The sequence below is a fragment of the Delphinus delphis genome, chromosome 16, assembly GCF_949987515.2.
Source record: "Delphinus delphis chromosome 16, mDelDel1.2, whole genome shotgun sequence".
NCBI lineage: Eukaryota > Metazoa > Chordata > Mammalia > Artiodactyla > Delphinidae > Delphinus > Delphinus delphis.
The window spans coordinates 30,800,475-31,027,514 of NC_082698.1; the positions used below are offsets into that span (position 1 = coordinate 30,800,475).

General features: G+C 41.1%; 3 protein-coding genes and 1 non-coding gene across 7 annotated transcripts; 2 read left to right on the top strand and 2 right to left on the bottom strand.

Annotated features, from left to right (window-relative positions):
* Positions 1–4,086: 4,086 nt before the first annotated feature.
* Positions 4,087–4,649, bottom strand: LOC132439339 (large ribosomal subunit protein uL22-like). Its single transcript, XM_060033619.1, has one exon. The coding sequence runs from the start codon at positions 4,640–4,642 to the stop codon at positions 4,109–4,111; it is 534 nt and encodes a 177-aa protein (XP_059889602.1). The 5' UTR covers positions 4,643–4,649; the 3' UTR covers positions 4,087–4,108.
* A 7,357-nt stretch (positions 4,650–12,006) lies between these two features.
* Positions 12,007–12,113, bottom strand: LOC132440100 (U6 spliceosomal RNA). The gene has a single exon (XR_009522510.1). It is a non-coding gene; the product is annotated as a U6 spliceosomal RNA (small nuclear RNA).
* A 14,409-nt stretch (positions 12,114–26,522) lies between these two features.
* PIK3AP1 (phosphoinositide-3-kinase adaptor protein 1) lies at positions 26,523–141,540 on the top strand. 4 transcript variants are annotated; one of them, XM_060034385.1, is made up of 17 exons: positions 26,523–26,587; positions 34,083–34,499; positions 78,608–78,744; positions 81,178–81,322; positions 83,415–83,557; positions 83,686–83,818; positions 86,580–86,776; positions 89,423–89,612; positions 104,990–105,085; positions 110,240–110,437; positions 114,295–114,360; positions 116,204–116,409; positions 117,413–117,485; positions 124,002–124,157; positions 128,793–128,863; positions 130,182–130,300; positions 137,155–141,540. In XM_060034385.1, exons 2-17 carry the CDS (start codon positions 34,085–34,087, stop codon positions 137,210–137,212), a joined length of 2,403 nt encoding a protein of 800 aa, XP_059890368.1. In that variant the 5' UTR covers positions 26,523–26,587; positions 34,083–34,084; the 3' UTR covers positions 137,213–141,540. The 4 variants fall into 4 exon arrangements, with proteins under 4 accessions (XP_059890368.1, XP_059890367.1, XP_059890366.1 ...); XM_060034384.1 differs by lacking the exon at positions 26,523–26,587 and adding an exon at positions 26,800–26,929; XM_060034383.1 differs by lacking the exon at positions 26,523–26,587 and adding an exon at positions 30,511–30,541.
* A 4,957-nt stretch (positions 141,541–146,497) lies between these two features.
* TM9SF3 (transmembrane 9 superfamily member 3) lies at positions 146,498–220,832 on the top strand. The gene is made up of 15 exons (XM_060034387.1): positions 146,498–147,248; positions 156,618–156,813; positions 165,595–165,717; positions 168,084–168,244; positions 169,257–169,334; positions 175,016–175,147; positions 175,970–176,136; positions 183,293–183,387; positions 186,623–186,753; positions 199,482–199,621; positions 202,437–202,505; positions 205,711–205,857; positions 206,355–206,438; positions 206,566–206,642; positions 218,596–220,832. Exons 1-15 carry the CDS (start codon positions 147,150–147,152, stop codon positions 218,661–218,663), a joined length of 1,767 nt encoding a protein of 588 aa, XP_059890370.1. The 5' UTR covers positions 146,498–147,149; the 3' UTR covers positions 218,664–220,832.
* The last annotated feature ends 6,208 nt before the right edge of the window (positions 220,833–227,040 follow it).

Sequence of the window (227,040 nt, forward strand, 5' to 3'; positions counted from 1 at the left end):
AGAGATATCACCTGTGTGAAGTGTGAAGTGTGGAGAGAAAAAAATTAATCCCTAGATTTGGGAAGAGGGGTGCTGTAGTGGATCCAATGGTGCCCCCGAAAAGATATGCCCACGTCTTGACTCCTGGAACCTGTGAATGTGACATAATTTGGAAGAAGGGTCTTTGCAGAGGGAATGTCAAGATGCGATCATCCTGGATTATCCAGTGAGCCCTAAATCCAATCTCAAGTGCCCTCACAAGAGACATGGAAAAGAGACATGGGGACAGAAACTCCATGTGAAGACGGAGAATTAGATTTGGGCTATGCAGCCAACACGCAACTCCTGGAACCACCAAGGAGATGGCAAAGGGAGGATTCTCCCCCAGCCCTTCAGGGGGAGCATGGCTCTGCCAAAACCTAGGTTTCAGAGCCTGCCCGCAGCTTAATTTCATACTTCTGGCCTCCTGAACTGTGAGAACAAATTTGTGTTGTTTTAAGCTCCTCACTTTGGGGTGATTTGCCACAGGAAATAAACCCAAGTGCATGAGAAGATTTCAGTACCAGCTCTGGGAAAAAAAGTAAGATTAAAAGACACTGGAAAAGGACTCATTTGACTAAATATTTAGCGTTAGGCAATAGGATTCAGACCTCATGTAGGTGACATGTTGACCTTCTGAAACAAAGTCACAGGAAGAGGGAAGTAGGTCAAGTGGAACTGCCAGGAGTTAAGGGCAGGAAACAGAAGAGGCCGAGTTTCGTGAAGTGAGAGACACACCATTTCAGATCCTGCCCCAATAATGGCAGAATGGATTTTCCAAACACCAGGAAATCAGACAGGGGCATACAGCGATGTGAACACATTTCTGTTAGAATAACAAAAAATAAAAAATGTAAGAGGAGTTGGTCAAGAGGCAGGAAGGGCTTCCTTTCAAGGAGCCAATGAGTATAGACATGTGCTTTCCTCAAAGTCAAAGGTTTGAGAGGAACAACTGGCTGGTCTGTACTGAAGGATCTCACAGAGAAATGAACCCAAGAGAAAGAGTGTGAAAACAACCTAAATGTCCAACACCAGAGGACTGGCTAAGTGACAGCACAGTCACACAATGGGACACAATGCAGTCACTAAAGATAAGACTGCAGATTAATATTCACTGAAGTGAAAAATGTTCAAGACATATTATTACGTGCAGAAAGCAAGCGATAAAACAGTAGGTACAATATAATCCCTTTTCTCACGTGTAACATAGAGATGAAGATAATAGTACCCCCCTTATGGGGGTGTTTTAAGAATTTAATTAATTAATATATGCAAAGTGCTTAGCAGTACCTGGAGCATGTAAATGTCATACAGCATGATGACTATTATTATCATCACTTCTTTTAAGTGTTCAGGTCAAAATTCTGACCCCTGGGGTGTTTTGGAATTCAGAATTTTTCAGATTTTACAAAGGTGCCTACTTACGGAACACATTCAGTGTGTCTGAGGCAGCAGCAATTCACAGCCAAACCCATTAAAATTTCTGCAGTGAACCATGACTATTCACACTAAGTGGGCTAACTAAAGACTGTAAATAGCATCACATCAGTTAGGATCAGGTTGTACGGCCAAAGAAATTTGCTGCAGACTTAGAAAACAAAAGCGAAACCAAGAAACAGCTTCCTGTTTCCTGAGGTTTTTACTTTCTGGAATTATAGATGAGGGATTGTCGGTCTGTGTTCTATGTAGGCATCAGGAAAGCCTGAAAGCACTGCATTGTGACAGTGCTGTTGCTGGTTGATGGAGTTGCAGCCCGTTATTATTTTTGCCTTTTGACTTTGTTGTGTTTTAGTTTTTCTGCAATGAGTATTCATTATTATTATTTTGCCTATAGTTTCCTGAATTTTAATCTATTCAGGTAAATTTAACACAGGAGGAATAATGCATTTGCTCCATGGACCTCAAAAGGATCTTAGTCAGCACCACGTTCACAATTCTCATTTTCGCCCTTAAGAAGATATTTTTCTAGTGAACGTGGAACACTTAAGGAGATGGAGTGGATTTTTCAAATCCTTTTCTTGGGTCTTTAAGCCAGTCCCAGACAATAGTCAATATCCAGGAAGATGAAGAACCCCAGAACCTTGACTTAACTAGGGCTTACCTACTATCTCCTGCTAAGTATGTACTGGTTTTATGTTAAAAAGTAAAACAACAATAACAGCAACAACAAACTAGAAAAGAAATTGTGAGAATGTGGGGGGAGAGAGGGGGAAGTCTGCATGGACAGAGTCGATGGAATGAAGGAAAAAGGAACAGGTGAGGCAGAGTGCTCTTTCCTGCCTGGTGAGGAAGGGAGTGGGAGGGGGTTCAGCAGGGCAAGGAAACAGGTAGGAGGACAGCAAGTGAGCAGCAGAGAAGAGTGAACTATTTCAAGAGCCAGGAAGGAGATGTAGGTAGTTGAGCAAGCTGTGGTCAGGTACAGTGGAGAGGCAGCTGCTGGAGGCTGACTTTGCAGCTGAGGAGAGGGCAGGGCCCCAAGGGGAAGTGTCCACGTCAAAAGGCCTGTGGAGGCCCTGCTGAGCCCTAGAGGCAGCAGAACTGGGGCCCTTTTCTGCTCAGCTACTTGGGCACTTGAACAATTTGAGGAGGGATATTACACAATCAGGAGGAAATTTCAGTGAATGTATGTAGAGTTTTCTAGTGGCTGAGAATTTCTTAGAATGAAAAACTAGGAATGTGAAAAAAGATATATGTATATGATTTTAAATAATATGTATTATTTCTATATAATATATAATATTATATGATAAGATTAGATTGCTGATTGTAGAGGGACTTCTGCCAGAAGGTTGGCCAGACTTGGAAAGGGAAGTGGCCTTAAGCCAATGGAAATCACAGAAGAACAGGGATGCAAAGGACTTGCAGAAAGTCTAAACAGAAATGGAGCTTTTGATCAGGCCAGTCATGGCGCAGACTTCAAAGACATCAAAAGGTAGAAAGTGCCAGGTGAGGAGGAGATCATGTACCCACAAAGCTAATGGTCCCAAGCTACTTGACCTGAGCCCTGCTCTGAGGACCCAAGTCCAACTGCTGGTGGGGGGAGGCTGAGGAGTGCCAGTCTCAGAGGAAGAAGACTCTCCCTCCAGAGAAAGCTCCAGGAGGCAATAGCCCTCTCAGAGCTCTCAGAGGACCTGCACCCCAACCCTACTGTCAGTCCACAGGCTGCCTAGGACAGCATGCTCAGATTTCTTACCCAGTTACCAAGCAACTCACATGGGAATCTGGGCCTGCTGGGACGGCTAGCCCTTTATGGCCTTGTACTACCTGGGGCAAGCCTGAGTGAGGAGTGTCGGAGCAGCAGTGGTTCTTAAACTAGGCCGTGAGAAACCCTGGGCCAAGGTGGTCTATAGTTCAAACAGAAGTCTTATGCTTTTGCAGATAGAATGAGCTCTCTTTTAAAAAATATTACTTATTTCTCATGATAAAATTAATAGATATTTTTTCATTAGAAAAGTTAAAAGAAGAAAAGTCATCCATAATCTTAATTCCACATATTTAGGTATATTTCCTTCCAGGCTCTTTTTCTGTGATAGACTGATCAATAATATATTTACAAGTATAATTAGATATACTTATGAATAATAACAGTTAATTGCAATATATTATATAATAACTATAATATATTATAATATATTAATAATATGTCATACATTACATAATAATGTATAATATAATATATTATAATATTATATTAATAATAATAGTTCACAACATTATTAATATATTAATAATAATAAACAACATTTAGCTATCATTATTGTTTAATTAATATTTCTTGAATGGTTACCAGGGCCAACTACTGTTCTAAACCCTTTAGAAAGCATACAATTTTCATAATAACCCTATGAGGCAGAAATTTTATTATTCCTATTTAACAGTAAAAGAAACTGAGGAACAGAGAAGTAAAGAAATTTGTCCAAGACCACACAGTAGTAAGTAAGAAGCTGGGATTCAAACCTAAATCTGACTGTGGAGCCTGCATTTTTAGCTAAGATATACACTATATCATATATAATTTTTTGGTTTTTTTTTTTTTTTTACTTTTACTTGCATTTATTTTTTGCAGCATTTATTCCCAGGCCATAAGTTTTTATTTCTTCAATTTCTTCTGGGATATCTTTTTCTTCTGGGCAACCTCCTCTTCTGGTTTAGGAACAGTCTGTTCTTTTTCAGTAAGGATCATCTCAATGTGGTAGGGAGAGCTCATGTATGGGTTGATCCGACCATGAGCTCTATAAGTCCTGCGCCGCATCTTGGGGACTTTGTTCACCTGGATATGCTCAAGGACCAGAGAATCTACATCTAAGCCCTTAAGTTCGGCATTATTCTCTGTATTTTTGAGCATGTGCAGTAAAAATTCTGCACTCTTTCTGGGCCACCGACCCTGCGTCCAGCCCCACTGTTTGGCCTGGGCACACCTACCAACTCCACCATTGTAATGACGGAATGGCACACATTGCTTCTTTAAAGTGACATCCTTCACATACTTGGTGGCTTTTCGGATATGCACACCCTTAATGGCCTGGGCTGTTTCACGAGTGTTCTTAAAGTGAACACGAAGATTTGAACCTCTCGACTTACATGATTTTGTGGGGTTTTCTGGGTCAAGTGAATAGCGAACCATTTTTAGAGGTCACCGCGAAGACACCGGACCTCCGGAGTCGGGAACCACCACAGCCTGCCTGTACCCCCAGTCAGCCCCATTCCCAACCATCGTGCCCCGCTGAGGCCCGAGAGCACCGGGACACCAAGCGTGGGACTCCGACACGTCTCCCCGCACAGAAAGCCGCTCCCAGGGAGAAATCAGTAGCCGCGAGAGTCCTCCTCCTGAGGGTCTCAGAATCGGCACCTCCAAGGCCAGGATGGCAGCGATAACCAGAGGATTCACCACTTGGAAGAGCCATATATAGTTTTGAGTTGAGGTTTTTCATTAAATATTATATTGCATGTGTTTCCCACATCATAAAATGAATTTACTTAATGTTAAGTTTTTGCCTTATAGCTTTTCGTAATTTTTTGGTCCCTGCCACCATTTGTTTATCCTAGAATCAAGTAAAAGAAAATAACTGATTTAGTTTAAACCTACATGTTTATTTAATATAGCTGTACATAAACTATGTATTTATTTAAAATGTCAACATTTGAGTGTTAAAAAGGAAATTGTGCTGCCCAGGAGCTCCACCCCATGACTAAAAGCAAACAAACACTCCTGTCATTTTCTCAAATTCTGCCTCTTCTGTCCCTCTGTTCCTGATCTGTAAGCATCTCTTCACTTATCTGGCCAACATTTTCTGAGCAGCTGTGATGTGCCAGTTAGTCGGGTCCAATGGTCCATAGGCGCAGTCTGGGCCCTCAGGAGCTCTTTGTTCCATGGAGGAGGCGGATGATTGAATCCATCATAGAGTGATGCAAGCTGGAGTAGCAAGAGGTGGGGGAGGGGAAATGGGAGGGAGCTATGCTGGGAAAGTGCCCAGAGAGAGGCTCTCTGACTGGAGTCCTGAACGAAGGGAGGGAGGGCAGTGCCAGCATAGGGAGCAAAAGGTGCAGAAGTGTGGAGGCTAAATGAAACAGCAAGACCCATTCATGGGAACTATAAATATGCTTTAAGGTGAGGGTGGTTGTTTGGGGGGTGGAGAGGAGCAGAGAGAGAGGATGGTGAGGAAGGGAAGGCAAATACCACAAGGTAATTAGGGATTAAAACCTACTATGAAGATTCATTGAGGGGGTTGAAACAGGCAAAGAACATGCTTATTTTGCTTTGGAAAGTCATTCTGGTGGAGAACATATTGGAGGGACAGACTCCAGGCAGGAAGACCAGTTAGGAGGCTTGAGTTAGGAGAAGAAGAGAAGAAGTGATGGGGGCTTGAATTAGGATGTAACGCAGTGGGGATGGAGAGAAGGGAATGCAATCAAAGCAGCAAGAAAGTCATATCTCTTGGATGTGGGAACTGGATCTGGCTGATGAAGGAGAGGGAGGAGGGGAGGATGACCCAGGCTTTTGGCTTAGGCCGTTTGGTGGTTGGTGGGTAGGTGGTGGTGCCTACACCAAGATGGGGACTCTCAGAAGCAGTTTATAAATTTCAGTTTTGGAAACACTGAGTTTTAAGTATCTAGCCAGAAGTTGGAGATATGTCTCTGAACGCATGAGAGAAAACTGGACTGGGATTATAGATTTTGGAGCCAGCAGGATTTGGATGGTAATTGAACTTAGACTGCCTGGAAGAGATCATCCAATGACGGTGTATAGACTGAAAGAGAAGCAGATCTGAGACCCTGGGAAACACCAATGTATATGGAGCCGGAGGAGGACACCTGTCCACAGAGGAGACAGAATGAGAGATCAGAGAGATTGGAGGAAAACCAGGAGAGATGGTGGCCCAGAAGCCAGAGACAGAGAAAGACACAAGGAGTCAACAATCAGTAGAGTCAAATATGACTAAACCGTGAAGTGGAAGAGTGGGGAATTCCCTGGCGGTCCAGTGGTTAGGACTTTGTGCTTTGACTGACGAGGGTGCAGGTTCAATCCCTGGTTGGGGAACTAAGATCCCACAAGCCGAGCTGCGAGGCCAAAAAAAAAAAAAAAATTAAAGAAAAAAAAATAATGGGACAGAGTGTCTGGAGAGGAAGAATTTGAAGATGGAGGAGACACAAAGACCCACAACTGTCTTGTTTGATGATGACAGTGATGATGATGGCTTATCCCTTACTATGTGTCAGAAACTCTGTTATGGTTTTCAAGTAATTTTTACAAAGCTTTCTATGATGGAATTTTCACATATGCACAGATCTAACAAATATCAACATTTTGCCAATCTTGTTTCATCTAAAAAAAATAAACTGGACAAAGGGATTGGAAAGTTCATATAAAAATAAATGTCGGGCTTCCCTGGTGGCGCAGTGGTTGAGGGTTCGCCTGCCGATCCAGGGGACACGGGTTTGTGCCCAGGTCCGGGAAGATCCCACATGCTGCGGAGCGGCTAGGCCTGTGAGCCATGGCCACTGAGCCTGCACGCAACGGGAGAGGCCACAACGGTGAGAGGCCCACGTACCGCAAAAAAAAAAAAAAAAAAAGAATAGAAATCCTATAGAAGTATGCTCTCAGACCACAATGGGCTTAAACTAGAAATGAATAACAGAAAGATAGTTGGAAAATTCCAAAATATTTGGAGATTTAATAGCATACTTCTAAACAATACATGGGTCAAAGAAGAAATCTCAAGAGAAATTTAAAAAACATTTTGAACTAAATGAAAACGAAAATACAGCTTATCAAAATTTGTGAAATGTAGCAAAAAGAGTGCTTGGAGGGAAATTTATAGCATTGTATGTATATATTAGAAAAGAACAAGGATCTATCAATAATCTAAGCTTCCACTTTACGAAACTAGAGAAAGTTAAGAAATAACTAGTCTAAAGCAACCAGAAAAAAAGAAATAGGAAAATTAAAGCAAATATCAATAAAATGAAGACAGAAAAACAAGTGAGAAAAAGCAATGAAACAAAAATCTGGTTCTTTGAAAAAAATCAACAAAAATGATAAACCTCTTGCCAGGTTAAATTTTTTTAAAAAGAGAGAGGACACAAATAACCAATATCAGAAATGGAAGAGGAGTCATCTCTACTAGACATCAAAAGGACAATAAAAGAATATTATGAACAAACTTTATGCCCACAAATTTGATACCTTAGATGAAAAGGACTAATTCGTTGAAAGATAGAAACTACTAAAACTCATACAAGGAGAAAAAGATAATCTAAATAGGCCTATACCTATTAAAGAAATCAAATCAATAATTAGTAACTTTCCAAAACAGAAAGCACCAGACCCACATGGGTTCACTAGTGAATTCTACCAAACATTTAAAAAATAAATGATACCCATTCTATGTAATCTCTTCCAGAAAATAGAAGCAGAGGGGACACTTCTTAACTCATTGTAAAATTCCAGTATAACCCTAATACCAAAACCAGATAAATATATTACAAGAAAAGAAAACTATGGACCAAAGTCTCTTATGAATATAGATGGAAAAGTCCTCAACAAAATATTAGCAAATCGAACCCAACAATGTATAAAAAATTATACATCACAACCCAGTGGGATTTATTCCAAGTATACCAGGCTGGTTCAACATTCAAAAATCAATTAATGTAATACATCACATCAACAGGCTAAAGAAGAAAAACCATATGACCACAACAATAAATGAAGAAACAGCATTTGACAAAATCTATTTTTCATTCATTATAAAAACTCTCAGCAAACTAAGACTAGAGAACTTCTTCAACTTAATAAAGAACATCTAGAAAAACTTACTGCCAGCATTGGTTTTTTTTTTTTCACATCTTTATTGGAGTATAATTGGTTTACAATGGTGTGTTAGTTTCTGCTGTATAACAAAGTGAATCACTATGCATATATGTTTATCCCCATTTCTTCTCCCTCTTGCGTCTCCCTCCCACCCTCCCTATCCCACCCCTCTAGGTGGACACAAAGCACCGAGCTTATCTCCCTGTGCCATGTGGCTGCTTCCCACTGCCAGCATTGTTCTTAATGATGAGAAAATAGATGCTTTCCCCCTATGACCAGGAACAAGGCAAGGATGTCCCCTCTACCACTCCTATTCAATATTTTACTGGAAGTCCTAGATAATACAAAAAGATAGAAAAGGAAATAAAAGGTATACAGATTGGTAAGGAAGAAATAAAACTGTGTTTGCTCACAGATGACATGATTGTTTAGGTAGAGAGTCCCAAAGAATCGACACAAAAACTCCTAGAACTAATAAGCTATGATAGCAAGATTGTAAGATAAAAGGTCAACTGCTTTCCTGTATGTCAACAGTGAACAATTGGAATTTGAAATTAAAAACACAATACCATTTACCTTAGCACTGAAAAAAAGAGAAATGCTTAGGTATAAATCTAACAAAAAATATACAGAATCTATATGAGGAAAACTATAAAACTCTGATGAAAGAAATCATAGAAGAGCTAAATAAATGGAGAAATATTCCATGTTCATGAATAGGAACACTTAATATTGTTAAGATACCAATTCTTCCCAACTTGATCTATAGATTCAATTTAGTCCAAATGAAAATCCCAGCAAGTTTTGTAATGTGTGTGGGGATATCAACAAATTTATTTTAAAGTTTATATAGAAAGGCAAAAGACTGAGAATAGCCAACTCAATGCTAAAAAAGAACAAATTTGGAGAACTGACAAGACTTTAATGCTACAGAAATCAAGATGGTGTGGTATTGACAAAAGAATAGACAAATAGATCAATGGAACAGAACAGAGAGTCCAAACATAGACCCATACAAAAAGACTCTTAAAACTCAACCATAAGAAAACAAACAACCTGATTGAAAAAAGGGGCAAAAGATTTGAACAGACACTTCACCAAAGGAGTTATACAGATGGCCAATAAGCATACGAAGAGATACTCAACAGCATATGTCATTAAGGAACTGCAAATTAAAACAATCATGAAATACCAACACAAAACTATGAGAATGGCTAGAATACAAAACACTGACAATACCAAATGCCAGAGAGGATGCAGGGCAATAGGAACTCTCATCCATTGTGGATAGGAATGCAAAATGGTACAGCCACTTTGGAAGACAGTTTGGCAGTTTCTCACAAAGCTACACATAATCTGGCCATACAATCCAACAATGGTGCTCCTAGGTATTTCCCCAATTGAGATGAAATTACGTCCACAAAAGAACCTGCACACAAACATTTCTGATAGCTTTAATCATAACTGTTAGAGACTAGAAGCAACCAAGATGTGCTTAAATATGTGAATGGATAAACAAACTGATATATCCATACAATACAATATATCCATACAATATATTTGGTGATAAAAAGAAATGAACTCTCAACCACAAAAAGACATGATGGAAAGTTAAATGCATATTGCTGTTAAAGAAGCCAGTCTGAAAAGGCTATATACTGTATGACTTTGGGAAAAGGCAATCTATAGAGACTCTAAAAAGATAAGTGATTGCCAGGAGTTCAGGGGTGTTAGGGGAGGGATGAATAAGTGGAGCACAGTGGATTTTTAGTATAGTAAAATGATTCTGTGTGATACTGTAATGGTGGACACACGTCATTACACATTTGCCAAAACTCATAGAAATGCACAACACAGAGAACCTTAATATAAACTATGGGTTTCAGTTAATAGTAATGTTATCCTATTGGTTCATTAATTGTAACAAATGTACCATATTAATGCAAGATGTTAATAATAGAAATTCTGTGTGTGTGTATGTGTGTGTGTGTGTGTGTGTGTGTGTGTGGTGGGAGAGTATTTGGGAAGAGGGTATATGCAAACTCTCTGTACCATCTCCCCAGTTTTTCTGTAAATCTAAAACCGTTGTAAAAAATAAAGTCTATTTACTAAAAAACATAAATGTTTGAGAATAATTTTTAAAAATTTAAAGAGGATATGGGAAGAGGGAGGACTGAGACTAACTAGGTTCACACTCAATATCCAGCTACTGAAAGACTTCATTTCTGTGCTTCCCTTTCAGATAGGGGTATAAATAAACTTGTTAGGTGGGACTTCCAGAAAAGCTCCTTAAAAGGAGGTCAGACAGCTGCATGTGCTGTTTTTGCTCTTCCCCACTCTGCTTGCTTCCTGACTGGAATAAGGAATATATGGCTGGAGCTTCGGCAGCCATCTTGGAGCATGAGACAATCTTTTTCTTTTTTTTAATTTTTGAATTTTATTTATTTTTTTATACAGCAGGTTCTCATTAGTCATCAATTTTATACACATCAGTGTATACATGTCAATCCCAATTGCCCAATTCAGCACACCACCATCCCCTCCCCTGGAGCATGAGGCAATCTTGAGGGTGGCAGCCACTGCTAAGGATGCCTGAGGAGAGTAATAGAGGGAGCCTGGATTCTTGATGAACATGGTGCTACCATGCCAACCCTGGCCTACTATGCCAGACTTCTTTTACATGAAAGAAATAAACTTATTTCTTGTTTAAGCTTCTGTTATTTGTATCTACATTACTAGCTAAACACAATTCCTACCTTATATACAAGATAATAAAACTTATTGTAATGCTATTATAATAAAACCATACATAGCATAGGAATAAATAATACAAGTGGAACCTAAGAAAGATTCCAGAAACAAATTCAAGTGGGTACTTAATATAAATAAAAATAACATTTTGTTTAGAGGGAGAAAGATGGCTTACTTAGTATATGGTGCTGGCAGAATTGACTATCCATCTGGAAGAAAACATGGTTACACTTCTACCCCACATTTTATGCAAAAATAAACTCCAGATGGATTAGAAGTCTAAATGTGAAATATAAAAATATTAGATACAAATGTGAGGAATTATTTATAAGATCATAAAGTAAAAAAGACCTTCTGAAGGAAAAGATAAAATCCAGAAACCCTAAGGGTCACTACCTGAAAGTAATAGTCATACATTACCTCTTAAAAGTGGACATATTTTTGTGTAGCAAAAGAAACTATAAACAAAATCAAAAGACAAATGACAGACTAAATACTTAAAATATAGATAACAAAGGACAAATGTTGCTAATGTACCTTAGCTCCTACAAACCAAATGAAAGAAGACAATCAATCCAATTAAAATTTGACAAAGCATTCAACAGGCAATTCCAGAAAAAAAAGTAGATCATCAGCAATATGAAAAGATCCTCAGCCTCAATGGTGTTCAAGAAAATTCAAATTAGTACAATAAAGAACACAGCATTTTGATCCATTAGATTGTCAAAAATAAAAATTACTGGTGAGACTATCAATATGGGTTGTAATGCTAATTTCTACAGCCTTTCTGGAAAGTATTATAACAATATGTATTTTAAAATTCACATAGCCCTCAACCCAGCAATCCTATTTTTTGTAATCTCTCCTACAGAAAGATAACACCAGTACATAAAGAAATATGTTCAAGGAAGTTTATTTATTTATTTAAAAATATGGAATGCTACATGAATTTGCGTGTCATCCTTGTGTTGGGGCCATGCTAATCTTTTCTGTATGGTTCCAGTGTTAGTATGTGTGCTGCTGAAGCTAGCACTCAAGGAAATTTATTGTGGCCTGGCTTTGTAGACGCAAAAAGATGCACCTTACCTGAAGAAAAATAAGAATTTACCATGAGCTTTATCAGAAGACAGTTGATATATTATGGTACCATGGAGTATTATGCAACTTTTCAAAGAACGAGTTAGATATGTCTGAACCAATGGACTTTTCAAGTTCTTAAATGTCTACTTGAGGACTGTGTTTACTTAGGCAACAGAAGAAACAATTTGTATTTCATCTATTACGTAAGGAGTAACCTGTGGAAAATTGAGTTAATTGGCACCATATTTCTTGTTTTTTCAGTTTTTTTAAATTGAAGTATAGTTAATTTACAATGTTGTGTTAGTTTCAAGTGTACAGAAAAGTGATTCAGTTATATATATATATATATTCTTTTTCAGATTCTTTTCCATTATAGGTTATTACAAGATATTGAGTATAGTTCCCTGTGCTATACAGTAGGTCCTTGTTGTTTACCTATTTTATATATAGTTGTAAGTATATGTTAATCCCAAACTCCTAATTTATCCCTCCTCACCCCATTTCCCCTTTGGTAACCATGAGTTTGTTTTCTATGTCTGAGTCTATTTCTGTTTTGTGAATAAGTTCATTTGTATCATTTTTTTTAGATTCCACATATAAGTGATATCATATGATATTTGTCTTTCTCTGGCTTACTTCACTTAATATGATAATCTCGAGGTCCATCCATGTTGCTACAAATGGCATTATTTCATTCTTTTACCATATTTCTGATATATTCCTGTGATGTTTTAGCATTCCTTACAGAGTGGCCTCTCAGGCAACTGTCCAGCTGATCTATCTCTTTACCGGGCCCAAGATGCTAGTGATTTTAGATCTGACAATAGAGGAGTAGCTCTATTGGAACAATCCTACCACAGGTAGCGTGATAAACTCTGGAAAAAACAAACAGAAACAACAAGTACCTAAATGCTCTAGAGAGTAACAGGAAGCAGGCAGACACTGAGGGGAGTCAACATTTAGAAGGGAACAGCACTGGGTTTCTCAGCTTTAGGGCTTTTTGCCAGAGAGCCGGCCCCAGTCTGTGCCCTGTGAGGTAGCTAAAATTCAGGTAGATTATACACAGTCGAACTGTTGTTTTTTTTTTAATGAAATAAAGTGAAAAAAAATTTATAATAGATACGGTTACAAGGAGGCTTAGATAGGCTTAATTTAATAGGCATAAATGACTGTTTAATTCCCCCCCAAATCAACAGGCTCAGCTAATATGTTTGCAGCATTTCACTCTTGCTCTGTATCCACAAGTTTATTTCAACTATCAGCTTCTTTTTGGTGGAGGCAAGCATGCATTGATTTATCTGTTATGCAGCAGTTGTTTATGAGAAGCCCTTATAGGAGCCGTGAGTAGTTATGGACTTTACTATTAGTAGAATCAAATAGATAGCAAACATTTTGCTATCTGCCACTGATCAAGAATAAAAAATCAGGGAACAGAAATGTCATGCTATAATTTCTGATAGACTATTAAATATTTAGAAAGGTGTACTAAAAATAGAGTTTACATATTTAAGGATAGAGTCACAAATCGTGCATATACGTGAAATGGATTAAACTACTGGCAGATTGCTGTTAAATAAGAGCTCAGATTCTTACATCAAGTGCAGTATATACCAACAGTTTCAATTGCCTATTAATAAACAATATCCACATAACAGAGCTCATCGATATTTGGTGGCAGAGGTACAGTCAAACTGTTTTGAAGACTCAAAGGATACAGCAGCTGGAAAGGGAGGGGCATTGTCTCAGAAAGGAGAGAGCAAGAGAGGGGAGCTCCAAACCCTACCCAAACCTCTGCTGACTCTTTTTTTTTTTTCTTAATTTAGCCAATGCTCCAAATTACTATGTGATGACACCTTTGATTCTACAGACCATCTACCAAGACAATATTAGTTGGCAAAAGAGATGATTTTAGATGGTACATGGACAATGAATTAAATGACATTTAATTACATAATGAGAAAATTATTCCCTTCAATTCTCTTTTCGTCCTTGAAGTTAAATCAAACAGAAAGTTTCATTCTGGTGCGGGTGTGACTTGAACCCCTAATATCTGCTAATCTCCCTTTTCAACAGGGAGTTGGCTACAGGCTAAGGACCTTCCAGCATTTGTGTTTTCTTGATTTTATGGCAAGGGATACTGGTTTTTCATTTATGGTATTCATATAAGGCTTTCATTTTAAAATAAACTTAAGTAAACAAATGACTCAAATAAAGTATTAAAAGTAAATAAAGCAGGTGAAATGCAGCCATGACAATATTTGTGACAGTGTTTTCACATGATTGAAGTTTGGGAAACACTGTGCTGATTCTTCTATTTTGAAACTTACTTTAAAACAATGGTTTTGGCAAACATTGAGATACTTTGTGCTCTTATCACAAAAATTCTCAACTTCCCTTCCTAGGCTGGGGACTCACCTGGGATGGAGTTTTCGTCAAGTCATACAGAAGGGAGAAAAATAATATAATGTGGTGAATTTTTAACAACACCGCATATATTCAATTTAATTTTTTTTTTCTGAAATCATACTGTTTCTACTTTTTTGGTGTTAAAATCCCCTTCCTTTCTTGTGAAATGATGGTGATAATATTGATAGATTTTGTTTTGCTTTTTAATGTCCTTACCTAAAAAAAATTTTAAGATTGGAAACAAAAAAATTGTACTGATCCAGAAAACACAACATTTGGGTGCATTGCTTGTCTCTCTCTTTTCACGGTATGATTCTTCTCAGTCACCTATCAGACTTGAGTATTTCAGGAAGGGTGATATGGTCTGCAAACTCTTGAACTATACCTATATGTGGCAGACTCTGTGCAGCCTAGCTAAGGGTAAAAGAACTGGACAGAGAGTTCTGCTGCTGCTCACCACAATGGAGAAGACAGAGTTGGCAGTCTGAGTCCAGCCAAAATAACTCCCTACTTTAGAAAAACACTTTTCAGAGGCAGAATAGAACTCAGAGTCTCTACAAGTATCTTTTACAATGTCTAGGGTACCATCCAGTATTATTACGCACACGAAGAAATAGGAAAATGGGATCCCCATCAGGAGAAAAGGCAGTCAGTGAAAACTGACCCCAAGATGTACTACATGTTGAAATTAGCAGACAAGAGTTTTCAAACAGCTATTATAACTATATTCAAGGATGTAAAGAAAGGCACACTCAAAGTGATCGAACAAAGAGAAACTATCAGCAGGGAACTGGAAATTTTAATAAAGAACCAAATTGAAATGCAAGCATTTTGGAGACAACAGCAGAAAGAATAAATGCAAGTAGTTGCATTTCCCCCTTTCCTGATTACTTGCACTTATTAGCATTAAACGCATTTTGGAGACAACAGCAGGAAGAGTCAGTGAACTGACTATAGATCAATAGGAATTATTCAATCTGAAGAAAAAAGACTGAAAAATAAAGTGAACAAACACTTAAGTGCCTATGGGATAATACCAACAGGTCTAACACATGTGTTAATGGAATCCCAGAAGAGAATCCCAGAAGAAAAAAAGAATGAGGCAGAAAAAATATTTAAAGAAATAATGGATGAAATTTCCCCAAATTTGGTGAGACACATAAAATTACAGACTCAGGAAGCTTAGTTGACCTCAAGCAGAATAAATACAAAGAAAACCACACCTGAGCTTATTATAGTCAAGCTGCTGAAAACCAAAGATAAAGAGAAAATATGTAATTTAAGGTAATTATTAATATGATGTAATGTAATTATTACATTTAATGTACTTAATACTAATGTAATTATTAATATGTAGTTCTACCATTTTGCTATTTATTTACTGTTTGTCCCCTCTGTATTTTGCTCTTCTGTTCCTCCTTTCCTGACTACTTGCATTTATTAGCTATACTTAAGGATTCCTTTCCAATTTATTTATTGACTATTTAGCCATACATTTAAAAATTAACATTTAGTGGCTGTTCTAGGGATGAAAACATACTGCGCATTCTTAATTTTTTACAGTCTGCTTAGAGTTGATATTTTACTGCATCTCATAAAATTTAAGAAATTTGCCACTATTTAGAACCATTTACTCTCCCCTCAGCCCCTTACTTTATGTTATAGTTGTCATAAAGATAACATCTACATGTTTGTAATATGTATATCCATAAGCAGAATCTGCTTTCTGACCATAATGGATCTAAATTAGAAATCAACGACAATAAGATAGCTTAAAAACACCCAAATACTTGGAGAAGAACTCACTTTTAAATTACCCATGGCTCAAAGAAGAAATTATAGGAGACATTAGAAAATACTTTGTACTGGGGCTTCCCTGGTGGCGCAGTGGTTGAGCGTCTGCCTGCCGATGCAGGGGAGGTAGGTTCTTGCCCCGGTCCGGGAAGATCCCACATGCCGCGGAGTGGCTGGGCCCATGGGCCATGGCCGATAAGCCTGCACGTCCGGAGCCTGTGCTCCGCAACGGGAGAGGCCACAACAGTGAGAGGCCCGTGTACTGCAAAAAAAAAAAAAAAGAGAGAGAAAATACTTTGTACTAAATTATAATGAAAATAGAACATATAAACATTTGGGAGATGCAGCTAAAGTATTGAATGGGGGAAATTTATAGCTTTAAATGTTTATATTATACAAGATGAATGGCCTAAACTCATACTAAGTTCACAGACACCCCAAAACACACCACCGGACGTGGCCCTGCCCACCAGAGGGACAAGATCCAGCCCCACCCACCAGAACACAGTCTCCAGTGCCCTCCCACCAGAAAGCCTACACAAGCCACCAAACCAACCTCACCCACTGGGGGCAGACACCAGAAGTAGGAACTACAAAACTGGAGCCTGAGTAAAGGAGAACCCAAACACAGTAAGTTAAACAAAATGGGAAGACAGAGAAAGATGCAGCAGATGAAGGAGCAAAGCAAAAACCCACCAGACCAAACAGCTAAGGAGGAAATAGGCAGTCTACCTGAAAATGAATTCAGAGTAATGATAGTAAATATGATCCAAAATCTTGGAAATAGAATGGAGAAAATACAAGAAATGTTTAACAAGGACCTAGAAGAACTAAAGAGCTAACAAACAATGATGAACAACACAATAAATGAAATTAAAAATACTCTTGAAGGAATCAATAGCAGAATAAGTGAGGCAGAAGAATGTACAAGTGACCTGGAAGATAGAGTAGTGGAAATAACTGCTGCAGAGCAGAATAAAGAAAAAAGAATGAAAAGAATTGAGGACAGTCTCAGAGACCTCTGGAACAATATTAAACGAACCAACATTCGAATTATAGGGGTCCCAGAAGAAGAGAAAAAGAAAGGGTCTGAGAAAATATTTGAAGAGATTATAGTCGAAAACTTCCCTAACATGGGAAAGGAAATAGTCAATCAAGTCCAGGAAGCGCAGAAAGTCCCATACAGGATAAATCCAAGGAGAAACATACAAAGACACACATTAATCAAACTATCAAAAATTAAATACAAAGAAAAATATTAAAAGCATCAAGGGAAAAGCAACAAATAACATACAGGGAATCCCCGTAAGGTTATCAGATGATTTTTCAGCAGAATCTCTGCAGGGCAGAAGGGAGTGGCAAGGCTTATTTAAAATGATGAGAGGGAAAAACCTACAACCAAGATCACTCTACCCAGCAAGGATATCATTCAGATTCGACAGAGAAATTAAAATCTTTACAGACAAGCAAAAGTTAAGAGAATTCAGCACCACCAAACCAGCTTTACAACAAATGATAAAGGAATGTCTCTAGGTGGAAACACAAGAGGAAAAAAGACCTACAAAAATAAACCCAAAACAATTAAGAAAATGGTAATAGGAACATACATATCGATAATTACCTTAAATGTAAATGGATGAAATGCTCCAACCAAAAGACATAGACTGGCTGAATGAATACAAAAACAAGACCTATATATATATATGCTGTCTACAAGAGACCCACATCAGACCTAAGGACACATACAAACTGAAAGTGAGGGGATGGAAAAAGATATTCCATGTAAATGGAAATCAAAAGAAAGCTGGAGTAGCAATTCTCATATCAGACAAAATAGACTTTAAAACAAAGACTATTATAAGAGACAAAGAAGGACACTACATAATGATCAAGGGATCAATCCAAGAAGAAGATATAATAATTGTAAATATTTATGCACCCAACATAGGAGCACCTCAATATATAAGGCAAATGCTAACAGCCATAAAAGGGAAAATTGACAGTAACACAATCATAGTAGGGGACTTTAACACTCCACTTTCACCATTGGACAGATCATCCAAAATTAAAATAAATAAGGAAACAGAAGCTTTAAATGACACATTAAACATGATGGACTTATTTGATATTTATAGGACATTCCATCCAAAAACAACAGAATACACTTTCTTTTCAAGTGCTCATGGAACATTCTCCAGGATAGATCATATCTTGGGTCACAAATCAAGCCTTGGTAAATTTAAGAAAATTGAAATCGTATCAAGTATCTTTTCCAACCACAACGCTATGAGAGTAGATATCAACTAAAGGCAAAAAACTGTAAAAAATACAAACACATGGAGGCTAAATAGTACACTACTAAATAACCAAGAGATCGCTGAAGAAATCAAACAGGAAATAAAAAAATACCTAGAAACAGGGCTTCCCTGGTGGCGCAGTGGTTGAGAGTCTGCCTGCCGATGCAGTGGAAGCGGGTTCGTGCCCTGGTCTGGGAGGATTCCGCAGGGCGGCTAGGCCCGTGAGCCATGGCCGCTGAGCCTGCGTGTCTGGAGCCTGTGCTCCGCAGCAGGAGAGGCCACAACAGTGAGAGGCCCACGTACTGCCAAAAACCACAACAACAACAAAAAAACCCCTAGAAACAAATGACAATGAAAACACAATGACCCAAAACCTATGGGATGCAGCAAAAGCAGTTCTAAGAGGGAAGTTTATAGCTATACAATACTACCTCAAGAAACAAGAAAAATCTCAAATAAACAACCTAACCTTACACCTAAAGCAATTGGAGAAAGAAGAACAAAAGAACCCCAAAGTTAGCAGAAGGAAAGAAATCATAAAGATCAGATCAGAAATAAATGAAGAAGAAAAGATGAAACAATAGCAAAGATCAATAAAACTAAAAGCTGGTTCTTTCGAATTTGGGTTATTTCTTGAGACGTGGATGGACCTAGAGTCTGTCATACAGAGTGAAGTAAGTCAGAAAGAGAAAAACAAATATCGTACATTAATGCATATATGTGAAACCTAGAAAAATGGTACAGATGAACCGATTTGCAGGGCAGAAATTGAGACACAGATGTAGAGAACAAATGTATGGACACCAAGGGGGGAAAGTGGTGGGGGGCAGGGCGGTGGTGGTGGTGTGATGAATTGGGCGATTGGGATTGACATGTATACACTGATGTGTATAAAACTGATGACTAATAAGAACCTGCTGTATAAAAATAAATAAATAAATAAATAAAAGCTGGTTCTTTGAGAAGATAAACAAAATTGATAAACCATTAGCCAGACTCATCAAGAAAAAAAGGGAGAAGAGTCAAAACAACAGAATTAGAAATGAAAAAGGAGAAGTAACAACTGACACTGCAGAAATACAAAAGATCATGAGAGATTACTACAAGCAACTATATGCCAATAATATGGACAACCTGGAAGAAATGGACAAATTCCTACAGAAGCACAACCTTCTGAGAGTGAACCAGGAAGAAATGGAAAATATGAACAGACCAATCACAAGCACTGAAATTGAAACTGTGATTAAAAATCTTCCAACAAACAAAAGCCCAGGACCAGATGGCTTCACAGGCGAATTCTATCAAACATTTAGAGAAGAGCTAACACCTATCCTTCTCCAACTCTTCCAAAATATAGCAGAGGGAGGAACACTCCCAAACTCATTCTACAAGGCAACCATCATCCTGATACCAAAACCATACAAAGATGTCACAAAAAAAGAAAACTACAGGCCAATATCACTGATGAACACAGATGCAAAAATCCTCAACAAAATACTAGCAAACAGAATCCAACAGCACATTAAAAGGATCATACACCATGATCAAGTGGGGTTTATCCCAGAAATGCAAGGATTCTTCAATATACCCAAATCAATCAGCGTGATACACCATATTAACAAATTGAAGGATAAAAACCATATGATAATCTCAATAGATGCGGAAAAAGATTTCAACAAAATTCAAGACCCATTTATGATAAAAACCTGGCAGAAAGTGGTCATAGAGGGAACTTACCTCAACATAATAAAGGCCATATATGACAAACCCATAGCCAACATCATTCTCAATGGTGAAAAACTGAAAGCATTTCTTCTAAGATCAGGAACAAGACAAGGGTGCCCACTCTCACCACTATTATTCAACATAGATTTGGAAGTTTTAGCCACTGCAATCAGAGAAGAAAAGGAAATAAAAGGAATTCAAATCAGAAAAAAAGAAGTAAAATTATCAGTGTTTGCAGATGACATGGTACTCTACGTAGAGAATCCTTAAGATGTTACTAGAAAGCTACTAGAGCTAATCAATGAATTTGGTAAAGTAGCAGGATACAAAATTAATGCACAGAAATCTCTTGCATTCCCATACACTAAAAACAAAAAATCTGAAAGAGAAATTAAGGAAACACTCCCATTTACCATTCCAGGCAAAAGAATAAAATATCTAGGAATAAACCTACCTAAGGAGACAAAAGACCTGAATGCAGAAAACTATGAGACCCTGATGAAAGAAATCAAAGACGATACAAACCGAGGAGAGATATACCATGTTCTTGGATTGGAAGAATCAACATTGTGAAAATGGCTGTACTATCCAAAACAATGTACAAATTCGATGCAATCCCTATCAAACTACCAATGGCATTTTCCTCAGAACTAGAACAAAAAATTTTACAATTTGTATGGAAACACAAAAAACCCTGAATAGCCAAAGCTATCTTGAGAAAGAAAAACGGAGCTGGAGTCATCAGGCTCCTTGACTTCAGACTGTACTACAAAGCTACAGCAATCAAGACAGTATGGTACTGGCACAGAAACAGAAATATAGATCAATGGAACAGGATAGAAAGTCCAGAGATAAACCCATGCACATATGGTAACCTTATCTTTGACAAAGGAGGCAAGAATATACAATGGAGAAAAGACAGCCTCTTCAACAAGTGGTGCTGGGAAAACTGGACAACTACATGTAAAAGAATGAAATTAGAACACCTCCTAACAAAAATAAACTCAAACTGGATTAAAGACCTAAATGTAAGGCCAGACAGTATAAAACTCTTAGAGGAAAACATAGGCAGAACACTCTATGACATAAATCACAGCAAGATCCTTTTTGATCCACCTCCTAGAGTAATGGAAATAAAAACAAAAATAAACAAATGGGACCTAATGAAACTTAAAAGCTTTTGCACAGCAAAGGAAACCATAAACAAGACAAAAAGACAGCCCTCAGAATGGGAGAAAATATTTGCAAATGAAGCAACTGACAAGGGATTAATCTCCAAAATATACAAGCAGCTCATGCAACCCAATATCAAAAAAACAAACAACCCAATTCAAAAATGGGCAGAAGACCTAAACAGATATTTCTCCAAAGAACATATCCAGATTGCCAACAAACACATGAAAGAATGCTCAACATCATTAATCGTTAGAGAAATGCAAATCGAAACTACAATGAGATATCATCTCACCCCAGTCACAATGGCCATCATCAAAAAATCTGCAAACAATAAATGCTGGAGAGGGTGTGGAGAAAGGGGAACCCTCTTGCACTGTTGGTGGGAATGTAAATTGATACAGCCACTATGGAAAACAGTATGGCGGTTCCTTAAAAAACTAAAAATAGAACTACCGTATGACCCACCAATCACACTACTGGGCATATACTCTGAGAAAACCATAATTCAAAAAGAGACATGTACCACATAGTCAGGTCATGGAAGCAACCTAAATGTCCATCAACAGATGAATGGATAAAGAAGATGTGGCACATATATATACCCCTCAGGTATAAAAAGAAATGAAATTGAGTTATTTGTAGTGAGGTGGATGGACCTAGAGTCTGTCATACAGAGTGAAGTAAGTCAGAAAGAGAGAAACAAATACCGTGTGCTAACACATATATATGGAATCTAAAAAAAAAAAAAAAAAGGTTCTGAAGAAACTAGGGACAGGACAGGAATAAAGATGCAGATGTAGAGAATGGACTTGAGGACATGGTGGGGAAAGGGTAAGCTGGGACGAAGTAAGAGCGTGGCATGGACATATATACGCCACCAAATGTAAAATATATAGCTAGTGGGAAGCAGCCACATAGCACAGGGAGATCAGCTCAGTGCTTTGTGACCACCTAGAGGGGTGGGATAGGGAGGGTGGGAGGGAAGCGCAAGAGGGAGGGGATGTGGGGATATACATATACAAGTAGCTGATTCACTTTGTTGTGTGGCAGAAACAAACACAACATTGTAAAGCAGTTATACTCTAATAAAGATGTAAAAAACAAATAGTGACTCCAGAAAAAAAAGATGGCCAAATGTTCAACCTTAGGAAACTAGATAAGAGCAAAGGGAACCCAAGGTAAATAGGAGGAAGGAAATAATAAAGAGCCCAAACCATGAAGTAGAAAACAAATGACAGAAAAATTAAAAGCAAAAGCTGGTTCTTTGGAAAGACCAATAAAATAGAGGGGCTATCATTACAAATCCTACAGACATTAAAAGGGTAATAAGGAAATATGAGTGACTTCATATCTATAAATTTTTAAAACTTAAATGGACAAATTCCTTGAAAAATACAATTTACCAATACTGGACAAGAGGAAATGTGAAACATGAATAGCCCTATGTCTTTTGAGGAAATTGAACTGGCTAGCTAAACCTGACATAAGAAAATTTAGGCTTGGATAGTTTTAGTGGCTAATTCTATTAAACATTTAAGAAAGAAATAATACCAGTTGTTCTCTATTAGAAAATAGAGGGGAAAGGAATACTTCCAAACTTGTTTTATGAGGCCAGATTAACCCTGATACTAAAAATTAATAAAGACATTACAAAAAAGAAAATTATAGACCAGTATGCCCCATGAACACAGATGCAAAAATCCTTAACAAAATATTAGTAAATTGGCAACATATAAAAATGATGATACATCATGACCAAGTGGGGCTTATCTGAGGCATTCGAGGTTGATTTAACTGTCTAGGAGCTTATGGTAGATTTATGGGAAAGAACTACAAAATTGAAACATCAGATTAAGGAAAGAATTTTCTACAGTTGCTTTCTTTTACTAATAGGGGAAAAAAAATAAGATATAGCTAAAAACCACCAGACTAGGAATCAAGACTAGAATTCTAATCCTGGTTCTGCCTCCAACTCCATGTATGATATTAGAAAGGTCACTTTGCCTCTCTTGGCCTTAGTTTCCACATGGGTCCAATAATGACCTCTTAGGGTCTTTTCCAGCCTTAACATTCTAAGAGTGTATGAGACCAAGTCCTAAACTTTTTATCACAGCTGCCTAAACTTTCTGCTTCAGCACCTCAGAAGGAAGAAGTAGAAAACGTGCAAGATATGCTTTCATGCACAAGTGAAGGCACCATCTGTGTGAGATTTGAAGTGCCAAGGACTCAAGGGGGACCCCTCACTTGAGAGCACCCAAGTATCCTCAGTAAGTAGTTTTAATTTACTCTCCGAAGTCATCCGTTATGTCATTGTGCCATGGAAAGACCATGGACATTGGGTTTAGACTGAGTTGGGTTTGAATCATAGTTATACTAACTATTGAATGACCCTGAAAAAACTAACATCTTTGAATCTTAGTTTCTTTATCTCTGAAGTGGAGATAACACCTATGATTCAGAATTATTGTGAGGATTAAACTGAGATAGCATAAGAAAATTCATGAATTATAGTTGATGCTCAATAAATGTTAGCTTCAATTCCCATATCAGTAAAGAATTAGGTTTGGTTACATATAGCAGAATACACAAATAACCATGGCTCTAGCAAGACAGAGATGTGTTTATTTCTCTTTCATGTAAAAGAATTCGAATATGGGAACCCTGGATTTCATATGGAAGCTCCATGGTCAGTAGGGAACTAGATTCTGCCCATCTTTGTTCTCTACTGTCCTTACTGTGTGGCTTCCATTCACGAGGTCACCTCAAAATCTAAGAAGGCTGTTGAATCTCCAGCCATCCATTCACATTCCAAGAAGGCATTAAAAGAGAGAGAGAAAGGCAAAAGGGATATCTGGCAGCAGAATTAAGCACCGTAGAGAACGTTTTTTTGGATGCCCAGCTAATGACTTCCAGTTACATCTTGTCAACCTCCTCCTCATCTCAGCATCTTGTCGCAACAGAGGCTGGGGAGTGGAATCTTTTAGTGGGGCACATTGCTGCCTCCAGATAAAATTGTGATTTTGTTACTAAGGACAACAGATATTGGGTGTGCAACCAGCAATCTCTACAACACTCCTTTTTCCTGTTACTAAGGTCACTTTTGGTTTGGAGATCATGGAATTGGCACGGAATAGCTGGTGTGGCTTCTGAATCACAACGCACGACAAGAGGGTCAGCTCTTGTGTAGCACATGGATTTGAATTCAAAATCTAGCTTTGACACTTACTAAATAAGTGACCATGGATCACGCAAATTACCTTTTTGGAGACTTAGTTTCTTCCCCTGCTAAATGGGATCATAATAATATGCCTACCTCACAGGTTTCAGGTAAAGATTCATGAAAGCTGAATAAGTGACAGCACTCTGAGCAGAGTTGGCCACATAGCAGATGCCCAGCATTTCGTTTCTCTGAACCTGAAGTCCAGCCTGTAAATGGGCACTGCCATTGCTCAAAATGGCCCAAGGAGACAAGTGGCAGAAACTTTATGGGGAGTGGCCCTTTTGGTAGGTAGGGAAGGAAGCTTGCAAGAGGGCTAGGCTTCTAGGTTTTGTCTGCGAAGCTACTTGTAATTGCAGAAAACTATCAATATAAGTTCTATTAAAGAATAGTATAGGGCTGTGACAGTGCATTGATAGGGGGCTGGGGGTGGGTAGCAGGTATGGCTAACCTGATGTGGAGGCCAGAGAAATCCTGAACATGGAGAACAGGTATAAGGTAGAGCAGGTAGCAGGCTCATCTCCTATTTCAGAATTCCAGGTCTGTGGTAGGCAGAGTAATGCCCCCTCCAAAGATGTCCGCATCCTAACCCCCTAGATCCTGTGAATACGTTGTTACACAGCAAAGAAGAACTAAGGTTGTAGGTGATATTGAGATTGCTAGTCAGCTGAACTTAAAGAGGCTTTCCTGGATCATCTGTGTGGGACCAATGTAATCACTAGAGCCTTTAAAAGTGGAAGGCAGAGGAGACAGTCAGAGAGAGATCTGATGAGGGAAGCAGGGTCAGAAAGATGTTATGTTGCTGGCTTTGAACATGGAGGTGGGGCATGAATCAAGAAATGTGTGTAATTTTCTCTAGAAGCTGAAAAAGGCAAGGAAATGGATCCTCTTCTAGAGCCTCCAGAAAGGAACCAAACCATGACGACACCTTGATTTTAGCCCAGTGTGACTCATGTTGACTTCTGAAATACAGAACAGTGAGAGAAATTTGTGTTATTTTAGGCCACTAAGTTTTGTAGTAATTTTTGTTATGGCAACAGTAGAAAACTAGTTGTCGGCCTGAACCCTGATATTTCCATTTTAAAATATATTTCATTCCTTTCCACCTGCCCTGGAACCCTATCTTTCCGTCATCTCTGCTCTCTGGACCCATCCCCTGGACCTGCATCGTGGAGGATTCCAAGGTCACAGAGCTATTCAGATCCATTAGAGGAGCAGCAAAGGGAGAAGGACAAGAAGCCGGCAGGTGAGTGCGAGGGTTAAGGGAGACCTCTAGCTATGGACTCAGACAGGCGTGGTATGGAACCTCGGGGAGGTTCCACTTCTCTGTGGAAGTCTGAGCAAGGGATTTGGTTTGTTTCTTCAGCGCTAACTTGAAGACAGTGATAGGTGCTACCTCAAAGGCATAAAAAGCAATGATAACTATACCATGCATTTATCATAAGAGATTATCATTAACGTTCATGTGCCACCAGGAGACCAGGTCCAGGGAATTCAGGCAGGTCACTGGAGGGTAATCAAGGGCAACGCCAAGCACCCAGGGCCAGGTGCCAGGGAAGGTGCCTCTTCCCCTTCCTGCCCCCTCCCTTTCCTGCCGGGGCAGCGGCTCAGGGAGAAAGCCCCAGGAGATGGGGAGATGGCTTGGCCAGCTGTGCTCAGCCCCCGCCCCAGGTCACAGAGGCCCGCCAGCTAACCCTTCTCCCTCCTTCCTCTCTCAACGCTCCCTCTACCTCAGGCTGCCCTTTGGTGGCCCATCCGGCTGTTTTCACGAGGAGTGGACACACGAAGACCCCTGCTTCCTACCTACTCTGAGTGAGCGATGGGGGGAGTGGGGGCCGCGCGGGGAGCTGGCCGACGGCCGGACGGTGGCGGGGCGCGGGGGGGGGGCGGTGTTCTCACTTCCCCTCCCCAACGGCCTGGGGTGCAGGTGCCGCGGGCTGAGCCCCGCCGGCGGGGCGGGCCCTGTGGACACGCCCTCGCGGCAAGTCCTCGCTGCCCGGCGGGAGGAAGCGCCAGAGCGGCGGCTGGTGCTGCGCGGAGCCGGGCGCCCCTCACGTTCCGCGCCAGGGACGCCGCCGGGCCCGCTCCGGCCCCGGGCCCCGCGCGTAGCGAGCCGGGCACGGAGGACTGCGGCCGGCGGCATGGCAGCCTCAGGTGCGTAGGCCGGGCTCTCCTCAGCCTCTCCTCAGCCTCCCCTCCGCGCGCCCTCTCACCCGCCGCCTCTTGCCGTACGCTGTACCCTTTCGAATCCGGCTGCTTCCTCGGCGTAGCATCAGAGTTCTTTCTGTTCTTTTCTCTGTTCCTTGTCGCAAACTTCCCACCCCAACTTTCTCACGTTTCCCTTCCCAGCCTGTTGCGCGATTTTCTTCAGCCCCTGCCCGACCTTCCCCTGTCCCCCGTCTTCTAAGTCTTCTTTTCTCCCTCCAGCACTGGCCCGAGCTTCTGAGTGTCGATCTCCCTGTTGTACTAACTCTGTGAGCCGAGAGTCAAGTTTAAAGTAGGTGGAGAGCCGACTTACCTCTCGGCCGGTGAAATGCTTCTCTTCGGGTCCCATCGGGCCAATAGGGGGAGCTCAGACAGTCCGAGGTTGGAGATGGGCCCTTGGGCCACCTTCCTATGCCCGCTTCCTCTACCCTCCTGGGCTTTGTTTTTGTCTAGAATTTCCATAGGACTCTAGGAACACCATTCCTTTAGCTTTACTTTTCTTATGTCCTTTGCAGAACTTTGGGAACTGGGGAGAGGTGGAGGTGACTGGGTAACCGACCCATCGAAAGGTGCCAGGAGTCTCTTCCCATTAGCCCTGGGTTCCCTTCTGGTTCATGGGCGTGTACACTTGGCAAGTCACTCACTCACTGAGATACAGGACAAACACGGCAATGATGATGAGAATAGAGACAATTAATGAGCACTAACTATACAATTTAATAGACAATGTACACCTAAATATATCCTCAGTGGTGATCAGGACACCCTAATCTGTGCTCTCAAGGAGTTTATAGTCTGTGAAGGCAAGCAATAAGTAAACAGGGAATTACTAGATGAGAAGATTAGAGTTACCATGTTTGCAAATGGGTTTACTTGTATTTCCCCATCCCATCTTATGATGTTATAGTAGAGATAACATGTGGAAACAGGATGTAAAAGCTTCTTGAAAAATAAAATATAGTTGGCTAGGAGAAGGTGCTGTTCTTGGAGAAATTGTGGGCAGATGCTAGAATGAAGAGCCAGCTCTCCCCGGATCCCCTGAGCCTTCTAATGGTGCTTTGGAAGGAAAGGCCAGTGGAGACAGTTGTTAGATTTGGTGACGCAGGCTCATTATTTACGGGAAGTGGGAAGGTAGCTAACCTTAGCCTCCTGGCTCTCTAGCTGGGCTCTGGAGGTTAGAAGAACCTGTACTGTGAATAAGGTAATAGTAGGTTCATAGTCCACACATTCCATTCGGAAGCCAATGCAGAGTTATCTAGAGGGAATCAATTCATTCAACAAATGCAGGGCTTCCCTGGTGGCGCAGTGGTTAAGAATCTGCCTGCCAGTGCAGGGGACACGGGTTTGAGCCCTGGTTCGGGAAGATCCCACATGCCACGGAGCAACTAAGCCCGAGCACCACAACTACTGAGCCTGCGCTCTAGAGCCCGCGAGCCACAACTACTGAGCCTGCGTGCCACAAGTACTGAAGCCCGCGTGCCTAGAGCCCGTGCTCCGCAACAAGAGAAGCCACAGCAATGAGAAGCCCACACACCGCAACTGAGAGTAGCCCCCACTCGCCGCAACTAGAGAAAGCCCGCACCCGGCAACGAAGACCCGATGGAGCCAAAAATAAATAAATTAAAAAGCAGAAACAAACCAAATACAGTCACAGTTCTAGGTGTCAGGTGTATATTTAGTAAGTAAAACAGACATAAGCCATGACCCCATGGAGCTTATGCAGCAGTGGGGGAAGGCAGGCAATACAGTTAATAAGGAAAGTACATGATATGATAAGTGCAGTGGAAAAACAGTAGAGGGGTAAAGTGGGTTGGGGTTATACTTTTAAAGGAGGCAGCCAGATTAGGCCTCACAGAGAAAGGGGCATTGAGCAAAGACCTGAAGGAGGGCGGGGGAGGAATCATGTCGGGGAAGAGTGCTCTAGTCAGGGGAACAATAAATGGGTGCACGTGATGTATTTATGGAACGGGGAGCAGGCCACAGTGGCCACAGTAGGTGGGTGATTGGGGAGAAGTAGGAGATAACATCAGTGAAGCTCCCACCTCCTCCCCTTCCTAGGAACAGGCCCTGGGCTGTTAAGTCCAGGAAACAGCATACTTTGGGCAGAGGAGGCAGAGAAAACCACCCTGGTCCAGAAAACCACCCTGTCCTATGTGCATCGCCCCCCCAGTGGGCGTGGCCAAAGGGGCTAGAAGGGTGTGCTCCTATTCAGAAGGGAACTCACGCCTGGGCCAAACCTGGGGCTCTTTATGGGCTCTGTAGTGGCTTTGCAGATGTCTGTAATGGGTTAGAGCTGTCAAACCTGCTTGACATAAACGTCCTCTGTGGTGAGTCGCCACTCCAGGGGCTGCAAGTGGGAGTTGGGCCTCTGGAGTCCCCGGGACTCCCTGAGGTCTGGAAGTACCAGGACCCACGGTGGCAGGTCACAGTGGTGACAGTGGTGAGAGCGTCTCTTGCCAAAATGCTGTAGGCTCTGGAGTCATCCAGGCCACTCTTCTTTGTGGTTTTCCTCTTCTCTTCCTTTGCCTCTTTTTTCCCTCCCCTCCCCTCCCCCTCCCCTCCCCCTCCCCTCCCCCTCCCCTCCCCCTCCCCTCCCCCTCCCCCTCCCCTCCCCCTCCCCTCCCCCTCCCCCTCCCCTCCCCCTCCCCCTCCCCTCCCCCCTCCCCCCTCCCCTCCCCCCTCCCCCCTCCCCCCTCCCCTCCCCTCCCCCTCCCCCTTCCCCTCTCCCTCCTTCCCCTCCTTCATCTTTTTTTTTTTTTTTTTTTTTTTTTGCGGTACGCGGGCCTCTCACTGCTGTGGCCTCTCCCGTTGCAGAGCACAGGCTCCGGACGCACAGATGCAGCGGCCATGGCCCATGGGCCCAGCCGCTCCACGGCATGTGGGATCTTCCCGGACCGGGGCACGAACCCGTATCCCCTGCATCGGCAGGCGGACTCTCAACCACTGTGCCACCAGGGAAGCCCTCATCTTCTTTTAAATAGTTTTATTGAGATGTATTTCGCATACCATACAATTCATCCATTAAAGTATACAATTCAATGGTTTTTAGTATCCTCACAGATACGTGCAACCATCATCACAGTCAATTTTAGAACATTTTCATCACCTCAAAAAGAAACTCCGTGTGCTTTAGCCATCACCCCCTTGTTCCCTCCTTCTCCCTAGCCCTAAGTTCTACTTTCTGTCTCTGTAGATCTCCCTACTCTGGACTTTCATATAAATGGGATCATATAGTATGTGACTAACTTCTTTTGTAGCATAATGTTTTCAGGGTTCAAGTTCCCTTCCACTGAAGGGTAAGCATTAGTCTTTTGTTTTTTGAAAGGCGTATTTGCTTGTGGAAATCAAGGAGAATCTTGGCTCCCTGTCTTTGAAAGAACTTGGGAAGCAAGGTAAAATGAAATGGAATCAGCCTATCCTGGAATAGTCTCTAGGTTCCTGATGACGTCTCTTGTATTTACTCTTGAGAGAGAAGAGAGAGAAGCCATAAGTGATTTTCCCAAGTGGCCAAGCCTGGTTGAGTGAAAACCAGAATCCTTTCCTCCATGTGTCAGCCTCCAGGTATTTGAAGAAAGCTCTCATACCTTTTTCTGCCCGCTTTCTCCAAAGCTTCTCTTATCTCCAGATCCTTCTACCATTCCTGGATTTATTAGGATGAAAGGGCTTGAAGGGACCTTTAATTTTTTGTCATCTTAACTTCCATGTGATCTTTGAGGTTCCTCAATACTCCTGCCAAGTCTCTAAACTTGAAACCTTCAGAGTCTGGAAGCTCCTCACATTAATTGTTTCCAGATCTCTCCCTATCCAAGTCACCTTCCCTATCTCACACCCCTCCTCAGTACGGTGCCCAGATTCAAACACGGGCTCCAGGATGGATGAACGGAGTGCCAGACTAAAAAGTGGTCTGGGCTGGGTAGATTGAGAAGCTCCCAAGCTCTTCTTCTCGGTTCTCTTCTCAGGTGGATTTTGAATCTTTTAAAGGAACTTCTCTTTTGGTCACTGTGTTTCTTACCACCACCATCACTCCCTGTTGCCACTAGCCAGCTCCTGCTTCTACTGTTATCCATTCCTTTCTCCTTCTATAGCCAAACCTGGTCTTTAAGCTCGACAAGGACAGAGACCCTTATTTCTGTCTAGGAGTTATGGACTCCCTGTTGATTCATGTACTTCATTTCTCTAAATAAACAAACAAACAACAGTGGGAAGAATGATTTGGCACACGTGAAGAAGTGACTTATGGTTAAAGGAAGGGAATTCTCCTTGAAGAAAGGGGTGTCCCCACATATGAGAGAGAGTCCCCGACAAAGCATTTAGTCCTGTGTTGTTACCCAGAAGGTTGTGGAGGGACTTTAACTGACACTTTGGACTTTTCTACAACTTCCCCAGCTTTCAGTTTCAGAAGCAGAGCAAAGTTCAGGAAGGTGATAGATTTTGTTGTCCTCATTTACATTGAGGAAAAATTTGTTTAGATATAGTATATTGGTCTGAAGTCACACCTTGAGTTGGTGACCAAGTAGGTTGTGATATTAACTAGTCTGAGGTACTAACCACTTCCTTCTCAAGTACTGGCATACCTCGTTTTATTGCACTTGGCTTTATTGCGCTTTGCAGATACCACATTTTTTACAAATTGAAGGCTTGTGGCAACCCTTCATCGAGGAAGTCTATTGGTGCCATTTTTCCAACAGCATTTCCTCACTTCCTGTCTCTGTGTCACATTTTGGTAATTCTTGCAATATTTCAGACTTTTCCATTATTATTATATTTGTTATGGTGATTTGTGATCAGTGACTTTTGACTATTGCAGAAGGGTTATGACTTGCTGAAGGCTCAGATGGTGGTTAGCATTTTTTAGCAATAAAGTGTTTTTTAATTAAGGTATGTACAATTTTTTTTTAAGACATAGTGCTCTCACACAGTTAATAGACTACAGTATAGTGTAAACATAACTTTTATATGCACCCAGAAACCTGAAAATTTGGGTGACTTGCTTTTTAGTGATATTCACTTTGCTGGGGTTGTCTGGAACCGAACCTGCAATATCTCTGAGGTATGCCTGTACTTTTGCTCAAAGGGGGGTTGAATTTAACACTGGAACCTCAGGAATTAGACATTTTAAATAGGTTTTTCCATTTCGAAGAGGTTAAACCCTTAAGCGCGTTTGATTTAAATTGTATTTTTAAACTTTTATTTTAGAAGTTTTAGATTTAAAGAAAAATTGGGGAGGTAATACAGAGAATTCTCATATATTGCACACCCGGTTTCCCCTATTATTAACCTTTAAATTTTCCTTGATGACTAGAGGTCTTTAATGAGCAGCAGGTATTGCAATGTGCTGTTAACAGAAGCCTACTGGAAGCCTATCGCGTCTTATATTAGTACTGAATTAGGGACTCCAAAAAGAGAGAAACTCCACAGTTTGTTTTATTTACTGTTTTAAAAGATTTGGTACTGTCATCCTGGGGGATATCAGAACTGTGTTGAGTTTACATTTTATATGTCATTGTTTTAACTTTGAATATGGTGATGGATGGGGGCAGGAAAGGGGGTTCCTTTCATGATGTTTTCAGAACTGAGAAGCTCAGGTCTTGCCCCACTCCTGCCTCTGACCTTTTGGCCAGGAACCATTCAGCTAAATGTGGCCCACGGATGGCATGTAATTGTGATAATCCACAACTTAGATGACTCGTTTGACAAAATTCCAAGCTTCCTTCTCTAAGTGGGAGGAAGGATCCCTATTGCGTTGTAGATGTATGGCTACTTCTCTGCGCTCACCCCTTCCAAATCCCTTAGAATAATTCATTGAATTAGTGGGAGATGAGGACCCACAACAGTGGTAACCGTTATAAGAGCCAAGCATCTTTGAACTTTGATAATGGGAAGATAAGAGTTATTGCTCATAAGATTCTTGACAGGATTCCTGATGGGAGGCAGCAGGTAGATTGGCAAGAGGACTGGATAAGGAACCAGGGGACAACCTGAGTTTCAGTCCTGGCTCTGCACTAATTTGCTGAGTGTGAATTTAAGCAAATTCCTTTATCTTCCCAGATGAAGTATTTCTTTTATCTGTAAATGAGGAGTTTGGGCCAAGTGATCCCCAAAAGACCTTTTTAATTCAGCACTTCTCTGAGGCTTTGGACTCTGTTTCTGGCACTTGTGCTTTATTAGAGGAAGAAGAAAGCCTATGTGACAGACCATATATGGCGAGAAGCACCTTATAAATGGTATTGTGTAGGTCAACATGTTAATTCAACCATGATTACTTTTACATTAATGCATTGTTTATATTAATGTGAGGATAATGACAGCAGCTACCAATCATTGAGGGTTTACTACACGTCAAGCACTATGCTTAGTACTTTACATGAAATATCTAATTTAATTTTCACAAAACACTGATAAATATTGCCTTTATGTTTCCATTTACAGATGAATAAATGAGGTTTAGAAAATTTAAGCAACTTGCCCAAGGTTGCACAGCTAATACTTAAAGAGAGCCAAGATGCTAAGTCTGGCTGCCTGATTCCAGACCTGTGCTTGTAACCACTGTATTTGGGAAAGAGCTAGGTTCTGGGATCAAACTGCCTGAGTTCAAATTCTGACTCTGCCACTGGGGCTCTTGGATAAATTACTTAACCTGCCATACCTCAATTTTCTCATCTTCAAACTCAGGCTAATAGTAGTACCTACCTTAGAAAGTTGCTGTGATGATAAAATGAGTTTGGGAGGCAATAAGTTTGGACGAGTGTCTGGAACATAGTAAGCTCTATATAAGTGTTGCAGTTGCTATCATGATCTTCATCATCATCATAATCATCATCATCCTATACTGCATCAGCTGTGGGGAGAAGAGCATGCCAGCAGAAGCAATAGCTTATGCAAAGATCTGAAATGGCATGGTATGTTTGGGCAAAAGCAGGGAGTCTGGAATGGTTGGAACACAGACTGGAAGTGAGAAAGAAGTTAGACAGGTAGGCTGGAGGCAGACAGTGAAAGATTGCAGGTGCCAGGCTCCTCATCTGGATGGTATATCTTGCAGGTCATGGGAAGCCCTAGTAGGAGCAGGCGTGTTAACATGCTTCTGTGCCTCCTTCTTGCTTAGGGATGCTTGTAGGATGCGACATCCTCATCATTTATAGCTCGGATGCCGAGGAATGGTGCCAGTACCTCCAGGACCTTTTCCTGTCCAGTCGGCATGTCCATAGCCAGAAGATGCTGACTTACAGGCTGGGCCCCAAGACCTCCTTCTCAGCCGAAGACCTGAGCTTCTTTCTCCGCACACGCTGCATCGTGGTGCTGCTGTCTGCGGAGCTCGTGCAGTGCTTCTGCCAGCCGGCCCTGCTGCCCCTGCTGCAGAGAGCCTTCCATCCTCCACACCGCGTGGTGCGCCTGCTCTGCGGGGTGCAGGACAGCGAGGAGTTTCTGGACTTCTTTCCAGACTGGGCACACTGGCAGGAGCTCACCTGTGATGATGAGCCTGAGACTTACGTGGCAGCTGTGAGGAAGGCCATTTCTGAAGGTAAGGGTCTCTCCTGCAGTACAGAAATGCAAGCCCTGGAAAGAAAGACCCATCCAAGTCCTAGACATTTCAGGGGAGACATTGTCGTGTTAACACTAGTCATTCCTATTACAAGCTGAACCTGGACCTCACTATGCTAAGAGCCCCAGTCATACTTACTGGTTTAGAGCAGCCTATTTCTGGGATGGGATAAGGATAGAGTAGGTCTCCTTGACCGCAGGAAAGAAAGATGACACTTTCCCATGGGTTTTGTGCTAGGATAAGCTAGCCCTCCTTCTAGAATTTTCTACACCTTGGGAGACATTGGACACAGGTTCCAGCCTAGAGGGCAGTGGGGGTGGGAGGCTGAGACTTAGTTTGGTGAGGTGTGAGGAATACAACTGCCAACCTTCCTGCTTCCAAGCCATTTCCATTTTATCATCAGGTCACCTGAAGATTTTGGTTGAAAAGGTGTCGCTTTTGGATAACATGTTTATAGAGAAATACCTCCCTTCTCTATTTCCTGCCAGCCTAGTTTCTGTCTTTTGCCCTGTTCCTCCTTTTAAAGTGGGAAAATTCCGATCCTCTCTGGCGGGGCTAATGACTTCAGTGGCCCCAGGAAGTGTGACATATGCTCTGATTAGCAGTAACGGAAGACGTGCTCTGGGATGGATGCATGTCACGGCTTTTCTTCCTCTTCTTGTTTTCTATTTTTGCCTCACTGTGGGCTCTGAGCAGGCTATGTGTTTATCTTCTATTCTCTTGCCTTTGAGCTCTTATATACCTGATACCAGCAAAGAAGCCTGGAAAATTATGAGGCGATGTAACTATGCTCAGTTATCCCTGGTTTGACTTGGGTATTAATTTGGCTCATCTGCCCCTGTCTCATTTAATGAACTGAATCAAGAATTTACAAATTCTTAGCTCCCTAGATGCTTCTATCCCAGGAATGCCTGCTCTAAACCAATAAATATGACCAGGTCACCTAACATAGTAATATCCCAGGTCATTTTGTAATATAAATGACTAGTGTGAGCATAGAAGGTGTCTCATCTGAAATACCTGGGACCTGGATTAGTAATTTTTCCAGGGATTGCTTATCTTTACTTCGGAAGGACACGAGGATAGAAAAAGCACATGATTCATATTTGCATGATTGCCCTTCATTGCTTTGAGGGTTCTGCTGAAACTTACAGAGAAGCGAGATGCAACTAATTGTTTCTGAGGATGAGCTTCTGTCACTGCTTAGGATGAGCTTGTGATCTGGTGGGCAGGCTGCTGTGACCCACCTGCCAGTCATTCAGAGTACCATGGATGTATTGTCACTGTACTGGCATCTCATGCCGTGTGCGCTACCAGATTGTTCTTTAAAATACTACAGTGGTATTATTTTTAAAAATAGATGGTAAAAGGAATTCTTTGAATATTGTTTGGATGAGTCCAATGTTCAGATGCCTAGGTAAGTTGATCGCTTATAATACTTTACTCTTCACTAATGACTCTGGCTCAGTGTGCTATGAGACTTTAGCTTCAAGTGTTTCAGAAGGAATGAAGTGTTTCACAGTGGTGTTTCTGTTTTGAGAGCAAATAACCTCTCATCAGAAAGAGATTATTTTCATGGGAGATTAAAATAAGCTGCTTAGTGGAAAATCTCTGTAGTTCAGAATCAATGGATATGTAGGGACAAGTGGAAGTATAGGAAAAAGAGTGGGAGGAAGGATGGCTTATGCCTCCAATATCATTTTCTTATCTGGTATTAGACTTGTGAATTTGGGGATTAGAGGTCTCTGTGTGTGCCAGGATGGCTTGGGTTTGCTTTGGGAGTGTCCTGTTGGCCCAGTAATGTGGTGCTATTATCTCTGATTTTTGTGCTGAACAAGCTTTCTTAACAAACCCAAGACTCAAGTTCTGGCGTTGTAGCAAAAATGAGTAGCGACACTCTATTGCCTGGCTCTGCTGCTTACTAGTTGCCCAAGATTAGGCAATTTATGTAGCCTCTTTGAATTTCAGTTTCATTCTCTGTAAGAGATGGGATTAGACTTGATCTAAGACACTTTCCACGGCTGATAACCTAGAGTCCCCTAGGCCAGAGAGTCTCAGACATTTTTGAAGCACCACCTTCTTGCCCTATTTCATACCTGCTTTGACTCCCAGGAAGTTTAGGGCTAAAACAGTGTTTAAGGACAGTATTATCCCTACACTAGGCTTCTGATATGATTATGTCCTTGGTTACAGTCTCTACAACTTGTGATTATTCATTTTAATATCCCTCTTGTACACATGAGGTTTTCCTAAGACACTTCAAAATAAAAGCAAAAAATAAAAATTTCATACACCCCACTATACAAGCTGCTCCAGTCCTATGAGAAATAAATACATGAAACTTGTTTCTTTGACTTTCTGTGTTAAAAAAATTCCACTGGGAAATGTAATGGAAAATTGATAATGGGAATGAGCTAATGGTAGGGACAGTAATTGTGGGGTTACTGATTGTGGGGCTATTGAAAGCTATAGGGAGACAAATTTCAGGCATCTTTCTAACAATTAGATCGTGCAAAGATGGGATGGGTAGCCTTTGGAGGTGATGAGTTCCACATCACTGGGAGTGTGCAAGCAGAGCCTGCACATGTGGTGTAAAAGGAATTCAGCTTTGGAACCATGATTGGACCATGTGACCTTCCCAACCTTTTGATCGTAAAATTCCCTTACCTGAAGCTTCTCTTTTTTGTGCTAGGAAAACATTTCTATTCTAAATTCAGTCTTCCTCCTTCACCAGATCTCCCTAGGGTTTCTAACTCCCAACTGAAGAAATATTGGTCATGTTTCTACTATGACCCCAGCAGACAATAGCAGGAAAAAAGACTTAAATTCATAATCTATGTAACCCTTGAAAATAGTAATGTACCCAGAACATCTGTATTTTTTTTTCTCAATTTTAAGACAGTTTATGAGAAAACATGATGAAATAAAATTTATATTTTAAGGCAGGATAAGAAAAAATTAAACATAAAATTCTCTCTTTGTGTTTGTTTGGACCTCCTCCCTCCCTCCCTAATGTGCAGTGTGCATCCGCGTTACACATTAACCAGAGCTCCTCAAAGATGGGAGTGCTTTGCTCAACCATAAAGATCAATTTTTTTTCTTTCTTCTGACACTAGCAGTGTAACTTCTTAAAAGAATGGTGTTCTTTCCCAGCCCTGTAGGGGGTCACGGTGACTTGCTGCTCGCTTTGTATGTGCCTACCTGGACCATTTATCCTTGGTGAACTTTATGTAAAGTATCAGTATGTCATGTTGATGTATGATCCTTTGTTTCAGAAATGTATATGACTGTGCCTTCGACTTCTAACAGGCAGAACAGTTCTCAGAGTTTTCTGAGAATCTGCTTCCTGGGATATAATCCTCAGTATGGCTCAGATAAAATTCCCTTTTTGTCTTCTTAAGTTGATAATTAATTGAATTTTTGTCAACAAATATTACTATTTAATAAGATATTCATTGAGACCATGTAAAATTTAGGATAAATTTTATTTATTTTTTGCGGTACGCGGGCCTCTCACTGTTGTGGCCTCTCCCGTTGCGGAGCACAGGCTCCGGACGCGCAGGCTCAGCGGCCATGGCTCACGGGCCCAGCCACTCCACGGCATGTGAGATCTTCCTGGACCGGGGCACAAACCCGTGTCCCCTGCATCGGCAGGTGGACTCTCAACCACTGCGGCACCAGGGAAGCCCTAGCCTAAATTTTAGACCATTTAAAATTTAAAATAAGGCTTAAAGATCAAAAGCTTTAGAAAGTAGAGCTGGTGATGGAGGTAATTATTCCAGAAACTTGGATTGAATGTGGTTACAGGCAGTTAATTACACTTTCTCTTGCTGCTGTGTTACCTAAATAAGTATCAATACTTATCAAACTTTAATGTGGGCAGGAGGACCTGGGATTCTTGTCAATATGCAGATTCTGCCTCCATAGGTCTGGTTAGGACCCAAGATTCTGCATTTCTAACAAGCATCTAGATGATGCTGATGCTGCTGGTCAGGGGTCCACGGAAAACTGAGCTAAGGTCTAAGCCACCCTTCCTTCGTCACGTCAATTGTCATGTATCTCTGTTAGGCCTGGACCATTTTCTCAAATCTCTACTTTTTCTGGAAATGAAGGCACCATCACATAAGGGTGACTCCTGGACCAGTGTTTAGGTATAAAATTAGACCAGCGTTTGATGCTTAGCCCAGTAGACTTCAGGGTAGGGCCCCTGAGTTTTCTTCCTGGTCCCCAACACATAGATTCAATGTGTTAGCTCTGACAGCTTTAAACCTCTCAGTTTTCCAGATGTAAGTGGTCCTGACATTGGAGTGGGGGTATACTTCCGTCACGATCCTCACTGCTTCTTCATTTAATAGGACCATTGATCATAATTACTATGCCACTAAAAAATGTTTTGCAGGTTTTATTTTATTTCCCATCCCCTCTCTCCAAATTTGTCAGCCACCTTAAAATTGAGCAAACGTTTTAATTAAGAGTCTTCAGTGTGTTGGAGCAGCCAGTTTATTTTCCAAGATCTTCATCTATAAAATGATGGGGTTGGACCAGATGATTTGGAAGGTTTCTTCCAGCCCCCCAGCGCTGTAATATATCATTATAAGTTTTCTAAATAGATGGCAAATTACCCAGAACCTTTTAAGTGGTTCAGTTTAGCTCCAAAGTGTCTGCAGGGATATATACCCAGTGCATAGAAGACTGTACTATTGTTCTGAATTTTTTGGACTTGTTAGGTGATTATTTTAAAATAAGGAAGTGAGAAAAACCCAGGTACAGCACAGAAATTATTTCCTCTTTTTACTGGTGCTCTATTCTTTGCTGCAAATCTCACTGGAATATAAAAATAGATTCTGTTGATCTGTGCGGGAGAGGACTTGGTGGGTAACGTTGAGTTTTATTTCAAAAGTTCTCATAATTTTGTGTGTCCACGCATGCGTGTGTGTATGTTTGTTGTGTTGAGGGCGAAGGGAAGCAGTGAACCCAATTCTTCTAGTATTTTTCGGGATTACACTGGAGATCTTGTCTGCTTCTTTATGTGTTTTCTCTTTATGCACCCCCAATCCTTCCTCATGCCCCTTGTGCTTCAGAAGTGTTGATGGTACCCACAATTATAATGTATTTTGCCTTTTGTTTACATGGGGAAAATTTAGAGGCCTTCCTTTCTTGATATTAATGTTCTAATCTGAATGTTAAACTGGAGTTTAAAAGGAAAACAGTTGGGATACAGGTGCTTTTAGCTAGTCTAACAGATTCCAAAATCTTCACCCAGTTTTAAAAAGGAACATTTTTTTTCTGAAATAAAGCACTGTTGACCCTTGAACCACATGTGGGTTAGAGGCGCCGACTCCCCTGCCCCCACCTGTGCAGGCAAAAATCTTCGAGTCATCCCTTGGTATTGGCAGGGGATTGGTGCCAGGACCCAAGCAGGACACCAAAATCTACGGATGCTCAAGTCCCACACAGGCCCTCGGTATCCGCGGTTCTGCATTCGCAGATTCAGCCAACTGGGGATCATGTAGTTGATCATTTTTACTGAAAAAAATCTGTGTATGACTTGCCAGCGCAGTTAAACCCATGTTGTTCAAAGGTCAACTGTAATACATGTTTATCATAATGTTAAAAAAAATGGAAAATGAAAAAATGCCTGTAGGCTATTTCTAATTTTAAAAAAATAATGTTGCAGTAAATCTTCGCACAGCTTTGTGCCTAAATCTTTGTGAATCTCTGTTGTTTCCTCCCAGCCAATCTCTGTAGAGCTCCCAGAGATGGTGTTGCACACCTGCTCTGTGCATCTCCCCACCCTCCCCATGTAACCTGAATTTATGGCCCCTTACTGTGGTTTTTTTGTTGTTGCAGTTTATTTAATTATTTTGCTTTCCCTTTATGCCTAAGTCAGTTATTTACATTTTCTCTTGCAAAGATACTCGTATGGGGAACTGCCCTGCACCCCTCCTTCCCCTAATGGAAAGAGCTAATACTAAGGTGAATGCTCTGACAGTTACCCTGTGTCATGCACTGGGCACTTCATGGGTGTTTATTCCCCTCACAACCCTGAGTGGGTAGATGGTTTTACCCCCACTTCACAGATGAGAAAACTGAGGTTCAGAAAGGTTAAATGACTTGCATGAGGACTGGGAATAACTCACATTGGAACGTAAGGCCTTCAGACTCCTTCTCTGCTTTGCCTTGCTTACATCTAAGCCTCTTCCCCACACCCTCCTCTTCCACGTGGGGACAAGAAGCATGAAGAAAGCCTGTGAAAGAGAAAGGATTAAGGACAATGAAGCTTCCCTGAGTTCTCTAGACCACAGGTTCCCAAGTCAGACTGGGCATTGGCACTGCCCCTGCACTTTGTTTAAAATGCAGGTGCCTCAGCCCCACCCTAGACGTACTGAACCAGAATCTCAGCAGTTGGTTTGGGGAATATGAATTTTAAAAAGCCTCCATTGTGGTTTATGCTCTGCAGCCATGTTCTGGAAGCTCTGCTCCATGCCTGCTGCCCTGTCCCTTGGTTTTCCGGTTAGAGGAGCTGGCAGCAACTCAGGCCTTGTGGGCTGTCACAGGGCAGGTCACGGGGCAGTGTTCCCAGGGGCTCAGGGCTTGGCCATGTCACAGCTCACTTCCACGTCACAGGCAGCAGGTCTGAGAGAGGGGAAGAGTGACAGACCTTCCCAGCAAAGGGGAAGTCACCATGCCCTCCTTGCTCTCTTTGGTGTGGCGGCCTCGGCGGTGGTAAGTCATTGATGGCTTCTGGGCTTCTGTGGTGTCTTGCAGAGACTGAGGGGAGAATCTGAACTTGGGCCTCTTGAAATTGACTATTTTTGTTCTGCTGTCCTCCTGCCTTGTGGCCTTGCGTTGTTGGGTCTGCTCTGTCTCTGCTGTGGGTTAGTCCACACGTAAGGCTCCTTAAATGCCCCTTGCAGAAAAATACTTTCTTCGTACACTCTTCCTTTTGAAATAATCTTTGATTTGGAGAAGAAGATGCCCAGCTGGGATGGTAAAATCTGTCCCAGTGTCACTGAAAGCTACAGCATGTCCAAGGGTCCTTTGGAGATCCCTTGCCAGGTACCCTGACCGCCTTGTAGAACAAGATACTTTCTCCTAGCTACACCTGAAACACTTAACGAGGACTAATGCCCATGATAGATTTTTGTGCCCACAGAACTTTTCCCCTGAGGCCTCCGAGTCCCCTAGGATTATGAATCTCCCACAAAGCTGTGAACCTCGTCAGCCACCCAGAGGCAGCCTTCTGCTCCCAGTTGTTAGACTTTCTGTGGTCCCTCAAGGAAAATATCTGCAAGTCACCTTGTCAACTGTGGTTGGTGAGATGCAGTGAAAAGGGAGTGATGAATGCTGAAGTTTCCACTAGTGTGAGAATCTCAAGTTTGCACCTGTTTTTGTCTAAACTTTCTAACACAGCTGGAATGGAAATATCAGATATAGGAATTTTATCGGTTAGTTTCTTATGCTGCTGTTTCTGTAGTTTCTGCATTTCACTTCTGGGACTATGCTAGAGGAGGATACTAGAACTTAGGAGCAACCTGACATCTGTTTTACCCCTTTAAAGCCCTTTTGCAAACACTATCTCATTTGGTCCATGCTATTTTCCTATAAGGCAGACATTATTATTATCATCACCATTTTAAAGATGAGGAAGACAAGGCCTGGCAGGTTCACACAGCTGCTTTTCCATTAGAGCTGGGATTGGGGGAAGGGCCTCTTGCCTTGTTGTTCAAGACCTGCTACTGCCTTATCTAGATATCACAGTGAGCCTTCCATTCTCAAGGCCCTGTGCTGGGTGCTGGAATAGAGCAGGGAAGACAGATCTAGTCACTGCTATAATAGCATCTATGTTCTAGACCAGCACTTCCAAAAAATGTATAATGTGAGCCACATGTGAAATTTAAAGTTTTCTAGTAGCTGCAGTAAAAAAAATAAAATAAAATGAAACAGGTGAATTAATAATCTGGTTTACTTAACCCAATATATGTAAAATTTTAACATATAATCAATGTAAAATTATTAATGAAATATTTTATATCCTTTTCCTCATACTAAGTCTTTGAAATCTAGTGTGTATTTTACACATAGAGCATACATTTTAAATGTTCAATAGCCACGTGTGGCCAGTGGCTACAACATTGGACAGTATAGATCGAGAAGGATGCTTACTTCTCAGAGAATTGGGGCCGTATCTGTTAAAAGTTTAATACATTAAATGTCATATGTGTTTTAAAAAATGCCTGTCCTGAAATAAATATTCATTTATTCACTTAGTCATTCAGAAAGTATTGAATGAGTATCTGCCAGGTGCTGGTCTGTAGGGAATAGCTCTTCATCTTTTTCTTTCCTTTCCTCTCTGATCTCCTCTTTCTTGTTTTTATTCCTCATTCCTCCCCTTCCTTTGTCTCTTTCTATATTTCGTTAGCTGTTTAGCTATGTTCCCAGGCTCCAGAAATACAGTGCCAGGTAAGACAAAATTACCTTTGATTAACAACAGGGTTTCTGTCCTTGGAATAACCAGTTTATCATCTGAACTAGTGAGACTGAGCTCCTGGCAACCTATGTGAAGGCAGAATCAAACCAGGGTGCTTCTATCTATCTACCTACCTATCTATCTAAAATTTAAAAGTATGTATATAGCAGCATTTATATATATTTATTTATATTTATGCTGGTGTATATGTGTATATATATATTTTTTATACTGGTTTATGAATTCTTTTCCTGGAAGGATACACAAGAAATTGTTGATAGTGGTTGCCTTTGGGTGGATGGTGGACATTTTGAACTTTTTGTTTTAGACATTTCTCCAGTGTTTTAATTTTTCTACAATGTTAATTTTTGTTCTCAGGGATTTTAGAAGAGAAAACTGATGGGGTCATGGGGATTTTATGGATCTAGAGGAAGGAGTTGGGCTTACACAAGCTAATCCAAGTAGTTTGAGCTTCGGGTTAAGTTCCACAAGGAACAAGGAGTTGTACAAACTCCTTGGCCTTTTTCTCAGCTTCATTAGATTGATTTTCTGGGTAAGGGGAAGTGACGTTGGTTTGTGTTATTGCTGTAATGTCTGTACCATCACTCACTCCGTGTGGGCTATGCCTGAAAAGAGGGAACAGCTACTTATCCTTGAGTCATATTCTTACTCTTGTCAAATAGAATTTGACTCTTGTGGAATTTAGATTGATGTCTTCTTAGGTTACTACAGTCTTTATTACAAGAAGTAAGAGAATGTGGGTGTATTTCACAGACTCTGACACTAACAGGCTGTGCCACCTTGGGCAAGTCACCTGGCCACCCTGGACCTATTCTTATCTTCATTAAAATGCTGGGAGGAGCACAAGTTGACATCTCAGACCTTTGCAGCCATGAAATTCCATGATTCCAACCATGTGTGATTTTAAATATCTTACATTTCATTGCTGGTTCTCAATCTGATATTTTTCAAAATCCCATCAAGGTAATGGGACTTTTTCAGCTAAAAAGTTATCCTTTGCAACAGAATTTTAAACAGAACCTGAAATGACATAATAATAGCTTTCTGTTTATGGACATTAGCCCAAGTTCAGTCTTAGGAGGACATAACAATATGCCATTATCTGTGTGGGAATGAAAGAATGCATGTATTTAACATTTTATATATATATAGTTTATTATGGTGTACATGTAGATATATGAATGTGGGCTCATAGGAAGATAATGGGGACAACGGAAATGGGAACAAATATGCATGACAGAATGGGTCTGTTAATTTCCCTATTTTTGCAGGATGTTTTGACAGCTTTTCAATTTAGTTTCCACTGCCATTCACATGACTGAGAGTGTGTCTGAGATGGCTGAAGAAATAGGATGATTTATGCTGTAAATGACTCTTTATCTGCTCACTGGAGAAGTTACTGAAACCATGGTAGCCTTGTCATATAGACTGCTGGGCAGAAAACTTCCTAATTTAGCCAGTTTGGTAAAATGTAGATGTAAACAGTGGTAAGTTGGTTTTCCACGACACAGAAAAACGAACAAAATCAATAATTGATAAACTTGCCTTTTCTGTAGGGGAAAAAGCATTTGGAGACTACTTTATTTTCACTGTGTTTATGTTTTTAAAGAAAATGCTGGTTTCCACTGACAAGTGTTTTGTGCCCAGTACATGGTGGATGGATGGATGACTGGATGGGTGGGTGCAACCATGGATTGTTGTCCACTTTCCTTACTCTTGAGCCCATTTTGAATGTCCTAGTTGGAGAAAAAGATATCCTTCCCATGAGTATCCTTAGGGAGCCTGTGCTGCTGGTGCCTTTTGGATCATCAGCTGTCACCATGGAGCAGGTTTGTCTTGTGGTCACGTAGTCAGGATGCGTCTAAACAGAAACTGACTGATTCAGAGCAAGACAGGGTCTATCAAGTGCACCTTTTTTGCTCTGTTCATACTTAAAAATGTGCCAGATATGACAACCCATCCCAGAAAAGAACCAGGTATGCCATTACAGAGGCTAGTTAATAATTTGAATGGTTAACTCCATGGGGTGCATGTGGATCATTAGTAGCAGAAATTAAATTGGATGTGTCCTTCTGAAGGAGAGCATTAAAGTGAAGAAATCTGAAATGATCAGAGGAGACCTCTAGAATTGGCTTAGTGGTTTTGGGAATTCCTTGGTAGGTTTTTTTCTGGGTTTGTATCTTCTGCATATGTGTATCTTCCTTATCACTCTTACAAGGTTTGACCCATACTAGCCTTTAATTTAAAAGAATACTGGTTGAATGTGCATATTTTATCTGCCAAGTCGCCAGTTTCACAGCAGATTGTTGGCTCACTCTCAAACATCTGATAACACAGGAAATAGAGGGGAGACTGATGATGAAATGAAAATGCTCTACTTTTAAATTGGATGAAAATAAGTTTTCTTTTACATATACAGCTAATGTTTGAGGCTGGAGCTACTGTTAAGGCTTGCAGTGGGATAGACATTCATCAAAACTAGCAGATAGGAGAATATTAGCGTTAGCTGTTGACTCTTTTCTTTCTTTTTTTTTTGAGCGTGTAAAATGTGGGAAAACATTTCTGTTGCAGGATATGGCATTTAGCATCACAAGTGGAGTTGTAACCTGAAAAGAAAACTGGGTTCACCTCTTGGTGGGTGTTGAGCTAGAAGACACAACCTAGCCAAAGATCGAGAGAAGGACTGATTATTACTTGCAGCAAGTAAGGAGAACTCCGGGCGCTTTCCTGAAGCAGTGTCTTCCTGAACAGCAAAACTGGGGAAGTTTTAAGCTAAGGGTATATGCATATTCATGAAGGGGCTGGAGCAGAGGAGAATTAAGCATAGAATTGGGGCAGAGGCGGACAGAGTCCAAGCTTTAGTTGATTGAAGTCGGGAGGGTCAACTTCATCATTCCATCCTCCACCTGGGTGGGGGCCTTAGTTCCTGTAGAACTCAAAGATATATTATTATGTATATCCCTTGAGGAGGAACTAGGACTCTGCTTTTTCACTGCACTATTGTTTGACTGCCTTCTCTCTGTTTCTGCATTTGTTTGTTCCCTTAAGATGTAGATTACTGGGAATTCCCTGGTGGTCCAGTGGTCCCACTTTCACTGCTGCGGCCTGGCCTCGGGTTCAATCACTGGTTGCGGAACTAAGATCCTGTAAGCCACACAGCCGGCCAAAAAAAAAAAAAAGATTATCAATTACTGAGACCTGTTCAAGGGCAAGCATTGTGGCCCTTAGATCACAAAATGGCTTAGGCCAAAATGGCTTCTCTTAAATCAAGAAAGTAATTTTTGTTTCTCTTTCCAGGGACCCTCTAACCTATCTGCTTACAGAGTCAACTGTTATTGTTCTGAAACAGATCCCCCTTTTAATTTTCCAAAACTTTCTGAATATCATCTCCCAAAGCCTTGGTTTCTTGCTAGAGAAGGTCTCCAACTGTGATTATAAAGCATTTTCATGTTAGAAGTTTTTCAGGAAAAATGTAATGCTGAAATAATCATACAGTAATTGGGTAGCCTAAATGTTATTTTTAATAACAATCCCTTCCATGGTCCAGGGTGTTCATTCGATTAAACTTGCCTATACTCTGGAAACAATCTAGCTTTAGAGTCTCTAATGGGAAAAGAGATACAGGGAGCCACTGAGTCAACCAGATGGAAATATAGAATATTAACATTAGAAAAGGAAACTCTGGGCTCATCTGGCACAGTCTCTCTAGTTTAAAATGAACAAAGTAGGACTCAGAGGGGTGGAGGAATTGCCCAGTGTTACACAGTTAGTGGCAGAGATGAGACTGTTAATTTATGTTTATATTCAACAAATATTTATTGAGCTTATGGAGTGCCTGCCATGGGGGTGGCACTCTGCAAGGCCCTGGGAAGACCTGATGAAAAAGTCGTATTCAAGTCCTGCTCTTGCAGAGTTTATGTGTCCTGGAGGTAGATGGCCACTAAACAGCCAGTTGTCCTGTTAATTGCTTGATGCCAGGAGTGTCCAGCATTATGAAGCAGAAGTCAGGGAGCTCCCTATGAGTAATAAAGGGAACTTGTGATTTCCTGAGGGCCCCTTTGATAGTTCCTCATTATCATCCATTAAGGAAAGCACGAGTTTCCTGAGCATCCGTCTTGGAAAAAAGAAGAAAAGGCAAGGCTTGTAGTTATGGCAAGTATTATGCACCTGTTTATCTAATGGTAACGTATTGCCCAAGTTAACCACGGCTTTCAGGCAGGACTGTCATTTTCTCAGAGTAGTGATTAGGACTGTCTAAGATTTTACGTAGTTTTACTTAATTTTAAAATGAACATTTTGATTGTTCCCTTAAGTTTCTATATGGCAGTGATATTGAGGTGTATATATTACTATGTTCCCACAATTTGGAAGTTTTACATTCTAGTTCACCTAAATGTGAGTTGGTTGGAAGGACAGGCTAAAGATAAGTTGAAAATTAATAAGAATCAATATAAAATTCTGCTCAGGGTTCAAGAAAATAATTGAGCAGTTGTACAAGAGCAGGATGAAGGGATATATATTTAAGAGTTGCACTTGTAAGATCTGGTGGTTTTAGTTGAAGGCAAGCTAAGCATGGTCAACAGAGCACTGTCACCTCCAAAAACAGTAAATGCCACATGAGGATTTATGAACAGAAGTATTGGTGCCCTAGAAGAGGCTCCTCCTCTACGCTTACAAGTCAGTTTACCTGAGAGGTGTTCTATATGTCAATGGGAAGCACATACAGATATCCATCCATCCATCCATCCATCCATCCATCCATCCATCTATCTATCCACTCATCCATCCATTCAATTATTTTGTTTATTGTCCCCTGAATAGAATGTAAGCCTCAGGAAAGTGGGGATTTTGTTCACTACTGTATTCCCAGTGCCTAGAACAATGCTTCACACATAGTAGGCCCTCCATAAGTTGTCAAATGACTGATTGTAGTGAATGGGGTAATTTCAAATTCTGTCAGATAAACAGTTGAAGGAAATAAATCTGTTATAAGGAAGTTTCACTGGAACCATGGAAACTGTCTATGGAGTTTTGAAGGCCTTTCACATGGAAAAGCAGAGGAGCAGGGCTTTTCTGTGTTTCTGAGGTGGACAGGGCAAGGAGCAATGGATGAAAGGTGGAACAATGGCAACAATGCAGGTTTAGGAGGCCCTCGTAATCCAAAGACAACTGATCCTAGGAAAAGGTCAGATTAAAGTGGATACACTTAAGCAGGGACCAAAATTTCACAGTAAATATTACAAAAATTTTTTTATTGGGACTTTATTTTGAAAAGTAACTCTAAAAGTTAAGAAAATAAATTTATTTGATCATATTAACACAGGTTTTATTATAATTTCAGCTCTATACTAAGTCTTAAGCCACACAGAGACTGAATCAACTCTTGTTGGCTTTTATGGAAGAGGAATTGAGTACAGTTTTCTGACACAGTTTTATGCCAGCACAAAATAACATTCCTTAGTTCGCATTTGACTTTTCACAAAAACAGTTGTATTGAAATAAGATTCACAGCCAGTTTGACTTTTACAGTTTTCAAGGCCGCCTCTCCATCATTATGTAGTCCTATCATTTGCTTTTGATTATTGGGCAGCATCTCTGTGGACTTTATCCCGTCCAGTTGGTCACCTTTCCAATGGACAGTGACTTGACTTGTGATTCAAACAGTTTTCCAACGTCACTTTTGTCAGCTTTATAAAATGATGACTCTTTTGCAAAATCTAGAATTACCCTATATAACCAAATCACATTGCATTTATAGTTTATTGTGGATAAATTCTAAATCTAGGAGAGAATAAGCAATAAATATGTGACATTAAGCAAGCAGAGATGTTTAAGTGGAGACCAATTTTGTAAATGCACATCTTGTTAGTAAATGCTTTTATGTTATGAAAAATTTAGCTTTCCTATGGTACCATAACTATGGAGAGTTGAAATAGGAGGACTCAGAAAATGACAAGGCTGCCAGAGTTGGAAGCCACTAACATGGGTTCAGCTCCCAACCTTTGTTTCACCAAGCAGAGAACTGAGGGAATGAGTACCTTGGAACATCTGTCACCCATCCCATTTGGTAGACCAGTTGGGAAGCTTTGCCGTTAACGATGGGATCTTGAGTCAAAACAATCTTGACAGGCAGGAACACTGGCTCCAATCCAACATATAACATTTAACAAGGCTAGGTGTTTATTTGTAATTAGGTCTCAAACTTCATCCCCCACCCAAACAAAACAAACTGAGCTATAGAATTATAACATGGCAGAGGGAAAGTCCTGGCTTCCATGGTTTACATGAAACAGAGCTGGGGGTTTGAGGTGACCACATGCTCAATATGACTTAGCAGGGTGGCACAACTGCTCTAAGATGCAGTCTTGAGCTGCCCTTCTAAACAATAGCCATATTGGCAGAAATGATAGCCCTTCTTGTTTTACACACAGACTGTAGCTACCCATCTGGAGTAGCTATTGGCAGAAGGTGGAGGAGTGGAAAGTTAGGTTGTAGGGGTGGGGAGGCACATAAGCCCGAGCTCTCTCTTTTTGGAGCCTGCTTAGAAAGGTGAGTGTATTACTCTGGACTTTTTTGTTTGTAGGGAGAGAACCCCAGCCTGGGCCAAAGAGAAATTAATTAAACTATGGGAAAGGTAGGAATGTAGTTGGTCCTCAGAGATAACGTGGAATCAAGGACTTGAACTCCAGGGTTACCTCTCCACCTCTCCTTCTATGTCTGTCCACAAAGTGGCATCATTCCCTGATGAGTTATCTCCAAGAAGGAGTATTACAACCCATAGGAGCTGCCACTCCTTACTCCTTCCAGTTCTAACTCCAAAGAGGAATCGATACTTGTTCTCTCTGGTCCAAAATTTAAAAATCCCAGGGTAAGAGCTAACTAATTGAACTTGGGTCAGGTGCCTAACTGTAGGCCACTGGGGTTGGAGGACTATGACTGGCCCATGTTGATAGCCTGGGGGGTGGGATTTCCAAAACCTTGGCAGCTTCCACTCAAGCCACTTGGTGAGAGTGGAGGGATGCAGAATTTTCCTGAAGAGGGTCTGATATTCTGTTCTTGTCAAGCAATGCAAAAGACAGTTGCCGCAATGAGGGATCTGGAAACATGCCTGTGCCTGAGGAACAGAGGAACGAACCAAGGGGTGTTTAATCATAGAATTGGGGCTAGAGTGAAACTGAGGCTCAGTATTGTCAAATGACTTGCCCAAGGATACGCAGCTGGGTAGAGACAGAAGCCCAGGCCTTGAATTCTGAACTCAGAGTTTCATCCACTACACTTGACTGTCTTCCTAAAGAAGAAAATATCAAGGAGAGGCAAGAAAATTACCTTCAAACATTTGAAGGACTGGTATGTGGAAATAAGAATGGTGTTATTTGATGATGCTTCAAAGGTCAGGTTAGGATTCATGGGCAGTGGTAACCGAAAAGCAGAATTCTACTAGATTTAAGGAAGAATGTCAACACCTGGAATGGCCAAGCAATGGAGCAGGCTGCCTTAGGAGGTGGTGGCCAGAAGCCCCGTCATCAGAAGCCTTAGACTAAAGACTGCACCCTAGAGCGGTCGTGCTACCTTGCTGATCCCTATTGAGCATGTGGCCATCTCAAACCCCCAGATAAAGATGTTTATGCAAACATCTGCCAACGATGCTGAAGAAGGAATCCCTCAAATTCCTTCCAGCCCAGAGACACTGTAGATAAAAACCTGGACGATGTTGCTTTTCACTCTTTTCCTACAGCTTCCACCAGTTGTACAGCGTTTGCAGTGCTAACTGCTGTGCTGATCATTTTACAATGATTATCTCATTGAAACTTAACCTATAATATAGATACTATTATTATCTCCCTTTCACAGATGAGACACAGAAACATTAAGTTACTTTCCCAGTGGCATGTGGAAACTTCCTGTTTGCTCCCAAGCCCCTAGACTTAACCACTACATTCAATGGCTTCTCAAAAAATGTTTGTTTCCAGTTCCATTTTTACAGTGTCTTTCTCAGGTGTTCTCAAAATGTGATCTTCAGAACACCTGTGTGAGAACCATATATTTTTGGTTTTGATGCGGAGCCAAATATTTTGAAACTCATATTTTTATAAATATTCATGTTCCCCATATGTTTGAACCCCACAGTTTTGGTAAATATTTATGTTCTTGGGCCCTACCTCTTACCTAGGGAACCAGAACGTCTGTGTGGAATGGACTGGGAATATGCATTGTTTTACAAGTACGCAGTATGATTCTGATGGGCATTCAAGTTTGAGAACCACTGGTCTAGAGCTTTCTAAGGAAAGCTGGAGGGGAGACCGGATCCTGAAAAGCCTCATAATTCTCTGAACAGCTTAAACTTTGCTCTGAAGGCCGTGGGGAGACCTTGAAGGGCTGAAAGTCGAGTCTGACGTGATCAGGATTGCTTTTCAGTAAGTTCAGTCTGGTGGCTGTGTGGCCAGCGCTGGAGGCTGGAGACTGAGCACGAGCCTCTTGTATCCTTTAGGGGAGAGGTGATAATGGGCCTGAGCTGAAAAGCGGCAGTAGGGTCAGGGCCCTGTTTTTAAGGCAGCCTTTTCTCCAGTGTCAGTTGGGTATAGAGCTAAATGTATACAGACCCTACTTAAATGAGAAATGGAACCCATGTTACATACAGAGTTTCTGATGAAATATTCCAGTCAATTTATATAAGCTCATGTATTCTATTGAGATAACATCAAGTGCTAAGCTCCTCTGACATCTTATTCTTGCCCTTTGATTCTTATCACCAGCCCCCCTTTACTATCAGTGGTATATGCTCTGGAGAGCTCAGGGGGTGTGTGTGTGCAAGGCCTCATCTCCGGTGTGGGTGGGGAATGATGGTTGCCTGGAAGGAGCAGAGACCCAGTGTTGCCTGTTGAATAAACAGGGGAAATGCAATGGCATGTCAGGGGGTGGGGTGGGGTTATCTGTTCCTAAATCTGCACATAAACATAACAGAGGGTGGTCAAGGCATTAACGAGTTCTGGCAAAGCAGCCGCTCCGTAGGAGGGTGAATAAACTGAGAGTTACGGGTGCTTTTATGGATATTATGAAATGCCATTATGCTCCTAAGAGGCTGGGGAAAGCCCTAGTTTTTGTCTGATACTATCCTTTACCCCACTGCCCACGTCCGTCTTCTTTAGATTGTGGTATGCATGGTTTCTCCTCTCTCTGGACTCCTTTGGAACTCATTTGCAGGACATCCACAGGTAACACTCATTTATCTAATCGTTTCTTAAATTTCAGTTGGGTTCCCCAGCTAGAGTTTAAATTCCTTAGGAATAGGGCCCATGTATTATTCCATGGGATTCTCCACTATGCCTAGCACAGTGTGGTCACCCAGAGATCTTAGTAAATGCTGTAAGGTTGGTTGGCTGCTTGACTGAAGTCTTGGAGCACATATATGATAGTTACTTTGCAGCTAAAGCAGCTTCGACAGAGTGATTAAATTACTCTCTCAGTAGAGTCACAGTCATTATCTGTCACAAATGTGCATTGACTACCTACATCCTGAATTGTTCAGAAAAAAAAATGCTTTCAGAACACTCATGATCTAAATAAGGAATCAAATGCAGTTTCATATTTGCTTCAGGTGATCCTGCTGCCCTCCCATTAATATGTATTTATCAAACACCCACTCAGTGAATTTAGTGAGGCCTTGGTACTGTAATAGATGCTGTAGAGGCGTTACAGATTCTGTAGAAAACATAGGCTCTGCCTTCAAGAATCCTCATGAGCTAAGCTGGCATGTGGGCATTCCTCTGTTAAAGGCCAGTTTCAGCGTATGGGACTTGCTACCCAACAGGGAGGATGGGAACACATCTCGGCCTTGCCAGTCTCCCCACTGTCCCAGCCTGTGTTGTCAGAACTAGCTCCCTTATTCCCTACTGCCTCATGGGATCAGAACTTGAGCACAGAAAAGTCAGTTAAGAGGGCCCTGGATAGGAAGGAAATCAGTTGGCCAAGGCAGTTAAGTCTAAGACGTGGAGTCAGGAGGGCCAGGGTTCTAGTCCTGGCTTTGGTATCCAATTCTGGGTTAAGGGGCAAAATACTCCGAGACTCCATTTCGTTATCTGTAAAATGAGGTGAAAATGCCCACCTCTCAGGGCTATCGGCAAATGTAACTGAGAAGATAAATGGAAACACATCGCCCCTCACTTTCCCACAGCCGCCTCCTTCCCCTGGGCTCCTATCTGCTCTTTGATCAGCCTCTGTCTGCTGGGTTTTCTCCCCGCTTTCTATCCTCATGACTACTGGTTTGCTTTTAAGCCCTGATCATTTCTTGTCACAGAAACTATATCTTTTTACTTTATGGTAATCCTTTTTTTTAAGTTTTAGAAGTCTCAAAAATTATAAAGGTAATGCATGTTTGTTATATAAAAAAATTTTAACCATCAGAAATCTGTACAGGAAAAAATGAAAATATTTGTCTGTTTCCCCAAATCCTCATTCTCTTAGAGGTAACTACCATAAACAGTTTGGTGTGTCTTTCCAGACCATCTTTATGAATTTATAAAATACACACAGACATTTTTTCTCTATAAATAGTCATTGTATACATATTATTCTGTAACTTGATTTTTTCAATTAATTGATTTTTTTGTGTGTGAATTTATACACATGTGGACTTTTTTTAGAAAGTAGATTATTGTGTACATTTTATTGTGCAGTTTGCTTTTCGTCTGAGCTCATAGACAGCTGTCTTTTAATTGGTCTTCTTGTTTCCATCTCATTGCTCTCCAGCCCATCCTCCACCAACCTACCAGAATGATTTTTCTAAAACCCAAATGGGGAACCATTGATCGTAGGATAAAGTCCAGACTTCTTGATCTGACAGTTCAAAGCTCTCTACCATCTGTCCCCTGCTGAATTCTGCAACTTTATTGGAGTATTTCTTAGATTTTGTTGTTGTTGTTGTTGTTGTTGTTAGCAGCAGAAACCTTTTGTCCTCTGAACAAAACCTATGTGTACCCCCAATGTATTAAACAGGTAAACACGGAGCTCTTGGGGTTAATGTGTACATAGGTGGGGCCTCTAGACCCCAGCTGCTCAGGCACCCTTCCCTGTACCCTAAGCCCCATTCTCTATCCTGCTTTATATTCTCTCTTAGGGCGTTTTGGTCCTTTGTGAGATCAGGCTCAAAAGATCAGAGATGTAGACAAACCTTCCCAACTTCTCTTTTTTCATCATAGGCCTGCAACTCAATTCTTAAAAAACAAACTTGGAAGCTTCTTGTTAACCTTCTTACCTGGAGGAAATGAATTTCATGTTTATTAACTTTTTGGTGACGTATCCTGAATGATTCCTCTTGGATTCTAAGATGTCCTCCCTTAGACATGGAGATTTAGAGAGCCAGTTTTGGAGACTCATTCTTGTCGCTTTTCTGTCCTTTTTCATGGTGAACATATTAGGCCTTCTCCTATTGTTGACCTTTTCTCTTTGCTCTGGAGTTACTATTATGTTTGGATCTTTATGATCCAAAGACTGTGAGGTCCTTTATGATTGAAGCAAGAAGACCAATTAGAGGACAGCTGTCCATGAGCTAAGATAGAAAGAAAGCTGCAAAACAAAATGAATCCAGCTGGATGGTCCCAGTATCTAGCTCAGAGCCTGGCACGTAGTAAATGCTCAATAAACTTTTCATCCCCAGAAAGCATGTCAGGTATGACAGACAGTTCCCTCTGCAACAAGGGTGAGGAAGAGATACAGTTATTCCCATCGCTGGGTGTGTGAGGCCCATAGTTTGCTGTCAATATAGCTTTGGAAGTGGTCCCTGGGGCTGCAGGCAGGTACGGATGGTCAGCATCCCTTCTTGCCAAACCACAACCTGGCTGCCTCTGCTCCTCCCATCTGCATAGACCTAAACAGAAAGGGGAGACTTGGGAGTGCTCTCTCTTTGCTTAATTCACACCAGTGATAGCTTTGTGCATCTTGAGTTTGATAACCACTGAATGACCACCCGAAAACCACGCTGGGACCATTTTAGATTCGACACCAGTCGTAAGAAACTCTGAAAAAAAATCAAGACATATATAACTCACAAGCTGAATTTTGTGGCTTTTGTGGATCTATTTATTTATATTTTTCAAAAGCAGTAAGTCTACAGCCTTAAGATACTCAAAATGACATTCTTTGCTTCCTTTGACCACAAAAGCCACACGTCTGCTTCATTACCAGGAGACTGTGTTGGGGGAGATTGCAATCTTCCTACTTATCTTTAAAAAAAGCAAAAACACAAGCCAGGAACTCCTGTGTTGGTTGCAATGCATATGTTGGTTAGGCTCTTCAACTGTTAGAAAAGGATTTGAACTTTATCCTCAGCCTGTCTGGTTAATTGGCAACATGGCATATCTGTCAGAGGCTGTCATCTCAGATGTTCTGGTCTCTGATTCCTGTGCTCATATTTAGGCTTTCCATTTTTTAACCCTTCTTGGTACATTTTTTTCTAATATGGAATGTGTTCGGTTGGCTCTTATCTTTTCCAGCTATTTGGCAGGTACCCATTCTGTCTTAAATTCTGCCAATTGTGCCTCAACTTTTTTCTTAAGATTGCTGACACAGGTTCATTGGTCTTTGAATGCATTGGGAGCTTCTTTTTGATTATTTCCCTACTCTTTCCTAGGTAACTCAGTGGCATGTATCTCCTCATTCCTCCTCCAGCACGGCCCAGGCTCCCCTCCCATGGTCTTATACAGTGGGACATATTGTACAGTGCAGCCTGCCTGCTCATAGATCAGACTTAATAAATCAAGCCATCTTTTCTCACTGATCTGGTATTGGCCTCAGCATTGGTCTCACTCAGTGGTCTAGACATCCATCCCCATCCACTGGAGCAGGCACTTGATGTGAATGAAACCAGCATCCCATTCCTGGTCTTGCACTTTTCCCACATATCTCACGTAATATGTAATATTTCTCACTTTTAGGCATATAAGGTATTTTGACCATTATTTGGAAATACCCCCACCTCCTGCTCATGTTGCCTAACCAGCTATGCCAATGCTCTTGAATGGAAAAGAATGACTGAGAACCTTCATGAGCTGTCTTGCTTTCCGCAATGCCCGACTGTTAGAAGTGTTTGGGGGAGGCTTCTTTATCATTTAGGGTAGGATTCAGCCACATCTCCTGCGTGGCAGAGCTGCACTGGGAGCAAGTCGCAACGTTTTCAGAAATCTCAAAATGAATGTCCTCTGGTGAGGTCTACTAGGTCTTAGCAGTAAAAGTGAGCCATTGGACTCGTTTCTGCTGTCCAGACTGAGGTCATGGGCACAGCCATGGGATGGGCATCACCTCCTGTATACACATACAACATTTAGTATTCATTCAGAGAAAATACATTAAGATTTCTGTGACATTTTGGTGTAAAACATCTGCCATATGATGGAATTAGAAGAGTAAAGCTCTTGAAGTCTTGGATGAAGTCTCACTCATCTTTGTGAGATGTAGCTCTCAGCATATGTTAGCATCTAGTGCTCAATAAATATTTGATGAACGATTGGAGTATCACATTATAGTTTGGCTTTAAATAAACAAGATCAAATTATTTGGCTTATGAAAAATGACTTAATTTTGTTGTCTCAATTTTCAGTACAACTGAATTGCCAATTTCTGGGACTGTAAGTAGCAAGGGAATGAGATGGAGTAACGAGATAGGTGCACATTAATTTGTTACTGGGTTTAGGGTCATACGTAGATTTTTTTTTTTTTTGGTCTTAGTAAAATTTAGAAAGATCTTTTCTTACCTTTTTCTAAATCTGAAATATATTTCCAACAGCTGCAAATACTCAGGGCTCTTGTGGCATTTTACTCTAGAATAAGAAAAAAGTAGACCTCTTGGGTGGGGATATTTCATCCTTTTATCTCTAGTTTACTTTCCATTACCTTTGCATATTTCCACATGGCCTTGAGCCACATTCACAATTGAATATCTCCTCTTCAGTCAACAGGTGAATCCTGAAAATTTCAGGAGATTTGCCAATTTCACATTGAATAGTCAAACCGAAATGTTTTATTAAAAAAAGTTTTTTTTTTAAACATGATGTAAATCCATTTTGAAATTAGCAGAATTTTCTGCCCTAGCTCAGGGTCATTATCTAGGGGCACCTTTCAAGGGATGGTTGTCACAATTATGAGCGAAGCCTTGTTTTGATTTTAACAATTTCCAGTGCAGAGGCGAATCCTTGAGACTTCAGCAATGTACAGCCACCAACTGAGGGAGAAAGTGTATGGTGCTAAATGTCTAGAAACCATTTCAAATGCCTGTTTTGAAAACCTCGTTACAATCTGTTTAAATGCAGTTTTTCAAAATAGATTTTTAATGGTTATCTTCTGAATAGCTCAGATTAGCAACTGAAAAGAAAAACAGCTCTTAAAAAAAAGTAGATGATATCAGAAGGGGGAAAATTGTATTTAATTCTGTGTGATGGTTGCTATGGTGACGGTTGAATGTAAATTTCAGTTTATGTAAAACTCTGCTAAGGTTTTGATGAGAGACCAGAGGCAAGGCTTGGTGTCAGTTGGTAAAGTGGCTAAAAATCATCTATTAATGGGGCAAAAGAAAAAAAAAGTGGGGAGAGAGGGTCACACAGCTCTCTCCCCACCCAGGTATCATGTCAGCACATACTAACCACATAATGTTGGCCAAGGCAGTACAAATTAGAGCAGGGAACGAAAAATGGTACTTCTCTTCTCCCTTGACAATTTCTTCCTTGAGGAAATTGAAGACAAGAGAGCTTCCTTGGGGAGGAGGCAGCTCTTGCAAAGATGAACTCCCATGTGCCAGTTTTATTGGTTTGAAATAGACGTTTGGTTGTGGGAAAGGAGATTCAAGCATCAGATGTCCTTTGCAGACCCTCTAGCCACTGTTCCCTATCTTTCGAGTACTTGCTCAAACCAGCAAGAAGGAAAAACAAACACCTGGCTAGAGGGGTTAATAACATCATGTTACCCTAAAGCTTCAGGCATTAGAATTAGAATTAGAATTAGAATTGTAAATCCACCTGGAGAGTAGGCTTTTGCCTCTTAAATTAAGGATTTAATCTAAGAAGGAACAGTTAAGGATCAGTTAGTAACTGAGCTAATTACAAACAGGTGTTTGTTTAACTATTGCTACCTACTTAATTCTTTAGTATTTATGTGTAGTTGCTCTAATAGCACATCCCCATATACTTATTTATTATTTATATTTGTGTTTATGTTTTTTAAAGAGGGTATGAGTGAGAAAGCATAGCAATTGCTTTCCATTCATCATATCTATAAAACATGGGTCTTCAAGCCCCTGGGCAAAATGCCAAGTGGTCACTGCCCACCTGGCTAATTGCAGACCAAAGAAGTGAAGACAGGCATGGCTAATCTATGCTATGGGCACTCAGGGTAATTGTCAGTGTCTCAATTTCAGTTGCTGCTACTCATGTCCTAAGTAAAATTGGGAAGTAACTGAATTTACCTTTTGATGACCTTCTAGCTCTTTTTCCTCCAATTTCCAGACAGCTCACTGCTCAGCAGCCCCCTGATTCAGCACCTTCATGTCCAAAGTCACGTACTCTGACTGTGGAAACACGCTAGTAGAGTCCTTCTCTTTTTACTCAACTTAGAAATGCCCCAGTTTCCAGAATGATCTTTCTCTTCAACACTCTCCCACATTTAGTCAAAATCTCCTCTCCAAAGTGACTGATCTCAGCATAATGCGAGAAGGTAATTGGATTTTTTACGGTCCTCCTTAAAGGATTATCTAGCAGAGTGCCAGACTCTGGTCTTAGATTTCCTTTCCAGAAACCAGACCTGCTGATATCTTGATCTTGGAGTTAGCCTCCAGAGCTATGAGAAAATAGATTTCTGTTGTTTAAGCCACCAGTCTGTGTTATTTTGTTATGGCAGCCCTAGAAAACTAATACAGATTTATAGATGCATAACATTTGTAGGTGGCTGGGTAGTTATTACACTGAGTGGCAGAAGCATTATTCAAAATTATCTTGATCTAGTTCAGTGGGGTTGATCCTAAGTTCTGCTCTGAGGTCCATAAAAGCAACTCAACTAGTGCAGCAAGTTAGATGTCCAGCATGGCAATTGACTTGTAAAGATGAACTACAGGTTAAGGTTGACTACTTAACAGCTGCTGAAAGCTGTTACAAAATTAAGCTACATTAATAAAAAGATAGCTCCCCAGTCGTGGAATATTATAATTTCACTATATCTACCTAGAATGGTGTTTCATTCTGGGTGACACATTTTTAGGAGGAAACTGACCAACTAGATTATATCCAGAGAAGGGCAACCAGAGAGTTTGGAAACATGTTGTATGAGCTGTCATGTCGTGGAAAGGGTTGTGGCTGTGTTTGAGTTGTGGGGGAAGGAAGAACTCTATTTGAGGTGGATGTTCCTGGGAGGCAGGAGTGGTAGACATCACAGTGGAAGTTCCAACATTCCTTCCACCCTGGATGATTAGTGGAGTCAGTGAGTGCCTGGCATCCCCCTGGTGATAGTTATTGTGCATGTGACATAAGTTGAAACAGTCAGAGTGAAGGGAAGAGCTTATATTCCACGCTCGGGGGGAATATTTTTCTCTTTTTCCTCTGGTCCAAAGTGAACCTGCACCTGCCATAACCATCATGCTACCAACCTGAGAATGAAGCTCATGCTGAAGATGACAGAATAGAGAAATGGAAAGAACCAGGGCCGTGACGATGTTTCTGAATCCTTATGTCAGCCACCCCCAAACCTCCCAGCTGCTGGACTTGCTATTCTGAGAGATAAATGTCCTTATTGTTTAAGGCATCCTAAGTTGGAATTTCCTTTACTTGTAGCAGAACCATCTTAACAGATTCTACAGGGTTGGGCTGAAGACAAGGATGAGCTTTCACAGATAATTCCAAATACCCATCAGTAGAGTTAGACCCTTCCAAGAAGGGAGCTTTTGTTACTGTAAGAATTCAAACAGAGTTTGACTGTGATTTTTAAAAAATCCTTTATTGAGTGGAATTTTGCTCTAAATGATTTTCAGGTGTCATTCAAACCCTGATGACGTAAGATTCAAAAATAATTCTTACTAAGGTGTGAGTGACCATGAAGCTGAACTTTTCCCCGGGGCATTTGCATTATCTCCAGCATAACTCAGATGAAGCTTTTATTAGTAGAATGTGGAGGTGGGGGGAGGTTTTGTGCATGAGAGCCTTCCAGGTGCTCCTTGCCTACTTCATGAGTGTGGCACTGTGCTCTTTGCCTATAAGGGTCTGTGTCTGGAGTCCCCACTTTTGGAAGGTTGCTGAACCCTAACCAAAAGGGAAATAAACCATATTGTGACTGCTGGATTTGCAAAAGACAACATACAAAGGGCCTACAATATCATGGAGAGGAAAAGTGAGCAAGAGCAAGGTTTTGTGGATTGTGGGCTCTTAGTGGGAGGGGCACAGAGGCTGAGGGGAGGGGTGAGAGGTAGACTAAACCTTGCAAGGATTACAGGGAAGCAGTTTTCCACCTGCTTTTTTTTTTAAAATAAATTTATTTATTTTATTTTTGGCTGTGTTGGGTCTTTGTTGCTGCGCACGGGCTTTCTCTAGTTGCGGCGAGCGGGGGCTACTCTTCGTTGCGGTGCGCAGGCTTCTCATTGTGGTGGCTTCTCTTGCTGTGGAACACGGGCTCTAGGTGCGCGGACTTCAGAGGTGGGGTGCGCGGGCTCAGTAGTTGTGGCTCACGGGCTTAGATGCTCCACGGCATGTGGGGTCTTCCTGGAACAGGGCTCGAACGCGTGTCCCCTGCATTGGCAGGCGGATTCTTAACCACTGCACTACCAGGGAAGTCCCTTTCCACCTGTTTTAACCCATGCTCCCTTTTGACAAATGTCCCACTTCCATAGTTCATATTATAAAAATTATAGTTAAAACATAATAGAATGTTGACTGTGCTTTAAAAGCTACACAGTTTCTCCATTCTAATTCATCACTGACAGGACATTTGCAAACACTCCTGCCTCCCCTCTGAGAACTTTTGAATCACTGGGATAGATTTTTCTTGATACTGGTCCCAATGTTGATCAGGTTTCTAGTGGTTTCTGTAATTAAATATAAAATAGTAGTGAAAACTGTATTTTGCCGTCATGCTCATGACTCTGAACCAGAAAGTATGACCTCACACTGTATATCTTGTATGCTACATAACCAGACTGGGCTGGTTGGGGAGAAATGTTCACAGAAGCTGAGAATGTAGTTGGCGAGGCTGGTGTGGTGTCACTCACAGAGTGTCAGAGCTGCACAGGGGCTCCGAAATACAATTGTACTGTCCACTCTATCGTAACGCCAGGGAGGCCATCTGTGAGCAGGGATGTGACTCACTGGGGGCCAATGGTTGATGAATCCCTGACCTGAGGGTAGGAGTGTGAGCACGCCCAGATTTTACTTCAGGGGATCATTTTTTAAGAATTTGGATTTGCAAGGAAATCAAATCTGATTGATTTTTCAGTTAGTGAGAGGGATCAATGCAAACAGGAGGCCAAGGTGGTGTGAAGAGGCTAATTACTAAGCTTGTAAATATTTTCATGTGTAATGGGGGCAGATGACTGTCCAACCAGTGTTTCTCCCTGGTGGTGGGAATTCTCAGTCTCAGGCACTGGGCATTTCTGGTGTCAGGGTGGCCAGCACTTTCCTAGCTCTGTCTGGGGAACCAGAGGAGAAAAAGAAGCCAAGTTCGGAGATGGGCTCAGTGCTCACGTTGGCCATATGTGTAAGTGGCCAGCCTGTTTACCGCTCTGAGGCTTTACCTTCACTTCCGAGACCTCATTCCCTCTCGGGTGGGAAAGCCTAGTCGGCTTCATTGGGGGGCACTCAACCAGTTTCTTTACTTCCTGCTCTTGGCTTTCCAACGTCAGGCTAAAACAAGGCAGCTCAATTGTTGGATTCCAGCTCCAACACAGAAACTTAAAATTCCCTAGAAAAGTCCCTCTAAAATGGAGAATATCATTCTGGAAGAAACAGTTTGATCAGCGTCGTTAAGATGTTAATTATTAAATAAAATCAATAATTTTTAGTTTGATTTTGACTCTTTTCAGTTAAAAAAAACCTGAAGGTCATTCCTTCAAAGATTTAAAAAAAACCTAAAAAAACAACCAAAACCCAGAAATCCCAGTGTGTTTTTGGTGACCCTCTGGGAAATGGGGGTTGGAGAAAAAGGCTCTGAGGTAATGGTAGAAGGGGTAAGAGTGTGGTTTCCAGTTTGGGGACTTCTTTTTTGTGGGTTCTTAGTTGTTACTGCCACCAAGGCACAAGTGTCAGCAAGGCTGGGAGAGGCCCAAGCCCGCTGAACTGGGGCCATGAAAGCTGTGATTGCCCTAGGTCATAGCCAGCCCAACAGGGGGACACTGTGGATTCCAGTCAGATGGAGTGGCCAGAAGCCAGCAGCGGCCAGCAGTGACCACTACCAGAAAGTTGGCCAAGGTTTTAAAGAAAGAATTAAGGTCACAGAAACAAAGGCAAGCAAGGAGTCCCAAACAGGTGCTCAGAACACATACAGCATAGCAGGGTCGTGTCTCTCTGAGCCTGTTCTTGGGGGGAAGGTGTGCTGACTACGCTTTCATTCAAAGGTGGATAGCTGGCAGGGGACAGGCCAAGGACATTGCAGACGAAGTGCAGCAAGTGGAAGAGAACAGAGGGAGTTGTGGCTGTAGATGGATTCTGGCACAATACAACCCACCTTTCCCTTTCAGGAAATAGCCAAACTAGGAAAGTCCCTAAGACCTTTCATTTGTAGACAAACTGGTTTGGTTGTTTGAATTGTGATACTGCCAAGCCATGGTTTTAGACGCATAAAACTCAAATCCAAGTATGTTACAGTGGGGGCTGTTCTCATGTCCTAACTGTTAATAGAAGTACTTCATTATTAATAATAATAATGGTCAGGGGAATGGCAGCTGCCTTTTTAATGAGCACTTAATATGTGTCAGGCACAGTGCTCAACAATAACAATCCTAAGAGGTTGAAATTATAATTTTCATTTAACAAATAAGGAAAATGAGGCATGGAGAGGTTGAGTAACTTGCCTAAGGTGACCAGCTATAAGAGCTGGGATTCACCTTAGATTGGTAAGAGCACCAAATCCCATGCTCTTAAGGACTACCATATATGTGGCAGCCATGAGAATGCATCTTGCAGACCTCCAGCTGCCAGGAGTGCAACTGACTAAGGGCCCCAGGCCTGTGCTCTGAATCCATCATGGCATTTTCCCACGGGCTGCTCCCAGCCAATGACAGCATGGCTGTCAGCTCCCGGGTCAGCTCCCAGAAGACGCAGGATTCCTCCGATAGCCAACTTCATCTTGCAGAACTTTCTTTAGACTACTCAGTGGTCTAGGTTGCTTCCACCCATCCTTCCTTCCTGCTGTTCTATCAGGCTCAGTCCATCTGATGGTTTTCCCAGCTTCCCTCCCCATTTTCTGCTGCAGGCACTTTCCCTAATAAAATCCTTGCATCCTCTTTAATCCCATTTTAGTGTTTGCTTCTCAGAAGACCTGGACTAACGCAGTGTACCACACCAAATTTCAGGACAGCTTGGTTCAGCCTGCCAACATAAAGTGGGGATTAGTCAGTTTCCTGCTTCTCTTCAGATTCCACACTAAGAGGCTCAAGGCCCAAGGCCTTTCAGTGATCCTCCCTGTGTTGTATTTTTCCCCCCAGCTGGCAACTTAGGTGGTTGGTCTTATTCATCGATTCATCCATTCATGCAAGAAGCATTTATTGATTTCTCACGGTGATTTCTAGACCCCGGGGATCCAAAGATGAATATCAGGGAATCTGCCCTCAAAGAAATCACAGACTAGTGGAAGAACAATTTGGTCGACAGATAAACGACTCTAATTGCTAATGACTCTTCTGTGCTTACTCTTTGTCAGGTACTCTTTTAAGTGTTTTATATGAATCAGCTCATTCTATACTTACAACTATTGAATGTGGTAGGTGGTATTATCATCTCCATTTGCACACGGGGAGCCTGAGGCACAGAGAGGTAAGTGGCAGAGTTGTGATTTGAACACATGCAGAGCCCTCTCACTCACTGCTGTGCTACACTGCCTCTTGCCACGCCACCTCTTCTAAGAGTGTGACTGTGCCTGGAATGCAGGCTTCCACTGCGATGGAAACCCTGAGCCCAGAGCAGTTCAGTTCCCACTTTTAAAGTCCCTATCAGCTGCCATAGTGATCTGATGGGCAGTCTGGTGGGTGCAGATGCCTGCTTGTTGTGGATAATCAAGACTTGCTGCTCCTGCCTGCCTGGAGGTAGCAGGATCTCTGCTGGTGTCTGTCTCCATGGCTACCCAGAGCATCCCTGGGTTGCCTGACACTCACTTCCTGGGTCACGTTGGACTGGCTAGCCCTGGACTACTGTATGCAGAGGTATGCTTCTGCTCATTTCCACATGGAGAATCATTTCATAGGAACTCTCATTCGTTAAATGAATAGTAACAAAAATAACAAATAACTTTGTCTAGTACTTTAAAGTTTTCAAAGGGCTTCTAAGTGTTTCTCACTTAATCCCAATAAGCCTGTGCAGCAGGCCAGGCAGGTGTGAATATTCTCATTTTAAAAGAAAGGATACTGAAGCTTTGAAAAGTCACAATACCCTGTGACTTGGGAGATGGGACTTAAATCCAGGCCTTCTGTGGCTTCCTTGACTGTACTCTTCCAGATCCCCTTGGTAGCTGCATTTATGTTGCTAGGAAATACTACACCATATCTTTAGAGCCTTGCCCTTAGTAGCCAGGTTTTAATTATTGGGGGCAGTCAGCAGCTCCTGGGTTTTTTTTATTTGGGGATAAAAAATAAAGGGGTTTTTATTTTGACCCACAATTATTTAAGCAGATTTGGATGCCATCTTGTTGTTTTGTATTTTTTTTAAAGCAGATCACTGAGGAGAGCATGCTCCCACCCCAACTTGATGGTACATGAAAACCAGACACAGCATTTCAGGGTGAGGAGTGAGAGAAAGTTACCCATTCCAAAGATGGAAAATGAAACTGACCAGTCCAGTTTCAGAGTTTCAGCTGGTTAGAATGCTAAATGTCAGCAAAAGTGGGGGCAGGTAAACACCCTCTTGGCCCTTCCTGGAAGTGTGATGACTGAGTGGTAGAGAAACAAAAGAAGAGGAGTTTTCTTTACAATTTCTTAACCTTGGTTCTACTATCAAGAGTTGCCTTCATCCTGTCAGTTCTTGGCTGGGTGAAAATAAACTGCATTTTCGTGGTCTGCTCCAAACAAAGCCCATTTGTCCTCATACCAGTAAATCCAGATATCAGTGTCTGCTTAGATTAGAATTGATTCCTGATCCAGGAAACCGAGAAGAAGCAGTTTAAAGACTAGTTATTAATGGCCTCATTACAAGTCTGTGTCATGCCATTTGAGCAAAATTTACATACAGAGAGGAAGCACATTTATAAGTGTCGGAAAGAGATGAAGAAAGAGGAAGCTTTCATGGGGGGCTGTAGTAGCCCCTGCTTTGTTAGCAACAATGGGGTTTCCTGAGCAATGAAACAGGGACCTGCTGGCCTCCAGCCCTGAGAGCCCTGGTGGAGAACTTTCTCCCCAGTGGTGGCCCTTGGAATGTAGGTATGGACAGTGTGTCTTAAAGCTCTTGATAAACTTGGGCAGTGAAGCTGTGCTTGGTTGGAGCAGCCCCAGAGATGATGGGTCCAGGATAGAAATGGGTTTCTGTGGAACCTGGATCCCATGATGTGGCAGCAGATTTTTCCCCAACCCTTCCCAGATTTGTCACAGAGACTGGTTGAGGGAACTTCAGCCTGTGGCCAGGAAGCAGCTCACACAGGGAAATTATTTCCCCACTGGGATCATGTTTCCCAAGAGCAGCTGCTCCTTTGGTCTGGGAACTGGCTAGGAGATGGCAATCTTGAGCTCTTAATGTGTTTCAACCATTAAACTAGCAGCTAATGACCTAGGGCCAGTCAGTTCATGTCCCCATGCCTCCAGTTCTCCCATCTGCAAAAGGGAGGTGGTCACATCTGTCACATGTGCCTGGGAACACAGAAAAGAACAAATGAAAACACATTAAAAAGTTCTGAGGCACTGGGTGGTGCAAGAGCTCTAAATATCCCTCAGCTTGTTGGGTGAGGATAGAGTGACTTGGCTGTGGTACTCAGAAAAGTTTCCTGAAGGTTGAACTTGGGAGGGGGTTGGAGGGCCCCAGCCCCAGCTGGGCGGGTAGGAGAGCTGGAGGCAGATTTTATCATTGGTGGGCAAGGGTGAGCCCATACTTTCATCGGTTGTCATGGCAGCCTCAGCTGTGGGGCTATTTTTATTCAAGCTGAAGAGCAAGTAGGGTGAGGTGGGGAGGGGACGGGAAGAACCATCATCCTTTGCTTTAAAACAAAACTAAACTAAACTGACACTTCGAATAGCTCATTTAGAGCAACTAGGTGGGGCCAGGATAAAGGTCTTGGGGGCCTGAGCTCTCCTCTCCTCTTGTCCTACCACCTTATCCTGAACTTTGAGTACCTTGAGGAGGGCCAGGGGAATTACCTGGTGAATAAAGGAAAAACGATTCCCTGTCTATGTGAGCTGGAAAAGACTGGGGTTGATGTACAGTAGATTCCTGATCCAGAGCCCTCTACCAAGTGCTGCAGATCCATCGATGTGTAGTGAAACTGGGCAGCCTCAGGAATCTGCAGCTGACACAGACCATCTGGATGGCAAAGCAGGTCGGATGTGACAGGTGAGTCAGCCTGTGTGGGGAAAGTCAGCAGCGTCGACTGCCTCAGGAAGTCAGTGTGGGCTTATGGGAGGAGCGGATCCATTCTTCCTTCTCCTTTCTACTACTTTCTCCTTATTTCCAGGGAGGCAGAGTGGCCACCATGAGTTTATTTAAAGTCTGAATTGGGGATGTGTCCACAGGGCTCTGCCTTACCTTTTTGGCATCATGAGGATGATGATGATGAAGGTGACAAGGACAATGATTGATGTCACTCTAATGAACTCACACTAACACCACTAAATAATCATCACCTCCTCCCTCCCCTGACTTTAGTGCCAGTAAGACATGTGGTGGGTAAGAGTCTGGCGTTCCACTGACCCTCTTAACATCGTTCTGATTGATGACTGTACATGACATCAGGGGGTAGCTTGTGACTTGCGGGTTGGGTATACTTGTCACTGTGTTGGGAGTTTTTTAAGTGAAAGGGGTTAGGTGGATGGGAAATTCAATACCCATTAACCAAGGTGGGTGAAAAGGGAGAAAGAAAGACCCATGGGTGATGACTAAAATGAAAAAGCAATCTTGATGTTTGCCAGGAAGCTGCGAGAAGGTGGGGTTGTTGAAACCCAAGATCTGAGTCCCACCACTGCCAGCCTCTCACCTCCCCCCGCGAACCCACATGCTTTTGCAGTGGAGCAGAAGCTCCTTCACTGGGATCCACACGTTTGGAATCTGGGGACAAGGCCAGGACTGAGATCTCCCTTTGTGCTTTCTAAGGACATAACAATAGCTATGACATTGATTTTCTAAGCTTATAGCTAGTGTAAACAAGATACACGGTAGGAGAAATGTTTCGTCTACTAAAGAACCATTTTTCTAAGCATTTTGTGAACCATGCTTGTGGTATGCTTTCAGACATTGGGTTAATTATAGCATCTTATTTGCTCATGAAAGCAGGTAGAGCAGGATGTTGGCTTGGTAACACTTTGTTAGCCACTAGTTCATGTTATTTTACAGACTTAAAGACACTGCTTGCTCAAGGTGTGGTGGGTGCTCAGCCCCTCTGCGTCTCGATTCTGACCAAGATTTAGAAAAGAGCTGACATATTCTACTTGTGTGTCTGGAATTATTTCAAAAACAAGCAAATTCAAGAAAATTCTTCAACTTTCAGAAAAATAAAACTACGTTTTTGGGAATTCCCTAGTGGTCCAGTTAGCGCTCTGCACTTCCACTGCAGAGGGCACGGGTTTGATCTGGTCCGGGAACTAAAATCCTGCAAGCCACGTGGCGTGGCCAAAAACAAACAGACTAGGGTTTTAATCTATATTTTACAGAATTTCTTTTTCTCATGAATACTATTTAGTGACAGGTCTTCTATGTGTAAACCAAACTCCTAGCATGGCATTTGGGGTTCCCTCCCTGTCCCTCTCCCCTCACCCTCCCTCCCTGCTTCATATAGAAGGTGCCCCCCTTGCTTCCTGTGGCCCACACACATCATTTGCTGTCTTGCCTTCGTGTCCTTAATCATGCCTTTACCTCTGCCAGGAAAGTCCTTCCTACCCGGTGCCCGCATTCTCTGTGCCTTTCAAGGCCCTACTTGTCACGTCTTTGGGGATGTCCTTCCTTCTTTGATCCTTCAGTGGCCATAAACTGTGTTTTATAAATCCCTGCTTATCCATTGTAATGTTTTGTTTTGAAGTTATTCCTGTTATCATTTGTCTGTGGAAGTTGGAGAGAAGCTGTTTCTCTCCTGTGCGGTTCCTCCACTATCAGCGAGGACAGAAATATTCTCACCCTGACATTTCTTAGGGGGCCTAGGATAGGCTTTGAATATTTGTTACTCATTGATAGGCATTGGATGTTTGTTGAAGGAATAAAGGAATGAATTACTAATTATTTTATTAATTTAAATGGAAAATATGCTTTTTTCGCAAGAATGGTAATCTCAGCACCTAAATGCTATTTGCCTTAGTTAAAGTAAATTAACCTGTCTTCTTCATCCTTCAGGAAGTTTTTCTCAACTTTCTAAACTTCTGTTACATTTTTCATGTGCCGGCACTTTTATAAACACTTAGAAACATAACTCACTTTATTTAGCTATATTTATGGTCTCATAATGCTTGCTGGTATCACATAGTTCTCTCAATTGTTTCACGTGGAGCCTCACCTTCCCAGTTCAGTTTAAGCTCCTTAAGGCCGACACTCTTGAGGCACACTCTTGGGAACCCCCGTGGGATCCTTGTCATGCATATTCAGTAGATACTTGCTCAGTGATTAGGAAGCTCAGGCTTCAGAACATTTTATGTCAGGCTTTGAGAAATAGTTGTTTTATGATTTCATCATCATGGCTTAGATAGGCTGGATGAGCTTCATAATAGCTGAGAAATTTCATCCTGAGTGGAAAAGCCTCCAGAAGTTTCTCCAGACCTCAGGCAACTCTCTGTACTCCTGCCCCACCTGTGTGGTGGTCAAATTTGGGTCTCAATCCGGGATGCAAATGCAGAGGGAACATGGCCCCTTTCCTTCATGGACCACGCTGCCTAGGTTGTTTCGCTATTCATTTCTGCTTTCTTCCAAGAAACCTTTGAATCTTCTTCACTCTTTCTTTCATCAGCCACACTGGAAATCCCAGATGCAAATTGATAATGTCCTCCTACTTCATATCAGCCCAGAGACACATGTGGGCCCCTGTCTGGCTCCAGTGACCACTTCTATTTCATTCCATTTTTGGCTAGACTGGTGGAAGGCTCTTAATTCTCAGTTGAAATTTATCTCCTTAATTTCCTTCTCTGTTCACTTTCTTTTTCCTTGTTATCTAAAAGTCAGATAAAATAATTCGACATGTTTATGCTACAGGCCTTCTTCCTGCCTTCCTACCTTTGCTTTACCTTATTTAAAAAAAATCACTACTAAATGTAGCTTGACAAAACGAAAACAGTGTAGGGACTTTCTTGTGGCTCAGTGGTTGAGAATCCGCCTGCCAATGCAGGGGGCACGGGTTCAAGCCCTGGTCTGGGAAGATCCCACATGCTGCGGAGCAACTAAGCCCATGTGCCACAATTACTGAGCCTGTGCTCTAGAGCCCGCGAGCCACAACTACTGAGCCCGTGCGCCACAACTACTGAAGCCTGCCCGCCTAGAGCCTGTGCTCCGCAACAAGAGAAGCCTACACACCACAATGAAGACCCAATGCAGCCAAAAATTTTTTTTAATTAATTTTAAAAATAAATAAATAAAATGAGTGATTTAAAAAAAAAACAATGAAAGCAGTATAGCATAATTCAGCTTTTCCCAAACTTCAGTCATTTGAGGATCATCAACATGGGTTTTGGTTTATCTTTTTTAACAGCTTTTTTGAGATATAATTTATATGCCATGCAATTGACCCATATAGAGTGTACAATTCAATGGTTTTGGGGGGCATATTACATTATCAATTTTTTTTTTTTTTTTTTTTTGCGGTATGCGTGCCTCTCACTGTTGTAGCCTCTCCCGTTGCGGAGCACACGCTCCATTCGTGCAGGCTCAGCGGCCATGGCTCACGGGCCCAGCCGCTCCGCGGCATGTGGGATCTTCCCGGACCGGGGCACGAACCCATGTCCCCTGCATCGGCAGGTGGACTCTCAACCACTGCGCCACCAGGGAAGCCCCTACATTATCAATTTTTAAAAATTGTGAATATATACATACATACACACATATATGTATATACACATGTAACATAATATTTGCCATTTTAACCAATTTTAAGTCTACAATTTGGCATTAAATACATTCACAATGTTGTGCAACTATTACCACTATCTGTTTCCAAACTTTTCCTTGTACTCTTAACAATATTTTCTTTAAGTCAATTCCCGTTTTTTTAATTTAAATAAATTTATTTTAAAAGGAAACTTTGCTGCTATAAGTGAAAAACCAGTATCTCTTGATAGAAACAAGGTAACTATAAAAATAAAGACAATAAAAACAAAACAGTGGTATTAAATTCTACTAGACACTCATGCCTGCAGAAGCCTGTGGGCTTAGGGCCTTGTTCCTTCCCTGGTTCAGAGAGAGAGGTAAGCATGTTAAGGAGAAGTTAAAAGCATCCTCTTACCAAACTGAGCCTTTCTTCTTGATATGAGTGGGATTGAAAGAATTGAAAGGGGACTGCTTTCTTACTGTGTGGCTCAGTGTCACTGCATGTTTGCTGTACACTTTGGAATCATCTCCTGTGTACCAGTCACCTGTTTCCCAGTGTGGGAAACTATCAGAGCACACGAGAGCGTGGATTTGGGGGTTAACTTTCTATACAGCGTGCACTGTGTGACTTGGACAATTTATTTAAATTTCGGTGTCCTATTTTTTTCATCTGTGAAATGGGCAGAATTATTCCAATCTCTTAGTTGTGATAAAATAGAATCACATATATCAAGGATTTTGCATGGTTCCTGGCCTATAGTAAATGCTCAACAATGGCAGTTGTGGTCATTTTAAAGAATAAAGATACCTGTTTATAGTACTTTCCCCAAAGCTTAGCATTACCTTACAAGAGAAATTAGCGTGTATATTCTGGAAAACAAGACACACAAACAAAAAAACGCTTCAAGATCAGAAAACATCATTCTCTGGCCATCCTTACCCTACCCCTCCCTCAGACTACCAAAAAACAGTCCTGACTGAACACCAATGTACAGGAAAGAAGCAGTAAGCACTGTGGTCTGAAAACTTATTTGGAAAATGAGACAGTTGTAGCTTTGGGGCAGAGGCCCCCTGGAGCACGTGGGACCCTGGCTGGTTCAGTTGGAGTTCAGTGTCTTTTGACTTAAACCCCATCCTTGGAATGTGCCTGTTGGCCGTGGTGGCAGGTCATGGCATACCTAACCAAGGCAGTATTGCTTAGAACAAGGCAGGACCACCAGGTGTTGGTGAGCAAAAGCCTATGTCATGTCTCATGAGCTACAGTTACAACCCCAGACCAGGAATAGCAAGTGATGCTGCTTCCTGCCCTGGTCCACATCCTCAAAGGAGGCACAGACCCCTGGGGGCGAATTCCCGTTCTGCCTCTTGCTTGCTTGCTGCAGGACCTGGGCTGGGTTACTTCAATCCTTCAGGTACCGCATTTCCATCTATCAAATAGGAATAGGATATTGATTTCTATCTCACAGTGTTGATGTGAGAACTAAATGAGATTGACTATTAAAGCAGGCACCACGATGTTCAATAAATGGTAACTTTTATTGTTGTCAATATTAGTAATAATCAGGAGTCTGTCACCAGCCCTCTTACCTAGTATGAGCTTGTCCATGTGGCTTGGTGTGTGTCCAAGTGCATACACATACTCAATTCATTTAAAATTCATAGTTTCTTTAGACCCGAATAATGTTAAATAACTTTTTAGACTCCCTTGTAAAGGAAAAAGAATTATGAGCCTTTAGTGTTGGTAGATTATTTTGATGTTGTTGAAATACGTATAAACGTATTCAGCTCCGGATGCTTATTGTTCTTTCCCAGCTCCAAAAGCAAAACAAACGAACCAGATACAAATACACGCATAAAATAAATACAGGGCAAACTGACTACATTTGTTTTGTCATAGATGATGGTCGTTTACTGAAGCAGCATCATGAATGTGGCGCAAAGCTGTGGTGCTCGCTGATTCTGTCCCAGGGGCTTGCTACAGCTCCCCAGTGTTATTGTGGGACTTGGATCTCCCACTGCATTTCTCTATGTGAAGCAGTGTATGGGGAAACCTTCTTGTGTTCACTTGGCACAAACGCCTCATTTACATGTCATCCTGCCCCTGTCTTCTTTCCTCATTAGCCCCTGACAGCTTAGCATGACCTAGTTGCAAAATGATACACACACACACACACACACACACACACACACACGGGCACCACAGTCCTGTGGCTGGGCCCAGTTATAATGTGGTCATCCAGATAATCTGGAATGTCTTTTCATCCCATTTTAAAGGCATTGTCATCTAAATGCAAAGCCCAAGCACTGATTCTCATAAGACTACATCTGAGGACTTTTGGCAGATACCAGTTTTGAGAAAGATTGATTCACATCCTGCCTAGATCCCCAAAGTTTTGAAGCAGCCTCCAAAATTAAACACAATATAAAAAAGAGAAATAGGAAAGACCAAGACCTGGATGAAAATGTTAACAGTGGTTAAGAACCAAAATTGAGACTGAGCTACCTGGCAGCAAGGGCAGAAGGTGAAACACACCATGTTAGCTTGTTCTTATTGTCTAATGAGAGAAAGCAGCCAAGTTCTCTGGGGACACAAACTTCCTGCCACTGAACTCAAGGAGTGTTTGCCACAAGGGCCCTTTATAGATGAGCTGGATGCACAAAGAAAGTCTTCTTCTATAATTTCTCCAGAGTTTCTCCAGGCCTTATAAAAGCTGAGAGGATATTGTTAAATTTTAAAGCAGTAAGGATGACTATTGGTGTCTTAATAAGACTTTAACTGACGAGGATCCTTGGGGTTTTCAGTGTGCCTTCACTCAAACTTTTATTTATTTGAGTCGCAGGACAGTAAAGCTGGTGTTTATCTTCAAGGTGGGGAGGGGGCGAGAGGAATCTACACGTTTAAGTGGGAAACTTTGGAGCCATCTCACTCTTTCAGGTGGGTTTCAGTGGTACTTTTGTCTGGGTTGGTACATGCTTCAAAGGAAACTCTGCATCTGCTCAAGTGGTTGGACCCTGGCTCGGTCTGTAGTGCGCTGTGGAAGAGGCCGATGTGGCTGAAGAAACTTAAGTGATGGTGCTGTCAATCAGCGCCACCAGAATCTCCCTACAGAGTGAATGGCATCCTGCCTGACTTCTTGAAATGAATTTAGCTGCCAGTAGCTAATTCATTTCAGGTGACTAAATGAATAGACCTACTGGAAGGGATCGTTTATAGGACCCATCTGAACGCTGGGGAAATCTGCCAAGTGCTGTACTATTAGGACCAATCTCGTCATAAATGATACCACGCTGATGAAGTGATTAGACAAAAGATTCAGCTGTTAACTTCTCTCTTCACCCATCCCCATCATCAAAGTGCTTTCTCGTTGTGGAGAATATGAAAATACATGAACAGTTGGAAGGTAGGAAAGAAGGAAGAAAAGCGGGGGGGGGGGGAAGGATCATGCAGTTTATCCATACATTTTCTTCTGACCTTTCAAAATGCATTTTCCTTTATATAATTGATATACTACATTATAAGATATATGATTTTATATTCTGCTTTTTTGCTTAACATGTCATAAGCTTTTACTTAAAACTCTTTGAAAATAATATTTTTAATATTCTTTTATCAGACAGATTGTTTTTAGTTTCTCAGCAATGCAAAGAATTATTTAGCAGACATCTTGGTTCACTATCTTGGTCTACATTTTGAACAGTTATTTTCCTCCTTAAGAGAGATTTCTAGAAGTAGAATTATGTGGCCAGATATGAACATTTTAAAGACTTGCTCTTTCTCTGTATATGGTCACATGGCTTTCCAGAAAGGGTGTACCAGTTTATAGTTTCTTCAGCAACAAATGAGAGTATCTGTCCTACCTCACCTTCAAATATTTCCTAATTAGAAAAGGTGAAATAGTAATATATTATTTTTATTTGCATTTCCATGATGATTAGAGATAATGAATGATTTTTAGTTTTTTTGAATGGGAAGGTAAGTTTTATTTCTTCCTTTGTGAATTATCTACTTATTGGGCTTCGGGTATTTTTTTTTTTTTTTTTTTTTGCGGTACGCGGGCCTCTCCCGTTGCGGAGCACAGGCTCCGGACGTGCAGGCTCAGCGGCCATGGCTCACGGGCCTAGCTGCTCCACAGCACGTGGAATCTTCCCGGACCGGGGCACGAACCCATGTCCCCTGCATCGGCAGGCAGACTCTCAACCACTGCGCCACCAGGGAAGCCCGGCTTCGGGTATTTTTAAAGAGATTTCTATGACCTCTTCATATATTAAGGAGATCAGCCCCTTGGCATATTTATATCAAATTTTTTAACCAATTTGTGGTTTGCCATTGAATTTTTCGGTAACAGTTTTATTGAGATATAATTCACATAACAAACAATTTACCCATTTAAAGTATACAATTCAGTGTTTTTGTATATTCACAGACTTGTGCAACTATCACTACAGTCAATTCTAGAATATTTTCATCACCTCAAAAAGAAACCTCACACCCTTAGCTATCATCTCCCAACCTCCCCCAGCTTCCCAAGAACCCCAGCCCTAGGCAATAACTAATCTACTTTCTGTTTCTATAGATGTGCCTATTCTGGACATATCACATATTTGGAATCATATAATATGTGGTCTTTTGTGGCTGGTTTCTTTCACTCAGCATAATGTTTTCAACGTTCATCTATGTTGTAGCATATATTGGTATTTTATTCCTTTTTATGGCTGAATAATTTGTCAATCCATTCATCAAAGAATGGACAATGGGTTGTTTCCACCTGTGGCTATTATGACTAATGCTGCCCAAGCATTACAATTTAGTTTTTAGGTTTTTATAAATTTGTTTACTAAAATTTTAAATTCATGTCATCAACTCTATTGCTTTTTGGATTGTATTTCTTCAGTTGTTTTTAAAGTAAACAAATCTTTTCCCAAAACAATGATAAAATTTTCAACCATATTTTTGTCTTTTTAATTTTTAAAATTTGTTTTCATTGTTCATTTCAATCTATAATCCATCTAAATTTTATTTTGGAGTGTATAAGAATTAGGAAGATTCTAAACAGTCTCTCTGTCCCTCCATGCCCACCCCAAATAGCTAAATTTTTTCAGTACCATCTGCTGTCATCCTCACCAACCATTTTCTTTATTCTGTACTGATTTTTAGTGCTTTCTTTACCACATATTAAGTTTTTATGAGAATGAAACTTGATTTTGCAGTTGTCTATTGTATTTAATTGCTTGGTTTAATTTTTAAATAAATTTAATATAAAATAAGACTATCCTTTATTGTTTTTTAAACTTTAGTAGGAGACACAAAACCTATATAAATGGAATTTTCCTAGATAGGAAAATTAAATGTTGTAAAGAAAAACATCATGGCAACTACAATTTAAAATTCAATGCAGCAGTGGGTGTGTGACCTGTACTTTACATTTTATTTGAAAAGTGAGAAGAATTTTCTGTGTGATTATTGTTTTAGTCAGATTGTCTACTTATTTTGAGACAATTTTGGTAACTTATATTTTTCTATAAAAGTTGTATTGAAATTAAAAACAAAACTCTTAGCAATGAGTTTTCACATCAGTATGTTTCTCAAATTCTTCTCCATCTCTGCTGTTATCATCTCTTTCTTACTTGGCTTATTTCTATTTCTCTGTTCTTTTCTTTATATTTACTAGAGCTTTGACTCTTTGGCCAGCCAACTAATTGGGTCAGTAATTTGGGAGAAATGAAGAGATTTTCTTTTTTAAAATCAATTAATTAATTAATTTATGGCTCCATTTCGTTGCTGCACGCGGGCTCTCTCTAGTTGCAGCGAGTGGGGGCTACTCTTCGTTGCGGTGCGCAGGCTTCTCATTGTGGTGGCTTCTCTTGTTGCAAAGCATGGGCTCTAGGTGCACAGGCTTCAGTAGTTGTGGCACGTGGGCTCAGTAGTTGTGGCGCACGGGCTTAGTTGTTCTGTGGCCTGTGGGATCTTCCTGGACCAGGGCTTGAACCTGTGTCCCCTGCATTGGTAGGCAGATTCTTAACCACTGTGCCATGAAGGAAGTCCCTGAAGAGATTTCTTTTTTTGAAGCAATAGACTGTACTGTGGGTCTATCCCAACGAGATTATACCTGCACAGTAAATTATAATAGGTTGGTACCCACCACGCTAGCCACACAGGATAGTGTCTAAACAATTCTAGAATGATAAGTAGTTCCAGGGTGCTTCTCACAGCTTTAAGAAACTGACTGAATGTTTTAAGTCAATGGGGTTATTTTCTCATCCAGGAAGAACCTCAGAAATGAAAAAATGGCATGTTCAGGCATCAAATAATCCAAAATTAAAGCTTGATGTGGTGTTATATAATTATTAAGAAGAAGAATATCAATTATCCCTAATTTTTTGGCTCTTCCTTTCACAGATTCCCGTGGTGGGTGGGAGTTGCTTGGATGGCGCGTACAGCTCTGTCCATGGAGATGGTTCCTGGCCATTTTAGTAGTAACCAGTCAAGGAGAAAAGGATGTGGGGAAGGGCAGATCCAATGGAGAAAATGGCAACCTTCCGTTAACTTGGCTTGGACCGCAGAGGTGGGAAGACCACTGCACTTAGCCTTTGCAGGGGGATAATTAGCACTGAGTAAGTGAGGTAGGACTGAAAGGAAAGATAGAGGACATTGATGGTTCTGATGCCTAGTCATAAACGGTTCCTCCTTGAAACTCCCAGGGTTCTTTGTCCCCTCTCTTAGCACTAAGATCCGCCTGGATTCCTGCTGTGTGAACAAGGTTGGAGACCAAGCTGCACTCAGCCCGGCCTTCTGGAGTAGTGCGTCCTGGGAGAAATCACAGACAGGGGACAAGCAGCAGGAGTATGTGCCTCACTGCCCATCACACTTTGGGGCCTTGTGTAGACATCTGTCAGCACACATGTCAGGCTCTAGGACAAGACCCCTGTCCAAGGCTGTGGGGCTTTTAAATTGTTTATCTGGGAAGCCTCAACCCCTCCCCCGGCCTGAGAAGGTCCCCAGAGGCCCTTGCCTCACAGTTATAGCCCTAGGACGCGGTGGTGCTTGGTTCCCCATCCCTGCTCTGCCACCTCAGCCTTCATGGTGGTGGGAGCACAGCCCTCCCCTGGCATGACCTGGGATCTAGAGTGCAAGCTTGTGTTACAGCTTTCTGTGGGGACATATCAGTGGCCTGGTCTGCCACCCCAGCTTTCTCCCAGGAAGGATTGCACTCCTTCCGTGAGGCCAGCCTGCAGGAATCAGCCAAGTTAACCCCTACCTCTCACCAGCCCTTTTAGATTGCAGGCTCTCTGAAGGTAGGATGGATGTCTGGTTCACCTTCATGTCCTCGCAGTACCTAGTATGTTTGTCTGGCTGTCAGTGGTTTAGGAATGGAGAAGAGCAAGCCCAACGAAGGGACTAGATGAACCTTCCCTCTCCTTGTATCCATTCTTAACCATTTTGTTCCTCTTTGAGGAACACGCACACACATGCACACACACACAGAATCTTGCACACAGGTACCCTATCAATCAATGAGTCCTGGTTCAGAGCCCCTGCCCTAGAACGCTGGTAGGTTCCACTTACCCCCATCTCCGCATTATCTCATTCTGTGCCACACCCTATCTGCACACCCCTGCTCGCCTTCACTGAATCTGTGCACGCTCTAATCTTTCCACAGCAGAGGTGTTGGCTGTGGTACTGATTTGGAACCCGGTTATACTCTAAGATTTGTTGAAAGTGATTGCTTTTTACCCTTGCTCCAGAGAGAGTACGTTAGCTAGCCATGACCCTGAGGAATAATCGCTTCCTGGAAAGCGCAGGTTTTACTTGATGTTCAAAAGATGATCTTTAAGTGGACAGTCCATTCTTGAGCCCCCCTGAGGAGACGGGGCCTCTTTCCTCACAATCACTGAAGCCAGCCCTGCAAGACGTCCCGAGGTAAAGCTTCCAGAAGTCTGTTGTTTGCGACCAGACCTGTCAGCCTCAGACAGCAGCCTGCCTCAAATGTTTTGGCTTTTCTCCACACCATCGTCCTCTTGTTTTCACCCTACCCTCATGGCCTCCATGGTGGTTGACTTTTCCCCATGAGGTCCTCTTTCATGATTTCCTGAGTCACTACCTTCAGCCTGTATTTGTTTGACAGCTGGAGCCATTTCCTATTTGGTAACTTCTGGGGTTTTAATGGGGGTGGAACATGCCCAGCACTGCTTCCTTCTCTTTCCATTCAGCCGTGTTCTCTGTGCCACAGATTCTGGCTGCGACTCAGTCACTGACACTGAGACCGAGGACGAGAAGGTCCTTCCCTACTCGGAGCAGCAGGGCCTGCCATCGAAGACTTCACCTGGGAGCCTGATGGTGGTGCAGCCGGACCGCATCCGCTGTGGGGTAGGCACTGCTGGGGCTGGTGGATGGATGTTGGAGCATGGGCTTTGGGGCTTTTCAGTGGAAGTTTGTTGTAGTAAAGGGAGCGGGGTTCTCCTGTTGCACCTTACTATAATCCCAGCCTTCCTGTGGGGTTTCCCTGTGCACTAGCTACCCTGGGACCCCCGGTGCCTGGGCCCTGGGCACACCTCACTCCTTTAAGTCAAAGGGAGACGAGCCAAGGAATGTATATGTCATCAATCTAAGACATTAAGTTCATGATCAAAAACTTAGAACGTGTTGAAGACCAGCAGACATGAATATTACAAAACACTTATATGCCAACCCTGAAGTTAGAGGCCTGGGTCTGTTCCTTCCAGCCTAGCGCTGGGCATTTTGAGAGCTTGCTTCTCCATCAACTGGCCCCCTTCACGGCCCAAATGAATGCCTTGAAGCTCGGTGGCTGAAACTTGCTGCCCAGCATTGCTTGCAAAAGGGAGCAAATTAATGCCTGAGCATGTGACTAACGTTTTCAGGGGTAGGACCTATGTTAAGAGGTGACCTGAATGTGATGGCCAACTGATGGGCCACTGTCATTTGAATCCTACCATAGTATTGATAGTTTTTCATTATCTTTCTTTTCCTGATGAGAAATGTGTGATATTGGTTCAGAGCACCGAAACACCTTTTTGTGGGTAGGAGCCCTGTGCTAAGTTTGCCGCTGTGGGCTCCTGTAGGCAAGAGTGCACGATGGCCATGGAAATGGGAAGTCCTAGCTTCCCTGCACTTGCGAGTGGTTTTCTGCGCGGCCTGAGGCCACGAGGCATTGGGCAAGGACTCCCTCCATGAGGGCTGCAAACTGCTGCTTCGGGCTGGATTGAACTCATAGACATGTTTGGTTCCAGCTGCACAGTGTTTTAAAGAGTTAGGCATGAAAACCTGTTTCCAGCCTCCTTTGAATCAGAATCTGGTAATACCAGGCCTGAGATGAGCAGCTGGGCCAAGTGACCATTTAGATGGGGCTGTGCATCCCCAGGTTGCTGGTTCTCATCACTCCCCTTTCTTTGTACCCACTTCACTCCTTTTCCTTACCGTCCAGGCCTTTGTAGTGGGCATTTCAGTTTCCATTGCCCTCGTACTCCTTCCTGCCTGCCCCACGCCCCTTTCATCCTGAGACCACGCTGGTGGGTGCCTGTGGGGAGAGGATTTAGAACTAAAGGATGATGCCCCTCCCATGGTCCCTGGTTTTCCAGGCTTTGGCTCCTTCTCCTGTGCTGGTTGCCACTGACCCAGGATTCTCACTGTTGCCTGCTCCAGGTCCCTGGCTCCTGGGGCAGCTAGGCTGGGGTTGGGTCATGACTGTCAATAGGAGAGACACACTCGTCTTCTCTGGCTCCCCATGCTCCCTGGGAGAAGGGGCAGGTGGGAGAGGGCTAGACCTGCAGTGGGAGTCAGGTCAACCACAAACACACTCACATTCACCCTAAGCAGTCTCTGTGAGCCAGGACCACATCCCCCTCCCACCTGTTCTGGAATAGTGGCCCTTGTCACGAAGGCCTACTATAAGGGCTGGAGAGCAGAATCTTACAATGAACATTTGGGGATTAGCTGTGGCCAGAAATTTCTCCTTTTCCCCTGCTTTTTGGAGGGCCTGTTCTTTCCAGTTCAGTGTCTTAAGAGCTTAACCCCGTAACCAGCCCAGTAAAACAGATAATTCTATTTAGCAGGTTTGGCAGGAGGTCTCAAAGCAATGTAAAATAGCCACTTAGGTTGCTCAGTGCCTTGGGAAAATTAATCCTCCAGTAAGTTATTTTTGTCCATCTAAGAACAGCATAAATTGCAGAACCCAATAGGGCTTCTCTAAATCAGTACCTCTAACTCTGTAAGGTGCATGAGTCACCCAGGGGTCTTGGTAAAATGCAGACTCTGGTGTGGTCGGTCCAGGCAGGCTTGAGATTCTGCATTTCTAACAAGCTTTCAGGGATGCCAATGCTGCTGGTCCCTTGGCCTCGCTTTGAGTAGCAAGGCTGATCTAGAATAGTGCTTCTCAAACTATCTGTGGTGAAGAAATTTAAAAAATTTTTGTTGTTTTAAATTTCCAACTCTGCCATGGACCAATACTTTTATAATATACAACAAAAAAGAAGTGCTATAAAAATTAAATAAAAAGACATATGAAATACAAGCTCCAGGTTTTAAAATTATTATTAGGTTTGACAGACATAAAATTACTCTATCAAATTGCTATTAAGGTTTATAAATGTTCACTCTTGGGTTTTGTAACTTGTCTTGTTGGGACCCGTGGCCAGCAGTCACTGCCCGCCACTGGACTGCAGACCCCACCCTGCTCTGGAACAGCCTCACTAGGTAGAGCTGGGGCTGCAGAAGCTGGGGAGGCCCTCTGGCTCAGCACCCTAACAGGAGGGAGAAGGGACAATGACCGGTTTCCCGTTCCAGGCAGAAACCACTGTCTACGTCATTGTGAGATGTAAGCTGGATGAGAGGGTGACAACAGAAGCCGAATTTTCTCCTGAAGATTCTCCCTCGATAAGGGTGGAAGCCAAGCTGGAGAATGAGTACACCGTCTCCATGAAAGCTCCCAGTAAGTTGCCCCACTTACCTCCAGAAATTAGGCATCATGTCAAGAGGCCCCCTCTTACTTTCTTTTACTTGCCGACAACTGTCTTCATCAGCCACTGAGAAAAGTGACAGCCAAGATGTGGATTTGGTTGCCATGTTCTATTTAAAGGAAAAGGAAGTTATATAAACATATACGTGTGATTGGGGCGGGGGGAGATGGATATACTAAAATGTTTATAAAGTTCATATATTAACATTTTTTGAAATTAGAGAAAAATAGAAAAAGTAGGGAAAAAAGTCATCTGACACCTACCACTCAGTCTTTTTTGCCTTTTTTCATAATTTTTATAAACATAGTTGTTCCAATAGTATCTATTACCTTATATTCCGCTTTTCTTTATGTAATCTTAATTTATTCTCTCTTCATCCCTTTACCCCTGTACTATTATAGGGAGTTTGTAACTTTCTATTTTATAACATTTTTTCTATTACAAAAGTAATGTGTGCTCAATACAGCAAACTTGGAGAATACAGTAACCATAAAAGAAAGTAGATAGAAAATTACCCATATGCCCACCCTGCCAAGGAAATCACTGGTTTCTGTATTTTCCCACATCTGTGTACATAGCTTTATGTCTTGTAATCAACTTCCGTTACCTGGAAATACACTATGAATATTTTCCCATGTTAATAAATACTCTTTTACAAAATGATGCTTAATGGTTGCAAGGTATTCCACTGTATAGATGTACCATAATTTATAAAACCAGTTCCTTGTGTTGGATCTATATCTTAAAACCATAATGTTTAAAGCTATATAATACTCAGTTGAATAGAAGTATCATCTTTAAATTTTTCATTTCCTCATTGTTGCATATTTATGTAATTTCTGATTTCCTACTGTCTTATTTTATTTTTTTAAATTTTTTTAACATATTTATTGGAGTATAATTGCTTTACAATGAATGGTGTGTGAGTTTCTGCTGTATAGCAAAGTGAATCAGCTATATGTATACATATATCCCCATATCCCCTCCCTCTTATGTCTCCCTCCCACCCTCCCTATCCCACCCCTCTAGGTGGTCACAAAGCACCGAGCTGATCTCCCTGTGCGATGTGACTACTTCCCACTAGCTATCTGTTTTACATTTGGTAGTGTATATATGTCAGTGCCACTCTCTCTCTTCGTCCCAGCTTACCCTTCCCCTGCCCCGTGTCCTCAAGTCCATTCTCTATGTTTGGTTTTATTGTCTTATCGTTTTAAATGATGATATATTGAGCATCTTTATGCAGGCAGGGTTTTTTTCTTTTGTGTTTAGGATTATGTCCTTGAGATGGAATCCCTGAAACAATGGGCATTTTTAAGGGTCCTGGAAGATAGTGCTTAATTGCTTTATGAAATATTACTATTCTCGTTTATTTGCTATATTGTCACCAATGTTAGGCATTATCACTTTGAATATTTTTGCTAATTTGATATGTTTCTAAAAAGTAGTCCATTGTTTTAATTTGCATTCCTTTGATTTCTAGCGAGGTTAAATATTTTTCCATGTTCTCTACTTGTCGCATTTCCTCTTTTGTGAATCGAATCTTTATGGTTGGTGTATTTTTAATTTTTTCTTTCCCCCTCAAAACCCCTTCCTGTGGTGTAGAAGAGAGAGAGCACCCAAGGAGAGCACATAGTAATGATGGCAGCAGAGCAAGTGAATCAATTCTACTGGCCCAATGGGGTGGAAGCTCGGCGGAGTCCCACCGCCAGGTCCCACCTCTGGCGACCACTGCCCTTTGTATAAAGTGCTTTAAATTCAACTATTCTTCCTGTCTGTTGTGACACTGGGCCTACAGTAATGAGCAAAACAGATGAAAATCTTCCGAAAGTTAAATTGCAGACCCAGTGAGGATAATTCCTCTGACTCAGAGCCCTCCCGTGTGTTAGTGTGCCCACCGCTACTTCTACTGTTTCCCTCACTTCCCAATCCTGCAGCTCACCTCCAAGATCTTTCTTCCAGTCCCCAATTAATTTCTTCACCATTTAAGTAATCCATGAACGCTTTTCCCTGTCCTCCTGTACTTCAAAAAACGAGCGGTTTTATGGTATCTTTTCTTCTGTTCAGAGCTTTCATCTGGGAATGTTTCTCTGAAGATATATTCTGGGGATTTAGTGGTGTGCGAAACCATTATCAGCTATTATACTGACATGGAGGAAATTGGGAATTTATTGTCCAATGCTGCAAATCCTGTGGAGTTCATGTGTCAGGTAAGGATGGTGAAAGGACACTGGAGTTTTCTAGACCTGTAGTTTCTGGTCATGGTTCACCAGTCTCAAATCTGCTGGATGGGAGATAGCTGGATTTAAAATCTGACCATCTTCACTTTTGTATTTAGGCCTTTAAAATTGTGCCCTACAACACAGAGACCCTTGATAAACTGCTAACAGAGTCCCTAAAGAACAACATTCCTGCAAGCGGGCTGCACCTCTTTGGAATCAACCAGCTGGAAGAAGAAGATATGATGACAAGTAAGTCAACAGTCCAACCTCAGCAAACCAGCAGTGGGTTGATTCCAGTTCGTCGGTTTCAGCGTGCAGTCAGCCCATGCTCATGTTTTCTGCTGGGTCCTGCTCTACAGCTCATCCTCTGAGAAGCAGTCATTCTTCTCTGGCTAGCCCGGGATTCTTCCAAATTGAAAATCTGAATATGTCATCCCCTTACTAAAAAACACTTTGTGTTTCCCACTTGTCTTCTAGATAAAGTCCAAACTCCTCAACCTTTATACAAGGCCTTCCCAAGGGGCTCCTGCTGCATTTCTGCTCTCACCTCTCTCTACTCTCTCCCTTGGCTTCTGTGCTCTGCTCTGTGGAAGGTATGAACTTCTTTTACCTAATGAAAATTCCGCCCTGCCTCTTGCCACCTCGACCCATGGGAACGCAGTTTCTTCCTCCCCTCATCCTGCAGCACTTCCTCAGGTAGGTTCCATCTACGTGCTACAGCTCCCCTAGCATGTTGGGTTCTTATACTCTTCAGCTGTGCCTGTCTTTTTTGCTAGTCTGTCAGCTGAATGACGACAGGGACAGTGCCTGGTGGCTCAATGTAGGCTCAAAACAAATATTTGTTTGATGAGGGAGGAGCAGTCTCATGGGCATATGTGACATGCCAGGAGCTGGGAGAAACACTTGCATGGGGATGATGCCTGGCGTGCCTGGTACGGTTCTTTTGTAGACACCACTCTTCCTTCACATCTCAGCTGCACTACACAAATGGGACCCAAGCCCCTGGTTACCCAGTGCCTGCGTTCCATCTTTCCACAGCCTCGGAGAACAATAAGGATGAGGTTATATTACCTTCATGTCCTTCTCCTGGGCGCATTCTCTTGTTGCCTCTCTCCATTTTCCTACTGTGGAATGTTCTCATGTCACTTCCAACAGGTGTTAATATTCTCTATTCTTGAACTTGAGGTTCAGGAGGGAGTATTTCTTTTTTTTCTTTTTTTTTTTTTTGGTATGCGGGCCTCTCACTGTTGTGGCCTCTCCCATTGCAGAGCACAGGCTCCGGACGCACAGGCTCAGTGGCCATGGCTCACGGGCCCAGCTGCTCCGTGGCATGTGGGATCTTCCCAGACCGGGGCACGAACCCATGTCCCCTGCATCGGCAGGCAGACTCTAAACCACTGCGCCACCAGGGAAGCCCAGGAGGGAGTATTTCATAGTTTGACAATCATGGGGGATCCTGGGGACATTTTCAGACCTTCGTTCCAAGGATCATATCCTGGTGAATAGGAAGCTGAGTTTGTCTTATTAAAAAAAATACATATGGGGGCTTCACTGGTGGCGCCGTGGTTGAGAGTCCGCCTGCCAATGCAGGGGACAAGGGTTCGAGCCCTGGTCTGGGAAGATCCCACATGCCGTGGAGCAACTAGGCCCGTGAGCCACAACTACTGAGCCTGCGTGTCTGGAGCCTGTGCTCCGCAACGGGAGAGGCCGCGACAGTGAAAGGCCCGCGCACCGCGATGAAGAGTGGCCCCTGCTCGCCGCAATTAGAGAAAGCCCTCGCACAGAAACGAAGACCCAACACAACAAAAAATAAATAAATAAAAAGCAGTTTTTTTAAAAAAAAAAAAACATATGTATGTGTGTGTGTATAATATATATATGCACATAAAGAATATATGTATCTATACATCTATCTATCACTCTTGGGTTTAGAAATCAACTTTTATGAAAATTAAAAAAAAAGGTTTGTCTCCCAACTCCACAACACAAACACGTCTATTTCCTTGGTTGAGTTTAACTTGCTGTATCCAGATATTAGTAGGTGGAGGGTGTCATGGGGATCCAATGACTCTCAGAAGTACTTTGTTTCCCACAAATCAGAGGGTTAATGGGCATCCTGGGGTTCCCACGCATTAATACCATCATTCAAAACCTGTCCTAAACAAAGAGCTCATTGAAAACCATCTTGTTAATCTTTCCAGGTCCCTTTGAGATAGTCTGGAAATATTTTCTAGTTCAAAACTAAGGGCCACAGAAAGGCTAAGGAACAGCCCCAGGACTACTTGGCATACTTTATGAAATTGGGTGTAAGAGCTAAGAAGATGGATTTTTTTTTTTTTTTTGGCTAGGCCACATGGCTTGCGGGATCTTAGTTCCCTGACCAGGGATCAAACCTGTGCCCACGGCAGTGAAAACGCTGAGTTCTAACCACTGGACCGCCAGGGAAGTCCCAGGATTTCTTTCTTTTAATCAGCATAAAGCAATTGTTTTAAAGTGCTCTGAAATTTTAAGAGAAGGTCGAAACATGATCCCTGTTGTACTTTGTGGCTGCTGCTTAAGCCCTTAGAACATCAGCACATTTTGAACTAGTGTTATTTCTCAGGATTCTCCAATCTTTTTAAAGAAAGAAGGTAGGCTATTAATGATTAGATTTGCTAATTAATTGACATATCATTTCTTCTGTCATCTTCAGTGGTGCCACAGAGGAAGCTGTTAGATGTTAGGTCAATCAACCAAGAAGTAATGATTGAGCACCTGCTGGATGCCATACTAGGCTTCTAGCTTCACCTCCATGAGCAAGGTGCCCCGTGCCTTCCTTTTTTTTTTTTTTTTTAATCTTTTGGCCGTGCCACGCAGCAAGTGGGATCTTAGTTCCCTGACCAGGGATCGAACCCACGACCCCTGCAGTGGAAGTGCAGAGTCTTAACCACTGGACCTCCAGGGAAGTCCCCGCACCATCCTGTGCTTTCCTTTTTATCTGACCATTAAGTTTTCCTTGACAATTTTTCAGATCAGAGGGATGAAGAGCTGCCCACTTTGTTGCACTTCGCTGCCAAGTATGGACTGAAGAACCTCACTGCCCTGTTGCTCACCTGCCCAGGAGCCCTACAGGCCTATAGTGTGGCCAACAAGCACGGCCACTACCCCAACACCATTGCCGAGAAGCACGGCTTCCGGGACCTGCGGCAGTTCATCGACGAGTATGTGGTAAGGTCGAGGCAGGAGAGGCTCTAGGATTGGAAATGCACCATGTGGTCCCAGGGCTGCCTTTTCACTAAAGACCTGGGTGGATTTCATCTCTAGCATGTTCTCACGTGCCTCTTCTGGCAGGGCCAGTATGCATGGGCTTAAGAGATGAGTTCCGGAGTCACATGGATCTGGATCCAAATTCCTCACCAATACTTGTCAGCCATGTGCCTTTGGGCAAATCATGCATCTGTCCTCTGTCTCTCTCAGTTTCGTGATATGCGGGAGAAAGTTTATAATAATTCTACCCTTAGGGTTGTTTTGAGAATAAGAAGAAATAATATGTGTAAAGCACTGAGATCTGCCCTCGAAGAATTTACGGAGCATTGATAGAGTGAATCTGCTGAAGGTAGACGCTGATCTATCTTTCTCAGTCACCTCCCCACCCACCTCCAAGGTACTTGGCAGGATGCTCCCAGCTCCCTCGCCCACCATCAGGCCCAGGTGAACTGTTAGGCTTGGTTCCTTCCTTAGCGGAGACCACAGCAGAGCTCTGCACCTGAGGCTTCAGGGAGGCCAACCGTGAGGCCCCACCTTCTGCTGACAACCTCTCTCTCTTTCTGAGCCTCTGCCCGTCTTAAGGTTTATCTGCTTCCCTGGTTTTGGACCCACAGATCCTCCTTGATCACTGACTTCTGGGTCTTTCTTTAAGTGTAATCTCATCCCATGTCTAGGCCTTGTTCCATGCCCCGATATTGCTTCCATTGTTTTGAAGGCAGCTGCCCTTCCTGTCTCGACCCTTTTCTGGTTTTCCTCCATTTTCACAATTCACAGCAGTGACGCGGGAATAGCTCATCCTCTCATATGGGTCTGTGACCTCAAAAGGAACAATTAACACTACCTCCAGACAGGAGTGAGCCTGACACCTCCCCAGAAACTTAGCTTTCTGCTCTGTGCTTGACAGTCTACAAGGCAGCAACTCACTGAGACATACAGAGGAGGCCTCCCAAAATTTGGGGGGTGGTTAAATGTATTGAATAAACAGAATAGCATGAGTGCCTGTCTGGGGCATCATTGACGTAAATGAGGCTAAACGGTACTTACGGTCCAGGAGTGTTTACTTCACTTTGGAGTCACAAATGTATAAAATGCACTGTTTCATTTCCCTGCCAATAGTTTTTATTAAGAACATACTGTATTCATATTAATCACTACTATCTATTGAATTTAGTTGATTGGCAAATACATTTTCTCCTTTAATCCTCATCACAGTCCTTTGAGGTTGACAGTATTGTTCTCTCTCTTCAACAAAGGAGGAAAAGGGCCTAGAAAGGCCGAGTCATGGTGCCAAGGGTCCCACACTAGTCAGGGTGGAGGTAGGATTTGAACCTAGCTGATGGTAAAGCTGGGGAGCATTCTCATACTTTCTGTCACAGGGGCGTGGAAAGATGCACTTCAGGTTGCACTGAACTTAATCTGGTTCACATTTGTCATATCATCTTTGTTTTCTAAGTACAATCACTTCAACCGATGCATCTCCAGCATTGCCCCCAAAAGGTTGCTCCTCCGTGTTGTTCATGACCTCTAAGAACCGTCCCATTTCCTCTTTCCACCATATCAGAACCAAATGCCAGACCTTGAGTCTCCAGCACTCCACTCCTTGGGGCTCATCAGGAAACCAACACAGAGTGTCAGATAGCAGATTAGCTCTCTTGGGGTGGTGATGATGAAAATGAGGATTTTTGTGGGTTGATGCTGAAATGATTGTGAAACACCAAAGTTTCTTACGAGGAAAAGTTGTGCAGGGGTTTCAGAGAAGCCACCTCTCTGGCTTCACAACCACCTGGAGGCAGAATGACAAAGGGGGACTCTCTGACTTCAGGGCATTTCACCCAAGACCGTCTCTCTTCTTGGGCACAGGCTGTAAAACTGAGGCGGGCGCTTTGGAGTGGTGTGCTGTCAGGCACTTTGAAGCAGCCTAATAGAAAGAACAGGTGGAAGGAGCAGGAAGGAACTAGTGGACCAAGTCCCCAGGGGACTTCTGACTACACACAAGCGCAAGAGCACCTTGGCTGCAGCCCTGTTTAGCCCATTTGAATTTCCATTTGACTAATCAGCAAGGGTTATACCTTTGTGTGCCATTTGTTGCCATTTGAGAAACCACTAGGGTATAGTAGAAAGGTCAGAAGCCAGGATTGCAGACCCATGAATAAGGCACTAGATTTTTCTGAGCTTTGGTTTTCACATCTTTTGACCAGGGAATAGGAGACACTCTCAAACAGTGGTGGAAAGGATGCCATGAGATAATGTATAGGCACATCCGTAGCACTGTCCCTGACACGTAATAGGTACCCACGAGAAAGTTTTAAATTTGTATCCTCTGGGCACTGGACATTTAACGGGTGTCTCCTCTGAGTGCATAACTCTGTTCTTAGTGTTGGAGGAAGATACAAAGATTAAAACAAAGAACATAAAACAAAGAAAAAGACTTGGAGCCTGGCCTCAAGGGGCTTTCAGTGTGGTGGGAAATACAGACATGCGCACATAGTTGCAACCCTAATGCGCGTGAGGCTTTACTTTGCTGTCACAAGCCCACTCGAGGGCCTGACTCTACCCAGAGAGCCCGGCTGTGTCAGTGCGCCTGTGGGATCCCACCTTCTCTTTCAGGAAACTGTGGACATGCTGAAGAGTCACATTAAAGAGGAACTGATGCAAGGGGAGGAGGCTGACTCTGTGTATGAGTCCATGGCCCACCTTTCCACAGACCTGCTCATGAAGTGCTCCCTCAACCCCGGCTGTGACGAGGAGCTGTATGAGTCCATGGCGACCTTTGTCCCAGCTGCCACCGAGGACCTCTGTAAGTAGCACAGCGCAGTTCTGCTTCCATATTTCTGCTGAGAAACGCGTTTCTTCCTTCTGCTGTGTGTGGGGAAATTCCCTTGCTTACCCCCTGCCCCACTCCGGAGTGATGAAGATCCCATTTTACACAAAGTTAGACAGGTCATCATGTGCTGTGACAAGCAGAATCGTTCTCCACACTTCCTCTGCTATGACTCTGCCGTGTGACTGGAAAGTTTACAGAGTTGATGAAGGCGTTGCCTTGTGATCCAGAAGCGAAACCAGTGGCTTTTGACTTTGTCAGTTCCAACGGGCCCTTTTTATAGCAAACATTTTGTAATGCCCCCGCTACTACCCTGACATGAGATACATATAATATAACCTACCTACATATGAAATTTTTAGAAATCCAATATAAGTCCCAATTGAAATATAGAAGAGAACTCATAGGAGAGGAAATGCTCAGATGTGCCTCCATGCAAGGACATAGTGCATTAGTCAGTTGCAGTCACCTACACTCAGAATCACTGCCAATGTCACAGCCTCAAGTGCTGACCGACATGTTTATTGTATCAGTGACTTGGATACCGCCAGCAGCGCTGGCATCAATGCCTGGATTTTCCTAAATGGTGAATGATTCCTCACATTCTCTTCTCCATTTTCATAGTAATTGAATTCCTGGAAAATTTGGTGTATATCAAAACCATGCAAAAATACAAGTTGTATTTTATAAATGAAGCAGTTTAGCTTCTAGGCTCAGAAAATTATAAGCAGGGTTTTTTTGATAACCTGATTTTACTGGATTAATATATAATAAACTTATTTCCAAAATATCATATCTCCAAGATATGATTTTTTTTGTAAATTGCTTAACAAATTTTGCCCGTTTTTGTTTATCTTAATTCTTTTTAATAGCAAAAATAATACATTCTTCCAAAAATTGGAAACAAAAAAGAAATGTATAACTGAGTTATTAAAAGTTCATGACTCCACTCAACCAACTGATACAGCACTTGTAATAGTTTGGTGGGGAATTTTGCCCATATTTTTCCTTATACCTGCTGATATTAAATTTTAAAAAATATACATATAAACAGATATGTACAAATATACACGTATGTATAAATATGTATCATAAGCAGTTATTTTTTTAACCCATATGTGTATCTAGTGAAATATTTAAAAGTCATGAGGGACACAAAACAAGGCTGTCCCTCACACTGAAGGTTGTCTAGCATCTTTCTCCCTTCTGCTAAATGCCAGTAGTGTCCCTGCATCATAGTGACAACCCAAAATACCCTCATAGATTTTCCAAACACCCTCTAGAGGGCAGTGCCACTCCCCTTGAGAACCACTGGTCTAAATAAACATTGGCTTTCGATGCACATATCGGGGTTGAAGCAGGAGGACCACACAACCGGCCCTCTAAGGGCCTTCTTTATATGTTACCACCATTTGCTACGAGATGCTAAGAGCTCTGAAACACTGCCTACAACTTCTCCCTCCTTCCCTCTGGTCTAATAAATAGATTCAAGAAAGACAAGACAAATACCTATCAATGCATCCATCAGCTTTATTGATAGAGGAATTTCTGGAATGGGCTAGATTGAGTATTGACAATTTTCAGCCTGAGGAGAAGCGGGGACCTGGGCCCACAAGGAGTTGGGCCTGATTTTCCCATCCATGAACGGAAAAGCAGGCATTAAGAGGGTGCTTTGGAGCAGGAAATGTGGGTGGGTCAGGGGGCCAGAGGTGAACCCTGACACCAGCAGAGCCTTTGACACTGCAACCCTAACACCTGGAAGATGTGGTCCAGTGGTTGTTAGGTGCTTGCTAGTCAGACTGGCTGTGCCTCTGGGGGAGGAGAAGAAAGAGGGAAAGAAAGGTAGAAGCTCTCTCTCAGTATCTAACTGGAAGGACTTGAAGTACTTGTGGAAGCTCTTCCCGAATGAGCCGTAACCCAGCAGGAAGGTGAGGAGAGAAGGCGTCATCCTCACCATCCACATCCTCTACCTCACTGAATCCTCAAAGCAACCATACAGGGGTGCTTTTATTAACCTGCGCTTTACAAATGAGGAAACTGAGGCACAGAGGGGTTAAGCAACTCCGCCAAAGTCTCACAGCTAATAAGTGATAGAGTCCAGGTTTGAACCCAGGTCTCTCTGTCTTTAGGACCATATTCCTTATTCTGTGCCAGAAGTTTCCATCTAACACCACAAATTTTAGTCGTGGTTTCTTTTAGAAAAACCATCTAGCAGCTCCAGCCACGCCTCCTCTTTTCGCGGCCCAGATGTTAGCTCACAAAACAGCCTCTGGCGCCCCTACCCTCGCACATCCATCCATCTCTCCGTGTACCCAACAAGCATTCCGGAGCATCTGTGTTTCTGCCACTTGCCGCTCCCACTCCTGGTTTTTGGTGAGACAACGGGGTGGAGGGAAGACACAGTCCTTTTCAGTCTGGAACAGAGACTCATTCACAAAAGAACATTTGGAGAAAAACTAGTACCCCTCTGGGAAGCCAGAGACCACGCATCATCATTTCTGCCCTGTGTCCCTACGGTGGGGCAGTTGAACAATTGAAGGATCCCGCACTTTACTGGCAGTTGGTTTAGTGTTGACAGAGAGCCTTAACACCTCTTATCCCTCTGGATGCTCCAACACAGGAAACCCCCCCACCACAGCAGCGCAAAGCTGTATGGAATGCTAACAGCAGCCATCCCATGACTCCTGTCTGCTGGGCCTCTCACAGCGTGAGCGCTGAGCCTCTTCAGCACTTACCAAGGCGGTGGAGTGCTGTGGAGCTTGCCTGGTTTGCGGCCAGTTGGCATCTTGTAAAGTTCCAGGGGGTGGTGGGGGTGGTGGGGAATTCTGGTTGCCGTGGAGCTAGAAGGAGGCCACCAACAGGCAGGCTGTAGAATTCTGCTGTTTGGGGAATGGGCAGAGGAAACCCACTGCAGTTTTCACTTGCCAGATCATATAAACTCTGAATTTTCTGAATCTAGATATGATTTGTGTTTCTGTCTCTGTGGTTTAATCTTGAGAATGACCACTTACCTACTGGCCCAGAAGCAGCAGCAACTTGTACCTGGGGAGGAACCATTCATCTTACTACCAGTGACTCTCTAGGGGAGAAGGCAGTTTAGGTCATAAATAAGTAGGACAGACTGATAAATCTAAGATGCATATTTGTAACACCAGCCAGCACAGTAATCTTCTGGCCCTTTCAAGTCAACACACTGCTTTCATCTCTGTGATCTCATCTGAGCGTCCTGGGGCTTGGTGGATAAAGTTATCTTCATTTTATAGAGGAGACCGCTAAGGCTTCAAGATTTAGTAACTTACTTAAGTCTAATCGAGGGAGAACTAGGTCAGGAATCTGGGTCTGCATATTCCCAGGGGTCAAGTCTGTCAGCTGCCCACTGAGCTCGAGGACCCTCCTGGCATGCCCTTCTTCTAGGGTCAGAACTTGCCAGCCCGGGGACGGATACTTACAGGGGAGCTATTTCCTAAATCTAAATAGCGGAGGTTATCATTTGTTTTGTTACCATTCAACCCTAGAGGCTGAAAATAGGAAGGAAACTAGGCCGTGTTTATTCACTAGCTGACTCACTCGCTCACTCATTCATTCATTCACTCACAGGACAAACATTATGGAGTGCAGGCTCTATGCCATCTCCTTACGACAGCTTTGGAGGTCATCTGATCGTGTTGGGACAAATCTACCTCTTTCTGACTTGAGTTTTGGAAAGGGGATAGTAATGAGGTCCCCAGAGGGAATCCAAACAAGCACTAAGTAGGAAGATTGTCAGGGAAACTCCCAGTGTTGAATGAATTGGCTGGGCAGCAATGTTGGGTTCTGATCCTGAGATTTTATGATCCTTCCCCTGAACTTGCGTGCGTGGGTGCGTGTGCACACGCGCGCGCGCGCGCGCGCGCGCGCGCACACACACACACACACACACAGGCACACACACACACAGGCACACACACACTCCTCATACTGTCTTTAGTTTAGATATGCTGCCACCAGGTGGTAACTACGTCTTTGTTATCAGACTTTCAACTTTGCTCTCAATTCTCTTGAGAATTTTGTGTTCAAACGCCCACAGATTTAAACCGTCATTTTCCGCACCGTACTATGTAAGAAATAAATGTCCTTCGGGTAGGCTTCTGCAAACACTAACTAAAAATCACAACACACCTCTCTTTGGGTGTCTTCACTATCTCCTGATTTTTTTCTCATTTACTTCGTTTGCTTCTAACCCTGCCTTCAGAGAATGATGCGGTGGTCCTGGTGGTCCTTTGACTTAGGTAATACGTTTTGTGTGGAAAGCCTCACCCAGTGACTGGGCACTTGGGTAAGGCTCTGGGTACTAAGGCCTCAGGAGCCATTTCTGGGAGGCCCTTGTCCGGCTGTTACAAAGGCAATCCGCTTGTGGATTTAGTGCTGCTTGACTATCTCAGAGGTCTGTCTTTCTGCATCAGGAGAGAGGAGTAAAAGGAGAAAGATGCAGTGTCTCGCTACTAGAGACTAAACTCACACGTGTCGCACTAATCCATCCCAGAGGGCTGTTCCGCTTCTTGTGACTCTTGCGTTGGACGTTTCTTTTGCGCCCCTGCTCCCTCCACCTGGGTCTGTGGCTCAAGTTTGTGCGCAGTGGAGAGCCAGCTTAGCCCCAGCTAACTTGCTGACTTCCCTTAGCAACCTCCTTGGTAACTGCCGCCTTTGTAACAGATCATCTCCAGCAGTGTTTTCTTTACTGGAGCTCTCTGGTTACAGTCTCTGTGAGCAGGGTCCCCTCTGAGCTGGGGGCATAACTGGGCCCAGTGAACAGCCTCATAGCCCAGCCATGTCTGAGATCTGAGCCCACCTGAAGGACCATTTGTAAGTAAAATTGTTACTGGAACATGTTGCCTTCCCCATCTGCACATTTGTTTTTTAACATCTTTATTGGAGTATAATTGCTTTACAATGGTGTGCTAGCCTCTGCCCTACAACAAAATGAATCAGCCATATAGACACATATGTTCCCATATCTCCTCCATCTGCACACTTTTCTCTCAAGAGTCTTCCTTCCTGCAGCCGCGGAGTCTCTGCCATCCTCCTGCTATTCATCTTGGGAAGACCCTGGCTAGTAGAGCCAAGAAGTGCCGTAGAGGCAGTGGGGCTGGGTGCAAGGCATGAGGTCTTACCAGCAAGGAAGTCCCTCTGAGGCAGGGCTGGCTGTTCCTGTCTTGTCTGGGGCTGAAACTGACCTGGTGAAGCGGAGGGATCCTCTGGGCACTTCCTGACTTCTGTAGCTTTTCCCTCCTCTAGATGTACAAGAACTGTGTTGTGGAGATAGGCACTTAGTGAAAGCATGCTGGATTGAATGTTTTTAAATTAATAAGATAAAATCCTCACCATCAGCAGCGACCTTGCTCCCCTCTGCACCTGCACAGCTGTGGGTCACACCCTCCCCGGGCACGGCATGCAGATCATTTTGCACTCTGGTTATGTACACGCTCCTCCGCTTACCTGCTCCTACTTCAGTTAGGAAGCGTGTATCATCCACAGGCTGTACACAACAGGTGCTCAATTATTTCTTGAATTTGAGAGTTACCAGAAAATAAGAAATCATCCTAGATGTTGTGGTGTGGAATTGTTTGTTGATGTTCCAGTGCAAGGACGTCACTTCCCCGATAGGTGGTAGTGAGATACCTGTTAGATGTCCCCGAAGGTGGGATGTCTTTGGCTGTTCCCAGCTGCCTTTTCTTTCTTGTCTCCATACATTTGCTTGTGCTGTTCCTGCTGCCTGAATTGCCCTTCTCTTTTCTCAGCTTGGGAAATGCCCAGATTCCTTAACAAAGCCCAAGGATCTCCATATCCATGTATTCATTTGCTTATTACCCGTTAGTTTGTCCATTCTCACATTCATTCATTCAACAACATTTATCGACCCCCTTGAGTGTTTAAGTCACTGTGCCGGGTGATGAGGAGTCAGTAAATAAGCTGGCATGATCTCTGCCTTCCAGAGCTTCCCTTCTAGCGGGAGAGTTGGATATTAAACAAAGGTACTGCATAACTGAATATATAACTACAAACTGTGACAGTACGATTGAGGAAAAAGACACGGTGCCCTCACGAGGGCAGCTAGTAGAGAATGGATTGGAGGAGGGGTGCCTGTGACTTAGCAAGTCATAGTACCCACTACACCAGATCAGGAGCTCATCCCGTGGACTCATTCCTGCAAGACAGAGGGCCTGTGTGCTTACCAGGAGCACTGCACTAAGGTAGTTGTTGTCTGCTAAGAAATCCACGAAACTTAGCATGCTGCTTCTCCTAACCCTTTCATGCTTAGCTTCTTTTTCAATGTCAGTCACTCCTTAGCACCTCTAATTTCAGACTGCCATTTCTCCTCTCTCTGTCTCTGTTTCTCTGTCTCTGTTTCTGTCTCTGTCTCTCCCCTCCCCCAACTCCCTCTTTCTTTGTGTCTCATTGTCTCTCTCCCTTTCCCTCCCTCTCCTCCCCCCCCACCTCTGCATGTGTGTGACTGTCTCTTTCTCTCTGTCCCTGTCTCTGCCTCTCTGTCTCTGTCTGTCTCTCTGCTTCCCTTCACTTCTCCATGAGGGTATGGGAAGGTTGGACTTTCTTATTGACATGGTCCATCACAGCAGTCCGTTCCACCTGTGTGCAGATGGAACCAATCGGGTTTCAGGTTTTCTTCACATGTTTTACCATGCTGATCCTTGTTCTAAGCCTCTTTTCTGGCCACAAAAGCACTTGCTGAAAAAAAATTCTCTTGGCCTGCTTTCAGGGTTTGAGAGCCTTTCCAGAAGAATAGTTTCTCAGTATCCGACATTTTACTGTATTACATACTCAGATTAGGTTTTCTGTTAAATTAACAACACATAATCTGGATGGAGTTTCCACTGCAGCCGAGTGATCTAGATTTATGTCCCATGAGGAGTATCATATGAGCTTCTTTGAAAATTAGTTATTGCTCTTGATTCATTCCTTAATTACTTGCCTGCCTGCCTTCTCTTCATCTGTTCAAGCTTCTTTCTTCCCAGGAATGGTTTCTTTGGGATTGACTCCTTTGAAAAAGTATAGTGTAACGCTGCAGCTGCTTTTCCCAGAAGGAGACTGTGGCCCCAGAGTTTCCTTGTTATTGTTTTGGGGTTTTTTCCCAATGAAATGAAAGAACTTTGCACTTTTTCCTTAGACCAGCAGGTTTCAGCACATTTCAGTTTATCTAAGTGGTGAAGGTTAAATGCTTAGAATCTGAAGTACAAACGCTGAGCATCCAGGGACGCAGGGATCTGTTGCTGTGCTTTCCTTTTCAAAATGTCCTTTGTCTGGAAACGGACTCCCTTCACCTCCAGAATTTTCTATTTCAGTCGCTCCTGTTTTACCGTGTGCCTGGGTTGTATGTACGCATGGGTTGTCAAATTTACAGTTTGAGGGTTTTATCTCTCATTAAGTCCAAACCACCAGGTACTTTTTCTTTTCTCTTCTTTATTATTACAAAAGTAGTATCTGCTACTACGAGGACTTACTGCCTAATATAGCTATGGCAAATAGTGTTTTAAAAGTAATTTCATGTGTCAGTGTCAGTTAGCTGGCGTTGAGTGCCTGGGGAGCTGTGTTGAGAAGGATTCTGAGGCCACAAAGAGTGCTATGATTGAATAAGGATGTTTGCCTTGAGTACACAATAGGGACATGGAGGCCAATGTGTGTATCCACTGTTCTAATTCAAAGATACTTACGTTGAACTCAGTATAAAAATAATCATTTTATTTAAAATATAAATGGAAAGAAAAGTATTTTTCTTCATTTAAGGCAGTGCCCCTACAGAGACTCAACAGAGGCCTGTGCCCACATCAGGCCAGGGCTACTGAGTCCATATGTGGACATGACGTGAAGGACTTGCTTGAGTGCACCCTGGTCCCTGTGCCCACTCCCCTTGCCAGTCCCACATGGGAAGGGAATTCATGACAGGTTGACTGTGCTCACATTTGGTCTTACCTGTGGTAGGCAGAATAATGCCCCTGAACCTATGAATATGCTAGATTACATGGCAAAGGGGAATGAAAGTTGCAGATGGAATTAAGGTTGCTAATGAGCTGGCCTTAAAATAACGGGAATATCCTGGATTATCAGGGTGGGCACAGTATAATCACAAGAGACCTTGAAAGTAGAAGAAAGATGGGAATTTCCTGGTGATCCACTGGTTAGGACTCAGCACTTTCACTGCGGTGGCCTGGGTTCAATCTCTGGCCCTGGTCGTGGCCAAAAAAAAACGTAAAAGAAGGAATCAGGTTAGACCAGAGATGGCACCATGAGAAGGACTCAGTTCAGCTGAGCTTTCTGTCCAACATCACTGGCTTTGAAGATGGAAGAAGAGGGCCTCGTGCCGAGGAGTGCAGGGCCTCTAGAAGCTGGAAAGGGCAAGAAGACTGAACCTCCCCTAGATCTCCCAGAAAGGAACGCAGTCCAGCCGAAACCTTGATTTAGCCCGGTGAGACCCATTTCAGACCTCTGAACTACAGAACTGGATGTTGTTTTAAGTCACTAAGTTTGTGGTAATTTGCTACAGCAACAATAGAAAGCTAATAAACTGTCTAGGTTGCCTCAATATAATGATAACCATTAATATTTAGTGCCTAGTACTGTTGCTAAACATTTTATAAGCATCGTCTCAATTGGTTCATACAGTCTTCCTATGAGGTAGGTACTGTTATCCATACCCACTTTACAGATGGAGATATGAAAGCTTAGTGATATCAAGTAACTTGTCCAAGGACACAGAGCTGCTAAGAATCAGAGCCAGGGCTTGAACCCAGGTCTCCAGGATATCAAAGTGCACGCTGGTAATCACCACCTCCGACTGTGATCTTGACCTGCTTTAATAATAAAGATAATGGTAACAATAGTAATAGCAGCTAACATTCATTTAGCACTTCCTACGTGCTAGGCACTGTGCTCCTCATTTAGTACTCATGACAAACCTATGAGATACGTACTATTATTATCACCATTTTACAGACATTATCGGCCAGTGTCCTGGACCTCTATTGCTTGCCTGGCCTTGACTGCTGCCTTTCTCTGACTTACATTTGCCGCCCGAATGCAGACCATTCACTTGGCTCCAGCCCTTGTCAGGGCCTTTACAGCTGACTTCCAGGCCTTCTCATGTGTCTGCAGACCACCCATCTCCTCCCTGTGCCCCTGCCTCCATCATGCGCTTTCAGCCAAGCCTCAGATCCTCTGGCTTTAGGCTCTGACCTTAAGATCAGCCTCTACCTGTGATCCCGGCAGTATGGGGTGGGGCCAGAAGCGACTGAAGAGCTGCTAGAATTTCCCCTTGGTGCTCATTGCTGAGCCCTCTAATAAAAAATGTGATAAGCCTCAGGAAAGCACAAGGTAATGGGCATGGGGCCTCCAAGTCAGGTCTGGACTGCAGCGGCAGAGCCTTGGCCAAGGAGGAAAGAAGCCTCCAGTTCCGTCCAGCCTGGACTTGGTGTTCAGGAGCCATGATCAAGACAACGCCTGGCAAGCCTTGTTTGTGAGTCAGGTTTCCACACATAATTCCATGGTGAAGAATTATCGTTTGTTATCTTACAAGGCCTCCTTGCTTTAAGTATATTCAATATAAAAATATTGCTTGGGTGTAATTCTTTACTAGGAAAGGTAATTTGAAAATATGTGTGGATATTCAGATGTTAGAATTAACCCATAAGCATTTATTACTCTGAAGGAGGAGACTTGACTTCAAACAAATAAAGTTACTATTAAAAAGTACAAATTGAGTCCTCTTTTTAAAATTGTTCTCTACTTAGGACATTAGCGTGGGTGTAGAATTTAACAATAAAGATAACAGTAATAATAGCAGCTAACGTGCATTTAGCACTTCCTATGTGCTGAGCACTGTGCTTCTCATTTAATACTCATGACAAACCTATGATATATGTACTATTATTATCACCATTTTACAGACAGGAAAACAGATCCTGAGAGGATGTAAACAACTTGGCCCAAGATAGTTGTGGGCAAAGAGTTAATGTAACAGCTCTCATTTCCCTTTCTGCAGGAGAGTTTGACCTTTGTTGACTTCCACTCTGTTACCCTGGTGACCTGATAAAAGCCATATGTCAATTATGTCTCTAGGCAACATTGCCTATGATAAAAATGACCCCTAAATGGTGGTAAATTGCATCTGGAACTGAGAGGAGTTGTATGTAAACTATAAATACCTGAAAGGGACACCATACTTTGGGCTTCCCTGAGGGCAACGTCTCTGGATGCCTCTTATGGGGACCCTGGAAGCTAATGCCTCAGGAGTTGCTAATAAACTCCAGAGTCGGGAAATGCTGCTCCTTTGAGACACCATGGCAGCTTCTCCACCTGCCTGATATGGATCTTTTCTCCTTGCCTGCGAGTTGCTGGATTGGTGTAAAGACTGCCTTTGATGAGGAAGGCCGCTTGGTACTGTCCTGCTGGTCTGTATCCTCCATCCTTCTGAGTAGGCTGGCACCAGCATGGCCCACAGTCGTCTTGTGAGTCCAAATGATCAGCTGGATCCAAAAAGTTGGATCTAAAAGTCAGTTGGACGGGTGGGTGTTGCAGTCCTGTAGTCAGAAGTGGAAGAGTCAAAATTGGAAACTATGCATTCTGACCACAGTGCCCAAACCTCTCACCATCCTTTTAGGGTGCCTAGAAATAGGAGAAATAATTCTACTAATGTCTCAGGACTGATCTTTAGCAGATCCTAGTTTGTCTCCTTCCAAAGTCATGCTCTTAACCACCAGTGAAAGCGTGACCGTAGAGTAAAAAGATTTGTTTGGCACAGGTGGCTCATTTAGCCCTGCCTTGTTCATCGTACCCAGAGGTGCGTGGCTCACAGGAGTCCCTGGAAGGTGACTTGATAGTGTAGATGGACAGGAAAGGGTCAGCGTAGGTCATTGCCAGTGCTTATGCTTCTTTAGTTTTGCTGTTGCATTTCTTCCTCTCCTTTTCTCATCTCTTTCCCTCCTACCTGTTCTTCTTCTTAAAAAAACCTTTTTATTTTGAAGTACTTTTAGATTTAGATCAAAGTTGCAGAAATGCTACCCTTCCTGTATACCTTTCACCCAGATTTCCCTAATATTAACATCTTACATAACCAGAGTACAGTTACTAAAGCTGAGAAATTAACATTGGTGCAATTCCACTAACTAACCTCCAGACCTTGTTCAAAATTTCACTGTTCCCCCTAATCTTCTTTTTCTGTTTGTAAGTAGGACTAGATGCTGAACCTAGATAGGATCCTGCAGTGCATGCTGTTATTCTCCTTAGTCTCCTCCAATGTGTAACAGTTCCTCAGTCTTTCCTCATCTTGACACTCTGGAAGAACACCAATCAGTTATTTTGTAGCATGCCCTTTAGTTTGGGTTTGTCAGATGCTTTCTGTGATTGGACTGAGGTTATAAATTCGGGGCAAGAATGCCATAGCAATGATGTTGCATCCTCAGTGCATTGTAGCAAAGGATCGTGACATTGACATGTTATTACTGGTGCTCATTCTTTTTTCTCTCTTTTCTTTTTAAAATTCTTTCTTTAACCCACATAAAATTCAGCACGTTATGATGGGGTCATAGTACCAGGGACAGAAGCCTGCCTCCTTGTTATAGAAGCGTGCCAGGTCCAGCCAGGGCTGCTCTTGCTGTTTCCATTTTTCTTCTACATTTTGTTTTTCCAACACTCTTTGTAGCTCCTTCAATTTTGCAGCTACATCTCAGATGTGGAAATCAGTTGTCTCAAACTGAACTTTGTTAGTGAAGTAGCCAGGCCGTGCGTATCTCTTTTACCTCTGTCAGTGGGGGTGGCCGATTGTGTGTGTGAGGTTTGCGCTCTGGTGTTGCCAGCCTGGGAGATCTGGTTATTGGTGATTGAAACTGTCCTGACGCTGCTCTGCCCTCACTAGGTTCTTAGAGATGCTGGAGCCTGAGGGCGCTGTGGTTTCCTGGAGGATGCAGCACTGGGCATGACAGAGCCCAACGATAGGTCCACAAAGCTTTTCCCTCCCCTCATCTCTAGGGGTGTCTGATGCAAGCAAGTCTTTCCTTCAGGGTCTTTTCCTCTGTGTTTTATTGTTGTGTGAATGAAGAGTTTCAAAAGTTGGCTGGGTCAGGGTCAGGCAGCTGAGGGGTGAGGTATTGTAGGGGTAGGAGTCAGGAGGGTAGAGGAGGGTCCTGCTCCCAGTAAGGCACACCTGTAGGATATGTCTTTCTTCCCAATTTTCTAACTCCATGAGAAACATGTCCCATAAAACCACAATTAAGCAATTTAAATAGAAATCTCAAATAAGTGGCATTTTTCTGGTCTTGAATTTTTAAGGAATGAATTGTGAGTTCTTAGAAAATTTTTTAAAATATTTATTTATTTATTTATTTTGGCTGTGCCGGGTCTTAGTTGCAGCATGTGGGATCTTTAGTTGCAGCATGTGGACTTCTTAGTTGCGGCATGCATGTGGGATCTAGTTCCCAGACCAGGGATCGAACCCGGGCCCTCTGCATTGGGAGCTCAGAGTCTTACCCACTGGACCACCAGGGAAGTCCCAGAAATTTATTTTTAAAATTAAAACACTTCTAGGTGTGTTTCAGGATCAGTACAGTCACCCTAATCTCTCTACGGTTTACTTTAAATAATTCAGTGTTGCCAAGAGAAGTTCACTGAATTAACAGTTTACTCATTTGGAATTACAGGGCTCTGGACCAGAGGGTATCAAGGTACATTATATTCAATGTAATGTCTCCACTACACACATTTCAAGAAACATTAAACTGAAAAGGTAGAAAAAGGGAATTGCTTTATCTTCCCTTTTTTTGGATAATATTTAAGGTAACGAAAACATGATCAGAGCTCTGCATTTCTTTCCTTTATTTTTCCAATAGGATAGAAAAACTAGAATATAAAAAGATGAACAGTGAAAAAACCTTTCTCCAGTCCTTGTCTGTCATCTTTCTAGTTCCCAGGAAACCATTGGTCTGAATTTCTTATATCTCCTTCCAGAGTTTCTTTTTTGCATATACAGGAAAATACAAAAATAGAATCTTATTTTCCCCTTTTAGGGGCAAAAGGTAGCATATTAATTTTCAAAAATGTTGTATTTCTTAAAGATTCTGATTCATCAAGAATGTGTTTTTTTTTCTTTTATCTCAGATCTTTTTTTAAAAAATTACATATTATAGCCCCCTATGAACCCCCTCTGGAACCTGATTGTCCTCCCTCCCTCCCAGAGGTAACCCCTACCATGAACTCAACATTTATCCTTTCCAGCATTTCAGCATGTTTTCATATGTTTACTAGATATTTATGAATTCATAAACTACATGTAGTATCATTTTATAGACCTTAAAACTTTATATAAAGTACTTTATATACTGAAAACTACTTTATATAAAATGCTTTATATACTGCAAACACCAGTCTGCAACTTTTTCACTCAACATTGTGTTTTGTTTTGTTTTATGGTCACAAAATTTATATTTAGATTATTAAAAGATTGTCAAAGTTTGAAACAAGGTCGGGTAAGAGCTATGCTATGTAATAATGTAATATCTGGTCACTGGAAAGTTTAAAAATTAGTATGGACTTCCCTGGTGGCACAGTGGTTAAGAATCTGCCTGCCAATGCAGGGGACACAGGTTCGATCCCTGGTCCAGGAAGATCCCACATGCTGCGGAACAGCTAAGCCCGTGCGCCACAACTACTGACCCTGCACTCTAGAGCCCGCGAGCCAAAACTGCTGAAGCCCGCGTGCCACAGCTACTGAAGCCCACGTGCCTAGAGCCCGTGCTCCGCAGCAAGAGAAGCCACCGCGATGCGAAGCCTGCGCACCGCAACGAAGAGTAGCCCGCACTTGCCGCAACTTAGAGGAAGCTCGCACGCAGCAAGGAGGACCCAATGCAGCCAAAAATAAATACACAAATAAATAAATAAATTTTTAAAAAATCAGTATGTTTTATAATTAGAAAATCAGTAATCTGGTAATTGACAGGTGAGCCATAATTTTTTTAAATAACCTGAAATTATTTTTGCTTTGGGAATCTAATTGTACATACTTGATCATAATTACCTAGGCCTTTTAAAAAAGTGCTGATAGGGTTTTTCTCATATATGAATGCAACAGAAGCCACTATGGATAATTTGGAAGACGAAGAAAAGTGTAAAATAGAAAATAAAATGTCCATGGTCTGAAATGTCCATGACCTATCCATACTACTTCAGAAATAGCCACTATATACATTTTGATGTATTGCCTTTCAGGCTTTTTTTCTATGTACATACAGATATTTTGTTTCAAAACTAGGATTATGTCATGTGAAGTTCATTATCCTTAACATAACTTTACGACCATGACCTCTTTTCAATTAATATTCTTGGAAAATGTAATATAAATATAAATATTTCATACAAATTCACCAGACTGTATTTAACTGGTCCCCAAAGATCAAAGTAGTAGGAACAGTATATCTGTGTATACTGATTAAATTCAAATGATTTTTTTTCTCAAAGTATACTATTCAACTTCAAACTACATATTTTGCCTGAGCAAACAAGTCCCCAGTAACTGTGTGATATGCCTTACTGAACGCAACCTCTTGATATTATCAAAGTTCTGCTTTTAACACAAGTCTGAAATTTTGCTCCCAAAATGCATACTTCAGAGTCACAAAGTAACGTAAAGTAATGTTGGTTACTAAGGTTTTAGTAGAATCTGCTGTGGCAATTGAATAGTTTTCACACACAGTTTTGGTCCCCGTGGGTTTATGCTTAATAGTGAAAAACCAAAGGTCTATGTGCTTCTTCCTTATAAATGACCAATTACATGAATGACCTAAAAATAGAGTTCTGGGTGTTATGTTTTTGAGATGGTACTATGTTGGTAGAGTGGCTCCCACACATTCTTTTTAACTGTTGAAAATGGTTCATTGTTTAAATAAATTACAACTTATCGATTCTTTGTTGTTTCTGCCTCCAATTATTTGTTGTTGTCGTTTTGTGGGGGTTTTTGCTGTTATAAAGACTACAGTTATATATTTAAAAATTAAGCTAGTTCTTTCAAACACAAATGAGCATATCTATACCTTTTGAGTCCTGTGGTCTAGGAAAGGGCCTGAAGGTTGTAAATGTTGCTCTCCTTTATACCCCATATTTACTGAATGTCCTTATTGAGTAGGTAGATAATTGGATGTATGGAGGCATGCATGGACCTATGGATGCATGGGTGATTAGATGGATGGATGGGTAGATGGATGGTTTAATGAATTCTTGAATCTCTTGATTTGTCAAACCTTGTATATCCACTTATAAAATGTCCTTGTCTGTGTGGAAGAACAACATATAAACTCTTAGTCTCCTTTTCCTTCTAGATGTTGAAATGCTTCAGGCCAGTACATCTAATCCAATGCCCGGAGATGGTTTCTCTCGGACCACTAAGGATTCTATGATCCGCAAGTTTTTAGAAGGTAAGTTGCAGCAGTGAACAGGGAAGCAAAAAGAGGGAAAGAGAAATAAAGGTAAGATATTGCCTGGCTCCCTATGAGGGTTGCTCCACTGAAGGAATGGGCTGCCATGTACATGCCACATGGTGTGCTTGAAGGCACTCTATTCCCACGAGCTCCCCCATAAGCCTATTACAAGTAAGCCAGAAGTTCCCACCACTGGACCCACTGCTTTGGGTAAACAAGTTGCCTTTAGCAAAATTTCTTTTTAAATACACTTGTTTATTTTTATTTGACCAAAATTTAATGAGTACCTACTATGAGCAAAGCACTATTTTAGTTGTTGGGCTAGGGGACACAAAGGAAAATAAGATATAATCAATACCCTCAAGAGACTTTACTTTCTGGTGAAGGAGGAGAACATAGGGGAACATACACAGGTATTATTAAGTCAAGGTTGTATTGGAGAGTGATTATTTATATGTTGTCCAGTTTTCCCACTATTTATGAAGAGATTGTCTTTGCCCCCCCCCCCCATATATTCTTGGCTCCTTTGTCATAAATTAATTGATCATATAAGCATGAGTTTATTTCTGGGCTTTCTATTTGTTTTCATTGATCTATAGTAGTCCATTTTTATGCCAATACTATACTGTTTTGATTACTATAGCTTTATAGTATAGTTTGAAATCAGAGCGTATGATACTTTCAGCTTTGTTCTTCTTTCTCAAGATTGCTTTGGCTATTTGGGGTCTTTTGTGTTTCCATACACATTTTAGAATTATTTGTCCTAGTTCTGTGAAAAATGCCATTGGTATTTTGATAGAGATTGCATTGAATCCATAGTTTTCTTTGGGTAGTATGGTCATTTTAACAATATTAATTCTTCCAATCCACGAATGTGGTATATCTTTCCATTTATTTGTGTTGTCTTCAGTTTCTTTCATAAATGTCTTATAATGTTCAGAGTACAGGTCTTTTACCTCTTTGGTTAGATTTATTCCTAGGTATTTTATTCTTTTTGATGCAATTGTAATTGGGATTTTTTTCTTAATTTCTGTTTCTTATAGTTTATTATTAGTGAACACAACAGATTTCTGTATATTAATTTTGTATTCTGCAACTTAACTGAATTCATTTACTAGTTCTAACAGTTTTTTGTGGGTTTTTTTGGCTGTGTTGGGTCTTTGTTGCTGTGCGTGGGCTTTCTCTAGTAGTGGCGAGTGGGGGCTACTCTTCGTTGCAGTGCATGGGCTTCTTATTGTGGTGGCTTCTCTCGTGGAACACAGGCTCTAGGCACGTGGGCTTCAGTAGTTGTGGCACGTGGGCTCAGTAGTTGTGGCTCATGGGCTCTAGAGCACAGGCTTAGTAGTTGTGGTGCACAGGCTTAGTTGCTCCGTGGCATGTGAAATCTTCCCAGACAAGGGATCGAACCCGTGTCCCCTGCATTGGCAGGAGGATTCTCAACCACTGCGCCACCAGGGAAGCGCCACTAGTTCTAGTAGTTTTTTGATGGCATCTTTAGGATTTCCTATATACAGTATCATGTTATCTGCAAACAGTGACCGTTTTTCTCTTTCCTTTCTGATTTGGATTCCTTTTCTTTCTTTCTTTTTTTTTAAATTAATTTATATTTTATTTTATTTATTTTTAGCTGTGTTGGGTTTTCGTTGCCACGTGCGGGCTTTCTCTAGTTGTGGCGAGTGGGGGTTACTCTTCATTGCAGTGAACAGGCTTCTCATCGTGGTGGCTTGTCTTGCTGCGGAACACAGGCTCTAGGCACATGGGCTTCAGTAGTTGTGGCACGTGGGCTCAGTAGTTGTGGCTCATGGGCTCTAGAGTGCAGGCTTAGCAGTCATAGCGCATGGGCTTAGTTGCTCTGTGGCACATGGGATCTTCCCAGACCAGGAATCGAACCGTGCCCCCTGCATTGGCAGACGGACTCTTAACCACTGCGCCACCAGGGAAGTCCCTGTTATTTCTTTTTCTTGTATGATTACTATGGCTAGGACTTCCAATACTATGTTGTTCCTGATCTTAACAGAAATGTTTTCAGCTTTTCACCATTGTGTATGATGTTAGCTGTGGGATTGTTATATATGGCCTTTATTATGTTGAGGTGTGTTCCCTCTATACCCACTATGTTGAGAGTTTTTATCATAAATGGATGTTGAATTTTGTCAAAAGCTTTCTCTGTATCCATTGAAATGATCATATGATATTTATTCTTTAATTTGTTAATATGATGTATCACATTCGTTGATTTGCAGATATTGAGTCATTTTTGCATCCCTGGGATTAAATCCCACTTCATCATGGTGCATGATCCTTTTAATGCATTGTTGAATTCCCTTTGCTAATATTTTGTTGAGGACAATTTTGCATCTATGTTCATCAAGGATATTGGCCTGTAATTTTATTTTTTTTGATGTCTTTGTCTGCTTTGGGTATCAGGGTGATGCTGGCATCATAGATGAATTCAGCCACTCTATGTCTTTTTTCTTTTTTTCTTTTTTTTTTTTTTTTTGTGGTATGTAGGCCTCTCACTGTTGTGGCCTCTTCCGTTGTGGAGCACAGGCTCCGGACGCACAGGCTCAACGGCCATGGCTCACAGGCCCAGCCGCTCTGCGGCATGTGGGATCTTCCTGGACCGGGGCACAAACCCACGTCCCCTGCATCTGCAGGTGGACTCTCAACTACTGCGCCACCAGGGAAGCCCCACTCTATGTCTTTTGATTGGAACAATTAGTCCATTTACAGTTAAAGCAATTTTTTGGTAGGTATGTGCTTATTGCCATTTTGTTAATGTTTTCTGATTGGTTTTTAATATCTCTTTTTGGTTCCTTTCTTCTTTTCCTATTTCCTTGTGATTTGATGACTATCTTTAGTGTTATGTTTGGATTCCTTTCTCTTTTTTTGTATGTATCTATAATAGATTTTTGGTTTGTGATTACCATGAGGTTTTTTTTTTAAAATTAATTAATTTCTTTACTTTTGGCTGCATTGGGTCTTCGTTGCTGCATACAGGTTTTCTCTAGTTGCGGCAAGTGGGGGCTACTCTTCATTGCAGTGCATGGGCTTCTCATTGCGGTGGCTTCTCTTGTTGCGGAGCACGGGCTCTAGGCACGAGGGCTTCAGTAGTTGTGGCATGTGGGCTCAGTAGTTGTGGCTCGTGGGCTTAGTTGCTCTGTGGTATGTGGGATCTTCCCAGACCAGGGCTCGAACCCATGTCCCCTGCATTGGCAGCCGGATTCTTTTTTTTTTTTAATTTATATTATTTATTTATCTTTGGCTGCGTTGGGTCTTCACTGCTGTGCACGGGCTTTCTCTACTTGCGGCGAGCAGGAGCTACTCTTCATTGCGGTGCACGGGCTTCTCATTGCGGTGGCCTCTCGTTGCAAAGCATGGGTTCTAGGTGTGCAGGCTTCAGTAGTTGTGGCTCACAGGCTCAGTAGTTGTGGCACATGGGCTTAGTTGCTCTGCGGCATGTGGGGTCCTCCCGGACCAGGGCTCAAACCCTTGTCTCCTGCATTAGCAGGCAGATTCTCAACCACTGTGCCACCAGGGAAGCCCCATCTTTCTGTTCTGTGTATCCCTCAGCTACTTATTGTGGATATAGGTGATTTTAATACTTTTGTCTTTTAACCTTCCTACTAGCTTTATAAGTGGTTGATCTGTATATTTACTGTATATTTGCCTTTATCAATGAGATTTTTCTTTTTTTCATTTTCATATTTCTAGTTGTGGTATTTTCTTTTCTGCTTAGAGACGTCCCTTTAACACTTTCTGTAAAGCCAGCTTAATGGTGCTGAATTTTTTTAGCTTTTGCTTGTCTGTAAAACTCTTTATCTCTCCTTCAAATATGAATGATATCCTTTCTGGGTAGAGTATTCTTGGTTATAAGCTTATGTTTATCACGTTAAATATGATATCACTCCCTTCTGGCCTGCAAAGTTTCTGCTGAAGAGCACCTGGTATTCTTATGAGAGTTCCCTTACACGTAACTAGTTGCCTTTCCCTTGCTGCTTTTAATATTCTCCCTTTAGCTTTTTTTTTTTTTTTGCGGTATGCGGGCCTCTCACTGTTGTGGCCTCTCCCGTTGCGGAGCACAGGCTCCGGACGCGCAGGCTCAGCGGCCATGGCTCACGGCCCAGCCGCTCCGTGGCACGTGGGATCTTTCCAGACCAGGGCACGAGCCTGTGTCCCCTGCATCGGCAGGCGGACTCTCAACAACTGCGCCACCAGGGAAGCCCCTCCCTTTATCTTTAATTTTTGCCATTTTAATTACAGTGTGTCTTGGTGTGGACCTTTTTGGGTTGATCTTGTTTGGGACTCTGTGTATCCTGGACCTGAATGTCTGTTTTCTTTCCCGGGTTAGGGAAGTTTTCATCTGTTATTTCCTCAGATATGTTCTCTGCCCCTTTTGCTCTCTATTCTCCTTCAGAGATCCAAAAAACATTTCTTCTTTTCTGTTCAGCTTGAGTGATTTCCACTATTCTGTCTTCCAGTTCAATGATCTGTTCCTCTGTATTATCTCATCTACTATTAATTCCTTCTGGTGTATTTAAAAATTTCAGTTATTGTATCCTTCAGATCTGCTTGGTTCCTTAAATTTTCGAGCTCTTTCTTAAGCTTCTCACTGTGTTCATCCATTCCTCTCCCAAGTTCATTGAACATCTTTATGACCATTATCTTGAACTCTTTATCAAGTAGATTGCTTATCTTCACTTTGCTTAGTTCTTCTGGGGTTTTTCTTGTTCCTTCATTTAGAATATATTTCTCTGTCCCTCATTTTGCCTAATTCTCTCTTTTAATTTTTGTGTATTAGGTAGCTTGGCAATGTTTCCCAATCTTAGAGTGGTGACCTTATGTAGCAGATGTCTGTGGGGCCCAGTAGCACACGCCCCTCTGGTCGTGTTCTAGTGGTGCCCCAACACATAGCACTAGCTATGTGTTCTAGTGGTGCCCCATGGGCCTTTCTGTTGTGGCAGGGCCAACTACTGTGAGTGTGCAGGTAGGTGGGGCTGGCCCCCGGCCTGGTTGGCTGCCAGGCCCTACCTAATGTGGAGGTGGCCAGCTTGCTGATGTGCAGAGCTGGGTCCCAGGGCAGCTGGCTGTATGACCTGGGGGTCCCAGGGTTTGACAATAGCTTTCAGTCACCTTTCTCTCTGTTTCTAGGCAACAGCGTGGGAATGTCCAGTTTGGAGAGGGAAGTATACCATTTCGGGCAGGAAGAAGATGTTTATCACACAGTGGATGATGATGAGGCCTCTTCCGTGGACTTGGCCAACAGGCCCCCTGTCCCAGTGCCCAGGCCAGAGGCCAGTGCTTCTGGCACTCACCAGCTGTCTGACAATGAACCATACATTTCTAAAGGCAAGTGTGGCAGGGAATGATGCACAGTGGGGTCTTCAGAGCCTCTCAGCAGGAATTCCCTGGATCCTCTACCTCCTGAACCATTGCTCAAGACCATTCCCTTCTGAATGGTCTCCAACCAGCCCCAGGAGACAGAGTCAGAGCTTGGGGCAGATTCTGGAACTAGACTAGGGGCAGTGGTCAGATTCAGTTCTGGCCTTCCTGGAGGAATTTATGCATAGTGTGAAGACAGAGATAAACAAGATGTCCCTCTACTCCAAATGGCAAGATCCCTGGTAAATTTTTATCTCCTGAAACTCTCATTATTATTATTTTTTAATAGTTAACATTTATTGAAATCTACCAAGAGTGCTCTATTTGGAATATGTCATAATAATCTATTAGGTAAGGGCCGTCATCATCCCCATTTTACAGATGAGGAAAATGTAAGCCCTCATTTTTGAGGCTTACAGAGGTCACTTGATTACCAAGTAGCGGAGCCAGGATTTGAACTCAAGGAATCTGACTCCACAACCTTGGCTTTCAGCCACAATGCTATGCTGTCTACCTTCGTACATTGATAAAAGTTGGTGATAATTGGGTTTTGACCCATAATGATCCCTGGGACATTAGTTAGATGCTGATAGCATTGTCAGTTTCACTATCTTTCAGGACTTGATTTTATTAATATGATTACAAGTACTGTAAGAGTATAGGAATTGCCAGATCTGTGCACTTGACCTCCATTCCATTTTTTTAAAATAAATTTATTTACTTATTTATTTATTTATATTTGGCTGCGTTGGGTCTTTGTTGCTGTGCACGGGCTTTCTCTAGTTGTGGTGAGGGGGGGCTACTCATTGCGGTACGCGGGCTTCTCATTGTGGTGGCTTCTCTTATTGCGGAGCACGGGCTCTAGGCATGCGAGCTTCAGTAGATGTGGCACGCAGCCTCAGTAGTTGTGGCTCGTGGGCTCTAGAGTGCAGGCTCAGTAGTTGTGGCGCATGGGCTTAGTTGCTCTGCGGCATGTGGGATCTTCCCAGACCAGGGCTCGAAACTGTGTCCCCTGCATTGGCAGGAGGATTCTTAACCACTGCGCCACCAGGGGAGTCCCTCCATTTCCATTTTTAATAGTATAAGCAGGTTGTGGAAGGTATGGCAAAGATTAGAAACTGGGGAAGATAGCCTTCAACCAGAGCCCCAGGTAGTTGGGCTGGGCTTGTCAAATAAAGTACAGCACGCCTCGTTAAGTATGAATTTAAGACAAACAGCAAATAATTTTTTAGTGTAAGTGTGTCCCAAATATTGCACTCGTTTTTTCAGTTTTGGTTTTGGTTTGTTAAATCTGGCAACCTTAAATTGGGTAGAAATACAGTGGGGGGATATTATATATTGCCTAGTGCCATCCGTGCTCATGGTTTGCCATCCCTTGGATGGCATCTCCTTTGGCGTGTGTAGCAGACACTATCAGTGTCCTGCTCACATCCACCCAGCTCTTTATGTTTTTGTGCCCACTGGATCGACCCTGCCTGTTAGAACCTGTGTCTTTTAGCCTGATGGCTTTCTCTGGCAGGACAGGCTGGAAGAGTTGGGGGATTATCACCCTGGATGCAGCCCTCAACCACTGACTGAGTAGAGTTGTTGGATGAGTACCCTAGCTTACTTGCCCCTTTACTGGGAGAACTCTGGGGTGCATGCCCTACATTGCTTTCCAGAGCTCCCCAGCTTGCCCATCATGGTGACTTACTGGGTAACCCACCATTTATTGCTTTATCCACTTCCCTGTCTTACCTCCATCACCTCTCACATAGTCTACATGTACTTGGATCACTGTCCCCAGGTCTGCTTCTTTTTTTTTGAGAGACATTTTTTCCAGAGTTCTTTTTTTTTCTTTAATTAATTAATTTACTTATTTATTTTTGGCTGCGTTGGGTCTTCGTTGCAGTGCGCGGGCTTCTCATTGCGGAGCATGGGCCCTAGGCGCGCGGGGCTTCAGTAATTGTGGCACACGGGCTCAGTAGTTGTGGCTCGCGGGTTCTAGTGCACAGGTTCAGTAGCTGTGGCGCACAGGCTTAATTGCTCAGCGGCATGTGGGATCTTCCTGGACCAGGGATCAAACCCATGGCCCCTGCACTGGCAAGTGGATTCTTAACCACTGCACCACCAGAGAAGTCCCCCAGGTCTGCTTCTAAGGGAACCCAAATGAAGAAGCTTGCAAATATATATTGATAATGCCTAAATGGCAGGGGTTGGGGAGAGGGTGTTGATGGTCTGGCTCATTGTGGGAAGTTCAGTTGGGAGGGGCATAGGTGGTTCCTAAAGAGCCTTGATGGACTTGCTAGGAAACTGTGAGGAGGAAAGGAAAGGAGAGGGGCAGGAGATGACAAAAAGGGCAATGGTTTGGAGTCCAGGACACCTGGGTTCAAGTCTCAGCTCTTACATTTTTCGGCTGTACAGTATGGAACATTGGGTAAGTCATTTCATCCTCTTTGGCCTTAGTATCCTCATCTATAAAATGGGTATCATAATAATATACGTATACAATGATGCATAATAACACTCTGCCCGAGCCTTATTGTGAGGGTCAGATGAAATCATACATGAGGAGCTATTTTATAAACTGGAAAGCACGGAGTAGACATCCCTCGTGTTAACTAGCAAGCCAAGGTATTGCTGTCTTATTGGCATCAATCTCAGGGTTTAGATGTGACTAATAAAAGTTAACATGGAGTGCTTACATGTGCCAGGCACTATTCTCAGCACTTTCCATGTATTAACTCGTGTAATCCCCACAAAGAGGAGGGTACAATTATTATCCTCATTCTACATATCAGAAAACCGAGGCAAGAAGAGGTCAAGCCTCTTGTCTTAGGTTGTACGGCTCATAAATGGCAGAGCCAGGATTTGAACCCAGAGAGTCGTGTGCAGAGCCCAGGGAGACTTAATCACTATGCTGTCCTACCACTGAGTGAACGCTTGTCATTTCCCAGTTTTCCCTAGAAGTCTTTTTTTTTTTTTAATAAATTTATTTATTTATATATTTTTTATTTTTGCCTGCGTTGGGTCCTCGCCGCTGCACACGAGCCCCCTCTAGCTGCGGCGAGCAGGAGCCCCTCCTCGTCGCGGTGTGCGGGCCTCTCATTGTGGTGGCCTCTCCTGCCGTGGAGCACGAGCCCTAGACACGCATGGGCCTCAGCAGTTGTGGCATGAGGGCTCAGCAGTTGTGGCTCGCAGGCTCAATAGCCGTGGCGCACGGGCCCAGCTGCTCCACGGCATGTGGGCTCCCCCCGGACCAGGGCTCGAACCCATGTCCCCTGCATCGGCAGGCGGACTCCCGACCACTGAGCCACCAGGGAAGTCCCCCCTACAAGTCTTTATGTGTCTCTTGTGCATGACTGACTTCATCTAAGTCCCCTTGGAGCCTTGCACATATTTCACCTGTTCCACTGCTCTGAGTTCTGTCTTAGGGCACTTGTTGACATGTGAAGTGGCACTTCCTTTTATTCTCAAACTTCAGGGTGTTCCACGGCTTGCTTCAGTATTCAAGGATCCGGAAAAGGGTAATCTTGTTCACCTTACCCTTTTCTTTAATGATCTCGTAAATGCTGATCATGTCCTCTGACTGGCTCTGTCTTTCTGGTTTGAGACCTTGTTGGTTTGGTCTGTCTTCATTTCATAATCCCTATAGCTTCTGCTCATTGGTTGCCTCCTAAAGTTTTGGTTTATAGAACTGCATACAGTGGTCCAAGTTGTGATCCATTATTATTATTTTTTTGTACAAGATTTTGGTAATTCTTTTGGTAAATGTATAAAATATTATAAAGCCTTTTAGAAAGAGATCTTATTTGGCTTTACTTAGAATACTCTTTATCTCATAGTTTTTGCAGAAAAAAGTCAAGAGCGGCCTGAGAATTTCTACGTTACGTCAGAGAGCATCAGGAAAGGTAAGCAGATGTCCTCAGCTTCCTTTTGTATGACCTGAACTTCTGGGTGGTGGAAGTGTTCATGTTTCAGCGATTTCCAGGTGTAACAGCTCCTTATCCTTGAAAAACAGAGAGGTCCAAGAGATACCTGAAGTGGAGCTGTACTGATGGTAAAGGGAGAGGAGAAGAGATTGGGGTGCCTTAGAACACTGTACAAATTGATCATACCAACGACATCAATACCCTAGAAAGTGTCTGTAACAGCACACTAAAGTACAATTTAAACATTGAGACTGATACCAACAGGATGAAAGCGGGCAGCCCAGCACCCAATCTTTACCTGGTGATGCAGCCCTACCGTGCTATTTACCTACCCTACCTGTATTAGCTAAACTATACTTTAATTCAACTTTTATTTGAGACATTTTGCTTGCCACTGGGTGACATTTTTCTTTTTTTTCCAAAGACCTTTTAAGGAAGCTTGAAGAGATAAGTATTTTGTTCTTGTTGAATTTCCTTGTGCTAAACAGAGGCATTCAGTATTTACTCATTGATGATTCTTCTGAAAAGGAACTATGACACCATCTAAGCGTTTGAAAACTTCCCTAAGGGCTTTGGTGGTAGGAGATTGGAACTGATTGGCTTTTGCATTTTTTTTTTGTCCCCACACTCCATCTCCCAACACAATTAAAGACAGCCTGGAAGAGGGCAAACCTGGGAGTAAGTTATGTGAGTGTGTGTAGACAGATGAGTAAATGGTTGGTAAGAATGATACATTAGCTTCTTTGAAGCTTTTTCAATACCCACTGGTGAAGTCATCTCTCTTTTTCCTTCATACCGTCTCCCTGAATCACAATGCTCACATGGGGTCCTGCTGGAGAAATTTAGAATCAAAGATAGCCCTACAGGAAATGAGCAGTGAAATGTCAAGTCGTTTTCATATGCTCCAGTGGCCCCATCACCTCTTCAAGTAGCTCTTTCTTCCCACAGAACTTAGTGGAGTCACAGAGCCTAGAGAGAGAGGAGTTGGCTTCATACTTCCCTAGAGTATCCAAAGCAGAGAACTATAAGTTTTGAATACGGAGGAGAGGTTGGCACATGAACAACCCAAGGAGAGTCAGCTGGGACCCAGAACCTAATTTTTACCTGGTGATATTGGACTGGGTCATGATTCTGTTAGCACTCCAGTCTCCTCAGGCAGTTCATACCCGTCGGTCCACAATCACTGTGCCCCATGCTGCTTGGAGGCAGGGGGGATGGGGAGGGCTGGAAGTGGTGCTGGGAGAAGCAGCCTGGTTAGACTTGCCTGTATATTCTCTTCTGGAGTGGATTTTAGTCTAAATCAGTGGTTCTCAATTGGGGGTGATTTCTCCTCCACTCCCCACCCCACAACCGGCCAGAGGACATTTGGCAATGTCTGGGACATTTTTTATTGTCACAACTGAGGAAGGAGATGCTCTTGCCATCAAGTGAGCAGAAGCCAGGGATGAGGCTAAACATCCTACAGTGTACAAGACAGCTACACAACACCAACAAAGAATTATCTAGTTTAAAACGTCGATAGTGCCAAGGTTGAGAAAGGCTGGTCTAAAGACTTCTCAGTAATTCATGGTGACTCACTCCGTGGATGCCTCACTTCCTCAAATGGTGTGGCCTTGTCTACTTTAGTGTAACAGGATTTGAAATTATTAGCTGCTTCCCTCTCTCTGATTCCACGTCATATCTCCCTTTTCTTGGTTCCACATGTAACTGTTCTTTTGAGACACATCCTCTTGAGCCCACGGCCAGCCTCATTAACCCCACTCATCCGGTCAGCTCTCCCCAGCGGCGCCGCTGTCAAGCTGAGTTTCTCCATCCTTTCCAGAGCCACCTGTCAGACCCTGGAGGGACAGGCCTCAGTCAAGCATGTATGACCCATTTGCTGGGATGAAAACGCCAGGCCAGCGGCAGCTTATTACCCTCCAGGAGCAGGTGAAGCTGGGCATCGTCAACGTGGATGAGGCCGTGCTCCACTTCAAAGAGTGGCAGCTCAACCAGAAGAAGCGGTCTGAGTCCTTTCGTTTCCAGCAGGTAACTGGCTCCAGATGGACTTTGTTTTATGTCTGTTTCTCTGCTAGACAGTGGAGGAGGGCTGGGTCCGTGGCTGTCTTGTGTATTGCTGTAACTGGACACCTGTGACTGGGCCTGAGAACATTTGCTTGGTCAGAGACTGACCAAGCTCAGTCTCTCAGCTGCAGTCACAACCCAACCAACCTTTCAGTCCTGCCTCTGTGGCTCCCTCACGGGAACCTTCTGCTCCAACCAGATGGTCTGGATGTTGGTCCCTGGGGCATTTCCCTAGAATGCTCAGACACTTAACTTCAAGCTGATTGTTATTTATTGATTAAAATAGCAACAAATCTTGACCCTCACATGTCTGTTCAACATTTATTGAATGACTGCGATAGACCAGACTGCAGGATTACAGAAAGGTCCGAGACCTGGTCTCTTGCCCTTCGAGAGCTCACAGTACCTCTGAAGAGACCACACGTGCGCACGCGTGTGCACACTCACACACACACACACAGGGTAAGGCAGTGTAGCCCAGTAGCAGATGGCATGGGCAGCAATAAGGACTGGAGCATTATGGGAGGGGGCGCTTAGAAGGTGGGCCTTGACCCAGGCTTGGAGCGAAGTCATGGAATCCATGACCCTCAGGGTCAGGGGAATGTGTGAGGACACAGTCTCAGAGGTAGGAATGTAGGTGGAGAGCTTGTAAGCAAGTAGAAGACAGGCTTTTCTAAGGGGCGTGCAAAGTGGGTGGTAGGTTATAAGGCTGGGAAAGAGCTGAGAACCAGAGAGGAGGGGAAATACTTTGCTGTGGACAAGATGTCTTCTCTTCAGGCACAACTTCTAAGAGGGCTTGGATTTCTCTGGGAGCCGATTGCAAATGCACTCCAGCCTCGTCGGCACGTTGGAAATGTTATTGCAATGTGATATATCTTGCAAATGTCATAAAATCAGAAAGAAACTCTAATGCCCAGAGGGTATAATTCTGGGGTATATTTTTAAAATAAACTAAATTTTTTTCCAGGAAAATCTTAAACGGCTAAGAGATAGCATCACCCGAAGACAGAGAGAGAAGCAAAAATCAGGAAAGCAGACAGGTATGTGGCTTCCTGGGGGTGCTGCATGCTGGGGGACTTTGCTGTGGTCTGTTGTCCTTGACTCTCCTTTCTGCTGGGGCCTGAGTGGGCAGAATGCTTGCCCAGCACCTGTCACCTGTCTATAGATCTGGGTCCCCCACTAGGCTGTGAGGTCTTTTGGGGCAATGGCTTTGTCTTGTTAATTCTATAAATCTAGTACCTGGCACATAAGGCACGTCAGCAAATGAATGAAAGGGAGGCTTGAACTCTGCATCCCTCCTCCCATGAAAGAGGATGAAAATGCTTTCTCCCCAGGCACCTGACTCTCCCCTTGGCATTTAGGAAGACACTTTTTTTTGAGCAGAGAAAAGAGAAAATCCCATTCACATAGTGTCTGTTTCTGATTCAAGCAGGGCACTGCGTCATCAGTGTCCACACCAAACACTGCTTTGGAAGCCCCGGTCTCAGGTGCAGCAGGGCTCCTGCCGTGTGTGGTGGGGGCCCAATAGCAGGGCCATGGATTCCAGTTGTGCTCACCCAGGACCAGGCCCCTCTGTCCCCCTTGACCCTCCCTCCCCCAGGTGCTACCCATGTGGCACCACCACCCCTGAGCAAGGAGTGGGCATTTGCCCGCACTGCATATCCTCGCTGAGAGCCTCTGCCATGGTGGGTCCCTGTTATTTACACTGGCCAGCCTTATACCAAGAAGAGCTGGCAAGAAAAGACTTTCAGAGGCATTCAGATCTTGAATGGCGCTCCATTGCGTAAAGAACTACGCTGGTGCATAACTTCTATAGTTTGTCTCCAGCTGCCACCAACGGCCCGACTTCCCATGAACCTGGTCAGTCTGGTAATACCCTGGTCTTCAAACAGGACCTCTTCCTGCCACAGGCCCCTTGCTCATGCCTCTCCCTCCTCACCTGTATGAAACTACTGGCACTGGGAAACCCAGCCCTGACAGCCCCTTCTCAGTGAAGCCTTCCTGGACCACTCCTGGCCATTGTACTCCTTCTTCATTTGAGCATCTATAGAACCTAGTATCCCTTCCGTCCACCTGGCACTTCTTTTCTGTTGCCTCTGGTTGTTATTACTTCATCCCTTCAAACCATCAGCAATTCCCAGAAGTTCTGCATCCAAAGTACCTGTTATCATTTCTGACGACCTTCCATGCCACAGCTGCCTCCAAGCCACCACCACCTCTTCCTGGATTAATGCAGAAGCCTCTTCAGTTGTCTCCCTGTGTCCGTTCTTATTCCTCTACAGTTACTCCTACAAACTGTAGTCAACAGCCTTTCAAAAATAAAAATCAGATGATGTCACTCTCTTGCTCAAAACCCTTGGGGGCTCTTGTCCCAAGAGTAAAATCACAGTCTTCGTTGTGACCTACAAGGCCCTGCATGGTGTGATGCCTGAGCTCATCCTCCACTTTCCCCCACACCCTGTGTTCCAGTCACAATGGACTGCTTTTGGTTGCTCTGTCATGCCAAGGGCATTCTGCCCAGGGCCTTTGCACTTGCTGTGCCCACTCCACTTCTTTCCTCACATCCTTACCCACTGGCTCTTTTTCATCCTTCAGAGTTAGGCCATTCTCTCCAGAGTAGCCCTCCACGACTCACCTCCTGTGCCATGGCTCACCCTCTTCTCACAAATCACAGACTGGAATTATGTTTCTATTCTCATGGTTATTTTCCACACCCCTTCTCCCCCCAAACCTGCCACCACCACCTGCATAAGCTCTGCAAGGACAAGAACTTGTCTGTTTTGTGCTCTGCTGAATCCCCAGCATGTAGCACAGTACATTGGTGGAACTCAAGAAATCTCTGTTGGAATGGTTGGTTTGAGTGAAACGTTTGGTGACACCATTCATTCATTGCACAGATACTTACTGAGCACCAGGCACCCAGCCAAATACAAACCTTACACCTGTAAGATGCAATCTTCACCATCTGGTAGCTCATGAGTTAGTCTTTTATTTGTGTAGGTCTGGTTTTCCCAGCTACAGCCTGTCCCACAATGCCTAGCACAGTGTTTTGCAAGCAATACAGCCTAGTGAATATTATTGAGTTTGACTTTTTGGAAGAAGAGGGGTAAAGAGGATACAACCGTGGCAGAAAGTCAGAGGGGTCATCCTCAGACTCCTGCCTGGGTGACTAAGTTTTAAATGTATGCTGTCACTACCCACCCTCATACTTGTCTGCCTCCTTTTGAGAGGAGGAAAAAGGAAAGAAGGGAGAAAATCTATTTCAAGAGCTGCATTCACCCTAGGGTCAGACAATAGGGTTCTAGGTGGTAGAGGGCTGAGGTGCTTTTTAAAACTAGAGCACATGAACCCAGAGGCCAATAGAAGCCTTGACTGAATGAAACATTTCAAGCTTTTAAATATAGGTAGTATCAAGAAAATTGCGATTTGGTGGGGCATGTGGTGTTTGAAGGCCGGTGAGTCATAGTGTTGGAGTCGTGTGTGCTCAGCAGCCTGGGCTCCAGAACCGAGCCACTGGTGTCATCACACATGTACCACCCACCCAGGCTCCACCTGGGCCCACTGGAGAGATGGAAGCAAGACAGACACGCATGCCGAGGAGTAGAGGGTTGCAGGCATGGGCCCTGGGGCCAGCAGGGTTGAGGTCAAGTTCCTGCTCACTGTTTACCCCTAACTAGCTGGGAACCATGGGCAAGATACTTCACCTGCCTGAGCCTCAGTCCTCATCTGCAAAATGGCACAAATAAAAGTGCCCATCCAGGAGAGTCGCTCTGAAGATTCAGTGAGTTAGGGCATAACTGGGGTCAGGCCCAGTGCCCAGCACATGGAGGCACTCTGAAAACCACCCGCACGTCAGCTGGCATCCTCTTAGCCAAGGCTTCCCAGGGAGAGTGCGCTGAGCTGGGACTCACCATCCAGGGGCCAGGCCTGGAATCGTGGCTTTTGACACATTTCACAAAGTTCACTCAAGGCTAATCAGGCTGCGAATAAGTGACACCCACCAGTGGCTCTAGTCTAGGTTAGAATGGTCCATGTCTGAAGTTTTCCAAAGGAACGTGATTTAGATGCCCTACCTTCCCTGCTACCCTACTCTTCAAGAAGCAGACCCCTGACCAGGATTTGGGGGTGGTGGTGGTGAAGGGTTAAGTATTTTTACTTTTTACATCAAGGGTTTTAATTAATGTCATAACTATTAAGATTAAACTATGTATAATTTGACACTGAGCAAGAACGGCTGGGGGCCGCACGTAGCCCACATGGGGAGAGTGTTCTGTCCATCAGCACTAAGAGTCTCCCTATATTTTTGTTTTTTATTTTGGTAAAATGTACATAAGATAAAATTTCCTATTTGCATGTAAATGTACAATCTGGTGGCATTGAGTACACTCAAAATAACGTACAGCCATGAACAGTATCCATTTCTAGAACTTTTTCTTCCCTGATAAGGATTTGAGCTGATATGGGAGGTGATCCTAGAGAACACAGGAGCGGGTGGGAAGTGAGAGAGGAAGGAAAGGCGGCCAGCAGTGTGCAGTTAGAACCATGGAGACTGCAGTTTCATCTCCCCAGAGACGCTGGAGGTCAATGGAGAGCACTCTGGAAGAGTTATCCCTCCCACGGGGCATTTAGACACCAACTCCGGTGTCTTTGGGTGAGGCCCGCTGGGAGACGGGTGCTTGTAATCCGGCTCCCAGAGAAAGCTCAGGCAGTTGGAAGTTGGACCCTGTACTGCCTGGTGAGGCCCAAGGTCATCAGAGCATCTGCCAAAGAGAAGGCATCATTTACGGTTGAGTGAATATGATATACTAGATCTCTGCATAAAACTCGATTGTGTATTTAGTACGTTCTAACTTGGAATTGCCTATTCTGGGGATTTTCACACTCAGGTGCTCCAGTGCTGCTCCATCCATGCTTGTAGGGGTAGCAGGTAGGATCTGGGGGACAGTTGGGGATGGGGTAGGGGAGTAGATTTGGATTGGAACAGGGTTTGGGGCCACTTACTCTGCTTCAACCATTGCAGCTCCTTTTAAAAAACTCCGTTTCCTATACTGAGCTTCTGTTTTCACTAGAGGAAAGAATCCTGCTTCACAAAAAACAAAAAAACTTTTGAAAACTGTCGACACAGGATAACATTGACCTATAGGAAAATTAGGGCCGATGAATGGCATTTCTGCTTGAAGGACCTTTTCCAGGAATGGAGACCACTCCACTCAAGGACTGACTCTATTCGTTTGGAAACCTCATTTGCCTTAGAAAAGAAAAACAGTGGTGATTTTTCTTTAATTTGGGTTAAAAGACCAGGGACGATTAAAAAGTAACAGATTGTTCATAATAACTTGCCAGTATTTCTTCAGCCCTGGGGAGTTGTTTTCTTCTCGCTGAGACAGTGCAGAGCGCTGATGGTGTAGGAAATCAGAGGAGGGCTGGCTGACTCCCGACTTGCTGAACGGCCTGGCCCCGTGGAGGAGAATATCAATATTCGTGTTCTGGGCATGTCTGTGGCCACTGCACGGCGGGACCTGGAGAAGCAGACTGGGTCCCAGGAGGCCTGGGTTCTGATCCCTGCTTTGTCACTGAATCACTTCATGATCCAGGTCTTTTCCTTTAACCACTCTGTGCCTCAGTTTCCTCATCTGTGGTTACACCCAGCTTATCTGCTTCACGGAGTAGCAAAGTTCAAGGGAGGAATAGTAACACATGTGAATGCACTTTGGCAAAAGTACTACGCAGTATAGTGATGATAATTATTTTTCCTGGCAGTGTCCCTTTATTCAAAGAATATCCGGATTTTGTAGACACTTAGACTGGCTCTACTTGATTTTTTGAACTGTTGACTCCCAACTTTTTGCCTGTGTATTTTACTTTCCTTCCTCCTCGAACTGTTCAGAGTCGAAAATTGCTTCATTGAAGTGAATTAAGCAGACAGGAACCTCCCTTTAAAAGACTGTTGTTAAACAGCTCGGTCAAAGCTGGGGGGGAAAAAAGTGTCACCTGTTTGGGCTCTGAGCCACCATGGGCTCACACCCATGTGTGGGTACACTGGCTAGTCTCCACCCAAGTGCTTCCAAGCTCGGGTGGGTGCTTCCACTCACTGCTCAATTGTAAGCAAGAGAGCCCAAGGACATGAAAAAGATCTATGTTCCACCGAGACCTGGAAAGCTGGGTTACTACTAGGACCAGACACTACGCTTGGAACCAGAGTCTCTAGGATGAGGAAAGCTCGAGCTCACGCAAACCAGCAGTCCACTGTTTTAATATTCTCCACGCAGAATGTTGAGCACACTTGGTCTACCCTGTCCTCGCACCTGTGCTTGTTTACCCGTTTACCCTTCTTGGCAGACCTCTGGCTTTGGCAAGCGGAGCCACCCCTGCCGCTGCGCTCCCTGAACTTCCTGCCACACCCATCCCTAGCAGAGGAGAGGCGAGGAGGAAGTGGTTCCTTGAGAATGAGACCACATGTCCCCAAAAGTCCCCCCCGCACTTACACCTCTTCGCAGAGACCCCGCCCCAGGGCTTGGGAAGGTCCAGGGCCTCAAGGGGAGCCCTGTGACAGGAGATCACCTGGCTCTCACACTTCCCTGGAGAGGAAGCTGGTTTGGGTCCGCGCAGATGTTTTGTTCCACTTGTCAGCTGGAGTTGTTCCCTGCTCATAGCACCCAGGGGTGGAAATAGGGAGGAAGAAAGACCAACCACTGGGCAGGGCTAAGCCAGTAAAGAGGTTAGGTTAACGCTTTGCAGGGCAAAGAGATAATCTACCCTTATGAATCTGTGGGGTCTCAAACCACTGATGAGCTGTGCAAGTCACCGAATCTTTCATGGGCCTGATGGATCTCCTTTCGTGAACTCTCTGGATCATTGCTGTCATTGTGGACCACCCACCCTTCATCCATCACTTACTAAGGGATTGAGAGGCAGTCTGAGTAGTGATTAAGGGCCTGGACTTTGGAGCCTGGGTTCAAATCCCAGCTGTCCCCCTTACCAACTGTGTGACAGGGACATGGGACACGCTACTTCACTTTTCTGTACCTTAGTTTCTATTGAGAATGTTGACAATAGTATTTATTTCATGGGTTTCGGGAGGATTCAAGGAACTAAAAATACGGAAGCTCTTAGAACTCTGCGTGATGCACAGGATAACCTATTATTACAATCAATGGCATTCGCAACCCCTCCTCAGAAAGGGAAGTAATTCAGAGGGGTCGACTGACTTAAGCTCCACAGCTGGTGAGTGGCAGAGCCGGGGCCCCGGCCTCTTTCCCTAATCACATGTTCTTTCTTCTACATGATGCAAAAGCATTTCTCTGCCCTTTCTAACATTCCTCCACCCCAACTTTCTGTCAACAGTTGCCACACAGTAGTCAGTGGAGTTTCAGTGCTGAATTGGACAGGACCCCCACCCTCTTCCCCCTCCCTTTCTCCTCCTCCTTCCCCCTCCCCTCCCCTCCAGGCACCCTCCAGATTCAGGTGGAGGAGGTGGGTGGAGAGAGAGCAGCCCAGCAGTTTTGTAAATGGCATCCTGGTTCCTTAAATCTTATCTCTTTTCCCTCTAATTCCAGACTTGGAGATCACAGTCCCAATTCGGCACTCACAGCACCTGCCTGGGAAAGTGGAGTTTGGAGTCTATGAGAGTGGCCCCAGGAAAAGCGTCTTTCCTCCAAGGACAGAGCTAAGACGAGGAGACTGGAAAACAGACAGTACCTCCAGCACAGCAAGTAAGCAGGTGGCCCGCAGGTGCCTTTGGGCCTTGGAAATGTGCTCTGTTATGAGCCAGAAGATCTTACTTGGAGCCTGATCTGGGCTTGGGAGGTGTAAGAAATGGGGGACATTTAGCCTGTGAGGTTTGCCTTTTTCAGGGCGCCAAAGATCCTTTATACAAATATCCCGTGAAGCCAGATTGCATGATAATTATTACTCTATTGCTTTTATAAATGAAAAATCCTAATCATAATACTTGTTAGTATTTATTGAGCACTTACTATATGCTAAGCCTCTTCCACAGATTCTCTGATTTAATTCTCATAATCACTCTACAGGATAGGTATTATCACCTCTATTTACCAAGGAGGAAACTGGAAACTTAGTGCCTTCCTCTAGGTTAAATAGCTAACAAGTGGTAGCGCTGGGATTTGAACTCAGGTGGACCGAATCCAGGCTAAGACTCTTGCCTACTGTTCTTTTTGCTTCATCTGTGGGAAGGGGAAGGAAAGGGCACAAAGTCAGAAACATTAGAAAACAGTGAACTCGGATTTGAGAATTCCAACTTTAAATGCAAGTTGAGGATCTAATTGGGAAATGTCTTCTTTTTGGCTTGACAGCTTGAATAGGAGTCTGATTGCAACAAGGCAATACACACTGATGTGCAGGCAGGAGCTGGGGCTTTGTTTCCAGATCCAGGGCGGTATTAGCTGACTTCAGACACACCAGCTTCACAAGCCAAATAGATCGAGTTTCGCTGCTTTCAAACACTTCAGTGTTATCAAAACAGCTAGGAGAGAAGTGAAAGAGCAAGAGACAAGCTGAATTTCAGGACTCACGTCTCCTTAAACGTCAGGTGGAAGACCCCCACATGGATGTAGGAACTGGAAGGTCACCTAACCCAGGGGTTCTTAATCTTTTCTGTATCACATACCCCTTTGAGAGTCTGGTATATGATCTGGATGTGCTTCCTATAAAAATGCACATGCATGTGTTTACACACACACACACACACACACACACACACACACAGTTTTGCCCATCCATGGACTTAGGTCAAGAGCCTCTGAACTATTCCCCCTCCTTACTTTATTAATATCGTATTTGTAACCCAGAAAGGGAAAGGGTTTTGCCCAAGGTCCCACAGCCAGTCAATGGCAAAATGAGAGTAGAACCCAGCTCTTCTCTCTGCCACTGTTACCTGTTGAAACAGACCCAAAGCATATCATACAACCACATGAGAAGCCTAGACTTAACAGAGAAGAAAACCTCCCCTTACATTATGGGGGTGATCATGTGTATCACCCCCCCTTTAGGCAATTTAGAGAATTCTGATAAGTTCAGAAATGGGAGTGATCACAGGTGGCAGAGGAAGCAAGGGACAGGCAGGCAGCCGGCTCAGACATGTCACAGAGGAGAGGAGACGTGGTGTAGACACTCTTGGGGTGAGGGCAGGGCTTTCTGGGGTGCGGGAAGGGGAAATTTAACAAGATGAATGCAGAGTACTCACTTCAGGTTCAGATTCATTTAAACCATTTTATGCGTATGTTTTACTTTGAGTTAGCTTGGAGTGAGAATAGACTGGAAAGCATAAACTGTGCTTCTTACCTTGTATGGTGGTGCACTGCCCAGAGATGGCTATCTTATTGGGGTAGAAAATGTTATTAAATGACAGACCAGAGGATTTTATTTTACTCTGTGGCTGTAGACTGCATCCAGGCCCTGTTGCACGGTTATCTATTGCTATGTAACAAACTATCCCAAAATGCAGTGGCTTGAAACATAATCATTTATTTATGTCTGATTCTCAACTTGGCCAGGAGTCAAATGGGAACTGTTTACCTCCACCCCCTGTGGTCAGTTGGGGTCACTCATGTGACTGTATTCAGCTGTAAGCTTGGCATGGGCTGGAGCATCCACGATGGCCTCTCACTCTCCAGGGACTCTCCACATATGGCCTCTAATTCAATAGCCTGAACTTCTTGTATGATAACAAGATCCATAAAGGGAGCATTCCAGAAGGACAAGCCCCAGTGTGCAAGTACTTATCAAGCTTTGGCTTGCATCACACTTGCTAACGTCACATTGGCCAAAGTCAGTCACATGGCTAAGCCGAGAGGGAGGTGAGGAAGAGGCTGTACAGAGGTGTGGACACTGGAGGTGAGGGCCCTTGGGTCACTAGTGGATGATCTGCCATTTTGAGACTAGTGATGATGATGATGATGATAGCTGCTGTAATTAATCAAATGCTTGCGCTTACAGGCTCTGTGCCAAGCCTGTTACCGTGCGGTCTCACTCTATACAGCAGTGCTGTGAGACCAGGGAACAGAGGCTTAGGTTAGGCATCTTACCCTGGGTCACTTGGAAATTAAGCAGGGCATCTGGGATTCACATCCAGATCTCTCTGTGTGCTCAACCATGGGGACATACTGCCTTCCAAAGAGAAACAGTTTCCAGGGCAAGGAGGGAGAGTGAGGATGGCCCAGCTCTGATCCACCAACTGCCCCTCAACCCCCGGAGTCATACCCTAAAAACAGCACTATTTTATTATGGTGCAGCTGTCATCTCTTGGGAACTACAGGAAAACAGTTGCAGGTTAAATCTGGTTGTGACTATAATTTTAAGCACAAAATATTAGTGTTATGTTTAAGAGAACAAAAGTTTCATTACAGAAAGACCATTGACCTTCTTCTAAGTTGTCTGGTTCAAGTTTCTTAAGGGTCATATATATAGGGTCATTTTTTTTCTCTCATTCATTCCTCCACCAAATATTGAGGACAGCCCTATGCCTATGGAGCTAGACTGTATACTGGAGACATAAAGCTGAAAAAGAAATAGGGTCTGTCCTCAGGGGACTTATAATGGAGGAGAGAAGGTATAAATATAGTACCAGTTAGATGCTTGTCTGATCCTTCTTCCCTGGTGACAGAAGCCTGGCAAGGGGTTGGGCACTGCCCCCTTCCCCCAGCAAGAGTGAAGATAATGGGGGCTGGGGCCAGAGCCTCCTACCAGTGGTGCCGTCCAGACAGGTTGTGGCCAAGCAGATCAGCAGCCTTGGAGAGAGGAGAGGGCCAGCCAGGGCTGATAAACCAGGAGCGAAGCCTCAAAGCCAAAGGGTGGGCGTTAAAAATTCAAGAACACCAAGGGGAGGGACAAGGGGAGCTGGCTGGTGCAAATTTCCAGCATCCTGGAGCCAGTGCCTGGACAGCTTTTTGCTCCCTCCTAGTGGATAAACTTTGGAAGGAGTCTGGTTCGTTGTAAGGGAAGGGGATGAACAATGATGAATGACGTGGGAGGCTTGGCTCCACAGGGGTGGGAGCCCGTGGATAGGAGGGTTTACTTCCATTTGGGGGGATCTGGAAACATTTCGACAGCATTTGTCCTGAGCGTTGGGGACAGGAGCTTTTCGATTTGTGGATAAGGGTGGGCTGGGGGGAGCAGGGAGAAAAGGACATTCTGGCTGAGCAAGCAGTGTTATGTGTGGGTAGCTGGAGAGAAAGAGACAGGGTCACGTGCTCCTTAATAGACTAACTCTGAATCCCCTGGTTTCTAGAAATATTTTCAACACATTATTTTAAATTTAAAAATCTGCCTCCGAGAAACAATCCAAAATTGTAATCTTAACCGACTCTCGTCAAGCTAACATCTAAATTAATTAGGTCAAAGTTGGTACCATAATGATGTCAAAACTAAGGCAATTTACCTGTAAACTAATACGATGAGGAGCTATTTTGAGTGGAAATTCAGCAGACCTAAGATCTGGCAATACGGTTAAAGGCAATATTGGTAAATTAAAGTCAAAGTTTTAGTTGATTAACTGTTATTCTTCCTTCTTCACTGCTAGACCAATCACGTTCTTGAGCTAGTTCTAATGCTGTGCTGTCCGATACCGTAACCCCTAGCTACATGTGCCTATTTAAATATAAGTTCATTAAAACTAAATAAAATTTAGTTCCTCAGTTGCACTAGCCATGTGTCTTACTAGCTAGCAAATTGGATAGCACACAACAGAACATTTCCAGAAAGTTCTATTGGATAATGCTCTTTCAATGAGGTAGGTGATAAATCCCCAACTTACATCCTTGAGCACCTAAACTCACATAAGTCACAGTTCCTACCCTGCGTGTGAGTTATACTTTTGAATCTGTGCTTTGTGTTTTGTGTCACACTGGCACCTTTTTAGAAGGTTAGGTATACATGTGTGATACTCGCACATGCCGTAATTTCTAAATAGGTAAAAAAAAACTTTAGCGACAAAAGTTGTTTGCAGATTTTAGAAATACCACTGAACACGTGAGAACTGGAGCGTCTCTGCTTTCTTGCCTGTCAGATCGGAGTTCTAATATCGGGTAGGGTTTTCCTAGGGATTAAATGCAGTCGTGCTTTTAAAGCATGTAACGTGAGGTAAGCCCTCAGTAAATGGTAGCTATAAGGCAAAAAGTGGTAATACAAAGATGAACCATTTCATTTTATGCTGAAAGAAAAACTGAACTCTAATAACATGGTCATGTTATTAGATGGCAGCATTTTGAAGAAGCCCGTATGCACAGCTTGTGTATTGTTTCTATCAGTAAGTGAGAGCCAGAGTTCTGCAAAATTTCCTTTACCTTGAGACAGTCCACTGTCCAGCTGATTTTGTTTGCGCCCTTTAGGCAGCGCGAGTAACCGATCCAGCACCCGGAGCCTCCTCAGTGTGAGCAGCGGGATGGAGGGGGACAACGAGGTGAGAGCCGGGGCCCGCACCCCCATATGTCTTGTCCTGGGGGTCGTTTCACTGCAGGAAATGGAAACCCAGGTGAAAGAAGCCCAACACAAAAGGTCACCTACTGTAGGATTCCGTGTGTATGAAATGTCCAGAAAAGGTAGATCCGTAGAGACAGAGGGCAGATTGGTGGTTACCAGGCCTGGGGGTAGGGGAAGTGCGGGTAAACTGCTTAAGGGGCACAGTGTTTCCTTGGGGGGGTCATGAAAATGTTTGGGGAGTAGATAGAGATGGTGGTTGCACAATATTGTGAATGTACTAAGTGCTGCTTATTGTTTACTTTAAAATGGTTCATTTTATGTTATGTGGATTTCACCTCAATAGAAAGAGGGGAAGAAAGGAAGAGAGGGAAGGAGGAAGGGTTGAGCCAAAAGGGGTGAGAGGGAACTGGATGAGTATCAGGGATTCCAGGGGCAGTGGTCACCTTTCGGGGCTTGGGTCAGGAGCGGGGCATGCCACAGCGGGAGCCGCTGTTCACTGTACCCGCCGAGGCCACACGCTCTTTTGTCTCCTCTTCCCTGTGGGTATCTCCTTTTTCTCTCACTGCGCACTGGCCTTTTCTGCTTCTCCACATGGATAGCGGCAGACAGTTCCCGAGAGCCGCAAGGTCTCTGAGCAGAGTGTAAGTTGCTGCCTTAGGCGGAGGCCCAGTTTGGGTCAGGGTGTGTATCCTGATCCAGTGACCAGCAGCTGGGATGTGCGGGTGAGGTCACGTGGGTCACTGCCAACCTAGGAGACTCCCTGAGGTAGGGTCCTAGGGGTGGGCCGCCCACCAGTGCACAGCTCGTATGACCCTGTGACTGAGGACCAGTCACCGTTCTGTTGTCCCAAAAAGAGACTTTTGTTTAAAAATAAAACTTCTCCAGCCCTATCTGGTTACATAGAGCAATGCTCCTCAAACTTTAACATGCGTAAGAAATACGTAGGCTCTTGTGAAAATGTGGGTTCTGATGGAGCAGGTGTGGGGAGGAGCCTGGGACCCTGTGGCTCTCCCAAGCCCCCAGGCGATGGTGATGTTGGTGGCCCACATGTCACACTGAGTAGTGAGGAACAAGAGCTCGAATCGCTAATGATAATTTGGGTCTGATGGTCTCCTCAGTGACTCTGGGAGTCAGTGTCAGTGGAAAACTGCCCTGGTATTGCTGGGTTGATTATCAGTCAGTAAGTAACCTTCAGCCAAAGCCTGGGGAGGGCTGAGGAGCTTGTGGGATGGAGTGTGTCCAACTATGCTGTTGCTTAATGTGATTTTCACCCTTCTTTCTCATCTTTTTTGCTGTAGGATAATGAAGCCCCCGAGGTTGCCAGAAGTCGTAGCCCAGGCCCCCCACCAGTGGACAGCGCACCCATCATGCCCCTTGAGAGGCCCCCCAGGGTGCCGCCCCGAGCCGCCTCACAGAGGTAACATCGAAGCTGACGGGACATTTTTTCCTCACTCTCTGAGTTTCAGGGGAGTGTAGGATCTGGGGACATCTAAAATGACCTAAGAATAAGCACAGAGCTAGACTCGCTGAAATGCATACTTTGGACACATTTCAGTGTGGACTCTTCATTAACTTGAGGGGTGCTTTATTCAGTTGCACATACTCTAAATAACAAATGCAATATTTTGTCAGTGAAATACATCGGTAAAGGTCAATGTTTTGCATAATTTTTATCTGGTTAGAAGTCAGCTCCCGAATAACTAATTCCCTTGGCCGCATAGTAGAGACAGTGCCTTTTGGGGACAAGGAGATAAGAAGGAATTGGGAGTGGAAATAAAGGTGAGAGGCAGCAAGGTGTGGTGGTGGGGAAACACTGCCTGGGGAAGTCTCCGGCAGCCACTTGTGAACTTGGATGAATTATTTAACTGTCATGTGCCTTACTTTCCTTGTCCATAAAATGGAGATAGTAGGAACTTCCCTGGCGGTCCAGTGGTTAAGACTCTGAGCTTCCACTGCAGGGGGCTCGGGTTTGATCCCTGGTCCGGGAAGTAAAATCCCTCATGCTGCGCGTGGTGTGGCCAAAAAAAAAAAAAAACGGAGATAGTCAATGCACTTCCTCACAGAGTCGTAAGTATTGTGTTTCTGGCCCTTAGTAAGAGCCCAACAGTCTGAGTGTTTTTTATGAGAAGGATGAGCCTATGGAGGTTTGGAACTGGGCATTAGACAAAAGAGTGTGACTGACTTATGGGGCTCTGATGTATGTCTTTGTTTGTGTTCAGGCTTCTGGCAGGAACCTTTTTAAGGTCTTCCGGAGTCACAGAAGAGGTGGTCAAAGCTAGCTTGTCTGCCAAGGCAGAAAGGAGCCTTTGGGAATAAAAGCCTAGGCTTGCCTTGGGAGTTTAATTCTTTGATGTCTGAAATACAATGTGGCGTGGGGGGGTGGGGGGTGGGGGAGGGTGGGGGGAGATTAAAAGGATGAAGTTTTTTTTAAACTAGGATTTTTTTTTTTTTTCCAATTTGAAACTTGTAACTCAAATGAACCTCATCAGTGAAATTTGTTGAGAAAGTACCACAAGGAGGCTTTTCTTCCGCTTTTCTGGAAAGAGCAGCTGACCCTGCGCTGAGGATCCTTCCATTTCTCCCCTTGCTATTACCGCTTTTCCGTGTGCTCCCAGCAACATTCACGTACTGACACTTGCTACACAAGCCTCCCTCGGTCCCAAGCTGCTTCACACTCACGGAGCATGTTTCCCTGGTGTAGAATAGAGTTCACATATTAGAACATTAGCCCTAGAAGGAACCTTAGCGATGACCTAGTCCAATCACCTGAATTTGCATAATGTTCTGTTGCTTGAAAATTATATATAGTTGGGGATTGGGGAGGGGTGTTTTTGGAGAGCAATTGTGGTAATAAATGCTAATATTTATTGAGCGTTTACTATCTGTCAGGTGTTCTGTTAAACACACTAAATGCATTAGCTCATTTAATTCTCTTCACAACTCTAGGTGGTAGATGTTTAGTGTTATCCCATTTTGCAGATGTAGAAACCAGGGCTTAAGACTGGATGGAGACTTTATGTCTGTGGCAAACCTAGGTGTGCCTGACTCCAGGGTCCAGTCTTTTAGTCATTTTGTTACACCTGTCCAAGGAGGTCCAGGTGTCATGGGAGAAGATACAAGATCTCAGACCTTTTATTCCTGAAGGTAAAGACTTTGGAGGCAGTTATCTAATTGTACCAAGATTAAAAAGAATGTCTCGAATATATAGCTACAAAGACTCTGTGGGATTTTGTCTACAGGAGAGGGAACAACCAGAGAAATGGGTTCCAGAAATTAAAGGCTGGAAACTGGGATGCATTTAATGTGTAAAGAGAGATGGCAGATGAATTGTTTTGGGGGAGTCTGGAAGCATGTTGTGATAAAGATGGGGAGAGAAAAGGAGGAAAACATATGTTACTAAAGAAATGGTGTTTGCAAAGAAATCTCTGATAGAAACGGGGTTTGGGTGCATTTTTGGTGTGAAGATTGGAAAAGATGCAATTGTTCTGAAAGTGTGTATGTAATTTTCATAATAAAATGAGGAGATGTTTGAGCAAAGAATAAAATGGGCCTCTCTCCTGAATGCTTGACCCACTGGCGGACAGGAGGGGAGGCTGACCTTGGTGGTCTCCACTCCACTTCCAGATCTGGGAATTGGCCGCTCTTCCCCACTCATGTTCTCCTGAACCCCCCCTTTCTCTCAAACAGCGCATCCTGCTCATCACTCTCTCCAGTCCTGGTCCCTTCCTCGTCTCACTCTGCATGCTGTCCCCAGAGCTTGAATTGTCAGCAATGACTCCAAGTCTCCATCGCCATCTGTACCTTGGCCTTCTGTTTCCTACTGTTCGTTGGGAACTTCACCAGGTGTCCAACCAAGATCTCAGACGCAGCCCATGCAAAACTGAACTCATCATCCAACCTGCCATCCTCTGCCCCAAACTGCCTTCTTCTCACCATTTCCCAGCCTGAGACGTGGCACTATTCTCTCATCCCCAAGCGCCTGCCCCCGGGGTCAGCCTCCATCCTTGCCTCCCTCGAAGCGCCCCAGGCTCTGTTCATTTTGCTGCCCTTGCAGCTTTCAGATCTACCCCTCCTCTCCATCTGCCAGTGCCTGAGTTCATCCCTGTAGGCCCACACTCACCTCCCTGCCTCCAGTCAGTCCCTCCTCCACTGCACCAGAGAGTGCCCATTCTAGAGCAGAAATAGCTGGCGATGGCACCTCCTGGCATGAAAGCCTTAAATTTAATTCTCTATTTTTTAGCATGCCATTGCCCTGAGTCCCACCCCTCTCTTGTAGTCACTGATGTTTCCCCCTTAAGAATTCCTAGTGAGCTGTGTCATTTCGTGCTGTCTTTGCTCAATCTGTTCCTTTTGCCTGGAATATTGTCTTCCTACTCCCTTCCGATCTCTGCTTAGAAAATTCCTACACATCCTTTAGGACTCTGTCCAAACGTTACCTCTTCTGTGAAGCCTCCCTGATGTTCCTATTCAGAGTGAACCTTCTTGTGGTTCCCCAAATACCTCCATTATAATTCATGCCATGTTGTGGCCCTTGTTTACATATCTGTCTCCTCAAGTAGATGGTAAACCTCAAAAGAATAGAGATTGTTTTTGTTTGTTTAATTTTATGGATTTATTTATTTTTGGCTGCTTTGGGTCTTGCTGCTGCGCGCTGGGCTTTCTCCTGTTGCGGCGAGCGGGGTCTACTCTTTCGCTGCGGTGCGCGGGCTTCTCATTGCGGTGGCTTCTCTTGTTGGGGAGCACAGACTCTAGGCGCGGGGACTTCAGTAGTTGTGGCACATGGGCTTTGTTGCTCCGCAGCATGTGGGATCTTCCCGGACCAGGGATCGAATCGTTGTCACCTGTATTGGCGGGTGGATTCTTAACCACTGCAGCGAAGTCCCTAGAGATTTTTGATAAGAAAAAAATTTTTTTCTACTCTCCCCAGCACAGAATGGAGTTAAATCGGTAATTGGCGCCTGCTAGGAATTTAGCAAATATTTATCATGCAAGTGAGTGAATGGGTGGATGGATAGACTGCTACTGCTTGGGTTGACAGCTAGCCATCAAGTCGTGTTCCACAGTGCAGGTGGGTTACAGATTAGTGGAAAGAAGCTTCACATTCCCACCCGCTGTAAGTTCCTAATATATTTATACTTCAAAGTTAGGAAAGGCAGATGGTGACAAGAACAGGAGCAGATGCATTATATCTTTGCATGGCATTTCCCTTGCAGGGCATTAGTCCCTATAGAGTGGGCAGCTGACAATATCACACTCTTCATAGGTAAAGTCGTGCCAGTAGAGAAAAAGAAAAGAAGCCAACATCTTGCTGAGCCATTGCCCCCTTGTTTTTTAATATGTTTTGACATTTACTAGTGATTTGCCAATCACTAACAATCTATGCATTCCCCTTTAAGGCGTAGCCTAGGTACTGCCAAATCAGAACATACTTCTGAAGGCCTCCTGGAGTACCAAGAGTTAATCCTTTAGCTGCTGACTTGTAAGGAGATCTGTGAAGTCCCTGGGGGATGGGGGGTAGTGGTCAGAGAGTAAGGGGACTCGGGCCGGAGGCTATTTACTAATAGGGAAGCTTAAAGATATTTTTAACAATGTTGTGATCATACAAAAGCATACCATCTAAATAATAGGCCTGCTTTAAAAGAATGTAACCAACATTAGGATTGCTGGGTTCTTGAACCAAACTTATCATCAGCACAGACCTCACCCTCAACACGGAGGAGAAAGCAGCCAGTGCCCGGGTCTCCGGACTGGACAATCCTGTCTCCAGCTCCAACTTCCCAGCGTCCTGGAGAGGCCGTCTCCCCCACAGACCACCACTTGATTCTGATTTAATAACCTTTATTTTCATGGTTCTGATATGTCTGTAATCACAAACCCATTTCCCTGAGATGGGGCTTCCAATGCTTAGCTGGGTTGTTCATCAGAATGAAATGTGGAGATGGTTTGCTTGTAGACTCGCCCCAACTGCAGAGTCGGGCAGCAGAGGAAGAGGGACCAGTAGGGAATCGTGACTCTCTTTGTGATGGAAGGTAAAATGTAAGGCTTATGGGGCATACGTGGGGAAAAGTTCTAAGAATACATCTTTCATCATAATAATAAAATTATTAGCTTTACCTCTTGAGTGCCTACTCTAAGCCAAAAGTGCTATCCACTTTCCAACTGTCATCTCACACAGTATAGGTATCTGCAATTCCAATATAGATACCTACCTCTCCAACATAGGTATCTTTACCTCTGTCTGGCAGATGAGAAAGAGGTTCAGAGAAGTTGAACTTATTCTCCAGATGTGTGCATAAATGCCTCTGCCATACGTTCTCATAGGTTCTGAATGTGCCCTATCAAAACTTTCAGTGCAGCGTACTGATTTTCCCTGTTGTCTGTCTCATCCATTATATTCTCAGCACCTTAAGGGAAAGTTCCATGCCCATTTTACTTGCTGATATATCCCACACCCAGGAGTAGATGCACAGTAGATAAATGTCTGTTGAGAGGAAGGAAGGAAGCAAGGAAGCCAGCCTAAGCTTACTCAAGTGATAAGTGGTATCACCTGACTGTCCTTCAGCTTTCTCCTTTAAGCCCATGGTTCGCAGGGCAGGTCGGGCGATGGAAGGAGACCGTCCATTTGTTTTCTCTGGATGAAGAGACAACCACACAAAACCATCTACTCCCAGGTGCCACTGCAGACCCTCCTGAGGATGTCTGTTGTTATTCTTTTCTACTTCTGCCTCCCTCTCTGGCTCCTGAAATGGCCTGTCTTTTCCCAACTCTTTTGTCGTTTCCTTGACCTACACAAACTTGCATTCAAGAGACATTTAGTAAATATTTACTCATTGATTCATTCAGTCCTCAAGTACGCAGTTCCAGGGTAGCACAGTTCAATTACAGCACCTGACAAAGCTCTCTTTCTTGACTTACTGACTTGCTTCCAAGAGAATTAAATATTGGTTTTACAGCACACATGAGGAAATACCATCTGTAGTTGTTGAACCCTCTGTAAATACCTTCACCCAGGTCTGTCTGGAGTATCATTTAGTACCGTTCAAAAACCATCTAGACTAACGTGGAGGGAGGCTTCTAGGAAAGCAGACATGGAGTTGGGACAACACAATTAGTGATCCCAGGTGGAAGTAGTTGTGAGAAGCCGACTTCAGAAATTCTCAAGTCCTCTCAAGGGATCTCCCCACTGCAGTGTGTCTCCTGCCTGGCTGCACATTTGAATCACTGGAGTTTTAAAATATAGGTTTTATTATTTTTTATTTTTTTATTTTTTTGTGGTACACGGGCCTCTCACCGCCGTGGCCTCTCCCGTTGCGGAGCACAGGCTCCGGACACGCAGACCCAGTGGCCATGGCTCACGGGCCCAGCCGCTCCGCGCCATGTGGGATCTTCCCGGACCGGGGCACGAACCCATGTCCCCTGCATAGGCAGGCGGACTCTCAACCACTGCGCCACCAGGGAAGCCCCAAGACTGCCTTTGAATAGGGAGTTTGTTATACTCCTAGATCCCAAGAGGAGGGGGCATATTATGCCGGGGTGGGGCACACAGGAAAGCCCCAGGTTTAGGCAGGAGAAATGTCAGGGAGGGGAGAAACATGGGCAAGAGCCTTTATTTTGGGTTCTGCAGGAAGGAACAAGTGAGGCAGGCTAGGCAGATTAAGGATTGGCTAGTTTGAATAATTTCAGCGGGCTCCGGGGCAAAGGGGCTGTCTCCAGTTGTCTAGCACCTGGCCCTGGGGTGATTAGGGCAGTGGATAGTGGTCCCGAATGTGAGAGTCCCATTAAAGGACATGGTTGGAGTATGGGCTCTGGACTGGTTAGTTTGCATGTGAAAGGTGTGCTCACTGCAGGTTGTTTGCTATCTCTAGGAATTAGCTTTCCCTAGGAGGGGCAGGCCCTCCAGGATCAGCCAGGGCCCAGATGTCAAAGCCTCAGAAAATAAACGACATGGTTAATATAACTGGTTGAAGGAGGGACACTATTTAAAAGTTGTGATGCTTGAACCCTATCCTCCAGAGATTACGATGGAATAGGTCTGGGATCGAGCCTGGCAACTGTTATTTTTCAAAGCTCTGCTGGTGATTCTAATGTGCAGCTAGGATTGCAAGCCACAGCTTAGCATGTATGCCACTGAAAGGTCCGTATGTTTCTCCACTTTTATTAATTGAAGAACATGTCCTTTGCATAGTATACCAAGTTTGCAACAAATCATGGATGCCTGAGAACTAGTTAATTAAATTCGTTTGATAATAATTGTGTTATCTTTCATTTCAGGCCTCTGACCAGGGAGACCTTCCATCCTCCTCCACCTGTTCCACCCAGAGGTCGCTGATTCCACCTCCTAAAGCCTGCCTACTTCGGGACCTTGAGACTTGTGGTTTTCAGCCTGTTAATGATGTCTTCATGTTGAGTTTTATGGCCTGAATGCTGACCTTAAGACCCAGTCTCATTGCTGATATTGTCGCAGCCCTGCTGGTCTGGGCTTTCCTTGAAGAAGATATTATTAAGGCACAAAGAGGTGAAACTAAGGACTTCATTCACCATCATCAAGTATATTGATCCCTATTCTTGTTTGCCAAAAGGACGACGACTTAATTGGAATACTAACCTCTAATTTGGCATGTCAGGAGCCTGAAAAGATTGTTCAGAAATGTACATTACAAGTGATTTTACTGCAATGTACTTATATTAGGTCTTACTTATTTGCTAGTCCAATCTAATTTCTAGAAGTGATTATGATTTGACTTACAGTATTCAAGTAAGAAGATATGTCCTAATTTTTAAATGATTCTTCAGCTTTTCTGTAGCTTCAGGAGGGTGTTTAAATGCCAGGGCTAGTCACATACAACAAACTCAAAAGGACTTTAGAGAGGGATGAGTCCTAACTCCTTTTATATAGAAGGCAAATCTGAGGTTTCACAGAAGGCTGGAACCAAGAACACTCAGTTGGTTAGACGAAGAGGTGGGTCTAGAATCAGGACCTGCTGATGTCAGGTCACCATACTTTCCATCTCCAAATAGCCAAGCTCTCTCCCTCAAGAAATGCGCAGATGTAGAAATTTGGTCAGTGACTGATTATTGGCCTTCCAGAGGTTTCCTTCTTCCATATCTCCCAGGTTTGGGACTATCAAGTGTTTGGAGCATTTATAAGTCAGTATGCTTGCAAAACAGTGATGCTACCAAAGAACATCTAAAAAATGGTTGGGAACCAGAAGCTTGGGATGCCAGGGACCCCACTTATTGCTCTGCACCCTTAGATGCAGAGCAATAGATCTTAGTTCTGGCCATAGGAGAGAGGAGGACCCTTGACTTTTACTCTGCTGATGGGTCAGAAGAAGAAGGAGGAACTTAAAGTAGAAATAGTTATCTATTTCGTTATATACACGTTATTACCACCAGGCTTGGGAAATTTGTGCAGAGAATGTAGAGCCTTAAACATATCATTAATTTTGAGTCCCTAGCACATCAAACTACCTTCAAAGCACAGGCCCTTAACTGATGCTTAAACATACAGTAAAATTAGTATCAGACCTATTTCTTTAAAAATTATCAGAAATCTGGTGCTTCTCCATGAAATTATTCTCCATCCCACACAAAGATATAAAAGCCATACTATTAAAGATCCAGTTAAGTACAGTTTTATTAGGTCCTTTTGTAATGATCAATGGTTCTTTTTCAATCGAATTCCTCAGTCCAGCAAACAAGGACTTATTGAAGTTAATAGCTTCTGAGATCTTGGGGTTTTGTTTTTCTGTTTTTTTGTTTTGTTTTGTTTTTTTCTGACATAAAATACACTATTGGCGCCGGCCATTAAGAGAGTATTTGTGGAAATTTTACCTACCACAATGCCTGGCACATAGTAGCCATTTTGCAATGGTCCCTTTACTCTCCTGGTCACTTATCTGGGAGAAATAGGGTGATATGAGATAAAAGGAGAAGAGAAATACAAGGTTGGTATGGTTATCCTTCCTCTTCTTGATAGGCTCTGTTTTAAGCACATTTGATCTTGATAAAAGATATACTTTTAAAGATATTTAGTACCTCTAAGCTCCCTTTTGGATGGGAAATTTAGATTTTTTTTTTTTTTTTTACATTCTTTGGTTAACAAGCATTTAGATCAGTAACATGGCAAAATCTGCTCCCAGCCAATGGTGTTACCATCTTTGTATGCACATCACTGTGCAATATTGGAATATTTTATTGCATTTTTATTCTTATATGAAAATAAGTGGAAAACATGAAATTAAAAGTGCTTATGAGATACCTGGGTTTCATAAATGTGACACACACTTGAGACACAGAAGGAAATGATCAGGAGTGCCACGTCAAAAATGACAAGTCTTAAATCCTCACTGAATGTTCACTGAACATCCAAAACGATTGGTTGTGTGTAAAAGTAAAAGAGGAAAATGAAAAATTTGGATGAAACTCTGGGACCATGTTATCAAAGAATGTCTCTAATGCTGGGGTGAAATTTTTCATTCTCTAGAAACAGAACCACCCATTATAATGTAAATTTATTCAACTTCCACACACTCAACTTTTGTATACATTTTTAGGAATACATTATGTAACAAAACCATGAATTTAAATACAATGAGAATCAGAAACTAAATTGTAGCTAGGTGTCCAAAGAGACAGTTAAAAAGTTCTCTATATGATGCCTTGGGAGACAGCTGTGTGGCCACCATCCTTCCCCAAGATTTTACGAACTGGCTCATAGACAGTGAAGCTATTGGTCATATTCACTGCCATTGCCTTTGCCTCTAACTGTGCAAGGTACCTTGTCCTCCAGTTCCCAGGCCAGCACTGTTCCTTCATCTTATGTTAAAACCTGTGAGCAGACAACCCAACTATATGAGCATCACAGTATGAATACTGAGAGACTCTGAACAGGAGGTTTGTGTTGCAATCAAATAATTTAACTTGATGTATTTAATGATGTGAATAATCCCTAATGCTTTGCCATAATTAGGCAAAGTAATAGTATGTAAATGACTTCAATGAATATTTTTACAAGTCAAGCTAAGTTACCTACCCTCTCCCCCTCTTTTGTCTTACTTTGTTATTAAAAAAGAGAGATCCTACTCTGTCCTACATCACCTCAATAGCTGGGATTTTTAGATCCCTCTCGCATTTGCCCCTGGAAGTAAGTTGGTTTTCTGTGCTGTCTTTCAAAGCATAGTGTGTGGTTTTGCAGCTGGTTGGCTGAGGAAGTATTAGTAACAGATTTATTTCTAAGAAAGACAAGTAGCTAATTTGGATAACTCTAGAAGATTCATCCTAAAAATCAGTCCTCAATTTTGAAGAATCTTCCTGTATAAATATTTGCTTTGGTTTGATAAATAGTGTTCTATTCATTTCCAGGTGAGTTATTAAGAATATAAGATGGCCTTCCTCATTCATTCCTGATGGCCAGATACTATGTTCATCAGAGTGGTAAGAGGATGAGTGGGAGGTAGAAAGATGTGTTCTGACTTCTGAGGCAAAACTCAGAATTCGTTTTCTCATAGAAACTGTAATAGGTTCCTTGGCTAGCTCGCCAGAGCCCATTTAACCCACAATATAGGAGAAAATGTGTTAGCTAGCCATGCAGTAAGAGTTAGCATGATGTAGACAAAGAACATGGCTTGGAAGTCAGGAAACCTGGATTTTATTTTGGACTGCTGCTGACTTGCTGAATTCACTTAACTTGACTCCCCATCATGTGTGAAGTAAAATGTTTTGTGTTTAGTAATAACTCAGGTCCCTTCACCTCTTTAAGTTTAGGACTAAGGCAATTCCCCTTGGCGGGGAATACCTCATTCTGATGAAGGAGGGAGACAACCTTACTAGACTCACCACCTAATTAGCAAGGGATCTTATTATGTGGCAACTCCCATTCCATGCTCTGTATCAGTGTTATGACAGATCAGTTAAAAGAAATGTGTCAGAAACAGTGAAATGGGAACTGTACAAAGAAATTAATAGCTTTAGTTGCTCTTTGGTCTAAGAACCAATGTTTTAAGTGATTGTTTCCTAAAGAAAGAATTCAGACCAATTATAAAATTCTTCAGTATCTAGAACACTTCATCAAGAACAGAAAAGGTAGAGGTAGAAGGTGGTAAATAGCAATAGAAAAGTTACTAGCAAGACAAACATAAAGTAGAAAGAAGAAATAAAATTTCAAAGAAAAGGTAGCTGAAGATGGAAATCAGAAGATATGTTGTCATCTATAGACCAAGACTTTTGATGATCATGTTTATTAAGAATAAGAATAAAAGGTTGAAATTCTGGTTTTCTGGATCATTTGCTGGTCATAAACTCTTTAACCAATTGAGTCTTATTAGAACTATCATGAAAAAGAAGTTGTACAGCCATTTGGGAGGGGTTTCCTTTCACTGGCATTTTCCCCTTCAACCTTTTTGGTGTCAGGGAATGAGATCATTAATCTAGATGAAGAAACTGATGAAATAAGATTTATCAATGTTTTACACTGTCCAGTTTGGCAGAACAACCCTGATTTTGATGGTGCCCCTGAGTCCTAACAATTTTTGAGCCCTGTGGGTCATCAGCCTCCAAGAATCTTTGAAGCCATATTCCTTTTTCTCTAATCAGTTATTTTATCTCCTATTCCTTCTTCCCAAGCCTACTGTTATCAGACTTTTATCCCCTAAAGCCATTTATCATCATCATTTCCTAGTACCTACCAGAGTTCCTGGCACATAATAGATGCTCAATAAATATTCCTTGAATTAATGGCCCTACATGCTCTTCCCTTCATTAAACTTTCCCAAATACTCCACCAAAATAGGGTTTGCTTTTCTCTCCTCGCCCATTGCTCTTTTTTTTTTTTTTGAGAACCGTGGGAAATTTGTTTCATGTTTTAGTAAGTTCATATTAGTCTTGAAGAGAAATGCCACTCAGTGTAAATAATCAATGCAAACTTCAGAACTTTCCAGACATAACTTTTTTCTGCTTTATAACAAAGTGAGTCAGCTATACATATACATATATCCCCATATCTCCTCCCTCTTGCGTCTCCCTCCCACTCTCCCTATCCCACTCCTCTAAGTGGTCACAAAGCACCTAGCTGATCTCCCTGTGCTATGCGGCTGCTTCTCACTAGCTATCTATTTTACATTTGGTAGTGTATATATGTCCATGCCACTCTCTCACTTCGTCCCAGTTTACCCTTCCCCCTCCCCGTGTCCTCAAGTCCATTCTCTATGTCTGTGTCTTTATTCCTGTCCTGCCCCTAGGTTCCTGAGAACCATTTTTTTTTTATATTCCATACATACGTGTTTTTGTTTTTTGTATTTGTTTTTCTCTTTCTGACTTACTACACTCTGTATGACAGACTCTAGGTCCATCCATCTCACTACAAATAACTCAATTTCGTTTCTTTTTATGGCTGAGTAATATTCCATTGTATATATATGCCACATCTTCTTTATCCATTCATCTGTCAATGGAAACTTAGGTTGCTTCCATGTCCTGGCTATTGTAAATAGTGCTGCAGTGAACATGGTGGTACATGACTCTTTTTGAATTATGGTTTTCTCAGGGTATATGCCCAGTAGTGGGATTGCTGGGTCATATGGTAGTTCTATTTTTAGTTTTTTAAGGAACCTCCATACTGTTCTCCATAGTGGCTATATCAATTTACATTCCCACCAACAGTACAGGAGGGTTCCCTTTTCTCCACACCCTCTACAGCATTTATTGTTTGTAAATTTTTTGATGATGGCCCTTCTGACCAGTGTGAGGTGAGACCTCATTGTAGTTTTGATTTGCATTTCTCTAATTATTAGTGCTGTTGAGCATCCTTTCATGTGTTTGTTGGCAATCTGTATATTTTCTCTGGAGAAATGTCTGTTTAGGTCTTCTGCCCATTTTTGGATTGGGTTGTTTGTTTTTTTGATATTGAGCTGCATGAGCTGCTTGTAAATTTTGGAGATTAATCCTTTGTCAGTTGCTTCATTTGCAAATATTTTCTCCCATTCTGAGGGCTGTCTTTTCGTCTTGTTTATGGTTTCCTTTGCTGTACAAAAGCTTTTAAGTTTCATTAGGTCCCATTTGTTTATTTTTGTTTTTATTGCCTTTACTCTAGGAGGTGGATCAAAAAAGATCTTGCTGTGATTTATGTCAAAGAGTGTTCTTCCTGTGTTTTCCTCTAAGAGTTTTATAGTGTCCGGTCTTACATTTAGGTCTCAAATCCATTTTGAGTTTACTTTTGTGTATGGTGTTAGGGAGTGTTCTAATTTCATTCTTTTACATGTAGCTGTCCAGTTTTCCCAGCACCACTTATTGAAGAGACTGTTTTTTCTCCATTGTATATCCTTGCCTCCTTTGTCATAGATTAGTTGACCATAGGTGTGTGGGTTTATCTCTGGGCTTTCTATCCTGTTCCATTGATCTATATTTCTGTTTTTGTGCCAGTAGCATATTGTCTTGATGACTGTAGCTTTGTAGTATAGTCTGAAGTAAGGGAGTCTGATTCCTCCAGCTCTGTTTTTTCCCCTCAAGACTTCTTTGGCTATTTGGGGTCTTTTGTGTCTCCATACAAATTTTAAGATGATTTGTTCAAGTTCCGTAAAAAATGCCATTGGTAATTTGATAGGGATTGCATTGAATCAGTAGATTGCTTTGGGTAGTGTAGTCATTTTCACAGTATTGATTCTTGCAATCCAAGAACATGGTATATCTCTCCATCTGTTTGTATCATCTTTAATATCTTTCATCACTGTCTTACAGTTTACTGCATAAAGGTCTTTTGTCTCCTTAGATAGGTTTATTCCTAAGTATTTTGTTCTTTTTGTTGCAATGGTAAATGGGAGTGTTTCCTTAATTTCTCTTTCAGATTTTTCATCATTAGTGTATAGGGATGCAAGAGATTTCTGTGCATTAATTTTGTATCCTGCTACTTTACCAAATTCATTGATTAGCTCTAGTAGTTTTGTGGTAGCATCTTTAGGATTCTCTATGTATAGTATCATGTTATCTGCAAACAGTGACAGCTTTAATTCTTCTTTTCCAATTTGGATTCCTTTTATTTCTTTTTCTTCTCTGATTGCTGTGGCTAAAAATTCCAAAACTATGTTGAATAATAGTGGTGAGAGTGTCGCCCATTGCTCTTATTGCCTATCAAACATTTGCAGAGTTGGTCACATTTTGTGCAGTTCTTTTTTGTACACTGTAATCTCTGTTCTCTTCTATGTGTGTAATGTTTCCTGGTTTTAGGTCTACACTCCTCAAGTGAATACTTCATACTTTTTCTTGTGTCCTCCCCACCCCAAAGTAATTGCTAACCTAGAGCACCTGACACCACCTAGCAAATGCTTACTGCCTCAAATCTGTGGAGGTTGGTGATGGATGTTTAAGCAAGAAACTACTCATGCATCTTTATTCAGCACTTACACTGCTTGTTCTTCAATTGCCCATCATCACTTGATTCAAAACTGTGATTATTCATTCACAGAGCATTTACTGAGCTTCCACTATGAGGAAGTCACTGTGTTAGGTGCTCTGGGGGATATACAAAGATGTATAAGAAGCCTCCTCTGATTTCTATTGTAATTACTGGCATATGATTCATTCAGCAATTAATCATGTACTGCCTTGTGATGCGTCTTAGACTATCTAGAATGTGTTCTTTAAATCCTTCTATGCTATGTGACTTTTTACTTATGAATGTCTTCAGTAAATAGTTATTGAATGTCTATGATGTGACAAGCACTGTCCCAGCAGCTGGGACAGATATAAACAAATAGTAGTACAGTACTTTGTTGGCTGCCATCAACAAAGGTCAGAATGTAGTACAGAAGAGGAAATGGGACTATGGTAGTTATGACATAAATGCAACTGGAATCCTGAAGAAGGGATGCTCAGCTTCCTGAGGGCATCATGCAAGTTTTCACTAAAGAGGTCATTCATTTAGCCCTGTAAAACGAGAAACAAAGTTTGTCCATTCATTTCCTTTCTAGGCAAAGGGAAATCAATCTAAAAAAGAGTGGATATATGTTTAACTGATTCACTTTGCTGTAAGCGGAAACTAACACAACATTGTAAATCAACTATACTCCAATAAGAAAAAAAAAAGAGCAAAGGCACAGAGGTATAAAAGAACCTGGTATATTTGGGAAATATAGGGCTATAGCCTGAGGTAGAAGAGATCAGTGGGAGGTGAAGCTGAGGAGATAAATTGGGATCCGATTCTGCAGCTGCATGTTAACAGGAGTATACTTTAGGATTTTTTTTTCCTGATTACACATGTAGCACATACGTGCAAATATTTGTATGCATGTGCAATGTTAATGGTTTGAGTCATAATCTGTCAGATTGTTTTCTATGGGTAGACTAATATTCAAAATGGAATCATACTCTATATTTTCAAGTGTTTTCACTTAAAATTATCTCTCGGCTATCATTCCATGCCAGTACATACAAGTCTATTTCATTTCTTCTTCTTTTTTTAATTTATTTAATTTTTTGGCTGCGTTGGGTCTTCATTGCTGCGTGCCGGCTTCCTGTAGTTGCGGTGAGCAGGGGCTACTCTTCATTGTGGTGCGGGGGTTTCTCATTGCGGTGGCTTCTCTTGTTGCGAAGCACAGGCTCTAGGCGTGCAGGCTTCAGTAGTTGTGGCACAAGGGCTCAGTAGTTGTGGGTCACAGGCACTAGAGCACAGGCTCAGTAGTTGTGGCGCACGGGCTTAGTTACTCTGCGGCATGTGGGATCTTCCCGAACCAGGGCTCGAACCCGTGTCCCCTGCATTGGCAGACAGATTCTTAACCACTGCACCACCAGGGGCTTCCAGGGAAGCCCCTCTATTTCATTTCTTAAAATGACTGTATGGATGGTAGTCCATGAGTAGTAAGAAAGACTGATTCTGGAACCAGATGCTTGGATCCAGTCCTTCAGCAACCACTTAAACCCCCCATCCCCCCGGGCTTCAGCGATCATTGCTGTAAAATGAACATAACTCACAGTGCCTGTTGCATAAGGATTGAGTCAATACATGTGAAGTACTCAGAATAGTGCCTGGCAGATGAAAATCTTAGCTGTGATTCCTTGATTTATGTAAACAATATTCAAGGAGTGTTTTAAGCAAGAGAGTGATATAATCAGGTTTCTTTTTAGAAGACTCACTGGCACCTGTTGGGGAGGATAAACAGGGAGGGAAGATTGGTGATAGGGATCCTGGTAGGAGGCTGCTGTAATACATAGTGAGTGAGGTGTAGAAGATTGGCTCTTACTGGCAGAGGAGAGGAAAAATAAATTCTTGATTCATTTCTAAGATAACAAACGCTAGAACTTGTTGCGTGCTGATGGCTGAGAGATGGAGACAATCCGACTCCAGTTTCCAGAGTTTTGGCTTAGAGGACTGTGTAGATGGTGATGCCATATTCATGTATATATTTAACAAATATCTTCTGAGTTTCCGCTATGGGCCTGACACAGTTCTAGTATATGTCAGTGAACAGGATCTCTGCTTAGGAGAAAAGCTTAGATTCTAAGAGGTGTTTATATCTGTGCACTGGAGACCCAACAAACAATAAATAAACAAATAAACGAACAAGAATTTCAACAAGATTGAAATAAATATTCAGTAAATATTCACTGACTTTAAGACACTCATCCAACCCGATACCAGTTTAACAATCTCCCTTAATGACGATTATAGAGCTGGTGATTCATTCCCGGCGGGAGCCGAGCTCCTTCTGAGGGCTACTTGATCCGACCCCACCGAGAGGCGGTAGGTCAGACCATTACCCGACTTCACAGCCGAGGAAAATGAAGCCAGGAAGAGTAAAGCGTTTTGACCTAGGTTGCACAAGTTGAATGGAGGCGGCTTAGGCCCTGCGACGCGGGCCAGGCACCCGCGAGGGGCGCGAGGCCGGGGCCACTGTGCGCGCCGCCTCTCCCGCGACCCAGGGGCGGCCGGCGGGAGGGCAGGCCCTCGCGCGGTCCTCCGGGGCTGCGGGGGTCGCCCCTCTCGGGCGGGGCGGCCGGCGGCGGTTGCGGCCCCGCATCGCGAGGCACTTCCGGCGTCTGCCGGGGTGGCCGGATGACGTGGCTGAGTCAGAGGAAGAGGCACGGAGGCGCCGGGGGGCGGGGAAGGCTTCGGAGCGGGCGGTGACGGCGGCGGCGCGGAGGAGCCAAAGGCTGGGCCCGAGCCCCCGTGCGTCTGTCCGCGCCCCGTGGATGCGAATCGGCCGCGGCGGAGGCGGCGGCAGCGGCGGCGGAGGAGGAGTCGGTGGGCCAGCGCCGGGCCGGTGGGAACGCGGAGGATGAGGCCGCTGCCGGGCGCTCCCGGCGTGGCGGCGGCCGCCGCGCTGTTGATGCTGCTGCTGCTGCCCCGGGCCCGAGCGGACGAGCACGAGCACACGGTGAGAATTGCTCCCGGCCGGCGCAGCCGCTACGGCCCTCTCCCCCGGCCCACCGCCTCGGCAGGCCCGGCGCGGCCTGGAGGGCCCAGCGGCCCGCCGAGCCCCGCGGCCGCCCGAGGGCGCCTTCCGGTTGGGCCTGGCGGAGCAGGAACCCCGGGAGCTGGGAGGAGCCCTTTCCGTGCGCTCCCGGGACAGGGCTCCGCTCCCTAAGTGCCTGGGCCTCCTTCCCCAACCCGGATCTAAATGGTGCCGCACCCCTGGGTCCAGGGGCCCTGGGAGACGGGAAAGAAGCGGGGTCTGAGGGTCGGGGCTCACTTGGCCGCGGGAGTGGGGGCCGCAGGCAGCCAGGCTTGGAGCTGGTGCCCCCCAGGAAAGGGAGCAGCGCCCGGGCTGCTGGGGACTACGACACGGCGGAAGATGTATGCACCACGTATTACCCGTCTTACAGTAACCAGGAAATACCTACCACTTTATGGTGCTCACCGGCCTTTTTCTTCCCCCTCCTGCCCAAACCGGATCATAATCCTGGCGTGGGGACCGCCTTGATAAACTTGGGGTGAAGAGCACTTTACACGTGTACAGGCACTCAGCCACACGCACCCGCCTGCGAGGCCTTTCTTGTAACTTTCTCTTCACCCTCTTCTGGCCCCTAGATGAGGCTCCCATTCCGGTGGTCTCTAACTAGGCGGCTTCTGACTGTGAGGGGTCTTGAGTTTCCCAGTCCTCTTGTCTGGCTGGGAACACTCCCTTTTGCATTTGGCCTAAAATTGATTGGCTGTTTATTTAATTGGCATTTTCCACATCAAAGCTTGGATGTTACCGACTCCTCTAGTGACTTTCACTTAGGGATGCAAGTCGGTGGCTTTCTGAAAGGTAGATCTGAGCAGGGCAGTAAAGTCATGTAAATTAGAGGGTGCTTGTGAGTAGTTGTGTTTTTAGACCTTAACTAATTAATGATACGATTTTGCATGAGAGGTTGTGTGGTACTAAATCTGAAAGTCTCCTGTCATTCCTGACAGGTGAGAAAATGAAGCAACCAGACTTCTTTTCTCTAGTCGGTAGGTTAGCTGGGCTCTTATTTTAGCTAACAACAGTTCTAAACTTTTGGCGTTTGTACCTTCAGTCACAGCCAGAAACTTCTTACCTGTATATTTTTTAAGGGACACAGTCCTGAGCTGGTGACATGTTTTTGTGCTGTATTTGTGACTTTTCACCTTAAGATAATTTTGTTCACTGGTTAAACAGTTAAAAACATTTTCTTGTTGTTTTTTCCGTCAAGTAACTTGTCTCAAAGTGTAAGAAGTGTTCATTTCCAATGGGCATTATTTTAGCCAGTGGTTACTAATATTTTTCCAGTTTTTTGAACACTTAAGGAAAGTTGCTGTGTAAAACTCAGAATTGTCTCAAGTATAGTTCCACCATACAGGCATATAAGCTTAAGAGTAGTATTTTACTTTTTTATCTCGTGTTTTATATAAACTGCTGTAATAGGGAAAAGTACGTATTAATTAAAATTTCACAAATTGGAGGTGAATAAAAAGGTCTTAGATTAATTTACAGATTTAAAATGTAAACGCCAATTTCATTGAAATTTTATTGCCAGGAACATTAAAAATTTTTTTAAACATCTTTATGGAGTGTAACTGCTTTACCATAGTGTGTTAGTTTCTGCTTTAACATTTAAATTTTTGAAGCCAGAAATTGAATATGAAGTATTGGATAAAAGGTTTTTGAGAGAATATGACACGTATGAGAGAATTGTTGGACAAAAAAATTTAGAATCCATTTTATCTCAGTCATGTTTACATTGAACTGCTCTCACTTGGTTACCTATTATTTTAAAAATTATAGGAAGAATAGCATTAAGATATAACTAAAAAATTTGTCATTCATATATTTTTTGGCTGTTAGCCAAAATATTTTATTTCTTACAAGTTTCTTGAAAATATTTCTTGAAAACTAGGCATTCACCTCAAGCAGATAATAATACTGAAAAGGCTATGGTCAAGTGAATTTTTTTTCCACCAAGAAGGCAGAAGTAGCTAATGAAGACAGAATGATACTGAAGGAGGAGAAAAATTGTCAAGGGAAGGTTGCTGAGTAAGTGTTTAATAAATACTTGTAGAATTGGATTATTAATTAAAGAACAATCTTTAGAAGTTAAAGTTTGCCCTTTAGATTAACTTTTTGTGAAGACAGTTTCCAGATAGAAATAATAGCTAATAGGGCTTTTGTAGCAATATGTGGTAGGCACCGTTCTAAGTACTTTATATGTATTAACTCATATTTTAAACATACATTGATAATCTTGTGAGTGGTCTAATGTCCTTTGAATGGATGAGGAAACAGTTGCCAGAGAAGTTAAGTAACTTGCCTGGGACCACACAACCAGTACAGGTAGAGGTAGGATTTGAACTCAGGCAAACTGAATTATAGTCTTCTACGCTCTCATAGGATATGCTCTACGGCCTTTTATCCTAAAAATAGGATAGTAATACACTTGGCATTAAATTGAATAATTCTCTGTATTGATAGTATTTTTAAGTGCTTAAATGTTTGGGTAAGTTTAGCTCCATAGTGGGTTGTTACTGAAGGTGTGTTTGGGTTAGCATTAAAGAGGGACAGGGCTGCAGTGGGCATGTGACCCTTGCAGTCGCTTAATGTGTGTAAGACATAAAGACTGCTTGGTTTAATGCTCTGCTGTCACCATTTGAAATTCTTAATACTTTCTGCATTTTCATTTTGTGCTGGGCCTCACAAATTCTATAGCTGGTCCTAAGAAGGAGCAGCTGACTACTTCATGCAGTTCCAGAAAGCCCTTGATTTCTCTTACTTTACCTACTGAATTAGGATTCAGCTGACCATTTGACTCATGGCATTTTTTATGTGCTTATTTATCCAACGCTCTTAATATTCTCAGAAGAATAATGAGAAGGGAATGTGCTGCTGACTTCTAGAGTATATACACATGTAGAATGTATAAAAATGGGTTCCTTTCAGTTTTTAAAAGTTGAATCATATATGAATTACGCAACGTACTGGTTTTGGTTTTTTTAAAATTAATTAATTTTTGGCTGCGTTGGGTCTTCGTTGCTGCGCACGGGCTTTCTCTGGTTGCGGTGAGCGGGGGCTACTGTTGGTTGTGGTGCGCGGGCTTCTCACTGCGGTGGCTTCTCTTGTTGCAGAACACGGGCTCTAGGCGCATGGGCTTCAGTAGTTGTGGCACACAGGCTCAGTAGTTGTGGTTTGCAGGCTCAGTAGTTGTGGCACACGGGCTTAGTTTCTCCTCAGTAGTGGGATCTTCCCGGACCAGGGCTCGGACCCGTGTCCCCTGCATTGGCAGGCGGATTCTTAACCACTGTGCCACCAGGGAAGTCCCAAATTTACTGTTTTAAATAAAAAAGAACACTTTCATGAAAGACAGGCTCTTAATAGGTGATTGAAGGATCATAAAAAGAACACTTTAGAGTGAGTGAAAGATGTATAGGGTATGGCTTATGCTTATTTGGTTTTCTGACAGTTGGAGCACTTGGAAACATCTAGAGTTAGATTATCATGTCTCCTAAGATTCCAGAGGACTCCATTAAAAGGATTGCAAATTGAGAATCATAGAATTTTAGAACTGGAAAGACTCGAGACCGTTGAATTCAACACACTCATTTTCCTAATGGCCTGAAGAGGCCCAGTGGCTGGCCCAGGGCCACAGAAAGAGTCTGAGCTACCTGATTTCTAGTCGTTTTTTCTACCTGTCTTGAACATATAATTTCCATAGTAATACTATGTAAAAATGTCAGCACCAAAAAAACAGTAATCAGTGGCACAGGAATCTTAAAAGCATTTTATGGTTTACACTGGAGCCTTGAATTTTTTTTGGCTTTGTTTCCTCAAGGTCAGAAAATCAAAAAATTTTTTTCTGCGTCTGTTACATACCAGGCTCTGTGCTTGGCACAGCAACTGGTATTTAATCAGTGCTTGTTGAGTGACTTGAGTAATTAGGGATCTACCAGGAATAAGAATATGCAGTGTTGGAAGCATGATAACCCTACCGCTTAAAGCAGTGAACAAATGCAGACGATTGTTCATTTAAGATGCATAGTCTTGGGGATGCCTGTTGTGATTTACCTAGGTTAAAACCCCATTTTTTGTGGCCCTTTGTATCTCTGGTAGGTAATGTTGAAAGGACCCGATCTGTGCCTAGGATAGCCTACTCTGAACCTTTGCCATAAGCACTATTACACTACGGGCTAAAAAAAAGATGTTTTGTTTGCTTTACTTAGGCAATGAAGCCTTTAGTCTTTGTCTCTGTCGGGAGTATGGCCCTAGTAAAACATATGTGAAGATTTATAAAGAGGATAAGCTGTTAGCTACAAGTGAATTTGTGAGTGCTTTAATATGGATCTAGTTTTAGGAAGTGTCATAATTCATTGTCCTATTTTCAGCTGTACTCTATGGTAGACTAAAAGTTTATTTAGGTACAAAGCTATTTTGAGAGGGAGAGAGCAGTTATCTCAAGAGACTATCCAAAAATACACTGATAATTTATATGTATTAGAATTCTGATGTATGTGTTTTAAATAATTAAAAGCCATTGAAATTATGATTTCTGAAATATTTTTCTGAACTGGAATTTGCTTTCTCAGATATGTATTTTAAAGTAAGCATATATCTTTCCCCTCATCCCATAAAAATGATGGCATTTGGGTGCTTAGTCTGAGCCCTCAGTCCTTTGCCTGTCTACATAAATTCTGATTTCTTTATTGGGATTTTACACGAGAAATTCAGTAACATTATCTCCTGAAGTGTTCCTTCTGAGAAAAAGTAATTCACGATCTCTATCAAGGAGGGAAACTTCCTCACCTACACTTACCCAGCACATAAATAATATTTAAATGAGAGATCCAACATTGGTGTCTTCTTGAGAATGAAGGTCATTCCTTTTGAGATCAGAGGACAAGGAGCCTCTTAGGAAGGTTTTTTTCCTTAGTGCAGATGAAAGGCTCAAATAGAAAAGTTGTTCAGCATTCAGCACTTCCTTAGGTGCTTTGTACAGCTGTATTTTTCCCATATTCCTTCATTTAGTTTTTGCTCTTCAGTTAATGAAGCTGACTAGGGATTAGCAGAAAATGTAGTCCTAAGCTTGTAAATGTGATACTAATTAGTTAGAATGATCTTGGACAAATTATTTAACATCTCTATTTAGTTTGTTTGAATCTGTAAAATGGGGGAAATAATAGGACTTGTCTTACAGAGCTTTGAGAGATTAAATGTTTATATAAAGACCTTAGAACTATGCCCAGCGCATGGTATGTGCTTGTTAAGTTTTGGCTAATAATGATACTATCCCAAAAGACGGTAAGCACGTGCATGTGAGTGATTGGTCAGTTAAAGTTTGACCTGAGGATTGGAGAAAGGAGGATTTGGGCAGTTCTGAAGGATAAGTAGAAATCGGCCAGGTGGGTAGGAGGAGGGCATTATAGACTTGGGGGAATGACGTAAGAAACAAGGTGGAGCAGGAAAGGAAAGGAAGACAGTGTTATAAGCCATTTTGGCTGGAGTGGCCAGCGTAGAAGTTGAGTGTAACAGTGAAACTTCTGAGAACTGGAAACGAATGGAACAGTGAAGTGAGGAATGCAGGTAGTCTGAATTGGCCTCCTGTCCTTTGGCTGCTTCCCAGGGAGGCCTCATGGAAGGAGCCACCCCCATGCTCAGGGATCTCCTGATCCACTGCTGTGCCTGTTTGATTTGTTTTCTCCCCTTCTTCTGGTTACACTCTGCAGGTAAGTTATAAAATTCCATCTTTCTCCGTGTCATTGGCAGCTAAGAGTTTTTCCGAGGAAAGTATCTAAAAAGAGCTTGCTAGGACGTTGTGGAATGTTTTGAAAGCAAATTAGACTAGCCTTTCAGACAAGGGTGGAGGGAAGAGCCTTACCTGTTGCTGTCTTCCCACTGAGTTGGAGGAGCCCAGGGACTTTCCTGGCAGCTTAGGGAAAGGAAAGGCTTTTCTCCTTAAAAAGTTTCTTCCATTTGGTATTTTCTAATTTCACGATATTTTAAGACACGTTTTCTCTCTTGAAAAAGAACTCTTCCCTTGACGTTGTCTTGGGAACACTTATTCTCAGGGATAAATAAGAACTATAATGAAAAATAAACATTTTTTTTTTTTGCGGTACGCGGGCCTCTCACTGTTGTGGCCTCTCCTGTTGCGGAGCATAGGCTCTGGACGCGCAGGCTCAGCAGCCATGGCTCACGGTCCCAGCCGCTCTGCGGCATGTGGGATCTTCCCGGACCGGGGCACGAATCCGTGTCCCCTGTATCGGCAGGTGGACTCTCAACCACTGCACCACCAGGGAAGCCCCAAAAGTAAACATTTTAAGTTCATGAAATCTGATTGTGGTCTGCATAAGGAGCAATAGAAAAGAAAAGAAAAACAGTTTTAGCCTTAATATTCACCCTAATCTGTCTGTATTTGTGTATATATATGTTTGTGTCTATGTTACATATATATATATATATATATATATATTTTTTTTTTTTTCTTTCTTTCTAATCCCTATTTCAGTCCTCTTCCCAGAAGGAATCCTAGGCTAAAGAATGGTACACACACACACACACACACACACACACACACACACACACACACACAAAAGAATGGTACACATTTTGTTATAGTATAGTTTGCATCATGTTGTCAGATTTTTACTGCCCCATCAAGGTTTCATGAATGTTTAAAATGAGTGACTTCAGAACGTGTAGTTTAACGCATACTGTGACCCTTAAATTATTTTAGTCCTGTGTTCCAGTATGTATGAAATAAATGAATGCTCTGTTTTAACAAGTATTTATGTTCAAGTTTTTGTCTGTTTTTAAAGGAATATGAGTATTAGGATTTATAGAGAAAGTGTTTTTGTGTTTATTTTCACGAGTTACATTTATAAAAATTCTGCAGAATAGGTCCTTTCTTTCAGTGTGGTAATCCTAAATGGATGCATTTGGTTACCTCGCCTTCCTTATTTCTCTCAAAGGATACTATCTCAGTCAGTGCACATACTTCAAACTTCTTTCACTAAGTTGCTAATAAACTTTCATTTCAGCATTTCTTCAGTGTTTTTTCATCATATTCAATACTTTTTGTGTACATGATACTATGCCAAGAGCTTTCTACTCAGTGAACAGGTTTCGATTCTAATACCAGCCCTGTTCAGTGGATAGTGATTGGTTTAGAGAACCGTTTTGAGAATTCTTACGTTATATCCCTGTGCAGAAAGGAGTACCTTGATTGATTAGTGCAGTGTAACCTTGAACATTGGATGGAAGAGTGGTGGCATACGTATATTTGTCAACCCCCTAAAGTGACAAGAGTAGTTATGAATGGGTATCTATGTATAACATTCAGACCTTTGATTGGTTCCTTCATACATGAAGGTTATCTACAGTTGTTTTTCTGAATTCACTTGAAACAGCTTATGATTTTCTATATTGTTATTCATCCTGACCCTTCTCTGCCAAAGCAGAATTAATCATTTTTATTGTTGCTACAATAGCTCTTTTTACCTTAATTGTAATACTTATTTCTTCATTGTTAATCATTTACTTGTCTGGCTCCACTATGGATTGTGAACTACTTAAAGGAAAGGACAGTATGTTATTTATCTTTATAACCTTAACACCTAATGCTGTGCATGGTACATGTCTCATGTATTCAAAAAGTCAGGTAGTTTTTTATTTCCTTGATGAGGTACCTGGATAATGTCTTATGAACAATGAGATGTTTATTAGGTTTGAAGGTGAGGTGATTAGATCTAAGTCCTACTATGGTGGTGGTATGAATCAAAAGAGGCAGATGCTTTGGCTAAGAGTAGACAAGTCAGTGTTTTTTGGAATGCGGGGGGCTTGGGGTTTGAGTCGCCATGACTGAGAGGATTGTACCATTAGAATAACAAAGTTTGGGGGGTTAGGTTTTGGGTGGGATGAGTTTGGTTTTGGAGATGCTGGATTTTGATGGAAAATGTTTATTCATTTTATATGGAAGACTGGAGGTAATGTTTGGTAGTTGGGCTAGTTGGATAGGTTCCTCTGTTACGTGCTCCACAGCACCCTACGTTATTATAATTGCTTGTTCAGTGTCCATCTTTCCCTTTAGGCTCTAAGCTCCAGTGTGTCAGGGAATGTGTCTTGTTCAAAGCTGTATCCTCAACCAACACAATTATTGGCGCATGGTAGGCACTCAGTAAATAATTGTTCACTGATTTAATTTCTGCACTGTTAGTTGACTTAAGCTGCAACTGTTGTCTTTAATTTGTATTGCTAATTAGGAATACTAGTTTTAAAATTACTCAGGTAACTGCTTTTCATAGAATCATTGGAATTTTAGACTTGAGGAGATCTTAGAAATCTTTGGCACTTGCCCCCCGTTGGACCCTGGAAAGGTGACGTCACCTACCCAAAGTCATCAGACCACACTCCAGGTTTAGCTGCATATAGTATTCACTGATGGGTAAAGCCATAATATTTATTCAAGGAAATTTGCATGCAGTACCTGTCTTTCAGGCTGATAAAGGGAAACATAGAATGATGACTTGAATGGGCTGTGGAGATTTCATAGTATGGCTTTTTCTTCCGCTTGTTTAGTCATTTCTCTCCTCTCTAGTACTTTGATCAATGGCTGTGGGGAAAAAAGGAGATGAAATTTTATTTGTGCTTGCTGACAGCATTAGGTTTTTGGAGTTTCTAGTGATTAACATGAGGTTCTGGATAAGCTATTGATTTTGTTTCCTCCTTCCTTGTCCACGTTAGCATGGTGAATCATGTTGGTTTTAGGTTCATCGTTATTTGATAGTGTAAATATTAATTATAAACATGTTCTTATAGGTTATTGGGTTTTGTTTAAACAGTATCTTCTGTAAAACAAAGTTTGGAAAACGTGAATCTGCTTGAGACCACAATCAGAGGATATAATTTTAAAATTCACTGAATTTCTTTTTTTTTTTTTTTTTTTGGTGGTACGCAGACCTCTCACTGTTGTGGCCTCTTCCGTTGCGGAGCACAGGCTCCAGACGCGCAGGCTCAGCGGCCATGGCTCATGGGCCCAGCTGCTCCGCGGCATGTGGGATCTTCCCGGACCAGGGCACGAACCCGTGTCCCCTGCATCGGCAGGCGGGCTCTCAACCACTGCGCCACCAGGGAAGCCCCGAATTTCATTTTTAATGTGTAGACATTGACCATCCTTTTGAAACAAGCTTCCAGCATTTTATTTTAGAGCTTCCCAAACTGAGATAGTACATTTCTGTTTGGAACAAATAACAAATATTCCCTTAATTTGAATTAGATTTTTAAAAAACATATTCTTACTTGCTTTTTTTTTGGTTTCAGTATCAAGATGAAGAGGAAGTTGTCTTATGGATGAATACTGTTGGGCCCTACCATAATCGCCAAGAGACATACAAGTACTTTTCACTTCCATTCTGTGTGGGGTCAAAAAAAAGCATCAGTCACTACCATGAAACTCTGGGAGAAGCACTTCAAGGAGTTGAATTGGAATTTAGTGGTCTGGATATTAAATTCAGAGGTACGTAAACCTTAATAGTGCTTATGATAAAAGTTAGATCGTAGACTGGGGTTTCTCAACTTTGGCACGTTGACATTGGGGCCAGATAATTATTTTTTTTTGTGGGGGCTGTCCTGTACAGGGTGGGACATTTAGCAGAGTCCCTGGCCCGCACCCACTAGATGCCAGTAGCACTCTCCAGTTGTGACAACTGAAAGTCTGTAAACATTGCTACTTGCCCTTGGTTGAGAACCACTGCTCTAGACCCTAAAATGTGTTTTAATCTCTAAGTTAAGTGTATTGCGTGTAGAAAAGTATATTAGTAACTAACAAAGATTTATTTTGAATATTTATAAAATAATAAATGATTGTTCATAAAATTACATTTCCTTAACATATTTATTTCTGAAAAGTGTTTTCTAGTAAATCCTTTAAGGATTGGACATAATGTGGTCAGGGAAAGCCTTCATAGATTCCTAATGAGGTAATTTCCAGAGGAGTGGGGATGTAATGGGCTATATGGATACTTAAAAATTATGTGTAAAGCCTCAAATTCAAACTTGTACCGTTGGCTCAATGTATTTATCAGTGTTGTATTAATTTATCTTCAGTACCTGTTAGATTGTGTGGTTTAAAATTTTAAGTCAAGGACTTGTTAAAATTGGAAAAATATCCTCCTTATCTATTTATTATGCAGGTATCTTCTTTGTTATCAGTTCCTGTGAGTGTGTTTAGATTTTTTATTTTTCTCTGTGAAGTTTGTCAGAGTGTGTATTTCCTGCATGGACATTTTTAACCTGGTAAGCAGAAGCTTGAGTAATTGAAGTTTTGGAGGATCTTTGATTAGGTGTCTTGATTTTTTTTTTTTTTTTTTTTTGCTGTACGCGGGCCTCTCACTGTTGTGGCCTCTCCCGTTGCGGAGCACAGGCTCCGGACGCGCAGGCTCAGCGGCCATGGCTCACGGCCCAGCCGCTCCGCAGCATGTGGGATCTTCCCGGACCGGGGCACAAACCCGTGTCCCCTGCATTTGGCAGGCGGACTCTCAACCACTGCGCCACCTGGGAAGCCCCAGGTGTCTTGATTTTTGAATAGAGCATGGATCTTATAATCAGAAGCTTTGAATTTCAATTCTATTTCTTTTACTCTATTGATTTTACTAAAGTTGTTTACTCCAATTTTGACTTCATTGTCTACATGTATAAAATGAATAGTAACTGACCTCTGATATTTTTAGGCTTTTGGGAGGAGAATGTGAAATGAGATATTTTAAAGATAATATTTTGAAGATAATGTTTAATTTTGATTTGTTAAATTCTATTCTTGTTTTTAGGATTTTTTTTCTTACTGTTGTTGAAAATAGGTATACATATTTACATTTTTTTCCCATGTATTATTTCTTGGGGCTTAATTATAAAATTAAGTTGTAAATTTAAACCACAGTGGCATGGCTTATAACTTCATGAATTATTGTAAACATGCCCTGAGGCTTGTTTTAATTTAATGAGGTAATTTAAATATTTAATTACAGGTAAGGAGAAAAGTTAGACTAGAGTATGTGATCTTTGGGAACCTCAATACTACATTTATTCACATACTCTCTCCTTTTCCATATTTGGTACACATTTCTAGTTTATTAAAAAGGAACCAGAGAGAAAACAGGCAAAAACCCCAAGTCCTACTTTGCTGCTATGGACAGATTTCATCACTTGTTGCAATCCTCACTCTTATTTACTAAAGAAGAGTACTCATTCAGCTGTCTTAACCATTCTTTTATTAGTTTCTTGAGGCTGAGATGGAAAGATTATTTAGATAGAGGGGTATGGTTTTCATGGGCTATAAAAGTGGGATTTATTTTCCTTTCAGACTAAACACCTTTAGATGAAAAGAATCAGAACTGGCCAGATGTTACTCCCTAAGAGTCGGCGGTTCCTTGGAGTCTTGTCAACTCTACACTCCATCATGGATATGCTGCTAAAGAAGCTGCCACGTTACGTGGTCCAGATGCAATAGTAAATGCTGATTAGATTTCTCTTTCTGTTGTAGACCCTTGATTACCCCGTTCAAGGATAAAGTTGATTGTGCTTTGAAAAGTGTTTTGTGAGGTTTCCTGGTTGTTCTTTATAGTATCGTAAAATTTTAAAGGTGGGATGCACCTTAGCGATTGTGTCATCTGATTTCCTGTTAGGGAGGCCGAAAGATGAGTTACCCAAGGCGTATCACAGCATACTAATGCTGTGTGGAAACTTGAACCCTCTGTCCCTGTGTAAACTGTAGAAATATTTATATTGTTAATCTTTCATCCCTTAAGTATTTGATTTTTAAAGGTTCTTCTGAAGGCATATTCAAGTAAGAAAACAAAATTTTGGAAATATTGTGAAACTAGGAAAAACTATACATATACATATGCACTTAAATATGTGCATACACACAAACACACAACTTTTTTTTTTTTTAACCTAGTGGATTCTGTCAGGCTAAATGGATTAGTATGGTTTTGTAAAATGAAAGTCACTAAATAGACTATTATAGGGAACTAGCAATAGTTTTGAGTCTAATGTAGGATGCCTCAAAAGCTCCCTTTTGAGGTTTTATGCACAACTTTGTTTTTTTCTTCCTAAATGTTTTTATACTATCGCTAGACAAAATGCTGCATTGAGAACATTTAGACAAAATTAAATGAAAAGGGCAAACTTAAATTGGATATCTTTCAACCAGACCTGAAATCATTACCCTATAATTTTCAAGGGTACCCCCTAGAATATTGCCATTGTGGAGTGGAAAGAACACGTGTTTTAGAGTCAGAGAGACTTGATGCATCTCAGCTCTGCCTCTGCCTACCTATGTAGTCCTGGACAAAGTATTCAGTCTCTTTGATCTCATTGTCCTCATCTATGAAATGAGGGAAATAATATCCACTTGGTAGAATTGTCATCTTTAAATGAGATAGTGCATGTACATCATTTATCAAAGTTCCTGATAGTTTACATTCAAGAAATGGTTATTGTTATGAATACTAATAGCACATAGTGTGTGTCTGTGCTTCCAACTTGATTTTTGTATTAGCAATTATGAAATGTTAAATTAGTTTATTGAGTGTAGGATTTGATTTATCCTCAAGCTGCTGCACTAGCCTGCTGGGTAATTTAGTTACTTCCACTGGGGCAGGGACAGTTGCATTCTTGTTCACTGTTGCATCCTTAGCTATTAAGACATGGTGAGCTCTTAATAAATTGTCTAGCACCTAGTTTGTGCCTACTTGTTCTTTATTATAATTGGTTCATTATGATCATTAGGTGATCTGGAATAGTAATTCCTAAGCAGGGGAGGTCACCACCCAGTCCCTTCCATCTCATTTGAGAATTCTTGCAGTATAATGAAGGATATTAATTGTTGAAAAGTTGACTTCTAGAGGATTCCTTCCTCCCATTTATTTTATTGATCTTCCCTTGAATTTTCTCTTCCTTGAGTATTCCAACTTAACAGAGGGGTGAAATTATTTTGTTAGTATTTCTTCTACTTCTCTAGAGTGAAATGGTAAGTTGAGAGTACTGCAGTTATGTAGATATGCCAAGGGCTGCTTAGAACCATATGCATTTCTAGTTCAGTGATTCTCAGTCTCGTCTGTTTTCATCCTCGAAATAAGCTTATGGAGGTGTATTATACCTATTTTTCAGATGAGGAAGTTGGGGCCCAGAGGCTAAGTAACCTTGTCTAAGGATTCACAGATGGAAAGTGGCGGAGTGAGGATTTGAACCCAGGCAGCCTAGCGTTAAGAGTTTGAGCTTTTAACTACTATGCGGTATTTCCCTCCAGATATCTGGCTGGGTAGTTAAGCCTGATTGCCAAAGGGTGGGGAAAGGGCTTGGGAGGTGGCAGTTCTTTTCATTCAGCCCGAACGAAGATTTTTGCTTAAGGTGAACCCCACCCTGTTTCCAGTCCCTGGATTCTACTATTCCTGCTCTTCCTGATTCTGGAGCCTCTCCACTGAGTTCTCGAGGGGAAAGTGCCTCTGGTCTGCAGCGGGGAAGTTGAGGAGATTATTCATCTAGCTGTGTGATGGGTGCAGGAGGGGACCTAGGCATCCAACCCCTCCATAAACATATTTTTATACAGTTCCCCTGTGTGTTCAGCCCTACATCTATCTCTCCTCTACCTTTCAACGTCTGTGGTGCCTCCAAGTTCTGAGTGTCGCCTGTGTTCTGTGACAACAATCCTGTTGTCCCTTCTGTTACGGTTTCCTCTGCCTTATTAGTCATTCACCGTCTTCCATTTCCCCAACATTGATTGAAATCTTTTCTCACTGTCTTCTCCTCTTTTTGTCCTTGTGTGCCTACATCCTTTTTATTCCTTTATTGACATTTTAATGGAGTTTCAGGAGGTAAAAGACACTTGTGGTTAATCTACCTTGTTTAATCGGAAGTCTGGGAACCTGATGCAATATTTTGTCCTATTGGTTTCAACTGAAGTGTTTTAGCTGGACCAAATAATTTGAATCTTGTATTGAATCTTGACTCTAGATATTTTGAATTCTTGGTATTAGCAATTTTTTAAACTTTGTGCTAACTGCAAATTTGATAAGCATGCTCTTTTTATAAGTTCTTATTTAAACCATTGCTAACATTGTTCTTTTCAGATTGACATCTTTTTTTTGTTTTCTTTTCAGATTGACATCTGTCTTTTGTTATGTATATATATTTTTTCTGATTTTAACAGTGATATAGGATCAATGTACAAAATTTAGAAACTACAGAGAAGTGTAAAGAATATAAAAATCACCTGGATATAAATACCAGTAACAGTTTCTTCTTTCTTTCTGACCATCTTTACATTCATCCACATTATTTAAAATGTTTAAATATTGGGTTCATGTTCCATATATGATTTTTAAAAATGTATTTAATGAACACTTGTATAGTGTTTATTATGTACCAGATACCATTCTAAGCACTTGCTGGCTCGTTTAATAAGTTATGTATAAATTAGTTTTTACTCTTCTTTTTTTTCCACAACATCTTATCAGCTTGTCCTCATATTGTTAATTACTCTGTTTAAAATATATTTATATAGTATTCTATAACTTGATATTGTAATTTCTCCCCATTTCCCAATGACAAGATATTCATTGTTTTCTTCTTTCTTCCTTTCCTTCCTTGCTTTTGCTTTTTTTTTCTGTTAGAAATAAGAATGCATTTAGCTATACTAGCACATAAGTATTTTAATGCATCTATGAATGTTTCATTAGGTTAAATTGTTAGAAGTAGAATTACTGAATCAAAGGGTATAATCATTTTTAAGGCAGTTCTTGATACGTGTTGCCAAATAGCCATCTAGAAAAAAAATTGTACAGTTTATACTGCCAGCCAGTTTGGTCAGTTAATCAATATTGGTTTATGTAGGTGGTTGATTAATTAATGGTGAATATGCCAGTTTTTCCAGTCCTGTAAAAAGTTCATTCAGCAGTTTTGAGAGCTTACTGTATTCCAGAGCCCTGTGGAAGACTCTGGGTATACAGAGTTGAACCAGAAGCTCTGGTGTCAGGGGTCTGTGGACCTCTGGAATTGTACACTTAATTTTGACTGATTGTGCATTTTGGGAGGGCAAGGGAGATATCACTTCCATTGGATTCTCAAAGGGGTGTGTGGCTCAAGAAAACTTAACACTGTGAATATATTGGCACTTTTCATCCTTAAAACAACTCTGGGAAGGAGATAGCATAGATGTTATCTGTGTTACAGTTGAGGGACCTGAGGTTCTCAGAGGTTAAGTGACTTGCTTTTATTCACAGAGCTAGTAAGTAGTGGAACCCAGACTAAAACCCAAGTTTCTGCCCATTTCTCTGTAGTTTGTCTATAGTGACTTCATGAGAAACTTTGCTAAGTGCTGCTGAATTTGAGGTAGAATATTTCTGATTTTCCAGTTCAGTAATGCTGTTAAAAGAGAAACTAAACAAAGTAAGGCATGATATGTTCTTAGAGAACTCATGAATAATTGTCACATTCTTTTTTCAATGCTTTCACTGTCTATTCAGTTGTTAGTCTGGAGTGTTGTTGAGAATTGATGACAGACTTATTGGCATGTTGTTTCCAGAATCTACCCTTGCTTTCTGTTTGAAAAATCAGTATTGACATTTGCCACTTTATAACTTTGGTTTTCTTCTTTTTTCCCTCATAAAAAGTATTTGCACTGGTAAGATATTAATTGCATCCCCTTCAGGATTCATAGGTGTGTATTTCCTGTGAGAAGGGTATGCCCTATTGTAATTTTAAAGTAGTGATTTGTGGTAATAGATTTTCAGATTGTTTTCCAGTCATGTAGAATGCTGAGTGGTGATTTGGTATACTCAGGCACTTACATTCGTTATCTTCAAAGCGGCTCCCTCCTGAGAGAAGTGCTTTTTCAGTTGAGCAACCAGGCTCTTTAATTATTTGTGATGTTTGTATTTGCTTACATGCCTGCAAGAGGAATTTCATTAAAATATGACCAACCCAGGCCCTTATTATAGCCTTCCATAATGATGTTTTCTCTTTTACCACAACATTTCTTTTCTAGGTTTTGTATTAGTGAAAGATATTCTTCAAGACTTCTTTGTCAATCCTTCTGAGATACTCAGCTCAAAAATTTCATTTGTTTATATTGGCATTTTGTCCTTACACACAGACACACACACCATTCACACACAGATGCATGTATATGTGCATACTCCGATGTACTTAGTGACTTCCTTTGCCAAATAAATGGAAAATTATGCTCTTAAAATTTGTTAAAATATTTTATTTGTTTAATGCCTGCTCTGTGCAGCGTACTGAAACAGGCATAGCTGGAGCCAAAAAGTTTATGATCAGTTATAGACATAGCTCTCAAGACCTAATGGTCTTTTTGAGGAGCTAAGATACTGGTGTGAGGTTGTGCACGGTGTAGGCCTAGGTGCCATAGGAGATATGGAGAGAAAGCCATGGGACTTCAGTGAAGGGGGCAGGCTGTGTGGTGAGAGGAGTGAGGGTTGGGGAATCAGGGATTACTCTGGGGGACAGGGTAAGGCATGGGAAAGATTTTAGGATGGACATGTGAGGTGGGGTTTACTGCACAAACAACAAATCCAGTGGCCAAGGGAGCACAAGGTGTGTGCGAACTGCAGGTGGCTGAGTCTGGTTAGAGTATAGGGAGAGAGGATGGTGGAGAGTGGGGAAAGAGAGAGTTGAACTAAAGTTCAGACTGTAAGGAACGGGTATATGTCATATTGCATATCTCAGAACTTCATACAGGAAACTGCTGTATTATTAATGACAGTTATCAGTGAATGTCTGATTGTGACAGCAAGGAGTTTGGTGGCTTCGCAGAGGTAGCTGTGAGTTCTCCGACGCCACTGTGGCCATTCGTTGCTGCTCAACCTGGACCTTCCTTTGGTTCTTGCTCTCTCCTCTGTAGCTATAATTTCCTGTTGCCAGTTCTCCTAGCTCCTGCTGTAGGCATCCTTTGTAGTAATCTCTCTCTTAACTCTCCCTGCCTTCTCCTCAGCTCAGCCTCAGTTTTTGCCATTATGAAAACCCTAAATTTCTTGCTGCCTAAAAATGGCCTGGGTAGAAAGAAAATATGTGTGGAAGCCATTGTTGTTGGATACAAAGCAGTTTTCTTCTCCCACTGGGATAGAGAATTTCCCTGTCCCTCTTTGATGGGACTTCAGTGTTTCCTGCCATCTTTGGTTTTGTAGTTTTGGGGTGTCCACTCTGGGCTGAGCAATAATAAGCTCTTCTCTCTGTTGAGAACTGGGGAAACATGGTGGTTGTGTCTGGAGTTATACGTCAGATTGTTATTTCTCGTAGAAACAACATTATAGATGGCTTTTAATTATAGTTTGGCTGCAATTTATATTTAAGTTGTTTTAATGAACATTTGGGAAATTTAACATTGTTTCTTGGAGGAAGTTGTATTTCATGTTTTAAATAACCAGTATTATAGTACAGGAGAACTTAAGCATCTGTGCTTTTCGTTGTTGTTGTTAAGATTGATTTCTCTTTTTTTTTTTTCCTAGTTGCTTAAGTAACATACAAAAACAGTTCAGTCCTTTTGATGGACATCTAGAGTGCTTTTCAGATTTTGCTTTGTTTTATTTAGAAACTAATGATCCTAAGCACATTTTTGAAAGGTTTATAAGTTAGAGACCATCTGAATATTATTTTCAGATAGGAGTATTTTTAAAAGCAGTCAAGAGTGGAAATGACTCATCTCCAGGGAACTTTTGGGTAATTTATAAACAGCGATGCCTGCTAGATAGAGGTTTGCCTTTTAATCTTCTGAATTATGAAGAGTCACTGGGATTCCTCATAGAATCTGTGGCCTCCAGTGACTTGCACTTCCAAGAATGTTCAAATGAATATTTATCTCAGAGATCTCATAGCTAGAGATTGTTAGCTCTATTAAGATCATATTCTTGAGTTTTTGTATGAAGTGAAAACTTTCCTATGTGTTTTAAGCTTTTTCATTTCTGTTTTTAAATCAGTTTATTCATTTTAAAGTTACTTTGTAAATGTTCTGTATAATTTTCTTTATATAAGAGATGCTTTCTTCACTTAGTGAGATAATCTTTGAAAGTAAAGATGATTAAAATTCTTTTATTGTGAGCAATCTTAAACATACACAAAAAAGGAAAGAATTGTATACTGAATCCATATATATATATCACCGAGATTCAACTATTATGAGTAGAAATTTTAACTTCAGGAAATGTTGGCTTTTTTGTGTGTTATTCTTCCTGTAACTATTTTGCAAATGAGTGTACTGATTTGCAACTTTTATTTTATGCAGATGATATGATGCCAGCCACTTACTGTGAAATTGACTTAGATAAAGAAAAGAGAGATGCATTTGTGTATGCTATCAAAAATCACTACTGGTACCAGATGTACATAGATGACTTACCAATATGGGGTAAGTATTGTATGTTATTTTTAAAGTTTGGGGAATATTTGCATAATAAGCAAGATTTATGTAATGACTATTCAGGTGATTGTACACTGAATCAATAAATGTGTTTTCACTGTTTTCCACAGAATGATTTTAACATCAATTTTATGGTTTCCTGTTACTTGAAGGGTTTTTGACATTGCCAAACTTTACATGAAAATCCCTGAAAATATAACTTTTATACAGTGTAACTTTTCATATTCAAGAGGTCAAAAGGTGCTTTGAACAATCCGAAATATTCCCCCTCCCTCCATTTTTCTCACATCTTATTTTGACTTATTTTATCAAATAACAATCAAAGGGACTGAATAGGATCTTAAAGTTATATTCTGGCTTTCTCTCACGTGGGACTGTGGTAGTATGGTTTTTAGATATAATAGTCTCCTGAATGACTTGTTTTGCTAGTTCCTATGTTATTTTCCAAAAGTCTATTATGTTTAAAATTTTAAAAACTTTTTTATGTTTTATGTCCTTGTTCATCTGTGTTAATGGAGAGGAACAATGCAGTAGTTAATACCAACTTATTCATAATCCAAACATTGTTTGTGCTGGGCTTGATTAAATTACTTAATATGCAAAGCAAAGCCAGCTATCGCAGCCAGCATGTTTGATCACATTTTTCTCTTAATGGCTTGTTGTTGTTGTTGTTGTTTTTGTTTTTTGGTCTTTGGACACTTGTTCTTATATATAAATAATATATAATTAATATTCTAATTCTTAAAGTTATTAGCAGACTACTGTATTCATGAACAGCAAACTGAAAGACTGAACATATCAGCCCAGAGTTTAATATGGTACTAAGATGGAATTTATAAGAAAGTTAATATCAAGATATAATTGTATGCATCGTCATTACTGTGTTACATGTTAATTAGGTATAAATAGTAAGCATTTCATGTAAATGACTGTAATTAGTATAACAGACATTTCTGTGATTGGCTCTGAGGGTAGTAGGAAGATATGCTGAATATTCGCTGAAGACTTCTGAGCCTGTAGTTTTAGGAGAACCCACATTAATCTGGGTTTTCTCTTTTTTTGGTGAGAGAGCAGGTCTTTTGCATTGCTTACACGTTTCATGTCTAGAACCTTAGGTTTTTTCCGTCATTTCTGTGGGCCTCCATAAGCAACATGGCAGCTGTGCTTTCCTGTCTTAACATAAATCTTTTTTAGCTCTGGGTTTCTGCCATGTTTAGGACAGATACTTTTGGATGTCCTAGAATGTCTGAACCATGGGAAACCCTGTCAGAAAAAAATCTTTATCTGGCTTTTCTTGGGATAAAGGTTTCAGAGTCTTCTAAATGTCATTTAGAGAGAATAGTTTCCTATTTGGTATAATTATGTCTCCACCCTCAGAGTTTTCAGAGTAGATAGGTAAATAAACTTTGGTGAAATTAAAATTAGAAGGATTTTATTATCCCTCTACAACCTCAAACAAAATGAAACTGTATTCCTTGAACTTGTACGAATTAGAACAACTTTGGTTAATAAGCAAATAATTCTTAATAAGAAATGATCATTTTTTTCCCACTAATGCTTTTCATGAGTTGCACTGACCATAGAGGGAAGGCCCAAGGAGTAACTTTTAGAGCCTAAGGCGCTAATGAATATATAGGCTTGGGTAGGGAACATTGGATAAATAGCTGACAGTATGAGGGCACGAGAGAGAGATCCTCAGGTACTACCTACTCCCTTCTTCTCCTTCAGTATCCCGAATTGTGATCAAAATGATCATTTTAACTTTTGCCTCATTACCACTTATTTTCAACTCTCCTTTCATTTTGTTGACTTCCCAGGGATAAGTCCAATGCTTGAGGTATAAAGGGGAGGCGTTTTAAGTTTTGGTACCCACTATACACATATGCAGCTTATTAGGAATGGGTTGATCATAGGTTATTAGAGAAAGTACTGGACTAGACCTCTGGAGACCTTGGTTTTAATTTTAGTTTGACCTCGAAACTGAGAACCTTGCCAGATAGTGATATAGTGCTCCCTGAAATTTTGAGATACTAAGGAATATAAACTACACAGTCATGATTATTACAATGAAGGTGATACTAATGACAGAGCATGAACTTTGAGGATCAAATTAGTGATAGGTTATGCTGAGCTGTGCATCACTTTTTTTTACCATGGTGTGAAAATAGTTTTGTGTTTGCCAAGTAGTTAACAAAGAGAAGTCCAGCCGGTACCTTTTCATTGTTCTAACCATGAGGCTTAATGGTAGTATTGCTTTTTTATAAAAATGTTTTTTAATGAGCTCTTAGCTTCTAATGTATTTTAAATACTAAGTGATATTACATACCTTGTGTGAAGTGTTACTTCTTTTGAAGGTATTGTTGGTGAAGCAGATGAAAATGGGGAAGATTACTATCTTTGGACCTATAAAAAACTTGAAATAGGTTTTAATGGAAATCGAATTGTTGATGTTAATCTAACTAGTGAAGGAAAAGTGAAACTGGTTCCCAATACTAAAATCCAGATGTCATATTCGGTAAGTATTAAAATAATTGTATACAGGAAGCAGTATTTGTCACTTAATATCAACAATTAAGTATGTTTTACAACTTTAGTAATTGAAATTGTAGCTTGAAATGGGATGCAACAGAATATTATTAATGTATGTAAGTAAGCCTCCTAAAAGCAGGGAGGTTTACTTAAGGTCTGTAGTATTAGATACCTGTTATGCATTGGCAGGACCTACCATTTGCTTCAGCAAACTTTACCATTATAACTGGGCAGTTAGCTAACCCAGCCATGTGTTTTCATGGTTACTTTTTAGGTTACATTACTCCTTGTTTCTCTTTCCTTTTTACTGTTGAAGATTAAGAGATGATGCCATGTTGAAAATTTCTGGATGAGTATAGTTTACCATATTTTGCTTTATCAGGTGGAATAAGATACTCCTGCAGAGTAAGAGCTTGTCAGAGCCCCTTGCAACTGTCAAGTTAATTCTGTTCTGTTAGGATTAAAAGTAGTGGAAAGAAGAGAAATCCGACGTAGGTAGCCTCTCTTTTCAGTAGTTTTTTTCCAGGTAACTGGAATGAATCCATTGCTGGTAGACAGTTTTGAAAGTTTTTCAAGCTTTGGGCATATGTACCTAGGGCAAATAATATTTGCATAACCGTACTTATAAAGAAACATCATTGTAATAAAACTAACGCAATCTAAAGTCAAAGATGTACAGATTCTTATTTTATTTGGTCTGTTTAATTGAGTTGTTATCACATTTATGAGGTCAGAGAATGTAAGTCAGCAACAGTTAATAGTCCTTGAAAACTGAAGTGATCCCTCTAAGTCATAAGTTTTGTTAATACACAGAGAGGAAAGTTGGCTAGTTTTTTAATCATGTATTTCAACTTCTCAAATTGGTAGTAACTTTCTACTATTTCTCTAGTATCTTATTCTAAGTGTGTAAATCTTTTCAAATTTTGCTCAGAGTTTTTTTTTTTTATCAGATTATTGTTTACTGGCTTTGATTTTCAAATGAAGAAAATTTTTTTCAGGTAAAATGGAAAAAGTCAGATGTAAAATTTGAAGATCGATTTGACAAATACCTTGATCCATCCTTTTTTCAACACAGGGTAGGTAAATTGTGTATTTTAAGACGTTTAGTATGTGCTTCAATCAGTTAAACAATGAGCATCTGCCACGTATAGGGCACTGTGCTAGGGTTGTGGATCTCAAAGACTTAACGAAGGCTGATTTCAGATGTGAGCTCAGAGTCATAAGAGTGATAGAGAGTTTTAGAGGAGCAGTCAGAAGCTCCCTTCATCATGCCTGGTTTAAACCAATGAAGAGATACACAAGGAAGAATACAGCATATGGGAAGCCAAGATACCACTTTTATTGCTAATGAGGCTAATACTGGAGAATGTGGCTGTAACTGTGGTCAAGTGGGCTTCTTAATATTGAAACTCAGAATTGGAGAAACTTACTACACTCAGACAGTGCTGGACTGTTTCAAGTTTTCCTCCCTGGGCGCCTGTGTGTGTAAAAATTACAGTGTGGAGAAACAGAGCAGAATGTATGCATCCTCTAGGGAGGAATGAATACAAGAGTGGAGTGATACCAGGAGTTTCTGCCAGGGGAAATCCTTCCACATACAAAGAAACACCAAGAATGGAAAGATGCCTGCCACCCCCCCACCTGCAGGTGTACACTGGATCTCAGATCCTTGGTCTAGTGGCATTGCTGCTGGTTTTGTACAGATAGCTTTGGTTATTTTTAGCAAAAAACAGATTTTATTTTGGTCGTTCAACTCCTTCAAGGATGGACCTGAAAAAACTACAAGGTATAAGGGGATATATCCATTCTTCTGACTTTCTTCCTGACTTGCCTCTTCTATCTTTTGGACTGAAATCCTGAAGTTTATTAGTCACCAATTTTTGAGATGGCTTATAAGTTTTTTTTGTCTCAGAGTTATATCATTGCAGCCAGTTTCCACCTTTAGACTCCACCAGAACCTGTTACTACTTCTAATCTTCCACGGGGTCCTAGGAGAAAAAAATGAAGCTCTTTGAGGTTTAGCCCCTATTGAAAGATGTAGTGCGCTACTCCTGGAGCTATGATTCCCTCCCCCACCCTCCCAGGGCTTTTCCTCAGATTTAGCGCTCAGGCAGTCCTGAACATGGTAGTCCATTTAAAGGTATAGGCACAAATAACTTCAACTTTAAGTAGCATTTGAGAATATGAGGGCTTCCAACTGACATTCCCTACCAGAACACCTAGGTCTACTTGCTTCTAGTCTCATGGGGTAGTGACAACTTGATGGAAAGGCTGCCTTTTGGCATTTTCACTAGTAGAACTGTATACCATATATATATATTTTTTACCATATATATTTTTAAAACAAATATTAATCGAGCACTTGCTGTGTGTCAGGCACTGTACTCAGTAAGTGGAATACATTAGAGAATGAATGTCAAAGATCCATGCTCTCTTGGAGCTTACATACTAGTGGGGGAGACATGCAGTAAACATAATAACTAAAATGTATAGTATGTGGAAAAATGTGTACATGGAAAAATAAAAAAGAGCAGTTGCGTAAGAGTGCTGTGGATAGAGCAAGTTGTAATTTTGAGTATGGAGGACAGGGTAAGCCTCTGAGATGGACTTTTGAGCAGAAGCTTAAAGGAGTTGAAGGAAATAAGGAATGTGGCCATCTGGAGAAAGAGTATTCCAGGCAGAAGGACCACCATGGAAAGGCCTGTTAGGTGGGAACATGCTTGGTGTGCTTGAGGAATAGCAAGGAGGCCCATATGGCTGGAGCAGAGCAAGGGGACGAGAAGTAGGAGAGGAAGTCAGAGGCAGCAGGAGCCAGATCATCCATGGCTGCCTTAAGGACTTGGAGTGCAAAGGGGGCAGGATAGTGTTTTCAGCAGGGTAACGGCAGATCTGACCTCTTCTTAAAAAGGGTCTTTCAGGTTGTGATGTTGAAAATGGGTGGTGTGGGAAACGGGGAGTAGCAGGGTTACCACTGGAGAGGCTGTCGCATTAATGCAGATAAGAAGTAAATGTGGCTCAGACCAAGGCATAGCAGTGGAGGTGGCGAGAAGACGCCAGATTGTGAACGTATTTTGAAGGTAGAGCCAGCATGATTTCCTGATGGATAGAAAGGTAAAGAAAGTTTGAGAAAGACTCCACAGTTTTTGGCCTGAGCATCTATCAGAGTGGAACTGCTGTCAGTGGGGTGGAAAAGCTGTATTTGGAGAGTTGGAGGGGAAGATCAGAGTACAGTTTGGGACATGGTGGTTTTGAAGTGTCTGTAAGATATCCAGAGATAATGACCAGCTAGTTGGATATATCAATCTGGAGTTCAAAAGAGAGGCCTACACATTTTGTAGCCATTGGCATATAAATAGTATTTAAAGCTGCGAGACTGAGTGCAATACCAAGGAAGAGTATGTACGGATAGAAGAGGACTAAGGACTGAGCCCTGGGAGCAGTAGTATAAGTTCAGGGAGAAAAGGAGAAACCAGCTAAGGGCCCTGAGGAGATATTGGTAAGGTATGGGGCAAAAAAAAGATTGTATGGTATCTTGGAAGCCAAGAGAGGGAAGTCTGTCACAGAGGATAGAAAGATTAGTTCTGAATTGCTGCTGATGGGTCAGGTAAGATGAGTACTGAAAGTACGTGTTGATTCATCTGGGGCCATCACTGAACTTGACAAAGAGCAGGTTTGGTGTAGTGGTGGGGCAAAATCTCAACAGAGCTGGTCTAAGAGAGAATAGGAGGAGAGGAATTGGAGGCAGCAAGTTTGCTACTAAAGGGAGTGCAGAAATGGTGTAGTAGCCGGTAGGAAAGATGGAATCAGGAAGGGGGTGGGGGTTCGTTTTTTGGGTTTTTTTTTTTTTTTTTTGAAATGTAAGAAAAATCGGTTTGTTATGTTGATGGGGTTCAGTAGAGAGTACAAAACTGATGATTCAGGAGATTGGGGAGAATTACTGAAGCATTTTCCTTGAGTAGGCAGGAGTGGATGGGATCTACTGTGTAAGAGTTGGGATTGTTTCTAATACAGTGGCTACAAACATAGACTTAGGAGCCCCAGCTGGATACAGACTCTGTCTCTGCCATTTACTGTAACTGTGGTCAGATGACTCAGTTGTTTAGCTTCTTTTCAGTAGTGAAGCAGGGGTTATACTTCCTTGCAGAGTTGTGAAATTCCATTTGACAGTGCATATAAAGCACCTGGTTCAGTGTTTCCAGAGCAGGTGCTCAGGAAGAGGCAGCCCTGGTGGTATAGTTAGTTAATCTCCAGTGTTCTAACATTTATGACAAACCTGGGGTGCTGCTTTCGGATTAGCAACACTAGGGGTGCTGGAGTCAGCAGTTCGTAGGGTTAGTAACCCCTCTGTGACATCTCATTTCTTTATTGTTTTAAAGAAATATTTCCCTTGGTTAATAACTTCAGAATCATGCAACATTTTATAATTTGGGGGATAAAGGAATACTATAAAATGTCAGGTTAGTACATTAGTACTAACTAATTAGTAGTACATTATAATCGGTATTAGTTTAATGTTTGTATATTAGATTAGAAGATAGAGAGCTTTGCTAGAAAGTTTTGCATTTTGGGGTGTATCTTTCTTATTACTAAGTAGTAACTGTATAAACCTTTTTCTCTTCAAAAATTTGATAAATTGACTGAAAAGAGATATGAGTTTTATATATATGTGTGTATATATATATGTATATATATGTAAGTTTTTTTCTCTCTTGTCCTTTTCTGGGTCATTAATTTCCCAGATTAGAAACAAAATCAAACCTTTGGAAAAGCCTATTATTATAGACTGCATTTATAAATCTTAAGTGATACTTTTGTGATAAACTTAAATTTATACAACCCTTTTTGGTAAATATTTCAAAATATAATGCATTCATTATTTCCTTTATAATTTCAATAGGTATTTAATAAATAAATTGTTGAATGAAGGAAGAAATGACCTTATGAAGAGGCAGAGGCAGTTGACTGCCCCTTGTTTTTCAGGGGAAGCCATAGTTTATCAGTTGCCTGAAGCCTCAGGGTGGATAACAGCCAGTACTGCTTTTCACTCTAGTGCACATGCTCAGCATGTTAGCCCAAGTTAAAAATCTAATTAAAATCCTAATTGTATAGAACAGTACCTCCTTCATGTTAAATAGTCTATGTATCTGTAGAAGTTTAGAGCAGGAGAATATCTGTGAATAATTAAAATATGTGTATGAGAGGTTTTATGGAGGACAGGGGTTTTGAGTTGGGTTTTAAATTGTAGATAGAATTTACAAAGGTAGATAGAAGTGGGTCCCATGTGAGAAGAAATTCTGAGAAGGATACAGAGGTGGAAGTGAATAAGCTGTACTTTTGGGTCATTGAGGAACGGTAGGCCTGATTGGAATATAAGATACAGTGGAAAGAAAGGTTGGCTAGTTAAGCTGAGGTGGCCATCTTACAAGGGGTACAGAATATTAGGGAAAATAGTTTAGGTTTGTTATGTGAGAAAATAGGGAATGTCACTGTAAGTTTTAGAATAGAGAAGTGATACATGAACATGATGTTTCAGAAAGATTTGCTGGATAAGCTTTTGTCGGATAAATTGAAAGGAAGGAGAAAGACCAAACATAAACGTCGTCAACTAGGAGGCCATTAGAGCTATCAGGTATGAGGTGATGGCATGGAAATAGAGAGGAAGGGAAAAATAAATGAAATTGAGAGAGAAGAGAAATTTTGGAACTATCCATAAGGAAATTTTGGGAATTAAAATATAAAGGAATTGTTGGACAGTGCCACAGACAGTTGAAGTCAGCTGTGCTGAATCTGGACATAATTTTGTGACAAATGTGTGGGTAAAATCAAAGTCAAGAGCCTTGGGGGCATTGAGAAACTATGGGGTACCTCAGAGTTCTCTGTACCATGGATAGCTGCTTTGGAGAGGAGTGCATGATGGTGGCGGCAGGGTGGAGAGGATGAACTGGAAGCAAGTGAAGCAGGTCATTCAGGAAGGTGGCCTAAGTTCATGGTGGGCAGCTATGATGGTTTAGTCTTACAATTTTTTTTTTGCGGTACACGGGCCTCTCACGGTTGTGGCCTCTCTCGTTGCGGAGCACGGGCTCTGGACGCGCAGGCTCAGCGGCCATGGCTCACGGGCCCAGCCACTCCGCGGCATGTGGGATCTTCCCAGACCAGGGCACGAACCCGTGTCCCCTGTATCGGCAGGCGGACTCTCAACCACTGCGCCACCAGGGAAGCCCTAGTCTTATAATTTTAAAGACGTTTTCAGGTAGTTGCTTAGTTAGAGGGAAGGGAACTAATATTTATTATTTACTGCTCTGTGCCAGACACGGTGCCGTACAGTTTATATATGTATTAAACCGTACAAATCACTTACGATACAGTATTATTTCCTTCATTTTTGATGTAGGAAAACTGGGGTCAGGGCCTGTGTTAAAATTCAGACCTGTTTGACTGCAAAACCCACGTTCTTTCTCTCTAATGCTGAATAGCATATTCTGTGCGGCCAAATTGTATTTTATTTGTACAATAAATTTGGTTGTGATAATCCGTGTAAACAGTATCATACTTTTAATGCATCTAAAGCTTACTGGAAAGAAAGCCAATCCCTTTGATTACTCTTTTCCAGTATATCTTAGTTTTGGATTTTCATGTAAAAGTTTTTAGAAGACTTTTGTGGGGTTTTTTTGCATTAACATCCCATTGTCCTCATGAAACCTATGAATTTTGCAACTGGTATTTCAAGTAAGTAATATTTTATTTTCTGTTATTTTAGATTCACTGGTTTTCAATATTCAACTCCTTCATGATGGTTATCTTCTTGGTGGGCTTAGTTTCAATGATTTTAATGAGAACTTTAAGAAAAGATTATGCCCGGTACAGTAAAGAAGAAGAAATGGATGACATGGTAAGCAAACATTTTACATTGTATTTATAAAATAATTTAACTTAGTGTTATTGAATGTTGGAAGCAAGTCCATAATCCTGAGGTCAGATGAGCTTTAGAATTCAGAATTTTCAGGTTTTAGGAAGGTAGAAAACTCCCTGAGGGGTCTCTAATTAAATATTTTAATGTTTTTACATGCCCTGATTACATGTCCTATAATCAAATATATTAATGTGTTTTCAGCAAAACATATGAATGTTCACCCTAAGTGGGATAAATAAACAGTATAAATAACCTCTTGTTAGTTCGCTCCAAGATTTGCCACCAAATAAGGATATGTCAAACTTGTGAGGCAGACTTTTCACTTTTCAGAGCTTTTGATTTCAGAATTGCAGCTAGGAGGTCGTAGACTTGTATTGGTATCTTTCTAATGCTGTTAAGTATTGCATAAAATTAAGGGAGTAGGTGGAAGGATTGATTTACATTTAGTTTAATAGGTTCAAAGGGGAGGGTTGTTTCTAAATTATTTTTACTAAATTGTTGAACAGTGTCGTAAATGAGGAAAAGTGGTGTTTTTTTGTTTTTAATTTTTTTGGCTGCACTGTGTGGCTTGCAGGATCTTAGTCCTTGACCAGGGATTGAACCCGTGCCCTCAGCAGTGAAAGCTGAGAAATTATTTTAAATTTGAACAAATGTCTTTTCTTGATATTTTGAAACCCTTTTAATACCTTTAAGTTTGTAGTGAGGGAACTTACGACTGTAATTGTAAATTTTTACCTATTTTATGTATTTTAATTTCATTCTGAATTATTTTCTTTTCTCTCAACATATATATGTATATAGGATAGAGACCTAGGAGATGAGTATGGATGGAAGCAGGTGCATGGAGATGTATTTAGACCATCAAGTCACCCGCTGATATTTTCCTCTCTCATTGGTTCTGGATGTCAGATATTTGCTGTGTCTCTCATTGTTATTATTGTTGCAATGATAGAAGATTTGTATACAGAGTAAGTTCATGTGCTTAACTTTATTACTTTTTTGTTGTTCTTGAACAGTTTTAATAATTGGAACCTTTAAGTCAATCATAATTAAATACTTGCTGATTTCAATTATCTTAGAATTTAAATAGCCTAAATATCATTATTGCAAATAAATAATGAGCAGTATTCTTTAGCTGTAAGTATATTTTTCTGTTATATCCTAAAATTATTAACCTTACTGAACATTTTGGTTGGTTATAAAGGTTATATTCCATTAGAGGTATGAGCAGAATTAGTTACAAATCAGAGTTGTTTGACAAAGTGAATAGGCACTTTTTTGAAATCTGAAGATCCAATTAGATCTTTATAAGAAACGCACAAGGATTACACATTTACTGCGTTAGTACTTCACATCTGCCTCCAAAATTTGTAGACTCTACAGACAGAAGAAAGCATTGTAAATAACAGTAAAAAGAGTGGTGGAAAAGGCACATGAGGTTAGAAAAATAATTGAATGACTTCTTATCCTATCTTTACATGGTTTTCTGGTACATTTTTTCTTTGAAAACAGAACCAGTTGCAAGAAATTCTTTTTTTTGATAAATTCATTTATTTTTGGATGCGTTGGGTCTTTGTTGCTGCACGCGGCTTTCTCTAGTTGCAGCGAGTGGGGGCTACCCTTCATCGCGGTGCGTGGGCTTCTCACTGCAGTGGCTTCTCTTGTTGCAGAGCATGGACTCTAGGCACGTGGGCTTCAGTAGTTGTGGCAGACGGGCTCAGTAGTTGTGGCTCGTGGGCTCTAGAGTACAGGCTCAGTAGTTGTGGTGCATGGGCTTAATTGCTCCGCGGCGTGTGAGATCTTCCCAGACCAGGGCTCGAACCCGTGCCCCCTGCATTGGCAGGTGGATTCTTAACCACTGCACCACCAGAGATGTCCTGCAAGAAATTCTTGATGTGAGGCCTTTGGATCATAAGAAAAAGTTGTACATTCACCAAGATCTCAAGTCCCTATTTAGTAGCACTATAACCTTGTGCTCAGAGAACCATGATCTCAGCAAAGCAAACATGCTCTGAGCCTGGGGTATAGATGCCACCCCATTAAGTCCTCAGTCAGAATGACACTTGTCCCCAGTTACATCTCGTACCTCTGTTTCAGTTCATGATGCCTTCTTGCTTAAATATGCTTGGCATTTGGTGGACAAGCAGTAAATTGTTTTGCTGAAAGCATGGCTCTTTAGCTGTATATTACATATTTAACTATATTAACTTGCTGTTTTTTCCACTGGACAGTAAGCTCCTTGAGAGCAAGAACTGGGTCTTATCTTTGCATTCTGAGAGTACCTCAAGAACTTCGTATATGCAGGGTACTCAATCAGGGCTTGTTGAACTGCAGTGAATGTGTATTAATCAACAAAGTTATTTCTCTGTAGTTTCTGTCATATTTCTTTAATATAACCTTTGTAATTTGTTTACCGCATGAACCTTAAAATAATTGGCCAAAACCTAAACTTCAGTGTTCTGGTAGGTAGTTCTTATTTTAGGATATAATATATTTCAAATGAAATCCCAAATTCAAGAAAAGCATTTCAAATCTTTCAAGAAGTCATGCTTTACATTAAATACTGGATTAACTGCATCACTACGGAATTGACACTGACTGTATACTCACAGTCTTTTTTTTCTTGAATTTTATTTATTTTTTATACAGCACGTTCTTATTAGTTACCCATTTTATACATATTAGTGTGTATATGTTAATCCCAGTCTCCCAATTCAGCCCACCACCATCACCACCCCCCGCCACTTTCCCCCCTTGGTGTCCAGAAGTTTGTTCTCTACATCTGTGTCTCTATTTCTGCCCTGCAAACTGGTTCATCTGTGCCATTTTTCTAGGTTTCACATATATGTGTTAATATACGATATTTGTTGTTCTCTCTCTGACTTACTTCACTCTGTATGACAGTCTCTAGACCCATCCATGTCTCTACGAATGACCCCATTTTGTTCCTTTTTGTGGCTGAGTAATATTCCATTGTATATATGTACCACATCTTCTTTATCCATTCGTCTGTCAGTGGGCATTTAGGTTGCTTCCATGACCTGGCTATTGTAAATAGTGCTGCAATGAACATTGGGGTAGTAATTCTTTTTGAATTACGGTTTTCTCTGGGTATATGCCCAGTAGTGGCATGCTGGGTCATATGGTACTTCTGTTTTTAGTTTTTTAAGGAACCTCCATACTGTTCTCCATAGTGGCTGTATCAATTTACATTCCCACCAACAGTGCAAGAGGGTTCCCTTTTCTCTACACGCCCTCCAGCATTTGTTGTTTGTAGATTTTCTGATGATGCCCATTCTAACTGGTGTGAGGTGATACCTCATTGTAGTTTTGATTTGCATTTCTCTAATGATTAGTGATGTTGAGCAGCTTTTCATGTGCTTCTTGGCCATCTGTATGTCTTCTTTGGAGAAGTCACAGTCTTATAAGTTAGTAGTGGGTAACCTCTCCTAGAATCCAAGTTTTTGCTTTGTTCCTTCTGAAACGTTAGGGTTACAGCGTTGGCAATTCATTTTTTAATTCCGAAGCTGTTCTGCTTATAGACCTTCAGCTTTTAGAAATAAGAAACCGCATCTAATAGATGGTATTAGTAGGCAAGTCATGCATTGTTATTTTAGCCTGTCATTATTATTGATAGTTGTTCTACGTAGTGCTTATTTGAAGTGAACATAATTAATCATTTACATGGTAAGTACTACAGCTGTGAGTATTATTATGATATCAGTATTATTATGATATGATATCAGTATTATTATGATATCAAAATGACTAACATTATTGAGGTTCCGTGTTAGGAGCTTTATGCTCATTAGCTCATTTAATCCTCACGTCAGCCCCGTAAAGGGACTATTTTTATCTGCATCCCACAGATGAGAAGAGTAAAGCTCAGGGAGGTTAAGTAATTTGAGTAAGATCACACAGCTATTAGTAAAGGGTGTTAGTAAGCTGGGATTTGAACCTAGGCACTCTTACTCCAGAATGTGTCTCTTAATTTTCTGGGCTGTAGAAATGAAGATAGAGATAGTAAAAATACAAAACGGTGAGAAAATGAAAAACTTGCACATAAAATTTGTAAGACTCACTCCAGAGTAGGAATCTAAAGGATTCTAGAGGATAAAAAACAGATAATGTAACATGTGAAAATTACTTTGCTCAATAATGGTCATAGCAATCAGGGAAGAAAAAAATATTTAGATAGGTAGAGGATCAACATCAATGTAGGGATGCAGGTTAGTGTGATATTAACCCTTGAGAAGGCATATGGTGTTTGAGAAGGTATGGGTAAGTCTGGTAAAATGCAGCTGCTGTGCTGAAACTTGCGTTGCAGTGGTGAGATGGCAAGTGTAGGTGAAGCAGCTACTTAGATATCACCCTCTTCCCCCCACCCCCAGTCTTGGAGAGATGAACAAGGAGGACAGTTCCCTACTTCAGCAGATTTTTTCAGTGTAGATGAAAATGGTCTATTTTGGGTGTAAAATACCCACAGAATATTTATGAACAAAGAGGTGCAAGGGTATGTCTGATTTTTAAAACTGTAACTTATATACTCACATTTCCGTTTAGTGGAAATGTCTCTGGGGACTACAAACTTAACCCGCTGGTAGTCATTGTGGACTCTCAGTCACATGAGCAGCGTTTTTGAACTCTCTGTCAGTGGTCACACACCCAGTTATAAACAGAATGGATCAATTTGTTAATGATAGTCTGGAAGAAATAAGTTAGTACCTGCAGTGTTTAATTGGATACTTGAAAAAACAAATCTGGTTTTAATTAATTATTTGTTTATTTAATTTTTAACATCTTTATTGGAGTATAATTGCTTTACAATGGTGTGTTAGTTTCTGCTTTATAACATAGTGATTTAGCTATACATATACATATATCCCCATATCTCCTCCCTCTTGCGTCTCCCTTCCACCCTCCCTATCCCACCCTTCTAGGTGGTCACAAAGCTCTGAGCTTATCTCCCTGTGCTATGTGGCTGCTTCCCACTAACTATCTATTTTGCATTTGGTAGTATATATAAGTCCGTGCCACTCTCTCACTTCATCCCAGCTTACCCTTCCCCCTCCGTGTGTCCTCAAGTCCACTCTCTACGTCTGCATCTTTATTCCTGTCCTGCCCCCAGTTTCTTCAGAACCATTTTTTTTTAAGAGTCCATATATATGTGTTAGCATATGGTATTTATTTTTCTTCTTCTGATTTACTTCACTCTGTATGACAGTCTCTGGGTCCATCCACCTCACTACGATTAGTTCAATTTTGTTTCTTTTTATGGCTGAGTAATATTCCATTGTATATATGTGCCACATCTTCTTTATCCATTCATCTGTCGGTGGACACTTAAGTTGCTTCCATGTCCTGGGTACTGTAAATAGAGCTGCAATGAACATTGTGGTACATGACTCTTTCTGAATTATGGTTTTCTCAGGGTATATGCCCAGTAGTGGGGTTGCTGGGTCATATGGTAGTTCTGTTTTTAGTCTTTTAAGGAACCTCCATACTGTTCTCCATAGTGGCTGTATCAATTTACATTCCCACCAACAGTACAGGAGGGTTCCCTTTTCTCCACACCCTCTACAGCATTTATTGTTTGTAGATTTTTTGATGATGGCCATTGTGACTGGTGTAAGGTGATACCTCATTGTAGTTTTGATTTACATTTTTCTAATGGTTAGTGATGTTGAGCATTCTTTCATGTGTTTGTTGGCAGTCTGTATATTTTCTCTGGAGAAATGTCTACTTAGGTCTTCTGCCCATTTTTGGATTGGGTTGTTTGTTTTTTTGATACTGAGCTGCATGAGCTGCTTGTAAATTTTGGAGATTAATCCTTTGTCAGTTGCTTCATTTGCAAATATTTTCTCCCATTCTGAGGGTTGTCTTTTCGTCTTGTTTATGATTTCCTTTGCTGTACAAAAGCTTTTAAGTTTCATTAGGTCCCATTTGTTTATTTTTGTTTTTATTTCCATTCCTCTAGGAAGTGGGTCAAAACGGATCTTGCTGTGATTTATGTCATAGAGTGTTCTGCCGATGTTTTCCTCTAAGAGTTTTATACTGTCTGGCCTTACGTTTAGGTCTTTAATCCATTTTGAGTTTTTTTTTTGTGTATGGTGTTAGGGAGTGTTCTAATTTCATTCTTTTACATGTAGCTGCCCAGTTTTCCCAGCACCACTTATTGAAGAGGCTGTCTTTTCTCCATTGTATATTCTTGTCTCCTTTATCAAAAATAAGGTGACCTTATGGGTGTGGGTTTATCTCTGGGCTTTCTATCCTGTTCCATTGATCTATATTTCTGTTTTGGGCCAGTACCATACTGTCTTGAGGACTGTAGCTTTGTAGTATAGTCTGAGTCTGGGAGCCTGATTCCTCCAGCTCTGTTTTTCTTTCTCAAGATTGCTTTGGCTATTCGGGGTGTTTTGTGTTTCCATACAAATTGTGAAATTTTTTGTTCTAGTTTTCTGAAAAATGCCATTGGTAGTTTGATAGGGATTGCATTGAATCTGTAGATTGCTTTGGGTAATATAGTCATTTTCACAATGTTCATTCTTCCAATCCAAGAACATGGTATATCTCTCCATCTATTTGTATCATCTTTAATTTCTTTCATCAGTGTCTAATAGTTTTCTGCATACAGCTCTTTTGTCTCCTTAGGTAGGTTTATTCCTAGGTATTTTATTCTTTTTGTTGCAATGGCAAATGAGAGTGTTTCCTTAATTTCTCTTTCAGAGTTTTCATCCTTATTGTATAGGAGTGCAGGAGATTTCTGTGTGTTAATTTTGTATCCTGCTTCTTTATCAGATTCATTGATTAGCTCTAGTAGTTTTCTGGTAGCATCTTTAGGATTCTCTATGTATAGTATCATGTCATCTGCAAACGGTGACAGCCTAACTTCTTCTTTTCCAATTTGGATTCCTTTTATTTCTTTTTCTTCTCTGATTGCTGTGGCCAAAACTTCCAAAACTATGTTGAATAACAGTGGTGAGAGTGGACAGCCTTATCTTGTTCCTGGTCTTAGAGGATATGGTTTCAGTTTTTCATCATTGAGAATGATGTTGGCTGTGGGCAAATCTAGTTTTTAAACTGATTGATTTTAAGAGACCCACAGTCTTCTAAACATGGGAATGACAGACTTTTATATTATGCGACACTTGTATTTAGCTATATATTGGTGTTATTAAACATTGCAGTGTTCTAACTTATGTATCTTCTTTAAGAAGTGGAACATAATTGTTTGAACGGAAGAGTGGTACATGTTTCAAGACTGTATGATTCCTTTGTAGGTGGACAATGGGATGGAATAATAATTATTATCCAGAAGGTGGTTAATTTTTGAAAGTTGTGTATCCTTCCAGTGTACACATTAGTGTGATACTCTTGTAAATTCTATTTTAAATAGTATTTATCTCAAACTGACAAGGTTATATTTTCTATCTATAGTCTTTTACCTTCCTAGTTGTGGTGAGTTTCAGAAATGATCTTTATTTTTAGTGAGTTAAGTACATTTCTATATTATGGCATTTAAAATATTTTGTCCAGTTTTATTTAATAGGAGAGTTGGTCTGAATTGCTTAGATATTATTGGAAGAGGAGGTTAGAAATTGTTGATCTGAGTTAATGTAAAGGAAACTAAATAGGAAAAGTCTCACTATTATACCATTTAAAGTAATAGCAATAATATAGGTTATAGTACTTCCATTTTATTTCTATCAGCAGGCAAGAATCTCTAGCAGTTAAATTATATAGAGGAATATTCTAATTATTTTTCTTAACAGATGAATATCCTTTTCCATATGATTTGATTGGTTCACAGGGTTGCAAAACAGTTTTAGTGCCAGCTTCTAATATGTTTGCCAAAGAAATGTGAAATATTTGTTTAGAATATTATGAAATTTAACTTCAAATTGAAAAAGAATGAGGATCAGTCTGTTATTATTTAAGTGCAATTTTAACTAGAAATTCTTTCACTAGGCGACCTTTTGAGGTCCTTTGCAGTCCAGAAGGATACTTTTGTGTTCCTGCTAAATTTATTTTTGAAATTAAACTAATGTTAATGTGATAGGCTATATGATATTTTCTTTAAATCGTTGGTTTTAGTTTATCATATGTGTTGTTTTGCCTTTTTAGGAGGGGGTCAATGCTCAGTACAGCCATATTTGTCTATGCTGCTACATCTCCAGTGAATGGTTATTTTGGAGGAAGTCTGTATGCTAGACAAGGAGGTAATTTATGAGTTACTGCTTTGTATTTTTAATTATAGATGCTAATATTACACTGTGAGGTATATGGAATTTAAAATGTGCAGTACAGCCATTGTAAAGTCCTTTGTTATACCATTTCACATAATCTCCACCATACCTATTATATGTTCTAATTTGCTTTTATGGAATCCTTGCATTTTATTTCCTAAAATTATGAATAATGAATAGATTTCTCCATTGTCCACTGTGAATTAGCCCTGAGGAACATGTAGGAGAGAGTGTATTTAAGTTATTGATACTATTTTGCTTTCAGGTGCCTAGTTCCCTAGTAGTGCTCCATGGGATGTTTCCACATAGAATATATAGCTTCATAGCCGAATGTAAAGGCATGTTTCATGGTTTATGGATAAATGTCTGGACAGTGAAAGAGCATAGGAAGGAAATCTGTTTACTTCTGTTGACTCTTAAATACTTATCAAAGGACATGCACAAAGATTTTCTGTCACAATCTTTTGCTAAGAGAGCTTCATCTTGAATACCCCCTTGCTTCTTTATTATTGTGACCTGGAAATGACGGGGTATACATGGATGATACGAGGACACTGCGCCTTGGTGTTTCTTGCTGTGATGGCATTCAGGGTTTTTAAGTTCCTTTTTTTCCCCTGTAATTGTTTGGAGTCAGAAACGTGCTAAAAGTAGTAGATTAGCATATTTTAGTTTATGAATGACGGGTTGTTGAAAGACATTAAAATTATATTCCTAAGGATAGAGATTTCTTAGTGTGATTTTCCCAGCCCATCCTAAGCAGTGTCGTCATTAGGGAATCCTGCCTTCTTTTAGTAGACTAGACATATCGTCTATAGGAGCTCAGAGCATTTAAAATTCCCTCAGGATATCCTGGTTTACCATGGCTTTTTAAAAAATTGGTCCTACCAGACTTAATGTGGTGTATACCTTCAGCAGAGAGAGTTCTCTGGATTGCCTGAGGGAGTATCATTGCAGATTCCTGACTATTTTAGTTAGCTGTTCAGTTTCTCTGTTCTACGTCTAGATATGGGAAATGAGTCTTAGCACACAGGTCTACCATCCTGAGGAAATAAGGATGCCTAAGGTAACTCCTACTTTGAATTTAACCTGAAAACTAGTTAGGCTAAGAATTGTACAGTTTATGACCTCCAAAAAAGTCTCCACAGCAGAAACAGATTACTCAAAACAGGAAATTTATTCATCATAAATTTGCTTTTAGTCCAATTGCAAGTTAAGAACACCCAACCAAACTTTACTATACTTATTCTTGAAAGTTGACAGAGTTCAGACCTAAGCCTAGGAGTATCAAATCTTACCAGGAATAATCTAAAGGTTATTTTCTGATTGACAGTGCCCTGAGGAGGTCTGATCATGTCCTGATATTTTGTCTGAGCGATCCCTAAAACCAGGTGAATATAGAGGTCAGCCCAGAGAATCAAGGATTCTTCAGGTTATCTCAGGATCTGAACTACAGTGGAGCTCAAAGACTTCATACTGTCCTCAGTGCACTGGATAGTGCTCTAGACCCAATTTAAAGACCAGAGTCTCCAAGGGTGTTGAGGAGCAGTAGGAAGCACAATGCAGATGCCTGGGCCACTGATTGTACCCAGTGGAACGTACGTGGGATTCTTTTTTTTTTTTTTTTTGCCGTACGCGGGCCTCTCACTGTTGTGGCCTCTCCCATTGTGGAGCACAGGCTCCGGACGCGCAGGCTCAGTGGCCATGGCTCACGGGCCCAGCCCCTCCGCAGCATGTGGGATCTTCCTGGACCGGGGCACAAACCCGTGTCCCCTGCATTGGCAGGCGAACTCTCAACCACTGCGCCACCAGGGAAGCCCCGTGGGATTCTTTTTGACTGTTGGAGGGAAAGGGAGAAAGAGAGAGTTGAATATAGCTGAATATAGAATTTATTAACCCGTGTCTGAATCTGAGAAGATAATGGAAAGTGCAGGAAAAGAGAATGCTAGGAAAGAGTTGGAATTTAATAAGAGAAATAATCATTTTAATTAGTTCTTACCCTTTTTGCTTTGTTCAAATGCTGAGTATTATTAGTTTAGCAAGGAGGGGTTCTTGAAACGTACCTGAGAAAGAAATTAAATAGAGGCAAAAGTTCAGAATCAAGGAGTTTTTCTGCAAGAATGTCAAGATCTGGGGTAGTAATTCTATGAGACAGATGTTTGAAAAGAACTTTATATAGAAGAAAATAAAAGTTAGGATATTGCTTGTTTTTCCTGTAGCACTTTCTGTTTGGGTCCTGTTGCTTATGGTTGTGGGGCTGAACTTTAATAGTGATCCCATGTTAAATCTTTACATTACGTTCCTGAGCAGTATGAAGATGTGTCCCGGAGGTGTGCTTGCTCATGTGCTCTGCTGGGTTAGAAAGCTAGCTCCTGTTGCGCTTCTGGTCATTATGAACTTGATTAAAAAATTTTTGATTACATAGTTTAAAAATTCTTTCCTTGGGTTATTTAAATAATAGATTCTCAGTAAATAGAATTTTGGCAATACAAAGAGGTTCAAAGAAATAGTAAAACTTATAAATATTTAGTTCTAATTGCTGAGAGGAAGCTCATGAAACACATTCTATTGATTTTTCCTTTTGAAACATAGAAATGAATTTAAATATATGTTTATAATCATAGAGCTAAGAGTAAATTTAGGGAACGTTAACCCAGGGGTTTTTAAACTTTGTTTGTTTGTTTGTTTAAAGCAATGTAACCCTCTTTTCAAATGAGGGCATATATGAAACTATAATGTGTGAAACTGTTGAAAATGAACTTGTTCTGTTGAAGCAGGGCTGGAGGACCTGGGCCCTTCCTTTACCGGTGACTTCATGGGCACCTCTTAGAAGCTCCAGAACTCCAAGTAACACCTAGGTGTTTGATAACACCTTTCTAGGCCAACTTGTAGCCCAGAAAGATTGAGTGGTTTACCAACGTTCACAGCGGTTCAGTGGCAGAATCAGGACAAAACACCAGAATATTTTACCATAGTTCATTACTCTTTTCCGGTACACCCACATCAAAAGCGTGTTTCCACTAGACATACTTGAATAGTTGGACTGGTCTTTATTAGCTGTTGTTTTGAAACAGCTATTAGGTTGTCAAATTTAAGTTCTTTACATTAAAATTTCAGATAATTTGGTACTAAATAACCACCTTTTAAACATTAATATATGTCTGTCTGTCTACCTAGCTCTCTGATTATTATAGTTTCCCTTTTCTTTCAGGAAGGAGATGGATAAAGCAGATGTTCATTGGTGCATTCCTCATCCCAGCTATGGTGTGTGGCACTGCCTTCTTCATCAATTTTATAGCCATTTATTACCATGCTTCGAGAGCCATTCCTTTTGGAACAATGGTGAGTTGCTTGCATCTTACCTTTAAACTAAAAGAGTGTAAGCATTCTCTAATGTGAGGCCTGCTGTCTCTCCAGAGAACCTCTTAACTAGGAGTTCTGCTATTTGCAGCCAGTCCCTACCCAGTCCTGGAAAGTTAGGTAAAGAACATTTTTTCTTGATTCTGTCAACCAATAAAGTGAAAGAACAGCTAGGGATAAACTGGTGAGTATATTTTAGAAGAATGATGACACACAAGCAACATGGGTGTTTTAATGTGGTAGGTGAGTGCAGTGGTAGGAAGTGAAGACTCTCCACAACATTTTGTTTTTTTTTGGTAATAGTGTACTATTTTTAGAACCTTATGAAAGCATCTGTATTAATATTGATAATATATGTGCTATAGATACTAAAATCCTATCTCATATCTTACCTGTTATCACAGAGTTTGAAATGTTTTAGATTATTTAAATATATTAAAGCTCAAGCACAGAAATACTGGCACTTTACACAGTTAACTCACAGTCTTCAGATTCTTCTTGTTGTCTTTTTACTAGAAACAACTTTAGGCCTGGAGTAGACTTTAGTCTATATACACTTTGCAAACTTGCACACACATGTACATGTATGTATGCGAGTTGGAAGGTGGTTACTGCTTTTCAGAGAGGCAGTTAACTTGGTTAAGGTCATACAGATAGTTAACGGCAGAACTGTAACTGGAACCCATATCTCCATCTGAATTTTAATCGTTTTGGCTTTCTTTCCATCGTATGGGAGTTATTGAATGGTTTCACAGAAATTCCAGATGATTGGTTGTTTTACAGTCCAGGTTTTTCAAAGGCACCTTGCATGTATATTTTTACTAAGTCTTTAATATTTTTTGTTTAGGAATATTTTGCAGATTGCTTCAAAATTGAAAGCTTTTGTTTTTTGTTTTTGCAAAGTAACTGATAAAGGTTAGGAAAGGGTAAAGTAATTAATTACATTCATTAATTAACTGGAAAAGAATTTGCTTCATAGTAGTTCCAGGCCATCAGGAAGTATATAGAGAGATTCAAGTTACTTCTTAAAGATGATCTACTGAATTAATTACTTTCATAATGTTTTAAAAATTAAAATTCTGGTTCTGTTATAATTTTCATCATAAAGTTTTGAATTTGATGTGGTGAAAATTATATGCTTTGTTTCACTAAAATTATAAATTTTACCACTGTGTAAATGGGGTTTTAAATGTTAATATTCACTGTAACTTGCCTTTAGATAATTTAATAATTACTAATTATTCAAATACAATATCAAACTCTCTGCTGAGCCAGAGTTGGTTTGTAAAATTGATCTTTGGCATATAAAAGACTGGCTGTTGGTGCTTATCAGCCTCCTACAATGTCATGGTCTTAATTTGCATTCTAATTTATAATGAAGGAATGCTGAGTGAAGGGCATTCCACTGCCCTCAAGTTTTAATCAGGTGTATGGTCTAACATTTTTTGCCTCTTTTTAAGCGTATCAGAACTTGTTTAGAACGTGAAATTTAAGAATTGATGTGAATGTTTGACCTAGTTGTCCATTAAGTGTTTTAACTACTTAAACTTATATTTTAAGTTATTTGACTTGCTGACATTATGAAGGAAATGGTTATATATTCTCACAAACTCCATGGTTCTCAACCGTGGGTACACATTAGAGTCACTGGGGAGTTTAAAAATTTCAATGCCTAGGGCTTCATCCTATGCCAATTTATCTGTCCTGCTTTAAACCCAGTCTCTACTATTTACCTGATTCTGGTTCCCAGCATCTGAGGATGGATCTGTCAGCTGAAAAGCTCCCAGACCACATGTGTCTGAGAAGCTGGTTCTCCTACTAAAATAGCCTAGTTTGAAAATCAGAGTCTTCAGATACTCTTATATGCTCTTCCCGAGGCCTTAGCTCATTCTGTCCCCCATTCCTTTGATCTCTTGGACATTGAGCCTTTTCTCTGGTGATCTTAGCTCTGGTTCTGTTTTCTCAGAGATTCCACAATTGAAGGCTTAATCCAGATGTAGTCATAGTGACTTCAGCCTCTGTCTTGCCCTACAGAGGCACCAGAACAATGGGGATTTTGCCCACTTGGGATCTGGAGTCTTGCCAGAATACTGCTTTTGTCCCCAGGACTAGCCCAAGATAAGATTGAAAATGGATGAAATTTGTCTCTGGACCCCAAATTCTCTGCTCATGTGTACCTGATTATACATAAAAAGCCATTAAATCCATGCCAGATTAAACTTGTTGAATAATAGTCAATCTTAGCAGGTTAATAAAGGTAAAAGAAACATAAGTAGAGGGTGGTGGTGGTAATCTCAGCTAATGTCTAGTGTCCCAGGCTTAAGTCATGGTTCCTAGCGAGTATTACAAAACAATGTAAGTGAGCATTTAAATGAAATTTGGGGTCAAAGACTGTTCAGAGATGAACATACCTGTTTCTGAAGTTGGTGTGTTCTGGCAGAGGTACTATACAGAGAGTCAGAGAGAGTGTACTTCAAATTAAATTGTATCTGGTAAGGTAAAACCTTTTTCCTGTGGAATTCGTTCAGAAATGATTTAGGTGTTATACCCAGAGTTTTTGGTCCTATGAGAGTTTCTTGGGAATGAGGAAGGGTTTGCCAGGATATTCTGAAAAAAACATTTTAGTCATCAAGTCTTTTGTGGGTTGTAAATCTCAGATTCTTAATTTAATGTTATTGGAGGCTTTCAAAGGACAAAGAGCCAAGTTGCAGAGTTTTAAACTCAGAGGCAAGGTAGCATAGAAACTAATAAACTTTCTAGTCTAAATATTATTCAGTTCAAAATGTACTGATAAATCCTTGACTTATCATACTTTATGGTTTTGTCTCTTAATGGGTAGAATAGTTGATGGAGAAGTGACAGGGGTCATGAGCCATGTAATATTTGTCATCTTGAGGTTTGTTTTAGCTTGGGAGGGGAATCATCAGAAATAGGCCCGAGGTTTTAGGAAATCAGATTTCACAAATATTTAGGGAAATGCTCTCTCATGACACAAGTCTTGGGCCATAACTGGGAAAATGGCTTGAGAACTTGAGGTTTTCAAAAATGAAATTCATGGGGACTTCCCTGGTGGTCCAGTGGTTAAGACTGCGCTTCCACTGCATGGGGCGCAGGTTCAACCCCTGATCAGGGAACTAGGATCCTGCATGCCGTGTGGCGTAACCCCCCCCCACACACACAAAAAAAGAAATTCATGATATAGAATCAGAAATTAACACAATGAGGAAAAAATGGAGACAAAGAGTAATGGATACATGCTATTTTGTGATCTCTCAAAGGTTGTGAGAAGAGTACAGTATACCTAAGTATGAAAGGATACTAAAGTCTATAAAAATAGTGTTAGAAAACCTCCGTTTCCTAACCTGAACTCTTGACAAGTGCTAAGGCTAACAAAAGAATTTTGTAAAAATATTTTGATAGCAAGACCAAAGGCTCATTACATGGGATCAGTGATGTAACAGAGTAAAAGAAGAATCGCTCTATCTCATTCTTTCTCTTTTTATTTTTCATCAAATAAAATAACCTTCAAACAAGAAAAGACAAGAGGAAATAATCCCTGATAAGACGGAAGTGAAGCCTTAGATAATGGGATTGATTGTACAGGAGTACCCAGCTGCCTTAGTAAGTTTAGTTGCTCATATAACTGATCTTTTAGAGATACTGAGAGATCATGATGATAAGTAATGCTTGAATAACTGTGTAAGATGAGGCAAATTGTTTTTCTAGAAGGAAAATGAAGAAAGTGGATTCTCCCTTACAAAACATAGTGAACTTGATGTTGATGAAGCACAAGATTTTAGAATGTGTTATTAAAATTTACTTTTTAAATCACAGGAAGTAATGAACATTAGGAGCTGTTATGGATTCATTAAAACAAAAATGCCAGAACAACTTCAGTTCCTCTCTTCGGGAGGTTTTAGCAAGACTAGAAGAACAAGGAGTATAAATAAAGTATTATATCTTGTTGGACAAGATGGAGAAATGTGGGTAGAATAGTACAGTCAGGTAAACATGTAAATAATTATAGAATTAAAGTATTGGTATGATATTACCCATAATATGTCACATACTGTCTTTTAGTAGAACATGACAGATATTCTTGACTTTGACCTATTCAAATCATTGTTGATGACATACAAAGGCACAGTGATCTGATGATTAAATTGAACAAGGACATGAGATGGGTGTGGGGCAGGGACTAGTAATATGGAATGATGAAGACAGCATCTAAAATGATCTCAACTGACGGAAGTGATGTGCCATATCTAACAAGATGAGTTATAGTAAGGACAGGTACATTTGCATAGCATTTTGTACTTTACAAAACACTTTCACACCCCTTGTCTCACCTGGTTTTCAGAAGAACTCAAAGAGATAGAGATAGTGGTATGCATTATCCCGCTTTTACCAAGCAAAAAACTAGGATTCAGTTTTTCACTTAAAGTCACATTTTCTTTGTTGTGGTGCTGGTGGTGGTGATGATCTGTTTTAGTTTTTTTTTCTTTTTTTCCTTTCTGCCCGGAGTTCAGGTTTATGCCGAGAGCAGTGAATGAAGAATGTTTTATGCCTTTTTTTGGTCTGTATGTTTTTACAGCTGTATTGAGGTATAATTAACATATGATAAATTGTATCTATTTAAAGTGTGGCAAGCTTTGATATATGTATATATTTGGGAAACAGTCACCACAATTTTAAAAAAGTTATTTATCAAGTCCAGAAGTTTTGTTATATACCTTTGTAATTTATCCCTTTTTCCTCCTCCTTCCTTCCCTCTTTCTTTTTTTAATCTATTTATTTATTTATTTATTTTTGGCTGCGTTGGGTCTTCGTTGCTGCGTGTGGGCTTTCTCTAATTGCTGCAAGCAAGGGCTACTCTTTGTTGCGGTGCGCAGGCTTCTCATTGTGGTGGCTTCTCTTTGTTGCGGAGCACGGGCTCTAGGCGCGCGGACTTTGGTAGTTGTGGCACGTGGGCTCAGTAGTTGTGGCGTGCAGGCTCAGTAGTTGTGGTGCGCGGGTGTAGTTGCTCTGTGGCATGTGGGTTCTTCCCGGACCAGGGCTCGAACCCGTGTCCCCTGCATTGGCAGGCGGATTCTTAACCACTGTGCCACCAGGGAAGTCCCTCTCTTTCTTTCTTTCCTTTTTCTTTTTTTTACTTTAAAAATTTTCTTTTTCCCTTCCCTTTTTCATTCTCAGGTAACCACCGGTCTGCTCTCTGTCATCTTAAGATTAGTTTGCATTACCTAGAATTTCATATAAGTAGACTCACACAGTATGATCTTTTTTTGGTCTTTTTTCACTCAGAAAATTATTTTAAAAATCTCTTGATGTTGTTGCATATATTAATAGTTTTGTTCCTTTGTATTGCTCAGTAGTATTTTATTGTAAGGGAAGTACCACAGTTTGTTTACCCAGTAATGAACTTTTGAATTGTTTTCAGTTTTTGGCTATTACATACAAATCAAGCTGCTGTGAGTATTCATATGTAAATCTTCGTGTGGACATATTTTTTGATTCTCTTGGATAAATAACTACAGTGGAATGACTGAGTCATATTATAGCTTAACTTTTCAAGAAACTATTAAACTTTCCCAAAGTGGTTTTGCCATTTTATATTCCCACTAGCATTGTATTTATAAGGGTTCCAGTTGCTTCACATTACCTCCAGTACTTGATATGGTCAGTCGTTTTAATTTTAGCCATTATAGTGGAAGTGTAGTGTTGTCTCATTGTGGTTTAAATTTGCATTTCCCTAATGACTAATGTTGAAGATATTTTTGTGTACTTATTTGCCATCCATATATATTCTTTAATGAATGTTTAAATCTTTTGCTTATTTTTTATAGCTTGTCTTGTTGAATGGTAAGAGTTCTTTATATATTGTAGATACTAGTCCTTTGTCTTACATGTAGCTTGCAAGTATATTCTCCCATTTTGTGGCTTGTCTTTTCATTCTCTTAAGAGTATCTTTTTTTTTTTTTTGATGGTTTTGCCCCACATCTGCTTGATATTAATTGGGCAAGATGGGGACATGCTTTTTTTTTTAATTAATTAATTTATTTTTGGCTGCGTTGGGTCTTCGTTGCTGCACGCAGGCTTTCTCTAGTTGCGGCGAGCAGGGGCTACTCTTCATTGTGGTGTGTGGGCTTCTCATTGCGGTGGCTTCTCTTTGTTGTGGAGCACGGGCTCTAGGTGTGCAGGCTTCAGTAGTTGTGGCACGCAGGCTCAGTAGCTGTGGCTATTGGGCTCTAGAGCTCAGGCTCAGTAGTTGTGGCGCACAGGCTTAGTTGCTCCATGGCATGTGGGATCTTCCCAGACCAGGGCTCGAACCTGTGTCCCCTGCATTGGTAGGTGGATTCTCAACCACTGCGCCACCAGGGAAGTCCAAGAGTATCTTTTGAAGAGCAAAAGTTATTAATTTTGAAGTCCAATTTATTGATTTTTTTTCCTTTTACGATTTGTGCTTTTCTGTCCTTTTTAAGAAATCTTTTGCCAAATCAAAGATCAGTAAGTTTTCCTCATATGTTTTCTTCTAGAAATCTTATAGTTTTCGCTCTGAAATATAGGTCTATGATCCATTTGTAGTTAATTTTATATATTGTATGAGTTAAGGGTCAAGGGTTTTGTTTTGTTTTGTTTTGCTTATGGCTCTTCATTTGTTCTAGCACCATTTGTTGAAAAGATTACTCTTTCTCCACTGATTTCCCTTAGCACTTTTATTGATAATCAATTGACCACGTATCTATGTGTATCTATTTCTGAACTTTTTTTTCTGTTGCATTGATTAATTTGTTTTTTGGTTTTTTTTGATGCCAGTATCACACTGTCTTGATTATTGTAGCTTTACAATAAGTCTTGAAATCAGTTCTTTTTCAGAGTTGTTTTGGATTTTTTAGGTTCTTTGCATTTGCATGTTAAGTTTAGAATCGGCTTGTCAATTTCTACAAAAAACCCTGAGGTTTTGATTAGGATTGCATTAAAGCTATGGATCAATTTGGGAAGAATTCACATCTTAACATTATATTAAGTCTTTTGATTAATGAACACAGTATATCTCTTGACTTATTTAGGTATCTTTACTTTTTCTTTGTAATGTTTTATAGATTTTAATAGTTAGGTTTTGTACAGCTTTTATTGAAATTACCCCTAAGTATTTCATATTTTTTATGCTATTTGTAAATGGTATTTTTTAAATTAAAAATTCTGATTGCTTGTTGCTAGTGTATAGACAAACAGTTGATTTTTGCACGTTGGCTTTGCATCCTGCACCTTTGCTAAACTCACTTATTAGTTCTAATTTCTTTTTTGTAGATTCCTGAAGATTTTTTTACATAGATTGTCATGTTGTCTGAGAATAAAGACAATTTTATTTCTACCTTTCTAATCTATATGCCTTTTATTTCTTTTTCTTGCCTATTGCACTGGCTAGAACCTCTAGTACAATGTTGAATAGAAGAGGTGAGACCAGACTTCTTCTCTTGTTCCCAATCTTAGGGGGAAAGTATTCAGTCTTGTGCCATCAAGAAATATTACCTGTAGTTTTTCCATAGATGTCCTTAATCAAGTTGATGAAGTTCCCCTCTATTCCTAGTTTGCTGAGTTTGTTTTATTGTGAAGGGAGGTTGGCTCTTGCAGTGATTTTTTTCTGCACCTTTTGAGATGATCTATGATTTTCTCTTTTTAGTCTGATAATATGGTGAACTGCATTGATTGATTATTGAATCTTAAACCAATCTTGCATTCCTTTGATAAACCTCAATTTGTAATATAGCTGGATTCCATTTGCTAAAATTTGTTGCTTTTTGTTTTGAACCTATATTTATGAGAAATATTGATCTGCAATTTTCTTATAATGTCTTTTTTTATGGTTCTGGTATCAGGATAATGCTAGCATTATAGAATAAGTTTTTAACTTCAAACCCAGTGTTTCTTCTATTACAGTATTGAAGTTGCCCAAGAAACAGAATGGGGAGTTATTAATTAGCATGTTGAAAATATCTATAAAATAGATAGGCTTCTTATAAGCATTTGTGTTTACGTTGGCAATGTCCTGATTGTTAGGTTTGATTATTATCAACATGCTTAAATTGAAGCTAAATAATTTTTATATAGAAATAAAGGCATAAAATGTATAAGGTAGAAAAGGAGTCATAAAAATTGCCTACTCTGAGCAAGTGTCAAGGAAATGCGTAAACGTAATGACTGACAAGATGATATATTTTCTGAGAATCACCTTACCTATAAGCAGTTACTGTCTATCATCCTCAGTAAAATTTATATCCTTTAGTATTCCATAATAGCCCATCTTAGGCTGCCTTTTCCCTTTCCATTCCACTCACACCACAGATTTCCTTAGAAGGCCAGTCTGGAAATAAAGATAGAATAATAGTCACATTCTTAGTCTGTGACTGAGGTTGAGAATAGTTGACTAGTTGGTACATCTTTGGGGTATTAAGCAGTGATAGGCAGTACTTGTTTCTGTCTTGTTCTCATTGTAGCTAGGGGAAGCCCTCAACCTGGAGTGAGTCCTTCCTTCCCCCATCCCTGTTTCCACTTTTCATTGGTCCATGAACAGAGGCTAGGAAGCTCTAGGGGTGGGCCCTGTATTAGTTTGAGTTCCAGGGTTTTCACCAGTGTATTAGACTAATGGTTTTTTAACTCTTAGTTGTTAAATTTCATTTTAAACAAAAGCTTAATGCAGAAGCCCAATAAAGAAAACAGATACAAGCTTGATTCTGTTAGTATAAATAAATTTTGCAGATTCAGTTTTTTTAGCATTCTAAATTTAATGAGAGCAATAAAGTTGCGATGAATGCAGATTTAATACCAAGGGGTACAGGTAACATTCTTCTTCAGTAACCAGTTTGTTTGGTTGAATATCAGTATTGAGAAAAATCCTGACTTCTCGGATAATTTAGTTCCATGTGACTTTTTTTTTTTTTTAATAGCTTGCCTTGCAGTCTCAGAGTATTTTTCAAGTAAAGTCATCTAGAACTTGGACATAAAGGAGTAGGAAATTGGTTTCACAGTTCAGTCACTAACAGTTTCTAACAAACTGCTCACATTTTTTATCATGTATTAAAAAGTCAGGAAAAGGGGAAAAAATTAAATGCTAAACAGTTGATATTGTCTTGATGAGACCGTTTATAGGTTCCTTTGATGACTGCTGTTATGCTTTGATTAAGCACACAAGGCAAGATACGCCCTCATTTCACCTGCCACTTAATTGCTTGTGACATGCATGTGCTGTAGTGCATTTGCTTGTAAAGCTTTTAGTGAGCAAGTATGTGCAGGCCTGAATTGGGTCGGGGTGGAGGATGGGGAGGGAGAACAAAAGACCAGTGTAGCATTACAAGCCTTCCTAATCAATGACACGTTTACTAGGAGTCCAAATATATACACAGAGATAGCAGGAGAAACTTTATTCTGAGGTTTGCATGAAAATGAGTTAACATGATTGTGGTATCTCCAGTTATTAATATTTGATATAGAACTAATTTGAGTGTGTATATTTTTATTACACTTAAAAATATTATTTAAAAAAAACTATTTTCAAAAGGATATTCAAATCAAATGCTTGTGGAATTCCTGAAACTCTTCAGCAGGACCTGAGGTTCTGTGGAACAGTTTGAAGACCACTCTGCTAGACCATTGTCATTCCACATAGGAATGTTTTCTCCAGCTTCTCTTCAGTCCTTATCTGAAATTAGAATTCTGGTAAATTAAGGGGAAAATACATAGGTCTCTATCACAGTGTGTTAATATTTATGAGTTTTATATGCTTAATGATAGCAAAATAATAATTTAAAAAGCAATCAACAATGAATAACAAAAATTGAGACAGAATTCACCCCCCAAATATGAGGTATGTATAATTCACAATATATCGTAGTATTTAAAATATCTTTAAAATGTCTGCTTATTTTTTATGTTTCACATATTCTTGTTATTTATATGGGCAAAAATTCATATTTTTTTATTTTTTATTTATTTATTATTATTTTTTTTTTGCGGTACACGGGCCTCTCACTGTTGTGGCCTCTCGTGTTGCGGAGCACAGGCTCCTGACGCACAGGCTCAGCGGCCATGGCTTATGGGCCCAGCTACTCTGCGGCACGCGGGATCCTCCCAGACCGGGGCACGAACCCGTGTCCCCTGCATTGGCAGACGGACTGTCAACCACTGTGCCACCAGGGAAGCCCAGAAATTCATATTATTAACAGGTCTAAACTGAGACACCAATGATTTGCCTTCCTAAGTCTGAGCTTTAAAATGGAATTTCAGAACTCTCTTAACTCTCATACATTTATACAAGTTTTACCTGAAAGGAAGATGATAATACTCCTTGGCTTGTTTAACACACACAAGCACACATAAGGATATAATGAAGATGCAGAGTTTTCACAATGTTACTTCAAAATAGATTCTTTCCTTCTCATGTGATCACTGTGAATTTTCTACCCCACACCTTCATTTCTCTCAGTCAGTTTCTTCACAGTTTTCATTCAGCTTTTCTCTCACTTTTACTTTTTTTTCCCATCAAGGTACATTTTATTGAGTTTTTTTAAAATTTAATTTAATTTTTTTTATATACAGCATGTTCTTATTAGTCATCAATTTTAAACACATCAGTTGTATACATGTCAATCCCAATCGCCCAGTTCAGCACACCACCATCTCCACCCTCCCTGTGGCTTTCCTCCCTTGGTGTCCATACATTTGTTCTCTACATCTATGTCTCAACTTCTGCCCTGGAAACCGGTTCATCTATACCATTTTTCTAGGTTCCACATATATGTGTTAATATACGATATTTGTTTTTCTCTTTCTGACTTACTTTGCTCTGTATGACAGTCTCTAGATCCATCCACATCTCCACAAATGACTCAATTTCATTCCTTTTTAGGGCTGAGTAATATTCCATTGCATATATGTACGACAACATTTTTTAAATTAATTTATTTTATATTTATTTTATATTTATTTTTGGCTGCATTGGGTCTTTGTTGCTGTGCACGGGCTTTCTCTAGTTGTGGTGAGAGGAGGCTACTCTTTGTTGCAGTGCATGGGCTTCTCATTATGGTGGCTTCTCTTGTTGCGGAGCACTGGCTCTAGGCACATGGGCTTCAGTAGTTGCAGCACATGGGCTCAGTAGTTGTGGCTCGTGGGCTCTAGAGCGCAGGCTCAGTAGTTGTGGCTCACGGGCTTAGTTGCTCCACGGCATGTGGGATCTTCCCAGACCAGGGCTCGAACCCGTGTCCCCTGCATTGGCAGGCGGATTCTTAACCACTGCGCCACCAGGGAAGTCCCTGTACCACAACTTCTTTATCCATTCGTCTGTCGATGAGCATTTAGGTTGCTTCCATGACCTGGCTATTGTAAATAGTGCTGCAATGAACATTGGGGTGCATGTGTCTTTTTTGAATTATGGTTTTCTCTGGGTATTTGCCCAGTAGTGGGATTGCTGGATCATATGGTAATTCTGTTTTTAGTTTTTTAAGGAACCTCCATACTGTTCTCCTTAGTGGCTATGTCAATTTACATTCCCACCAACAGTGCAATAGGGTTCCCTTTTCTCCACACCCTCTCCAACATTTGTTGTTTGTAGATTTTCTGATGATGCCCATTCTAACGGGTGTGAGGTGATACCTCACTGTAGTTTTGATTTGCATTTCTCTAATAATTCGTGATGTTGAGCAGCTTTTCATGTGCTTCTTGGCCATCTGTATGTCTTCTTTGTAGAAATGTCTGTTAAGGTCTTCTGCCCATGTTTGGATTAGGTTGTTTATTTCTTTAATATTGAGCTGCATCTCACTTTTACTTTTGATTTACTAGAACCCCAAAATGTATAATTGAAAGAGATCTTAGAGGTGATTCAGTCCTATTCCAGTTTTAGAAGTTCAGAGTGAAATAATCCTAACCAGATGCTGGCTGGAAAAGAGCTTGAGTGTGTCTCCTTGAGTGTACAGATTTATATAAAGAAAAAAAATCACAAAAATAAATTTATTTATTAACTAACCACTTTGGTTCTAGAATCTCTGTGTGGTCTTCCCTGTAACTTTAGACTTTGAATTACTAATTGGCAGAAAAATACTCATTATTTTAGTAATACACATATGTACATAAATAGTGATATTCTTCTATTTTTAAGATCCTAAGGCATTGTAGAATAGAAATGAGCAGACAGATTGAGACAGGCAGATCTGAATTGAAATCTTAGTTCGGCCACCTACTAATTGTGTGATCATGGGAAGTTACTTAGCCTCTCTCAAGTCTCATTTTCTTCATCTGTAAAGTAGAAAAATAACATGTATAAAGGTCCTTGTGCATATTAGGAGCTCAGTGAAGTGTAGGCAAGTAAATAAGTTGGTTATAATGATAAAAGATAAAGGATATGTTAAAAGCATGACAGCTGAAAGTGAAAGGAGAGGAAAAAAGGATTGTAGTAGGGACAGTATGGAAGAATAGGAAAAATTGGGAACTACAGTAGATAGGAAACAGTTCAACTTGTATTTAGTTTAATTCTAATATTCGAAAGCACATTCTTTTCCTATTGCCATTAGTATATATTCTGCACAATTTTAACCCATATTGAACTTAAACATTTTCTCTTGTGATCAAATTGTATTTAAATTTTTAAGTGTCGTTTTTACTTGTTTTTATTAGTGTTATTGTTCTCTGAGTAATCACACATATTTTAATTTAATTTACAGGTGGCCGTGTGTTGCATCTGTTTTTTTGTTATCCTTCCTCTAAATCTTGTTGGTACAATACTTGGCCGAAATCTGTCAGGTCAACCGAACTTTCCGTGTCGTGTCAATGCCGTGCCTCGTCCCATACCGGAGAAAAAATGGTAAAGAGAATGCTAAATTTTATGTGATTGCTTCTCACAATATATAAATTCCTAAGGCTATTATGTATACATAATTTTTAGAATTGGCATGTATTTATAAGTTTAAACTTAAGAATTTGTCTTTTTACTTTTTCCTTCAATTTATATTGCTAGGAGTAGTAATAAATGATATGCTTATTTCACTTTTTTGAATATTGGTGCCATTTACAGAGAAATCAAATGCTTTGGTAAGTACACTAGTGCACAGAGGTGGGTGGGACCTAAAGCGGCAGCTGTTGTATAACTGCAGTCTTTAAACCAGATTTGACCTGCTGCCTGTTTTTATAAATAAAGTTTTGTTGGAATATAGCCATGCCTGTTGACATATTGTCTGTGACTGCTTTTACAGGGTGGCATCAAAGTTGAGTAGTTACGACAGAGACCATATCACCTGCAAAACCTGAACCTGAAATACTTACTGTCTGAACCTTTACAGAAAAAGATTGCTAACCCCTGACTTCTAATTTCACTTTCCTTTCCAGATATTTTATTATTTGAAACAACATTGACTTATAGCCATAGATTTTGTATCAAATGAGAGAGGAATTAGTAGTGAGACCAATTATAACTTACTGACCTATGTTCTTTACCTTCACTTCTGGGATAGTATAGAATCTCTCAAATACATTTTTCACATTTTATGCACAAAATGTATTTTTGCACAAAATGTATTTTTGAGGATCTCCCATAATTCAAGATTTAATCCTGACAAAGGATGACAGGTATTTCTGTTTAACAGCTAAAGCGATTCTTCTATTGCAATAGTGTAAGCATATAGTTCATTTGACCATTCAGCTTTGAAATAGTGATTCTTGATGGATTTTTAACTTGAGATGGTTTGTATTTTTTCAACTTTTGGACATAAAATGAGATGTTACTAATACGTTTATATTTCTAATTTTCATAATTCAAATTTGAACAAAATGTGAACTCATTATATGTTTTGCTTTTTAAGATTAGTAAATTGAGGACTTCCCCAGCAGTCCAGTGGTTAAGACTCCACCCTTCCACTGCAAGGGGTGCGGGTTCGATCCCTAGTGAGGGAACTAAGATCCCATGTGCTGCATGGCGCAGCCAAAAAAAAAAAAGAAAAAATAATAATAATAAAATTAGTAAATTGAACGTTTTAGTGCTGATTTATGCTATTCTGCATCCTTTATTTTCCTAATTCTTACGTGCAGACATAAATAGAACAGTCTTACTGTACATTTGTTTTATTCCCCATCTCATAAGAATAGCTATACGGTAGACTACATATTCATAATAAGGGATATATATTGAAAAGCCTCCATTCCTAGATATTTTGCTATATTGTAAGTATAACTTATGTTTAAGTACTTATATAGTCTTTTGTAGACTTGGAGGTATGTAGACATTTGCAGAAGTGGAGGCTGAATAAAATAGCCCCGTAGTGTAAAGGAGAATGATCTGTTCTAGTCCTAGGAATTGTCCATGTTCTTTTTCTCTAGGATTGGTGCTTATGAGAACTTTTGTAGTCTGTTTTTTAAAGTCAGTTTTATCTTCAAATCAAGATTAGACTGTTAAGGCTCATTGATACCCTAATGTTTGTTCCTTTAGCCATTACTGGGGAGGATAAGGTTAAAGGAAAAGCATAGAAATCACAGAAGTTCCTCTGGGTCACTAGGGCTGGTGAAGGAGAGGAAGGAGCAACACGCGACATTGCTAATAACCATGGGTCACATTTAGGTGTAGGAAGGCTTGCGTGTCTCTTCATTTTCTTTATATAGTTGTATGGGAACCAAAATCTGAATACTAGATCTGGCGGGCATGTCATTTTTAACCTCTGTGGATCTTGGCTTTCTATAAAAGGAGGAAAGAAGACTAGACTTTAAAATTTTTTTTTTCGGCTCTCAAACTCATTTTCTTCTCAGTTTTGTAGTTTGTTCATTTCAGAAATAGTAGTTTGCTATCTTTTATGTGCCACATACTGTGCTGGACACTGGGAATACCTAGATGAATAGCTTCTGCATGCCAGGGTTTATAATCTAGTGAGGTATTTAATTAGACAGTACAGTATAGTGTGGTAAGTGCTGCCATGGAGTTACGTTCAAGAGACAGTGGAAGAACCCACCTCTTCTTGGGAGACCCGAGAAAGGCTTTATGGGGCGAACACTTGAGTCAGTGCTCGCAGGAGAGAACTGTGAGACAAGGGAAGGCATTGCAGGTGGAGAATTACCGATTGCGATCAGTAAATGTTTGTTGAGTGAATGAATGAGGTTTGAATTTTATTTTTTATTCATTCTTTGACTCCTTTTATAACTCAGAACCCATAATACCTTAATTGTGTGATTCATAGGAGAACAAGTTACTGAACCAAGGAAAGCATGAGCAAAGAGATTGGCAAGGCCACAATTTGGGAAACATTATTTCAGATGCAGGGGGGTCTCAAGACTTTTCTTTCCCTATGGCTTTCTGTAAGGTAAATGACGAAAATTTTTAGAAGTTACTGAAAAGTATAGAACAGGAGCAAATACTCATAGTTTTTCTTGAGTTCTGCCAGTAAGCAAGTATTTGTGTTCCACAAGTTCTTATCTCGGCCTTTAATGCCAAAAAGAATTTTGACTATAACCTATGGCTAATTTGAAGTCCCCTCTCAGTATTGTGCCTCTTTGAATTTTTGTTTTTCTGTTTATTGGTTTGTTTCTATCCTTAGGTTATTTTTAAGTACCAAGCATCTGATTTCTGTTATCAGGGTTTATATAATATAATGTGGAAATCATACTAGAAGTTTACTGTTAATTTTAATATTTTCCAGGTTCATGGAGCCTGCAGTTATTGTTTGCCTGGGAGGAATTTTACCTTTTGGCTCAATCTTTATTGAAATGTAAGTTTTGGCAATGTATTTATGTTTTGGGGGATTTCATTGTAATAAGAAAATTTAGGAGTTAGGATAGGTATAGAATCATCAGATGGGCGTGCATCTAACAGAGTTAGTTTGTTAAGTCCATGCTTCTAGAAGGGGGTCTATGTAGTCTGTCAAAAGGTGGTTTTCGGGCTTCCCTGGTGGCGCAGTGGTTGAGAGTCCGCCTGCCGATGCAGGGGACACAGGTTCGTGCCCTGGTCCGGGAAGATCCCACATGCCGCAGAGCGGCTGGGCCCGTGAGCCATGGCCGCTGAGCCTGCGTGTCCGGAGCCTGTGCTCTGCAACACAGGGAGAGGCCGCAACAGGGAGAGGCCCGCGTACCGCAAAAAAAAAGTGGTTTTCTGCTTTGTTCTCAAATATTCAGGTGAAGCTTATACTGTTTTTGTATTGTGTTCTAGACCTTTCTCACCAAACAGGAGATCTTAGAAATCAAAGCATGCATGCTAGAGAATGCATGCATGTCAGACCAGCCTTTGATCAGCTACATGATATAAGAAATTACTGATTTTTATTTTTAAAATATTTCTAAGGGTCCAGGGAACTAGGTAAACCATTACCTACCAGTTAGTCAAGATCCTGACATCTTTGGATACACATTCGTTCCTAGTCTTCTTCCATCAAGGCCCACAGGAGTGCTGGGAATTATGTATGTGTTTCGGGGGGGAGATATGCCATCTTGTGCCCAGTTACCATGCTTCATATCTGCATCCTTGGTCCCCACTGCAAAATATAAGCATTTCTTTTCTCAGCCTGTGTTCCAATGTTCCTTGATGGGAATGCTCTGGCATCTTAGAAGAGACAGTTCTTTGTATGGGACTTTTTCAAGAACTGCAGTCATACACCTCTGGATCCTGCCCATGAAATGCCAGTCATTGTGACTACTCAAAATTTCCTTACACGTTTCCAGACGCCCCAGTGCTGATTCTCTCCTGTACAGTGGATGCCTCCTTAAGAGGTGTGATTGAATCTGACAGTTGGTTAATTGAAAAAGTTGGCTCATGTAAGGGAATTATTAAAAAAAGATACATACATAACATTTTATTTTCACTTAAAACAACTAAAGGTACATCTTTCACTGATTTTAAAAAAATATAGAGAGCCAAGGTCTTGCCTTTTTACCTAGTTGACGTTTCCATCATTTTTACCTTTGAAATTCATAATGCATCTTCTGTATTTTCCAAACTTTTTAAAGTGGAGCAGGAATGTAAAGACCTGTCTGAAGTATCCTAAGTGCAGAATCCTTCTAGATTTGTACATTTGTCCCCCAGTCTTTTATAGTTGTCTCCCCCACACCCAGTTTTATCACTTGTTTTTAGTGGCTCACCTTATTGAATTTTTCCAAAGTATTCAACATAATTTTCATAGAAATCATAATTCTTTTAGCTATCATGTTTATTTCTTTATGTGACATTTAAATTGTCTAATTACACGAATAAGGACAACTGACATAGATTTGGGCCACTCCTGGGAGTCACCTGCCAGCTGTGGGTATTAGTCGGCACCTTAGAGGGATTGGAGAGCATGTCACTCTAGCTCATGGTTTAATAAAAACCAGTTCGAGAAATTCTTTTGTACTTTCTGACTTGTGTCCTCACCCTGATTTGACTTGCCACTATTTTTTCCTTCCTACCCTGTCCATACTACCTTGTGGATCACATCTCTTCCTGTTTTCTCGGGTACTCTGTTCTGTTTGGTAGCCACTCTGCTGTATCTTTAACTTCTCCGCTTTGACCACCCTCACACCTGTTCTCCTCTTGGTAGCCACAGTGGTCTTTTTAAGGTATCAGTCTGATCATGTCACTTATTTGCTAAAGACTTCTCATTTTCATTGAGGTAAGGTCCAAACCCCATCACATAGTCAATAAAGACCTTCATAATATAGAATCTGGCCCTGTTCTCTTCTCCAGCCTCATCTCTTATCTCTCACAGTTCATTTGAAGTTCTAGCCATACTGAATTACTTTGAGTCTTTCTAAATACAGTGAATTCCTTTGTGAGCCTTTGCCTTTGCTGTTCCAATGCATGGAATATTCTTCTAGCTCCCCACCCACCATGCCTTATCTGATTCTTCTCACCACCCTTCCCTACCCCCAGAGCCCCACCCAGCCAAACCAGTAAGTTGCCCCTGTTAGGTGCATTGGAGAAGCACTTGTGTGTCATGATTGCCCCTTTACTAGTTCCCACTGAACTAATCTCCTTCAGAGTAAAGACTTTGTCTTCAATTCTGTTCTCACTGCTTCTCTGATATGTATAGGGCCTCTGTAAATATCTGTTGAAAGAATTGGTGATGAATAAGGTAACTAACAAGTAGAAGGGAACAAGAAAAAGAAAAGAGGCTAAAAAACCCTTTTTGGGGATTCCCTGGTGGCGCAGTGGTTGAGAGTCCACCTGCCAATGCAGGGGACACGGGCTCGTGCCCCGGTCCGGGAAGATCCCACATGCTGCGGAGCAGCTGGGCCCGTGAGCTGTGGCCGCTGGGCCTGCGCGTCCAGAGCCTGTGCTCCGCAGCGGGAGAGGCCACAGCAGTGAGAGGCCCGCGTCCCGCAAAAAAAAAAAAAAAAAAAAACGCTTTTTGTTTAACTATGGTTTGTGTAATGGAATTAGAGTAAAGGGTCTCTTTTTGGTATAAAATCTTAATGCCCTTTCTTTTGTGGTACTGTGAAAATGGCATGAAGCTTCCATAGGCTTTCTTTTCCTAATTATTTTTATTTTCCTAATTTTATACATTATTACTATATCAAACCTTTTTTTAATTTAATAGGGTGTTTTATAAAATATAAAATACATTGTTTATAAAGTGTCGTATCTAGAAAAAAATGAAAGAACAAGGAAATTGACTTTATTTAAAAAATAACAATTTTTAGCTATTTTCATTTCCACAGTATACTCCTTAAGTTTCTAATTTATTTAGTTTGCTTAGAGATGGATACCCTACCCTACTAATGAGTCTGTTCTTGAAAGATTATCTAAGAAAATATTTTTGAGAGAATTTTAAATGACTTAATGAAAAGGGGGTAAGGGAAACTGTTGGAAGTTACTTGAAAGAAAAATATTGAGATTTAAGTGAGAAAAAAGTGAGAACTAAGATGCAAGTGAGATTTAGCAAGAGCAGTGTGAGCTACATGAATAAAGACTAGAAAACTGTGTCTTCGTTGTGTTGTATTTAGGTATTTCATCTTCACATCTTTTTGGGCGTATAAGATCTATTATGTCTATGGCTTCATGATGCTGGTGCTGGTCATCCTGTGCATTGTGACCGTCTGTGTGACCATCGTGTGCACATACTTTCTACTAAATGCAGAGGATTATAGGTGGTGAGTACATATTTCTGGGAAGAACCTCTGGGGACCATAATATTTTAAAATAAGATTCCATTTGAAGTGTATCAAGTGGAGTAAAAGATCTGTATAGAAATTTTCCTCCTTAAGATAGTATAGGGATTTTTTTTTTCAATTATAAAAATGTTGACGATTTTAGAGGAAAAATAATATCAGTCAAAAAAAATTTTGTTGGTATTAATGAGGGTCATTAGTTTAAACACTAGGAGACAGGTCTGAAAAAGGAAATGGTTTATTTAGGGTCATTTATAATAGTAAAATTTGATAAAATTTTTTATCAAATTTTGGCAAAATTTAGGATCTCTCCTTCCAATTCTTAGGCTTTCTCCTCGTTGATATATTTAAATGCCATCGTACATTTGTACATGCATTTGTTTTTAAATATACAGAATCTTAAAGGATATTTTTATAAAAGTCTTTGCTTTAAAATCTTTCAGTGCCATCCATTCAAAAGGGTTACTTTTTTTCCTCAGGCAATGGACAAGTTTTCTCTCTGCTGCATCAACTGCAATTTATGTTTACATGTATTCCTTTTACTACTATTTTTTCAAAACAAAGTAAGTGGAGACATTTTTTCATTTTGTATTTTAGAAGCTAAGTTTGTCATTTTAAATACTAGAATTTAGGCCTTATGTCTAAAGTAAAAATGGATATACTATATATAATTTTTTGGTTTTATTTCAGGATGTATGGCTTATTTCAGACATCATTTTACTTTGGATATATGGCGGTATTTAGCACAGCCTTAGGGATAATGTGTGGTAAGTTCTGAACTTCCTGGAACATCATGAGTAAATCTTTGAGTGTTTCTGAATCAGAAAAATACAGTAATTGGAAATTAAGAAACTACTTTCTGTTGTTTGATCAGGAATACCAAAATAAACTCAAGCATCTGATTTCAGTTCTTTTGACTATTCCTCAAAATCTAATTTATTACCTCATTGATTTCTTTTTTACTTTCCTGTTTTTAGTAATTCTGTATAGCACTATTTTTATTTTCCATACCGCAATTAGTTTCTTATTCATGTTTAGAATTGTTGTTTTTGTTTGTTTAGTTTAGATTCTTTGGAAAAGATTATTATGTAAACAGGTTAAGGTTTGGCTGAATGATTTTTGTTTGGAAGTTTCTGTTCCACCGTTCATGGAGGTAGCAGTGTCCAGGAGGCAGCACAGTTGACTGGTTACCAGTACACGCTTGGGTGTCTGTAGACTGGGCTTAAGTTCTGGCTGTGCCATCTGTGGTTCTATACCTTGATCCAGTTCCCTAAGCTCTCCAAGCCTCTGTAAAATGAGGATAATACCACTGTTTCATAGGTCTATCACAATCTTCCCTTAGATGGAAGACGTGATAGTTATCACCAATGATAGAGTCTCTAGTATGTGTGAAATAACTAGAAAACAAAGAAAGAACTTTTGGAAGAAGCATGAAAAATGGGAAAGACATGGACTGAAAAGCCTGAGAGACCTGGATTAAATCTCCATGCTGCCACTCCCTGTTTTTTGTGGCCATGGGAAGGCGTATCAACCTTTCTAAATCTCATTTTCTAATCTATAAAATGGGCATAGCTTTCAGAGTAGTTATTTGTGATAGTGTCATGTGTGTAAAGCACCAAGTGTAATGCAGGTCTGTTATTAGGTGTTAAGAGATAGCCAGTTACATGGGAGACATGGTGGAGAATTTCTGGGAAGAGCTAGACTTTGGGGGACCAATTAGTCCTGGTTGTGAATCGTATTGCCCCTACTTAATAGCCCTGTTACTGTGGCCAAATTATTTAACCTTTCTTCCTCAACATTCTCATTTGCAAAACAGTAGTAATACCTACCTTGCAGGGTTGTGCTGAGGAGTCAGTGATTGACTGTGGGTAAGCATCAGGTGGATGGCAGATGCTCAGTGGGTGCCGGCTGCTGCTGTTACGGGGTTGAGGAGGGCCAAGCGTCTTGGGCTGTCCTTCTCTTCTGGGGTTGTGTCTTTGTTTCTGTAGATTCTTTGGGTTTCTACACCATGTGTTTTCACCTCAGAGCAATTTCATGACACTGAGTCCTGGCAGAGGTATCTTAAGGGAAAATGTACAAGCAGCTCACTTTTTTTCTGGTTCAGGTTTTTACCCAATAAATGAAGCTAATTCCCTAGTTACCTCATAGGAATGATGTAAGGCTTAATGAATAATCACTCTGGAGACGTTTCCAGATAGTGTATAATTCAGAACTATCCCCCACACACACTTTTTTTTTTTTTTTTTGTAATTCTGCCTTTAGCTATAGGATGGGCAATAGAATAAGGAAAACAGAATTATCTTGTTAAAACCTGGGTCCTGGTATGACATTTGTGGACCTCTTTAGGGTACCAAGGTTGCTTTCTTCTTTCATCAGAGGAATCTGTTCTGCAGAATGGTAGTTGCCAGAGATGAAGGTGGTCAAAAGGTCCAAACTTCCAATTATAAGATGAATAACTTCTGGGGATGTAATGTACAGTAAGGTGATTAGATTTAAGAATATTGTGTTTTACATTTGTAAGCTGTTAAGAGAGTGGTCTTAAAAGTTCTTATCACAAGAAAAAAACCTTTGAAACTATGTAAGGTAATGGATGTTAACTAAATTTATTGAGTGATCATTTTGCCATACATACATATATCAAATCATTATGATGTCCACCTTAAACTAATATAATATTACATGATAATTAAAAAAAAGAATCTATACTCAGCCATAAAAAAGAGTGAAATAATGCCTTTTGCAGCAACATGGATGGACCTAGAGATTATCATACAAGGTGAAGTAAGTCAGACAGAGAAAGAAAAGTATCATATAATATCACTTACATGTGGAATCTAAAAAATGATACAAATGAACTTATTTACAAAACAGAAACAGACTCACAGATTTAGAAAACAAACTTACGGTTACCAAAGGGGAAAGAGATGGAGGGGAGGGATAAATTAGGAGGTTGGGATTAACATATACACACTACTAGATATAAAATAATCAACAAGGACCTACTGTATATAGCACAGGGAACTCTACTCAATACTCTGTGATAACCTTTATGGGAAAAGAATCTGCAAAAGAATAGATATATGTATATGTATAACTAAATCACTTTGCTGTACTACTGAAACTAGCACAACATTGTAAATCAACTATACTCCAATATAAAATAAAAGTTAAGAAAAAAAGAATCTGTTCGTATATACCATGTATGTGACCACTGTGTACACACATAAACAAATGACACTGACTGTAAAGTAGTAAAACTAATTTCACCAGCTATAAGGGAAGACAGTTCTCTATATTATAGTTACACATTTTATTTATAGCCGCTGTGATAACCTTTCCTTGTGATAATTAGTTAATCAAATTTGAGAGAAAGTTGAATAGGAACTGAAAGCTAAGTCTGGATTTGTGTTATATGCGAACATCCTGTGTATACCTTGGCAATCAAAAATTTCATTTAGTATTATTGGCCATCCTTCCTTCAGAATATTGTTCCCTGAACTCCTCGTTATTTAATGAGATCTTTCGGGTTTTTTTAATTTTCTAATTTAATTTTATTTTTTTTTATACAGCAGGTTCTTATTAGTCATCAATTTTATACACATCAGTGTATACATGTCAATCCCAATAGCCCAATTCAGCACACTACCATCCCCACCCCCCCCCGTGCCTTTCCCCCCTTGGTGTCCATACATTTGTTCTCTACATCTATGTCTCAACTTTTGCCCTACACACTGGTTCATCTGTCCCATTTTTCTAGATTCCACATATGTGCATTAATATACGATATAAGTTTTTCTCTTTCTGACTTCACTCTGTATGACAGTCTCTAGATCCATCCACGTCTCCAAAAATGACTCAGTTTGGTTCCCTTTTATGGCTGAGTAATACTCCATTGTATATATGTACCACAACCTCTTTATCTATGCGTCTGTCGATGGGCATTTAGGTTGCTTCCATGACCTGGCTATTGTAAATAGTGCTGCAATGAACATTGAGGTGCATGTGACTTTTTGAATTATGGTTTTCTCTGGGTGTATGCCCAGTAGTGGGATTGCTGGATCATATGGTAATTCTATTTTTAGTTTTTTAAGGAACCTCCATACTGTTCTCCATAGTGGCTGTATCAATTTACATTCCCACCACCATTGCAAGAGGGTTCCCTTTTCTCCACACCCTCTCCAGCATTTGTTGTTTGTAGATTTTCTGATGATGCCTATTCTAACTGGTGTGAGTTGATACCTCATTGTAGTTTTGATTTACATTTCTCTAATAATTAGTGATGTTGAGCAGCTTTTCATGTGCTTCTTGGCCATCTGTATGCCTTCTTTGGAGAAATGTCTATTTCGGTCTTCTGCCCATTTTTGGATTGGGTTGTTTGTTTCCTTAATATTGAGCTAATTGAGCCGTTTATGTATTTTGGAGATTAATCCTTTGTCCGTTGATTCGTTTGCAAATATTTTCTCCCATTCTGAGGGTTCTCTTTTCGTCTTGTTTATGGTTTCCTTTGCTGTACAAAAGCTTTTAAATTTCTTTAGGTCCCATTTGTTTATTTTAGTTTTTATTTCCATTACTCTAGGAGGTGAATCAAAAAAGATCTTGCTCTGATTTATGTCAAAGAGTGTTCTTCCTATGTTTTCCTCTAAGAGTTTTATAATGTCTGGTCTTACATTTAGGTCTCGAATCCATTTTGAGTTTATTTTTGTGTATGGTGTTAGGGAGTGTTCTAATTTCATTCTTTTACATGTAGCTGTCCAGTTTTCCCAGCACCACTTATTGAAGAGACTATCTTTTCTCCATTGTATATCCTTGCCTCCTTTGTCATAGATTAGTTGACCATAGGTGCGTGGGTTTATCTCTGGGCTTTCTCCCTTGTTCCATTGATCTATGTTTCTGTTTTTGTGCCAGTACCATATTGTCTTGATTACTGTAGCTTTGTAGTATAGTCTGAAGCAGGGAGTCTGATTCCTCCAGCTCCGTTTTTTTCCCCTCAAGACTGCTTTGGCTCTTCAGGGTCTTTTGTGTCTCCATACAAATTTCAAGAATTTTTGTTTTAGTTCCGTAAAAAATACCATTGGTAATTTGTTAAGGATTGCATTGAATCTGTAGATTGCTTTGGGTAGTATAGTCATTTTCACAGTATTGATTCTTCCAATCCAAGAACATGGTAAGTATATCTCTCCATCTGTTTGTATCATCTTTAATTTCTTTCATCAGTGTTTTCTAGTTTTCTGCATACAGGTCTTTTGTCTCCCTAGGTAGGTTTATTCCTAGGTATTTTATTCTTTTTGTTGCGGTGGTAAATGGGAGTGTTTCCTTAATTTCTATTTCACATTTTTCATCACTAGTGTATAGGAATGCAAGAGATTTCTGTGCATTAATTTTGTATCCTGCAACTTTACCAAATTCATTGATTAGCTCTAGTAGTTTTCTGGTAGCATTTTTAGGATTCTCTATGTATATTATCATGTCATCTGCAGACAGTGACAGTTTTACTTCTTCTTTTCCAATTTGTATTCCTTTTATTTCTTTTTCTTCTCTGATTGCCATGGCTAGGACTTCCAAAACTGTGTTGAATAATAGTGGTGAGAGTGGACTTCCTTGTCTTCTTCCTGATCTTAGAGGAAATGCTTTCAATTTTTCACCATTGAGAATGATGTTTGCTGTGGGTTTGTCGTATATGGCCTTTATTATGTTGAGGTAGGTTGCCTCTCTGCCCACTTTCTGGAGAGTTTTTATCATAAATGGGTGTTGAATTTTGTCAAAAGCTTTTTCTGCATCTATTGAGATGATCATATGGTTTTTTTCCTTCAATTTGTTAATATGGTGTATTACATTGATTGATTTGCATATATTGAAGAATCCTTGCATCCCTGGGATAAATCCCACTTGATCATGGTGTATGATCCTTTTAATTTGTGGTTGGATTCTGTTTGCTAGTATTTTGTTGAGGATTTTTGCATCTATATTCATCAGTGATATTGGTCTGTAATTTTTTTTTTTTTGTAGTATCTTTGTCTGGTTTTGGTATCAGGGTGATGGTGGCCTCATTAGAATGAGTTTGGGAGTGTTCCTTCCTCTGCAATTTTTTGGAAGAGTTCGAGAAGGATGGGTGTTAGCTCTTCTCTAAATGTTTGATAGAATTCACCTGTGAAGCCATCTGGTCCTGGATTTTTGTTTGTTGGAAGATTTTTAATCACAGTTTCAATTTCATTACTTGTGATTGGTCTGTTCATATTTTCTATTTCTTCTTGGTTCAGTCTTGGAAGGTTATACCCCTCTAAGAATTTGTCCATTTCTTCCAGGTTGTCCATTTTATTGGCATAGAGCTTGTTGTAGTAGTCTCTTAGAATGCTTTGTATTCCTGCAGTGTCGTAACTTCTCCTTTTTTATTTCTAATTTTACTGATTTGAGTCCTCTCCCTCTTTTTCTTGATGAGTCTGGCTAATGGTTTATCAATTTTGTTTATCTTCTCAAAGAACCAGCCTTTAGTTTTATTGATCTTTGCTATTGTTTTCCTTTTTTATTTCATTTATTTCTGCTCTGATCTTTATGATTTCTTTCCTTCTACTAACTTTGGGTTTTGTTTGTTCTTCTTTCTCTGGTTCCTTTAGGTGTAAGGTTAGACTGTTTATTTGAGATTTTTCTTGTTTCTTGAGATAGGCTTGTATAGCTATCAACTTCCCTCTTAGAACTGCTTTTGCTGCATCCCATAGGTTTTGGATCATCGTGTTTTCACTGTCATTTGTCTCTAGGTATTTTTTGATTTCCTCTTTGATTTCTTCAGTGATCTCTTGGTTATTTAGTAACGTATTGTTTAGCCTCCATGTGTTTGTGTTTTTTACGTTTTTTTCCCTGTAATTCATTTCTAATCTCATAGAGTTGTGGTCAGAAAAGATGCTTGATATGATTTCAATTTTCTTAAATTTACTGAGGCTTGATTTGTGACCCAAGATGTGATCTGTCCTGGAGAGTGTTCCGTGCGCACTTGAGAAGAAAGTGTAATCTGCTGTTTTTGGATGGAATGTCCTATAAATATCAGTTAAATCTATCTGGTCTGTTGTGTCATTTAAAGCTTCTGTTTCCTTATTTATTTTCACTTTGGATGATCCGTCCATTGGTGTAAGTGAGGTGTTAAAGTCCCCCAGTATTATTGTGTTAATGTTGATTTCCTCTTTTAGAGCTGTTAGCAGTTGCCGTATGTATTGAGGTGCTCCTATGTTGGGTGCATATATATTTATAATTGTTATATCTTCTTCTTGGATTGATCCCTTGATCATTATGTAGTGTCCTTCCTTGTCTTTTATAACACTCTTTATTTTAAAGTCTATTTTATCTCATATGAATATTGCTACTCCAGCCTTTTTTCATTTCCTTTTGCATGGAGTATCTTTTTCCATCCCCTCACTTTCAGTCTGTATGTGTCCCTAGGTCTGAAGTGGGTCTCTTGTAGACAGCATATATATGGGTCTTGTTTTTTGGTTTTTTTTGTGGTACGCGGGCCTCTCACTGTTGTGGTCTCTTCTGCTGTGGAGCGCAGGCTCCGGACGTGCAGGCTCAGCGGCCATGGCTCACGGGCCCAGCCGCTCCGTGGCATGTGGGATCTTCCCGAACCGGGGCACGAACCCGCGTCCCCTGCATCAGCAGGGAGACTCTCAATCACTGCGCCACCAGGGAAGCCCTGGGTCTTGTTTTTGTATCCATTCAGCAAGCCTGTGTCTTTTGGTTGGAGCATTTAACCCATTCACATTTAAGGTAATTATCAATATGTATGTTCCTGTGACCATTTTCTTAATTGTTTTGGGTTTGTTTTTTGTAGTTCCTTTTCTTGTCCTGTGTTTCCCACTTAGAGAAGTTCCTTTAGCATTTGTTGTAGAGCTGGTTTGGTGGTGCTGAATTCTCTTAGCTTTTGCTTGTCTGTAAAACTTTTGATTTCTCCAGCAAATCTGAATGAGATCCTGCCTGGTAGAGTCATCTTGGTTGTAGGTTCTTCCCTTTCATCACTTTAAGTATATCATGCCACTCCCTTCTGGCTTGTAGAGTTTCTGCTGAGAAATCAGCTGTTAACCTTATGGGAGTTCCCTTTTATGTTATTTGTCATTTTTCCCTTGTTGCTTTCAGTAATTTTTCTTTGTCTTTAATTTTTGTCAGTTTGATTACTGTGTGTCTTGGCATGTTTCTGCTTGGGTTTATCCTGTATGGGACTCTCTGCGCTTCCTGGACTTGGGTGGCTATTTTCTTTGCCATGTTAGGGAATTTTCAACTATAGTCTCTTCAAATATTTTCTCTGGTCCTTCCTCTCTCTCTTCTCCTTCTGGGACCCCTATAATGCGAATTTTGTTGTGTTTAATGTTGTCCCAGAGGTCTCTTAGGCTGTCTTCATTTCTTTTCATCCTTTTTTCTTTATTCTGTTCCACAGCAGTGAATCCCACCATTCTGTGTTCCAGGTCACTTATCCATTCTTCTGCCTCAGTTATTCTGCTGTTGATTCCTTCTAGTGTAGTTTTCATTTCAGTTATTGTATTGTTCATCTCCGTTTGTTTGTTCTTTAATTCTTCTAGGTCTTTGTTAACATTTCTTGCATCTTCTCGATCTTTGCCTCCATTCTTTTTCCGAGGTCCTGGATCATCTTCACTATCATTCTGAATTCTTTTTCTGGAAGGTTGCCTGTCTCCACTTCATTTAGTTGTTTTTCTGGGGTTTTATCTTGTTCCTTCATCTGGTACATAGACCTCTGCCTTTTCATCTTGTCTGTCTGTGAAATGTGGTTTTTGTTCCACAGGCTGCAGGATTGTAGTTCTTCTTGCTTCTGCTGTCTGCCTTCTGGTGGATGAGGGTATCTAAGAGGTTTGTGTAAGTTTCCTGTTGGGAGGGACTGGTGGTGGGTAGAGCTGACTGTTGCTCTGGTGGGCAGAGCTCAGTAAAACTTTAATCCGCTTGACTGTTGATGGGCGGGGCTGGGTTCCCTCCCTGTTGGTTGTTCGGCCTGAGGCAGCCCAGCACTGGAGCCTACCTGCGCTCTTTGGTGGGGCTAATGACAGACTCTGGGAGGGCTCACGCCAAGGAGCGCTTCCCAGAACTTCTGCTGCCAGTTTCCTTTTCCCCACGGTGAGCCACAGCCACCCACCGCCTCTGCAGGAGACCCTCCAACACTAGCAAGTAGGTCTGGTTCAGTCTCCCCTGGGGTCACTGCTCCTACCCCTGGGTCCCAGTGCACACAGTACTTTGTGTGTGCCCTCCAAGAGTGGAGTCTCTGTTTCCCCCAGTCCTGTTGGAAGTCCTGCTGTCAAATCCCACTAGGCTTCGCAGTCTGATTCTCTAGGAATTCTGCCTACCATTGCCGGACCCCCAGGTTGGGAAGCCTGATGTGGGGCTCAGAACCTTCACTCCAGCAGGTGGACTTCTGTGGTATAAGTGTCCTCCAGTCTGTGAGTCACCCACACAGCAGTTATGGGATTTGATTTTACTGTGATTGCACCCCTCGTACTGTCTCATTGTGGCTTCTCCTTTGTCTTTGGATGTGGGGTATCTTTTTTGGTGAGTTCCAGTGTCTTCCTGTCGATGATTGTCCAGCAGCTAGTTGTGATTCTGGTGTTCTCACAAGAGGGAGTGAGAACACGTCCTTCTACTCCGCCATCTTGGTTCCTCCTCTGAAATCTTTCTTGATTATCACCAGCAATCAATGAGGTATGGAGTCATGGGATTATGCAGAAGGTTACTTTTTTCTTGAATCTTTCTATAATATGATTTAAGGAAGACCTGGAGAGGTAAATATCTTGACATTTACAAAGAAAATGGAATTAAGTTAGCTAAAGTTTTTGAATGCATTTCCTGTTGAAATTTCATCTTACTGCCTAACAGTCTTGGCACATTTACAGTTCCCTGCTGTTCTGGCAATGTCCCAACATTTATTCTTTAAAGGGTTTGTATGCCTTCAGTGTTAATTGGTGTTTCGCGGGGAGGGGAAACATTTCACAGTGGAAATGATTAAAATGATTATAATGTCATACAAAAGTTATACATACGCATCAGGTTATGTTGCTAAAAATGCTTTTTCAGTCAGTAATTGAAAGAAAAATATTAGATTTTTTTTAATGTAGGAAAAATAATTATAAGGTGGGAAATAATTAGATATTGTTGTAGACTTTATATTTTGAGCATAGCATTTTAGTTTTAAGGAAATTAAGTTTTAAAGTGTATTATTCCCAAGACATTTACTTTTCTAGAGTGCATATTCAATATCTTCCTTTTATAAAGCCATATTTTTATAAGCTTATTCTTGAGATACTCATAAGATTAGGAAAAATGATACTCTAGGTTGACACTGTTTTGCTTTTAAGCGTACCTCTGCTCAAAATGGAACAAGGTTTTGTAAGTCTGGAAAACTGGATTTGGTTATTGGACTAGTGTTGTATTACGCCAGTTAAATTTTTGATTCTACTTAAAATTTTATAGATATTTTTATAAGAATTCAGATTTATTTTTATAAAATTGAATGGTATTTTCTCTTACCTTGTAAGGACTTGTATATAATTATTTCAAAGTGAATTATCACTATTTTCAAGTGTAGTATAATTATTTCGTATTAAAAAATAAATGTCTATTCATTGCAAAAATAGGTTTGCTTTGTTTGGGTGGGTTTTTAAAAATATTTTCAATATTTAATAATGGGGAATTTTCAAATATATACAAAAAGAGGAACAGTGATATATATGTAGTGAGTCGCCATGTACCTAACACACCTAACACATCAGTAATTATCAACTGGTAGCCAATCTTGTCTTATTTATAGTCCCACCTTACCCCGCTTTTTTTCTGACATGAATCTTGGACCTCATGTTATTTCAGCTGTAAATATTTCAGTGTGTGTGTGTATAAAATGTGCAGTGTTTATATACTATAATTATTATATAACTATAATATGGATGAATGCAGTTATATAATATATAAAATTATTTCAGTATATATTCAATATATAAGTATAATTTATTAATATGCTCAAATATTCACTTAGTGTTCAAATTTGCCCCACACATCCTCATTTCTCTTTTAATACAGTTTGTTTGCATCAAGATCCAGTTTGCTCTCTTTTCCCTTGCAATTATTTAAGAAACTTGGGTTTGGGTTGGTTTGTTTTAATTCCTGTAGAGTTTTTCACACTCTGGATTTTGCTGATTATATCCCTAAGGTGTTATTTAATGCTTCTCTATGTACTTCTTCCCCCCCATATTTTCTGTAAAGTGGTAGTTACAGCTACAGACTTAATCATACTCAAGAATATTAATACTTGTCCAAGAATACTTAGCAGGTGGTTTGTGAACTTTCATAAGGAGGCCCGTAATGTCTGGTTGTCTCTGTGAGGTTAGCAGCCATTGATAATTATTGCCTAGCTCAAATAAGTCGTTAGTGGTTATAATATTCTCGTTCTGTTGTTCCTTTTATATTTATTAGCTGGGATACTTCTCTAAGGAGAAACTTCCTTTTATCAGCCATTTGGTTCCTTTGAGGTACAGTTTACATACGTAAAGGCAGAAGAGACTTATTTTTTCCTTGCATACACCAGTTGGGCAAATAAAAGTCAGTTCAAAGGTGGACAATTAGGTATATATGTATGTATCGTTAACTCATGGAAGATATACTTTTAGACTTTGAATAATGGGCTTAGATGGTAAATTCCTAAATCCAGTGGAGAATCTTCTCTATGATATGAATGACCAACTGTCTTGTTTTAAAGATCCCTTATTACTTGCTCTAAAGAACTATACAGTCATTCATTCATTCAACAAATATTTATTGAGTATCTTATCATGTGCCAAGTACTTTTTGAGGCCCAGGAGGCAGAAACTTAATTAACAAAACAGACAAAAACACCCGTGTTCTCTGGTGTTTTGGGTCCCATTTGAAGCTAATTATTCAAAAACTCGTGATCTACTTACCTGTCTCTCTTATGCATGCCCTCAAATGCCTGCCTCTCTACCAATCACATAGCCTCTACAATTTAAACATAAAAAAAGAAGCCTCAGGGCTTCCCTGGTGGTGCAGTGGTTGAGAGTCCGCCTGCCGATCGAACATGGGTTCGTGCCCCGATCCGGGAAGATCCCACATGCTGCGGAGCGGCTGGGCCTGTGAGCCATGGCCACTGGGCCTGCATTTCCGGAGCCTGTGCTTCGCAACGGGAGAGGCCACAACAGTGAGAGTCCCGCGTGCTGCAAAAAAAAAAAATAAAAAGAAGCCTCCTCTCTAGAGCTTCAAATGGCACTTGGTCGTGGTTCTCAGTCCTTCCCTGAGAGAATCCCCAGTCACTTCTTACTGAATTATCCATAAGGTATCATATGGTTTGGGGAACATGTTAATATTGTTTTAATGACCTAGAATAATCTATGCTTAAATTTTAAAAAAACATGTTTTTTTCATTTAACAAATTTTTGTCATTCTGAAATTATTCTTTATAAGAGATTATTTTAATTCATATAGTTCATAATTTCATGTATTAATTGATATTTAATTATAAAAACAGTACATCAGGTCAAACTTGGTGTATTACAGTAACAGGTGATTTGCAGAACAAATGATACTATTTTAATAAGTTCAGAGAGAATACTAACAAAAGATGTTATCATGGAAAAATAATACCTTTACAGAGCAGAGAGCATTTAGTGTTTGTAAATGATGGATACTGCTCTATATGTATTTGTTTCAAAGCATCTTATTTTATCTTTACAGGAGCAATTGGTTACATGGGAACAAGTGCCTTTGTCCGAAAAATCTATACTAATGTGAAAATTGACTAAAGACCCAAGAAAACCTGGAACTTCGGATCAATTTCTCTTTCACAGGGGTGGAACTTGCACAGCAAAAAAAGCGCAAGAAGAGATTTGGGCTTTAACACTGGGTACTTTGTGGGTCTCTCTTTTGTGGATGGCTTAAAGTAACATCTATTTCCATTGATCCTAGGTTCTTAACTGACTGCTTTCTCCAACTGTTCACAGCAAATGCTTGGATTTTATGCAGTAGGCATTACTACAGTACATGGCTAATCTTCCCAAAAACTAGCTCATTAAAGATGAAATAGACCAGCTCTCTTCAGTGAAGAGGACAAATAGTTTATTTAAAGCATTTGTTCCAATAAAATAAATAGAGGGAAACTTGGATGCTAAAATTACATGAATAGAAATCTTCCTGGCACTAGTGTTTCTATGTTATTGAAAAATGATGTTCCAGAAAGATTAATTTTTTCTCTTATTTTTACTGCCATCGTCAACTTATTGTGGGACATTTTTATATATTGAACCTGGGTTCTTTTTTGACCTGCCTTTTTTTTTTTTTCCAATTCAACTGCATCCTTTTTTTTTTTTTTACAGAGAGAATTTAAAAATATTAAATCCTGCGTGTAATATATCTGCTGTCATCTTAGTTGGACCAACTTCCCATTTATTTATCTTAAAACTATCCAATTACATCTTAATTCCATCCAAAGAAGATACAGTCTGAAGATAGAGGTGTACTCTCTACAATGCAATTTACTGTACAGTTAGAAAGCAAAGTATTAAATGGAGGAGATATTTGTTTTTATTAAACATTTTGTGATTTAGATAAACTACATTTTAACTGAATGTCTAAAGTGATTATCTGCCCCCTCCCCCCAAGTTAGTCTTACATCTTTTTGGGGTTTGAATGAAGGTTTTACATAAGAAATTATTAAAAACAAGGGGGGTGGGTAATAAATGTATATAACATTAAATAATGTAACGTAGGTGTAGATTCCCAAATGCATTTGGATGTACAGGTTGACTACGGAGTACTTTTTTCTGATATGATTGGTGTAGAAATGTGTGAATTTGGGTGGCTTTTTACATCTTGCCTACCACTGCATGAAACATTGGGGTTTCTTCAAAATGTGTGTGTTTATACTTCTTTTGGGAGGGGGGATTATTTGTTTTTTTCCTGAGACTCCTACAGGAGCTAAATTTGTAATTTAGAAACATTTAATTTTGTTAATCCTGTCTGGGGCACTTAAGTAACATCTAAAGCGTTACTGCTTTAGAACGTTAAAATAAAACTTCCTGACCAAATTGTTTTGTGAAAATACATGTGTTTGCAATTTGAAGATATCTTTTTCAAAAGGCAATTACTGAATGCAAATTTTTTACTATACTATAAACCATGCTTTTCTAATACAGGGGACAATTACTTTAAAATCCCCAAACTTGCGTACATCTAGATTATCCAGTACAGTCACAAAGTGAATGAGAAGCCCTTTGAATGAAATTGTGGCACAAAATCTGTTCAGGTTGGTGTACCATGTAAAGTGGGGATGGGTAAAAGTGGTTAGCTTACTAGGGGATGAGCAAATAAAGGTTATAGTTTTCTAAGAGAAGTAATTTTAATTTTGAATACATCTTTCTGGAACGATCCATAATGTGAAGTTTTCCTAGAACCATTGAGTTTCTAGTTTAATAGTTTGCTATGCAAATGACCACCTAAAACAATACTGTATATTGGTATTTTTAGAAAGACTCAAAACAGCTATAATTTAAACCTTAATGTGAAACTCATGCCATTCAGAGTTACGTAAGGTGTTTTCATTACAAAATATGTTTCTATAAATTAAGAGACTGCATCCTATAATGTAGCATGTAAGGACTATAAAGGGTGAAAAATTTGATTTCTTACTACTTAAGTATGGCTGACATGAACAAACAGAAATTTGATCAAAAGCTGTAGGTAAATCCTCTTCTTCAAACCAAAATATTAAGTGTAATCTACTGGTTCCTCCATTTTCTCTTTCTTCTCACACCTTCCTTTAAGATCTTAAAAGGAACTAAAAGTCAGTACTTAATGGTTTATATTATGTAAATTTCAAACTACATGTGAAGTACTTATAAGAACATAGAGTCTGATAGATTGTAAATTGGGTGGCAAGCTTTTGTCTTAATAAAATGAAATTTCTTTCTCATGAATCTTGCAAGTAAGGTGTAGGGGTTTTAAAGAATGAGTGGTTTAGCTGCTTTCAGGTACACCAATTCTTTTACTAAATTGGTCTGTATTTAAAGTCCTTTGGAATCTTCACTGAAAAATAATTTTCTAATTTCCACATACATTAAGAGCTCCATTAAAATGAGTATAAGTCACCTTGAAAAGTCCTTTAAAAAATAGGTTTTGGTTTATGGCTTCCTAGAGGGGCTGGGTGTGTGTGTGTGTCTCTTGAAGAAGATGTAATCCACAAATAGTTTAGCTCCCTAGCTCTCAGTTGTAGAATGGTAAAATATGTTATTTAAGTTAATTAAAGGGTAGGGCTTTTCCACTCCATAAATGCTAGTTGTCTTTCATTTGTTAACATTTGCTCAACTTATCAGCTGATGCTTTGAACACTCTCAAAAACTGGGGATTTGTATCCGTAAGCACGCTTCTCCTGAAATTTAGGTACATTAGTAAGTGACATCATTAATACATATATCCTAGTACAAGAGTAGGATAAGGTGGAAATGTAATGGCTGGAAGGGTGGTAAAGCATTCTTTAGTATATCATGTTGGGCTCGTAGATTGTGCTGAGTTTGCCCATAAATTGAGCCCCACGCCCTTAGAATTCATTATATTGTGGTGATTTTTGAACCTAGCGAACGGTATGCTTGAGTGTTTTCCATTGCAAGTGGATGGCCCTCTTTCTAAAGGCGGCTGCTGCAAATTCCAGTTCTTCCAAAAGCCACTTATTCAGGGTTTATCCACAAATTGTATTCATTTCAATAGAGCTTTTGTTTCCTATATGTTTATTGATCACCTTATGCCAAACGTCTTGCAAATAAATATTATTTTAAGATTTCCTGAATTTTTACAAATGTAAAAAAGAAAAAAATGTATTAATGTCATTTGTTCAGGAAAAGCTATATACCGAAGGGCTTCTGTATATGAATTCTGGGAAAGAAAAGCCTATTTGTAATCTATACACTGCAGTTCCATCTGGGTTTTAAGTTTAGATTTCAGCGTGTCTTAGTGCTTCATTCTGTTGATTTATTGGAACACGTAATAAATAGGAGTAGTGACATATGAGAACACAAGTATTCATTAATGTTTTATATCTTCATAAAAATTGCATACTTATGAAGCTATATTTTAGCAATCGAGATCAGAGAAGTGAAAATTTATAAAGATTGTTCGGAAGTGTGTATAGAAATAGACTAGATTTAGAGGTAGGGTAGTTCAGAAAGTTAACATATAGCTGCAGAAATTTTATAAAATTTAAATTCATTATGAGGAATAAATTTTGTTCTCTCCTATGAGCATTTTCTAAAAGCCATCTAATTTGACATTCTCTTTGGAACTGTAGGCAGAATTGTGCAAAGACAAAAGTAAAGTTTTAAGTTTCACTTAAAGTTATAAGTTCTTGTTTCACTGTGTTAGGAGATGGAAATAAACTGTTGTGAAGAATGTTTACCTTGAAGTACTGGTGAACGAGTCTTGCTAATAATTGACTGGTAAAGCAGCATTCTGTATGTTAACTGTAATTCATCAGTTTAGGTCATTTGAAAGTTATAAACATTACAAGTAAGAGCTTAGGCAGGGAGGAAATAACATGGCATTCTATTTAAAGGACAACAGAGTATCTTTGGAAAAGCAGTCCCACTTGGGATTTTCAACTGTGTCAAACATGAATCTATAAATCCCCACAGAGTACAGACAATCGGTGACAGAGTTGAAAGGAAACAGTTAATGCTCAATGATTACTTCCATTTTTGTACCCACCCGTGATTTGTGTAGGCCATATTCCAACTGGCTTTTTAGTAATAGAAATCCAGTGCAGTATAATGTATCACATTTGAAATTCTAATCTCGTCTGTTAATCTAACTGAAGTTGGATTTTTAAAAAGTAATAAAAAGTCAAATGTTCTTCCCTTGGATGCTTTATTTCTTTCCTTTTTGAAACAGGTGAACCAAGCATAAGGGATAACCTATTATTATTGGCACGCATATGAAGAGATTACTAATAGCTTTCCACAATTAAATAAAGCAGGGGTCAGCAAACTTTCTGTAAAGAGCCCGATAGGAAATATTTGAGGCTTTGAGAGTCGTACAGTCTCCGTAACAACTGCTCTACCATTGTAGCACAACAGCCATGGGAGAAAGTACATCAACTAATGAGCATGGCTGTGTTCCAATAAAACAACAAAAACAGCCGGTGGGCCATAGCGGGCTGACCCCTGAAACAAAGGATTTAAAATTTGAGATTTGGTTTTTTCCCCAGCTTTATATTTTGAAGAAAAAAAAAAGTACAGAAAATGGGAAGAATGGCACAATGAACAAGGTTTGTCTTTTTAAGAAATGATTTTTATTATCATTCCTTTGACTTTCTTTATATACAAACTCTGACTCCTGCATTCAAACCCCACTACCCCTATGCCTGTCATTCTTCTGATTGGTAATGCATTGCATTTGTCTAGTACTTATTACTGTTTCACAACAGTTTCACATATGTTTTCTCACAACTATCCTGTGAAGCTGATAGGGTAGACAGCTACATTTTATAGGTATAGAGCAGCTAAAGAGTTTCTTATTTTTAGCCCAGAAGTAATCAAAATTAGGGTCCTATTGTCTTGACTGGTGTAACTGTAAAATGGGGATGTCACCTCTCCAGCCTATGGAGGAGATAATATTGGAAATATTGTCATAGAGATCATATCAGAAATGAGTGTTCTATACCAACGGAAGGGATTATTTTTATTGTACTACATCAAAATTAGTGGTTAGTTTCTCCAGGTCTATTTGTACTGTTTTTTCTTCTTTGGTTTTAACTAATTACTTAAATTATTGTCAACCTCCTTGGTTCTTTTCTCCCCTTGATTTTATTACCAGACTCAGTTGACACATATTATACTTGGCAATTCCTGTTAGCCAAATAGTTATATTGGTGCAAATTTGAGTTACTTTTGATCTCTTTAGTGAACACTTTTTTGTCTGATTGGAAAACTAGGAGTATAAAGGAATCTGCTACACAACCACCTTCTGGATTTCAAAGTGAGAACTTTTATTAAATAGCTAATCTACAGTTTAACATTAGAAAAGGGGGAGGGAATAAGCTTGCATTGGGACACATGGAGTCAACGGTGGTAATGTAGTCTACAAACGTTTTTAAAGTTATTTTCAAAGTGTTGCATGCTTAAAATGATAGGAGTTTCAAATTTTAAAAATGGAGGACATGGTTGTAGGGAGAACTTGATGTCAGTCATTTAAACTGGCCAATGTTGCAGTTCTTAGTGGCTCAATCTAAGCCACTAAGATTATGGGACTTAACCTTGGAGGTCACTGAAGGGAAGAGAGGGTCTAGAGAGTAAGACATGGAAGGCACTTTCCAAGTTGGAGTTGGTCAGACAGGTCCGCTGCAGGCTAGAGACCCAGAAGGGTAGGATAGACATAAATAGGTAAATGTCATAGGTGTGGTAGCTGCAGTAATGGTGGCATGAAGATGCAGGCTGTGTGGTTATGAAGTTGTCCCCGGCAAAGACATGGAGGTGTGAAGCAGCAAGGCCCTGTTAGGATGACTGCAAGGTGTTTAATGCAACAGGAGTGGAGAGACGGAGGTGGCAAGAGCCAAGGCTGGAATCCATGTGGAAGGACGGCCTGGTGGTGGATGGAGGACCTGATGTGCCACCCTCACGGGCTTGGGTAGAGGTTTCAGAGGAGCCACAGAAGGTTTTCAACAGCTGCTAAAAATTGTGACAGTATTAAATATTTTTAAAACTCAAAGTACCTCTCAGTGGTCAGTTAATGTAAACTAAGAAATGAGCCAGCAAATGAGAGTGCCCGCTTTACCCTGGAGGTTCTGCTCCCTGCCTTGGAGAAGGTGGTGTATAGTGACCTGGACAGGCACAAGGAGGAGAAGGTGGCCTCTGTGGAGTAGGTAAGGAGGATAAAACTTGGTAGATGTGGAGGCATTTGAGAGCTGCTGCAAGAGAGCTGCATCACTCAGGGCATAGGGGTAGAGCTGGAACGAGTTGAGTGGAGGACAGACATCTGACTAAAATGGGGGGAAGCTTGTAATGACATTCAGGTTTCCACAGGACCATGAGCTGTGGGGGAGGAAACCCACAAATAATTATGAATGTGATAATGGAACTGAGTTGAGTGGCTTTAGGTCACAAAGCCTTTTATTCTAAATCTATCTCTAGTTTTTTCGTGGGATTTAAAAGAATACATTTTAAAAGTTATTTGAATCCCGATTAAAGTTTAAAATACAAAAATGGTGAGTGAAATCAGAAACCATAGAACTGAGAAAAAAATATTAACCATCCCTTTCAATTGTTCCTAACTTCTGTACTGTGACTCAAATAGTTCATTGATTTGTTTGATAGCCTTTAAAATAGCATATAAACAGGGCTTCTGACATAAAACTGCCATTTGCTCATCCCAGAGCATGACTGTCTTCAAAATATTTGGGCAAAGAGTGTTGGTGAGAAGCCTGGCAGCTACTCATGAGGTGGGGATTAGAGGCAATAAAAGCTCACAACCTCAGTGTTTGCCCAAGAGGTTGCCTGTAATGTCTATTTTCCAGAGGAATTCCCTGCTAATGAGGAGGCCAGTTGGCTGTTTGCCTAGTGCCATCTGGAGACCTGGAAGTGTCACAGAAGGTTGTTAGGCTTTTGAGCTGTTGACTTTGTGGACTTCTCTACTGACAGGTGGTGACCTTCACTGGGTTGAATGCAGAGACCTATGGCGTTGGGTTTGACTCCTAGTGTTCAGGCAGAAATGACATTTGACCCCTTCCCACACCTATTTAATGGCCACTTGGCCTTCCCTGCCATTTGGTGACATCCATTCCACCCACACACCCACCCCAGATTACTTCCTCCTGTCTGTCAGTTCTTGCCCAATCTGGCTCCGTCCTGTATGTGCCCATTTGATGAAGACTTAGCATGAAGCAGGGTCAACTTGCATTTCTGAGGGCCAAGACAAAATATCCAGTAGCCCCCTTCTAGTGGTTAACTTTTAAGTCTACTGGTTTGAAGGACTTGTTACCCTACTTACTAGATGAGAAGACAGATGATCATAATGCAAGAAATTCGGAATTCTGTGTAAAGCCCAGCTTGGGGCTCCCTGTCAGCTCTTTTGTCACTAGTGGCTGTGAAACCATATAGAAATCTAAAAGGAAAGCTCAGTCCACTTTTTCTGCTTGCAGTTTAAGTGAAAAAAGATTCTACTGGGAGTGATGCTGAAAATCTCTACACATTGGTGTGTTTTACTTCAAGACTGGGGCAATTTTGCTTGCATAGAAAGGTCTTTGAAAAGTCTCTCTGTAATAGTACTTTTTATGTCTGTAAATCGAAATGGCTCAGTTCTGACAATTTTTACATTTAAGGTAAAGTTTACATTTAAGGTACAACGTAGGAGGGGGTTTCAAATAGCTCTTGATTATTCTCTTAAATTATTTGGGCATATGTTTTTAATTGGCACAAAATTAACCAGACTAAAGAAATTGGTCGTTTTTGTTCATCAAGTTAATGGTGAGTGGCTTATTTAATAAAACATGTCTGTAGTTTAACACAAATAGCACGTACAGCTGTTTGACAATCTTTTTGCCTATTTGAAGCATCTTACACTGTTTTACTAAAGGATGGGGTCACAAAGAGGGGAAGTCCATCATTTTAAATCATCCTTCCCTAAGCCACTCAAATCACCAGCCACGCGCTAGGCTAGGTCGGCGCTGCAATCAGGCGCCCTTCACAGCTGGACGAGGGAAGTTTGAGAAAGCTGAGAGGAGCTTAATCCTCTATCTATCTATCTATCTATCTATCTATCTATCTATCTATCTATCTATCTATTTTCTGCTCCGAAAGCAACCAGAGAGAAGATTCGCTTCATCCCTACAGAGAAACGATTGTCCGAAAAGCACATAGTGATTTGGTATCAGGGATCGCTCGCATCGGGTTCCTGGCCCTGAGCTCAGAGCTCTAACCACTGCTGCCTGCCTTCGACCCACGTGTGCATCGGGGAGTTGCAAAGTGAATTTTCAGAATACAACAAGGCGGGAAGTCCAGCCCTGATCTTCCGGAGCAGCGTTTTGGGGGGCCGGAGGCGCGGTGGCGCCCGGAGAAGGGCTCCCTTGGCTCTGGGGCAGCGCGGCTGGCCCAGGGTCCCTGCCTTCAGCCTGTTCACCTCGCTCCCCTTCCTCCGAAGTTG

Coding starts and splice junctions, on each gene's coding strand:
- PIK3AP1 (XM_060034383.1), top strand. Junction 34,500..78,607: donor GAGGAAGGCCATTTCTGAAG/GTAAGGGTCTCT, acceptor TCTGTGCCACAG/ATTCTGGCTGCGACTCAGTC. Junction 81,323..83,414: donor CGTCTCCATGAAAGCTCCCA/GTAAGTTGCCCC, acceptor TCTTCTGTTCAG/AGCTTTCATCTGGGAATGTT.
- TM9SF3 (XM_060034387.1), top strand. CDS start 147,150: ATGAGGCCGCTGCCGGGCGCTCCCGGCGTGGCGGCGGCCGCCGCGCTG. Junction 169,335..175,015: donor CATCCTTTTTTCAACACAGG/GTAGGTAAATTG, acceptor CTGTTATTTTAG/ATTCACTGGTTTTCAATATT. Junction 183,388..186,622: donor TCTGTATGCTAGACAAGGAG/GTAATTTATGAG, acceptor CTTTTCTTTCAG/GAAGGAGATGGATAAAGCAG.
- LOC132439339 (XM_060033619.1), bottom strand. CDS start 4,642: ATGGTTCGCTATTCACTTGACCCAGAAAACCCCACAAAATCATGTAAG.